The 204,536-nt window shown below is 35.2% G+C and overlaps 2 protein-coding genes and 1 long non-coding RNA gene across 4 annotated transcripts; 2 read left to right on the top strand and 1 right to left on the bottom strand.

The window, feature by feature from the left end:
- Nucleotides 1-6,983: 6,983 nt before the first annotated feature.
- LOC135328480 (formin-1-like) lies at nt 6,984-22,885 on the top strand. The gene is made up of 3 exons (XM_064512437.1): nt 6,984-7,170; nt 21,094-22,743; nt 22,827-22,885. The coding sequence occupies exons 2-3, from the start codon at nt 21,199-21,201 to the stop codon at nt 22,833-22,835; spliced, it is 1,554 nt and encodes a 517-aa protein (XP_064368507.1). The 5' UTR covers nt 6,984-7,170; nt 21,094-21,198; the 3' UTR covers nt 22,836-22,885.
- A 17,489-nt stretch (nt 22,886-40,374) lies between these two features.
- Nucleotides 40,375-58,711, bottom strand: LOC112979607 (uncharacterized). Its single transcript, XR_003258222.2, has 3 exons — nt 58,663-58,711; nt 46,049-46,101; nt 40,375-40,547 (listed from the first exon to the last, which is right to left on the bottom strand). It is a non-coding gene; the product is annotated as an uncharacterized LOC112979607 (long non-coding RNA).
- Nucleotides 55,370-202,513, top strand: FMN1 (formin 1). Of its 2 annotated transcripts, XM_026093934.2 has the most exons (18): nt 55,370-57,602; nt 59,696-59,813; nt 80,786-80,847; nt 105,659-106,440; nt 109,238-109,388; nt 119,000-119,087; nt 129,263-129,324; nt 130,282-130,370; nt 135,361-135,490; nt 137,828-137,974; nt 140,998-141,057; nt 143,355-143,475; nt 158,245-158,337; nt 181,911-181,962; nt 185,527-185,676; nt 185,789-185,824; nt 199,017-199,101; nt 200,227-202,513. In XM_026093934.2, exons 1-18 carry the CDS (start codon nt 56,211-56,213, stop codon nt 200,269-200,271), a joined length of 3,663 nt encoding a protein of 1,220 aa, XP_025949719.1. In that variant the 5' UTR covers nt 55,370-56,210; the 3' UTR covers nt 200,272-202,513. The 2 variants fall into 2 exon arrangements, with proteins under 2 accessions (XP_025949719.1, XP_025949720.1); XM_026093935.2 differs by lacking the exon at nt 185,789-185,824 and having other exon boundaries at nt 55,372-57,602.
- The last annotated feature ends 2,023 nt before the right edge of the window (nt 202,514-204,536 follow it).

Genomic DNA, 204,536 nt, shown 5'->3' with positions numbered 1-204,536 from the left:
AAACTCATATGATCAGTTTATGAAGTGGCAATAGCAGATCATGTGATTAAGTCATGCCAGATTATCTGTGCTTTTTTCTTTCCAAATATTTATAGTATCTGCAGAGCAGCTGAATGTGTGATTTTTTTTAAATCAAAATTAAACAAAAATAATTAAAAAATATCAGAGACTTGAGGAAAAACTCATTTGGAGTAAGGATTGCTTAATAAAGAATATAATTTCTAGACTTAGCAGCTAATTGTTGTCCAGAAGTCTTATATTGTGATCTGTTCCTATCACTTTCTCGAACTCATATTTCTTTCTGCAACCTATGGGGAGAAATAATAGCCCATCACTGCAAAATATTGAGAGGACTGGATGAGACAAGGATCGCTTGTATTTTCTTTTCATCTGTGTCACTTACTTGCTGTGGCCATAGGCAAGCAACTTTCTGTCAGCATGTGCTGCGATTCTCCCAAGCCTAAAACTGGGATTCTCACAAGGTAGTAGTTTTGTAAAGCACCATCAGATTACCAAGAATAGTTTTGATTAAGTTCATTTATTTTCAGAGAGGTTGGATGCTTCTGAATTTATCTCCTAATTATTTTCGTACAAATCTGCTGAACATACACTTTTTAGAAAAGGTGTAACTGTGTGTGTTTGCACATACATTACTTTTGTCCTTCTCTCCCACCTTTTCTTGAGAAATTCCTTGAGAAATTCCAATTTTACATCTAATTAATTCTGCTTAATTTTGACTGATGCTAAACTGCAGTTGGTTAAAATGTAGTTAAAACGTTTGATATATGCGCAAAGTGTATGGCTTGCCTTGCCGTATTTTTATTTATTAGGCTGAATAAGCTGCTGTTTTATATTAACAAAAACATTGGTTCATTGGTTTTGTTTTGCTTTGTTTTTTCTTGTTAGCATTACTGCCGAGTAAGTTTTTTTTTTCTCTCCTGACTTTCTAAATATTAAATTTCAGCATATATATATATCAACTATAAAAATACTACAATGGCATGTTGGAGACAGAAGTCTGACTGTCAGAACTGCCTTATGGCTGCTTTTATCTGTATATAGTTTAGTGTGCTGAGAGTGCCATGGAAACCAAGAGAATCTTCACTGGTGCTCTGCACTGTTTGTCATTCAGCCTTTGTTTTGAATGTAACTTTTCAATATACAGTGATGGTGCTTTGGGTTATAACTTTTTTTTTTTAACATCTCTATGCAAACTGAATCCATTTCTGCTTCAGGAAATGTTCCTGTAGTACTAAATGGGTTTTTTAGATTCACTAGTGACTCTGAAAGAGCATGTATCCAGAAGATAGAAAGGGAAAGGCAGGAGTGGTGATGAATTTCTGCTGTCTTAAGAATTCTGTTTTCCTTAAAATCAATCCTGGGGGCAGTTCAACTCCACAGCTAGTTCAGCCAGCAGAACTGATAGGCATATACCGAATTATACACTATCTTGTGGGGGTTTTTTGTTTTTTTTTTTTTGTTGTTGTTTTTTTTTGCACAGCACTCCAGTGCTGTTTCTACACTTGCTGTTTGTCTTGCCCAGAAAGTATTTACTAGCAGCTTCAGTCAGGGCTCTTCTTTAAATGTAACACACGCACACGTGCACATTTCTCACAATATGAGCATTTAGTCTGCATGAGAGGTAATCATGCTAATTTTATTGATATAATAAAGACTTGCTTCTGTAATAACCTCAGGTAAATCTCCCAGTATATAGTGTATGCCAAACTTTATTAAATATTATAATACATAAATATTCTTCATCTATTGTCATTAGCGAATGTTTGAAATTCCTATGAATGCATTTTTAAACTACAGTAAGTGAACCATGTGAAGTTTTTCTTGGTATTTTTCCTTTCTTTAAAATTCTAAATATCATTATTTCTTCATTTTCTTGTACCTGAGACTGATTGAAAATATAGCCTGGCAGAGAATACCTCTATGACCAAAGTACTGACATAATTGGGTCTACTACCACCTTTATCATTAACAGAATTTTAATACCTTATATGTTCATTATATGTTCATTTGTAGAGAGATCTTCTGCATTGGTTTTTTTTGTACCATCTTGTCTTCTTTCTATGGCAGTTGTGATCATGTACCCTTCCTGTCAACATGAGCCAGTTCACCCTATTCCCAGAAATTTGCAAACACAGATTTGCTTTTGTAGTAAGATTAGCTTCCCTTCTGTCCAAAATGAGGTCATTTACAGCAAGAGTTAGCAGCACTGCAAAGTCTTACACATTTCTTTAGTTGTGTTGCTGCAATCCACTATGATGGAAACAGTAAGAAAAACACAGCCAAGTATACTTCAATATACATTCTTAATTTGTTCAGCACAGTTAGTTATGAACAATAATATGTTAGGCATGAATAATGCGGATCTCATTTTCAGATTTTTGAAAATTACAAAGATTTTCCTCTGCTATGTTTTGAGGCATTATATTTATTAATCAGACAGAAAGCTGTTTTGGCCCAAGTTACTTCATCTTTTGGGTGAATTGAAAAAATAAATTTGGTATCTCACTGCTGTTGCAATTAAAATTGACAAATCTGTATTTCTCATTAGGATAAAACCTTTGATATTACTGCATGGCAAATGGATTACTAACATAAACTGCAATAATTCTGTAATAGCTGTTAATGGGTCAAGAATTTGTGAATAAAAAATTACACAATGTAATATAGTATGTGCAGCAGAGTCAGAAAATCTGTCTGCTCAAAAAATCCAGTTTTTATAAATGCACTTAAATGTCTTCATATTTATGTTGTTCACATAAATAGTGCTATTAGCTTTTGCTTTCTGTATGATGATCCAGAGTAATCTGGGTCCTACAAGTCAAATCTTACTTTTTTAATCTTACCTTCTGTGTTTGGATCTGAAAGCATTTCAGGATTCTTGTGTGGAAAGTATAAGTACCTACTTCTATAGTGCCCAGGTACCTAAGACAAGGGATAGTGTCTTATGCTTAAGTAGATATTTTTTGTCTGCAGTTATGCCTGAATTATAACTCATCCTATTAGGAGTCCATAAAATTTCACAAATTATTCTCAGTATTATTGAACAAAATCTATGCTGAGTTTTAGAGATGAGAAGAAAATGGACAGAGGGAACAGAAGAGATCATGGTCTGAAATAGTAGTAAGTAAAGGGAGTCTATGGAATGATGAAACAAATGAGCACAGAAGAGTGGATAGGAGTGAGAAATATTGCTATTCCAAAACCCTAATGCAAGGGGTGAGATGGTGCAGATTAAGGAATATGGGAGGATTACATGAGGGGCATTTGATGGGGAAGACCTGAAGAATGTAAAGAATTCTTGATATATTTAATAAACTTGCCTGTAAAGAGTCACAGAATGTACATCATCCAAGTACTATGCCATAAGCATGTACAATTCATGTATCTAAACAAAACGGGGAAAATTCTTCTTTTGCTTTTAAAACTGGCCATCCAAATATGAGTAAACAATGAATTGTGGAATTACGAGCTTCAATTTATAGAGTATTCAAAGTATTAATGTGGAAAAATGTGATCTTCTATCTCCTGTTATACTGAAGTGTCAGCTCTGACATGGAGCACATGTTCAGGGATGGAGGTTTGTTACCGGGAAGCAACCAAAAGGAACAATGAGCTGGCATATACAAGATGTTTTTTTTGCTTTTTAGTTCCTATAGTTCAAATAGACTGGTAGCAACTGCTTCTGCAACAAGCTGTAGTAGTAGCTTTCCTACTCCATTTATTGCAGCATACAGTTTCTGTTTTCTTCATGTACATCTAGGAGATTATCCATACTTTTTATGTTGAGACACTATATGACCATTTTTTGACAATACTGTGGAAAAGTATCCATGTTTTGAAGAAGACCACAAAGAATCATAAACATTGAGTTAAACAGCCTGTATCCTCATTGTGAGCCATTAAAAGCTAGTTTAGACATAGATTTCCAGACATCAAAGTTAGCCAAGGCTAAAACACCTCCATATAACTCTGACATTTTTCTGAATGGATGACAGAAAGTATTAAGCCAGAACTTGGAGCCTAGGTAAAATAAATAGTGTATGTATAAACTTGGGGAAGGAGTGAAGTGGACAGGAAATGGCAAAAGTCATTTTCTCAAGGATGAATGTATTTTTCTCATGGAATGATAACTGAATACAATAAGTGACAATAATTGCTGCAAAAGCAATTAATACAGATTACAATTAGTACAGATTAATCTCTGTATAAACCTCTTGATACTGGTAGGTGGTTTTCTGGGAAAAGAAGAGATGTATGATGTGGTAAATGGATGCTGTTTTCCATGGACTATGATTCCAACAAAGAATTCACTTCTCTCCATCAGATGAGTTTGGTAGTCTTATTGGGGCAATTTGTTTCTCCTGGAAGAGGAGTTTGCAAAACACTTCATTTGCAGAAATATGATGAGTGGGAGATCATCACAAGAATGATGACTGTCATGACTATGTCTGTGCATCTTTTTTAAATTGAATCTTGATTGTTTGCATTTCAGGGACAGCGTTAATAGGCCTGAGAGGAAGAGAGAGAGCCCAAAATAGCTTGTGTCGCATCTATCTGAACATACTAAAACAAAAGTGTAAATACTTTAAGAGAAACGTAGACTGAAAACAGAAATTCCAAGGTTGTGTAAATTAGAAAATGTTTCCAATGTTAGAAAAAGGGTTAGCTACTTTTTTCTATTTCCTATTCGATTTATTATTTCTTCCTCTTTCCTTGCATACAACAACATATCATGATAGATTTTTTCAAGAAAACTTCAACCTATTTTTCACATTTACTGGTATCTTCTCAGATAATCAATATGTTTCTGATTCAGATGTTGCTTCTGAGAATATTTTTGTTACATTTTGTTGTTTGAGTTGCTGAGCAAACTATGACTCCTGGTGATACTTCCGCAAATAAAGCGGCAGCCTGAACAGCAAGCTGTTGCTCTTTCCTGTGTTACATGAATGCCTCCAGTTGTATGAGTCTTCTGCACCCAGTGGACCTGGGACTAAAACAAATGATAGTCATTCTTACTAGATCCACAAAACACCTTGGGTTATTCAGTGGATTGGACAGTTTACGAAAGCTCCTGAAAGGTTCTTTAAGCAACAGGTATCATTGCTTACCATCCAGAAAGTCACAGATTAAGAAGTTAAAAGGCATCTGGAAGTAAGGGTTGTTTCATCTAAAGGAGGCTCAGTTTGCCTGCTATAGATATAGTGAATAGCTTTCAAGTCTAGTTAATGTAGTAACTTAGCAAATAGGTGACTTTGAACCTTTAATGTTCCTTTAAAAACTGAATAGTTTCAAGTTACTTTCAGAATACATCTCTACATAAACTCACAGCTTGTTTCATATTAATCTATACTATCATTCTATATAGGGTAAGTGAAGCAGAAGGCAGGTTGCATTTATCCTATGACAAGATGAAAAGCTGATTACGCAGATGAGTGCAGATGAAGTGGAAACCTCTCAGAGATTAGGTTTTGCTCTCGGTGTGCCCTACATTGCAGCCTGACATAATCATTTCATGTTGGTTGCTTTTTGTGAACTCTCCCTCCTTTCTCTACATACAGACCATGTGCCTGCAAAAAGGGAGGTTATCAAAACAACGTAATCTTTAATCTTTGTTTGCAAGTACTAAACATCAGAAGGGAGAGCCTTATTTTCAATCATCATTTTTTTCCATTTCCTAGTCTGTACACATCTCTCAATCTGCACAATATAAGCTAGTGGTTTGGTATAGGCAATCAGTTTATGGCCAGAAAATTTCAGGTAAGGAGGAGAAAACTCAATTTGTTAAGATTTCAAAAGGATTCATTTTGGCTCTTTACATAGACAGCAATGGGAAATAGCCTAAAATGACAGGAATGTGAAGATCTCCCGTGTTTCAAGTAAAGGTGGATAATGAAGGTCAGTGGAACCAAACGTGACATTTTTGGCAGGCTGCAAGTTACGGTGAGAAATGATATTTCATTGCAATATTTCAACATTCGTGATGATCCTAAACACCAATGGGAATCACAACACTACTCTTTCTCCCAAGAGGGTCTGTTACTAGAAGTGTTTTAACCTTAATTGTGTTATTTCTGAATTGTCTTGTTACAAAGGGCTGTCAGAATGGAGTGCTTCCAGTGAGCAATACCAGGAAGATTACTTGTAGGAAATAATCTGTGGACCAAATAAACTAGGTTATTTCCTTACTCCATATAAAATCCTGCACCTTAAAGTAGCTTTAGATATTGCCTCTTTTGTGAGCTGGTTTAGGAAATGAGTGTGTGCTGTGATTTACTGATTCAAGCAGTGCTTAGGAATATAGGGTAGGATCCCTTACCCTCCAATGTTGCAGTTTGGAGTTAAGGTTAAGGCTGGATTGTTTAAGAGGCATATTGCAACTACCTGGATAAGCAGTAGCTATACAATTGGACAATTGGCAGTGATGTTCTTCCAGGGGAAGAACAGATTTGATGGATTACGCAAAGACAGTTTATGGCAAAAATAACTAGGCTGAAGCCTCCGTGTATTATCACCCTCAGAAACCTCGACTTTGCTGGAAGAATCTGTTTTCTGACACATCAAGCATCAAGACTGCACGGCAGAAGGCAGTCCTTCTGCAGAGACGCAAAATGCCTCCAGCCCGCAGTAACCCTTCTGCAGAGGAACAAGGCGAGAAGGACATCGTCCTGCACGCGTGTAGCCTGTGCAGGCCAGCGATGGGGCCGGCTGGCGCTCCGGGGTCTGTCGCCCGTCTGCCCCCTGCCTTAAGTGAGGGGGCGGCCGCTCTCCTCTTGGCCAGTGTCCGCTGCTGCGCGGTTGGCTGTGCAGCCGAGCGGGGCAGCTGCTCAGCCTGAGGATTGGTCACTCGCCCTGTCAGTCCTCCCGTGTCTCCTCCTCCCCCGCGGCCGGAGGAGGCACGCACGCCGAGGGGCTCCCGTGCCGGGAATGAGCCCGGACGCGAAGGCAGGGGCACCGGGCAGGCGGCAGGCGCCGCGGCGGCAGCGGCGCTCCCCGAGGGGAGGCGGCGGCGGCGGCGGCGGCGGCGTCGCCCGCGAACCGCACGGGCAGCTGCAGCCGCGCAGCCACTCAGCATCCTGTGCCCTCCCCTGCACCTGCACCTGCACCGGCAGCAGGAGCATCTGAACCCAGGGCTCCACTTCTCGCAAGGTAATACCCTTGGATTTGTTTCTGTCTGCTACTATGCCCATCTGCCCAGTTCCCTGCCATGGTTTCCTCTGCTGCAACGAATGGATGGAAAAATGAAAACACAAAGTTATCCGTGCAAAGAAAGGAGATATTTAGTCCTTATTAGCATCCCCCCCCCCCCCCCCCGCTTATTTATAAATAGCTCCCGAGGGAACATGAAAGCTGGGATCTCTTAGTTTCTCTTGCAGTCCTAATAAAGTCTTTAGCTTTCCTCTCACCCCCTTTCCTGTCAGTGCTACTCATGTAAGATGTTACTGGGTCATTTCTCCTACCCCAAAATACCTTTCAAAACTGTATGCTCTTTTTCTGCTTAAGCATGGGATAAATTCAGTAAAGTGAGAAATGCAGATTGCTGTCATGCATTTGATGGATGCAAATTTCTTCATGCACTGGGGAGGGTAGATAAGTGGAAAACACGTGATTAATATTTAGAGTATTCAGACAATCTGTTACTCAGAATTGTAGGACTTATGGGAATCACCATTACAAATGAGGCTGCTCAACTGTTACCCTGAATTGGAATATAATGTAATTTGTAAATTCCTTCTACATGTTGGAGAACGGTTAAAAGTACTCATTTTGACATTCTGGAGAAACCCTTCTCTTGCTGGAAAAAAAAAAAAAGTTGAGAAATGATAGACAAGTTTTGATGTCTTCTATAATTTTAGTCATTTAGAACATTTATTACCATCTATACTTTGAATTGTTCATCACAGTTTAATGATAATTTTACTTGTAGAAACATCCTGTGCAAATGCTATCATCAGACCATTATGTACAGATTTAAAGATACTGCTACAAGTGTATAAGTAATGTTACTATGAAGATAAGGTAAACTCTTTCTTACACCTAACATTCTGAAGCTTTCACGTTTCAGGTAGTTTGGCCTCTGCTTGCAGGTGAATTGGTTTGTTTGAGTAAGTTTCAGCAGCAATTGTTTTTCTGCCACTTGGGTTTAAATGGAAAGTGGAAGAGAGGAAGAAGAAAATATTTTTACAGTACTAAATAAATAAAACCCATAACATTGTTAACTTAATTTGAATGACTATAGACATAATGTCTAGGGATAGAAAGTTGCAGACTGGTATGGAATCAACCCCTCTTGTGAAATATTTTCTTAACGCTGCAATGGAAACTAGTTTTGACTTAAGTGAAACCTATCTCATTGAAAGTCAAGTGTCATGAACATGCATGTTCCCTTTTGTTTTTTATATGTGTGTGAAGTGTACAGGTACATGGGCATAACTGACTTAATCATATAGTAAGTAGTAGCCAAGGGGTGAATGTTTCTCTAATATTTTGTAATTTGTTAGGATGAGATTGAAATAAAGGCATGGGTAAAAGTAAATTGTTTCTGTAGAGGCTTTCTTGCATCGACAGGTATTTCCAGAAAATTTGGATTTTTCCTTTCAAACAATTTCTTAGGGATGATTTCAACGTAGATAAATTATTTGTATTAATACTACAGACTTCTGTCTTTGATTTCTCATATCTATGTAGAGTGGGTCCATCTATCAATCCTTGTTCACTTAATTTAAAATAAACTTAATATATTTAAAGAGAATAATGTATTGCTAGTATAAGATGGTAAACTGGAGGAAATCTTGCTCTGAGACAATTTAGAAACTGGAGACTGGGAAAGACCTTTTTCTTTTGTGGAATCTATAGCCAGTATCAACTAGAATGCTCAGAGATGGCAGCTTTTGAAAATAAATGACAATGTAATGAATGTCAGCTTCATACTGACATTTTTCAGAATATAAAAAAATATTGTAAAGGGTCAATTTTATCTGAGATCTAAGGAACTATGTCTTGTGTTTTTTGTTTTTTGTTTTTTTTAACTAGGAAAAGACTAATATCCTACCATCTCTATCCATCATCTTTCTGGGGAAAAAGGGAGAATAACTTCAGCTTTGTTTAAGAACTGTTGATGATTTGTCTATGTAAAAACAAGTGTGATCTTGGCTCTTTACAATGCCATTTAAAAAGGTAATCCTTTCTGAGTCTTTGATCCTGTTTTCACTTACATGCATAAAATGTTTGAAAGTGGAAGCAAAAGTGAAAAAGCAGCCTTTTGGAATAGGTCTCAAATGATGCTCTGCTGGCCAAGAGCAGGAAAAAGAAAGCAAGGCCAATCATAGAGGTCTACAGTGGGGCAGCTTTCTGCTTTTTATTTTATTATATCATTTAAAGATTGAATGAGAGAGAAATTTCCATGTGCCTCTCTGTTGCTGTTTTCAAAAATTAGTTTGCATTCCTTTCTCCACCCAATCTTCTTAGCATCTCAGAAATGTATGTCAACTTTTAATTGTGCTTTAGCTATTTTGGCATGAAATAAGGTCGTCTTCTAGCTTTGATCTCTTAGGCTTTTTTAATATATAGTCAATTATACATTAGTTAATTACATATTCTGGATGTATATTCCATTAGCTTTTAGTTATCATGAAGAGCCGCAAAAAGGAAAGAAACTGTCCATCTTGGAGGAATCAAATAACTACAACTGGCTGAAATCTGAATGCTAACTGTGTGTAAATCATTTCTGTTTTTTCAGAATGTTTTATATATTTATGTGTTATTCTTTTGTACACAACTCCCCTTTTTTATTTTTAATAGTTATTTCTCATTGCTATCTTTGCTTGTTGTGACTACCCATATTTATTTGCACATATCTGGAGAGAGTAGATGCAAAGACTGTGCTGTTGTTTTAATGACCAAGCACTAGAAGTCAGTGCTTGTGATTATTATTGATTTTTGGTCTGACAACATGCCTAAAATCTGTTTAGATTAATGTTCCTCTGGGATAGTAGAACCTGTAGAATGTAGAGCTGTAGCATGGAAGCTGCTATGTGTTCTGAGGGTTTTTTAAAACAGGACAGACACACCAGGCTGAATATATCAAAGCCAATACTGCATAGATTTGTATTTGCATAACAGGCCTTTTGAAAATCTGTAATCTATCCTATCAGATCGAGAACAATCAAATTTTTAAAACTTCTGTTAATTGTAGTCATATGTCCAAAACATTTACCTATGAAATCTATGAAATATTGCTAGCAAAAAGCTTCACTGAAGAAAATAGATAGAACCATAGTGCTCTTTTTTTTAACGCTTCCAGCCTTGAAGTGTTAATATGATTATCACAAGTCATAAACCCATTTCATCCCAGTACAGCTGAAGTTTTCAAAACTTGAACTATAAATACCATTTTTGGAGGCTTTCTAATTTGGTACTCAGAGTTCTTTAAGAGTAGAGCAATTCTAAGATCACTAACGTTTGGGGAGGAGGAAGGGTTGAAAAGCTTTCTGAGTCTATTCTCAAAGTTTGCATACTTTTATAGAATATTTTAAAATATGCATAGTTAAGAATAGGTTTGTCACTTGTGAAATACATGTTTCAGGATTTTTTTTTTTTCCTTGATTCCCAAGAACTTAATGTGGGACAGCATCTTTGAGCTTTACTTATAGAAAGATATATTCAAAGCTTGCTGGCTTTGTGCCAAAGGGTGGGAGCGGAGTGGTGTTCCTAAAATGAAAAGTGTTGTTGTTGGATTTGTCTTTTTTTTAAATTATTATTCATTTGAATTCCATTTCCCTTCTGTCTTCACTACTGAAGCTTCCTTGGCATCTACATCTCCTTTTCTGATTGGTCCAAACTCTTGCAAACTCTTGCAGCCAGAATTATTCTCTCTGCTCATCAGATAGCTGAAAGATTTACCATAACATAGCCTTTTAGTTTTCTTCTCTTGGGCTTTCCTGAAGTACTATTTTGGGTTTAAAGTTCTTATTCCTGTCTTCAGAGTATGTGGGTATGCCAGAAGTGTCTCTGGAAGTGATGTTTGGGGAAAGCTCTTTGATGTGAAGCGCAGCACACTTAATACTTGTTTTAAATATCATCATGAAACTAACAAACATGGACACACAATAATTAAGCAAATATAAACCTAGTGTTTTGGCTTAGCGAAACTAAAAATGGTACACAATGCAAACCGTAGTGAGCTATTCCTAGCGATAATCTCGGCAACTCAGCTCCTTCACCCGATATGCATACAGCAAAATATACTTACACTCTGGAAAGCACCTCATGATACTGCTTTGGAGGAAATATGTATCTAGAACATAAAACTAAAAGTGTAAGCTAAAAGTGAAATAGTATTGATAAAGTTTTAATCTTTGACACTTCCATGTTTATCATTTTAGGGAAAATGCTAACAAACATTATTCAGTATTCTATTTAAAAACATTTTCCAGAAAATCTAGCATTTTTTACTTCTTCAAACCACACCTGAAAAAATATTCTGATCAATAATAAATATTTGGAAGATCAAGCTGTTATATAAAAACAGGAGAAGATACAGCTCTTTCCTGTAGAGTTGGCAGTCTGGAAAATGAAAACTAGAAAAGCTTAGTTTAATTTAACAAGCAGACAATTTTTCTGTTGAAAAAATGTCATTTTGTTTTTTCTGTAGAAATACCCTGTACATGCTGCATGGAGTGGAAATAATCTACTGTGTATCCTGTAAAACTTACCCAAAGATAAAGTATTAAATAAAAATGTTTTATTCTATGCAGGATTACTTATCTGAGTTAAAACTAGTATATGGGGGGGGAAAAAAGGTCATGTGTGCAGTTTGTGTCCCAAAACTAAAACATACAAATAAGATCTTTAAATTTTTTATTAGCTTTTTTGCTATTAATGTCATGTTTTCATTTTACTTCTGCTGACCATACTGTAATTTTCTGTTGAGATACAAAAGGATTATATTTTAGACATGTGAACAGAGGTCTGCACAAGCTGTTTTGGTCTAATACGGCTTTTATCTTGTTTATTCCTTGAAAATCAGCCGACTAGCAACTAGTACAGCTTTTCCTTAAGGCCTCTCTGTCCTCAGGGAAAAAATGCTTCCTCTTGCCTGTAATTAGTTTTTACATCACTTAATGAGTTCAGCTGAATGTTATCCACATGCTCCTGTACACATATCCAGGAACGTTTTTATATTTTAAGTTATAAGACTTTATATTATTTCATCTTAGGCACAGAAAATTGTAGGAGAGGGTTATTTCTTTTAATAAGGTCTATCTATAACATTAATGCATAATTAATTAAGCACAGAATATCCATTTAATGCTGTTGTTGAGAAATAAACCCTGTATTTATTTTAGAATAGATGAAATAGTCATTCATTTTAATTTCCAGATTTGGAAAAATACTTTTTTCTTATCAGCAAGGAGATTTTGGGTTATTTTTTGTTTATTAAATATATTTTTAATCCCTTTGAAAAGTAGCAGTTTGCATGTGTGTCTGCTAGATACGGTGAAAGCATAATGAAGTTCCCAAGATCTGTATCTGGTACTTTAGCTTTTCTGAATTTTCCTTATGTGATAAGAAATGAAGAAAACATGGTCAGGAGTATTGTGAGGATGACTTTACTCTTTGTTAATCAAGGCGGAAATGAACTGTTGTTGCTGGGTTGGACTGCTAGACCAGGGCCAGAATGGCAGCCTCACTCTCTAAAGTACTGTAATATCTGTTAGCTGTAGGTGTGTCATTAAGGAGAGAAGATCTAAGGGTTGGTGTTGGTCATTGAAATAAAGTCTAGTTGTTGTTTCATATATTAAGCAAAATAGAGCTTCTTCTTGCTTTGTTTGTGTGTAAAATAAACTTTTTCTGAGTGTAAAATACAGCAAGATTGATTACTACTATCTATATTATAGTTGTTCAGGCATTTTTCATTGTAAGACCCTCTTTTCAGTTATATCTTTGACACTTTAATTTAGCTGCAATTTTCCATGCCAAGTATTGCCTCTTGAAATGTTTTTCCTAAGAAAAATTTCACTAAAAAAAAAAAGAGTGCAGTTGTTTTTGCAAACAGGGCTGGAGGAGTGGGGCAAAAGATGATGAAGGTAGTTTTGATCATCTTATAGTGTATTAAACCAGTTTAGTATCCTTAACTTTGTAGGCCATTTTGTTGCCATCACTTAGAAAAACCTCCCTTATTTATAAGGCTATGAAGAAATTGGCATAGGATTGGCATTTTGCTGCAAATCCAATATGCTGAACATATCTTTACCTGGAATGCAATGTTCTTAGTGGTACTTTTCTTGCAATTTATCTTTTTAGCAATTGTAAAACTCTGTTATATTGCAAAAAACTGGAAGCAAGGTGCTTGACTCATCTGTTCTCTTGCTTCTTTCCCTGCTAAGTGCCCAGGAGCAAGATGGCGAATGTAAAAACCTGACTGAAGTGCAGACGGGGTTGGTTTGTTTGTTTAAACACTTTATCTCTTGAAACATTCTGCTTCAAACAGACTGCTACTGTGTTAGGAGTGATTTGTTTGCGATATGCGTACAGATTGCCTTCATTCTTTCTTTCGTTTAATGTCTGCTGATTTACCATTTATTACACTAGATATTTATCACAGTTAGAATACCCAACACCGGAATTTTTATTAACAACCTCTTAAGCAGTAGGATGGGTGAGTTTGTGATGGAAGTCTCATTTGGTAACTTGTTGCAAATCAATCACCTTTCTCAAACAGATGTGGGACAAATAGTTCCTATTGTGCGGTTGAGCTTTACTAAAAGAGTGTTAGTAGGAATAAGATATGTTGTGCGTTGTCTTTTTTTTTTTTAACTTGCTGACATATGTTTCAGAAAGCAGTATAGTGCTTTGCTAAATTGAACTAGACTACAGCAGGATGAGAATTTTCATGTCAGTCTAACAGTCTTGGGCCAACAGGGGTCTTGTCGCTTTTTGTAACTAAAACTGCAAAAAAAAAACTTACTAGTGCAGCTAAAGTAGAGTTTTTAAGTCTAATTACGCAAGTTGTTTTTCCCATTTCCAAATTGTTTTGGTTTATATTCAGGAAGTATTGTGGGCAGAGGAGACAAACTAAAGGAGAGTTCATATTATTTGCTGTCAGGGTTTCCATTAGCATCTTTCTATACCCCCAGTGCTTCCGTTTCAGTTTCCATAGTCTTAATACGGCTGTCTTCTCCAGGAATCAATTCTTACACAATTCCACTCTTTCACAAAGGCATCATTCTTTGTCTTCTTCGAATCCATGTAACTACTTTCTTCCTTGTATTCCACATTCAAAAATAGAGCTGACGGGAAGGTACATTCCTTCTGAAAAAGTTATTTATGAATGTTTGACAAACTGGAACAGAAGAAGTTGCATCTGAACAGAAGCAAAAACTTCTTTACTTTGCGGGTGACTGAGCACTGGAGCAGGTTGCCCAGAGAGGTTGTGGATTCTCCATCCTTGGAGATGCTCAAAAGTTGTCTGGACAGGGTCCTGGGCAACCTGCTCTTGGTGACCCTGCTTGAGCAGGGGGGTTGAACCGGATGATCTTTAAAGGTCCCTCTGACCTCAACTGTCTGTGATTCTGTGAGTTTAAATTTCCTGGTCTGGCCATCTGTCTAAATGGAGAAAGTATTTCTCCTTACTAACTTAAAATTCTGTTACTTCCACATGGAGTAGACAGAATTTGCCCTGTCCTGGTTCTGAAGGAGAACAGCAATCTGTTGGGTTTGTGGATTTTAGTCTGTATTTTTGTGGGGGGGGGGGGGGTGTTATTTTTAGTTGATTAATGATGGGTTCCGATCCTTTAAAAAAACTCTTCAAAAACTTGATGTTTCTGTAGTTCTGAAGCAGAATGCTCATCAATGGTTTATCTTAGGCCACTTTAAGTTGAGGAATTTGACTAGTGATGATCTGGTTCTGAAATTTCAGTTTCTCACTTATCAAACCTATATGATATATTTGACACCTCTGAGGCAATATGTTTATTTGGAAATTCTTTTATAAATGCATATACTCACATGGGAATTTATAGTACTGGAATTTTTATTGATAGGCCAAATATAATACTTGTTTAGATTGAGATAGAGAGTATAACCTAATTGGATCTGTTCAAAAAGTATAAAAATGACTGTTTATCAGAATACTGCTTTTCTCCAAATTACATTCAAATTGTATTCTTCATTTTAAAATGTAATTACTTTTCCCAAAGGAGAAACTTGTTTCATTTACTTCCTGTATATCATACAGCCCTTCATGAGGGAGCCTTTGATTTTGATAGACAACAGGATTTACCTGTTCTGCTGGTCAGCATACCCTGTTAAGTATACTACTGTTTGCCTATAGCATGTTGCCTATATTATATGCATGCTAGAATATTGAAATACCATCTCTTGGCATATGTTGATGTTGCACTTTGGGGATCAATAAGAAACCATTAACATGGTTTAAGTAGATGATTAAGAGGATAGTTTACTTTATGGATTAAGTTCTGTTGTTTCAAACACTATGAATATAAACTACCTGGTCGACCTGTACCATGCTAGTGGCCATTTTAGTAAACCTTGGAAAATATACTTGTCTCTAATGCATCAGGAGTGCCAGATAATCTGGAGTTTCTATTATTGTGATAAGAGCAGCATTGGTTCACCTAATTAGCTGGAGGTTTTTAATGCTTTGTGAATCAAAAGATTCTGCCTAATTTAATTTCCTATGGACCTGAAACAAAGGCTTATATTTGCTTACCTTTTAATCTCAACCAATGGGAAAGTTCCTTACCAAACATTAAAATCTATCCTACTGACCTACAATCAAGACTGATCCAGCAGAAAAAGTGTTCCTCATGTTGGTCCTGTGTAGGACTAACAGAAATGTTAGTCTCTTAAAGCTATATTGGCTCATTCTTTATCTATTGGAGGAGAGATGAAGAATTATTTGGCACAATATTTTGCTGGAAAGGAAGATTTGTAGGAAGACTGATATAATAACAATGTGTTCTTTAAAATTACTTTCTAGTTTAAGGATCTCCTGGAAATTTTTTAAATTGAAGAAAGATGAGCATGCTAGAGTAGCACTCATAGGAAAATATCTTACCTTGTTTAGATGGAAGATTGATTTGCGTCCAGGGATTGGAAACAAGGATAGGGATTTGGCTGATCAAAGTTTTGTATTTGAGAAGAGAGACTTCAAACACATTGTATCTGCAGAAATCTGTGATTAACTTCTGGCATTTGAAGATTGAAGGGGTGTTGTCTTTTTCTAACTGTGCTGACCATTTTCACATCTCCTTCCCTCCTCATTTTTCTGTCTGTGTTCCTTTGATTTTCTGTTCTGTTTCTGTCATTCTGTCTTTCAGACCCAAAAGCACGTAGGAAAAGAGTCAGCATTAAAAGATGCATTTTAGGGAGCATATTTTCAAAATATTCGTTTAGCTAATCAGAGAAAGTTGACTTTAAGTAGGGACTGCAACAAAATACATCAGGGTAAGCATTTTTACAGGAAGCATAGGAAACCCTATGTTGGGTTGGAAACAGTTGGAAACCCTTTTTTCTTTTTTATTATCATGCATCTACTGTAAAATGAAAGCTACTAACATGGCATGTCAATATTTTTAATTGAAGGAATATTATGGAGATCTAAGCTGCTGTATAAGTAACCGCTACTAAGAAATGCAGTGAACGGGAATGCTCTTTTTCAAGGATATCACTGAAATTATGCATGTTGCTTTTGAAATCTTTTCTAATACAGATTCTATAGATGTCCTTATGATATTTATTACCCTTTTAAAATACCCTTTTGAATTTTTGTGCTTTTACAATAACTTTTAAATTCTCTGTTCCTTAGTTGAAAGGCTTATGTAACCTCCTCCCACCATGTGACTTTGGGAGAGGAAGGGCTCATGAGTTAGCGCAGATGAGTAAAACTAGTTGATGTACCTCCAGAGCTACTGCACTTACTGCTTTGCTCGGGAACTAGTTATTCGTTCTTACTCTAAAGTAAGAGTAAACTCGTTGTTACATTAGACATGATGTTGAATGCAGAGATTCCTGTAGTTATGCTGAAGAAAGAATATTGAAATTGTACCAAAAATCTGCTAGCAGACTTGAGACATAGCACAAAAATTATATTTTGGAGCAAAAAAGATTCCCTTTCTTATTTTTACGTGGTTGTAGTAGAAAGATCATTGTTTATGTCTGGCATTCAACTTAAATAAATTACATTGGAGGTCGCTTGGCTCAAATCATAGAAGCAAAAATATGAATAAGGGGTCTTTCTTGATAACAGCATAAATGAAAATATTTATCAACAGTTGTGATGCTTACAGTGAAGAAATCCACTGTTTTAAACCAAACATTTCAATAATTTTGAAACTACAGACTGACGTAATTAGCTACTACTGCATGTGGAAAAAATATTTTTATCACTTCAGAAATACTTTAAGCTATTAGTGGAATCAATTTCAATATAATTTGGGTTTTGTGGTGTAGACTTTTTAAAACAATTTCTGAGAACAGGTTGTGTGGGTAATGCATTCCCCTTATGTTTGTTTCACAACCTGACTAGTCTAATATCAGAATTATTGTCACTGGGTGTTTTTCCATCTTCCATGCAGCGAAAAGGTAATATGTAATAACAGATCTTGATTTTCAGCTTCTTTGCAGCTAGCTCAAATGAGACAATGTTCTGTAAAAGACTGAGAACAAGAACAGGCAAGTTTGACTCCTAAGAATGTATTTGCTTCTAATGAGGTACTAAGTTTTCATCATATTATGCAGGCCATACAGAAAGTTGTTAAAACAATTTTAATTGACTTTACAGCAATATGTAGATTATATTTATTAAGTGACGGTTTTACATTTAAGACTTTTAGATGTCCTTTTCTTCAGATTACAAAGATACTGTATTCAGGGAGTTGAATTTCAGACTACTATGTTTTATGGACTCAGTCCTGTGCTAGATTAATTTGGACAGAATGATGTAACCAGAGATTTTACTAAGATCCAAGGCATTTTAACATGCTTTCCTGGTGACTTCCACTTAATTTTTTTATTTATTTTTCTTTTTTGTTTAAACATTTGTTCTTTGGTATACAAAGCTCTACACTGTGGATTAGCTTGATGACTTTCAACCTTATGTTCTGTGTTATCCTTTCATGTGTTGCAATAATTTGTTGGCAAGACTGTTTAATATGCTTGACTACTTCCCTTGTGCCATTGCCTGGGATTTTAAATTTAATAACATGAGTCTGATATCTGGCATAGACTCTGTGTTTTTTTTATTCCTTAACAACTCTTTGCTAGCATAGGTCAGTGCTTGTGAAGTCAAGAAGAAATTTTAAGCTACTATTGCTAACAGGATACAATATAGCTAAACTATTACACAAGTAATTAAGTACTGTAATTTTGAAATCTTTGTCACATTCCAGTAAATAGAATATAGGCTTGTAGTGCGAATGCCTCTGCTGGGGAATTTTTATTTATGTCTAAGCTGTTGCAAGGAGCTGTAACATATTGTCTTCGCACAGAGATAATCACTTTTGATCTTTCTAATGCTAACATTTGTCAGTTATTCAAATGATAACTTCAAAGAAACTTGAAAGTATGTGTTTTAGAGAAGAAAATGATATTCAGGAGGAGTTTGTCAAACAAGTGGGTGCTCAGTAAACATATTACTGTTGCAAGTAAATAAATACTACTATTGCACTTTTAGCTTGTGACTTGGATCCTTCTGTCCTTGCTTTCTTTACCATTTTATCATGATTTTAAAAATATTTTTAGTGTATTAATTAGCTACATAACACAACACTGAAAAATACTACTAGCAAACTCATCACCTAATAACAATCAGATATTGGGGAGGGCCTGGAAAGTAAGGAGTTCCGGTTCTTGCTTACTTGAACATCAGGGAAAGGAGGAAGGCTACGCATCATGCTGAGCAAAGGTAATGTGTCCTGCCAGACAAAAGAAACTGCAGCAGTGGAAATGTGGCTAAGAGCATCTTTTAAATAGCAAATTTGAAGACTGGCTGTGATTTTAATATCAGTTTAATAACAATAGACCAAACTACTGTCTGTGCAGCCCTGACAGTATTTGAAAAATAATGGCCTGCAGTTGTCTTTTTTTTTGGGGGGGGGGGGGGGGGGGGGAGTAATAAACATATAGCGTGCATAATTCTATACACATTGCCCTTTTTTTTTCTGAGGACCCAGGCTAAATATATTAGGGCTTGAAAGCACTTGGCTGGAAAGTGTCCATTTAATAGAGAGGTTCTCCAGGTAATGATGCTAGTCAGATTTTCCTCTGAGAGTGGATTCTTTGTTGGTTGCAATTCTGGAACATATCCAAGGTACATGATATTGTAAGACTTTGCAGAAATCTTGGAAATGTGAAGATGATACAACTATTTATATCCTACTTATCTTGAAATCTCCTTGTGTTTTGACTCAAGGTGCAATTTGGTGCTATGGCAAAGCTGATGTAATGGCAAACTGCTACCATAAGGGGTGTTTCTAACCGCTTGGCTTTTTACAGTTGAATGATGAGTAGTTTGAAGATGGCTGCTGTGATGGAATTGTTCTTTGATGGTTGTTATTTCTGTATGTGAATCACTCTTGGCTGCTCTGCCAGTGACAAACGCTGTGGCTGCAGATCACTCAGTTCAATACCAGAGAAGCAGCAGGAATGCATGGCTGCATACAAGGAATAAGAGTGAGACTGCCCTCTTTTTACTCAGCTATATGAGCTTAGTTATAATTTCAAAGTCCAAACTCAGGAAAGGAAAAACAAGGATGCAACAAGAAACAATAGGGCAGAAGTTTCTCAGAAGCTGTCGAATGTCTATGAAACCACAAGACAGTCTTCCACAGCAGTACTGACTTAAGTACTTCTCAGGGCTAGGATTCAGTAATTATTCATGTTGAGGTCATTGGTATCATTTGATATCTGATTCTCTGCATACTACAAACTGATACAATATTTTAATATTGAAAAAATATATAAAAATACATAAAAATGAAATGTGTGACATAGTAATATAACAGCTTGATGTAATAATAATTACCTAAGTTCAGCTATTTTGAGATGACAGAAACTTCTGCTGAGCTTATGTATTGAAAGCTGAAAACTGAAATTCCTGCTCCTTTCAACAAAGAGCAGCCTTGGAGCAGGTGCTCTCCAGCTTTGCATGCTGCTGGATTTGTTGCTGAGCTTTAGCTCTTTCCTTAATGGTTATGCATTTTGTAGCAGCTGCAGACTTCTCCACTTTGACTGTGCTGTCAGAGTTCCTTCTGGATAAAAAGCCAATTTAATGCTCAAAAGGAGTAAACCAACTTGTATATTGCTGCATAAAAGAATGCAAATATATCCACATCTGTATTAAGATGATATAATGTGGTGCAGAGAAAAAGAAATAACAAAGATCGATAAATCTGCCTGTAATAATACAATTACTCTATTGCCTTTTGGATCAAAATAAATTTATATGCTACCTTATCTGACAAGTCTTACTTTTGCTTTAAGTATGCTAACCAAATAAACAGACCCCAGCATCAAGAAGATTTGCAAGAAGAAAGAGTGGTTATCTCTATAGATACATATGAGGACAAAATTTTCAGCCTTTTTGATATTTTTAAATGTTTTCTTGTGAAATAGAGCAGGGAGAGCTCATTATACTGTGATAGTGCCAGGGTTATGCTGCTGGTTGACCTGAGTAAAAAAGATAACATATATGCTTATAAGGTTCCTTTGTCTAAATGTTCAGCAGCAAGTTAACTTTTAGCACAGAGGGGGCAATAGGTTGTAGCATTAGAAAGTAAATCCTTTTTGAAACAGGTGGTTTAGTGAACATATTGTGACCTTATGTAAGAGCATTGACTGATATCCCCTGAGACAGGGGGATGACGTACAGAAGAAGGATTATGATTCCAACTATGAGTGTTAGCAATATCATCCTTTCTGTGTCAAATTTTTCAAGGTAAAAGATTGGCATCAGAAGATATTGAGAGAAAATTGTGCTTCTGTAGGTTGGTTATTTGTCATATTAAATTTACTATAATCAAGTCTGACAGGCTTCTCTTTATTTTCCAGCAGACAATATTATTGTCGAAGATTAGTCAGATGCCTTCCGTCCATTCCCTGCCTCACATGCTATGTCATGCAAGCTTTGAAGCACTTAGCACATAATTTAAATGAATGACTAATTTGGCAAGCATAATGGAAGGCACGCATGCTATCCTTCAACTGCACAAACCCATTATGGAGCTTTGTTACGTCAGCTTCTGTCTTCCAGAGGGAAAAGTCAGAGGATTTACTTACAAAGGCTGTGTAACTCTGGACAGAAGCAGCAAGCGTTTTTGTAATTGCTGTCAAGTAAGGGAGAGATCAGAGATGGAGGTGAGAGAACAGCCGCATGAAAACTTTGGAGACATTTTTTTCAAGCAAACTACCACGAAGGACATTCTCATTGAGCTCTTCAAACTGACTGCTGAAAATGAAAAACTGTTATCTAATCTTTTGAGATCACATCCTATTCTGGGCATAAGCATGGGAAATCAGAAGGGAAAGCTACAAGATGTTTCTGGAGGCCCAAAACTTAAAGGTAATGATAACTCCAGTTTTGTGCATCACCAGGAGTTCTTTCTGGATTCCACAGATAAAGACAACTTTAATCAAGAAAAAATGAGGAAATATAGAAGGAAAGAGAGCTTTGAGGAATTCAGACAGAGGAAAGGGAAAAGAAAGATACATGAAGGACATCCTTCTTTGTTGAGTGAGAAAGACATGCAATTGGAAAATGAGAAGATGTTTTCTACAACATTTCCTACCAGAAACTTTCCCAGTTCCTTTTCTGCCTCCAGTTGGCTAACAGTAAAAGATAAGGATGATTTGACACTAGATATGCAACCAGAAAGATGGATAAAAGAAGGGTGTTTTCTCAAAAGCAAAAAAACTTTGAAACTGGATGCTGACATATCCAGTTCTGTGTTGAAAGACAGCAGTGACGCGGTTGCAGTTGAACTATTGGATAATGGAGAACGTATTCCTAAAGTTAGGAAGGTACAGCCGAGTATCACTTTGGAAAACTTGTATCAGGACAGTCTATCTAACAAAATTGAGTCCTTAAGTAAATCTGCAGCTGCTAAAAGCTTGAGAGGTAACAAGTATACTGAGCAGGTATGCAAGGAGAAACCAGCAATCAGAGCTGTTGCCAAAGTGCAGGATTCAGGAGCCTGTTTTAAAAAAGTTGTAAAAACCCATGCAGAGTCTTTACGTGATTTTCAAGGAGATAAAGAAACTGTTTCTCCTGTTCTCACAACACTACACAATGAGCTTATACCAAGAACTGATGCATTCTCTGTAGATGAAGCTGCTGGAGACTCTAAAAGCAGTGTGCTGCAGGAAAAGGAGCGAGATGACTGTGCTTTGCAGTACAAAGGAGAGAGAGTGCACATTACTGATGAGTCATGCAACCTTGTGGGAGCACTCAATAAAGCCCTTCTGAAAGTTATACAGAGTGACAGTTTAGATGAAGCTGCAGAATGGAAGAGGCTGCAACAAATTACAAGAGTAGACAGAGAGCTGCCTGGCCCAGTATGTGAGAAAAGAACCACCGTATCCGGGGGAAGCAGCAAGCATTTATTTTTGAACTTCTCTGTAAATGAATGTCCTGATATTTCTCAGACAAGTAATAATCTTAGACTGGAAGAGAAAAGGCTGCATTCACCCTCATTAGTAGCAGTGAGTAATGTTTTTAGTAATTCATATTCACTATCTAATACACACAAACAAATGTCACCTATTCCTTCTCCTTTATCTTCAAGATTGCCTAGCCCACAGCTGCATCATCGGATTCTCCCATTACCGACACAGAACAGCGAGGAAGAATCTATGTTCAGTGACTATTGCAGTGGGAGACACGGTGCTATAAATCTCTCTTTCAATGATCTGGAGCCACAGTTTTATCTGAAGTTTTCTGAACCTGGAGACTTGGGATTTGCCATCAGACAACCAGGCCTACATCAGAATGCAACTGCAAGGCATTTTGAAAAGTGCGCTACACAAGCAAAATTAACTACTCAGACGCAGCAGCACTTCCATCCAGGTTAGTCCTCTTTCATACATTTTTAAACTAACAGAATTGACCAGCCATGAAAGTATCAGATGAATGCTTTCCAGTACTGGCTTTTTTAAATAATAAATAGTATGTTTGTAATGAAAGTATTTTTTACTACTTAAGGATTGAGTGAAAAACTGTTCCTTTTTTTTTTTTTTAAACAAAACCCATAGCTTTATAAGACTTACTTTCAAATAGATTGCTTTATGTCAGCTTGTATTTGGTACTGTTGTTACTGAATGACCTTGTAACCCAAGTTAAGTAGGTATTCAGACAGGAAACATATGAAGCTTTAGTATTTCTTTTATCATTAACTACACGTGATTTGTCAACTTACTAAGAAAGGTATGCTAATACATTAGCTAGTATAATATCTTAATTAGATAAACACTTTCCTATAAAAAAGAAAAATGTTTGCATGTTTATTTTCCTGCCTTTTTTTGTGTGTGTGTTATTGTCTGTAAAAATGTTGTGATAACTTTTATTATCTAAAGTATTCTTTTTACTCTGATCTAACTGATAGAATTTTATATGAGTAGGCTAATTCACATAGCCTTAAGTATAGGACTGGCTTTTTGACAATTTAGCTACAAGAGGTTGATGTAAATTCTTTAATAACAAAATGCTTGCTTTTAAAAGTATTGCATGCAAGAGTCATGTTATACAGTATTTGAATAATGTGCATGGGTGTATATATAGACTGTGACTATAAATATACATAAAGATACTGCATATTGAACAGAGTCCTTTGTTAGATAGAACCTCAACACAGATATTTCTTCTTTTTTTCTGTGAAATGGAAAGGCTGGCAGAGCTACAGAGGTCTAGGCATGTCTTGGATCTGAGTGTGTTATAGGGAGGACTGACAGTGTCTACTGACATGATTTCACTATAAAAAGGAACAAGATACTAATTTGCAACCTTAAAACTTTTCAAGGAAAATAAAATAATTTTCTCTAGTCTTAAAGAGAGAGCAAGGAAAAATAAGGAAAAACTTTATTTCTTAGCATTTTTAGCCAGATTTGAGCCTCTTGTGTGAAACATATTCCCTTCTCTCCCAACACATACTTCCAGCTGCATGATCTTGACCTCTTCATAGCATATTTGGGTCTCTTGTTATACCTTTGGCTGATCCAGCTCACTAAAATGGCACAACATGTCTTTTTTGTGGAACCCATGTGGAACCGTTACCTTAGTGAAGGATCATTGAGTACTGCCTATGAGATCTGGATTTATGCCTGCTACTTCCAGAAGTTGTTCTGTAATTCTAGTTCCAGTCAGGACTAAATCAAATTTAGAGTGCTGTTTGACAAGTTGACTAAGCCAATGCAAATACTCACTGGCAACAAGAAAGATGGGTCCTATGCTGTCGTTCTTTCTTACTGGATTCCTGTTATGCTGTGTTGTCCCATCCCTTTCATTACTTCTTGTACTAATTGTATCTTTTGGTGAGCTGGTTTAGCTCACTACATCAGCAGAAAATTTCATCAAAGACTAAGAGTAGGATGGCCCAATCTCTTTCTCCCCATTTGTATTAGTATTTTTTATATTACTTTATCATTCCCTACATGTGGATCTGGACCTATTGTAGTGCCTTCTATTTAAAAACAAAAAAATAAAATAAAAAAGCAGCCCCCACACAAAAAATACCATCTGTTGGCTGAAAGTCCTAGCTATTAAACAGGAACATCTTTGTGGATAGAACAAAGTACAAACACAACGAGACCTTAATTCTTGTTTACAGCTATCTTGCAACATTAATACAGGTAGAAAATATCAATGCAACTTTCTGAAAGATGCAATAGTATTGTTTTGTTTCATCTGCATGTATGACTGCATGCCAGCACTACTATTCATATGTCAGAAATGACTGTGACTCTAATGAAAAGCCTCCCATGTCGCCTGCATATATAACACTACAGCTATGTCACTGGATCTAGGATAATACAACTTTCCATATTGCTCCTAACTAGGGATGAAATCATTCTTATTGACAATGTGTTGAGTGTACTGTTCTTCTGTTAACTGACATAAGTAACTGACTATAGTACAGTAGAGTAAACAATGGATCTCAAAGTTTAGGCAGCGTAAGTGATGTTGAGATTTACGATTGTGGTTTGGACATATTATAGATACCAACTCAAATTAAAAAAAAAAAAAAAAAAAAAAAGTGATCCTGGTTTGATCCTTACCTCTTTCCTTCCATGTAGGAAGAGCAAAATAAAAGAATTGTTCAGATTTGTCTTTAATGGAGCTTTTCAGTTGTCTTCTATCAGTCAGCTGGTTGAAGGGTTTATTTTGTGCCCTAAGTGTTGGGGTTATGAACGGTTTTTCAAAGTTCTGTGATTGTCACAGTTTGAAGTACTTAATACCACAGAACCTTTGGAACCTTTATTACCTATGTAACTTGTATTGGGAAAATTTTAGGAATAGGTTAAAGTATTTTAAGTGCAAAACCTCAGTTTTGCAGTTTAAATAATGAATTGGACTCATCATACAGCTCAACACATAATTTCTTATTCTCTTTTTCAGTTGTTTAAATCCTAAGATTCTTCTCTCTCTTTCTGGATAATCGGAGCATGTTCCTACAGCCAAAGCAGAGACAATTAGTTGACGCAGAGTGCCTTTAGTTATGTACTTCCTTTTCTTTCTTTTTTTTCTGCTTGTTCAGTTTCTTTACAGCAAATATTTATGGCACAAGTCTCATCGTTTTGTTGCACAAAGTTCTGTCAATAATTCACTTGTAAGTATAGATTTCTGGGTCTTCCTGTTGAAGTGCAACTGCTGGCCACAGCTTTTATCTTAGCAAGTTAATAGTTAACTGAGAAGAATTTATGGTTCAAAAGTAATTATTTTGTAATTTTCTCTGGAAATGGGACTGGAAATTAGCATTCCTGGTTTTGCATATAGTACTTCCATTTGAATTATCAAAGTTCTAAATAAAAGCTTAAAACTAAATTAAGGCTTTCAAGAAATAATAATCTGTTTAGCATCAAGCAACAAGAACAGAAGTACTAGCACTTAAACATTCATAAGAAGATATTTACTAAATCCTCAGAAATATGTCTTTCTGTAGGAGGTCCGTTCTACTCTAACAAACAAATACATGATGTTTTTCCAGCCCTACAGTAATCAAGGTTGCTTTTGAAATCATCCTCAACATACTTATACCTGTTTCAGGGAAAGATCTTCTGAAGCCTTTCAGTTCCTGGTTATGCTTCTCTCAAGGAAATGTTTGCACTGGTAGAAAAATTTAGGGAGAAGCTATCCAGAGCTGTTTTATTTAGTTAATACAGAATGACACTGACATGCTGTCTAACTAAGTATTGTTGCAGGCAGGAGGAAGACTAGTGGTATTTTTAGCAGTTATTGAAGCTGATTGTCAGAGCAGGAAATGTAAAAAATAAATCTGTTTATGACATAGCCTTTATGATTTACGATAAGTCAGTAGCAATATCACATTATCGCAGGAGAGTGGGCTTCCTTTAAGTCAATAGAAGAGAGTGGGATGGGTCATTCACCACTTTTTTTTTTTTTTAAACTATATTAACGCTGCTGTGTAAAAAGAACAAAAAACTGGTAAGGGGGAAGAGTGAAAGCAAGAAAGAGGATAGATGAGATGGACGATATTGCCCCAACCCTCTCAGCCAATCAAGATTACTCCTTTTTTGATATCTAGGAGTCGTGAAAGAAGAATATATCTGATTTAAACACAGGCATTGAAAATTAGAAGGACTGTAGAGAAGCTGAAACTGTCATGTGTGGCACAGCTGAGTGATTAAAGTTAGTGCCAGATAATATGGTTGAGCCTATGACATTCAAAGGACAGGTCCATTCTCTTCTTATTGTCTTCCCTTGTCCCAGCAAAGGCCTCCTCTCTCATTATCCCTGCCCCTTTGAAACAACTCTGGTGTTTATGTTACCTTTTGGCAATTTGAGTCAGTTCACTAAGCAAGTTGAAAACGAAGACCAGCAAGGAGAGGGGTGAACAGCTTTTGCTGGTTTAGTATGCTAAATTGGCTCACTAATGGCCTGATGAAAGCCAAAGCTAGTGTGAGGGAGGGAATGGGACTACACTGCCAGAACACAGAAGGGACAAGGGAGAAAGACCCCTGCTGGCAGAAGAGAATGATTAGATCTCAAATATCTCAACTGCATCCCAAAACTGGAAGCCAGGAGACTGGCTGGGATTGGCTAAGACAGAAGTCGTTGGGAGTGGCAAATAAATAAAGAGATGAATGAAATTGGATGAGGATTCAGAGAGACTGGGATCTTCTGGCAGGTGGAGTAGGCCTACTTAATAATAGTTCAGCAGGAAGAGCAGGAGAAGATACACAATTGAGAAAGGGGCACTGGAACAGACTGGGTAGGGAGTCTGGCCTCTGCTAGGATGGAGAATAGGAATCACAAAGCAAATGGAGCAGGACAAGTGGGAGTTGAGAGGATTAATATTTTGTGCAGAAAAAGTGCAAAAGGATCTGTCACACTGGCTGTGTGGCATGGATGTAAAAATTCCAGTCTTGCTGATGATCCATGAAGAAGTCAGTATGTCATATGGAATTCTAGAGAGGCAAGGAAGAGAAGGGAGGAAGAAAGATGAAGTGAAGGGATTTGTTTTTTAAGTCTTAAAAGTTATAATGTTTATTGCGATACAGGGAAGGTATCTTAACTTCTGGAAGAGATTGGTAAATAATCTTCAGATTATTTCTCAAAATCATTTCATCTAATTGACTAGTATGACTCAAGAGTTCCTTGAAGTATATTCCAGACAATTGCAGCTGCATCTATCCTTGCTGATTATTAGATGGAGGATGTTGTGTTTGCTTGTTATTGCTGGTGAGAATTTTGTGGCATCTAGTTTGCTCTAGATGATAGGTTTCTGAGGACACGCTCAAAAATGAACGTTCTGATAATGTTATGCATTTGTCAATACGTATGCACTGCTGTTTGAAAACATGCCAACTGCTAGCGGCTACCTTTGAGAGAGCCATTTTACAGTCTTAACATATGATGAAAGTACTTCAACCTATAAAGGAATGTTTATGGTAATACGGATAAATACTTGAATAAGTGGCTTTTTATTCTTAAATTGATCTAAGATCATGAATCCTCATACTTCAGTCCTCAAAGGTTTTTAAGGGAATAGAAAGCACATAGGTTTATGCTTCACTCTCTGGTGATTGAATGAGTTTTTTGTAACTGTGCTCTGAGATTTGCCCTGACTCTTAACTTCCAGTAACATTTTCCTAGGTTCATCTGTGTTTACAATGTAAACATGGCTTACTTCCATGTGAACTAAAACTGTTTAATTCTACAAGACATACTAGTTATATAGTCTTCCTTCTACATGTTGGTAGTTCCAAATTTAAACCTCCAGCATTAAAATAACAGTTTCACGTGAGGTACCATGTGAGTAAGCCTGAACTTTGAATTTGCTTGGCTGTATTATCATTAACTACAAAAATTAATATATTTGTGAAGCCAGTGCTAAAAAGACTTGTAATTGAAAAATGGGATACAGGCGAGGCTTTATCTTAGATATTTAGTGGAGGTAATAAAAAATAATAAAGTTACTGTTTGAATTTCATTTTGTCTTTTCCTAATTTAACTCTTTGAGTTGAAAAGGGGGAAACAGAGTCAGTAAGAGAAACTCAATAACAAGATCTTGTGATGTGTTCCTGTACCATGGTTTTGGAAAATGAAGTTTCATATAAACAAAGCTCTGTTTGAAGGTTCTTGTAACAGGAGACAGATGATATTACGTTGGTTTTGATGTTCCTTTTATAAGGAAGGGAAGGATTTATAAATATCTTCTCTAATTGAAGTGGTTCAGAGAATTGCTAATGAGCATTTTAAAAACACTATAGAGTTCTGTCCATAAGGAATATGCATTTCATGAGGTAAGTTTGCATATAGGTCAACAATGATGCGTAGTTTCTCACAAGTAATTCACATAAAAGTAAGATACATGAATGTGTAGCTTCGCTAAAACAGCTTATTCAGAGAGCATGTTCTTTGAAGATGCTATAAAGGACTTAAAGAATGAAGAGATGGATAAAAAAAAGAATTGTATAAAATAAGAAAAGAGAATTAATTGATAAATGAAATTAATTTTCATGGTTTTCCAAACTTGAGTGGATATGCTAGAGTCTTATCTCACAGTTTTCCTAAGCAAAGAAAGAGCTCATAAACACATCGAATTTATAAGATGAATTATAGCAATGCTCAGAAGTTTGGAAGCAAACTTGGATCTTGTAGATCTTGTATGTCATATTGGTTATTTAAGGTCAGCACCTTCCTATTGTGACCATGAAATAATCCTGTATAATACAGACTGGATTAACAATAATGAAATTTCATGTTAAATCTGTTACTGTCTTAGTAGAGCCAAAATGATTCAATACACTGCACATTTGGGAGGAAGCAGTCACAATTTCTATTTTCCCTCAATATCTTTCCTCTGGATTATCATCTCTGCAGAATTCAGTTATCTTCTCAATGTTGTTGATTCCATTCACTTCTGTTTTAAACTTGTCTCATTTTGTTCAATCTAAAATCTTGACATGTCTCTGATACCTTTATGAGAATTGTTTCACCTAAAGACTCAGTATGAGTAAAACAGAAGCAATTATTTCAGAGACCTTTCCAGATACTGTCTGGATGATTTACAGTGAATAATACTGACTGCCACTTTGGTCCATAAGATGGATATCCTCTTTGATTTGGACTTCTATTGCTCTTTCAAGACTATCTAAAATTTTCCGGTTAAGTCTGCATGCCCTTTCTAGATATGTGATCTTGCATAGCACTTGCAATAGTATGTGCCAATTAAAATCACAGCCAGTATCTAATTCTTTAATGGATCTTTGTTTTCCAGATACAGTCAATACAGTACTTCAATGCACTCATCATACAGTCTGACTCTAGCATGATTTCCTTAAAGGACATCATTGTATGTTCTATATTGAGTCTTATGACGCATGGCAATGATAAGAGGTCGCTAATACTTCTTACCAATGAAGCCAAAATCTTCTTTATAGTAGTGTTAACAACGTAAGCCAATGCTGCACTGAAACTGTAGATTCATAGCAGATTGATGTAGACAACACTAGAAGTTCAAGGCAAAGTCTCTGAGTTAGAAAGACCCTCTGAAGGCTGACCTTGATAGATGCTGTGAACAAATAGGTCCTGTTCTAGTTGAATGACTTCCCAGCGTGACACGCTTAAGCAACAGTTATATTTTCGTCTCTCTGTAACATGTGACTTTCCAGTCAAAGGCAATCAGTGAGGGGAAACCAAGTGAATTAAATTGGAATGAAAAACCAGAGACAGCTTAATGTTTTATGCTGGTCACAGATTAACAATTTTGTGTTCCGTGGGACAAAAGGCCAGTGCATTCACACTGGTTTCCAGTTTATGCACTCCATTTAAGACACTTATTATGAAATGGACTTGTTTCTTCATCAGTATAATGATGAAGAATGTCTTGAAATAAAATACTGAAATAACGTGGAAGTTATAATATATTAAATGTGTATATGTTTTAGTATCTATTAAAAACAACACAAGTCGATAGAAGTGGTTCTGCTGATATTTTTCGTGCCGAATAGGATGGTATATAAACTGAGATCAAATTCAAGTATTCACCTATGTAAGTATAAACTAAGAATGTATGTAGGAATTTTAAAAACTGTGATAGCTGCTTTTTAGATATTTTATCTCTGAAGAGTGGGCATTTTGATATTGGACCAAATCTGACTTGTAACAATGGTTACTGTAATGTATGTAACAATGGTTAGTGGCAAAATTCTGCATATTCCTTATTAAAATGTGCTATTATTCATAGCTAGTTTACAAGAACAGAACTTGAATACTCATTTTACTTCTAAAATTACTTAATGATATGTAATAAAAATGAATAAATGTGTGATGTATGTGGTATATCAGTAAATAACTGTAAATAGTACTTCATTAGTTAGGTGTGACATTAAGTATAAAATAATACATTTAACTAATACATATAAGTAGTGAATACTATTTAGAAGCACCTAATACATTATCTTAGTCATTGTATTAAAATATTGCATCTAGTGATTTAATAATGTATTTAATTGTTTGTCAGAGGTATTTTTTTCCCTTTGGGATTAGATTATAACTAGCTTTAAATTTAGGTTATGGAATCCTCTCATTCTTCCAGCTGATTAGAATTTTTCCAGAGTATATTATCAAAAACATTTTCAAGCTTTTATGTTGTATTGCTGGGAGCAATGAAGTGAGAGTAGGACAGAGAAAAGTGGAGAATTGTTGGATGTATTTTGCAAGAGGAATTCTAAAGTCTGAGAGAAACAAGAACAAGAGATGAGTAAGGAACGAATTATAAGTAAGTCACAATTCCTCACCTGAGTGGTGCTGTCTATTTACTGGTATTTGTAGTATCCTGTGTGATAAGGATTTTGATGCTTTGTAATATTACAGTTTTTATGTGGTTTTTTTTTTTTTTTGCTTTTTTGGAAGTGTTAAAGTCGTCTTTTTTTATTTTTAATTTTAGATATTACAATGAGGGAGCAGTTGGGACATTTTTGTACTGTAGATAGAATGAGGGTTTCTGAAATAGACCTAAGTGATCACTCAGAATTGCTTTGCTATTCATACACAAAGATCAAATTAAATATTTTTGACTTTGATAATTCAAAGCAACAAAAAGATTGTGAGCATAACTAATGAGTGGCTTGTCAAATGTGTGACCACGTTGGCTCTCATTTCTCTTTAGTAGGTTGGAAAATTAAACTGTAAGAACTATATATACATGTATATGTATATTTATATATGTACTAAAAAAACCCTGAATTTACAAAGAAAACACTTTGAGTTTCTATTTTATAACTTGTAAGTGATTTCTGTATCAATATATCTATTTTATGAGCAGACAATATAATTTCCTGATTATCCTCCCCAGTAAGTTGGAATCTGACAGTCCTCTGCTGTCTCTTACCTCACCAAAACCACCAAATATTTATGAATAAAAAAAGAGAACAATTCTTACTAGGTCTGTAAACTGAAATAGATTGGCTTTTGCTCTCTGAGCTGCATCGCTTTTGTTATAAAAACATCAGTAAAAATAACAAAAATTGTAATACTGAGGAGTCTGGCCAATGACAAATTTGTACTTTCATGAATATATGAACTTACTAATTACTTTTGAGTTAGAAGTTGTACAGAGGCTAAAATCTGTTGTTGTAGTGCATTGATAGCCCAGGGAAGCCCAGAGGAGTGGAGGGGCAGAGGGCTGCACCCTCCATTCCAAACCTGTTCCCTACGGCTTTGGCTGTTTTTGTGTGTAAAATACCAGTTGCTGTTCCAAATTTGTATATGGGACCTGGACATATAATCAGTATATTTATCACAAATAACTTGATTTCCATGTCCAGAGGAACTGAGCTATAATACATTTTCTACAGCCACTAAGGCAGACTTATCTTAACATTGCAGGGTGGTTTTGGTTTTGTTTGTTTGGTTGGTTGGTTGGTTGGTTGGTTTTTTTGGAACGTACTATGTTAAAGTATAAGTCAGCAGAAATTGATCCAAGTTCTTTGGTGGACTAAAAAAAAAATTGACTTCTGTTATTTTATGCAGCATTGAAATCAGCATTTTGTGGAGCACTTTGTAATTTTGGTAACATATACCAAAGTCTGGTATTTAGCATTGTTATGAAAGTGAAATCTTAATGTTTTTTAGTCCTTTAGAAAAGGTAAATGTTTTACTGGTTTTCTTTCCGGTGTTGATTTTATGTAACTCCAGACATATATATAACCCTCAAAGCTCCTAGTACTGAGCCTTTTCATACTGTGATAGTCAAAAATCTCCTGTATTAGATCTCCTAGATTTCTCCTAGAGTATATATTCCTGTCAATAATGTACTTATCAATATACTGCAGTTGAACAAATGTTTACATTGTGCACAGGCCACAAAGGGTTGTCACTTTTTGGAAGCTGACACAATTTTATCAAAAGATATCTTAGTGAAGATTTTGTAAATAATGTAGGCAAAATGTAGAAGTTTGAGTTTGGGTGGGTTTTTTTCTTTTTTGTTTTAGTCTTTACTGTTAAATTATATTTCCTTTAAATTTCTGACTCTTCAAAATGAGCTTTGTTTTGTCTTAAAAAATGGAAGCAGTGAAGTAAGAGACTTGTATTGAAAACACTTGATTGAAAAGCTCACTATATTCAAATTTGGAAAGCATATATTTTTAAATGTATATTAAAATGAAGTTACAGGGGTCTTTTTGGTTTTTTGTTTTTTTTTACAAATTGCCATTACAGTTTAAACCTGAGCATATTATAGATATACTAATTTATGCCAGTCATGCTTTTTCTTCCTTTGGGAAATGCTGCCCTTTGTAGTAACAAAAATCAAATTTGTTTATGAAACTTTTTTATCAGCCAGATAGTAACCTTCTGGAAATGTATTTTTTCTAGGTGAATATTAAAATGCAGCTAATTTACCCAGAACAAAAGACACGCTGTTGCTGGTAGAACATTTTTACATAGGCAGAAAACTGTCATATAAGACCTAAGTGTGTGTTTGTAATGTTTTTAATGCTGCTTTTCCCTCATATGCTTCTTTCATGGGATATTGACCTTTTAAATTTTGTGCTACTTTATTATAACAGATTATTCTTTAAATCTGACACACAGCAAAACTGTAGTTTTAGATATTATGAATTTGCAAATACCACCATATGAATTCCCAAGAACAGCTTGTTCTTTCCTTTCTTGTGATTCATTTGTACTCTACTTTTATACTTAATTATGCAAGCGCAAAAGCTGTTTGTCATCTAAAGCTGGGCAGAAAAATGTTAGCATGCACTACTTCAGTTTATTTGTTTTAAAAATCATGTACTTCTCAGCCTTCAGTCTTCTAATCTTGTTAACTAATTTGTAATTCAAGAGGCAGTGTTCCATTTCAATAATTTCCTACCATTTTCCAAACTATAGAAAAAATCCCTCCCATTCTTGTTGCTTAGTTTGATGGTCTTAATCCATCCTGAAGGGTTTTTCTCCACTCTATGGATTCACAAGAGGCCAGTCTTAAGTAGCTCAGAGAACCATATTTTCATCTCATCAAACATTGAACTTTTGTCCAGTCCTTTTCAACAAGGCGGCTGGATAGCATTTGAACTATTTCACCTTGCAATCTAAGCAAAAGATTTGTTTCCGTTCTCCTCAGCTTTTGGTGGCCAGTAAGAACTTCAGGATTAAAGGTTTCTAAAAGGTTTCATTCAAAGGTTACCAGGAAATGGAGCATAGTTTGACGCTCATTCAGATTTCCAGTACGACAAAAGACTTAGCAAGAGATATCTCTTGGTTAAAGAGCTATGTTTGTGATAGTTAAATTCCAGTGAGATTTCTTTCTTCTGTAACAGCTCCAAAAGGAAATGAACTTAATCTAGAATATGCGGATGTCGTCTTCTTTTCTTTTTTTAATTAAATTAAATAGTTCTTTTTGCCTTCTTACATGGTATTTCTGACCACTCATTTACTTTCAAGTTTCAAAGAATAGCCTGAGCTTGAATAATTGTGTAGTTACTGTTGCTGAGATATGTCTGCACAGACCTCATACCTGTATCAAAGTCTTCATGCCAGGACTGCTGTTAGATACCTTCTCTCACCCAACGTTTCTATGAGACTTAGTCATTCCAGCCTTTCTGCATAGAGGGAGGAGTGTAAGCTTTCTTCATGTGGGTTAGGTGTACCTGTAGGCTCAAAGGGGATTTCAGCCTATAAACAAGGACGTGATGTAGCCCGGGCTTTAGGCATTAATAATGTGGATGGTGAGTGAGACAGAGCATAAAAGCAATTAACTTTGTAAAAGAAGTTGCAGCTCTGTCATCAGAGGACTGAATTCTCTCTCTTATGTGTAACTCTCATTGAAACTGATGTTAAATGTGCAAATTTGGCTGCCAGCTGGGTGTTCCAGCAAAGCAAATGAAATGTTTCTTGGAATTCAGGTCTGCTTTCACTCAACTGCTGAAAACAACATTTAATGATACTTAATATTTAAACAGTCATGGCTTTGATGGCTATGGTAGACTTTCCACCCATCCTGTTGGTGATGTGCTCATGAACAAGATGGGCAGCATATTTCTTCTCTTTGTTACTCAGCAATCATCCTTACTACACTCCTGCAGACCCTTCATCTCTTCCCATTTTTTCCTACCACTTCTCTCCTTCATGTGTCATATGCTTTCCTATCAGTACCTTTTAAAAGGAAGAAACTCCTACTTTGCTTTTTTCTCCTACAAGCTAATGGTCACAATAAGTGATCTCTTGTCACCTGTTTCAGCACCCTGGGCAACTACCTGTAAAACTTTTTCACAAATGGGAGGAGGGAGTTCTGAATTACTGAGATGTTACCTCCTTATACAACATCATCTTTGGAAGTTATCCATCCATCTTTGGAAGGAGAAAAAGCAGCAGGAGAAACTATTGAGAAGAATACTATTGGAAAATATATGTTTTCAGATTTCAGTTTTATAAAAGAGTGTTATCAAGAGTGTCTTTGTATCTGGTAAATTTCTGAGCGCTCTTGCAATAGACTGTATATAGTAGTCATCATCTGCCTTATTTATGAAGTCAGTTCAGACCAATTCAGGTGCCTTAAATAGGTATCTAGCACAATTTTAGATTCCCTAGGGTGTCTGAGGCACCTGCACAGGGCTGGCAAATCTGACCCTGTACAACCTTTGTGGAGTGGGGTGAATTACTTTAAGCATGTGAAATGACATACGATGCGTACATTTAGGCAACTGAATCCCACTAAATTGTGTTATAAATAATATATTGGATTATTTTTATTGCAGAAACATTATTAATATTTATCCAGCCAAATTCATCAAAATTGGAGTTATTTGTTCAAGAGAAAAAAATATTTCTTATAAAACACTTCTGAATTTCGATCCAGAATCTCATCATATGTTTTGGTTCTTCATAATCTGTCTTTATTCATTGTGCTAAAAATTGAACTTAATTCTGCATGCTTTCTTCTGAGAACTACCTGTATTTGCATATTACATTTCTATTTAAGTGTAATTTTGTCATTGTTTTTGGATAAATATATGCTTATTTCAAATAAATCAATACAATTCTTAAATAAAACCTTCATGATCATAGAAAATCTAATTGTTAATACCAGTTTTGAATGCTGAAATAAAATTAAATGAAAAAAATTTACTAGCAGCTGCTCTGTGTCAGGGTAGTATGGTGTTTACTTTAGCTGACTTGTAACTGTAAAACTTAACAGAGCATGTTAGGATTTTCTGGAAAGTGATTTTATGGTCCTCAGTCTACTGAAATAACATCCCTTTTGTTTTATCTTAGTAGGAAATTTGATGACATGAAACTAATAGTACTTCTTGGTGATACAAATGTAGGGCTCAGGAGGATAAACTAATCTAGAGATCTTTGGCCAATATGCAAAACTTGCGTAACAGGTTCACTATTACAAGAGAACTGTTCTTAGGTCTCTTACTTGGTTCCTTTGGCATCTACATGTTGAAGATGAAACAATTTTAAAATAGGAAGTATGCCTTTTGTATGAATCAGAAATATGATCAATAGCATTTTGGTGTCATTCTGTCATGCACTGTTGTCCTTTAGCTCGGCATATGTTAGTCACCGTCTTGAAAGAGAAACACCCTTTTCAAGGACAGTCCTGGATGCATATGTAGTTTTAAGCAAGTGTGAGAGTGACTGTGTGCTTAAGATCTATTTTAATAGAGATGCTTTCCATTACAAAATTATATGCTGGATGGCCAACAATTGTTAAGGAGTAATTTTATTTTTTTTAAAGAAAATGTAATACTGGCAGCCTTGAGGTAGCTGGACTGCAGTAGTTACTGATATTTATGTCTGGTGCATTAGTATGCCAGTGAAGAATTTGATGTGACAAAATCCATTTGGCTAATGAACAACCTTTTAATTAGACCTTGAATTTTCAAAAGAACACAGCATATTTCTTTTCTCAGCAACATAATATAGCTGCATGGAACAGCTGCAAAAATGAATTGAATGACAGGAGTATTTTTAAGGGAACTAAGCAGACTGCTTGTTAGGTGCATAGACATCTAAAGCTTTGTTTTGGTCTCCCAGGCTTGACTGTGGCCAATAAAAAGGGCTAGTTACATAATGAAGAATGTTTTCTTGTGTTTCATAATAGAAGCTTTTGGATTTGGGAAAGGCTTGATAAAGCTAAGACATTTATAGTTTCTTCTGATGGTTTATGCAGTAATTTTGACTACTAGTGTTACTGAACAGGCATGTAGTGTCTTGCAGCTGTTTTGCCCTACACTAAACCTGAAAAAAAGGCTTTGCAAAAAAAGCACTTAAAAAACCCCCTAAGTTACCAAACGTGACTGGTTTTAGTGTGTAGATGCGTCAGAGCTGAGACTGTGAAATGTTGCTTTTCACATTGGCAGCAACTTGTTAAAATATCAGTAAGTACAAACTGCGTTCAAAAGAAATTTAGGAGGTAACAACTGATGTAAAGTTCTGCCTGTTTTTAATTGTTCCTGATCAATACTATTAAGACAGATTAACAGATTGCTATAGTTAGCCAGTCCTTTATTGAATCTTACCATAATACGAAGGAAATGGCTCGTGTTAAAATGAGGCTATTCTAGAGTAGTGACTCCAGTCAATGTTCCTTCATGGTTTGTAACACCTTTGATGGCTTCTCCATTGTATTGTCCTCTCTTCAGTCCTCTCTTTTCTGCTATCCAGCAGTTCCTCCAGTCCTAGTCAATGTGCTCAGCTACCATCACCTGTGCCTGAGGGCATGCATCCTGACCTGACCTGATTCTACTGTCTGAGGGGTAGGAATGCTGATCTAGCCAATGCATGACACATCATGTTTTCCTGGGAAAAAGTGCCATGAACAACTGCAGAAAGATCTTTCGGGACTGAGTGGCAGAAAAAAGGCAGATGAAATTCAAGTAAATAAATATAAAGCTATGCGCAAAAAAACCCAATCCTGACTTCCTATATGAAATGAAAACTCAAAGCTGACCATTATCTTTCAGGAATGATATATTTGAGTCATGACAGATAGTTCCATGTAAATGTCAACTGAAAAATCAGTAGGTTTAAAAACAAATTGAATAATAGGAATTTTTAGAAAAGAAATAAAAACAAACAAAAAACATTACGCCATTTTAGAAGTCCAGGTGCTCGCAGACTTCAAATAACTCGCAGTTCTGGTTTCTTCATCTCAAAAAGATTATAGTAAAACTGGAAAATTTTCAAGGAAGGGCAATAGGATAATTATAAGTATAGAAAACTTTTTATGTAAGGAATAACCAAGTAATCTCTTCAGCCTGAAAAAAAAGGTAACTGACAGGATGTATGACAGAGGTTATAAAATCACGAGTGGCTTGAGAGGTTGGATAGGGATGGATTATTTACTGTATCTTCTAGTACAACTGAAGCGCACCAAAGGATATTTGTAGGAGCCAGTTCAGAAGGGACAAAAGCATGTACTCCTCAACGCAATACGAGCTGGGGGACTCTTTCCCAAAGGATACTGCAAATACTAAAATTTACATGAGTTCAAGGGGGACTGGAAATATAAGAAATCTACTGAGGGTTACTGAACAACTTGCACAGAAACAGGTTTCTGAGTTGTACATGGTGGGAGGACAGGAGAGTACAAGAGGGAATAGCATATATGCTTGCTATATTCTTACACGCTTCTTTGTTTAGGACTCTTTAGAAGTAGCTACTGAAGTAGTTAGACCTTTACTCAGCCCTCTAACTCAGTATGGCTTTTCTTATGTTCTTTTTCTTTCGTTCTTTCTTTTGTTCTGATATTAAAAAAAAACCCTGTATTCTGAGTTAATAACACTGATTTTGCTGCTGTTATCTATTGTTTTTTTGTGGTGATCTATTATGCTTTAGGAATGCTTTGCAGTGCATCCTTAATCAGAAAAGAACTCTACCTCTCAGAAAGGCCGCCAGTTCCCAGAATCCTGTTAGGGATAAAGTAAATAAAATGAATATTGCTGTGCAGTTGATTTTGGGAAGCTATTTAATTACATGTAGTAATTTCATTTTATGGTTTTATGACTGATCTGGGAGGAGAAAGGAAAGGGAAGAGCTGAGGTAGTGTAGCTCACACTGCTGGATATTTTACTCCCTTTAATTTGTTTTATATTGGACTGTTCCAATATCAGACAATATGTAAAACTAAAAACTATGCCTTGCTGAGAAGCAACATTTATTCTAAAGGAACTATGTGTAGCCTTCTTACCAGCTAAAATGTATGTAAGTGACAAGTATAAGGATTTGTCTGGTGCTGCTATAAGCTGAGAAGGCACATAAACAGATGTTCTGCCATAATTCAGAAGTAGTTTACAATTTTATTTCTAAAGTTTTTCCTCCTTCTAATGATGGGATGATCTGTCTCTTTAATGCCTAGCTAGCTGGTAGTGGTTCAGCTGCCATGGACTTGCGTGCTGTGTATAAAAGGTCTGATAAACAATACGAGCCTGTTAGCGAAACTGCCACTTGCAAAGTGGCAGCTCCTAGATCAGGCAGAAGTAAACAAAGGGAGGAACCGCTGAGTTTCCTACATTGCGTTTTGGTCAGGAATAACCTTGTTTTACGTTATTTTGTCAAGTTTTGTTTCAGCTAATAAACTACGAGATGTCATATCACATTACACCCACTTTCTGACTTCTGTGAAAAATATTTAGCTTGCAGGAGGCAAATATGATTAATGGTATTTTCCGAATATGTAACTTGCATCTTTTTCCATTGCTCAGGTTATATATGCTCCGGAAATTGTGAGGTGTGGGGCTGCCAAGGCACGTGTTGAGCTAGTGGTCTATGAAAGCTCTTGAATGGTTGTAGTAAAACATGATTGCCTTGGGTGAATATCTGTAATTACTCTATCTTGACACTTCAGTTTTAAATTCACTTCTAAGATGAATTGAACATTTACTGACTTATGAAGTTGAGTCAGTCATATGCACCAAAATGTTGACAATAGAGTGACTATGATAGCTGTACAGCTTCTTGTCTGAGTGCAGAATTTTCAACTGGCAACAACTTTTAATAGCTGAAGAGAAGCCAGGATTCATGTATGCCAGTATAAATTAATCTTGAGTTCACAGATATTATTCACATAGAGTACATCTCACTGCATATTTACAAGAAAAATCAAGATGCCAGGAAAAGCTTAAGTATAAAGGAAATGGTTTAAAGCTTAATTTATTCAAAGAAAACTAAAATATTTTAAGTAATCCATTATCACTTCCACACCTCCAGATTTTCACAAGGGACGGTATCTAAATAGATGGCCTAATTTTTTTTCAGAAGTGCTGTTCACCTCCATCTTCTTGTGAAATCTATGAAAGCTGTAAGTATTCAGCATCTATGAAAAATGGAAAGAATGAACACTGGTCAGTGGAATGGATAAGTCAGTTTTTTTTTTTTTTCAAGGGATAAAGAAATGGATGAATGTTCATTGTGAAGGTGAGAGGTGAATTCAGAGAGAAGACACCCTATGGATTATTATATTTTGTTTTAACTGATTCATTGTCCTGTGTTAAATACAGTCAACACACAGGGCAAGGGGGCTTTGGAGTGCCTTGGATACAATAGAAACAAGGATGGTAAATGGAACATACATAAAATAGGCCATTCAATATTACAGTTTAAGTTTAGTGGAAAAAGAATAAAAAGCAATGTCAGTGACAGTTGACTGAAGAGTGCTGAGATGCTCATGCAGGTGCTGAGTGGAACTGAGAAAAATGCACGGTGCAATGCTGCGTAAATAGGGCTGTACTGCTTTCCTGCCATGCTGGATCATGTGAAGCCCTTTTGTGAGTCATTGTGGGCTGCAGTCAAGATAATTCAGTCATGTTTAATTGAGAGCTGACTGCGAGCATATCCAAAAATCATGTCCTATCCAGAATGTCTTGATAGCTGAGGGGGCTTGAATGTATGGGAGTACTCAGTTCAGGAGATTTGCAAGATTGGTGATTGATTCCCTTGTTCTTGGTCATCCAGTTTTCAGAAGACTGCAAAGGTCAGTATAAGTCTGTGGCCATAAATTTACAGCATAATGTTTCAAACATTCTGATTTTATAATTGGATGTAAATGTCAGTGTGCTGGCTTTTGCAGAAGAGGATGGAAACTTTCTTGGTTCCATCCAGGACAGATTTCCTTAATGACCCTGAACTGATGATCCTACAGTTGCAGACATGCATTTGTAATAGTTTTGAACACAATTTTCTGTAGCTTAGTAAGTTACTGTTTTAACTTTTACTGAGTGGTGTATGACAGGCACATTGTCTTTCCACTCGCACACATTCAGTACTCACATAGTTAAACATGTTGACTTTTCAAGTTCTTACTATCAGTTTTTTTTTGTTTTTTTTTTTTTAATCCTTATACCCTAAGGAACCTGCCCTCCCAGAAAAGTACAGCTGCTTAACCTTTTTGATAATACACTTTGCCAAGAAAATCTTTGAGTAGTACTCAGAAGTTAGAGCACACATAATCTTCTTAATTGGAATCCTTTCACAGTCGGTTTCTTGATCATGGGCAACTTTCAGCCAGTTCCTCCATTTATCACTTCCTCTCTTTTTTCTCTAAGTTTTACATCTTAAGTGGCCCAAATACTCTCACTGTTCCATTTCCTTCTGCCCTCTGTTCACTCATATGTGCCTCTTGCCTCCTTCACTCCTTATACTTCAAATATTCTGACAAGTTTCAGATTCTTCTTTACCTCCTTGTTCTTTTGTTCAGTTTTAGTTTGGAGACTCATTTCTGCCTTTAGACAATAATCTAGCTCCTTCCCCAATAAAAAGGAAGTTGTGCTTCTCTGGCTCTGTCAGTCCACAACTGAACCCTGACCTGAGTTTTGTTGTATGAAATGTGTTGTCTCTTTCTTTTTTGAAATTGTCATTTCTTATGTACCATGTTATTTTGTTTGTTTAGCACTAAGAACACTGCTAAGCACAAACTTCTAAATGACTGTGCAGGTTAAATCCCTCAGCCTGTAAGAGTGTGGTGCAGATATACATGGAAAGTTATAGGATTAGGATATATAAAGATAGAGCTTTTTTAAAAAAACACAAAAAAAAGTAAATTGCTTAAATCTTGCAAAAAGTTATTCACCAACTTCTCTCTTTGATTTTAGCAGTTCTTATATCAAAGTTTACTTTAACTACTTAGTACTGAACCGAAGCATTTCGTTGTGAATATAATCTGTCCTCTGTCTTTCTTCACTGGACAGTATCTCTGATCAGTTTCCAGGAAAACATCAATCTGTAATATGTTGGACTTCATACTTTCTCATTTCTTCTAGACTATTGTGTATTAATCATTGCTTATGGCAGGATATACTGAGGATCATATCTGTAACTTAACAGGTAACATTGCTGCAAATCTGAGTTTGGGAGTGTCTGTTATACGGGTAGGACAGCTTACACATTGGAATGAAGGAATGTAAGATGTCATTATTAAGTATGTTACCTATCAAGTATTGTTCTAGACTACACCTGGAGCTGTTACTGTAGCCTGTCACGCTTTCACTTCTTATGATTTCATCAAGCTTTAATAATTTCTGATAAAACTTACAGAGTGTTTATCTTAAACTGAGGTTTTTAAAATGTCAGTTGAAATAATTTATCTACTTGTGAGAGGCAGGCTGGAGAAAGTTGTTTTATCCATGTTTAAAAGTTCTAACACTGTCACTTTTTGAAGGAAGCTATTAAATTTGCTTGGAAGATGATTTTTTAAAAATCAGGAATATATTTTTAGCTGTCCATCGAAGTGTCGTTAAGTAATAGTACTTCAAAAAGAAAAATCATTTCACATGTCATGTAGAGAGCAGCTACAGCTTCAGTGTTACTTTTTGCCTTGTTTGCAAAACATTCCATGTGCAGGGTGCATGCTCCAGCCTGCACTGCTTCTTCCCACCGCCACAGCCCTAGGCAGTGTACAAGAAATTGCAGTCTTTTTTAAATGAAAGAGAGAAGAGCTGGACTAGAAGTAAGGAAAGATAACAGAGAAAACCAGGCAGTGCTCAAGCTCATTCTAAAATTTACAGATTGGCAATTACATCACAGAGGACAGACTGACAGTAACAGTGTGGAAATATCCAACTAGTGTGAATTTTAGCTGGTGTATCTCCATGACAGAGTGCAGAATCTTGAAGAGATACTAATTTTTGTCTGAAACGAGCAGGGATATGGAGGGCCTGTTAAACAGAATGCACAGTTGCACTGAATAACTGCACTGTTGATTATTGTATTAATTAATTAATACTATTGGCTAGCTGATTAGTAGTTTTACTGCTGCTATCTCAGACATCCTTCCAGTTGGATGTAGGAAATTAGTGTAACAAAACTTTCTGTGAGACCATACAGAAGAAGGTGATCTCACAGATTTCTAAGTAAGGTGATTCTGCCCATTCACAGTATGCTGTCGCTCTCACTAGCACCAAGGCAGGTGTGTGTCCAGGCAGTCTGGCCAGCACCACTAATGCAAGATAGGGAGGACAAGAGACACCAGGTGTCAAATCCTCACTATGCCTCTTGGGTTCTTCTAGGTTGGTGACAATAAACATTATTTGAGTATGTCTTTTATAGACCTAAGAATCAACAATTATTATGGCATGATACTTTTGCCACAAAATTTTGTGTGTTTTGTCTGCCATGAATCTTAAGCAAGGTTGCTGCCCATTGTGTTTGTTTCCTGATTTTCAGTATCTTTAGGGCTATAGTATGTCTTCCTTTTGGATAACCAGAAAAGGAAATGGCACATGCAATGTACAGTACAATTTCCATCTAAGATGTACAGAAAAGCAAAGATTCAGAAAGTCAGAAAGTAAGTCTCTTTAAATACCTGATTTAAAACTTAATTTTGTCCTAGAATATGCTGACTTGTATTTGAATATCTTGAGACAGTTTCATATTATATGCAGTGAGACATTAATTCTGCACTACTTTATAAAGTGAAATGTTTGTAAAATTCCCTCTTTGCAGAGATTCATGTCTTTTGATAAAATCTCATTTTGACACATTGCTGGGGTAATAAAAAGACAGATGAGTTTATTCACACCCCAACCACTGATTTGTACATTGTGAAATATGTTCCCAAAACTAAATATGAACTGTGTACTTCATTATTCTTTTGTATTTATAGGCTTAGATATAGACATTTCATCTAAGAAAGTGAAAAGTCCAAAATGAAGGCAAAATTGTATGTATAAGCATACATATATATAATATATACAATAAATATCCATACATATATAATATCCATCCATACACATGATCATGACAAAACTTTTTAGAACCAGTGTTTTTAGAACACTAATCATATTCTAAAAATGCAAAATAATGCCAAATATTTTTTTATGTAATGCTTTGTGAATTGAGGCCTAAATATTTTTAAATAATATTTAAAAAATAATAATATTGTGTATGAAACACTGCTTTCAGCTGTACTGCTTGTCAAAGTGTCTGCAATAGTTATGACTGTGGCATTAAGGAGAGTATTATCTTAATTTACAAAACCAAGAATCTCTAATTGAGTTTTAAACTCAGGTAACTATCTGTGTGTTTTAATACTTGAATAAGTGACTGATTTTTCAGATTGTTGAAACATTTAGGTTTCCCACTATGTTATCTGGCAGTTGCAAGGGTACAGGACTTTCAAAATAAGGCCAGTTATTTATCATCTGTGTATGCATTTAAGATTCTGAGGTCATATTTACATATATAGACAAGTTTAAGAACTTCTCACTCCCTTTTCTAGCTACTTAACTCTGGCCATGGATACTTACTTGTGTGGTATCCATTCAGGCTGTTTCCATTCTCATTCTGTGTTTTTTCCATATTCATTACTTCAGGCCAATTTAGCTAGTCCCCATTCTGCTCCTGCTGGCTCACAGCTATATCTAGTACTACCTCCTGTGTTGTACAGCTGCTCAGCAAACTGGAAAATAAAACTAATCTAGCTGAAAAACATAACCATCCTTCCAATTATTTTTCAGTCAGCTGTGTTCCCTCATCTGCTACAGACTGGGACCACAAAACTGCTAGACTGGTACAGCACAGGGGGAAGGAATGAGTGCCTAGTTGGAAAGAAAGGGGGAAAGTACAGGTCAAAGGCTGCCTAAACCAGCATTTCCACAGAACCTGAAAGTTCAGTCTCAGTTGTATCCCTCAGGAGGAGGGAGGAAGGAAGGACAGTTTTTAGTTTGGACTGTTTGAGCTGTCTGGACATAGTGCAGACACACAAATAGTTCTCTTGGCACAAGAACACCATCAGGAGCTATACTGGGGCTATACTGCAAGGTGGAATGGGCATAATCAGTGGAGAATAAGAACTGCATAACTTGAAACAGATATATCGTGAACTAACCTTACCCAAGCTTGTTAGAATTATCTTTCTTGATTTGCAGAAGCTACCTTAAAGAGGCTTGTAGATACCAGATCTCACTAGGGAAAGATAGCTTTTCTCTTTCCTTTATATTTGTCTTCTGTATTGACTTTGCAGCTAGATGGAAGCCTTTTTTGTTGTTGTTGTGATGTAGAATGGAAGGCCCTGAAAAGGGATGTTCTTTCTGTGGCTTATGGCTGTACAAAGATTTCTAGTAAAGTCTGCTTCTACTGCTTATGAAAGGTATGAATTATATTCATCTGATATATAGACTACAAACGAATTTGCAATATTTACAAGAATGAGAAATAGGTATGCAATCGCTGTGTCCTTTTTATGACTTTTTTTACATTAAATTAATGTTTTGCCACTGTTACATTTTGAATGTTCAATCAGCTGTTCATCCAAATATATACAGGCATATATATACAACAGACATAGAAACTGAAATTTAAGGGACAATATAATTACTGTACCTTGAGAAAGAGGTTGTGGATGGCAGTTTGGACATATCAATCAGATATTTTTCCTATAGGAAATAATAATGAGATTATTAATGTTGATAAACATTATTGGCTTTTCATATTTCCTGTTAAATGGTTTTAACTTTAACATCTTGACTTCATTGTTTCAGGCAATCTGAAGATTCAGGTATACATCTATATACCACTGTACTGATTTACATTTTCTTCCCATTTAGAAGGTTTCAGCACAATTTTTAAGACTAAAAACATTAAGTGTCAAAAAGAAAGCAAATTTAGTTTACCTTGCCTTGCCATACGGTGATGGGAAGATTGTTTAAAAACACACCTTAGCTAACTGGAAATAGCTATTTCAGTATAATAGCCTAATGGATGCAAGGCCTTCTTTTTTTACTTCAAAAGTAAGAGTGACTAGGGGGGAACCACTGTTACCTACACATAACTAAATTTTACTTCTACCTCAGCTCTATTACAGCTTAACATAAAGATATACCTTTTTACAATGAAGATAAAGCCTTCATTCCTAAACTCAACTTTCACAATAAGGGTGGCCTCGATGCCTTCAGAATACATCACGTGGAAAGTATGGTGTCTCTATCAGCTTTAAATTAAAACAACTGCAGGACAGAGCAGTTGTTTTAATTTAAAACTGATAAGGACGTAGTAGACTTTCAAACTACACTTTTAGGTAGCTAACAAAAAATAGACAATTCTCTTCCACATGGAAAAGGAAAACAAGACGTATACCAATTTAGAAAGTAGCCTTACTTCTATCTATTCTGTCAACAGCAGCTCAGCACTGAAACTGGTTGCTGCAACAATCTCCCAGTCTCAACAGCAGTGGCAACTGTAGTTAAGAAAAGCAGCAGCCCTCATGTGGGAATTATGGAGAGAGCCAGTATGAGTCGCTCTGCTGCCTTTCGCAGGGCTGTGACCCGACTGGGAAGTAGAGGAACTTCTCAAGTGCGGCCACTGTGGTTTGCCTTGTCCCTATTGCAGCAGCGGGCAACCTGAGCATTCGTGCTTCTGTAGTCCTCAGGAATTACTCAGCAAAACTGGGATGCTCTACAACATCCCGCTCTTGCTGGCTCCACAAGACTGGAGGGATGAGTTTGAACAGTAGTTGAAACATAGAAATCCCTCATCTGTAATGTGCTGGTGCTTCCCCAGCTGGGAGTAAGGGTTAGATGAGCAGATAGTGAGGTGGATTGAGAACTGGCTGAATGGCAGAGCTCAGAGGGTTGTGATCAGTGGCACGAAGTCTAGTTGGAAGCTTGTAGCTAGCAGTGTCCCCCAGGGGTCCAATCCCATTCAATTTATTCATCTATGACCTGGATGAAGGAACAGAGTGCACCCTCAGCAAGTTTGCTGATGATACGAAACTGTGAGGCGTGGCTGATAGACCGATAGAGGGTTGTGCTGCCATTCAGAGGGACCTTGACAGGCCGGAGAGATGAGCAGAGAGGAACCTCCTGAAGTTCAATGAAGGGAAGTGCAGAGTCTTGCACCTAGGGAGGAATAACCCCATGCACCAGTACAGGCTGGGGGCTGGAAAGCAGCTTTGCGGAGAAGGACCTGAGGTCCTGGTGAGCAAGTTGACCCTGAACCAGCTGTGTGCCCTTGTGGCAAAGAGGTGCAATGGTATCCTGGGCTGCCTTAGGAAGAGTATTACCAGCAGGTTGGGGGAGGTAATCCTCCCCCTCTACTCAGCCCTGGTGAGGCAGCATCTGGAGTAGTGTGTCCAGTTCCGGGCTCCCTAATACAAGAGAAATATGGAGCTACTGGAGTGAGTCCAGCAGAGGGCTGCTAAGGTGATTAAGGGACTGGAGCATCTCTCTTACACAGAAAGACTGAGAGAGCTGGAACTGTTCAGCCTGGAGAAGAGAAGGCTCAGGGAGGAGCTTATCAATGCATGTACGTGTCTGAAGGGAGGGTATAGAGAGGATGGGGCCAGACTATTTTCAGTGATGCACAGCAATAGGACGAGAGGCAGCGGGCACAAACTGAAACACAAGAATTTCCGTCTGAACATGGGGAAAAACTTCTCTACTGTGAGGGTGACCGAGCACTGGAACAGGTTGCCCAGAGAGGTTGTGGAGTCTCCTTCCTTGGAGATACTCAAAAGCTGTCTGGACAGGGTCCTGGGCAACATGCTTTAGGTGACCCTGCTTGAGCAGGGGGGTTGGACTAGATGATCTCTAGAGGTCCCTTTCAACCTCAACTGTTCCGTGATTCTGTGAATGACTGGTCTATAGAAATGCCTGAATGCTGCACTTTGTAAGTGGAATGAGATTTGAAGAATCTACTATATAAACCATTTGAATAAACTAATTTGGGGTACACATACTCATCTTGGACATTAGTGAAGGTTTCTTGGAGCATTATAATAAACTATAATTCTTAACATTCCATGTCTGTATAATCAGAATTCCTACATTTGTTTTTGAGCAGGTCACACTAAATCCAGCAGCAATTTCTACACACAATTTATGAAAATATATGTATTTTTTTTTAAATCCTGAGGTTTGGTAGCTCCCTCACCACCTCACAAACATTTATTCGCGGCCTAATAAAACTGCAGTGTGAATGGGAGGGAGAGTGCAGTTAACTGTAGCACATGACATAGAAGTGTGTATTGTTGGCTGTCAGTTTTAGCTTGCTTACCTCCCCAGTAAATTCACACCTGTGTATTTGTAACTAAACCATTGTAAAACTAAGATGAGATTTTGTTTGAAGGTTATCAGAATAAGGTAAAGTAAGTACCACTTCTGATTGAAAGGCTCTGCTTTACATGCATTTGTTGTAAGGGACTAATGTAGATTGGTGTAATACCCACGAGAGCTACATTTAGCCAATGTCAAAAAGGTGGTCTAATCACAGTCAGCTGAACTTCCTTAGCTTAATTTTATACTTAGCAATCATCTCTGATATATGTGTGCAACAAACTCATTCAGGAGGACAAGTAAGAACACCTTGGCAGAGGGGTGGAAACTCAAGCACCTTGCATACCGTGGGGGGGAAGGGGGGAAAGATAAGCGGCCCACTTTTCTGCTAGATCCATCCCAGGAAATTGAAGTACAAATACATATTCTTTAGTGAAACTAGAAACTGTACCACATTATGTTGTTTTGTTTTGAACTAAAAGGCATATATGTTGGTAGTATTCAAAATTTCAAAATATATTTCAAATATATTTACAATTTCAAAAATATATACAGCTTTCTGTATGCAGAAATTATGTGCAGATGCAGACAATTATTTTATTTTACTTTATTTTATTTTTTATTTTTATTTTATTTAGGCATTCCAGCAGAGACTGCTTTAAAGGATGAACAGCTGGCTAATTTGGATGTGGCAAACAGAGATGAAGATACCTGGGTTTTGGATTGCAGATTGGGGCAGACAAACCCATTTCCTGATTCAAGTGAGAAGGAGAAAATCAACAGAAATATATTGCATCTGAGTCTGGAACTGAATGTGAGTAGGATTCTATTTATGCTGTATTGGATTTCAGCAAGCATGTATTATGTACATTTATGTTTCTAGTATGTCTAAAACCATATTCCAGATTATTTGATAAATTATTAAATTTTTGATGGGATATGGTTTTCCAGATGGTTTATGAGTCCATATGCTTATGTGTCACTAAGCCTGAGAGCAATTACATACAGAAACATTTTAAACTATGTAAATAGGTCAAAATACATGATGTGTCATTAGTTAAATTATGATGGGCCTTCTGTTTAAACTAGGGTTGTTGTTTTTTTCTGGAAATGCATTGGAGGTGCTAGTAAGTAGGAGATGGCAAGGATAAGGATAGAGTAATATGATACCAGGAAGATGCTAGTCAGCAAGCAGTGTGTGCGTGCGCTTGCGTGCGTGCATGCATTTAGAGCCCGGGGCTGCTAAGAACCATGCTGTTGTTTCTCAGTGTTTTGTAGCAGCTGGATCTGGGCTCAGAGTCGGACTGGCCATGGGTTTGACAGAAAAGTTGCTAAGCTTCCTGGGATTTGAGACACTGAGGCTTCTGATACCAACAGGAGTTAATCACAATATGAGGGAGAGACTTGCTCAGCATGGCCTAGTCTGGACTGGCTGGAAATATTCATGTGCTCAGGGATAAGCAATCGCTTGCCTGCAAGTTGATACATTTTTGCAGTAGTTTTCAAATTTGAGGAAGGAGGGAAAGGAATATATTGGAAGAGGGAAAAAAACATGGGCAGGATGGAAAATTTGCAAGAATGCTTTAAAGACTACTATACAGTTTGTGCAAACAAGAAACCCTGGCACAAATTTGTGTAACAGTGACATCTATTGGTAGAAATACCAGAATTGACTTAGAAGTACATTTAAAATGCTTTAAATTATGCTTAAACTTACTGTTGCTTTACTGTTGAGTTTGTTATAAATTTGGTCTCTTGTCCTAACCTCCTTTTCCTTATTTCCTAAAATAGTTCATTAGAATGTTGTTGTAATACCGTGAAGGTACAGCTTTATCCTTACAGTAAGATTTTTGAGATGAAAAAATAACTGGACCGAAAAGAACTGTGCATCATTGTTATCACTACTACAGGTGGTAGTACATAGTGATAACTGATACAACAGGAGGAATCCAGTCCATTCTCCTTATTTACAAAGTCCCTGTATACAGCAGAAGAAGTTCCAAATTAAAACCCATTACGCACAGTAATTTGAATAAAATAAGAGATGTCTAAGATTAGTAAATATTTTTTCCCCATTTTTATTCCTCTATTATTAAGCAGGTTTTATTTTTCTTTCTGAAAATCCAATTAGCCATGTTATGAAAAAGGGAATGATGTCCGTCTCTTGCAGTTAATGAAAAGAAATATTTATTCAGCTGTTTCTAAGAGATTCGGAACCAGAGCCTCTATTTCTATAAAAGGGGGCACTCAGGGTGTGGCCCACAGCGTGTAAGTGAAGAAAGAATTACATTTACAAAGCCCCACACACCAAATGTGTCTGATGTCCGCTTGTTCTGTTAACATCATTTAATGCTGAATTTTTATAAGAACCATGTGATTGTTGGAAAGTATAACCTTAGTTACTTACATTTAAAGTGATTATGTTAGAGATTCCAAAACTTCAGGGAAAATTGCTCACGTAATGGTATATAGTGAGTTAACGTAAGAGAAAACAATTACAAGAATCCAGGGCTCATAGTTTTCCTCCCATCGCCTCTCCCTTTCCTATTTTGGAGAATTTAAGGAGTTAAAATACCAAGTATAAAATGAGATAAACAGATGTAGAGATACAAGGGAGAGTAGAAGACTGTTGAGATCATATCAGTCAGCACAGTAGCAGTTGTCTGGAGCAGCAGTGGCCTGACTAATATACAAAGCTTTTCACTGGCATTATAGCAGACAACAAATTGGAGGAGACTTTTTTGAAGAAAGTTATTAAATTAACTTTGTGGCTATTTACAGGAATTTCCAAATGTGAAGGCCACATGCAAATGTTTTTTTCAGTGTTTAACACAGAAAGTGGGCCTGTTGTTACAGATGGATTTAAGGTGGGAGTCAGTCTCATTATACTGAATGAGAAATGATAGACCTGATGGGGATGTAACTATAGAGCCTGAAATGCAAGGGCAGAGCAGTAACGATGTCACCAGAACTGTCTGGTACCATCAGAGGTGGAATAGGGAGGTAAATGCTCTGTAAATATTTCTCTCCTGTCTCCATAGGCATGTTGTTCCATGGCAGCACAACTTCATCCAGGTGGCTGCTGCCTGCCTGTTTCAGCAGTCTCATCCTCCGTCTTGCACTAATGCTCCTCTGATCACAGAGGAAAACAAATCACTTCTTTTCACACAGTTAATTTCAGCTAGAATAACTTCTTCCACCAGCTCATAGCAGAGGCACACAGGCACTGCTACCAGTGCAAGGGAGGAGGAATAAATGTTTGGCTGGGGACAGTGCAGAGGGCAGGACTGTGTCAGCTGAGCTTCAGAGCAATTTAAACTGCCAGAGCCACACCCGGAGCCTGCTGCTCTGCTCCTCTCTCCTTAAGACTGAAACAATTAGCCCATATTTTGATTTTATGATTATTTTTAAGAAATTATGCAAACTTGTTTTGTTTCAAACCCCTTGTGTTGAGAAATACATCAAAATGTCTATTTTCGATGCAGTTTAGCCCTTTGACTGTTTTGTGGCATGTGTTCATACTTGGTTCATGTTTTTCTGGTTTGCTGTTGGAGCATTCTGAAAAGGCAATCTGAATAGATACATTGTTAGGAAGCTTTGAACCTTACCATACAGTAGTGAGAGAAAAGATTATTTTTTTATTTCTGCCTTATTGTGTGTTTTCTGTAAAGAAAGTTTTAAAACATACTTCAGGGGAGCTCTTGGGCACCTCAAGAATAACACTGGAGTGAGTTGTAGGTGTGACTTCTCTCTGTGATGAAATGTAGGTCATATGGGGTGTGGATTATTAAATGTGCTTTTAACTCTAAGGAATGATTGTCCTTTTCTATAATTAGTGTTTGACTGCCCTGAAGGTGCTGTAAAAGGCATTAGGGGCTTTTCTGAGGCATCAGAGAGTTTTCAGTTTTATTAAATGAACAGACTTGTTAACATTATCATAGCTTATTTTTCTAGAGAATTTGAAGTTGTTTCATCCTTCAGATGCAGTATCAGAAGTGTGTTCAGTGAGAACTTCCTTATCAGATAGACCCACCCAGTGTTAAAACACTTATGTCAACAAACTGGGTCAATCCCCTTTCCATACCACAAAGTGGCGATCTCCTTGTTTTTGCAAAAATATTAAGGGCAGATACCTATATATGTATTTTACTCAGAAACACGCTATCGGACAGGGACCAATGTGTATTTCTTCATCAGTTATCCAGTCCCCTCATAGAAGTGGAGTGATTGTCAGACTTTGAGAAACAAGTGACTGCAGAATCTTTATTTGAGGTTGGGGGGTTACAGATTATGTGGTATTTCTGAGATGGTGTCAGGCTTCCAATCCTTCATACTTTCTGCAGTGGTAGATACAAAGATGAATTCCTTTCATCATCCTAAGGCTCGAAAAGTTTGAAGGTTTCTTTTCACTTCCTAAATATCATTATCAAGAGAAGAGGCACAAATAAAGAAGTCTCGCTTTCTGTAGGCTTGCCTCTGACTTTACAAGGTATTTCTACTTTTGGAGTTTTCATTATTCATTGCTCAACTCTGGATTTTCTAGCTTCCAAATAAATTGCATACCTTTGGCTTGAGCCTGCCTCAAAGTGCCATCCTTTTCATTACTAATTCGATCATTCTCTTGTAAATTTTGTTGGGAAGTTGTTTAGACATAAAGTATGGCTCTCCTACTTTTAAGCCCACTTTAAAACTAAACTTTTCATGTGTACCATTAAAAATCTAGAATAGTTCGGTAGTGGCTATCTTCAATAACCTGGAAACATACAATATTCATAGGACTGTTAAATCTCAGTGGTCCTAGATTATTACATAAAAATTTTATCCTGTCATAAATGTGAGTTGTCATTAATACAAACAGAGTGTTTTGGCATAATCTGAGTAAGTATGTTTTGGTATAAAAGCTACCATATAAAATTGTTCGTATAGCCATATTTTTGATTAGTGATCAACCAGTTTGTTTTTGAAAAATATAATTGACTGTTTATTGATCATGAGTTGACCATACCTCCAATAAATAATGATGCAAGACATAACCATAGAAGTTATCAAGACAATAGTAGCTGTTGCTGTGTGCAAAACAAAGCATAAAATAAATGCATTCAAAACTATCTTCATCCTGTGGTTGAACAAAAAAATAGATGTAAATTTAAATGTAATGAGTAGAAAACTGTTTCAGTAAGGTCACTTTGCCACAGTTATTTTGTCATAAATTGAAATTTGGAATTGCTGTAGACTTGCACTGGAGAAGTCCTGTCTTATGGGAAATCTTCACCAGAGATGAGGCAGCTTCTTTCCCATTTGTCTTATTAACACTGGGTTATATAAGTAGGTTGACCGGGGGGCGGGGGGGAGGGGGGGGTGTGATAAAGACTCTGTGTCTAAGTCTTCCCTTATGTGGAACTTCCTGTTGTGATACTAATCTATATTAAGCTTAGAGAAGCAGGGGAGCCATGACCAGGTCCCTGCCCATCCCTTTCCCTCCTTTGCACATGATTCTTAAGCGAGTTCAAGAAGCAAGTTCAGAGCTTACTACTGGAAAAGATGTATAGGAAGGCTATATATATTATTTTTTATGTTTAAACCACAAATAAAGATGTGAACGATTCCATTACCCTTTGTCTATAGGTATGCATGCAACTATATAATTGAAAAAGTGTGTTTAAGTTTTATCTAAACCCCTAGCATTACAACTTGATTTGAAGGAAACTTTTTTCTTACAGTAGATACCAATGACTTTTGTTGTAGACTTTATAATCCTCTACAGTATATTTAAAAGACAAACACATGATTTTCTCTAATTATTTTCATACTGTCTACATTTTTAAACAGTTAAACAAATGTTAAATATGCTGGGATGCTTTCTTGCTGCTTGTTTTCTGCTCTTGTATTCAGCTTCTCAGTATTTTTTTTCCCTGTGGTTTGGCACAATGGTGTGATCTGCAGCTGATTTTCCTGTGGAGGCGAGCTTACAGCACATTGCTTACGATTACTCTTCCCAACCAAATGGCTAGCTGCTGAATGAAGCCTCTACCTTGGGTGCAAAGCACAGAATTAATGTATTTGAATTTCTAAGACGCTAATGTGGAAATCTGCCTAAAGAAAATTCTTAATGGCAAAGGAATAAGAAGATTCCAAATTCTTGCAGATTTGCAATCTTTATAGTTCCATAAATAAGAAAAGGACCAAAAGTGAAGACTTTTGACTGGAACCTGACCTAAATGTTAATGATTGCCTAAATATCAAATATGCCTAAGAGTATTTTGCACTTTCTTTATATGTGTGTTAAGAAAAAGAAATATATTACCTCTGGCAGTTTCTGCTCATATTGAGATATACAGACTTGAAGACTTCTTTCAAGTAATGTCAATGGTATTAATTAAAAGCAATTTTGCACATATAGCATTATCTAGGTAATATATAGATGAAAGTAATCAAAAATATCTCAGTAGAGATTGTTTCATTTTGAAATACTGCAAGCTTGGGATACAGTGCAGATGAATGAAAAATCTGCCTGATCTCTACACGGTTAACTTCTTATTTCTGGGCTTTGGCTGTTTACCCTGCCCACCCAAACAGCTTCTACTCACTGGGTGTGGTGAAAGCCTTTGATAAGTACCTGTTTATAGTTCACAGAAATAGCTGTGTAGAGTAAGGACAGTAGTAATACGAAACCAGTCTTGTTGGGTTTTGTGCATGGCCCTGGAGGCTGAAATCTGCATTCCAGATGAAACCTGCAGCAAATCGGAAGAGCGCCTCGTTTTGTTTTTCTTTATTCAGCTTCAAGGGCATTCAGTCTAGCTTACTTTGGCCAGTTGAGAATTCAGGACACTGCAGGAGCTCCGTGTGATTTCAGTGGAAGCTTCAGAAATATTACTTTGTTTCGATTTTCATCTTTCTTTTTTTTGATGATGGATTTACAAAAGAAGATCTTTATGAAAGTGGAAAGATTACGTGAAAGAATCCTTCAGGAATTTTCTGCTGACGAACGTTCAGAACTCGTATACTGGTATAAGGAAGTAGCAAACTGTAAAAGCCTACTGTTCTCTTCGGGAGACTTGTTTATATAGTTGCTCTGCACTTTTTAGCAAGTAGGAAGTTGTGTGTAGCCAGTAGAATTGCAGGAATTGGAACAGCAATCATTGGTTGAATTTTCAACTGAGATTAGTGTGCTGGCATATTTGCTGTGACAAAAAGCCCTTTGTGCAAAGGAACAAGTACTGAAGCTGCTGAGAACTTGTATACGGTGCGTCTTTTTGTTTCTCTTGAAGTAGAGTTTTGAGATTTGATAGACACTTCTGGTTAATAACTGCAGCACTGCGAACCGGAAGGAGGGGTGCTGTGATCTGGGGGAGACTGGCTTCCTTCCCAGTGTAGAGGATAGCTTGCTTGTTGCATTTCCTGTAGTAAATTAATAGACTGGACGCATATAGTAAACATTTGTGTAGCAGATAGTAGCACTGATAGGAGTAAAACTATTCTGTATTCCACTCGACATGGAAGAAGAAAATGCAGCACCTGATTGTGGTGAGCTTTCAGAGCTGGAGAATACAGCAGAAAGCAAACCTGATCTTTTCACAACATTTTCTGTGAAAACACTTCTTGGATTTACAACTAAATTGGAATCAAAAACTTCCAAAGAAGAAACAGTGCTTACAGCATTTCAACCTTTGCACACCAATATAAATGCTCGTGCTGACAACCAGCATGAGAGGAATGATAATGATAGTGATGACGACTCAGAAAATCAGCACAGAGTGGGTAGTAACAGTGGGCAAGCTGACTCAATGCCTCGCAGCCAGACTGACCAGGAACTGGAGTTAGCTGAGCAGAATGAATTGCTTTGTCACCATTTAAGGTTTGTACAGACTTCTTTGTCCAAATCTGACAACGATGACAAGGATGCTATTCTTGTGCAAGGTACTTTGGTTCATACAACGAGTGATACAGAGTCGGACAGTGAGAGTAAGGACCTGGACACCGATGAAAACAAAACTATCAAATCTGTGCTAAATAATGCTGCTTTGTCTGCTGAGCCTTTGGACAATAACAATCAAAATAAGGAAGAGTCAGAATCAGAAGGGTACAACGATAGTGATGACACTGTGAACAGAGATGAAATGGAGTTACGCCCACCACTTTCTAAGCAGCTTGCAGCAGGGCTGGGTGGTATTCTGGATCATGACTCTGAAGGAAAGGATAAGATGTTAATGGATGAGCACTTAAGTCACTTGCTTGCTATAGGGAAAAGCCCTCAAGAACTTCCAGATGAAGAACAGAGACCTTCAGCTGATAATACCTCTCTCCAAAAAACAGCACTGGTTGAAAAGACTTTTCAGCTGCCTGCTTTCTTTAGTGGACTACGTGTGAGGAAAAAAGGACTAACCACAGAGGATGGGGAGACTGTTACAGAAATTAAACCAAGGGAGGATGATTTAGCTCTGCTTAAATTACGACAGCCTGTTAGAAAATCTAGTATTACATCAGGTTTGACCACTAAAAAAAAGTCAGCTGAACTTAAAACAAGTCCTACTTTCCTGGAACAACTCTCTCACTTGTTAAACATAGATGTCTCCAAGAATGAAGAGAGAGAAGATGATTCTGGCGAGGGTTCTGGTGGGACTGAGGACAGTGATGAAGCTCAAGAGAACAAAGCCTCTGGCAAAACAGAACCACGTTTTCCCTCTGAGGAAATAAAATCAAGCCCTGCTGAATCTGCGCTGGATGTCTTTAAAGCTTTATTCACACGGCCTCCCAAAAAAGAAACAACTGCAGATACTTCAGAGCTGGAAGCCATAAAACGCAAAATGAGAAGTGAAAAAGAGTCCTTGAAAGCTGTATTCGAAAGGTCAAAATCAAAACCTGGGGATGGACCATCAGACAAATCTGTAGGTTGAATTACTTTTTTTTACTAAGATGTGGAAGTAGATGAATATGATTTTTTTTTTTCTCATTTAAAAATAATGATGAAAACTTACAGACAAAATGTCAGAGTTATCCTCTATTTTTGGCAATCTCAAATTTTGGATTCCAAACTTAAGTATTTTGGGGACTAATTTTTCAAAATTGTTGATCAGCAGTTCTAGCTGAATTCAGTGAGAATGGGTGGTAGTCATAGCTTTTGAATTAAAAGAACTTAAAAATAAGTATCAGATCTTAAAATACTGCTACAAAACAGCTGTCCATATGTTAAGTACGGCTTAAAAGTAGTTTTGTGCTGCAGATATTTACTGTAATAGTTAATATTCTGTCTGTCTCACTGCTTTCTTTCAATGGGTTTTTTACTTTTAAAAGTGATATTTACTTTTACCTTTAGGAATAATTCTATGATAACAGCTGATACAACAAGTAAGGAATGATTTTCAATATAATTTGTCCAAGAAAGTATTTTTTCCTTGTTTGTATACATATATCTGGCTTTGCAAGTATTGATAAGCATGTAACGTTATCCCAGTATAATTCAGTGATTACAGTTAGACAGCTCAAGTTTTGGCTTACTATAAGCATTTGCAAAGTTAATAGTCTTATGCATATGGTGACTTAGATATGTACACTCTTGAGGAAAGAAAAAAAAAATCTATGCTAAGATTTTATAAAACCACAGCAAGAAATGAAATTTGAGTGCAACTGAACTCTTTAATTAATGAGTAACCTTTCCTGCTCCCCCAGTCCCAAATTCTTACAGTTACGTCTTTGGCAGATATAATTAATTCGTAAGATTGTTGTTGTTGGCTAAATGGAGAATTACCTGAATGGTTAAATGTTACAGGATCAGACCGTAAACCTGAAGCTACATAAATTAATTTGCTGTGTTAATTGTATATGCTCTCTTTCTTTTTTTTTTTTTAATGAGTTAAAAAGTTTTAAAAATCTTGACTAACACCTGAGTAGACTGATAATACCAGTTTAAAGTAAACTACCTATGGGGAGGAGAAAATAGCTACTCACTGGCTGTGGTACGTACAGCAATTAGAGTTGGTCTCTGGCATTCCCATTCCAGCGTTGCTTGTTCTTGCTTACGCCATTCCCTGTGTGCTGCTGGCGTAAGTGTTTGTGGAGCTCACGGAGAACCTAACTGGGAAGCTGGTCAGATTCATCCCATAGGCTGACGGAGGAAGCACCGGAGTCAGTAGGAATGGCTTTTTAAAATATCTGCTTTTAAATTTTTTAAATGTACGTCATACTGTTTGCACAAAGGTCTAGTTCAAATCTACATTTTATGGGGGCAAAGCCCATGTAACAAGAACTTGCCTTTCCTTTTTTGCTTGTCCCTACGGTCCTCTTACGAACACTTTCATAGCAGCATTTTGCTGGTGCTTCAGTTGTGTCCATGCAGTTGTTGGTAGTGGCATGCTGTAAATCAGATTATAGAAGTGTTCTAGATCCTTTTAAAAAAAATTAAACCGCTAAAGGAATGCTTGTTTAGTGTTTTTGCCATTTGGAGGATTACTTCACCATGCCACTTGACAGTGCAGTCCCATTAACAGTTGCATCAGCACTTTGTTGTGGCAGTGTAAAGTGGTGTGCGGCCTCAGCACACTGCTGGGGAGGAAAGCCAGGGGTGTCTTAAGTCAGCTCTGCTTCCAGAGAATTGCATTGTCAAATGACATCTTAGGCGAATCCCACTAATATTTACCTGTAAGAGGAGCACAGGTAGCCCTTCTCACTCTGACAAAAGATACATGAAAAAAATACTGGTGTTCCTGGCCTCTTCGGTTGACAAAAGGATAGACAGCTTTCTATACTGATGTGAACGGTTTCAACAAAACATTGTATGTGACATGCATTATGATATTTTCCTTCTCAAAATTATTTTTCTACACTAATTTCTGTATCCCTCCTAACTAACTGAATGTTATTTGAGTCAGTGGAAAGAGAACTAACTATTCTGGAATGCACCTGTTGAGTTGAGTGTGGCAGCTGCTATTTCAGAATGGATTGATATTGCAGACTTTAATTTTTTCTTGTGTAATTTTAACAGCCTGACCTGAGTCCCTCAGAGCAAGATGACAAGACTCCAGGGAGACTCCAGACTGTGTGGCCACCACCAAAAGCACAGCATGAAGAAGGAAAAGTAGGATTAAAGTACACAGAAGCAGGTAAAACAGAGGTGAACATTTGCAGAAATCAGTCTCTGAGATTTTTTTATATTGTTTAGTATAGAAACATAGTGATAAGCTACTGTATGGTCTTATCTGGAAAAACAGACCTTTTATTTTTGGAATATGTTGTTGACTGTGACCTGATAAGCATGTAGTTTTCTAAATGTAAATGATTAAATTTGTGTTGAAATCTAAATGCTTACATATATAAATTTCATGAGAAAAGAAGTGGGTTTTGATATTTTGGGTTACTTTTCTCTAGTGGGATTCTATTCAAATGACAGACAATACAAAACTAATGGCAAACTTCACTCCTTTTTTATTGTCTTAGAACGTGGGGCAGAGTGATTCTGTTAGAGTCTAGTCCTATGTGCTTGATTTTGTTTAGGCAGTGTCATGCTGTTAAATCCAGAGTGAAAGTAATTAATACCAATTTTGCAACTTGGGTATAAACATAGGAATACTCATATCCACCCAGATCACTTATATAGCTAGCCATGTATCTTGTTTTTTGCAACAAATACATGAGAGGGTATGTCTGAAGCCAAAAACTAACTAATTATCAGATAAGCTGTTCAGAAAAAGATATTTCTTCCTAAGTTTTATTATTGAGATAAATACTTCTATAACATATTTAAAAGGGAAAACAAGATTATTGTAGCTACTGTAACTATGTCAAATTTCTATTCTTAAATATAAAGCAGGATGTCTTTCTTACTCATACATCAGTCATAAATTGTGGAATTGTCTAAAAAAATGAAATGAAAGGCAATGGGCCATCTACTTCATGCTCCTGGAGACTTTAGAAAATATCACCTATAAAGGTTTATGTAGGATTAAAAAAAAGTTTTTGTACTACCTTGCTGTGAGAAGTTGTACATGCTGGTGGTGTATGGTTATCTCTCCAATTGTAGTGGCTATCCATTTATGTTGTTCAATGTATTACTTTTTTCTCCCCCTTCCGTCAGCTCTCTCTGCCTTCATTTTCTTTTTTATAAAGTGGGCATGATACTGAAAGTATAGAAATTGCTGGAAGATTCAGAACACTTGTTTTCCTCCAGGTTTGACAAGAAAAACATTTATCTAATATCCACAGAATTGGTTGATTTACAGTGCTTCCAATCTGAAGTGCGAGAGGCTATTATTAGATGACCAGGACCATATTTGTGTCAATACAGATACTCAGCTGTTAACGTAGATTTCTACAGTCTCTTCTTGTTACTCTTACATTTTTATTATATGCTATATGCTTGCAGTATTTTATTTTCCCCAGATAAATATTTTTCTCCTTTTTTTTACTATAATCATCTGTGGCAAAAACATGTCTGAAATAAATAAAGAAAAAGAAACTGAGTTAACAGAAGTTCCAGATTCTACTACTTGTAGAGAAGTTAGGCCATGCTTTCCAGAAATTTGAATAGGAAGGACAGATTGGCATAGAGCCCATGTAAATTGTTACTGTTTGTTATTGAGATATTTTGGGTGACAGTGCCATCAACATGCTGATGGTTAGTTTGCTAAGTCAAATTTTTATACAGTCCCGATTCCACAGTCAATTAGTCCCCTGGTGTCTGGTAGAGAGAGGGATCTGAATGAGAAAAAAGCTGGTTATTCAGCTAGGATGAGACACAGTGGTACTTTTAAAGGAAACAGGCAAACACTGTGTTTGCAATATCTATTAAGGGTAAACTAGTTATACATGTACCTCAGTGGTTAGCAGGTTTGTATTTCTTTTGGCTTTGTTAATATCCCTGAATGCCCAGAAAGCAGTGATGGCAGCAAGGACGCTGCAAGCAGTTGTAAGTTGCCATATGATGGACAGTTACATATGCTTTTCCAAGTACTAGGATGACTATTTTAAAGCACTATGCACAGGAATGAATATTTACAGTCTCCTGCAAGTGAAAGATGGTATTGTTCACATGAATAGTGCAGATATAATTCAAAAACCAGAGCTTGTATTCAAAATTGGTCTCATTGCTGGATTTTTTTTTGAATATTTATGAAAGTGGTGATACAACATTACTTCCAAACTCTGTATCTTCTCTGTGACAGTGGCTGGTACCTGCAAAGTGCATGTGTATAAGGACATCTCCCCTCATGGCACCTCCTCGCCCATATTTCTTTCCCAGCCTTCAGTACCTTAGGAACAACTTCTCTGAAAGGAGGATTTCTTAAAAAATGATTTCCTATGATTGAAAGCAGGCTAATGTTGATTGTTAAACTTGGAAAGGTTTCAAAATTGTCACCTGAAATCCTTTTTCCCACCACAGCGTCCTGTCCCAACAGCTAAGATCAAATGAAGAATTCTTGATTTCAGAATCAAGTTTTAAAATTATCTGTGGCAGGGATCTTTGTGATTCCAGTCTCCTGCCTATGATTTTCTTGAATAGATGATTGTCTGTAACATAAAGCAGTGCTGGTATGCCTTATTTTAACTTTCAGTCAACAATTTTTACATTAATAATTTATTTTCTGTAATTAGGAGTTTTATCTACCAAAGCAATAGGAGTATATATACAAATAGTGATAATAAGCTAGATTATTAGATAATTATTCATTTAGCACAGCTTTATTTTGGAGTTAAAATACATCTGTCATAACTACGCTGATGTATTTGCACAGTGATCTCATTTCCCTTTGTAATTGTAACAGTACACGAATATGTATGTATTTTTTATGAGGTAGCATAGCTTTTTTCATTCATCATGACAAATTAGTATTTCAGGTATAATGTAATAAGTGTTTAATACTGAAAATTTGAAAGTCAGAATACTGTGCTGTTTCTCACAGTTTTAAGTCTTTGATTTACTTCCTTCATCCCCATGCAATAGGACAGCTATGACAAGAAGGCACAAGTGAGTGAGGGAGTTACTGGCTTTTGAGTGAGAGAGTTACTGGCTTTTTGATCTTTTCTCACCCACTTGCCATGTGTTTTCTCATTGTTCTTGCTGCCTCATGGAAGCAAGAAATTCAAGCTTAATTTGTCCTACGCAGCAGACATTGCAGTGACTCATAGCAGCTTGGAGGAGCAAGTAACTCCCTCCTGAGGCCTCCAGTCTGGCTTGATGTGTGGGAGACCAACTGAAAAGCAAACAGACATAACAAGGAACACGTGTGTTGAACTGACTAGGACTGTTAGGATCATTGGAACTGAATGAAGTTAGTGATCAAATATAATTCTGCAACAGATTTATTCCATGCCTTTGATAACATCTTGTGTAGTCAAAGTATTGTCACCCCCAACATTTGAAAATTTCTAGTAAATATCCCCAAATCTTGAGTTGTAAGTTTTGAATTAAAAGGATGATACCATGAGATTTGGGAACATCTTATGTTTTCTTAATCCCTTAATTCCTCTGTTTCCATACAGAAAGTGACTGCACTGTCAACTCTGTCTCTGTATGTAACACAAACTGTTTACATGGCTCTCTAGAAAAACTGGAGCTTCTTTGAAGTATGTAAGTCTAAAATAGTTGAAGTCCAGGAATTCGGTAATACATTACATCACTTATATCCTGGAAGACTAGGAAAAGGGTGTTTTAATTTACAGCTATATATTTATTCCATGGAAATCTTTCCTGTGTAGTCAAAGACATTTCTGTGCATAGTTCTGTGGTCCTAAAATTCTGTTCCTCCATTTTCTTTGAAAGTTTCTTCTTTTTTCTTTTTCTTTTTTTCTTTTTTTTTCCCCCCAGAATTCTTAGGGAGATTTCTCCCATTTTTTAAGCATCAGATTTGGTAGAAAGGTAGATGTCTTAGCTATTACATGTGGTGAAAATACCTGGCTAGGTAGCAGAGACAAATTCACCAGCGAGCTCATCTGTGATAATAGACAGCATAGAATCAACATATAATGAATACCTCAGCTGCCACATATGGCTAGATTGGAGCATGCAGCCTGTCAGATACAAGAAGGGGAGTTTAGGCAGGAGTCCTACTGCTCAAAAGACTACTTATGTTTGAAGAATAGTCTCCACATTAAGGAGATACAGAAGAGAAGAAAATGCAGTACCTATGATCCTTATTAAAAATGCATATTTAGCATTAGGATCAAATTAGTTCTCTTATGTAGAACAGAGAATTTTGTCTGTTGCTTAAGCAAAATTAAAATGGTAACAAAAAAGTATTTGTCATTCTTGTTGGAGAAAACCTTGAAAGAAAATGTAGCTGAAACATTAATCCACCTAGTGTTCTTTTTCACAACATTTTTCATGTTCATTCAAATGTTTGTATTTAACAAAAAAACCTCACAACCCTGTTCTCTTACAGTCTGTCTTTTTATCATACTTCAATCTGCAGTGAAGTCATGCTGTCTCTATGGTGCCCCAGTCTGTATGACAGCAGTCTGTGATGCTGTAAGCACAGCCTTGATTTCAGTGTAGAGAAGGAAATCAGGAGGTAACTAAAAAAAGAGCAAAAAGATTAAAGAAAAAGGCCTAAATAAATATCAAAAGAAATAAAAAATAATGGCAGAGATTTACTGCCAAGTGTCACATATATTGAAGCTTTACTCCCCTGTGCTCTGCGTTCCCAGCAAGAAAATTACTTTATGGTCATGATATAAATGCAGAGAATAACCTTCTATTGGAGAGAAAGAGAGGCTTGATGGTCTGAACAGAGAGATGAGAGATAAGAACATGATTTCTTATCCTTCGTTTAACACAGGCTTCCTTTGTGGCCTTGAACAATTTATGTTTGTCTCTGAAACAGACATAATGCTTGATGTTGTTAGTATCCTGACAGAAATTCTGGTAAATTCCATTCATTCATTTTTGTACTTTTTTCTGAGTGATGAATAGGTACTGGTATATATGTCGTATATGTTACATTTGTCAAGACCAGCCTGAAATTTAGTTACTAAAGAATACTGGGGTCAGGCATAAGCTGAAAAGCAGCTCTTATGTCAATGTCTCCTAAACCTGGATTTATGCTCCCTAAGAGGGAGGTTGTACCTTTGACAGTCTAGACCTCTACTACCTATTTATTCTCCTTTTTCAGTCTCTGTATTATCATTATTATTTGCTTGAATTGTTGTACTGTTTAGAAACTGTAGTGAGGTAGACTCCAGGAAGGATGTCTGACATGGATGAGTCTTACTTAAAAGCTGTGTGATGGCACAGTAGATGTAGAGAGACATACATGCTTTCATATTGACATAACAAAATAGAGTGTTTTTAACTGCTTCAGCAAATAGAAGTTCCATGAATAAATTGTTTACTGCCAAGTGTTAAAGTGATATTCAAACAACCAGTTCACTAGGGATCTCAGTGGCAGCAGCCGCTTTTCAAGATGCTTGGTATCCCTGCTTGGTCAGATTTGCTATTAAAATATTTAAAAAAAAGAAAGAAAGAAAGAAAAAAGTCCCATATAACCTTCATATAGGATATGGGATTTGACTGTATTATATAAAGAATCTTTTATTATATGGGGATGTTTCTCAGCCTGAGAAGTATTTGCTTTTCAAACTGCAGGTCTGTTGAGCACTGTAAATGATACAGGAGCGCTTAAGGCAGTAAAGAGGAATCCTTATCTCCTCCTGCTAGGGCTTGTGAATGGGCAACAGCAGCCTCCCTGTCTTTTCTCTCCCCATCTCAACTGATTCTGTTCTTCACACTGTGCCTCCTGAGACAGGAATAAAAAGATAGGCATCTATTAATGCCAAAGATTTGTTGTTAAGATGCTTGGGTTTCATTCCCAGCCATGATGCTGTCTTCTGGAATGACTTCAGGAAAGTTATATGAGCTTTCCAAGCTTCAGTTTACCCATCTGTAAAACTGGGATAAAAATCCTGACCAATTTTTTAAGCCAGATTCAAGATACTTTACAATCCCTTTTTTGTGTATGGGATTAGATAGAGAGACAGAATGGAAAAAATACCTACTTCCAATGCTTAAATCAGCGCAAAAAAAAAAAAAAACAAAAAAAACCAAAACACATTTAGAATATGGAAACTGTGCCTAACACCATGTGGTAAAATGTTCATGCCTGTCTGTCCACTGGGGATTATGTAATTACAGGATGAAGGAGGAGAAGAGGTATGCTTCACTTTTTCAGTAAAATGCCTGTTTTATTTCCATCATGGGTACTGCTTATTGAAATGCAGTCATTTTAGAAGACCTAGGATATTACGTCTAGATGGATCTATTACTGCAGATGCCTAACAAGCACATTTTTTTGCGGTATACAAAGCTGTATCTGAATACGTATGTCTGTCTAGCCATAGATACCAGTCTGCTTAAGAATTCACATATAGAACAGCTTAGGTTCTGCCCAAATTAGAAACTTGATTTTAAATTAGATTTTTTCTGGTGAAGAGGTTAATCTGTTATCTGCACAAAGTTAAGGCAAGTTCTGTAAGTTTTTTATTTCTTTTACTGTAGTTTTTATTTTGAAATGTATGCACTGCAAAATTTCATGGCTTTACCAATGGGATGTTGCACAGCCCAAAATGGTCATAGGATTTTAGTAGATGGTTATTGTTACGTAGTTGAAACACAATAAAAGAGCAATTGTGTATAGCACAAGAAGAGTGACATTGTATTTTGTTTCCATGGTTCTAGTTCAAAATATATGAGGCCCTTTGTATTGAAGAAATGCCTCTGAGTTAAACTGTGTTCACTTTCCTGTATCAGATCGCATTATCCAGTCTCACTGTTCACATGATCTGTTAACAAGTTCTGCTTAGACCAGCATTTGAACGTGAGTACTTTAAATATGAGTCTAAATGAAACCCTGAATCTGAATGCCCACAAACTTTGTGAAAATTTGAGTCTGGATTTAGGTCTGCTTTTGGGGGTTGTTCTTAGTCAAATCTGGTATCATCCCTGCCAAGTCAGTCCCCTCTGCTGTGGCACAGACTCTTTGGTAATAATAATAATACCCGCCCCCAAAAAACTCCAGATCCCCTATTTATTGTACATTTCTTCATTTTATATATACCAGTGTCTTAAAGTCTGGCAACAATTCTAAACTTTTAGGCAGCTGATGATATATCGGGGGGATGCAGTTGTACATACGTGTGTGGACGTATAGTGTGCCTACATCTACCCACCCACCTGTGTATAGATATACACACATACTGCATAAATAGTATACACGCATTCTCAACCTATACTCACTGTGTACACTATATAGTGATTTGGAAAGTGTTATATATCTAGAATCTAAACTAAGTGCTTTGTATTTTAATCTTGCACTGGATGAGGTGAATAAAGAGAATTTGAAACTCATCAAAGAAATTCTTTGATAAATTTGTTCCTAGTGTTTGCTGGTAGTGTGTAATTTGTTTACCATATGCCATTAGCGGTAATAGATTTTTTTTGGTAAATATGGAGTATGTAGGACATTTATTGAGAAAGAAATCATACTGAAAGTCCCCAGCAGCAGTACATGTAATGCTGCCTTCCAGGGAGGATGAAAATGACGAATGAAAAGGTCAATTTCTGCCATCAAGTAAATGAACTGTAGCTGTAAGTCACCCATGACAGGAGGGGAATGATCTAGCAGATAGTTACTCAGGTGACTACTTCTGAATGGCGCTTCATGTTGTTTTGCACTCAGGAAGAGTAGAAACGATTCTCTTCGCAGCAGAGAATCAAGAGTTTGCTTGTTTATCCTTTGGGAAGCCTGCAGTTCTGTGGATCGCCTTCCCTTATTCTCAGGGAATTCAGTAACTTTTGTGAGGTTGCTTAGTTTCCTATAGCAACTTAACGGTTACCGTTTCTGTAACGGTACGGGGATTATCTCGATACTCGGGCAATATTTAGATAATTGACTGTTTGCTTCGTTAGGACTGTTTATCCTTCAGATCTTCCTCTCCATCTGTCTCCTTTCTCCACGTCCTCCATATTTTCACTCTACCAGAATCTTTGAGGTGTTGACAACCATTCTGTTTGAGATTTTAAGCTTGGAGGGTTTTTCCTTTCCCTGAATAGTCTAAAAAAACAATTAGTGGAGGTAAAAGATATCTGCTCATTTCCTAGTCTGGGGGATTGACTTCCTTCTATGAATTGAATTACAGGGCTGTAAAAGAGTCAAAGTTAAATGGGAAGTGAGGAAAGGGGGACAGACTGGAGTAGACAGAATGGGATGGACGAAGAAGGATTATATAATAATGCATCAAAGCTATATTCAGTAAATGACCATTAGCCAATCCTTTACTCCCAAAAATATGTAGTTCTAAGGATTTCTTCAAGCTCAAATCAGTTTTAGTTTGCTAATTCTAGTAGGGTGCTTAAATGCAAATGTTCAAATTGGTTTTAAGAAAATTTAAGGAAATCTTTCTGTCAACTTTTAGTAAACCTAAGCTTTGGGCTTTCACTGACCAATAATCTTTGAAAAATGGGTAAGTCACAATTTGTCCGTTTAAAATCTTGCATTCATTTAACATTTCAAGTAAGTTTCATAGTTCTCCCAATGATACTCCTTTTGTATGAAAATTATTGTTTTAAACACCGGTTCAAGACAGAACGAAGGAAAGAGAAGCCTGAACATTTCCTGCTGTTCAGGGCGGTAGCCTGAATGAGGCTGCAAGGTGGTATCGACGCAGCTGTAAAAAAAAAAAAGTGCTGCTGCTGTGGTAAGCGGATGCACTGCTGCCACCTTGTGGTTAAAGGAGAAAGTAGCATGAGAAAATAATGGAGGAAAGAATGACTGTAATAAAAGAGAGTATTGAAAATGATGGGACCAAGATTTATCAAGGGGGAAGAATAGATAAGAAGTCCTAACTATTCAAAAACTTAACTTTCTACTGAGCTGATTCATTAATGGATACGTTATGCTACAGGATGTGCTACATCTCAAGAGAGGTAAATTGCACTCTAGTTTTCATTTTTTACTGCAACCTTCTGTTCTCTAACTAGTTTTATATCACTTATATATACATTATTTTGTGTATTTCCATTTACTGAGTTTTAATAAGTAAGAGTTTTCACAAAAAGGAATGTATTGACCAAGAAGCAGCTGTATAGATCACTATATATATTACAATATATACTATATATGGTTTTTATATATAAAACATATATATTTGCAAGGCTTCTACTTTCTACTTCAAGTTTTCACATTGGGGCAGAGAAGGCTTCTAATTGCTATGTAAAGTTTTGAGGAATAAACTAATCTGTTTGAAAGGTGGATTACAGAGATTTCTCTGGGAAAGATTTTCATATAAGGTTTTATATAAGATTGCTTTGCTGGGAGGAAGTAGGTAAGTTGTTTTATTACAAAAAAAAGCTAAAGTAATTTTGGAATGTTCTTCATCTAAGTTTCTTTGAAACTTTTCAGGATTTTTAAGGACTTGCAGAAAGAATTATTTTACCAGGAAGTTAGACTATCGTGTTTTCCTCAGTCAGGAGCTAAAGCTCTCCTTCTTGTGGTCTAGAGGGTCTTCTGAAAAACACATAATCAGCACATTTGTGAACGTGAATAGAATAATACCACTTATTTTAGTGTGTACATTTGCTTTGTGCAACAGTTTTGGAGAATGAAGCATTTCCGTTGAAATTAGCTATAGAGGCTAAGACCATGTGACCTACTGAATCCAGTATCCTTCCTTTGGGCACCATATCAGAAAATTACTGAAGTTGTGGATTAAATTTTCAGGTCACCAGCTTTACCAGTGAATGCTTGCACCTTTTCTTGTAGAAATGTTAACGTATCATGAGCTTGTTCTGTGTCATGACAAAGCTTTAAGTGAACATGTATTGTGTGTGTTTGTAATAGTTGTTGCTCTGTATTCAACTCTTTTCTTTGCGGTTACACGTCTGAGCACGTGTTTGGTGTTTGCATGAATTACATAGGATGTCCAAAACAGCTAGTTTTTATTTCATGTTTGGTTTTGTGTGCATTAGGGAAAAACATGCACGTTAGTGTTTTATTTGAGAAGCAGTGAAGCATGCCTCATACTTTAGTTATCATTAGTAATATCATGTATGTTTTATGTCTGCCATCCAGTGGCATATGCCATACATTGACTAAGGACATTATTTTCTTTTGGAGTTACATGTCACATGCACAATGGCATCTTTGGAAAAAGTTCAGGAGAACAGTGTTTTAGAAACAAAAGGCAAAATGAAAAATTCCTGAAAACATCCCCATTTCAAACCTGTGCCTTCTAATCAAGTTGTATAGGATAAATCTGTGAGAAAATGCTATGAACTTTCTGGTATGAACTCCTTGTCTTACTAAGCAGGTTGACCAGGCAGTAAGGAGTGAGCACCATGAATGTGGTTTTTGTTGTTTCCAATTGAAAATCTTGAGAAATCAATAAAATAAGTGATTGAGTCATTCTACAAAGTGCAATATGCATTTCTGTGTAAATAGCGTCTTGAGCTGAGAGATTTATAGAGATGTTTGCATGTATGTTTTCACAGTAAATGTTACTACACGTGGCCTGTGGTCAACTGACTTATGTCCATGGCATATTTTTTACATGGTACCAATTCCCTTTTTAATACTTGGTATTTGATTTTAGTGGCAATGCTAATATCTAATACCACTTAATAAATTAAGCTGTTCACAATGAGTTAATATTTTTTTGCAGGACAAATTGGTGTTTAAAGTAATGACTGATATATATGTTTGTAGAAATAAATAAAAAGCAGCAAGTCTGCTAGGATTATATCTGTTTTATACAAAAAATCATTAAAGAACTAGATCTAATAAAATTAATGAGTATAAATATACAAATACCGTGTGTGAAACTTAAGTACAATCTTACTTATGCTTTTGTCTCTAGCTCACCTAAAACTTTACAAGGAGGGACCACCAGGTGCGTGGATAAGTGTAATGTCCATCTGTGTCTAGTCTTTGGTCTCTTTTATTATTGTAAAGGCATCTTTCCTTGATAAAATAAAAGTGATAAAGGTGAAGTATAGAGTAACTATCAGTGTTCAGAACTAAAAATTTAATAGAGACTATTGCATCTGCAAAATAGGTGAGGTCCTATTTTCAGAATTCTGCCTTAAATGACTTCAATCTCAATTGCAGCTATCTGACTAAAATGAATGGAACTTAGATTGATTTCCCTGACTTTCAGATCCGCTCCACATTGCTGAGTGTCAAATTTTGCAAAGTTAAAATTTGAAGAATGATTGGAAGAGCATCACAATAGAGAATGGACATATTAATTTCTTTTTCTTTTTTTTTTTTTCATTTCTTTTGTGTGTGAGCAAAATTCAGGTATATGTAACCCATTTTGAGATAAACTAATCTGCCTAATAAATGGAATTGTAATAATCTAAATTGTAATCATTCTAAAACTTTCTGAAACAAAGACCATAGGTTGGGCTGGAAAAGTTCTTTCTGAGGTTATAGACTATAGTCTTCCATTTTGAGACGTATGTGATATCAAACTGAGGTAACAGCTGAATTTTAGCCAAAAGACAAGGTGAGGTGATTCAAGAAGTGCGGAGAAATATTATAGCAACAAGGTTTTACTGATTTGAATAAATAGTGCATATTTAGGGAAGGGAAGCCTTTTGAAAGAAAAGCAGATTTAACCGTGATATAAGAAGCGAAAGAACAATATTAACCTGATTTATTGAAGTTTATTTCAGATGCAGCCCCTGCTGCGTCTGGTCATGTGTCTTTTTTTTTTTTCTTGCTCGCTTATGTATCCCACTGACAACGGGACACACAGAAACAGAAGCCGTGGAAAGTATTAACTCTAGATGTGGCCTTCACTGCCGTGCCATAGGTACAGAGACACTTACTAGTCCATGAGAATATGAGTGAGAAAAAAAATCTTACAACTCATCTCTACCCTAAAAAGCATTAACAAAGCATAAGTAGCCATAGTTTACAGATGTTTGAAAGGTAGTTTGGAACTGCATAATTCATTTTTAGTTTAGTTTTATTTTCACACGTCTTTAATTACTTTAGGAGAATTGAAAAGGAAATAACTTACTCTTTGGTAAGTTTCACATATAAACCAACATACGCTGCTTCATATTGTAGAATAGAATATTCTTACGGTATTTTTGAGCAAATCTTCCTCACATGATCGTGTATCATATATCACCTTTCTGTTTCCTTTTGATCAAACAGAAGTTGAGACTGCTGACAATAAATTTTTCATAGCTGGGATTCTGAGGTAAAGGAACCCTGGTCTATGCCACTTCCTGAACACAGAAAACATTATTTACTGAGTATATACAGAAATAGTTCAGATTTTGAAGGTTTTCTTATTTATAACTAAAAAGAGATTGTATCATTTTGGGATTTTATACCTTTTAAAGGAGCCACCTCAAACGAAAACCCCTGATGCAATATCCTTCTCAGCTCAATATGCGTGCTTAACTTTCCATGGAGAAACCCTAGACCCAAATGTGGCCTGCATAAGGTTAAGGTGTATGGCCTGGAGGCCATGTTTATCCTGGAATGTCAGGAAAATGCTAAAGCTGAACAGTTGGGGCTGTAAATGCTGGGGCACTCATTTGTGTTCAGATACCAAGGGCCTAGTGGTCCTAAAAGATGCTGTTATTGTAGATATTTATTTTTTATGCTTATTTAAGATAGAAGAAATTTGGAGCAGTCCTGTGTTATGCAGTCTTCTTGCAAGATTAGCATTAAGGGACAATGTTTTAGAAAACACAGTGCTGTAAAAAATTAGCCCAGTATATTGAATATATCTTCCTTTGTTTCAGGTCATTCTGTGTTAAAGTTTAAAACCTGCAGTTACATTTTTAAAATGCAAGTTGTATCACAATAAGCAAGCTTTCTCAATTGCTTTACCCTTTACTCCACACGTAAGTTTTGTTATCTGTCAGCTTTTTGGGTTACAGGTACTTTTGGTTTTGCTGTTCAAGAGGACATGAATAAAACCTTCTGCTGTCACACCTGTACACCCCTAATGTTTTTTAGTGTATTTGTACCTTGTTTGCTCTAGCAGATGTGATGCATAAATGGTTTTGAGCATTTGTCCCCTGTTTCACAATACATGATTCTCTGTTGTTTTCACCTACTTGATGTCTGTAATTTTGGAACTAATGTTTCCATTTTTACCTTTTTAGAGCATTTTAAGCCCTTCATTTACCTATGTCCATCTTAATTATCCACCCATTTTTAATTGCCTGTTTTTGTTTGGCTTTTCAGTTGTGCTTCCAGTTATTCTTGTTTGTTTACATGTTATGTTTGATGTGATTACAGGATGCAGAGTTGCTTCCTCCTTGTAGTGAATATATAGTTAAAACGTAATCACATTTCCTTTTTGCAACTTGCTATTTTCTTTCAGATGTTAATTCCATGTTTTCACTGGAACATTTCAAACGTTACAATACCTTATTATAAACAAAATATTATTAAAAAATCTTGCTTTTTCATCCAGCTTTCTTTCCCTGTATACTGATATGTTTTTAGTCACCATTATCTTTATATGATCTGTATTGCCAACATACTTTAAATAATCACGAAGCAGACTGATACAAAATTTTGAATTTGGCTCTTGAAAAACGTTATCAGGTTTTTACTGCTTCTGTCTTTGTAATGTTTGATGCTAAAGCATTTCTTTAAAAACAGATAAAATACTAACTACACCGGAATATTCCTGCAGTTGTATGTAGACAGAACGAAATATAGTATGACCGACAATAAAAACGTGACACATTCTAATGTAGATTTTATCTATGCACAGCAAAATAGGATTTCCTGTCATGAGGTTAGCCTTGTTGTTCACTCCAGAAATTCTAAGGGGTTTTTCCAAATGGCTTGGAGAAAGGCAAATGAGCAAGGCAATATCAAAGGTATATGTTGTTATAAAATAAAATGTAACAAGCTAATCATTTAGAAAAAAATCACAAAAACTATACTAAAATAAAAGACTGAATGAAAAACTAATGAGATACCAAGTTCACATCCAGGACACAATAACAGCATGGATCCCAGGATCTGGGAACTGGTGAATTATATGTTGTCTTCAGCCAAGGGGAAGACAAAAAAGTAATTAATTGACAGCAAAACTGCCACCCAATGGAACTGGCTAATTTTACATTTCACTGATCTCATCTTTCAGATTTTCTTGAAATCAGAGGTCGATTTTCTTGTCACACGGTTTTGCAACATTATTTACTCATGATGCAAATGATTCCCTATTTTCTCATTTTAATCGTAATTGTGTTTTGTCTTGTACAGAATAATATTTCAGCCAAATAGAATACAAACATAATCCAAAGAAAAGACAGCTATGATTTGGTTTCAGTGCTTTGACAGTACAAGAGATACCATTTAATGTACAATGAATATTGAAATATGTGCATGGAGCTAGATTTTAAAAAGATACAGATTGAAACATAACACAGTGCTATATTTTAGTGAGGTATTTTTTTCCCCACTCATATTCTCATGGACTGGTAAGTGTCTCTGTACCTATGGCACGGCAGTGAAGGTCACATCTAGAGTTAATACTTTCCATGGCTTCTGTTTTACTTTCTCTTATACAAATGTTTTATGTTTTTATTTCTTCTGGAGCTTTGTAGACAGAGACAGTTCATTAGTAAGTTTGGATATTAGAACTGTTAGAGTTTTAAATATCTTTGGATACCTATTCATCTGTTAACTTAAATCTCAATATACAATTATAAAATATCAATCTATATAACTTAATTTAGTGATTATTAACCTAGAATATTTTTTCCCAGTCTGTGTGAAGACACATTGAGTGTTTACAGAATTTTTCTTACCAATTTTATAAAGTTGGGGGGGGGGGCGCATAGTTGTTTGGAAAATGCGAGATTTCTTTTTTCAAAAATTTTTTTTCTAATGCACATAAAACTGAAAAGCATGGTATATCTTTAATATATCTTTAATATCTGTATATGTTTCCAAAGTAGGCTTCTGGAAGCATAGAGCTTTATCACACCTACTACTTTTACTCCCAGACCAACTTATCAGATAGCATTGTATCATGTAGACAGGAAAAAAAACCCACAAACACTTTATGTAGCAAATGTCAAAATGGGATTCCCAACACAGAAGTATTATGAGGCAGACAGATGTGCATGCTTTTGCAAGCAACTGTAATTTATAGACATGTCGTCCCTGCCAATACTGATCATAAACATTCGTTTTCAAAGATTTTGATCATATGAAGTCATATTAAATTGTGTAGGTAATATTTTAAAAGGGATCGTGACCACAGCATATATAGGAAAGATAAGAGCAGGCAGGGAGTGTACTGAAGGTGCTGAGAGTGTGTGCTGGAGGAATAAGGCTGCATGTTATAGAAAGCTTAGAGCTGAATCAAATTAGCAAAGTAGCAGTAGGCAACAAGAATCCTTGTGAATCGAAATTCCTGGCCTACATAGTAAAGGAAAATAATAAATAAGACTATACGTTCCAGACTAAGATGGGCATATTAATGGTGATATGTTTGGAATATCAGAAAGTTTCATGAACTCTGACGGGTCAGTTGTAAAAATGCAATATAGCTCAACGAAGTGGAGTGTGAGACACACCTTGTAAAAATTGTTTTTTTGAAAAATAGAAAGACGTAAAATAAATTCTTTGTCAAACATATTTGGAACAGCAAGCCTACCAGAGGGTCTCTAAAGTCAATAAAGGCATAAAAGAAACACTCAGAAAAGATAAAACCATAGCAGAAAAAATATATATATATATTTGTGACATTTGTATTTATTATGGAAAGATCTTGGACAGGTTCTTATGCCATTATGGGGGATCTGCCTCAAGATGACGTATCACTAGAAGAAATTATGGAACCAATGGAAAAAATGAAGAGTAATACTCACCATGACCAACTAGTAATCACCCAAGAGTTCTAAATGAACTTGTAAGAGCAATCGCTGAACTTCTAACTGTGGCAGACACCCCCCAAAGACAGCTTTGGTAGTAGAGTGTGGCAAATGTAACCCTGTCTTTGTCTAAGGTAGTTAAGACCAATAAGCTTAAAGTCTGTTCAAGGGAAATTATTGGAAACTCTAACAGGGATTTGAATTAGTGGGCATGGGGATGTGACCTGTTACAGAAGTGATAACTGAGATTTGCTGAAGTCATAACTGAGAAACCAATTTGATTTTTGTCAAACAATCAACAAGGAAGTACATAAAGGAGTTGATTGATTTTTAACAGTTTTCTTGAGGTCCTCAGTGATAGCCTCCAGGGATCTAGATCAGTTGGACTGAAAACTGGCTGAGCTGCCAGGTTCAGAGGGTTGTAATATGTGGCACAAAGTCTGGCTGGAGGCCGGTCACTAGTGTTGCCCCCACAGATCAATACTGGGGCCAACATCTTCATTAATGACCTGGATCATGGGACCAGATGCACCCTCAGCAAGCTTGCAAACAGTAGAAAACTGGGAGGAGTGGCTGATAGACCAGGTTATTGTGCTGCTGAAAAAGGGGCAGAGAGGAACCTCATGAAGTTCAGCAAAAGGGAGTGCAAAGTCCTGCAGATGGCGAGGAGTAACCCCACACAGCAGCACAGACTGGGAGCTGACCAGCTAGAGAGCAGCTTTGCAGAGAAGGACCTGGATGTCCTGGTGGACAACAAGTTGTACACGGCCAGCAAGGCACTCTTGTGGCAAAGGCAGCCAATGATATCCTGGGCTGCATTAGGAGGAGCATTTCCAACAGGTCGAGGGAGATAATCCTCCCTCTCTACCCAGCACTGGTGAGGCCATATCTAGAATGCTGTGTCCAGGTCTGGGCTCCCCAATACAAGAAAGGCATGGACCTGCTGGAGCAAGTCTAGTGAAGGGCGACAAGATGATTAAGGGACTGAAACATCTCTCTTATGAGGAAAGCCTGAGAGAACTGTGACTGTTTAGCCTTGAGAAGAGAAGGCTCAGTAAGGGAGATCTTACCAGTGTTTATAAATAGCTGATGGGAAGGTGTAAAGAAGATGGATGCAGAATCTTCTCTGCAGTTCCCAGTGACTGGAGAAGAGGCAATAGACTGAAACTGAAGCTCAGTCAGCTTCACTGGGTAATCACTATTCCCCTGAAAGTGATCTGGACAGAGTTTGGACTTTGGAAAACTGATTTTGTCTAGGCTGTAGGCATCTCTTTGTCCTGCTTCTATGTAAAGAGAGGATCTTCACTATGTAATTTTGTCATGTGTATTGGATGCAGTTTATGTATGGCAAGTCCTAGATGCAAAAAGTATGAATGCAAAGGACGAATGTACAGAAAAGCAGTAGTGGGGTGGGAGGGATCATTTCCTCATCATTGTCATTCTCATGATAATGAGCTCAAAATAGAGTTTTGGTCTATATGGTAAATCTGTATGATTAGCAGATCTGCTTTAGCTTCAGATATGTCTTTAGCTACTGGCTATCGCAAAATATCAGAGTGAATAGAAATTTAGGTTTCACAGTAAGGAGACTTCTGCTTTTACAATTAGTAACTAATTTATTTTTCTAGCAGCAGCATGTAAAATGGAAATCTGACATTAAATGTCACACACTTTTAACTAAGTTAAGACTACTGTATATCTTTAGTTTTCAATGAGGCTTGTATCCAGCTTCCTGTATCCTTTGCCAACATTCATGTTATTTTAAAATGAGTATTTTTTCTCAAACCTGAGTTTTTAAAATACGTTGTTAACTACCAGCAGATGTAACAAACTGATCATGCTAGAATCATGCTGGCTACATGCAGAGCCAGATTATATTTCCGAATCTATAGCATAGTTAATCTTTGACCTAGACAAATCACGTGTGGATAATTTAGAGTTTATTGTATTTCTGAGTTGTCTCTACTGTCTAGGTTAATCTGTTTTGTGAGTTAAATGGAACTAATGGACCCGGTAGTTGATAAATCCTAACATGTATTTTGTACGTGGTGCAACACATGACATTTTGCACAGCTCCTTCCATTAACATATGCCCTTATTGTTTACCTAGGTCTTGTCATTTTACCATTCCAAGTAGCATCCCAACACCATTGCATAATTACACTTTATTATTCTGTTTGCCAGTATGATCAGAAATTGATTTTTGAAACAGTATGGGTGCAACTATTCTTTCTAGTTCAAATCCTCAGTGTTTCAATGGTTCAGATCCCTGTGTGTGGGATATTTTCTTGATGCATTAACTATCCAGGCACAAGTATACCAATTAAGGTGACTTCAGAAAAAGTATACAAGAAGTGGGCTCAAGTCACTATGCTGTATCACACAATACTAGATTTGTATTGTGATTTCTTTTTCATTATACTGTCTTACATCCTAAGATGAATGTTTAGTTGAGGGAAAGGAAAAAGGCACTTTATTAGGTGTCAGCTCCTATCCAGTAGATTAGTTTTGGGCTGTTTAAAATAACTGATGAGAAATATATTCACTATATTAATTTCATACCATACAATCTAGCTACCTAGTTTACTACTTCTTCTGTCCATTACATATAAGGATCTTTTAGATATTTCTTTTTTAGTTTAATGGAATGAAACTATAATGGTAGAAAGAAACATAGGAAACTTATGCTGCAGTATATCCATTGCATAGTAGCCAATGCATTAAACATTTGCTACAGTAGATGTCCATGCATGATACGCTTGCTTCTATTCAGTTGCCATTACTTTAAGTAATGTATTAGGTTTATTAATTCTTACCACTTAGTACTTTCTAAGCATATAATTATTTGGACTAAGCAAACCATAAAAGAACTTGTATTCAGAAACTTTATAACAAAGATTAAACATAACAATCTCTACAATTATTTTGGAACTTCCAGCTAGGAGAAGTGATGAAAAACACATGCCGTTGGGAAGCCTGACACTACAAAGAATAACCTAAAATGATGGTATCTTACAAAATATGCTTATAATGAAAAATAAAATATTCTTAGTTCTTTCAAGATTCTTTTTTTTAACTGTTTTTATACTGAGTTAACTTTAATCCTTCGGAGTTCTGCCATCATTTTGTGGCTGCACGAACACTTATGCCAACATAAGAGAAGGGGCAACAGAGGGTTGGGAATGAGTAGGCATGTTGAAGAATGCAGCTTTCCGTGCCAGTGCAGGTTTCTCTCAGAATAGGTGAACTCTGACTCTCCTGCCAGAATCCCGAAGAATATTAAGCATCGAGTAACCCAAGATAGAAAATAGGTCTTTTGTTAAGATGGATCTGTAGATCTGTATGCTTCTGTTACCCAAACTAAATGATTGCATTAGAAGCAGTTTCTAAGTCTGTTTTTTGCTTCATCTATCACATGACCTTAAGAAGCTAAACTTTTAAGTCAGAATGTTCGTAAGGTTCATGCCCTGCAAACTGACTGAGTGCTTTAGCGTTGGTGTGCCAGAAGGGTCACAACTTGTTCTGGGGACCTGAGGCAGCTGTTTCGTCAAGTCCTGTTTAGGTGAATGGATAAACGGAGCCCAAGTCCAGAGAGAATATCAACCAGTCAAAGGAATTAACAGAAGAAAACTTAAAAGCGCATAAACATAACCAGTTGTGATTCAGACAGAGCAGGCTGGTTGTTTACCAATGGTGGAAAGCTCTAAGCAGAACTGTGTTACACAGGAAGAGAACATTTGGGTAGATACTATTGTTATTTGGAATCACCTAGATTTTTTATTTTGCATCTTATAAGATATCAGTCACTTCTTTTGATCTTTTTTATCAATTCATCAATTCAGCTGCTTGAGGTATAGCTTCACGTAACTCCTAAAATATTTGGAAAAAATACCTTTGCATTAAGAATTTCCTTGTCACACACATTTCAGGGTGATGACCTGGCTATCCTTCCTTTGTTTTTCCTCTGGATGCTCTTAAGGAAAAGAAAAGAAAAGGAAAGAAGAAAACCTCACTACACCTAAGCACTAAAATGTCTGGTTCTTTGGTGTATGTTTTATGCTGTTTTACTGATCCTGCTTTTTTCAGGCACCATACAAACCTCTTAGTGTTACTGAATGTTGTCAGTAAAATTTAAACTCTTTGGACTGTTTACAGTCCTTGTTTGAATTAGACTCTGATTCTTTTTTAGCTGAGGAAGCAGAAGTCAGACCGGGAAACTGGAAACATGCCTTTGGATGAATTTTGAGCTGGAAGCAGATAGAAGTAGGGCTTTAACAGTCTAAGGACAAACTCTAGTTGCTTGTTTATGAGGGCTATAGCTTCTCGGCCAGTGCCTCACAGGAGACTGGTTTTCCTTAAATCGTTACACAGCCCTTAATGAAAGGTCTTCTCTTTCTTCCTAGTCAAATGTAGCCACAGTATGGATTGAGGGAGACCGTAGCATGAGACCCAGCTTCTAGTCCATTTGGTAAATCTACACTTCAACATTATAGCCATCACTAAACCTGCATAATCAGTGTTCAACATCCTCTTTGCTTCATTGCTGATTTAAATTTCTCTGACTTTAAGTTTCAACCTTTGAATCTTGTTATACTTTTCCTCATTAAATTTAGGCATTTAGTACCTAGTATATTTTCCCTTGGAAGGCAGTTAAACCCTATAATAAATATTCATCTTAGCAAATTAAGAGAAGGAATTCTTTAAATCTTTTGCTGCTGGGTACTTTTCCAGGTCTTCATTTGTATTTGTGATTGCCTTTTTTATCCAGTTTGCCTATGTATAGTGATTGTATATTTAAAGTTCAGTTTAAACCATTTTATTTAATATGTTTTTCTTTAGAATGTGTGTGTATATGTGTGCGTGCATATGTCATAATATGCTGTCAGGTCTACTTTATTCTGCAAAGCTAAACCTTTAATTTCCTCTTTGCTATTTCAGTCTGAGGTACCTTATCCCCATTTTCCCCTCTCAACATGGAAGACCTCTTTGCTTTATCCTCTGCTGTCAGTAAAACTATTGAAAGTCTGGTCATGTGGTTTGAGAAAATAAATGCTAATTACTGTGTTTACATTTTCTTTCCCTGTCACCATTGTAACAGGTCTTTTATTTGGGAACCTATGTCTGCATTCTGGATTTGGTAACATGGTATGAAATGTATTATGCTGAAAACCATGATTTTTTTTTCTGATGCTAATGGAAAGCACTTTTTTACTTTTACAGAGTACCAAGCTGCCATTTTGCATTTAAAGAGGGAACACAAAGAAGAAATCGAAACATTGAAGGTATACTTTTGTAATGTTTTCTGTTTTCTTTTCTTTCCCTGACTTTTGTGCAATCTTCAGGTTTAAGTAGTACAACATATGCTTTCTATCTGATGTTGAGAATGTTATTGTTTCATTCTAAAAGTTGTTTTCAGTTGAATGCCAACTTAGTTAAAAATTAATTTAAAATCCATATATGCACCCACATATGATGGGAAATTTTTCGTACTTCCCTTTTGATGTTTTGATTACTATTTTACTTGTGCAGCACAGATGACAAATTTTTCCAGCAGTTCAGTACATTTACATTTGCTTATTCTGTTAAAGCATTGACATTTAACTCTTCCTCAGAGAAGCATACTTCAGTAGAAATACTGTTTTCTACAGTGTAAGATTGAAAGTAATTTTACCCTGAAAAATAAATATTATATATGGATTTGTGAGACTCTCTGTAATTTTATATTACACATTTGTTTTTGTTGAGTATAAACTTGGCCAATTGTCTAATTGTCAAAATCAGAAAAAATAAAGGGGTGATATTAGAACTTACTTTCCCCTAGCATAATTGATTCTGCTAAGTGAAGTGAAAAGTTACAAGTAAGTGTTCTGATCATAAGAGCAGGAACTTAAATGCCAACGTAACACAAAGTGAATTTGTTGATCAGCAAAGTTGTGCTCGTTTAACAAAAAAATAACATCTTTCTTCTCTTGAGAATTATGATATATACTTGTGTGTCACAGCACTGTCTATCAGTGCCAGTAAAGGTTCATATGCTAAATCCTTACTATAGCAATCATGAGGTACAAAGTCATTCTGTATTTTCTTAATAAACAGCATTAAGTAAAATAGAATGGAAGAAGGCCTACAGAAAGAATCTGCATCTGAGGACATGAAAAATAGCAAATTTTCAGAAGCTTTTCAAGTAGATACTGCTTGTTTAATGCTTTTCCTATATTGTATGTGTTGGGTGTAATTTCCACTCACACATTTTCTAATAGTAATTGTCTGTGCTTTCAAAACTCTTCACAGTTGCCCCCCTTCCTATGTAGCTGAGGGTCTCTAGCTTGCTTATTAGGACTGGAACATATTTCAAAAAGAGTCTGTCTTTTTATTACTTGTTTATACAGCATGGCCTGTGCTTGGAGTGGTTAAGTCATCTAGCCTAGATCTGATTTTAGGTATGTTAAATAAAAGTTAAATCTCAAGGAAGCTAGGTGACTAAGTATACAGTTCTGACGTAATAATGATGGCACAAAAATGTGTGTCTTGTGCCAGCTTTGGGTTTTTGCTTTTTGTGTTTAAAGATTTCTCATTATCAAGAGAACGAGTGTTCTGTTGAAATGTCAGTGTTACCATTCATTATGTGTGCTAGGATTACCCCTATATTATTTGTTTTAAATTTTCTTCATAATTCCCTTAAATGCATTATGAGATGTGTTTCTTACTGACAAAAGTTAGCGTTAATTTTTTTCAAAGGTATTTATTAAATAGCTGCAAAGCCATCAGTAAAAAATCTCAAAAATTTACAGAACAGTTCAATCAACCTAAAATCACATCAAAATCTTGCCATCATAGTAAAGCACGACTATTCTCTCTGTTCTGTTAGACTGAAATAGTAGGGGAAATGTATGGTTGCAGGATAACAAACGGGTCAGGAGGCATGATGAGGCTCACAGTTCTGTGTTTTTCAGTCCATAGTGGAATTGCTGTGCAACAGTCCTTTGGTTATATCACTCGTCTCTTATGATATCTCTTTCATCTGTTGTACTAATGTAGCTAACGCTTAGTTATATCTGTTGTGTGAGTCTAGCCTTTATTTTCAGCAGTGTCCCATTAAGCAAGATCAATCTACTAACACAGAAAGTCTAGTAATCCAATATATTTATACAGTGACCTACTCATTAGGCAGATTGCATATAGCAGTCATGAGATGAGTAAAGTACAATATTTGTATTACAGGAAGTGTTTATGTATTTGTGTCTGCAGAAAGGCTAGGACATAATAGACATAAAACCTGTGACATTAAGTAAGCTCAATGAGTTCTCCAGAAAGACAGAAATGAGATGATGGCAGCAGTTTGTAGAGTGGAAAGCAGGGGCAAGGGATCTCTGGTGTGTGCAGTGAGCTCAACCTGCTGACGTAGGAAAGCATGTTTTTTTCTAATAAGCATCTCAGAATTCAGCACAGGGAAAGGGAAGCTAGTACTAAAGTAAACATATAATAATAACATATAATAAATATAAATAACAATAATTCTTACAAAGAATAGTGTAACTATTCTTTGGAATACATATATACAGAGGAACACTTGATGGAAAAAGGAGGTGGTGGTAGTTCACTTTGAGGGGGCATTTTGGAGAATACATAGGCTCAGTGAGAGAGAAAATGTGTTTGGGAGAGCAATGATAGTCATTGAATACACATCTCCAGCAACCCTGGAAACAGTAGAGGCAGAGGAGCCAGGTACTTCATGAAAACATGAAGTTTGCTGTGACTTAATCCCTGGATTATTTTCTCAGCTTCTTTCAGCTTTCACATAATTGAGATATTTTTGTGTTTTTCATAATGTGATATTCCCAATTCTGTCTTTCATTAAAAGAATGTTAGTCTCACACATTTTGCTTTCCAACAATTAGTATTTTAAGGGCTTCCTGAAACAACGTTTGCACCCAGGTTATGATAAATAAATGAATAAATCATAATATCACATGCTTCCATGACTCATTGAACTATCTGAATGCTATGCCATTTGAATAGTGTTCTAGTTCTTTTTTTGTATGTCCTTGACAGTGAATTCCTTGTACTGAGATGTGAGCCTTTTTAGATGCATCCTTGTTGTGTGTACATTTTTTTAGACCTATTTACTTCTCTGGAACCTGTAGAATGCCATATGAAATGTTCTAAATAGCTCCAGACTATTACACTAAAACACATTTATGTTGAAAATACTGAATTTCTACCTTCTTAATATGTCCTGTGTTCAAAGAAGGTCAATACCAAGTTATTTATTCTGTGAAGAGAATGTCAAATCTTATTGCAGCATGTTATTTTTTATAGTGGGGTGAAATCTGAATTAGTCAGAAGCTGCTACATGGTCATGCTGCTTTAGTAAATCACAGGTTGTTAGTTCTGCTTCTAAGTTTTAGTGATTTTCTAATTGGCAGTGTGGCATTTTCATCTTTGTTATTAATTCCTCTTTATTTTAGTATGTCCACTACTAGAGGGTCTTTATCCTCTTTCCCTAATGTTCAAACATTTTAAAGAACAATTTTTCTCCTTTATCTCTGTTATTAGTTTTTATCATTTTGTCTTTAATTTCAAAAGATTTTTTCTTGTTTTTTGTGTTTCATTTCATATCTGTTACTTTTCCCTGAAATTGCTTCAGACTATAATTGTTTCAGTCTCAAATAAAACAACAAAGAACACAGTTTTTGTCCATTCTTTATGTGACCAGCCTTTGCATTTTGTTCTTTAAAGGTATAACAGAAAAATATGCTGGTAGATAAATGTTGGAAATGTAGGAGTTATATGTGATTTTGCACTATAAACTGAAGGAACCTACAGACTGATATTTATCTGAACTAGCTTTTTAGCAAACTGATCCAAATCTCTCATCTTGTATATATGAGGAAAGTTGCTCACCATACTTTCTCTATAAGACATTAGGAGTGAGACCCTTATCGTTGTTCTTTCCTACTCCCAAGAAGTCTAGAGAAACCTTAAGGAGCCCTGGAGGGTACATGTAGAATTGGGGAAAAGTTCTTTGAAAGTTATGCAAGTGCCCTCTAAAGATAAAAAAAACAAACAACAAAACCCTAGCCATCCTGGGAGGGAACTGCAAAGAGTAAGAAAGGTTATAGGCCTGCAACAAAGCATTGCAGAGCATCTAGAACAGTTGGTCCTGGGCTGTGTCAGAAGAAGAAGTTGTGTGGGATCTATCCCATGATGTAGTAGAGGTAAATGAGTAAATGAGAGGTCTCTTTACTCTAGCAATAGAAAGTGAATTCATAAGGAGGGAGAAAAAGATGAAACCCTTCTGTCCTGGAGTATATGTAACTTAATCTTAGTTTCCAGTTTCTTTTCCAGATTCTTTTGGAAGTTATATTTTGTGTGACTTTGTGAAGGAAAATCCTAGTGGACTTTTGTTCTTCAAGATTTTTTTATTGCTAGGTTCATTTCCTATAAACTTCATATGGCAAGGAATAACACAGAGTATAACCAGGGAAAACCTATGGAAATATTTAGGTTTTACTGATTTACACTTAAATTAAGCTCAGTTTCAGTGTTCAAAGTATTTCCTGAATGTTTTACCTATTATTTAAGTAAATTTAATGATATTTTTAAAGACACTAATAAACCATTTCTATTCTCTATTATTGAAATATATTTCCTGCTCGTTCCACTAGATGTCAGCTAAGTCTTCCAGAAAAAGTTCCTAAACCATGTCACAGCTTCTCTTTGAATGTGTAAAATTCATTTTTCCTTCTGAGCTATGAGAATATATGTGGTGTTAACACCCTGTACAAGTATTTGTGGAGCTGACACAGTCTTGCTTTTAAGTCAGAAATTACGTTGCACATTATGGAAATAAAATCTAAGTTCCTCAACAGATAAATAGTGGAGGTCATCATCTTAATAGTATTTTTTTCTCTACATAAGCAAACCTACAATATTCAATAACCAACTAAGTAAATGACAATAACTTAACATTAAATCAAAATACTGTAAGTGGACTGGTGAATTCTGAAAGGAAGGAAATAATGTAAAGGTAATATTCTAATTGCAGCACGTAATAGTTATTTCAAAACATTATTTCGTAGTGACAGTAGCATTTTTAACTTTTTTCTGTAAGTTTATTGATAAAATGGGTGAATTTTTTTTTTAAGTTTTGCCTCTAATTTCTTCTTCCCTCCTCTAGCTCAAAGGTGCCCAAAATCCTCGCCTCTCAATTGCAGAGAAGCTTAATACTGCTTTGGGAAGATGGAATGAAAGTCTTAAGCTCTTCTATAACTCATGGATCTTTTTCTCTAATACAGCAAATTTTAGAAGGAAGTACCTCTGCTTGCATCTAGTGCAGTTATGAGCATATTACTGAAACATGAGAAATAATGTATAATAATGTGGTTGGTGTGTAACTGCCCGTGCCGTTATGAAAGAACAGACTAGCCTTACTTAGAGGAGAATATATTGTGGTTTTCATAGAGACCTTTCTAGTCTCCTTAGTAATCTGTGCATAAAAGATTCAAGAGCGGAAATGTAGAACTGAGAAAAAATAGTTTCCTTGTTGCAGAAGACCTCGCTTAATTTTGAAAACAACTTCATATCACAAATTGAGATGACAGACCAATGCCTCAAAAGTTTCACAGAGGAGGGTTTCAGAACTCTGGGAGAGGCAGGAATATGAAATGGAAAGTCATAACATCAGTCAAACTTACCTGATAATTTCAAAATGAAATTCAAAATGGCAGTGCCATGAAAACATTTTGTTGGTTACTGAATGAAGAAATAAGGTTTTATCATGTGATGACCTCTTCATTCTTTTTACAAATCTGTTTTTGTCTGACATGCTTCACGGTTCCTTCCCTTTCCCTTCCTCTTCCACCTCCCCATTCATTTTCCCTTAAAGCTAGTGTGCTTACATATGTGAATGCTTCCATTGCTGGGAATTGTAATATAAATGTAACAAAATGTAATATAAATATACAAGCTGCTTCTCCCTGCTACATTTTTAAATTCATAATTAGACTGAGAGAGGCAATGACGAACAGTGTTGAAAGTTGTTGCATGGCAGAATACCTATTTAAAAAACTGTTATAGAAGTGAATGATTTCACTTTTATTTTAACCATGTAAAATATTTTTACTGAATTTCATTTCAGCTTTAGAAAGAACAGCAGAAATTAGATGCTTTAATATCAAATCAAAACATTTAAAAATGCTCAAATTTGTCTAAATCTTCTCTTTTGTAAAAAATCTACTGCAAAAATTTGGCATTTTTGACCAGATTCAGTGGAAGAATTTCTGACTCTTCTTACCTGGATGCTCCGAGGAAGGAATTTTTTTTTTATTCCTTCCTGGAAAAAAAGGAATTTAAACTTTTTTTTCTTCTGTTTTGTGTGTGCATGTGTGTATTCTTTCATAGGATAGGGATTTCACAATTTGTCAGAAGTCACTATGTTTTAAAATCTACTATCAAACTATGGAGGCCAACAGTTAATAAATTGAAAGTTCTGATATGCCAGAGGACTTAAGAAAATATCATAAGTGGATAATACGCTGTCTTCTGGTAATAAAATTTTACATTGGTTTACAATGTTGAGACCATTGTTTTTAATCTTTACAAGATTAAATGCATACATAATGTGTCTAGCTGCTTTGTGTGAATAGAAGAAAACCTGTATCATATATGCCTCTGTCTGGTGAAGCAGAGTTGCAGCCTAAAGGAGCACACAAGGTCAGCAAGGCTTTATTAGTCAGTCTTTCCTAATGAGCTCTTCAGGCTTTTCAGCATTTCCGTGTGTTGTTACTGATGAAGGTCTCCCAGCTTGTGGTTAATTATTGATACTACTCTTGCCTAGCTTGAATTGTTTCAATCTTCTGTGCTTAGCTGCTGAATGTGTGGTTTCGCCACTGTGCTGCATAAAGACACTGAGTGTCTTTATGGGTACTATCCGCATTGGCTACACTGTCCTCGGGGAGGAATTCCATGTTTAGCGTGGAACCTGTTTGCAGTACATGACAGTGAAAATGTAAAGATCATGAAAAGCATAAAAAAATTTGAAAAAGAGGAGACAGAAGGCCTATGAAATGCTTTTAAGATACCAATTTCAGTATTTGTAGGGCTTCAAGATAGTGGGAGCAACATGAGAAGGTACTTAACATGAGAAAGTACTTAAATAAAAAATGAAGATATTCTCCAATCAGTGCCTGTTTATATTTTTAAAACATGCAGATTATAACACCCATATTCATGTCATAATCTATAATCAAATTCTTTATGAAGTTCCGTGCTTTGATACTTACATTAAGCAAAATTCTTCTGCCTCTTTTCCTCCATGCCCCTGGACGTCATATTTTTCATATACTTGATGTAATGGGTGCTTTTCATCCGTATGTTTCCCATTAATATGTTTACATTGTGATTCTATTCATGTCAGGTAATTTGAATATTCAGGATGACTTTTTTCTTTCTTTGTTTTGTTGCTTTTTTTTCACTGCTGTTTGCAGTCTCTTAGATTGTTGCTCTATTATTCTCATCTATACAATTTTACTGTAAGAACTTGAACTGTGTAGACTTCATGTCAGCTGTAGGATGATGTCAATTCCATGTGTTAATTGAAGGATTATCCTGTTTACTAAAAAGTTACCACAGAACATATTCTGTATACTGAATGCAGCGACAATCCCATAACTCCATTTCAGCACCTGAAAGTGGACATGGTACTATATCGGTAAAATAAGCATAGAGACCAGAAAGATAGTTTATAGCCTTAAAACTTCAGCAAGACTGCTCAAATGATCAAATTTAGTCACATTATGAAACACTTTGCTTAATTAGGGCTAAAATGAAACTCTTTAAGAAAAGCAATTTCAATTAAAAAATTGCATTCATTTTAATTTGTGAAAGTTAATCACCTTGAGTAAATATATTATGCAGTAAGGAGAATAAAGTAGAATAGATATTGTGAACATGCTGACACTTTATTTTGATGGATTTGCAAGACCTCTGTAATATAGGAAACTATGTTATTTAGAAGAGAAATGAAATGAAATGTGATCATGTGATTATATAAACTGCTAAAAGTTAAGTAGCGTCAGTGTTCCTAGTAGCATTATGTTACTGTTTAGATTTTAAAAACACATACTCCATTACCTCCTTGCCAAGCTTAGCTGCTTTTTGAAATTTACTCTGTCAGATGTTTGTTTGAATCTAATAGTTGTGTGCCATTTCTCTGAATGAAATCAGGGAAAATACATAATTTTTAAAGTCTAAAAATTGCGGCAAACCTTCCTTTGAGAAGCTCTAATATTCCTATAATATTCTAATATTTTTTAGAACAGGGACTTAATTTTTGTAGGGATTTTGCTGGTAGAGTGAAAATCTTTCTGAGTGGGCAGTTAAAAGCTTTTGAAACAAAACTAATTTTTTCTCATATTCAATAAAGAAAGACTTCTTAGATTTTAGCAGCTTGTCTTTGCAAATCTGGTGCTCATTATGCTTGTTTGCACATATTGCATCTCCTCGTACTGATCAGATTTTTCTTATGCCATTCCCACAAAGCCACCGAACATGCTTCTGTAGGATAATACTGGGGCAAAACCAAGTTCCCCTGATTGATGGGTGCCACAGACTACTCTTGGTTAGAGTAGGATCACTCTGTCAAGGATGCTTTGAAATTGAAAGCAGGGAGTCTGTCTCCTGACCCCTTTTTTGATGATGAGGCACTGTGAAAGAACAAGCCATTGCAATTTAAGCAGAGCGAACAAAGGCTGGAATGATGGATTGAGATGTGAGGTGTGGAAAATCAGGCAGAAATTGGTGAACAGAGATACTGAAACTAGAGACTGGCAAGCTGGAGGGGGGAAGAGGTAGTCTGGAAGTTAAGGCAGAGAACTGTGAGTAGGAGATGGATTGCAGAGACTATGATCTGGGCATCATGATACAGGTTTTACTTAAAAGTGAGTAATTTTCCCCAGCTCATGTATTCCAGTGTCTAGAATGAATGCAGTCTATTCGTATTTAGTTTTCTTCTTGTTGGTCAGGGAGCAACACCCTCCCTTATTTATTAATGAAAATGTGATCTGAAGATAGTTTCTTCATGGATTTTCCGATGGCACTCATTTTTATTTGTCAGGATGTTTCATATGTATAAATTGGATATATACTATGCATTTGGATAGGTGTATGTTATTATTATTCCAGTTTTATGCATAGGGACCTGAGGTATAACAAATTAAAAGCATCCACTTAATTGAGATGTCCAAGATACTTGGAAATGATCAGGATGCTTAGCTTTGTGTAGCACGTTGTATGCTCATATCACAGCTCATTTTAACTTGCGTTCAACTATAAATTGCATCCCAGAATCTCAAAATAGGCACTTAGAAAATAACCATAACTGGTTACAGTATGAGAAACACTTTGACTAAAAAGACTTGTGTTACATCACGCAGGAGCTTAGCAACTTGGGCAAGCATAGAATCTGCTTTTCCAGATCAGCATTATACTGCTTTAACTATAATACTATTCTCTCTCTTCCTGAGCTTCCATGCTTAGTTCATTATATACCTTTTAACTTCAGCATGTATGAAGGAGAAGTCTTAAACACTTACTACTTTTTTATAATACAATTTGTATCATTTTCTAGAATAACTCCCATCATGTTTACTGAATGAGACACTGGTTCTGTGGAAGCAAAAGTGTTTCTGGGTAGCTGGGCTACATAAAAACAATGATGGAGAGGAAGAAAATTATGGTTGCTCTGGCAACCATACTTGTAGTCTTCTCTTTTGAATAATTGACCAAAGTTGGGGTTTTTTGGTAACAATTTTTTAACAGATTTTTCTGTGTGTACTATTTTCTTCAAGTTCCATGGCGCATAATTATCGTGTAGTCAACTTTTGTTTAAAGTATGTATGTCTCTTACACAATTACAGAGTACTTTCTGTAATTGAAGTTATACTTCTGTTTATCCAATCTGCAGAGTTCATAAACTATATCTGAGGTAAGTGTTCTAGTATTTTTACCTGCTCTGAAACTCTAGCATAAACATCTCAATGCTGTTAAAGAGCAGAGCAGTTATAAACATAGCACTGGGTTTTCTCCTGAATGTTACGATTGGTGAGTGTTTAAAGACTGTGATCTGTTTTTACCACTGAAGTTTATGCTAGTAACTGCAGAATTGGAAGCTTCCAATGTTAAACCAAGATAGAAATCCTGAAAGGTAAGTTACCTTGTAGGACTTCCTCATATACTTTGCCTTGTGAAAGATAGGCGCAGTTTGTATTTTTCCTTAATAATTAGGGCAGAGTATTATATTGTCACTGTAAAAAAAATCTTTACTGTAATGGAGCTGTGAAGAAAATAAGAGGGCTTTTTTTGTCATTCCATAGATAGTGTGTAATACAATGAATACTGTTGTATTTTGTTACCATGCCTCAGTATGCCAAAGCTGAACGTGAAGTTAACCTTTGCCTTCCTTTCCTTTACTATAGAGAAATGAGGTAATATATTTTGTAATACAATAGATTTTATATTGAAGGAAGGCCTGTTCCACCAAAACAATCTATTTGTCTTGACACGTTGAGGTCCCTCTCTATAACACGTGAGGAATGCAGTAATTGTAAGCATCAGAGAATTAGTCCAATAGGCTACTATGCTCCATGAAGTAAAATTGAAACCGTACTGTTATGTTGATATCTGGGATCAGACAGACCCAGAAAATAAAAGACAGAATGTGAAGAATGGGAAACAAAACCATCTTTATGGAAAATTAAGTAAAGGATTGGGGAAAGAAATTACCAAAGGTGATGGGTATTGGTAAATGTTTTTTCGATGTGCTTGCCTTTAGGTCAACTGAATTATTGTGTTTTTAGTTTGAAAAATCTACATTGTCTATTTACCTCTTTTTTATCACAAAGAAGTGAATGGCTTTCTAAGCCTAAAAATAGCAAATGGTTTAATTGTTTTCATTGCACATTTGAACTCTATATATTGATGGAGAGGATGGTCTCCTCCTCAGCGTAGGATATTCTTGTAACAAAGTTATGCTCTTAAAGAATGAAAGGCTTCAATTTCTGAAGGCGTAGATATATTTCATTTTAAAACTCATAATATTCTCATAAAGTCATGGCACTATTTGACTGTATTTCTCCTATCACAAAATAGTATTCATTGTTATGTGTTATCCTTCGATGTATATATAACTTTATCTTCGATTACTGTTTTCCGTGTTCTATACTTCCTCTGCTTTTTGCTTCAACTTACTTTTGCTTTGACTAAACCATTCATTGTAGCTTAGCAGAAGGTGATACGTACCATTACTTTCCTATGTAATTACAAGGCTTTGTTATAATGGCTTAATCTTGGAGTCTGTTGCCAAAGAAATTAGTTCTTTATACCATGAAGCAATGTTGACAATAAACTCTCCTTCCCTCTCCACCCCCTCCCCAATAGAAAAGGAAGAAAAGAGGGAAAAACAAAGTTGCATTACAATTTTGGCAACATCAGCCACACTAATAAAATCAAATTCAGTGTTGTTTTACGACTTTGAATTTATGTGACTGCACAGGATCAAAGGATTTGTGTCCCACTGGACTGCAAGGTCTATAGTTCATGGCAGAAAAACTCATCAAAAAGAACATTTTAGTAGTAAGGCTTTTCATTTTAATCAGCCCCAGTAATAAAAAAGCTGTTAGGTGTCCAAAAACATTCTCCAAGATCAGAGACAACTTGCTCTCGACTACAGTCCATTTTCTTATTGGATCCATACTGCCTCTGCAGTTTTTGTCACTGAAACTTCATCTTCAACTTGTTTTCAGCCATTTTTGCATAATTTTCAAATTTTGCACACCAGAACATTAAGTTGATCAGTAACAGTAACAATTCATATTCTGTCCCTGGAGAATGATAAGGAATATGACTTCCTTAAAGTAAATTGTTGTCAGAACAGCACCTAAATGATTAGCTAAAATGGAATTAAAAATATTAGTCTATATTTTTATATATTGCATTTTTGAAAATATCTAAATAATATGCAATAATTTAGTCTTCTGCTTGAATCTGATCTTTTGAACAGCACCATAAAACGTAAGTGTTAGCGTTTTTTTAATTATTCAGACAAAGTAGCCTAGGCTGTCCTAAGACCAAGATTACTGCTGCAAGTGGGGAAAAAAACAGGTAACTAACAACAATTTTAAAAGGCTTTTGTTATCATGTGTATTCTGCATGTTAATTGTTCATGGTCCCAGTTCAAGAGTAGATTGAATTTTATGTGATTCCATTCTTTAACTAGGTTGGGCTCAGAGAAGTTGTATGTAACATATTGCTTAAATTTCCAGTATTCATATATTGGATGCTGAATTCCTTCATCCCATTTTGCAGAATTAGAAAGTTTAACAGCATTTGAAAATATGGAGAGGATTTGTCAATAGAATTGTCCATGTATGTATCAGTTTTCCTGGAAATTTGCCACTAAGTCTCAATTTAGCTGGCTATCCCCTTTTTCAAACTATGTGAGATTTATTTTTCTTGGGAAAAACTAGCTTACATATGAGAAGAATCAATACATGGTCACTTTTTGGGTCTCTTGCTTTCTGAATGACACACATGATACACATACCCAATGTTACAGGTTTTCCTGCAACTGCTGTACAATGCCTATCCTGCAAACTTCCAGTGCATGTGATATTCTTCACTTACTGCTATCTGAGATACATGCATAGGTTATATTGTTCTTTTTTTTTTTTTTTTGTCAATTGAACATTCGTTATGGTTTTATTATTTTTGAAAACATGGTTTTTTTCATTCAAATGTACCAAAACTTGTATTTTAATATTAGAAGGCATTTTATAAGTTATTACCAAACATATAAAATCTACATAAATCCTAGATTATCCACTGTTAATATTTATTTATTAATGAAATTGAAATTTATCCAGTTAAACTCATTTGGTGGACAGTTGGCTTTATTAAATAATATTTAGTCTAATTTTATAGAAATGCCAAAATTTATTTCAAAGGATGACATTGTTTAGCAAATGATGTAGTCTGTGGCTAGAAGTTTGTGATCCAAGGTATTAATAGTTTTCAGTGTGATACCTACATGCTTCTGGATGGTGTGAGGCCGATAAGAGTTACTGCCAAAGGAGTTATTTAAAAGAGGGTGGTGCTGCTCTGTTTCTCTATCACGATGCTAATGTCCATCAGCCTAGATTTTTTTAAATATATGTGGAAAAATTTTTTTTCCTTTACCACTTGATAGTTCTTAGTCATGCATTTATGTTCTCTAGGGGACAGAAGTCACTACAAAGTATGACTGTTACCAGTTAACGTTAACTTGAGCCTGTATTTTCATACTTAGAAAAGTCTTTTATTTCTTTATGATCCTTTTTAGCCAACAACTGCTCTGCTCTGAAAGTTTTGGATGCTTCCCAGATACTAAACTCTATATATCAGATTCAAAAAGACTTTAGATTCCAATGAGATTTCCCTCTGGGCACAAAGATTCCACAGCAGAATAAACCAGTGGCCAGGTGCAAAAGTTGGCATTATTGGATCCTCAAATGTGGAGTGTCCTGTGGAGTACAATGAACACTATTAGAGATATGTTTCTTTATCTTGGAATTCATACTGTTTCGTTGGGTCTTGAGAGATTACCAAGTAATTTTAGGAGTCGTTTGTGGTTCTATCTGGGTCCTTGGGTGGAAGTTACACAGAGGGAGGGATTTGCTCTTGATAAGAATCATTTGAGTAAAGTTACAAATAAATAGGACAGCTGAAGAAAAGCAAGAACAAGTGATGAGCTGTTAAGAGCTTTGCAGACTATAACAAAACTCTCCAAGTGAGTTTATTTGTAATTCCATTTAAAAACTTGAATATTGGTCCATGCTCAAAAAAGTCTGCAATCTCCCTCAATTCAGAAAAATATGGCAGCTGCAGCATGATAGTCTGTGGAATAAACTACTGCATTTTAGAATTAGCTTTAATAATGTTAATAATCATGCAGCGTAGCAGGCGGACAGATTTTCAAAGCACAGTTTGAATGGTCCTGTGATGGCTATGTTTGTTATCTAAAATGAACAGATGTTAGTAACAAAGAGTGAAAGAACTGAGGGAAGGGTATGTATACATGCAGGAAACAAAAACTAGGTGAATGTAATTTTACAGAGACATTTGCAGAGCAGACACATGGCAATCAGGCTGAGGCAAATGAACTTTAAGACAACCTCGAAATCACTGTGAGAGAAGCAGGGAAAAGATGACAGAGCATTAAGAGAGAATCCTAGGTTCATAAAGAGCTGGAGGAGAAAATGGTGAAGCTTAGAAAAATGTGGGGCTGTGAGCAGTCCCTGATGCAAGAGCTGATTTGTAGCTTGTACAGACTGGTCCCTAGAAATACACCTAGTATTCCTAGTCAGAAAATGGCTACTGAGCTCTTGTTCTGCTTTGAATGGCTGTTCATACTCTTTCAGTAATAGCAAAAACGGAGGTGTGTTTGTTACCTTTATACTTACATCATCAGCGAAAATTTAGCACTGTTGTAAAAGAAAAGAGCTGGTTCTATTCCAGCTCCCTCTAAATTCCATGGTCAGCAAATGTATTTAATAAGTTTCCACCATTTTATTTTTAACTTATAGTACATAATTTTTTAAAAACAGCTATTCCCTATTTACTGTGATTATTGAGCCACTAGTCTCAGGATGTTCAAATGTGCTGGCCAAAAGCCTGCAAATCCATTGATCAGCACTCCGAGTTTGGAGACAGACACACAGTCTTTGCAACTGGAAGACTGGTAGATTGGATATTATTGATTCTGGTTCCTGGAAAATAGTGAAGAGGAACAGGATAAGATAGAAAACATGAATAAAGAATCAAATTGTTAAAGAATGGGATTTAATTTAGGAGAAGAATCATTTAGTGATATAGCAGAGGTGAAGGATGGTAACAAACCTTTAATGGCTATGGTTATTTCAGTGACACATTCCCCTTGTGGTATACTGTGGAATACACATAGGAGATGAAATAGGAAAGAGGAGGAGAACACCAGCACTGAGAATTGCTAGGAGCTGAATTCAGAGACCAAAGCAAAGGGGTAATACAGAGGGAGCAAGATAAAGAGTAGCTGATGATATTAATAAATATATCTAAACATTAGATGCAGAATTGAGTATATAGAATAGAAGTATTCAGAGCATATGTAAATGCAAACTAATTCTGAAGTGACCAATGGATCTGGCTATACCAAAAATAGTTTTGACTGAAATTGGATAATAAATGGGAAGACTATTATAAAGCATAAACACATGCGAAAAGAATATATGAATTTAAATAAAATCTATGGAAATCTGTGGAAAAGGTCGTGCTTGATTTCAATGGTTTTGGAGTACAGAGGATAGATATTATTACATTAATCCTTTCCATTTCACTTCAATTTTCTGTATTCTGAGAAGTGCAGTTTGCTGGTTTTGAAGTAGCTCTATCCAACAAAAAGAAAAAAAAGCCCCCAAAATAACAGGGGCCAGAATTTAAAACATAGCTCATTTCTTAAAATGCATTTTTCCGTAGGTTACCTTTAAAAAAAATTATATTGAGTATATTATTTGCTCATAAACTTATTCAGTCATCTGTTTCTCTGTTTGTTCTTCATTTTTTTTTTTTCTTTCCCAGCTTGTGTGTAACAGAGACGTTGACCTTGATTAGACCGTGTTTCTTCCAGACAGGACAATAAGAAAAAAGATGAAATAAAGTCCATCATACCAGTTATTTCAGAGCAATGATAGAATATACAATTTAATCATCTAGATTTACTTCTCATAAATAGAGATTTTTAGTAATACATTTTACATGTGGAATACTCAATATAGTACCTCAAATAGTTAAGCTATTAAATGAAAATTGGAAGATTTGCTATGATTTTTGGATGTTTAATAATACTTGCCACGTCAATTTGCAGTTTTAATTACAGTGTTATATAATTATGCAACTCAATTTTTGAAGGAATAATTTCTTATTTTTAAATGTGTAATCAACTTACACAGTTGGTGTATATTTGTATGTTTTATGTAAGGACAGTAACCTGAGATTGAGATCCTTCCTAGTGTGTGCTTATAGAAATGGTGATTGTTCCAAGAGTCGTAAATCATTCTATATAAGTAGTTTCAGGTGCCCTTAAATGAGAGGTTATATTTCATAGCATATAAAACGTGATATATATTTTCAGAATAAGTATTTCAGTTAACAAATTTGAAGCGAATTAGTGCTTAAAATGTAATGTGGATTTTAGGCCATCTGTGGTGCTATGTATGAACAATTGTGTGTTTGCCATTTTTACAAATTTTCTGCATGTTGTAATGTAAGTAGGTATATTTTAATGGTGTGCTATACTAAAAATTTTGTATTGAAAAATTACTTGATATAAAACTTTCTTTCTTAACCACACAAATGCTAGTAGTAGTTAAATAGCAAAATACTCAAAAAAAGTACAGACATGTATATACACGTAGGTGTGGCAAGTTTTATATACCTGCTTTGGGAGAATTTCCTTCCAAACATTTTTGCTTTATTTCCTCTATAAAACTATGTATTTTATGTTTTTAAATAACAACAAGAACAACAAAAGGAGTTGGACTCTGTATACATAACCTAAACAAATATTTAGAGTTCTGGGAATGTTTAAGAATGGTCAATCATTTAGCTTACTTTTTTTACTGTTAACTGTCAGAAGAACCCTTACTGCGCTCTTTTGAATATGTTGATATACCATATGTAACTGATTATATTGTTGAGGTATTTGTTAGAGAGGAATTTTGACTTTTATGCAAATTGGCACAGGTTTAATTTTTTTCACTGAAATATCCTTGCATTGCTAAATCTCTGATTGTTGTTAAAATTTAAAACAAATGTATGTTTTTTCAAGGACAAAAGAACTTTTTTGTTCTGTGTCAACACAATACAGGAATAAAAAGTGTGAGCTGTTCCAAAAAACGAAGACGAAATTACTTAGAATGAAAAAAATCAAAAAATCAGAGCCTGTATGAAAAAAGTGTTTTGTTCCTCACTCTTCTACGCACAGTACTTTGACCAAAATAATATTTTTTTAATTAGGCTGTGAAGCAATATATTTGAGCAGCAACTTAATAATTCTTACCTGTTCTTTTCTGAGGGCATTTCCACTCATAAAATAATACATGAAACCATACCTCAGATACTTTGTGTCTTCTTTGTTCCCTTTTTTACTCTTTTTGGCTTTGCACGTCACTAATTAGATTTAACAATCCCTATAAAGTCAGAGAAGGGAATAAAATTGAGCTCACTTTCTCTCTACTGTGTTGTTTTTCCACGCTAATTAGAGAAAAAACTAGTAAAGGCCTATGTTTCTCAGTTTAAGATGAGGTCTGTCTCTGATATACAGAGAACGGCTTTGTTCATTAAAGATGTGTTGTTTTTACACAGTTACTTTTCAGAGTAGAATTGCATTGTAAACATTAGTGAAAAAATAATAAGCATTAAATGTGAAGCATTAATTTGCTATTTCCAAAAAAGAAAATCTGCATATTGCTTGTTCTAAGTAGTGTTATAGAGAACTTCTTTTTATGTCTTGCAATTACACTTTTCAGGGCTTCTTTTAAACATTTGTAGGGCGAATGAGTCTTGAATAATAACAAGCCAGTAACTAAATTTTGAATGCAGATGGTTGTAGAGATTTATGATTTCCTCATATTGATGCATATGAATTCTTCTAGTCTTTTAACATCAGAGCAATTCCATATGATGATCGGAAAGTCTTGTTCTTTGACCTGATTGTATAAAGTCACATCATATAAGGCAGTAACGCAACTAATATACTTTGTTGCCTTTCGCTGGCTATATTGACTGTACTAAATTAGACTTTAATCTTTCTGTCACCTATCAGAGCACAGAGAAAAATTACTTCACGTTGATATTAAGAGATTTGTCCATGTCAGTCCACATTATCATTTCAAAGAAATTTAGACAACCCCCTGGTTACATTCTGAATGAGAGGATTTGGTCTTTTTTCATTTGAGATTAATTACATACTCTACCATCTGGGTCTGTCATGCTAAAGGAAGTACAATATGCTGGTTCTATTTTTGGCCTTTCTTCTTCCTCTTGACCATATGCTTTGGATCTCTGAATCTCACAGGACCAAGGCTGAGCTTTCTGTATTGTTTCAGAAAATATCTCTTCCTGACTTTTTTTCTTTGTTGTGTTAAGTCACTTAGCAGGTGCAAAAAGGATATTCCTGGAAGTCACTCATAAAACGAAGCTGGGTGTAGAGGGAAAATGTCAGAAGATAGCAGAAAAACTCTTCGTATTTTTCAAATTACAGTGTATCAATATTTTGGGTATTTGCATAATCATCTCTGCATTGTTGCAATAGCATGTACTTTAGCAAGAGTTTTGAGGCTGATCTTTACTCTTCTTTTACCCATCAACAGTGGTATATTTTTAGGAAGAGGTTAATACATACTTCTAATCTTACATATAAATGTTTGTTTAAGGGAACTGAGAGTCAGCTGAGACCATTTATGAAGTGATTCTGCTCAAGGGCATTCCAAGGTGGAGTGAACAAGGTGTCCCATTCCAGTGGTGGATACAAGACAAACCTTGAGAAGTTAAAGAAACTCACTTGTGAATGCAGTTGTACTGATGTGATTCAAGGCTTGAATATTAAATAGGCATAGTCCTTCTTTGGTCAGAATCTGAGGTGCAAAAACTCTGAAACGTGCGTTTCAAGCAGAGTGGAGGAGAGGCAAAAGAAAATTTACAAGGGAGAGTTTTAGACCTACCTGAGTTTTTATTCAACCTCTTCAAAATGGATACTAGGTGGAAACATAGAGCTTATGGAAGAATGGAAAAAAAAGGTGCCTCAGCCAGGAAGGCTAGTTTTAGAGATCATTGTAGAGATCAGAGTGTAGCATTTACATGACAGTTGTCAACAGCCAAGCTGATTTAAAGATACAGCCAAAGATTCTTCAGCCATAGAAATAAAAAGAAACTAAGGAAAGAAGAGGGGCCACTATTCATGCAGGTGAGATGGAGACCAAAGGTAACATAAATAGAACCTAGAAACTGAATACTGAATATGCTGCCCCAGATTTCAGTAGCAGTGGTCTTAAACGTAGAGATGGCATCCTTCTCAAACAGAGCTTTTACCAGCGCCCAGTAGAGCTCAAGGATAACTGTTTTTATTACATATGACATTTCTGTTTATATATTCTAATACAGAGTTGTTGACTCATGATCAGTGTGTGATCTGCCATGCTTCACAGATCATTTTCCTGGAGAATTGCCATACATCTGATCTTTCCCTTCAGTATGTACAGCAATGTACACTGCACTTCTCTCTCTCTCTCTCTCTCTCTCTCTCTCTCTCTTTTTTTCTTTTTTCTTTTGAATTATAGTATGTTTTTTCAGACCACTTCTTTGTGTGTTAAAATTATTCTAAATTCCAACACTGCTTTTCAGCATACTAGCATGGCATTGTTTGCATATTTAGTATACAAAATGCTACTCCAAAAGTTGGCAACACATGCATGAAAGATTGTACCAAGGGAAGACAACTTTTTCCAGTAGCATATTGCTGTGTGGATCAGGTTTAAGATACTCAGGAGGTACTTTCACATTAATGATTGAAATCTAATTTCAGCTCATTAAAGCTTTTCCAGTACTTGATTATATGAATTTATTTGTATGTTTATATATTCTTTTGAGCTGGCAATTTTAAGAGGAAATAATAATAATAATATGATTTTATTGGAGGGTACCTGTCTCTCTCATCTGGTACTGGTAATGATAACATGTAGAAAAAAAATCTCTGGTGTCATGGAAGTTTAGGCAGCTGTAAGTAACAGTTTTGTGTGTGTATGTGTACAGGAGAAGGAGTAATAAGCAACTAGGTAATGTCATTGATTGTCTGGCAAGAGTCATGGGCATAGTGGGAAGCCAGTGATCATCTACTTGCCAAGACTTGAGGGCTTAATTTTATATACTCCCTGAAAGAGGTAAGTTAATGCTACAAGTATGTGTAATGGTCAAGGGAGTATAAAAATGTGTTCCTTGCACTAATTTGTTGAATGTTGAATCTACATAAACAATCCCAATTTTGTCTCGGATGAATGGTGTTGAGAAGCAGACAACTACAGGCTTCTAAAAAAGTCAGCAAAGTGGAAAATGCATTTTTCAGCTGAAAAAATTGTTATCCTTTATATCAAAAACATGCTCTTGAACATCCCCCACACTGTTCTTTATAACATCTTCCTTTCATTTTATACAGACCTACTCTGATAGGTTGTCAAATCCTTTACCCTTATTCAGGGATAAATCATATTTGTTCATGCTGCACAGGGTGGCTTTTTAAACTCTAGCTTCCAGCCGTCTTCCTGTACCTTCCCTTCCTCGCACATCTTGTTTCCTGCTGAAGAAAAATTCATTCTGCTTAAAATAGCTGTGACCAAACTATTATATTCTTATGGTAGTCATTGGTTGTTGTTCATCTTACAGCAGTTCTCAAAGACTCTAGGAATCTGTTGTGGGAGTGCCATATAAACAGGCTCTGTTTACTGCCAAGATGACAGTAGGTTACTGATAACAAGCTAGTGAGTATTTTGAACTGTATCTGCCAGTGATGCCTATAGATAGGAATTTATTGAAAAATTAGTTCTTCCCAGCAGCCACAGATGTGTTCTGTAGCCATCATAAATGTTTTAAAGGAGTGTTGACAGACACCTGTAAATAAAACTGCAAGCTTAGGTAGACATATGTATACTTCAGTAGAAGAAATTTGGTTCCTATTTAAATGAAAACAGGATTTTGACTTGAAAGGTTGTGCACAAGTGCTTCTAGCAGTAATTTATATTGAAGAAAATGTCTGTGTATTCATATTAGAGATTTAATACTTCACGCATCTCGTGACAGCATATAGCATAAAAGTAAATTCTGATTGAAATTTTGCCACTGAAACTGTGAGAGGGAATTACAGTTTTATTATAGTCTGTTTCAGCATGTTAGATTTATTTAATAATGTTTAATGTTTCTGTGAGATTTTAAAAGTACCATTGTTTCTGTTTTTTTGTTTTTTGTTTTTTTTCTGGATTGTAAGAAAGAAAACTCTCCCCTGGATATTTATTGTATCACCAAATGCTGTAGCAAGATTCAGTGTCTTTTCTTTATAATAAAAATTCTAACTATATATTTGACATACAATGCTGACATCAGAATAAGGATCCTAAACTGATATCCCACAAGCTCTAAAGAGACAGTCCCTTTGTAAAGTTAAGAAATCATCTTGCACAATGCCTGGTTGTATTGCCAAAAGATTGTTACAGATTTTAAGCAGAGAGCTTTCTCAGTAGTTTGTGTTCTCCCTAGACTTCTTCCAGATTTGTATATTGAGATCTAGTGATTATCGGTATATTCTGCAACTTGAATTCTGAGACTTCAGTCTATTATACAGCACTATGTAAAAAGAGGTTTAAACCACAGACAAATGAAAATTGGATTTTTTTTCATTATTAACTTAATTTCAGGAGTCAAAGGTGTCTAAGTTTAGTAGACAGTGTTTTTCTTTATCATTTAATACTACATGTTGATAAGATGTCTAAATAATTCTTTGTGATGAAATAAAGAAAATCTAGTAGGCTTCGCACACAGTTGTCACAGTACATGAGAGAAAGAGAATGTTTAAATGCCGCCTACCGGGAATAGCTAGAGACTGTTTAATCTCCATGAATTTTTGATTCATTGTAGAAGTTTACAGCATTTTGTTATCTTGTAGAAATATTTGCCAGGAAACTGACCTTATTAAAACAACACACACACACACACGCACACGCACGCATACACACACGCATATGCACACACACACACACGCACGCGCGCACACACACACACACTATGTTGAAGATTAGGTTTTGTATATTGATAGTTGCCAAATAGTAAAATCCAAAAAATGATAAAGAGTGCCCTAAATCTGAAACTTTTGTTACAGCTTTCTGTTGATAACACCCAAATGTCCCTTTTTCATCTCCTGCCAGGTTTAGAGAAAAAAAAAATCTATGTACTATGCTATGAAAACTGGTCATACAAAAGCTCATATAGAAGAATATAGACCTAGCTAATTTGGAAGATGGTTAAAATCTGACTAAAATATTTTTCAGTAGTTTTTCGAAACAAGTGTTTTTCAGCGTTGTTATATGATTTTAATTCTTTGATAATTACATTGGTCAAATTGTACATGAAGTTGTAGCGTGAGTAGCTATTGTCTTCTGGTATGTCCAGAACTCTAATAACTTTATTTAAAAACAAAGGTATGTCTTCTAGTCCATGAAATGGAAGTTTATTTTTATTTTACAGAAAATCATCATTGATTTCAATGCAAATTCTAATTCATTAATAGAGGAAGAAGAATTTGAAAATGATTTTTTTGTTTTGTTACAAATACTGACATAGTTATTTAGTCTGAAAAGATTTCAATATTACTTAACCTTATTGTAGTGAACAAGATTTGTTTTGGAATGTAAGATAACTAAAATGAATACTTTTATTATTTATTGCTATTTTATACTGCAGTCAGATAAGACTGATCTTTTCCATTGAGGAGATATTCAGTACAGATTCCCAGTGCATCGTTTTTTTTGTTCAGCCTCATTTTTCTTTTTGTCCTTAGTAATTTTAGCTCTAATTTTCTTTATAATAATAGTTTTATTATTTTTATTGACAGGAAGTAGTTTTCAAAATGTATCATAGTAAATGCAAAAGAAAGGATAAAACTATCACCTAAAAGAAGATTTTCTTCTTTGAGTTTAAAGCAACAGCTTTATATTGTATATTAAAGACTATAGACCTGTAATTGAAAAAATATTTAATACTACCACAGTTCCTTTCATGCCCGGTTAAATCTAATAAGTAGTTTTGTTAAATACTCTGCTTGTTTTACAGTGTGTTTTTAAGGTGACTTAGATTTACAGCTGGGAAAATCTTTAATGTTCAAAGTCAATTATTCTATTGGGGAGTTTTTGATGTACAATAGGGGGAAAATACTGTGATAAACAAATAAAATAGCTAAATTCCCTAAGGCAAACTTACTTCATTACTTCATTTATGGATCACTGTGCTGAGTTTAAAAAGAAAACTGTTTGCTCTGGAACAATTCAAATAGCAGAAAATCTTGTAATAGTTGAACTGAACTAGTAATTAAACTGACCCACAATAAACTTTGATAGAGTAACAGTGCAAGAAGAAAAAAAGCCAAATCAAAAATGATTGAGCAGTTTTACCTATTAAGCCTAATTCTTCTATAAAACTTGAAATTGGGTCATTTCCAATACAAAGGATTGTTTAATTGTCTTTGCAAGACTTTCAGTTTGATTTTCTACTGTTACACTTGCCAGTTAAGAAAAGGAACATTTTGTATCCAATATTATCAGATTGTTTACTTCAAACATATGGGAGTGTTTGTTTTACAAATGATTTCTTTTTATTCCCCCTGTCATTTCACTATGAATTTTTTATCTGCGTAATTCTTTTGGTAGACACAAGGGAGGAGAATCTTCTATATATAATGAAAAATGCAATTAATTCTAAGACTGCATAAATTTTGACCACAGGAGATGGGGATGACTTGGCAATCTGAAGCAACTTGTCTTAACAGATTGACTAGAATGCAAGTTGATTGTATTACTGTAAGAAATAATGTATATTTTTTGCATATCTTTTCAACATTTCTTTGCATGGTATAAAATTACAGGATATTACATTATTATATTTACTGTACTAAACTACACATGTATGACTAGGATGTGTATTTACAACTAAAGCTGTAAACCGTTAAATCTGACCTAATATTCAACACAGTGTGATAAGTAGGAAGTGATACGTTGCCGCTTCTGACCAGCACTGTGTGGGAATTTTTTAATATAAATTGCTGTGCCCGCAGGAGTTCTGTAAGATCACGCAAAAATGAGGTGTAGCTGATTAGCTGCTTCTGTTGAAATCTTGGCTTCCCTTTCTACAAAGATCCTGAAAGAGCCATGGAAAATGCTGTTTCAGGAGTCATTAGCTTGCACAGAAGCAAAATAATGCCAGTCAGCTGCTTGGCAGTATCATGGCATATTAGAAAATAACTTGTAAGAACTCGAGCAATAGTCGATCATGCCAGTGCTCTGTTGTCTTGTGACTGGCTGCAACGCTTTGAAAAAAGGAATGAGGGATATATGAGAGAGTTGCTATCTTGAATAGCATTATTGTATTGGATTATTTCAAGACAATGTTTTGTGTTGAATGTTTCATATTTTATGATATATGGTAAGAAAAGTTTGTTTTTCTTCCTTACTTATATATATTCCTGAAAGAAATTTGTTGTTTGCTTTTACCTCATTGAAATCCTCTTAATTCCTTTCTTCTGCCTCTAAGATTCATTTTACTGAGTTGTAGATTAAAAGATACCCGGTAAAACTAAAAGACAGTTTTAATTTAATAGTAATGGTAAATTTGAAGGAGAATTTATATGTGTACCTCTCTGAATTTACTTGATGAGGACACTTTTAATAGATCTTCCTTGATGAGAAAGTGTTTGTTTTAATTTGCTTGCCCATATCTTATCTAGGAGGATTTTCAGCTTCTGTTCCAATTCAACTATTTCTTACTTCTCAACATGTTAGCTATATATGGCATATTTATGAAATGTGATAGTCAATGAAGTCATGTGCCATTAAGTAGGATACCATTGGAAACAAGTAACTTTTTTCCTAATGAAAAACTGCTAATTATTGCATTCAGCAATTTAAAAAATTAACTTTGCATCAAGACAGGGTGCAAGTTAAAATTTGCTAAATTGATGTTCTAGATATTTACTTATAAAATGTGTTTCACTGAAACATACATTGTTTACATTTCATTAAAAGTTAGCAATTGCTTAATTATGTAGTAGCTTGCAATAAAACCACATAAAACTGGGAAGGTGAAGTCTTTCTGTCATTACAGTTTGCTTAAAGTAAGAACATGACCTAAATGTGAAGATCCTTAATGACTGCAGAATAATCACTGTAGGAAAATATTTGTACTGAGGTTTTTTTTGTTGTTTTTCTGCAGTCTCAGTTTGAACTCAGGGTATTCCATATTCGTGGAGAACATGCTGTATCAACTGCACAGCTTGAGGAAACCATTGCACATCTGAAGAATGAACTGGAAAATAAATTAAATAGAAGAAATGAAGAAGCAAGGGATATTGGTGTATCTACTGAAGATGATAACCCACCAAAGACATACAGAAATGTATACATACAGACTGATAGAGAAACTTTCATAAAGCCTAGCGAAGAAGAAAACAGAGCTGTGAAAAATAACCAAACAGTACCCAAAAAGCTTAATATTTCTTCTTTGACTCATAGTATTTCTGCCCAAAGTGAAAATAAGGAAATATGTTACAATGTACAGTCTTCAGAAAGTGGCTTATCCTGTCAGCCAAAACAAATGCTGCCTCTTCCTTCACCACCGCCGCCACCACCACTTCCTCCTCCTCTTCCGAATTCTTCACTACCAGGTTTAGTCCCTCCACCACCACCTTTACCACCAGGTCTGACTTCACTGACATCCCACTTTGGATCTGGGCCACCACTGCCACTGCCACTTTCTGAGGACTGTAGGAATATTCAAGCACCGCCACCGCTGCCACCGCCGCTTCCAGGGTTGGGCCCTCCTGTTCCTCCTCCGCTGCCTGGATCTGGGTTGCCTCCACCCCCTCCGCCTCTTGGGCCTGGATTCTTTCTTAATAGCACTTTATCTTCAAGCCAGGGTCCTCGGAAACCTGCCATTGAACCTAGCCGTCCCATGAAGCCTTTGTATTGGACCCGCATACAATTACAAGGCAGCAGGTAAAATAAATTTATTTTGTTTTAGAGGTGCTATTTATGTACCATGATATATGGGCCTGTACACTATTTAAGCTGTAATAACAAAAAGTAAGCAATGCAGGAACATATAACAAAATCAGTATAGAGGCATGGAATTTAATATTAGAAGAAAACAAAAATGGAATCAGTTTCAGAAGCCTAAAAATAGATCATAGGAAATGGTTTTAAAATGGTAAATAAAATGCAAATTATGTACCTTGTCACAGAAATAAGTTTTGTAGTTTCTTTCCAGAACGTCGGAGTACTTCCTGGACAACTCCGGCTATTGGTCTTCTAGTGGAAGGGCAACAAAATATATTGATTGTTCTAGAATTAGCATTAAAAAGAAAAAAAGTTATACAGCAGATGCTTTTTTTAAAAAAAAAAAAATCTTGGTTAGAATTAGAATTGAAATGGTAGAATTTGATTGGATGAGAACTTTGAGTTTCATTTAATTTTACTTTCCAGTCACTTTAGATGATACCATCTTCAGAGCACCAACTGTGTCGTCCATGATTCCAGCCCTAGAAACAGTTATACCCAGGCTTAACCTCTGTGTATAATTCTGTGGGAGCAGGAAAAATAAAGCATATGCATAAATACTTGTAGTTTAGGGGCATACGCTCTAAACATCTAGGTCCCTACACAGTATAGTAGTTTAAAAAAAAGTAATTATTGTATCTTACCAATCTTACTATTTTTAATGCTGTGATAAAGCTAGATAACTGTAAACTAAAATGAAATCACTGCTACCTTAACATTATCTGAGCTATAAAACAGTCTAATCGTATATACCTTTCTAGTAAATTTAAACTTAATATGAAATACATTATTTTACTGATTCTGTTTATAAGGGACCATTTGGCGAAAAGGCATAGAGAGATAAACAATTCTTGGGCTGTGTTTTTTAAATTTTTCCACAGCCTCTGTGTATGCTCTCTATTCATTCAGTTGGCAACATACGTACCTTACTGCCACAGTGGGATGTGGTTTCAGTGCTGCTCAGCTGCTCTTTTGGATAGAGGCTCCATCTAACTCTTTGATCTTTTAGGAGCTCTTAAGTGGGTTGCCTGAAAAGATACATTTTTTTAAGATTCTTAAGTGACACAGAATATTTCTAGTTTAACAAAGAGTTGCTAGAATCACAAAATATAATTCTGGTCCTGTGTTTTGCAAGTAATAAAACGAGATGATTATTAGAGTCTTAGAATTCGTATCATTATTATTTGTTGCAGAGCAATTGTACCATAAGTGCAGTTACAAAGATAATATGTTGCTGTTTATTTTGAACATTTTAAGAAATGATTTATTTTTCAGATTCCAAACCTTTCATTTTAAGTTAGCCTTAGGGTTATTTTTAATCACTGTTAAACTAAACATTTGGATATTTTAAAATATATTTAAATATGAGATGGGGTTTTTTTAGTTTGCAACTTTTCATCTGACTTTATTTTGATGAGACGGATATAGAATCATAATTCTGCAAATTTTCTTCTGGTATAGTCAAACACTTTAACATGTTACTATTTTATGTAAAATGTTTGGCAGGAATGAACAGTGAAATGTCAGTTGTATCTTTTTGATATAGAATTAAAGGAGATGAAATATTTTGGAACAGGAAGTTCAGAAGTTCAGTTTTGCTTTCCCAGAATTACTAGTGATAAATTGTTTTGTAGAGAATAGGTGAATAGTAGTAAATAATTGGTTTATAAATAAAGCTTGTAGTTCTTCTTGTTGCTTCACTGAGATCAAAATACTTGTTCTGAAATACTGCTAGTTCATCAAGCTTTTGGTTAGTACAAGATAGGGTCTAGGTCATAGCTTTCTAGTAAACTGCGGGTCACCAGGTCTAATGATCCGGTATCTTCATGGTCTGTACTAGAACTGGAGAGTTCTTCCAGGGCCTGCTGCTTAGAGCAGCAGCTGTCCAGGCTTGGAAGATCTTGTTATGGACCCAGAATGCCTGGATCTAAGACCATTCTTCAGTGAAATCACTCTAGCTAATGTCAGGAAGAGTGAAGCTGTGGAGCTGTTGACACAGAAGAATGTGCTGCATCACTGGATGCTAATGGGAGGATTAGAATTCCTTAAACATTCACCCCTAGTAAGTGTGCAGTTGAGAATTAAGTAGAAACAGTCTTAAATATGAGAAAAAAATCATTTGAATACTTGCAGTTCATTTTCCCCTTACATGGCCAGGTAATGCGCTCTATTGCATATTGTATCTAAAAAGAGTATGTTTGGTGACATTAACCATTTGCAGTTTATAGGGGTTTTCACTACTTTTTTTTATTGCAAAGCATTTCATTGCCTTTTAGTGACATCTGCTGGAAGAAGTGGGCCCACCTTCTACTGCTAAACACGAAACAAGAAGAGCAGTTTGGAGACAATTTTGTCCCATATACTTTCCTCAAGTATTGTGATTTTGAAACAAAAGTCATTTAGAATTGAAACACTTAGTTTGCAGTACTACACGTCATTTTTCCCAACTACAGATAAAACAAGAGAATTGTGTTAACAAGTTCCAAAGTGTAAATGGTGACTTTTATGCATACTAAGAAGAGATAATCCCTATTTAAAATTTACTGTTGGTTGAATGGAACAGAATACTGGTTAGTCTCACAAAATGCTGGCCACATAATTACCCTTGTTTCTCAAACGCACAAGAAAGAGAAATACAAGCATAAAACATCTGTTAAAAATGAAGTGAACCAAGTCCTATACAAATGATCCCAAACTCTATTAAAATATCCTTTTATTACTACCTTTCCCTTTATAGGAAAACTGCTATGCCAACATTGTGGGATTCACTAGAAGAACCTGATTTACTTGATACAACTGAGTTTGAATACTTATTCTCCAAAGATACCACTCAGGAAAAAAGAAAACCACTATCAGAGACTTATGAAAAAAAAACAAAGGCCAAAAAGGTATTATTTCTTTGTATTTGCTTATTTTGTCACTGCTTACTTTACACTTTAAGGAAACTTTTTTATTTATTGTTAAACTAACAAATAATAGATGGGTTTGTAAATCCCATTTTAAAGCAAAACAGGTGAGACTGCTGATTCAACCTTACCTTAGAGAATGGAATTCTGGATTATTTTTTACCTTGGAAGATTTATTGCCTTTGAAAATAAAAGCTCCACATGCCAGTGAGGTAGACAAGACGTTGCATAAGGCGAACTGACTGAAAGCTCTAGTATGTGTCTAAAAGTGACAACGTTTCAGACTGCGTCTGCTCTTGGAATGATTTGTAATTAAATACTATCATTATGTTATTCGAGCAAACCTCTCTTCCAATAGAGATTATGTTACTGGAGAAATACAGTATAGAGCAAGATAGTAAAGCCACTGCTGTATGTTTTCAACAAGTAATGCCAAAACGTGGTTTTGCAGTATAACTAAACAGCTGTGTCAAGAAGGGACAGGACAGTCATGTCTTTCATTATCAGAAGTTTATGCAGCAGCAATGTCATTATTGTAGCGCAGATGTTGTCTGCCTTGGGGATGGTCTGTTACAGAGATTGCTTATTCTTATCAATTGCTATGTGCAGACAGGACAGAGAAATGGTGAGTGCTGCAGGAACAATCCAGATCTCAATAATGACTGACATTGTTTTCATAAAACTACATGGTTGTGTATTATAAACCTGTTTAAATATATACTGTATCATAAGTCTGGGCCTACCTCTTTGCAACCACAAGAGGGCACTTTGTATGAAATCTGTGCCGTCTAGTTTTTTCATACATATAAAGAAACTCAGCGAAATCAGATGCCTTGAAACATCTCTGATCATACACTTCCTGTATTGTGTCTTAGTACAATACTTAATGAGGAGTGTAAACAAGGCTATAGAATTTATAACATCCAAGCTAATGTGATAATACAGAAAGAGAAAAATGAGAGGGGCAGGGAGAGGAGTATTTATTTGAAAATAAACTTTAAAGCAATTATTAACTGTTAAGGTCCTTTAAATACTAGATTTCGGTTGGATGCGCCCATTCCTTTGGAAAATACCTTCATATCGTATCATGCTTTAAGTACATAAGGCATGTAGTACTCAGCTGTATATGTAGATCCTGTTAGTTCATATTTCTGCTGCCCTCTTTCTGGAGTTTACTTTTCCATTTCACTAATTTGCCATCTTCAGGAACTATTATTTAATTGGAAATACAGATTCCTGAAGAGGAATGTAACTAATACAACTTTAATGTAGCAGTAACATACACAAATAGTTAACCTTTGTATTTCAAAATCTTAGCAGCTAAGTGAATAAACCTAGTTCTCTAGGTGTATGACAGCAAACGAGGTAGAGAATTAGACCTGTATTCTGAAAGGTAGATGTGTATTATTCTTTTTCCTTGTTGCTTTGTAAATTACTTGTTACAACACCACAGGCTTTTTAATAATCTTATTAACTGTTTCCAAAATCTAACACTGCATAGCGCTTACTCTATACAATATAGGAAATAATGGTATAATAAGTATTACCTCTTGTGAGAAACCAATGTGTTTTCTTAAAAAGATTTTTTAAATTTATGTCAGTGTTTGAATTATTCTTTATTTGTTATTAAATTTAAAGTTACTTACTTTTAAAGTTATAGAGATATATTTACTGAAATTATTGGAATTAAAAAGAAAGACATTCCTTGAAAAATTGTGCAAAAAACCAAAACTAACTCCCATAACAAAAAAGATGGAAGTTTTATTTAGGAAATCGATTACCGTGCCTTCAGTTCAGTAAAACTTGGGGGATTATGATCATGGTGTTACAAACCATGGAAATCGTGGGGTAAAAGTTTCTAAAGCATATGATTAGAAATATTAAACTCTTTGTCATTTGGTCCATTTAAAAATTGAAAATAAATTAGCTTTTAGAATTCAAATAAAATCTAATTGGATTTAGAAGCATTTTCTTATTTTAGATTCTGTGTTTCCACCCTTCCTTGAAAAATGACTCATAGTACCAATTGAAGGTCTTTACAGGCAGTTAGTTGGTCTTCTTGCGTGGTCCTGTGTTTTAATTTGTCTCTCTGAAGCAGCAGATGTCTGCAGGCTAGCCCCAAAGGATCAATCGTGGTGGGCTCCAAGCAGTCCAATAGTAGGGAAGCACTGTACTTAGTTACAGTGTGGTGTATTAGCTGAAGGTAACGGAAGGCTACTTGTAGGTTAGTATAGAGCTATCAGTTCTGGCCTCATTTCTCCCTTTCCATGCTTTCTGTCAGCTCTCAACTTCTCTTGCCTTTTTTCTAACAAGGATGTCTATCTGATGGGATTTTTGAAACAATCTTTTTCTTTGTTTCAGTTCAGAAACTTGTGCTTGTCTGGTCTAAAGAATGTTACGAGTATCAGGGGTGTATGGAATTGTATAGTCTAGCAAAAAAACCCTCCATGCAAACATAAAGGCATATTATGAATCCGATTATGTTAATCTTACCATTTTTAGCTGACTCATTTTGTCTTTCTTTATAAATTCTGTATAAATTTATAAATTTATAAATTATAAATAAAAAAGTTTTCCAGAGCAAGATATAGGTACAGCTATAGAATCTGGAGTAGTATTTTATCTTTGAAACAAGTAAAGGATTTTGTTTAATAATATGTCATTACTTCAGAATCGTCAAATTAACTGTGGACCTCTTAACATAATGAGCAGCAAGTAGAAAAGGGGGAAATATTGTAGGTTTTGCATAGCTAAACAAGTAGATAGGGCTAGTTCCTAATATATGCAGTGCAAATTGATATTAATTTTTGCACAAACAGTGCCAATTAATAGAACAGTTCAAAAACTTTCTACAGCTTTAAAATCTTCTCAGGCTTCTGGCTTTACTGTTAGCTCCTATTCACTATTTTTACTTTTCCAGTGTGAACATCTTGCAAATGCATTAATAAATGTTTTGTTAGCATTGACCTTTTCCCTTGCACAAACATTGTCCTATTTCATTACATTTTATACAAACTAGTTGGGCCTGCTTATTATTTGGAGAAATGAAAGACCAATAGGTGGTGCAGGATCTCTTGTTATAACATGATTGCTCTTCTACCTGAATCGGAATTAAATCAGTGCCTCACAGTCAAGGCTCTTATGCAACTGGAAGTGAGGTTCTGTCTCTCAAATGAGAGGGACATTGTTTTTTATTTAACTTGGTCCTCCTTATAAAACTAAGGAGACTTTAACATTCTGTGTGTGTGTGTGTGTGTATATATATACACATATATATATGTGTATATATTCTGTATATATACAGTCATGTGAAGTTCTGCGGTAGTATATAGATAATCAAAACAAATATTCTTGTCCTTTAGGTATTATGTCTTGAGAGTAGAGTTTGTCTTTTTTAGCAGGGGAGAACTAGAACATTCTTCTAGACGGTAAGTTATGTCCCAAGATTAGAGGAAAATAGTGTGCGATGTATTTAAAAATCAATAGATACAATTATTTTCTCATGAGAAGGGATTTGCAGAGTAAGTGTAAAAACATTTTAAGTTTATATAAGATAACTCAATGTAGTTGATTTTTTGGGTGCGACATATATGAATGGAAAGGAGGAAATTGCTTCTATTGTGACTTTCCCAGAAACTTAGGTGTATAAATAATGTATAGAAGGAATGGGATTTATTGCCTAAGTCAATGCTGAAGTGCCTGCCTTTGCAGCAAGACAAGTCAAGGTTTTGGGAAAAAAATAGAGAAGCAGAGGTGTTTAATACCTGAATATGAATCAAAGCAATTTCTCTCTGGTTTTGATTAACGGAGTTTGGTTAATCTAAATATATAAGTTACTGTTATCTTGCAGCTTGACAGTATACATTGGAGATAAATGGATATATGCCATATAAAGGTGCTGCAATCTTTAGGTGAGATTTTTCAAAAGAATCTAGTGGGTACCACTTTCAAAATGACTTAAAAGTCATAGCTCATGTAAATCAAGAAGAAAAAGCCCTAGCTGTACAAGGTTATTTTGGTACATAACTTCAATTTAGGTATTGATTCTGGTGGACATTTAGATTCCAAATGCCTTTTCAGTATGACTCTTTATTTTTTAAATCAGTTTTGGCAGGAGCACTAACATGCCTTTGAAAATGACACTATTAGTCTAGATTGTTTTCAGTCATCGTTTCCAAATTTTCTCAAGCTTAGATTTCAGTTATAACACTCCCATTAAAGCAGTTATGTCTGGGAATAAGCTGTTTATTTTAAAAGATATATTGTAAGTTATATATATAAAACTATAAATAGACTTCAACTATGAATTTTTATGTTCAACTATAAACAGGTTCAGTACACAGCCATTAAGGTCCGTAGCTGTTTATGCACTGAAAACAATTAAGTATATAAAAACTCCCATCTATTTTGGTGAAAAATCATTTTGTTGTTTTTGAAAGAACTCAACTTTCAATGAATTTGAATAGGTTATGAAGCATCTAACATCTTTCCCAGACTCTGAAGGCCTTGTATGGACTCTTTTTTGTGTTAGATGAAACACCAAAGTTTTACATGCAGAGAATTCCAGCTTTCCCTCATTCCAAACTGTTAATGTTTCCTGTCCGTACACATCCAGTCAGTTTTTTTAAGCTAATAAGTACATGTAATTGTTGTGAAGCCATAAGTTTTCCCTCTGCTGTTAGAACTCTGGAACCAAGGTCTGTTCTCTTCATCTTATTTTATTTGGAAAAAGTTAATAGCAAGTAGAAGATGGCTCATTATGTGTTACACTATAATGCTATATAAGTCTGAAAAAGAGGTAATTTAAGACAGAAAAATTCTTTGCTTTAATTTTATTCTATATGTATTCACTAAACGTTGCAAGAGCAACACGTATTTCAAAGTTGTATTAGGCTTCCCAATATTTTTGAGGACTTTTTGGAAGTTAGCCATCCTCCCAAAATCAAGTATTTTCTATACTATTTCAAGAAACAGGATAGGTGGATGTTTGTGATGCCACTCTGTCTTCATCTTACAAAGAAATGTCAAGTAATTTGTGTCAGGTGTATGCTCTAAATGAAAGTCCATCAATCATTTTTGGCTCTTTAGTGCAATGATTATCATATCAAAGACGCAGGAGGACATTAAAGATAATGGCTTTTCTGTTGTCTATTATCTGTAACAGACTTCACATAATTATTAACATGTGTTCTCATTTAAGAAGAGTGTCAATATTTTGAGCGAAGAGCGTTTTTTTAACTAAAAGGGATATGTCTGTCAGCAAGCTTTTTGTCCATCTAACTAAATGAGAAATTACAATTAATGAATTTTGTGTTTCTGCAAGCAGGGCAGATATTGCAGAAAAAGTTGGAAGCTTTGCAGGGTTGAAATACAATGACTGTCTTCAGCTGTTTGCATAAGATAATAAACAGTGTTCAAACTTGAGTAAAAGTAGTAAAATGCTAGTGCGTGCTCTTCTGAGGCACTCTCACTTTCTTTTTGTTTTTTGTGCCATGCTGAGAAGAATGAATATGGCATTTCCTTGTTTACCACAAAGCTCTACAATCATGTAGGGTATGGAAAGTATCTCTAAAGGGTAAATATTTATTTTGTGGCTGTCTTTTGTTGTTACAGTTTTGATAGGAATGGAGACATTGAAATCAGTTTGTTACTAGCTCATTTCTTACCTCCTGTTTTCTCTTGAGAAATTGTCATTTGGTTGTCCTTTTAAAAAAGGCTAAAAATAGATTTTTTCATCCAATAGAATTGCAGTTAGAATTACATGTCTCCTAAAACATCATAGAATCTGGATAAAATGTAAAACTATGGCTCTTCTATATTAAATAAATAAATCAAAAGAGTTAAACTTGACTCTCCTTTGAACAGAAAGAGAAGAAATAAGGTCTAGTCTTAAGCTTCTGAAATCTCATTGGTAACACTTGGAGTGTTTATGTAGAATGGCTTGAGGGGCATACTTATTTGCCTCTCGTTGTTGGATATTCTTACTCTATTTGAATAGGGTTTCAGCAGACTACTTATGGCTCCAGGTTGCTGACTTCACTATAAAAGTTAGTGACTGGAAAGGGAGAAAGATGCTGTGATGTGCAGGACAGCTTTTTAGGTGATGGTTTCTCTCAATACATTTAAGGATTATGGAAAGAACCCATGCACCAGCAAGAGGAAGGATTTAGCTTTTAATCACTAAGTAAACTGAATCTATTCAGATTTCAGCACCCGTAAATGTCCTGGACAGAATGTAGGCATTTCAGCTATACAGAACAGTGCAATTAGTCCTATAATATTTAACGAAATACATTTCTGGCTACATTAGAGAAACACCTTTTAATGGGGATGACAGAATAATCTGTCTGAATGTATTTAAGCTTTGGTATGTCTCCACTTCTAAATTAGATGATAAATTTTTTAAAGTTATAAAAGGAGCACTTGTGTTCATATCAACTGTGTACAAATAAACTAACTTAATAATGTTAAAAAGTAGTTAGGAAACACCACACAGGACAAATTATGTGATAGAACAGACGATAGAATGAATTAGACAACACCAGCAATCATAGTGTTTCACTGAGCTAGAAGATGCTGCATCCATTACAGCGATGCATTTGTTCCTAGTCTGGAGGAGTGGCAGGCAGCAGGCTCCCGTGTCCAGTACTTGGACAAACTCTGCCAGCGAACACAGCAGCATCAATTGGCGTGAGCTGGATTTTAGCTGCTTACCTGCCGCTGCCAGCCACAAGCAAGTCCCAATATGCTGAGAGGTGATCAGTGATTTTTCTTTTAATGCATAGCCCAAATAGTACAGTGCAGTATTTACAAACTTCCATTTTATTACCTTATGTTTTTTATGACCTGAAAAACTGATGAATTTTTTTGTATCTGCTTTCTATTTAGAATTCACACACGCATTTAATTCCCTGTCAATAACTTCTCCAGAATAACCATATTTTGGGGCAAAATGTTTATCTCTGAAAATATGTTCTGCGTTTTACCACTGATTATACATTTGTGTTGCAGAAATTTTCAAGTTACGTTATTTCTAAAATCTGTGATAAAAGTCCTGTCTAATGCTTCGGCATTACAACTGTTTTTAAAATAGTTTATGCCCTATTTAAGCTATTCTTTTGTCTTATTGCTTCCTTCCCACTGTCTAATGAATAAAATATTAGCCTTCAGTGAGAGATTTGGTTTGGTTGAAGCTATTTCAGGTACTCTGAGTCTAGTTTGGTGTCTGGTAATTGTGACCACATGTACTTTTGTCTAAAAATGCTGTGAACATACAGTTGGCTGGGCATTTTGAAATGTGAATCTCTATTTTAGCTTTTAAAATTGTATAAGCTCTTCTTTCAGTTTATTTTACCAATCTTTGAAGAAGAAACTCTTGCTTGGCAATGTGAGCTAGATTGATTATATCTGGAGAGTATGTATATGAGTATTTAAAAAATATTCTAATGCAGTAATTTCAAATGTCATATTATCCATAAGGGCTGTAGTCTGGAAAGGTTTTACCTCAAACCAGGCATGTCTAATGGGGTTTATGACAACCTATGAATTTGCCCCTGAACAGGGTCAACTTGGAGGTCAGTGAATGCCATACAAATTGCATACTACTCAAGCCTGTAATTATCCCTGTTAGAAGTTAATGTGCTGCCGAGTTTAGCAAATTCATGTATAGCTTCAGAAATGACCATAATAAACTGTGCAGTTACTTGCATTTGCTCTGAAAAATCACAGTTAATGTGGTGTGATGCTTACAGAATATTCATTTATCAAATCATCTTGTGTGTTTGTGTGCTTGGGAAATCAAGAACCTGAATCCTTTCTCATCTAAAGAATACGTCTTAAATAAATTATGTTATGTTCCTTTTCTAATATCCAATATAAATACTATAGATATAGGCTGGAAAAACTTTCATGATGTATTTTATTTGCAATATTGCCAGAAAATATGCAAAATCTACTTTAACATAAATTCATTATATTTTGAGTCTCTACAGCAGGGGCATAAAGAATCTGTAGGATTTTTGTTGAAGGCAGTGTACATTCTTATTTGTTCATGTATTGTCCAGTACAATTTCAGCACTTTATAAACAATAATTAACTTTGCATTTTTCATGTTGGTGGCACTATCATTTCTCTTTTTCCTGTATTTTTCAACTACAATTCCACTTTTACATAGGTGAATGACTAATTAGTTGCACAGTTAAATGTTCCTAAACCCCATAAAACATAGGAGTACAGTAAGAAATGTTTGTATGAATTAGTATAAGTTTTATCAGTTAACTGTCTCTAATATAAGCATCTATAAGAATATTACAGGGATAACAGCTCTTTATAGTTTTGGATATTATTAAATATCCAAATATTAGTATTAACCATATATTAAAATTAAATATGTGTGTGTGTGTGCATATACACACACAAAAATGTATACATGTGTGTGTATATATATATAAAAGAATAGTACACAAATACTAGGAAATATGCATTCATTAAAAGCTTAGTTATTAGTTTTAATTATACATTTGAGTTAGTACTATCAATAGTATTTGTTCATCAACACTAGCAAGTGAGTTGCTTCGATCTGAACATTCTGTTTTGAAGAATTTCACATCTGTGTTGAATTTTGTGACCTGTTGCTGTCATATCTTTCTTATGATACAAATCAAAATCACAAATAAAAACAATCCAAGCGTTGTGGAAAGTTTGGTTTTGAATCCAAGCGTCACATATCAGATTGTCTCTTCAAACATCTGACTTACATTTCCAAAACCTTGAAGGTTTACCTTTCATTACTTTATTTATGGACTGATCCACATAGGTAATAAGAAATTTTTTTGTATAACTTCTTTTCATATATAACTTTTTTTTTAATAACTTCTCCAAAATAACTTCCTCAAGCTTTTCCTCCCTCTCTTTCCCCTTCCTTTCCTTCTCTTGCCCCACCCCCCCAAAAAAGATTGCAGTCTAAGTATCAGGATGATATACTAATAAGTGTCTTTTATCCAAAATATGAATGACATCCTCAAATCCATGTAAAACGTCCGGGGTGTGGAGGGAGCATATTTAGACAAGAGTGAAAGGAATCCTTTCTGTAACCCCTAGTGTTCCAGAAGTAGTATGGACAGGGCATAAAAAGACATTTCTCCAATTTTCCTTGGTCAAGAAGTGATCCTTTGTCAAAAAGATAGACTTAAATATGTTTATGTTGAAAAATAAGTTATCAAATAGATTGAGGAACGTGTGACATAATGCCTTAAATAGTTTTACCCTGATCTCTTTAAGGAGAGGGGAAAAAATACATTCCAGAATAAAGATTTGATGTGGCTTTTTATTACTTGTCAATAACATTCTACAAATAAGAGGTTATCTTCTTTACTAAACCTGATGAGAATTTGAGCTTACATTTATCAGCCATTTGTTAAGGTGCAGAAGATGAAGAGAAGATGAAGATCCTACTATCACATTTAATTTATAACAAGATTTGAGAGTTGGAGGGGCACTGAATTCAACTCACAAGTGAGCTTTTTTCTTTCATGCTAAGGAAACCTCTGGAGAGTGGTTATTTGATCTCAGATCATTTTGCATTATCTTTCTAGATTATCAAATTGTTGGATGGAAAACGATCTCAAACTGTAGGAATTTTAATATCGAGTTTGCACCTGGAAATGAAGGATATTCAGCAAGGTAAGTCTTTCAGAACTTTTAATGTATCATATTTACATGGATATTTTTTCATAGCACCCATGAGAGAATTTCTTAAACTACAGTATGGGCTTTTGTGGGTGGTCCTCTTTATAATAACAGAAGAATTACTCTTCCAATAAAGTAAGTATAGAATTTTCACCTAAATAAGCTAAAGTGAATTTAGGTCCATCTCTTTCTGTACTTTTTATTTCACATGTCACTTCTAATCCAGGGTTTTCTCAAAGCAGTTTCATATTTCTCCCCAATGGTTTCTTCCTTTTTTTTAAGCAAGTCCCTCACTGAAAAAATTTCAATAGAGGTCTTACGTAAATCTGTTCAAATATGCAGTCTGTATTTGTTAAATGTTTAAATTTTGCTTCATTAACAGTATAAAAAGCACATCCAAAACTGAGAATGCAGCTACCATGTGGCAGTCAGAAAGATGATTGCATTTTTCAAAGCATTGGGCTACTCAGTCTATAAATTCCATTCCTGGTAGAAATTATCTGAGTTTGCCAATATGACAGTAGAGAAATACAGACTTTTCAGAACACTTGAGTAAATCAGATTTTGCTTATGTTCTGGATTTAAAAAGATATCATTTAGGGATATTGTTTATTTCTTTTTCACATTTTAAAAGAAAAATATTCAGCATTTAAAACAATTGCTGGAATAATTCAAGTTGATGTCTGCTTTTTGCTATTGTTTTCCTTCCGTCACATGCAAAAACTGGGTAGGGTGTTGAGATGCTGCTGGCATTGATTATTAATTTTAGAAGAGCCTTTGAGCATCTAGGACTTTAAAAGCACGAGGGCTTACAGATGGCTCTTGAGGTGGAGGGAAACAAGAATAAGAAGGAATAACTTTGTGCCTGCCAGTGTTGTGTGAAAGGTATCAGAAAGAGATGGAAAAAAACCTGCCATTATTAAATATTTGAATAATTTGCTGGTAGAAAAGGCGTAGCAGCTACAATATAAAAACTAGGTAATATTCTTAAATACCTGTGGAGACCTTTTCATGACTTCTTATTTTCATGCCATGATGTCCTATAGATAGGACATTCATGGTGCAAGGTACCGTGGCTTGTGGCTTTATAGCCTTGTTCCTAATAGAATAAAGCATATGTGACTGCACCATATCTCTTTGCATCTGTCAGTTGTTTGCTGTACTTCTATAGCTTTTGAAACCCCCTGGCCAATTGACACCAAATTTAAGAGAAAAGAAGAAGTCTCAAAAGTGTGTGGGTGTGTCTGTACTAGCATTTTAGTTTGGATATGCAGTGCGCTTCTGAAGCAAATCTACCGGTTGTCTCTCTGCTGTAGTTTGCATTGCAGAGCAGTCTCAGAGCACACAAATATCCTTCAGGGTGAAACTAAATTGGATGTGCTTCTAGGAGCACACCAGCGGTCTCCAGCCTATGCTGGGCTTTAAAGTCGACAGGATCAGACTAGATCTAGTTAAGAGTAAAATCCACAGAGTGAACGTTGGTCCTCAGCACCAGCTGTTTCTCTCTACAAATCCATTTCTACTGCACTTGACTATTTGCAATTGTAGACATAACTACTTTGGTCCTGCAAATTTAAGAATAATTAAAAGGCTGGTTGAAGAGACACACCAAAATAAGTTCCATCACTGAAGGAGAATTTATAACTCATCGCCTTTTCTATTGTGAGAGGTAGCAAATAACTGGCCTGTCACCACGTGTCTTGCTCAAGGCAGCAATAGGATATGCTGCCACTTGCTCATGGAAGCAGCTAGGAGATACAAAGGGGATTTGAGAATACTGTTAGTGGAACAATTTTTTTTTTTAATTTCCAAGCAATATGAGTGATTCTAATCAAGATCTATGTGTAGAGTCTCTCTGGGGAAAAAGTGCACCACAATTCACTCAGGGAAAATGTCTATACTGTAAAGGTAGCCTATATAAATGCATTCTGTAATGAAGATAACTGTATGGTTATTCCAGTCTCTCTTCTATTCTATGTTGTTACTATTTATCCCTTAGTTTTTTATTTAATTAACTGATTTAAATCAATTTAAATTCTAACTCCTGCTGATCAAGATACAAACTCTAAAATGGCTGCTATATTAAATGTACTGGATGAAAAAAGATCACTACAATAAGCTAGATACCTCATGCCAACACCTCACCAAAAAAGAATATGATCATTTGGTGATGAATACCAAAGTTTTTTTATGAAGTGGAGGTACAAGGAGATATCTCTAAGAAACATGAAAATTAAACATTCATCCCTTTTTCATGCCAACTTTCACTGCATAATTCAGTGCATCAAATACAGGGAAGAGAAGTTAATTGTCTTTTGCAACTTGCAACTGACAGTGAAGAAGCTTGAAGCAAAAGAAAATTAAATGAAAATATAAGAAATCTAATTTTATTTTAAGTTGTTCTGACCATATTTGTTGCAAAGACACATTCAAATGAATTTACTGTCTATTTATAATGTATTGGTTGTTCTACCTTAAGTAGTAGTTATAGAAAGACAGAAAAAACTATCCTCAAATTACTTCTGTGAAGAACTGCTTTATGCATACAGATGCATGCAAAATGGCAGAGAAGAGTAATTACACAAAAACTTACGTACTTCTTTAAATACTGTGAGATTTCTGCATCTGTAGGATTGCCCTCTCAGATTATTTTAAGTAACTAGCCTAACAGCATATTCTTTAGATAGCTCAGCAGTGGCAACACATGTAAGGGACCATATCTGGCACCCAGATGTTTCAGTTTGCATTTGATAATGAGCCAGCTGCCACAGTTGGAGAAAGGAATCTCCCACAGATGTTTCTTCGAGAGAAGGATGGACACCCTTTGCAGATAAATTTGCATTCTTGCTGTATCTGAGTACAACCTAGGGAGAAAACAGCCTAAACCTGAATAATTATTTTGGCTAGCACTGGTGCTTATGCAGACGGACATTAAAATTGTCATGCTGCATCTGTCCTAATACCCAGGTATTTGGGAGGTGGAAGGGGAATAGCAGAACTAGGTGCTGTAATGTTCTTCTAAGAACACTAAGAAATTTTACTGGTGAATCTCATACTGAAGAGGGCAATATAGTTTCTATTTAGACCACTAATAATAATAATAATTTCCTGAGCAGAAGCAGCAGACAGGAAACTGTCTATCTGGGCTACATAGAATCTGTATTTATATTTAAAAATCAAATAGTGCTAATCAAATTGGCGCACAAGTTTGAAATTGTTTTCAAGGCTTCTTTCCTGTAGTTTTTAAAAAACTATACAAAAGAGATGAATGGTGTAAATCAGCTTTTAGGTAAGGTATATGCTTTTAGCTCTGCACAGTTATAGAGCCAACCGCCTTTTCATATCAGCACACTTCTGTATTACTTTTCCTATGGTAGTTCAGCTGAAGCATTACAGCTTGAGAAGCAAACTTGTGACTCAAGACTACTTGTGTGGCTTTGCTGTTAAAATATTACAGCTTACTCCATGGTGAGGAGATTCAGCTCTGTTGCTAACTGGATATGCTGGTTATAAATGTATGTAAAGACCCTCTGTGGGCACTGGTCCCAACTTATTATAGGCCCACATTCCAGTCACTCAAGCCATTCCCAGTGTAAGTAGCTAGTAGTAGCTGTATACAATAATGCAAATAATAGTGCTTTTTTCTGCAGCTTAGGTGATCTCTGCTAGCTTCCACGAGCTACTGAGTTCTCTGCTCAAGAGTAAACTGGCAAAAATGGGGACCAGCCCAGGTCAAAAAAAAGTTTTCATTTCAGTAAGTGGGATGTAGATATAATGTAGATGCCTATGTCCAAAAAAGTGATTATCCCAAATGTGTACCTACTTCCATGGTGCCTTCATTTTGCATCTAAAATTGAGGGGCGCCAGAACTTCTGCTTCTTTACAGTCTTGGAAATAGCTCACTAATGCCCCTGATTTTCATTGGGATACATTAACTAGATGTTCTCACATATTAGTATATATCCTTTGTGACCAAATATATGAGATGTGGTAGATCACACCAGAAGAATGCTTTATAGCATATTCCTATATGGCATAGATATGGTATATGGCACTTTATGGCATATTACTCCTTGCAAAACAGGTGTGGACTTTGCTAGAACATTTACTAAAGCAAGTTTAATACCGTAGCACTGTAAAGCTAACAGAACTTACCCTATATGGAAAAGTGACCACTGACACTTTGCCTTAGGACTATTTCTAATGCTAATTTAGTATTAAAAAGAACTCTTTCTTTCCAGGATTTAAACAATTAAATATAATGTCTGAAACCCCATTTATTAAATCAGAATAGCACTGGCTAACCTGTAATAGCATGTGTGGTATATTTATTGTGCATTTCAAGTACTCTTGTGTTCATGAACAATGTAAACTATCTAGGCTTCAAAATGTTCAAAACTATCAAAGCTTCAAAAATGTTAGAGAAATGTATTTGATCACATCTAGATGGGATGCATTAGAGTGGATCTTGCTACAAAACCTACTACTGTTGCAGATTTGCCTTCTAATCATTCATTACTGTTTTTTTCCTCACTCCTCAAATATGGAACTTATTTTTTAGTATCACAATAAGGATATTCTTACGATAGGAAGTGCAAATAACTATCATGCCACTCTACATCAAATCTTTTTGCATGGTATTGTAGGAGGGGACCAACTAGAAAGAACACAATTATTATTGTACAGTGTCAGTCAACCAGTTGACCAGTGATGGATTGCTTATCTACAGCTTTATTTGTGATTTACCCTCAATTATTAACATGCTAGAGTAAATAATTGGAAGAATGCAAACAGCAGATTAACATCTTTTAAAATTAACTTATTGATAGTGTAATCACCCGGACCGATGATCAGTCCAGTATTCATTCTGGTTATGCATTATGTTCCTACTCATTCACTGTGATTTTTGTGTATTTTAAAGTATATTGGAAAATAAAATACTGGGATTAAGGTGGATATAGCTGGACATTTTGAAAGGTAGACTCTGATGGTGATTGTCAATGCCGTTAGCTATTTGTGTTTTAGTGTTCTCTACATTTTCTCATATTACAATTGGTAGAAAAAAGGCAATCAAGACACTGGCCAAGGTAAATAATACAGAATATGTTCCCTACCCCCTTAAATTTTGGGGGCTAAGCACATCCCTTGTGAAATCACACAAAATGCCTGAAATCACATCTAAACCTTAGTGAACAATATCATTGTTAACTCAGCACATTTCTTAGAATCTGAAAGACTATGTTTTATATGTACAACTTGAACTAGTCTAAAGCAACTCTAATCTGCAGACTGTAGCATGCCCAAAATGTTTGAATCCCAACCTGTGTTTTAACTATACAATGCAGCACAAATAATTTCATCATTCTTTTCTCTATTGTACTTTGGAAATACCTCAAGATTAAAAAAAATGCTTTGTAATATTTCTTGTTTGCACCATATAAAATGAATTTTATGGGATTTCAACCAAAATATTGTCAGGAGGACAGTATAGATTATAAAGAATTAAAAAAAAGTTGTTACGAAACTGTGTGACTTTTCTGTCTACACAGAATATTACATATATGCATTCCTATGCATGAAGTACAGAGATAGCTACATACCCATCTCAGAAATTGGGAAACAATTTCCGTTAAAAGTTATTTTCTTTGTTCTGGATAATTTACAACATATGTTTTTGTGAATCTGCCTAGGGCATCTAGTCTGATGTGGGTAGGTTAACATTAGGGCCAAAGTCTTTTGCTCGTGACTTCTTGCAGCAGTTGAGCTTTCCTAGTCCCCTAAACCCTCATTGTGCCCATGGTGCTTCTTTGCATTGTACATTTTAATGTTTTTGAATTGTATGGTAGTTAAATGCTAGAAAAAAAATTTTAAATGAGTTTAGAACATCAGATCAGTTTGCCTGAAGCAAACTGGAGCAGATTGGATATTTTAGGAAGTTTTGCCAAGCACGGATTTGTCTTTAACAATCATAGTAATGTTCTGGTTGACTAGATCAGTCACAATTTCATTTAAATTTCCCAAAGAGAGGCTTCATTTTCATTTTCCCATGAAATCAAACCTTACTCAGCAGAATGTACAAAGTAAAATCATCAAGTACTTCCAGGCCAAATAAATGCAACTTTGGAAAGCTCTTTTTTATTTAAATAACATATTTCTGTTTTATCATAAGGGAGCAGTTAAAATAATGTCTTCATGTTACATAGCTTAATTGTCACATTAACTGGTTTGAAACTGCTGAATATATGTAGGTTCTGTCAGCAGGACTTAAATCCTGATTTAACCAAAATGTGCTTAGTGTGAATGAGGCTGTATATCAGAGTCAGCCTTAAGACTGTTGGTATTTGAGGTAGTTAGGAGGAAGGAACTATCTTTTTCCTATTAAACCTTTAAGATATACAGTTGTATGTAGAATGCACACAATATGCTTTAAATGCTCAGCTTTTCTTCGGTTTATCTTTTTGAAATGATGAAATAGAGTGCGTGAAAAAATTGTTTCAGTAGGGAATCTGGTTTTTACAGTTAGATTCATTTTAAAATAGCAAATCTGTTAAAACCCTGTGCTAAAAGTTTATATTTGAGGCAATACCCTTAGTATGTGAAACGCAGTAGGCAAGTATTTTTATGTGAGCCTGCTAGTTTGAACGCGTGATGCTGATCTGTTTTTTGTCCTCGCTGACGGTTATTATATCCTAATGGGTGCAACCCTGCACTAATGATCCTTGTGTATATAAATTCTTCTTGTTGTGAGCAGACACCATAGACCACATAAAAATGTTTGCCTCAATTTCCCTGCAAAAAAGGATCTCAGAAACCAGACTTGGCCAAGTAACAGATTTTTTAAAGGTAGAGGAACCCAATAAAATTACCAGCTTTTCACAGCATGAGTCTACTTCCTTTTGGCATATTGTGAGGTGTAGGTGAAATATTCTAACTGAACTGACAATGTAAGGAAGACAGCTAACTAGAAAGCAAGATAAAAGTAAAAACCACCAATGATGATTGATATTGTAATTGCTATTAATTGTTTTGGAGCCTCTTTTGTAGATTTATGATACTTCACCTATATTACTAACACTTATGTGAGTCTTGGTATAATGGGATTTAATGCAGTAAAGTACCATAGTTATATTCACTGTATCAGGAAGAGCATTTTGGAAAAGGTATCAAGTTTTTTGTTATTATTTTTAATAATGTTAAAAATACATGTTTAAAAATCAGTTTTGCTTTTCACAGAAAAATTAAGGCTTCGTTCCTTGTAGTTCTAAGGAAAAAGTAAAATAACTAAAGTTTCTTTCATCTAATATAATGGATTTTTTTTCAGCTGCCCAAACTCAAGTTAATTTATACAACATACTGTGGAAGTATTGCATATGCTGTATTTTGAGAAGAATATGAAGAATACTAAGACACTTGTGAGTTTGGGGATAGTTTCCAACTTTCCAAAATTAAGGCTTTTTTTTCCCCCATAGTTTTACACTTTTTCATTTTTGTCTCATGCTGCAATATTTATGATACTAAGTTTGATCAGTTTGAATGAAAAAAGATATAAGGACAAAGATAAAGATAATGAATACATAGAGATGGAACACAGGACTCTGCTGTGGATTTTGGCAGTACTCAAACTTTTTGGAAGTTTGTCTCTTTGTATACTAACATCCTTATATGTCAGACTGTCATTGAATCGAGTCATATGAGCAGATTTTTATCTGGCAGCCAGTCTGCATGGGCATTGCCAATAATAGCTGGACTGGTCAAGGTCAGAAAATATTTCCTTGGTACTTTTCTAAAAATACTTAGTTGTCCCAAAAGATAAAATAATCCGTATTAATGTCTCTGACACTGATAATCATTAAATCAGTTAAAAACGTGTTAACATATCAAATTGTATTTTATTGCTTCAATCTCAAACATTTTTGCTTTAGTGAATAGTTTATCATGTCACTTCAATGTGAACTTGTTATAATTGCTGTTAAGTACAGAAAAGTTGATCAGAGTGTTCAGCATAAAAGAAACATTTTGTGGTTTGGGGGGGCTTTTTTTTCTCTGGCTGAAAATATCAGACATACATATATTGGTTTTCATGTTAGTATGTTCTCTTTTTTTAAACTATTAGCTATCATTATAACAGTTCTGTACTTAAAAGATCTACTATTACATATTACATGTTTTTGCATTTGTAGTATGAGTTAAAGTTATCTTGTATAAGTTACCTTTCTAGATAACTCTGGTTTGCTTCCTTGCAAGTCAGTCTACCAAGTTGTACTAAAAAAAGTGCATGTTGTAGAAGTAAATGGTAAGGCACAGCTGTGAAATATAAAATGACAGTAATAAAATGATAGATCTCTTTGCAAGTAGATTTCACAGTATCCCAAAACAGGACAGAAGTGAAACTGAACTAAATATATGTATTTTAAAGTCATAATAATTAAATTTATTAGGCTGTGAAAACAGTTTTCCAAGAGATTTTCCAGTCTCTCAGGTTCTTTTGAAATTTGATTGGATATTACAGCAGATAATGGAATTCATGCAACAGTCTTTCAAGGGCAAACAGATTATTTAATAGATTCAGTCCATAATAATTTTTCTTTAAGCAGAGAATTGTGACTAGCTCTGTTGTTCAGTTTTTATATTTGATTAAGGTCTTGGGTTTTTTTGCGTCTTCAAAATGGGACAAAAATAGATGCAGATAGTGCTTTTTTCCACTGATGTGGCCTGTCTCCATATAATCCGCTTCTTCTCACCAAGATGTAATGTCAACAGATGGAATCATAATTGACAGGCAAAATTTTAAAGCATTCTAAATGTCACTGGACCTTTTAATAAAATTAATTAGCCTGCCACAGGGAAAATTTACTAGCCTGCTGGTTAATTTCACAATGTAAAATCATGGGGTAGGTGGGAGAGTGGGCAAAAGCTGATTACTTTTAAATAATTATTTAAAGATGTGTGTGCCTTGCCCCTGCCAAACATGGATTACAAATACAGCAAGAGCTTTTAAAATCTTCTAAATTCACAAGTAGTCAAGCCTCCATGCATAAAGATAAAGAAATTTAATACAGCTGAAATTAAAAGATATCAAGTACTAACTAACAATGATTTACTGGTTATGTGGAAAATTGCTAAAGACTTTAATCTTGATCCTTTTGGCATTAATGTTCCTGGTAACATTTAAATGCAAGTCGGTAGTTTGGAAATTCTGCCCAGTAGCATTAAGAATCATGATGAAATGTTGGTTTCAGAAAAATTAAAGATCCTAAGTTATCTCTATGCCATTATGCACCTCTTAGCTTACTGGAATTTAACATTTCAGAGCGTTAGGAGAACTATGAGAGAGCATTAGAGAGCACCGTGAACCAATTCTATTTTGTTTTCAAAAACAGTCCCAGTACGTTTCCTAAATCGTAGTGGGATTTGCAAATGTTGGAAACACATAGTGCCATATAATCCACAGTGCCATATAATTTGGAATGAAGGATGGAAACATTTTGAGACTTTTCATTTCTGGTGAAGAGGTATCAATAATCTTTGAATAGTATAGTTTAGGTATCTCTATGTGAGGTTTAAAGGTCTTTATCTGGAAATTTTCATGTGGATAGTTTTCTAGTGGATAAAGCTAATTCAAACCTGAACTGCTTTGTGAAGATACCTTTAAAAATCTGTGACATAATCTGACTTTCCTTGCAAGTTTGTCTGCCTGTCTACTTCCCAAGACTGCCAGCCCCAAGATGACCTGATCTTCCAGTTTTCTTGTCTACCTGATCTCCCATGCACATAGGCTCATCTAAATGGTCTAACTCTCAATTTCTTGCTATCTAGTCCTCTAAGCTAACTTGAAATATGGACTATTCACTATCTGATATCCAATGCTGTCATGTTCTTCTGGCTGGCCTGCTACGCAGGCTGTTGAGCACCTGGCAGGTCATATCCTTGACTGCCCAATACACTGGAGAGTGAAAGAACTCCATTCTCCTGACATATAGTTAAGTATAGTAAGTGAATGCTATAATTTCAATTCAGGACAAAAATAAAATGTTGAAAATGTTAAAGTATTAATTGGATATAAATATTTATTTCAGCTATCTCAGATCTCTTTGATATGTTTCACAGAAAACAGAGTTGAACTCAAAGTGTGTTTTCTGGCATCTAATTTATGATCATATCCTATACAGCTATACTGTGTGTTGATGACTCAGTGGTAGATCTGGAAACACTGGAAGCACTATATGAAAATGTAAGTATGTTGAGATAAAGCTGTGGTTAATCAGCACAGACTTCAGAATTACAGACAAACACGGAATAAAGTTTTATTTTATGTTTTTATCTTAGACTGGAGACATTTTATAGAAAAAATCTTTAAGGAACTTAACAATAATAAAATTGTTATCATCCAAAGATATCCATTGAGATGCATATTTCTCTTATGTCTCAGTTCTTCAAGTCAGAAATGTAAAACAGTAGAGTGCATTTGGAATCAGGTTAAAATATGAGGAAAAGATGTAACATGTGGTAGTGTTCTCTACTGAACTACCTGAAAAATACTGACCTTACTGAGGTTCTTATTTCTTTGTCAATATCCTGTAATGCTTAGGCAGAATGTAGTTTTGCTTAATTTGTGTCATGAAAATGTGTTCTTTTCAGATATTCATTATTTCTAATTTTCTAAGGCCTGTTGTGGGCTCTAACAAGCTGAATTTTTCTCATTCAAGATACAGGTGGCTTCAGGCATTGTGCATTGCAGTCCCTACCCAAATTGCTGTGTAGAATGAGAGCATTTCAGTTGTATACCTGTATATAGAACTCATGAAGTGAGTCTGTGTGAATCTGGTTGCATGCAAAGCATTAAGGATACATTTACACTTAGCTGAGGAAACATCTCAGCTGCCTCACTGACCTAAGCTGAGTCCTAAAGCACCCTATAGCTATGTTTCTTTGGTGCTGCACTCTCCAAGGATGATTCATTTTGGGGCCAGGGCTAATAAATCTGAATGGTACTGCAATGCGCTATAGGAATTTACCAATTTAGGTGAAGGCTAGCTCGTGGATCTTTATGCCTTGCTTCTTTGCATTGTCTAAATGTGGCCCAAATAAAAATATAATTGTGATTTGCTGACAAACAGGTAAATTAGTGATTTATTAATTTATTAATATTATAAACTAGTCATTTATTACTTTATATTAATTTACTCAGAGAGCACAAAAGGATGAACTGGAAAAAATCAAGCAACATTATCAGACTTTGAAAGAGGAGGAACTGAAGTTCCTGGATAAACCAGAACAGTAAGTTTTTTCTTTTTTTTGGTACTATTTTATCATTATGTAGTCTGTTCCTTTGCTGATAGGTTAAAGGGGATCATTATACATAATTTTTGCTGGCTAACTTTTAACTTCTTTTCTGTATTTCAAGGCCTAATGTAAAGCTTGCCTTTATCACATAACATTTTTGATACATTATAGATAATACTACGTCAGCTTGGACCACCAGAATGGATTAAATATATAGCCTTGAATCAGTAAAAAATTTCTGTTCCCATTTCCTTATTCTTCCATTCCAGCCTTAAGGCTAAATTAGTATGTCATAAACCAGGGCTAGACTGATTTTGGTTACATGGAAGAACTACACAAACAGGGTTTTGGTGAGTCTGTAACCAAGACACGATGTACTCTAGCAGTGCTGCCTGGAGACCTGCAGAATTCCTCTCCCTTGACTGTTGTAGGCAGTGACGCATGTTAAGGTAAAAATGTTTTTAGGTATTGCTCCTGCTGTTGCAATAAGGCTTAGACCAACATGAAGGTCACAAGAATCCCTGAAAAGAATGGTAACCTGTATTTTATTATAATGTATATATTTGATTCTCTATTTACGCCTACCTGTGGCATCTATCTTCTGCTTTGCTACTTTTCCCTATGTACTTCCATCTTCTCCTAATTGCAATGTGATTTCCTGCCCTGAGGCCTCTCTGCCACTTTGCGTTCTTTTCTCTGTTGTCTGTTTTTGTCATTTCTGCTATCATCAGCATAACAAAGCATAGGAAGAGGAAGCATTGAAGCAGCAGAGGTAGAATATGATTGTCTGATGTCAGAAGTAGTATGTTTTCATACCTCTTTTCCCCATTTGAAGGCTGGTGGTGAAGAGCAGATTTTTTTTTCCCTTTCTCTTCCCACAAGGCAGCCAAATGCTACATGCACTTCAGTGGGGAATAGGTTAATGCTGAGGGATGAGGCTATCACCCCAGGAGCAAGACTTAAGAACATGAATATCCTTAAAGTGTACATATTGGCTCATTCATGTATCCCATGTCCATGTTTTCATTGCCTTGGCTTGGAGCACAAGAATACATTGTGTGACTAGTTGATGTTTTCCAGAGTTTGAATCTTTGGCAACCTGTTTGCTGTATATCCAAGTGAAATAAATGTAAATATATTTTATATTCTGGAAAACAGGAATTGTATAAAGCTCGTGTAGAGCTCTTATCTTATAAAAAGTTACCTAGTTTTGTAAAGTACAGCGGAGAGAAGCTGATCTTCAATAAAAACAAGGTCAGATTTGTCCTATCATTTTTCTGCAATTAAAATTGAAGAACTGTAAATATAGCAATTATGCCTGGTCAATCAGAGTGAAATAGCAGTATTAAAGAAAAATACTCTTTATCAGATGTTCTCTGTGTAAGTCTTAATTATCCCTTGTTTACCCTGTTATTAAAATACATTAATTAAGAAAACTGGCTTTGTAAAATGTTGCTTCAAAATGAAACAATTTACCAACGATGCACTTACCTAATTTTTATTGGTCCTTCAAAATCATGTCCTTTCTGAAAACTGAGTAGGTCAGGTGCTGCTGGTATTGTTGTCTAAGTCAGCCTCAATAAATGCAGTGCTGGAGATTTGTTGAAACTGTAGTATTCCTATTAACTCCCCGAAAATTGAAAACAGAAAAGTGCTAAATTTGTATGTGTGATTAAAGTTAATTGCTGCAGGGCATAAGCCAGGTATATTTTCATTAATAGGAATCAGAACAAAAGCACAAACAAAACCATTTGTAAAGAGGTTGCAAATGCTAATGATAGGCATTCATATCCCCAAGCTGTTACCTTGAAATCACTGAAGTCTAAAGGAAACCTTTGCCAGTTTTTAAATGTTTTGGATTTCCAAACAAAAAGAAAGCTTTGCTGGTATCATTAAGGCTCTCCTGCACAAGTGATTTTGATTTGTTTGGCTGGCATGTTATATTTGCTACTGTTAGCATAAACTGAAAATATATCTAAGCAACATGATATTTCCCTTGATTATGCTTCATGATAATAGTTGTTAAAATGCTAATATTCGTTAACATAATAAAGCTTTATATGGAAAATTGGCCACAACTTGGGGCTTTGCTAGTAGAATGCAGATGCTTAAGCTAGTTTCCAAGAAGTGCCTTTTAGCTCTAATACAATCTCTGTGAAGTTCCTTTTCATAAGAAAGAAATACTAATATGGTACTGAGCTTTTCTGTTCTGTATGTAGTTAGAATTCAGGAAGCAGAGAGCTATTGATACTTGCAAATAAAATATGACTTTCTGTCTAAATAATGTCATTTGCTTTCTAAATTTGATGTTCTTAGAATGAGAATAAATGTGATCTGGTAAATTGTTTACCTTCATAGAATCAGCGTTCTTTGTCTATCTTCTGAATATGTTCTCACTGTTATACAAACATCATGGACATATGCCTGATTTGAAAATACTCTGAAGTCCTTTATTACAAGATTCTGGTAGGCTAAGGGAGTTCTCAAGTAAATGTACTTTTTATTTACAATTTCTGCAGGAGAGGAGTAAAATGGACCTCACACAGATGAAGAGCAAATTCTGTGTTTACTCTAGGCCATGAAAAGTGTAGCAATGAGAAACCCATCAAAAAGTTATGTCAAATTTTTCTCATTATTACTTCATATCAGAATCATACTTTTCTCAGTATACGACTGCGAAAATGACTGAACTCACAATATTCTTTTCTCTCCAAAAACTTTTTCTAGGATTCTCCTACTGGAGTATGTCTATCTTTGATAACCACAGATTGATGCTATGACTTTCTACTTAAGAACTGCATTTGTAGTCACTAAGATTCCTTTTTGTGACAGGTTTCAGTTATAAATGCTCTGTCTGAATATTTACATTGGATACTTTGAACTCCAAAATCTGGAGATATTTTTCTTTTTTGCTGAATTTGTTTTAACTCCGAGCACAGTTATCTTGTATTCTGATGACCAGAAGTGTACATGATAGTTCCCTTTTCAAGGGAAGGCAAGAAAATGTGTCATTCAGATTTTTAAAATTCAACTTTTAAAATGTATGTACATTAAAGCTATTGTGAGGCAGTTTGTTTTTTTCTTTCTTTTGTTTCACTCACACAAAGTGCAAAGTATCCTCTTGTTTGCTGGCAATACCATTCGTTCCCAATAGGAAGCATTTTTATTAATACCAGCTTGGCATTTCTCTTTTTCCCACTGCTTAAGTACAAGAGCCAAGCCTAGCCTCGTCAGTCCTTCTCTCATAATAGATTTTCTCACCAGGCGAGGCAGAAAAAGAAGCAAAAAATGAGAGTCCAATTAGAATGTAGTGTTTCACACCAGCCACAGGTGGATTTTGCAGAGTTTCCTAGAAATTAGCTGTGTATACAGCAAAGCATTGCAAGCATGAGAAATTTATAAGAGTTTTAAAGGAACTGATGTTATTTACTATGAAGAAGAAATAATTTAGAGAAATCAGATTTATTGGATGAAATAATTTAAAAAAATTAGTAAAAATTCAAGCTAGTAGAATAAGTGGTTCAGAAAATATCCCAGAATTCAGCGAGATAGAAGGATCTTTAAGCCATCACATTCATGGGATCTAAGGATACGTGTGGACAGCAAATTCAAAGAATGTTTCTAAAGTGATGTGGAGCAAAAGACTGTTTTTAGATGTCATGAAAGCATGTACCACTGAAATCTTAGACTCAAAACCCAGAAAGCAAATTATGCAATTCCTGCTATTATAATAAATGTTAAATTTCTTGTATTTTTAAGTGAAACTGTTTTATTTTAGATTGGAAAAGAGGAGGAAAAAGGAGGAATTGTTCATTCCTTTGGGGTGCTTTCATTTTGCAGTATTCAAATTGGAGTTGTTAAATATACTTCTATTTATTTCTTTTAAGAGAAGGAAGTTAAAGGAAGGTTAAAGGAAGAAAGCTGGAATGGATTCACGAGGAACATGGACATGTGAGGACAGATTAAGAAAATGAGTTAGTAACTGTGGTGACCAGTGACTAAATCTGCAAATATCTTAAAGCTAAATAGGGAGATATGTGCATTACTGTAAAACATGCTGCTATATAATTGAAAGTGTGGTGCAAATTAGTAAAAGAAAATTGAGGCTGAGCATCAGAAGAATTTTTTTGGCAGACTTTTTGTGTTACAAAATAAATTTGCAGAAATACGTTGAGCACCACATTTTAAAATGGAGCAAAATGCTTTAATGAAAGCCGTAACTAGATACTGTTTCTCTAGCTCTTTCTTATAAAGGGAAAAGCCCTTTCTGGGATCACTTCTGAGCCTTAATTTCCAGCTAGAACTTTTTTTCAATTTTGTTGGTTTACAGCAAATATTCTTTAAGCCAGAGTTTCAAAAATATTCTTATAAATTCATGGTTGCAGTACCAAGTAGATACAGCAAAAATCTTTTCACAGACTTTCAAAGTTGTGAATCAGGAAAATAACGCCTCTAACAGATCAATCATTTTGTGACTTGTTGGTGACTATTTCCTGTGCTGTTGAATAGTCTCCTATCCTTGCTGCAGCCATCGAGGCTAGCCTGTGATTTATCTAAATAAAGCTTGTCCAGCATTTGGAGAAACATTAGGCTAAAAGGTGTTTACAACATTATCCTTTGACACTGCTCATCCCTTAAAAGGCCAGTTAATCTACTTGATATACAGATTTTATTCATCCAGACTCTCATACGCAAGCCAGCTTAATTGTGTGAAGGGCTATGATCTAGGCTTGTGATTCCTCTTTCTATTACTAGGCAGCTCTGATGCTAATAGGATTAATGTCTTGCTGATTTCGTGATGTTAATAGCTATGTTCTTTATGTTTAATGTGTTAAGAGATCCTATTATGAATTCTATCAGATTTAAATTTTGTTTCAAAACAGGAAAGATTTCATTATGTATATTTTTACTACTACTGCTTTGATTCATTATGTGCCCCACAGATATGAAATATAAGGACTCATTCATACTCTTTTTTTCACAGATTTTTATACGAGTTATCTCAGATCCCTAACTTCACAGAACGAGCCCAGTGCATTATCTTCCAGTCAGTTTTCTCTGAAGGGATAACATCAGTGCACCGGAAAGTTGATATCATAACTCGAGTTTCCAAGGTAAGTCCTAATGGAAGTTAAATAACAAATTAAAGGTATTTTAGATTCTTTATGCTTCTTTTTTTTACTGTGAGTGATGAACTCTAAGCCTGGTTATTGGCTTTGCAGGAAAATAAAAATACATTAAATTTCTTAATTGCTTATAAAAACTTAATTGCTTATAAGAAGGAGGAGGAGGAAAGGGGGGAGATGAGTAATGTATGATGGCCTACCTTCTACACAGGAACATTAATTTTTACTTGAAGGGCAGATTTTGATTAATTTGCACATTAAATACAGTAATAGATATTCTCCATAAAATAGAATATTGAACTTAAAACATTGAACTAGTTTAGTGTGAGGCCTTCCAAACTTATTTTATTTGCATAACATAGTTGGTGCCATCAGCAGTAGCTGCATATCACACGCATTACCTTACTATTTTCCTCTGGTACCTATACATTTCTATGACCCCAAAATAACAGATTACAAAGATTTATCTAAGATTTCTGTGCTATGAATGACTGAAGACAAGATTTTGAAATTATAACAAAATATGAAAAGTAAAATGAGATAAGAATTGAAAGAAAAATTAAATAGTCACTTGAAGTTATAACATCCTGGACAGGACAGCATTTTAAAATGTTTGCTTTGCCATGTGAAAAATCTGTTTTGAACTCCTTTTCTGCCACATACTACTCACATTTTACCCTTTTGATTTTCTTTCCATATTCTTACAGTAAGAATAGTTACTTAGCTCTTACTTTCCAAAGGAGACATTAATAATGAATCAATTTCTATGAGGCAGGGAAAGAGGTATTACTTTCAGTTTATTTATGATGAGCTCACATGATGATTGATTCTTCCAATAAATAAAAGCTAGTATTGCGGAAATGGTAAGCAACCCTAAAATCACTTGATATTAACTTCAAAATTCATCTTCATTTTCAGTGTAATATAAAGCTGCTTTAACTGTAATTGAGAATTAGGCCTGCAGCCTTAGAATCTGGGATTGACAAGATAGATGCCTTCATATGAAATTTAAATAATTCATTAATTTTCCACTGAGTTTATAGATTTCTTCTTTTGTCTTTTGATGCACAGTAGTTTAGTTCTTAACCCTGGTATATCTGCACCAAGTATGGACTGAGACACGTTAATTTCCAGAGCACCAGGAACAATGAGAAGCAGACTGAATATGACTCTGAATCTGGTCCAGGGGCAGCAAAAATAGCTCATCATCCCTTTGACTGTGCATTACACAAATTCATGTTAAACCACCTCTTCATTAACATTTTTAAAGGTTACTATGAATGTTAAGCAATATCCTCCAGTAAAACTTCCTGCATTAATCTTTTTGTCATCTACATAGTACGTGATGCTATACAATTTGCTTTGTATAGATTGAGTGAAAGATAGCACTTTAGGCAGATACAGACTAATAAATTCTTCTCTTAAACATCTGATCCTGTACCAGTCCTGCACCAGTTAAAGGATGAAACACTTTAATTAAGCCTAAAATTGCTCTAAAAATAAAACCATAAGAATCCCCAAATTTGATTTCCCACCTCTCTTTAAACTGATGCACAGACCTATTCTTGCACCGCTGTGGTGTGCTTTTCAAAGGCTGTTTAAGAAAGTAATTGTAAAGAATAGACATGACATGCTGAACATAAAGAGAATGACTAGATAGTTTGAAAATAAGGTTTTAAACTATGAGAACTGACACAACTACTTCTTTGGTGTAAACTTGATTATTCTTAAAAGCATGACTCTAAAACTGGTATTTTGGTATTCTGTGTTTACAACTATTGATTCCATATCAGATTTTCACAGCTGAATTAATTTTTCATAATTGGCCCCTGTAAGCTCTGTGAGTAAATTTTGTTTATGATGGATGGTTTTGTGAGACAAGGAAAAACAAGTTGAAAAGCAGTTAATTGCATGGGATAATATTTGATCAAACCCTTTCTCCAGTATGCACTGAGAAATGAATAGGTTACAGGCACCATAGATGAAATCATTTGACTGTAGAGTGTTTATCATTGAAAGAAGGAATGAGGCTGCAGTCTCATAGTTTGATATTAGTTTCCCTAGGCAATAGTCAAAATATATTTGTTACTTTTAAGCCTAGAACAGAAGGTGTAGAAGTAGTAAGAGATAAATGAGAAACTGTAGCCTGCCATTTTTGCAGCCTCTAGGCTTCAGATCTAAATTGCAGGGGTAAGAAGGACAATAGAAATTAGAGAAAGCTTTAGGGAAACTAGGAAAATGTGTTTTTATCATTCTCATTATGGTGAAGAAAAATAGGAATATTTTTGTACCATCTGAAGTTACAAGCTCGTATCCGTTTTCCAGGCTTTGCTGAACATGACAAGTGTAAAGGAAATTTTAGGTTTGATTCTGGCTTTTGGAAATTATATGAATGGTGGAAACAGGACACGAGGTCAAGCTGATGGATTTGGTTTGGAAATACTCCCCAAACTGAAGGATGTCAAAAGCAGAGTAAGTACTCATTTTTTATTTACAGATCACTTTTCTCAAGCGATCTGTTTTGTTCCATCATCTGACAAAAGTAAAATCTTTTCTCATTTCTTACAGTTCTCTGTTTCAAACAGTAAGGCACTTTATACTGTTTTGTTGCTTTTTTTCTCTCCGCTTTTCACCTCTTCCTTCTAAACATACCCAACTCTCTGTAAATTTCCTATATTCCCGCCCAACACCACTTGGATAATTATCTTATGTGAAAACTTCTGTGTTTCTCTTACAAATGGGGACTTAATTACAATAACTAGAGAGAAGCGAGAGAGCACAGACAGACAGCTGAAGACTTCTCCAATTGTCCTCATTCTTTTTTATTGCTCTTAACTTAAGGTAGCTGCAAGGGAAAATGCTTTAAAGGTCAAGTTTAAAAAACAAAATATGGAAAGAGGAAAGCTTCAGTGTAGGCTATACAGTAAAGTATTATATATAAAGGATATAAATACATAATATAAAAAATTTTAATTGTCTTCAGAAAGATGTGTCAAACCCAACAAAGTATTGCCAGTCTTTTTTTTTTTAATTGGCAGATAGGTAGGTATAGAGCAGGAATTCTGAACTGCATACACAAGAAAGTCCTCATAGATGGCAATAAATTATTATGTCTAAAATTGAGAACGACTAGCTTGTTTTTGATTATTGTACTGAGATTAAAATCAGACTCAAACAAACTGAACACCTTCTGAGATGAGGTTACTCTGTTCCTTATTTCAACAAGGCAGAAAAGGAGATGCTGGATCATGCAGGCAGTTCAAACACTGCTCTGTCTCCTTCCCTGCCAAAGCATACCTAGGACACCACATGGATATGGGAAGCAGCAAATAGCAGGAGGTGTTTTCTGCTGGCGCTGGTACAGATTTGAAGGGAGAGAAGAAAAATTATTCTCTCACGCTCTTCCTCTTTTCCCATATGAAATGCAGTATATAATAGAGTGTAAGCTTTTGTTGCCAGTTATATACATGGGAATGCTCAGTCCGGGAGGCAGGCAATGTGAGATAAGCAGTCCCTCTCTTTTGTCTTTCTTGTGAATACCCTCACGTAGCTTAACACAGAGTAAAAAGAAGATACAATAAATTGTTCCACAAGCAATTGAACGTATGAAAGCTTTTCCACTGGCTTTGTGTCCTCTTGTCTCCTTTCCTCTTCACTGCAGTATTTCAGATGTCCTCTATGACCACTTTCTTCCATCCCTGCTCCTTGGACAAGACACAGTACCAGGCTGCAGCTAACCTAGAACTAGGCAGTTTCGCAGTACTCAGGTGCTCATTGGTCAGCCAATGCTAACTGCTTTGAAGAAAAATGTAAAACAGCTGAGCTTCGCCTGACTTTTCTCAGTAGAAGTACTAATTTTAGTCTCCCTCTTCTCTCCAACATAAACTTGTAAGAATTTAATTATCTCTGGGACTTTCCAGTTTGGCAGAATTTAGCTAGCAGGTTCCAAAGTTATGAATTAAGGAAAGGGCTGACAAAGACACAGTATAATTGCGTAAGATTTGTTCAAGCAAAACAAGCTAAAAATTCACAAGATTTACAGTTTCCTTGTAAATACAGTAGCCTGTCACCAGTCTCCAATGTGCATAAGAAGCTCAAAGGGGCCAGCTACTATAGGCAGACAGGAAACCTCAGAGATGATTGTTAGACCAGATTTGCCAGGAAGAACAGAAGGTCTTGTATCTTCGAACACTAAGGTATCTTTCCTGTGTACTGTTATTCCCTTTGTGGGAATTGCCAGCAAGCAATATGATTTCCAGGTAAGGGGTGAAAGTGAAGAGTCAGTGCTGAATATCTTTTATTTCACATAAAAGCTGTTTGTTGCCACATGAGGCCCAGAAAATTACTTGGTATAGAGATTAAAAAAAATTGTCGCTCACTTCAGAATCTCTGTATTTTGTCTTCTGCAAATGCTGTTTAGACCAAAGTGATAGGTTTGATAGTCTGACTTACATAAAATAGAATAATAGGCATATTTTACTTTACAAGGGCAATCAAATATTTTCAAGTGACCTCAGTTCGTTGTCTGTCATGCAACCTGCCAACAATGTATTCTGAAAAAAACTGTTATAAAAGCAGAGTGGCTTTGTCTGCATAAGAGCAATGACTTGCTTAGTTAAGAATTTTGCTGCTGTATGATGTTAATAAAATGTAATGTGCTGCAGGCTCAAATATAAGCAAGGCAGCTCTCTACAGGAAATCAGACATTGTGCACATACAAACGTTTATCCTGATACCTGTCAATATACAATATAAAAACACATACAAAAAACATCAAAGACATTCCAGATATAAGTCCCTATATTATGTTTCTTTTATGCGGTTGAATAATATCCTGTAATGTATAAGTCACAGTTCTACCTTTTCCTTTAGTTCGTCTGACCTGTGCTGACCCAGTGACATATAATGAAATAAAATGTTGTTATATACAGTAATAGTAGGGGAAGCAGGACCAAGGAAATGGTGATTCCACAGAGTGAGTGTTAAAATTTTTGTTCATAAAGCAACAGTGCATGAAATGCACTTGTTAGCTATATGCTGTCTGGTTTTGTATTTGGGGTAATATATGAGAAATACCTATGCCCCTTTCAGATTTGCATTACAGATGAACTGAGATTAAAAGAATCAAGAAGTTCTGTTCACATTAATGGTTCTGAATTTGCTATAACATTAAGTTAATATCTCTTAAAAATGCCGTGTATTATTAAAAAAGCAAGAATGGCAGCTTCTCCCCCTGCATGTTTTCTGTACCAAAAGAAGCTCTAGGTCTGTGGTGACGCAGTCAAGGCTGTGATTGTTATGAAAGATGGATTTTTTGGTAAATAATGTTAGGGCTAAAGATATTGTGAGTCCTATTTCTCGCAGCAATATAAATTAATAGTATATTTCTTTTAATATAGTAAATTTTCACTTGAAACAGTGTTCTTCGCACAACTTTAACAGTTTTATGTATCCAGTTTAACTTTTTTAGTAATTTATCTATTTTTTTTCCCTAGGATAATGGTATCAATCTTGTGGATTATGTTGTCATATATTACCTACGCCATTGTGATAAGGTAAAAGATCCCTTTGCTCTATCAGCCCCTTTAAAAGTATATTTCTTTAACAGACTGTAAAAGGCTTTGTATTTACTTTTTTTAAAATCTGAGTACAGTAGCTGTAACAGGAAAACAGTATCCATCTCTTCTGCTTTTAGTAGTTGCAGGCTTTCATAGGTATGAAATTTGCTACAGGTTTTATAATAGAGTTTTGGAAAATCTTACATTAAGTGTGGAACTTCTGGGATTCTTTTGAACTAAACATTGCAGACGATTGCCTGTGACTGTTGTGGACTGCTGAGGTGGTCGTTGCAGTCCTGTCTCCTTACACTCACATTACTGTAACCTTGTAAGTCTTACTTTGATGTGATAATAATGGAAGTCAGAAGCGTGATTTCCCTCTCATGGCAAAATACAATGACAGGTTAGTATTTTAAGATAAGTGAATCAGTTGATAGTGATGAAGTTAGAGACTGGAAATGCGGGGAAGAGGTTCTGCTGCTTTGAATTATTTACATTTATGGAGCAGTGCCCACAGTTCTGGAGTGCAATATTTGAACTCTTTTCTTTTAAATGAAAATGTCGCTATTGATTGATTTTTAAGTATGGGTTTTTTTGTTTTTTTTTTTTTTTCTGAAATTAAAAATATGTCTATGCCTCATCTTTGATTTCTAAGACCAGAATTATTTTTCATGGTCCTATCTCTAGTTGAATATAAACATTTTTTTCATTTATTTTCATTTGTTAATTTTGTTCATTCTTATTTGTGGATGTTGAATTGAAGGGTTAGTAGTCATGAATATTTTTCCAGGAGTAAGACTGCGGTAACTGAAGGCATCTCCAGCATTGAAGGGTCTGTATGTCAGGAGCTTGTGGAACAGCTCCTCAGGCTGAGCCGTAGAGATAGAAAACTACCAGTTATGTAAATTTATACTCAAGAAAGTTTTTATTCTTTGTTTTCTGTAGCAAGGAAACAAGGTGTCATTACTTTACCCTAAATAAATTTCTTGTAAAAAGATGCTCACAAAAGCAATTTTGTGTACCCTGTGTGTTTCTCCATTCTCAGGGTATCCATATGTGTATTGTTATCTCTTTTTCAGTGATGTTGAAGCTAACGATTTAATTATTTAATATTTTGACAAGTTTCTGCTAGACTGTAATTTTACAATGGGAATTTTGTAGAGCAAAACAGTTTATCTACTCTTGTGAGGAAGTAGAGGCAATTTCATCCACTTAACTAACTTTTTTCCTGAATGTTCATGTCTTTATAGTAATGTAATTTTTTCTTTCACTGTTCACAAACAATTAGTTCTCCAAACTATGTATTATCCTTTATTTAAGACTGAAATCTAAGAACAGATAGAATTTAAACTCACCAGTATATACTTGTAAAGTGCAGTGTCATTTTAATACCATTTATGCACTAGAATTGTTAGAATTTCTCTTGAGACAAAGCTTTCTTTTTTTTTTTAGTCCTGAATTTTTTTACTATTGTCCTAAATATAAGGTCTAGGCTTAGGAGTTCCATATAGACATTAAACCATGTGATTTATTTAGCTTCATAAACCCTCAACTGTGTATTTTTATCTGTGTAATACACTGTAGGCAATATATAAATATTGTTTTCAGTTTGGGCTTATAAAGTGTGTGTATATTTAATGAATTGGGAAAAAGTGAAACCACAAACTTCTGGCATCAAATCACTTGTTCCGTTAAAATAGTCATTCATGTTTTCTGGTTTTAAGAAACGTTTAATCCCTTATCTAGACCTTTATTGATATAAAATGAACTGAAATGTTGTGTGCTCAGTATTGTTTCATAGTTTAAATTAAGCATGGTTTGCATTATAGCTTCTAAAAGGAAGTTTCAACATGAAGAATGGATATTTTTCCCTAAGACATGTTCTACTTCAACCACAGCTCTGAGCTGCAAAGCAGTTTAGGCATAGAACACAGGGAAGTTGATGTCACGTAATCCATCTGACATTAAAAACCTTTGAGTTAAGCAATATGTATTTTTCTTTAGAAAATTAGAATGTGACTATATGATCTTTGTCCTGCAGATATGGGAGGGCTGAAAATGAAGATTGAAATCCTGGTCCTTTTCTAGTCAGTAGTAATGTTCTCATTGATTCGGTAAGGTCAGGATTTCATCTGAAATAATAAATAATGCTGTCTTAGCAAGAACTATTTTAAATGTATTATTTTTGAAGTTTTATAATACTATTTTATAGTTAAGTTTCAGAAACAGTAATTTATTTGACTGCAAATGTATTTAATTTTCATAGTGGCCCGTTTGTTTGTTTGTTTGTTTAGGAAGCAGGAACAGACAAGAGTATTTTTCCTTTACCAGAACCACAGGATTTTTTCCAGGCCTCCCAAGTTAAGTTTGAAGACCTAATAAAAGACTTAAGGAAACTGAAGAGAGATCTAGAAGGTAACTGGAAATTTTCACATTTGTTCTGCTAACAACTAAGTGCCATTTAAAATGAGACCTTTATGAGGTTTGCTTATTGCTAATTAGGTTTATAGTGCTGATTCGTTTAGAGATTTTACACTGTGGCACAAATTACCCACATAAAATAGAAGAAATGATTTTAAACTCAAGACTTAAGAAAAGAAAGTAAAAATACTGAAAAATAATTTTCTGTAATTCCCTTTTAAAATCAAAGAGCCCCTAAATAAATCTCTCTGAAATTTTCTTCAGTTATGTGTGAATTTTCCTCTGGCTTCTCCAAAACGCTGCATCTAACTGTAGGTATCTGTTAGTTCCGTGACATAAATACTTTCTTCAGTACTTGTATAACAGCAATTTAACAGTACAAGAGAGAGCTTGAATATTATTAATGTAGAAATAAAACACAGCTTGCCAAGGCACAGCAAAGGGAAATGGAAAGCTCCAGTTCAAAATATTTTCACCCTGGGACATAAAATAAACATTTTAAAATGTTTATTATAAAGAGGGGCTCAGAAACCCAACGCATCTATCAATCAAGGTACTGAGTGGAAATAAAGTAGGAAGGGTTGCTGTCTAAGTGTTCCAGCCAGTTTCATTTTTTTTTGTGCTTCATGTGACTTTTTAAAATAAACTCAGCAAATGATGACTGAATATTTTAAGCTTGTCACTTTTGTTAAGGAAGAGTAGCACTGAAGCAGTGTTATGTAGAAAATGGAGTTCAGGGAGAGAATCTGCATAAAAGCCTATTAAAAACTTCTCTATTTGCATTTAGATAATACAGCTCTGCATCAACATGGAAGAGTATTTTTAGAATCAGAGTTGAACAAGATGATTGTTTTTAATTTTTCAATGTAAGACAATGAGAAGCATTAAAGAATAATTTATCCTTACAGTTAGAAATGGCTGAATTAGGTCAGTGCCATCTTTAGGATAGTTTCAAAGGTTAACAGTGGTAGGAAAGTATCAGTTGTTGTTTGTTCGACCCGGGCATAAGTGAGTGCTCTATCTCCTCTCATCGCTTGGCCCTGTAAAACCCTTGGCCTGCCCTCTCTTAGGCTAGTTTGTGCAGAAACATGATCTGTGTTTGATCTTGTACTTTTTCAGTGTGTAGTTCTGCTGTTATACATCTTAGTCTCGCAGGATCTCTGTTGAGGCTTTGACGTTCGAATCATTTTTGTTCTACATTGCAAAGAGAGAGAGAGAGAAAGTAGGAAAAGCTAATGCATTTTAACTAACTTTGTAAATAATAACTGCAGCTGTCTTGTAATCACTAATTTCTGTTTCAACCTGGTATTTTCTTAGATATTTATAGAAAATGTAGAAAAAATGTTATGTTGGGCTTTTTTTTATAATATTTTTTTGTACAGATGTGTTTGAAACCCAGCAAAACCAATTAACATATAAAGTTAATGACAACAAAGAAAGATTTGAAACAAAAAAAGGTTGTGGAAATGTTTTCAGATGTTGATATTTTGTCACTCAGAAATACACAGCAGAATGGTAACAAGCATTCCTGTAATTAATTTCTCTTACGTTTAAACAATGAAACGGTCATATAAAGATGTTGTATCTCTTTCAAATATTGCCTTTCACATTTTTCTCTTTAGATAATGCTGTAGTTTATTTTTAAATAAAAATCTTAATTGAAGAGGATATAATTTTAACACATACAACAAAGATTTGATGAGTCTCTGTAGTTTATTGCAGCCATTAAAAAGTTGTGGCTGCTGGCAGAATACCAGTGAAAGTCTAAAGCTGAAACAGATGTGACTAGCAGAAACCAAGTCCAGAGAAGCGTCGGGCCCAGCTATCCAGACAGGCGCGGCCCTTCAGATGTAAATAATTTGAACAATATTAACTGGAGCTGCCTGTGTTATAGGGTACATTGGATTTATTTTACAGTTTGGTTGGCTAAGGTAGTCATAAGCAGATTACCCTGCAAGTGGGATGAGACATAGGTAATAAATGAAGGAGGGGTTTTCTTATGTGCCTTTAGGGAACAAACAGATGTTCCTGTTAGTGACATACTTTTACCAAATCTTTTTTTCTGCGAATTGTACAGAATGATTTAAAAAAAAAAAAAAAGATAAATGTCACCTATTCCACCTGAAATGGCAATTCTGATAGAAACGATTCATAAGAGTAGTTATTTAGTATTTTTAAATGTTTTTTCACTATTTTATCAAAGCATTGACTTATCTTTCTATCATGGATATTAAAATAGGAAAGATTGAGATACCATTCCAGAGGGGCATGTCTTAATGGTGTAAACCTCTGGCTTGAAATACCTAGACACTGTGGAACCAGGAGTTCAAATCTAGATGGAGCACAAACCCTTTCATCCTTTACAGATAAACAGATTGAGTTCCACGCAATTTACTATTTGGAGGTCTTTCAGATTGGACTTTAAAGGGGCAGTGTCAACTGAAGTTTGGCTCAAAAATTAAAACAAACTTCTGGAGAACTGTAATCCAACAGGTTTTTAACACACATTCCAGCACAATCTTTGCAGTCGTGAGCATTTTTAGGTTAAAGATGATGATAAAAAAATACATTTAATGTAGGCTTTTAAGGGGGCAGAAGTATAAAAGGATACAATGTTAAGTAGTGAAATGGCAATTATAAAGGGTAAAATCTGCTTCCACTTTAAAGTCATAGGAAAAAAATGTTTTCTGAAAGTCCAGCATTTCACTTCAGGTCTATATAGTCATTTGTTCTGAAGATTTTCAGTTATTACGTGGTATCATAAGCAAATATATTTATTCATTTGACAGGCATTAACTTTCCAATTAATCTTCATTTTTTTGAGAAAAGGAAATTTGTGCTTTGTATCAATATTTTAAGATCATCACATTCCTTATTTCTTCTCTAGGGCAATGATTTCCACTTTTTCCTTTCCCTGTGACCAAATAAGATTTTTCTTCTGTCTATTCTGGACAGTGCTACTAGCTTGGTATTCTCACGGAATAGCAGGGAACACTGGAAAAGTGTAATCATATGAAGACTTTTAAAAAGAAAGCTGCTTTACCAAAGCATGATAGAGTTGTATATGTTTTACCACAAACCTTATTCATTTCCCACCGAAGGTGAACAATCTTAATCTGTGGTGCAGTTAATTTTAAATAATTATTTCCCTCTATATCATACTCATTGCTTTTCCCTGCAGTGCATTTCATAAAATGTTAGGATGTTATTCCATGAACAGTAGTCAAGAGAAAGCAGCAGTCTATTCCTTGTATCATTTGCTGTGATGTTCCTAATGATTACAACTTTTTTAGTATTCTTGACTATAACAGCTGAAAAAGCACAGATATTTATTGAAGGATGAAAAATGGAAACCAAGCTAGGTCCATTCTGAATACTTTCAAGAGCCCAGCTTTGTTACTCATAATTAATGAAATTTCCTATGAGCTTTTGACATTCTGATCCTGTTGAAAATCCACATAATTTTTGCTTTCACCTTCTTTCACAGCTGGCAGTACAGATATTAACTGCAATTTTCATACTAACAATTTTCCAGTGAGGTGTGTATGTTTTAAATGTCAACAAAATTAACTGAGTATGTCTGAGTACGTATGTGGGTGGGTGTGTATACTCACACATATTTGTGATTGAAAAGCAATAATTTCCTCTAAAACAGAAACAAGACTTCATGGACATTAAGAGGGCTCAGGAATGATCCAGCCCATGGTATATGTGTGCATGTGTGTTGTCTCGGTATACCCAAGACTGAACTCTACTACCCAGAGACAAAGCAGTCATATCCTTAAGATATATTAGAGTTGTATAACATTGTGTCATTAAACTTTCACATTTTCACTTATTTCCTTAAAAATATGTCATATTAAAATGTTATATTTTAATACCCCATAAAGTTTAGCGCTATTCATCCATTCCATAACTACACAATCCTTTTTTATGTTTATTATGATAATGACTGGGGATGGACTAGGGAGCCTTTGTCCCCATGCAATACACAAGTATCAAGTAGTAGAAAAATCTCTGTTCCCAAGATCTTGCAGTACACATAGTCAAGATGGCAAAGAATACAGGAGAAAGCTGATGGTACAGAAAATAAATAATGTAATAGACTGTTAGGTGGGTCGCATATTTTGTCCTGCTCTGAATTAGGGTTCTTCGTGGTATGCAAAGGTGCAGGAAGAGTTCTGATGGCATTATTACGTGCTAAAGCTCTACAATAGAGACTATTAAAGCTCTTTCTATGGTAGAGAATGGAGTTATCCTTACAAAATTCTGTGCTGTGAAAAATTTTTCGGGAGAATTGATAGTCCAGTGAATATTCTCCCCATTCTCCCCCCAAAGGTATCCTTGTTCCGTGTCCAATGTAGATATATTTCTGTTTTGAAAGAATAGCCTTTGTGTGCATTAAAATAACCAGGATTTTTAAATTAGATTTTAGAGCTGTCAGTGAGACTTATTATTCACTTTTTTATCTTGAGGATAAGATATAGTGGATCTTAATTTTTAAAATATGTTTAGTACAGAATACATCTTTTAGATCAGTTACCTTTAATAATCAGTTGGATTTCAGTAACTCCAAGATACATGGTTTGGGATTAGGGCTTAATTTAGTTGTTGACAGATGTGTCTTTTGCAGAAGTACTATGTTACCCATAAGTTTCCCACCTTTAAGTAATTCACCTGTGCAAAACTTTGGTTTATGACAGCCCCATGTTGCAACATTGTATAATCCTTTAAAAAAAAGATTGAAAGGTAAGTAGGTAAAATTAGGCACTAAAAAGGGAGAAATGACAATGTTTCACATTGTTTTTCATACAGAAGCATTACAGATATCTTAAAATCATAGAGTAATGTATATTGGAAAGTACCTCTAGAGGTCATCTGGCCCAAAGCCTTTGAGCAGGAGTAACTAGATCAGGTTGTATAGGGCCTTATCCAGCTGAGTTTTGAATCTCAGAATGGAGATTCCAAAACCTCTTTTAGCCCCTGTTCCTGTACTGAATCACTGCCAGGAATGTTTTTTTCCTTATGCCTAATCAGAGTTTTCTGTGCTGCAACTTCTGACTATTGCTCCTTGTCCTTTAGCTCTGCACCTCCAAGAAGAGTCTGACTCCACCTTCTCTATAGCTATTCATTAGGTAGTTGAAAGCATAGATTAAATCCACCCTTAGACTTCTCTCCTCCAGGCTGAATATGCAGAGCTTTCTCTGCCTCGTCTTGAAGTACTGCATTTTATTTTGATTCTCAAATGGCATAACACTACACAATTTTTTAATCCTAATATCAGATACAATCTAGAGTCACTGAGTACCAGTTCATAGCCAAGTAGGCAAGTACAACATGGCCTTCCTCAGCCATTTGTTTTCTAAACTTTATGTGAGAAGATGCACAGGATTCTCCTGGCAGAATTCACTTCTCAATTGTCCACCTGCCATGTTCCGTACCAGAACTCAGAGGTTTGTACTTGCTTTCTCATATTAAGTTTCACTATCTCTGTCTGTTCCTACAGCCTGCCTTTATTACTGAATTTATTAATTGTACAGACAGAGAAGGAGGAACCAGAGATTGCTCTATTCCTTTCTGAACTTGGGGAGACTGACAGATAGGGTGGTAATGAAGAAATCTTGAAGTGTTTCAGCACTCAGCTAATAATCCGTTTTTGCAAAACTGTTTTAGAAGTTCAGCGGTTCAGAAGATGACTTTAACAAAATAACCAGACATTTTCTGTAGACTAGTCCCATGCTATGTTTCAACTCTCTATGCCTATTTGTTTTAGCAGTAAAGTTGTCCTTGAAAATATTTACAATAATTTTTTAATACTAGAATTAGTCACTTTTTAACCTCTTTCTATGTGTTACATTATAGCTGAATTGGACTTTTAAAATATATGGCTTTGTCCTGTGTCTTTACAACCTCTGCAGCATCATTTCAGAGAAGCAGATTCAGTTCACTGGGTGTGACTAGCATGGTTTTGCCAGACCAGTTCAGGCATCGTAGCTAATTAACACTGTCTCTTAGCAGGACTGACTAGCCTGGAGATAATACTATACTGTTGCAGCTACATGGCTCTCATTCAGTGTCTCCTCAGGGAGGTCTGTAACACATTGTATTGCAGAATGTATTTGTTTTACAAAACTAGGACATGGATGGAACAGAATTTAGAAATGCGAAAAGGAAGGTAGAAGTTGAAAAGGGTTATTCAGCTTTGATTCTTACAGACACTATTACTCTAAATAGAGCCCAGGAGAAAATTTCAAAAAGAAAAATAATTAGTTCATGCTCATTTATATGGCTAACCCCCCCTGTTTTTCTGATTTAAACTCTGCACAACATTTGTTTTTATCAGAAATTATAAGGGAATATATTTATCAATAGGAAAATCTACTGAAACAGAAAAGCTTAATGAGCATTATTCACAAAAAAAGTATTTAAACTTTTATATGAATATATTCCCATCAGTACTTCAGACTGTTACAGATTTTTGCAACAAAATGTCCACTAATGATCTATAAACAAATTTTGTTGTAGAAATTAATCGATATTTTCAATTAATAAATTAAGAAATTTCCAGCTTTTGTTGGACTTCTGTGTAAGCAGAATTGAAGAAAGTAATTGAATGTGTTACTAGTTATTCAGGCGGAATCACAGATATACATTTAGTTCATAGAGAATATTGCAGGCTTTTGATAAATTCTGTTTTGTAGAATAGAATTAAAAGAATAGTGTAATAGTCATGATAAAACAATTATTAATAGGACTAGCATTACAATGTTAGGAAGTTTTGCCTGTTGTTTGGTTTGTTTTATGGATAGTAAGGTTACTGAATTACATTGTGAATATTCTAAACATTAAATCACTTTGAGTGTTCACTTTCTTTCTAAACAATTTGTTGGATCAGTATTTTCAATAAAAGGTGACTGTTTATTCACTGTAGGAAGCAACATTTTAAAAAGTATGAAGGCACTTTTCAAAAATATTTTTAACGAATTGAAGCCTTAGTCTAACTTATTTGAAAGTGTGATTTAGACATCTGAGTCACTTACATGTTCTGGAAAAATTTTCCAAGCATGAACAGGTAAGTTGCGTGTTTCCAGGTATTAGTCACTTTAATCTTCTTCATATCAATTGTAGTTTTGAATTTTAAAATTAACCTTAAGAATATGAAAGTGTGGGCAAATGGGAATTAAATCTGGTTGTAGAACATGAGGAGCCAAATAGTTGCATGTGTTAGTTGTATAGACATGAGCATAAATGGAGCACACTGTTGTGTGTACCTGGTGAGTATCGCTGTGTTTTTTTGCTGTCCAACATTTATGTTTTATTTTGAGGCAGTGCAGAGAGGTGGAGGAGAAAGAGCAGAGGAGCCAGCCTCATACAGGAACGGTTATTTTGTTTTCAGTAGTTAATAAAATGACTTTCTTTTTCTCCTCAGAGCTTTCTGACCTTTTTTTGAATAGTTGCATGCCTCAGCAGGATGAGATGCATTTTAGTTTGTTTTTATTTGGCAAAGATACAACACAGGCATTAGAAAGCACATTTTGTGTATGTGCAGTAGGATCTATTGTGTAATAAAACTAACATTTTGACAGTATTCCATTGATAATGTTCATATGCGAATACATTAACTGGAAATTCTCCTAAACTGATCATTTCTAAAAATTCCATTGAATTTTCTTCTTTGTGATAATGCAGAATAGTATAGGATGCTTTTAATAAGATTTGGAAAGATAGTGGAAAAGTAAGAAAATGATGTTTTAAAGGAGTTTATTGCATGGAAGCAGATGTCTGCATGTGTGCACACAGGCCAGGGAGAAAGCTTTCTATTGGTTAACCAGTAGCATGCTGTTCATTTTTTCCTTTATATTTTTCCATTGGAAAATTCATACTAAAATCGTTATGCCAATGTTGAGATTTTAAAGTGAATCTTGGAAATACCAAATTTAAGATTTTCTGTGCAACTTTCAGTCTTTTACTTGCACTTATACAAAAGTGCAACTTTTGTATGTATGTTAAGCATTAATTACTTAACTATACTACCTATATCTAACTATATGTATAACTATATTGCATAACTATGCGGTATACATCTGGGAGCAGGAGGAATATTGCCTGTATTAATGTATATGATGGATAATGAATTATGCAGTTTGGAGAGTACATAATGCTAGAGTTGGGAAGACCAATTACTTCATATTTATTGGTCTATCAGCTTTTCCTCTCTGAGAGAGTAAGGCAGATCTCTGCCAGAATTGAAGGTGTGGATTATATGTATACTGTCAGTGGTCAAAAATTGAAAGTAGTTATGTAACTGCTTTCGATTTCTGTAAATTCAGACAATAGGATGCAAATTTGCAATATTGAGGATAATTAACTCTTAGAACACTGTTCCTGTGAATATTGTAGATGGCTTATAAATTTACGTCATTTTAAAAACAAGAAGAATGGTCTAGCTGAACCAAAGCTATAAGCTTAATAGAAGAATTAATTAGGTGGAGCTTTATGATCTGTCTTGCTCAGAAAATCGGAGATCCAGTACTGCAGAGAGAAACCTGAGATCACTTCTGCCTCTGCAGCTTTAGCTCATAAACATACTGTTTCAGACATTGCTTGGTAATTCTCTTCTACCTGATCAGTGTTCGGTCCTCTAACTAATAATGTGTTCATGGGCCTCGGAGGTCTTTATTTTTTTTTTTTTTTTCCTATCACTGGAAAAAGCTTAGCTAATCTGGATTAAAAATATTATCATTGTTTCTTAAAAATGTCATCTGGCTGTAAGTAAGCCAAGAAATGCACTTGAGTTTCAGAATATGTATTTTCTCTACTGTTCAGAGAGAAGTGTAATTTTCGCAGCACATTCTGCTAGCCCACGTTTCTACACTCCTGACAAATCCTGATGATGTGCAGAGTTCTGTACATTTGGATCTTGATGAGAAAACAAAACTTGCTCTTAATAATGTGTGCTGGAATCACTTAAGGAATCTTACAAAGACTTGACTGGAAAATTATGAGGGTTTACTTACTATATGCATTTATATGTGCTGGTCCTTCCTTTGCTTTGTTTTTGTGCTGAATTGCGCACTAAGTGTAAACTACCATTTCAGAGAGAATACATTAAGCAGAGTCTTAGATATGTTGCTGTGGCGTGAAAAATATTTGGTTTTACTAACAATCTTCTTTCATTTTGTTAAATTTATTCTTAGGCAGCAGTCTTAACAGAAAGGATTTTAAATGATTCGTATAAAATGTTGATGTGCTTTGTCAAAATGGGAAGCAAAAAAACCCTTTTATTTTTAGTTTATTTGGAGTTAATATAGGCCTGACAGTTCTTCTGCATATCATCACACACTGTAAAAGTTTGAAATGTTGTTAAACTTCAACAACAACAACAGCAACAAGAGAAAACTCACAAATCTCAAATCTGAAAAGCAAAGTCAAAATACCTATTAAAACTTGGAAGAACTGTCAAGATCTCCTACTCTCGTCTTGAATTAAAACTCCATTAGAACAGGTGAACTTTACAATGTGTTTTGTATGTCACTGATTCCATTGCTGCACTTTGCACAGCTTAGGATTTATCACGGAAAACTATTTCCATCTCATTAATACCTGAGAATTATTGCCTTGAGCACCTAAAAAGATATTTGTTTCCTTGTGTCACAAGAAGACACATTCAAGCAGACAAGGATTGGTCTGTTTCACGTTTACTTATTGGCTCCTATCCTGTGAAATGGCTTTATAAGGAAGCTGAATTACTTATGAGTAAAGAAAATAATAATTCATAGAAGTACATTTCTTCTACTGAATTAACTGAAAATAACTTTGCATGGAACTATAACTATGCAAGCCATTAATAGGTTGGAATAGTGAATTTAGTTTTATACGTGTCAACATTTTTTTCACTTTAAATTGCTGACCTTTATTTAAGGCTATAAAGATTTAACTTGAGAAATACAGAGAACCAGCACAACTTGCTCCTCTTCTACATTTTTCTCAGATCCTTTCTCTCAAAAAAATTCGCCCCACTTCGTGGCATTCCCCCATGTATATTTGGTGCAAGGGCTTCTCTATTAGTTAAGGTTGCTAGGAAAAATAAAACGCTCCCTTCCGTTTTCAGTAGTGGCTAAGGTGGTTAACACCACCCCTGTTCATGCTGAGGTGTTAGTACTCAAGTCTTTGTATGTTGCCATCATTGATATGTGTACTGATTATCAGTGTGAGTGCAAAAACAAATAAAAAAGCTGTCTCTGAAATTATCTGGGGACAGTAGCAGCATAACTACTTCAAATTAGAAGTTGTCAAAATTCTTGGATTTTACTCAGAAGGGATCAAGATGCATGTCTTCCCTCCTTCTCCACATTTATTTGAAATTCAGCCTAAAAAGAAGTTTAGTTACAGAATTGTGAATAAGCAGAGGAGTTGTGGATAGCATAGTTACAACACATTGTAACAAGGTTTGATGTTCTTATGTGCATACCTGCAGTAATAGTGCATTGTAAATAGGTATGTAAGTCATACATAATAACAGGAGAATGTAACCAAATGCTACAACAATGTCCAATGGGTAAGTATGTCTTTTGACATGCATCTTCTGTAATTTTCTATTTAGCATGTTTGGAAAGTTATTTGCAAGTGAGAAAAAGTACAGTGAGCAAAAGTAAGAAAACGGAACAAAACAGATCATGAGGAAGTCATGTAGTGCTGGTTAATTTAAATTTACACATCTTTTGCTGAAGTTTATTTGATCCTTATTTTTGTGTATAGTCCCCAATAGTGACTGCACTGTAAACAATTGTGGCTCCTCTCATGTAGAAACTTAGGGGGGTTTTAGTGCTACACTGAACTCATTTGAGGTATAGTTTCAAATCCTTTTTGGAATAAAAAATAAAATAAAATGATAACTCTTCTGCAAAAGACAAGCCTGCATTATAACAAGAAAAATGAAACGGCAAGACTGGCAATATAACCTGCCAGGATCTGAGCAGAGAGGAGGAGTGGTGGTTGTTAGCAGCTTTCACTGTTGCGTAACTCATGAGGGATAGTGGCAGTGACAGGTTTATAGGAATTCATGGTGTTGATACTTGGTTTCATTGTCAGGATGATTCCTGTAAATGCTACTGGTGGGTCCTAGTGAGCAAATGGTTGGCAATTTACTGTTACCATCATTAAACTATTTCTGGTTTTGCGTTTATTTTAAAAATGATGCTTAAAAAAATTCAGCTCATGTCTGATTGACACTGAAATGCTCTTTACGTGAAAGTTTGTTTATGGGCAGTGATTCTTTTGATAGATTTACAAGTGTCTGTGGAGTTTTAAAACACTATTGCCCAATAGGCATTAAGTGAGAGACATTCTATTTTGTAAATATTTTCACTTATATTGGGGATTTTTAAAGAACGTTTTCAGCCAAGTACTGCATTAAATCTGAAGACAGTGGCAAACTGATAATAAGTAGTTTCCAGCTTTCTTCTAATGTTTTGCTAATGGTTTCCATTTCTGTGGCCAAGATTTGCAGTGTGTGAAGCATAATGTACATCCAACAATTTGTAAGAGCTTTCAAATACTATTCCACACTCATACTTTCTTTTTTTTTTTTTTTTTTTTTTTTTTTTCTTCCAATAGTTCATTTAGGAATAAACAATTTTCAAAGTAGTGTATTACGATTAATGTGACGAACATATAATTCATACCAAGAAAATGAACTAAAAGGTTATTACAGTAGTAGACAACTTGCATCTGTTTGTACTAATTCAGAAACAGGTTGTTCATTTTCACAGAAGACGATTTTGGAATGAGACGGTGAGAGTGGAAATGTACATTTGGTATGTTTTGCTATCTGTTCCCTTCAGATTCTTCAGAATTTCAGAAAGATTCCTCAGTCATCTTTTCAGAATTTATTTCAAAGAAGGAATATACAATATGATCCTTACCTCAGAATCATTCTAATAAAAAAAATCTGCTAAAATAGTTTTCTTCTAAAAAGAAACCGGTTTCTGTTGTAATCAATATAAAAAGAGAACAATAAATAAAAAGTGAATGTAATTCTCCCATACAGGCATTATAGCACTTTAGTGTAGAAAATCAGAGCAACTGATGGAACAGTTCATTTTTAATTGCTTTGTACATTTTTTGACCTGACTTGGCAGTTCGTTTGCTTTTTTTTAAGTATTAATCTATTTTAAGTATTAATATATTTCAAGTACACTAGTGAGTAAACACTGACAAATTTATTATGGGACCTTTATAACAGGAAATTCAATGAAGATTAGCCGTCAGAGATCAAAGTGACTCTTAAAGTTCTTAAGTCAGTGTGTCTTTTTCAGTTCTCAGTAGTTACAAAGCTTCTTAAATATTTAACATAAAATGAGACTATAAAAGGTTGTATATTAGAAACAGAACTACGTGTAAAATCAAGTTCTTTAATTAGTGTTTAATTCATAGAAAAGATTGTATTCAGAGACAAAGAAATACAAATATCTGGCTTAGGTCATTATAGGAAAAAAATGCTTTCAAAATACATGGTGATGAAGAGCCATAAATGAATGAAGGAGAGGAAGAGAAGCATTAAGAAGATAAATACAGAAGAAGTGAAAAGATACATCTAATATCAACTTACAAATGAAAAATGATGGAATACAGAAATTGTCACAATGGATCAGACACATGCTGATCTAATTGGTATTATGTGGTCAGTATGCAATGTCTCAGAAGAAAATTTAGGAAGTCTCAGAGGTTGGAAATGTTGGGTAGTTTTCTTCAGGCAGATCTCATCCTGCCTCTCTTGATGGTTAAGAGAGTTACCAAAGATCTGAAGGGGGAATGTTTATCTCAGCTGGTATTTGACTGATTGTCATATATGAGCAGAAAATATACATGCCAAAGGCTTCTGACTATATGATTCTGTCACTGCTATACCTTAACTGGTGTCTCTGAGATTAAAATTCTGGTGTAAATAGCACTAGGATAGTTGAGCTCTTAAATTCATTAAGTCAATAAGTTAATTATCTATCTTAGCCTTTAAACTCCCTGCAGCTTACAGTACATTTCAGTCAATGGACTGGTGAGTTTGAGGAGCCTGAGTTATATTGTTATTGCCACTGGAAAGCACAGAAGAAATCAGAAGAAGTAAGGATGGTAACAGCACTTCAAGATATGTTGCTATTGGGGCTTGTGACCAGTCAAGGTTTCGTTATCAGGCACGTCTGAATTTGAGCTGTTGGGATATCTGGATTTCTCTGTGAGTCCAGCTGTGGTGTTTTCTGAACTACACAGTTACTGAAAGAGAGGACCTAATCTTGCCCTTACAAAACAGTAAGGTGCTGCAGTCTCGAGCAGGAGAAAACAGACTTGTGTGAAGATTTGACTAACCATTTTATTACTGATAATGCTGTCCGTATTAAAACAGCAGGGAGTTGATGGATTGTTCCCTTCTATGGGAGTATTGTTGGCAGTAAGTCTCTTACAGCCATTGTGAGCACAGGCTGGTATCTCTGAAACCTTTACATTATGTTGTGTAGAATTGAGGCAGTTCAAGTGCTACATGGTAGCATTTTCACCAATATTATAAATCCCAGCTTGGCAAAGACCAACTGACTGGTGAGAATATGTCCAGATACAACTGTTGTTTTAAGATTATTATTATTATTATTATTATTATATATAGGACTACTTATTATTGTGTATTTCTGACAATGTTGGATCTTTATTAAATTCTCAATTAATTGGAAAGCTGTCATTGTTTAATTAGTCCTGGTGATCCAAAAGTATTACAGACATTAATAGTAGTTGTAAAATAAAATCATGCATCTGTTTTCAGCCTCCCTGCACTGCAAACTTACATTAACATAACATGTTAATTACAAATTCTCAACTCTTTTCATAGTGTTATATTAATTTTGCCCAAAATGTTGAATTATAAAACGGTGGCAGTTCAATGTTGTGTGGATATGTTTTATGCAACCAAACTGTAACTCTTCCTACAGGAGTTCTAGAATGTTAAAATTCTTTGGTGAATAATTTGGAGTTTTTTGAAATTGGCATGGCATCAGGTCTTAAAATAGCTGAGAGATTAAATGATAAACCAGTTGCAGTTAGATATAAGTACAGAATGAAAAAGGCTGGAATGAAAAGTAGCCTTCTAGAGAAAGTCCACACATGAAGTAATGGCATCTTGTATCAATAATGTATTCATATTAACTGAGTTACTCAGATTGAAAGATTATACCTGTGTGAGGCAGATACAATGCAAATTACAATTAGATATAAATTAACTTTCTTACAGGCTTCTACTATTTTATATCATTCATGTCCTATAATTTGAATACTGAAATCAAGCTAAATTCGCACATCTGTGTTGGGAAAAATGGTTGACTACATGATGTTTGGCACTGATAAAAAGCATTCTAGGTACAAGGCAACCTCTACTCACTACAGAACCGAAGTTTTAAGCTCTAAATACCATCTAAATTGACCTGGGATTTGTGTGTTTGACATGTTGTGTTAGAAGCAAGTCTCAGCTCAGAGCTGGAATGTTAAGACAAGACAAACAAATCTAAGCCAAGTACCACATAGAAAAATTTCTATATGGTATACTAGACTAGTACTGATATTTTTATTTTAATGTAATTACTGGATTCTTCAGTGCATATTTCCTTCCATTGCCTCTAAAGTAAGTCTTGATGAGTAATTTAGATGAAGGCTTCTCCAGTGTTGACATCTATTTCTGGTAGATGAATTCTGCCGCAAATGTTTCTCAACTTCTTTTTGTAGTCTCTGAAAAGCAGATGAAATTAGTTTGCAGAGAGTCTTCAGAAGAGCATCTCCAGCCCTTCAAGAAGAAATTAGAAGAATTCTTCCAGAAAGGTAAACATATTTTTTGAAATTATTGGTGTTGTAGTTTTTTACGAGGTATGCCATAAAGAATGTTGGCTGCTTTAGATACCTGTTGCCTCTGAAAAGTTCTACTATCTGTTATGGATTCTGTTCCTAATATGCTTAATATACATTAAGAACAGTTACACAGATTTTAGACATCACTTGTCATAGATTATTGTTCCCTTGATCTCACCCATTTCCTATTGATTATTTTCTGCTCTGTTTCTTATCATTATTTGTAGGTAAAATAAAGAAGGTTTTCATCATAGAGTGAACTTATCAAATGGAATATAAATCTTCAAGCTTATAAAAGACTAGAATGAAAAATAGCCTTCTAGAGAAAGTCCATACATGAAGTAATGGCATATTGTATCACTAATGTGCTCATATTAACTGAGTAACTCAGATGTAAAGATTTTTGTCTGTGCCAGGCAGAAAAAGGCTTAAGGAAATGACTTACCAGGATAGAGTCAGGAGTTACGGGTCAGATCTGAGGGTACAATTGGATGATCATTTCAAGACAATGTGAATGCAAGTTGCTGCTGCTGAAATGTGTAGTCCTGATACCCTGTTTTCCCAGACTCTGTTCCCAATGCTCACCTGCTTGTGCCAGCAGTAGTGTGTCTGGAGCTGTGCAAGACAGACAAAGGAATTGATCTTTTTTCTTTTTTTGGAAGGTTGGAGGAGTACTGGCTAATTAGTTAGCAGAGCTCGTGCTGTATTTATGATGACTATATTAAGAAGTAAATATTAGCAAACAGCAAGTATTTGTCACAGAATCTTAAATGGTTTCACAATTTGATGTTTCAGAAGTCAAATGAATTATCTGAACATAGGAGTTGAGGGAGAATGTATACTTACTATTAGTGATCATTCAGACTGTTGTAATGGTTTATGATTTAGCTTAATACTTTTCATGAAGATCCCTCTAATGTCTTTTTAGTAACTTTATTTCATGAGGCTGTGATATTTAAATAATTTTCTAAATCAAAACAGGGTATTTTAAAAATAGCAGTCGTTGTTAAATTGTACTGTTAAATAAGCTGATATTCTTTCTCACCCTTCTCCAGGCCATGGACGTTAATAGATATATTTGTTTGATATATTTTGTCTTTTAGTTGAAAATTTTTTTGGAGAGTATTAAAGCTGCAAATTTCTTACCATAGAACTTGTAAAACAAAAAAATTGCACTGGGAATCTGTATTGCAGCAAGACAGCTGTATTGGTCTTTCCAACTTAACTGGAAATTTTTACTTACGGTTTAAAAATAGTGCCAAGATTGAGATATCACAGTTTATATCTCTGCAGTACTTTTAGGATCTGCAGTATGCTACTTGATCTTGCTTGCCACAGTATTGTAGCAGATCAGTGTAATTATATTTTGTACAGATTATTTGATTCATAGTACTATAGGAATTATCCTGTTATAGCAGCTCAGAACTGAACAGTTTGTACTTTTTTCTCGCTAATAGCCAGAAATGCATCAAAGAAGTGCTGTTGAAATGATAGGTAGAGATCTGGACCACAATTAAATTTAGACCAAGTCTTGCCAAAACCCTAAGCAAATTTTGACTGCCACGTTCATGTCACAGATTCTGTAATTCTTATTACGCCCTGGATCTTTTGAGGAATAGCAAATGCTTATCATCTTAGTTCCAAGTAGTAAAGGCAGCCCAGCCCAGTACCTGGTTTCTCTCACAAGCTGAGGTACCCTACTTTCTGATGAGTGGAACTTGATAAAATTACCCAGTCCATCTTGGTAAAGATTGAGCTCTGCATTAGAGGAAGGGCCTTGATTGCAAAAGGTTGTGCAACATCATTTCATGTAGAAAACCATATTCCTTGCTACAGCTGACCTATTTATACCTATACATGTGGAAGTTCACATGTGGAAACATGTGGGATATTAAATTTATCCTTATCCATGTAACAGAAAATTTTATCCTTCTGTCTGTGAATGGTATATATATTTGTAAAAAGATAAGGTACATTTCTGCATGGTGTCCTGGGACAGTGAGTTCTTTGCATAATTACGGAATTTACTGGACACTTCGTAATGTTTCAGGGTTTTTTGTATTCTGAAAAGAGTAGAAACATATGTATGACTTCCTTGTCTGTTTTTTCAGATTTTTCATGTGTTGTCCTTTGCTTCATAATTTTATGTTTCAAGCTAGCTGGCCATACTTACTTTAATTTTTCCTAATTTAACTTCTCATCTTACGACATTTCTGTTTCATCTGTCTTTTTCCGAGATGATTTGTCAATAGGTACTCACACTATTTAAAGCAATAAATGAGGCATTGTGTTTCCATCACAGTCATCCTGCTTTTTAAAATAATTTGTTTTACCTGTTGCAGTGCTGTGAAGGGCACACTTTCATTGATCTACCTATATTGGCATCTAGAACTTCTTTAGATTCCTTACAACTAATTGAGAACTTACCAGGGTGTGAACCATGATGTCAAATCGTTCTATAATATCTGTCATTTCTTGGCTTTCTTAAGTTTTTCCTGTGAAAAAAAAGTATGCCATGGAAAAGAGTTTGCTGGAATTTGAGGAACTTTTTTGTTTTTGTAGGAATGCAGCCTGCACTTCTAATGTAAAGTGATGAAGTTCTTGATGGTACTTAGTTCCTACAACAAATGATTCCACAGGCTGAGCTAACGCCTGAGGAAATAAAGGCATATATAAGTGGTTTCGTAAAGGGCACACAGAGAACTAACTGATAGCAAATGAGTGTCTTAATGTCATTGTCATTGCTGTATTTATGTGGCTGCTTGTTCTGCATTTTTCCACATTGATATTGTGTTGTAATAGATAATTATTTTGAAGTATATGGTGTTTAATCTTGATTCATTAAATAATTTGCTAATAATTTCTTTAAGTTATGTTTTAAATTAACTGATCTTTAAAATTAATTTTTTGTAGAATCAGCATTGGTACTTTAAAAAAGCATTTACTGTCTTTATGTACCCTGCTCCTGCAGTTTTCTGATTCTTTGTTTGCTCATTTTTTAATACTGGATGATTTTTCTTCCTCTCATGAGCCTGGTGATCTATTCATTATTTTAATTGTTCCATCGTCTCCATTTTTGACTGAGGTTCTATGGATTTTTCTTTTGCTTACTTTCTTGTCTGTCGGTCTTACTGGCAACGTACTCAACTGTTAGCAGCAATGGTGTTTGTCAGTACAGCTGATTGGTAATAAATGTTCAACCATAATGTCAAAGGCAACAGTACCTGCTATAGTTAAGCAGTCTCCTTAGTATTTCCATCAGTGAAAACTGTACTCTTTCTACAGGTACTTTTTATAGCAAATAACCATTTTTAGTAGGCTAAATGAGCTTCTGTTGGAATTTAGCTTAGGTCACTTGTACCTAGAATCTAATGAGTTTTACCTTTACCTTAAGATAGGGTGAGAACTCAGGACTGTCCTCTGCGCAGCTACTCTAGTCTGCCTGTGATTTGTTGATAATTCCTATCTGCCCACTTCATTCAAGTTGTGATCAGTAGTGCAAATCAGTGTCCTTCCTCTTCTTTGAGAATCGATGAGCAGTCTCAATCTGGATGTGTATGTGTGATGATGTTAAACATGCAGACACAGAAATAATCATGAGATAGTAACACCCGCTTATTACTGCTCTGATGTATCAGTCTATTCAGTCTAATCTGAACAGTGATGAGGCAAAAGATTTCATATCTAGTTACCAAATACTAAGCCATTCTGTTTCACAGTTAGTGTTTTTCCAGCAAAGGTTGGAAATGGAATTCATTTTTTCTAGTGTAGCTTTTTATAGAACTGTAATCCTGGACAGAGAAACCTGTTGGAGCTGGTGCTGAATTCCTACTGTCCTTTGTCATTATTGCTATTTCTGCCTCCTGTTTAGCTTCCTCCTTTCTTTTCACTGCTGTGCTACTATGACTGGGTGGGTACTTTTCTGTTTGTCTCCGGAAAAAAAAATGTCTTTCATCATCTGTGTATGTCTATGAATTACTTCTAAGAACAACAAACTAAATGCAAACAGGTCTGCATCTTTTTGAAAAAATGTAGTGACTTGCAAATCAAAACAATGCAGTATTTAGTAATAAAAGAGAAATAATTAGCTGGGATGCAAACACTAGAGCTAGTTGGAAAGTATTTTTCTCTCAGACATGTCAGAGTACTTCTATTCTCTAATAGTGTGGAACAGAAGTTCAAATATTATCATAAATAAGTGTGCAAGGTAAGAGAGAGTGTGGCACTAATTAACTAGCCCAAGAGCCTGGAAGTGGAGGTACTGAACTGGGATTCCTGGATTTGAACACCCTATTTTCTTCAAAATATATAGTAGTCTATAAAAATTTCATGAAGAACCTAAGCAGTCATGTACAGTTCTCTCAGGTGTATGGGATTCTCTTTCTTTTATCTCTCTGCCTATTTGAAAGAGGATATAAAGAGACAGAATTTGAGCTGCTCTTGTTTTTATTATATGCATGTTCGATGTCATATCTCTGTACTAGGGCTTGGTCTTTTGAATTTTTAAGGGCTGACTCAAATATAACTGTTCTGAAGTTCCATATTAATTTTTCTCTGTAGTGTTAAGATTCCAAACTGCCTGTCAATATACAATCCACCGAGGGGGCAAGAAATGGCAATACCAGGAGCCATTGTTCAGCATAACGCTTTTCCAAGTTTTAGGGATCCATTTTGAACATGATTTTTTTTGTATGCACCTAATTTAAAAGAAAATCCTTTATTCAAGTTAGTTAAAATATATTTTAAAAACATATTTCAATATGTTCCTATGCACCAGTCTCTATCAGTCTCTTAGTTCTTGCGATTCACTGGGGTGGTATAGTACTTTTCCTAGGAAAGAAACTATACAAGGTAATACAAGAAAACATTGGTAAAAGTAGGCAAATGGCAACAAAAGACAAAAGGTCAATTGCAAAAGTTTCAGAGTACAACAGTAAGAATGGAGAATTGCACTATGCTGCTTTTCCAAGTTTTCCATTGATATCTTTATTGTCTTTGCTCTCAGTTTGTTCTCATTTTCGTTGGATTATGCAAGTATAGTGCCCTGCAGACCCTATAATTATTGAGCCTGTTTCTTCTCCAGTCACTTACATAATTGATTTGAATTTTTATATTTGATGAGTAGTACTTTGTGTGGCGTTAGAATGGAAGTCCTATAAAATTCTGCACTGAAGTGCAGAATAGTGCAGCAAACCATCTTGATTTATGGTATTAGAATAAGTATTGGACAAATTTCAAAAAGTTCAGAGGTTCAGTTTAGATAAGTTTCTGGAAACTCAGCTGCTTTTCTGAAATCAGGAGTTAACTGATAATGCTGAGCATCCATTAAGCATCTGCTTTCAGTTGTGTTTGTTTAAAAAAGAGTTGTGGCTGGTTTAAGCAAATGTATGAAAAAATTGTCTGCCAGCTCACAGCAAGTATCCAAAGCTCAGATGCTTTTCTGAAACTTCTGGCTTGAAAATAGGACTGAATTCATAGATATTCAAGTTTTTCTCACACATATGATTTCCCATCATTTCTAGTCAATGCTAAGTGGAAAATGTAAGGAAAAAAAACCCATTCATTTGCTTTAACTGACCCTTTTATATTTCCCTAATTAAAATTAATGCCAATTAAATCTAATACTTGCTGTGTTGTAACAAAAAACACTGAGAGTGTTATGGAGACTGACATTCTAAAATGCTAGAGGGGATAAACTGTACTTCTGCTGATGTCAGTACTGTTTTGTATAACTAGATGCAATGTAGCCTAGTGCCTTGAAGAGGGAATTAGGTGCCAGAACCCTTAGCTTCTATTCCCAGTTTAGCTGCTTGACATCTGATGCTAGAGTAGTTGGTTAATCTCTTTAGGCTTCAATTTTCCAGTACATAGAATATTAAATAATGATTCTTGCTATTTTTTGTAGTGGAAGATAATCTTTGTAAAGTGTTTTGTGGTTCCTTGATGAAAGACTTCATGTGGAAAATGTGCTAATGCTTCATTTCTCTATTTCATATGCACATGTTTTTTGAAATGGGCTTAGATTATTCCAAAAGTAGAAATAATTATTAATAAGTTTAATTTTATTACATGCAACAAATTATACTAATTTTACTAGAATATGGAGATCTAAAAATTACTATACACCTGATGTATTTCCAGTGGAATTATTGGTTGGGTTTTTTTCCAAAAATATTTTCACTATTTTTTGCTTTTAAATTGTCTTGACATGCAAAATGAACTTTGAAATCATGAAATTAGTGATTGGTTTGGAATGCTCTTTAATTTATAAAATTCTTGCTCAGAATTGCTTGGGAAAAAACCTACTCTTTGAATACAAGGCTATCACAAAAAAATTAGAATAGTTAGACTAATATGAGAAACATTTAGTAACAAAATACTGTACTTTGAAAAGGAGAAGAGTGTTTTGTTACTGCAGCTATGAAGCTCACTACAAGGGATGCTGGCTGGTAGCCACTGGTGTTAGTTTTTCATGACTCTTTTTAGTGTGTTGGTGCATTCTCCCAAGAATAATAGAAATCTGAAAGTAGATGGCGACAGGAGAGGGTGACTAGCCTTGATAGCATATATTTCTCATTTCCCCACTTGATTATCTCATATTGTCCGTCCATTGTCATAAATGTGGGAATATATAATGCAAATAAATCCAGGATCTTGGAAAAACTGGTCCCGAAATCCCCTTTGTTGGTTCCAGGTCAGAAAGTATTTAAGAACTCTACTGTGGGCTCCATTTCTTCTCTCACATACTGGAATGTGTAAATCAGAAAGTCTTTAGGCTTCTTTGCAGTTAGCAGAGGAGGAGCTTCTTTTCAATTCTCTAAGAATAAAACGTCTTGATGATGGAGACTTTGTGATTAAAGGAATTAATTTAGTTTACAGCAGGGTCTGGGAAGCAAGTAGTCTGATGTCAGGACAAAACAGTTTTTGAAAATCATTATTAGTAGAAAGAAAATCTATTTGGGAAAGGCACATGATCCACTGAAGTGCCCAAGGTAGCAGGGGCAAGATAGATGGGGAGGGATCTATCAAATAGTGCAGATTTGCTGAGGTTAATCCCATAATAGAAGAAATTGTCTTGTAGTTAGAATGCTAGCCTGGAACTTGGGAAACTTTGCTTTGCCAAAAGTTCCTATATCTCTTACACGACATAAGAGATCAGCATTCTGCTAGTCATGTAGTCTGGGTCATGAGGCTGTACTAGAAAAATAGGATAGCAGACCAAACTATGCTGCAGCATTCTGTCTGTTTTTTCAGACAAGGTTAGCAACCACGTGGGAAATGTCAGTAAATCTGAGTGTTACTGCTAAGTGATTTCTTCTTTATAATTTTAGCCAGGTTGCAGTAAATGACTGGGCATGCATCCAGTCTGTGGCGCCTTTCATTGTACTTCTGGTGCAGAACAGGAGCTTTGTTCCACGCTTCCTCGTTTGCCTGTTTGATTGCACCATAGAGGATTGTCGAGATAGTCCACTGGGAAAGAAAATAAGAAATAAATTCTATTAAGGCTAGGACCCTTCACCTATGTGTTAACTACTTTCTGTTTTATATTATTCTCAGGGGTATATGCCAAGAAAATAAGCAATGTCATGGAAAAAGAATACACAAGTGTACTGATCAAAAGTCCTACATCCTATGACATGAAAAATAGGAAGAGTTGTCTGATTCTGTAGGATACTTGGGTACCTGAAAAGGCAGATAGGTACCTCCTGGCCTTCTCAAATGTGTAAAGCAATTCCACATGAATTGTCTGATCCGGTTCACTACAACCTCATATAGAACTGTTTCTTCCTGTCTCATTCATGTTTCCATGCATTCATGCCTCTGTGTCAGTTCCACCTTGATAATTTTACTTTAAGAAAAATAATTTCTATTTAAATTTAAGTAACAAATGCTCATTGGTTACTGCAATTCTATATTTTCTTGCTCATTTGTTCAGTGGTAAGAAGACAAAATATTGATTCCTTATTTTGAATCTCTGATTTTTAGATATAGAGTTCCTTCTACATAACTTGGAACCTTGTTGACGTATATTTGACTTTTTTCAAAACAAATCATTAAAAGCCAGAATCATTTAGACCTTGATTTCAAACAAGTATCCAGGAAAATATGTTGATTATTTTTGTTTTTCTTTCCTAATATCCTTACTCAGAGAACTATATTATCGCATTACTCATTACCAGCTTACCTTTGTTTTCACCCAACTTCACTTCTTTCCATTTACTTGCTTACTGATACAGAATATGCCATTTTATAGTAGCATTCATATAAGAAATTTACCAGACTAGCTTCTTTCTTAACTCTACTGTGGTATATTTCAGCTGGTAGTGTTTCTGTTTCTTGTCAATTATTTCCTAGTTTTTCTTGAGTATATACATATTCCTTGTCTTGAATGTGGTTCTTATGCTGCAGATACTCATACGTGGTTATTTATTGTGTTTAGCTCGTAGTAGTACTCTTTGTACTGACCTAGGGGAAGTATCCTTCCTTTCTTAGTTTATAGTCCACTTATCTATTTGATTTGAATGTAGGACTTTCTTACATTAAAGCAAGCAAAAGTCTTTTCACTCAAAATTCTAGTGCTTGAGCAATCAAAACAATATTTGAAGTATAAAGTAGGATGCGAACATCACTCATTGGTAAACCAGAAGTCAAGAATACTCAAAGAAACCATTATCAGTACCACTTTTAAAATACAACAAAATTTTGTGCTTCTCTCTCACTACTAATTGGAGATATCCTTATAAATTTTAATACAGTCAAAAATTAGGAAGAAATTTACACTGGTACTTATTTTCTTTAACACTCTGACATTATACTGTTGTTTTAAAAACAGATGTAGAAATTATGTTTAAAGTCCTTATGCACAGCAGTTTGGTATAGATTGCCTGTACTTTACTTACCTAAAATATCAAAAAACCCTGCAAAATATTTAAAATTCTTGATTCTTTATAATAAAAATATAGCCCTTCTAATTAATATTAATAGTAAGGAAGATATCATGAAGTCTTAGAAAAAATATTCTAAAACTGCATATGGACTACTCACATAATTGTCTTTAAACTAGTATTGTATTTGTCTGCCTTAATCTATATATTGGATCACGGTACTTGTGCTCCCTTTTATTTGTAAAGCTCTTGAACCTTTTAGTGCTGAATAAGCAAAGCAAGAAAATCAAGAATAATTTTTAAAAAGCACTGAATTTCAATCACATTTGCCCTTTTAAATGTGGTATGTGAAAAAACAGCAGAAGAGCAATAGTATTTACAAGAATCTCATAGCTGCCCTCATTTTCTGTTACCTGCAATTATGAAGCTGCTTCTGTCAACCAGAAGACATTTCTCTGTGAAGGTAACCAGTTCTACAAGATACCAGATGCTATTGCTGACTCTGTGACTGTTTGGTTTGCATATCAATACTGATTCTCCATTTTGTGAATAAACTGTGCAAATGTGAAGACTTTCAACTTCAAAGCTTTATTTTCTGTTCTACATATCATAACTCTTTTTTCCCCTTCATTTGTTTTCACTGAGATGTTTTATTATCTCTGCCACACATATGCAGTTCTCACATTAAACAGTGTGGGAGGATATTTATGTCCAGTGTCAAACATGAAAAATATGTCATACTTCCTTGCAATGATAATGTTTGCTTAAAACTTTTTATCCTTCCCAGCAATGACATTACAGACCTTGCGAAGTTTGTGTTTAGATGTGGAACGCTGTTTTATATGCCAGCAGCAGAATTACTTTAATCTTTCAAACTGTTTGTGACAGTCATAACTGTTTTCATCATTCAAAGATCAGTGTATTTAAACAGATGAAAGAGTGATTTACATAAATTGGCATGAGCCTGCAAAGCAGAAATCCTTATTGCTGCGGTACTCGGAGATTTTACAGTTAGACAATAGCCTCAGTCCATAAGACACCAAATAAGGTGTCCTGGAATGTGATTGCATCCATATGCCTCTAACTAATGCAATATTGACACAGGGAGCTGATTCAAAGAACAAGAGTTTGCTCTGAAATGAACATGTTTCTTCCTATACTAGCAGAAGAATTACCAGCATCAAAGTTCTGAAAATTGATGTTAGTTAAAAATATGACTTTTGAGAAAATTTTCAATTGATTGTTTTTGAGACAGGCATACATCCGATTGCTATAATCAGTTCCACTATAACCATGAATTGCTATAAAAATTGAAGGGTTAAATGCCATTAGAATGTGGAATATGAATGTAATTTAGGAGCACTTCTAATTAAATGTGCAATAGGTCATCCTCTGTTAGAAGACAGGGAAAGAATTTCAGAGACCACAGTTCTTTCCAGCTTTTTCTGAATTGGATTGTCTGTGTTACACTGAATTATGATGGCTGACATGAAATCATTGGCATTACATAACAGAGGAGGATTTCCTGTTAATGGCAACTGAGTGACAAAATGAATGTTAGTATTACTACCCTTGATTTAATACCAAAAATGATGACATATGTGATAGTTATAAAATGTATACCTAGAATTATTGATACCTTTATTATAATCACTGTTAGCTTGTCTGGAATCTAACATTTTTTCTTAAATTCTTGTCAACACCCTTATTTTCTGTTCAATTACTGTGGATTTCTTCCAGTACTCATATCACAGACCTATAAGCAAACTGAATCTTAGGTCATATGTGTTGCATTTCCATAGGTATCCTATTAGGTTCTTCTTTTAGTCCAGCTGCTTTCTTCTTCTTTACTGTATTGTATTGAATTTCCTGCACAATCTCCAGTTTATCTATTTAGTATCTTCCTGCGTCTGACTATTCTCTGCACTGATTTGCAACTCCATGTTAGCATGCAGTTTATCTGGATTTGCTCTACTATCCCTTCCATGGCACATCCTGGGCTTATAACATCCTATTTATGCTGATATTGAAAGTCATTGTACTAATAGAATTTAAATCCCTCTGAAAGCTTTCCTTGACAAGAAATCAGGATACTTGCTGATTAATTATTTTAGATTATATTTCCTATGAACAAGTTGCTTACATGGATGGAATGAATTATTGCAAGGAAAGAGTGGAGTCACGAATTAGAAAGGACAGGATAAAGGAGATTAATGTGCTTATTTAAATAACAAAGGGCTTGAACACACTTGTTCTCAGAAGACTTTCATACCTACTATCATACTGGTCACTCTCTCCTTATGTTTGTCCCTGACTTCTGTAATTTCAGACCATACCTATGGATCAAGTTTGGAAATACCTTTCACTGTACCATTTCCTGCTTTCGGTTTGTTGATCATTTTTCTCAACCATATTTGTTACCTGTGTAGACAAATGAATATCCTATTTTAAAGTTTTTCATGAGGGATTGATACAAATATGTGTTGCTGAAAATTTGAGCAGGAAAATGTAGCTCTCTGGATTAGGATCTATAATGGTGTAAGCTATGGTTTTCTTTGTTAAGCAACAATAACAGATAAAGTCTGTACACCAGACATGAAGTAGCCATCAAAAAGAAGTTTCTTTCAAAGACAGAAAGACAAATAAATTTGACACTCAAATTTGTTGAGTAGGGTGTAGTAGAACTATTTATTCTGAGAACAAAAACAACCATCACAACGTTCTTAGGGTAATTCTGAGACTTTTGAAGCTAGTTAAAAGACAAAGTACGAGATTGCTACTAAGCTCTCACAATTGGAGAATGACAGAGTAAAAAGATGTGGATGAAACAGTGTGGTAAGATTACAATTACCATAAAAGACAGACTTCTTCTAAATCCAAGAAGCGTCCCTGATTTCCGAAGGTCACTTTAGCTTCCTCTGCAATCTCTTCATCCTCTGCTGTGATTTTTTTGTGACTAAATAATTCAGATGCCAGGGCAAGATATTTAAAATACCTTGCACTGGAATGCAATTTCAGTGACTTTGTCCTGGCAATTTTGCTTAGGCTTGAAGGCTTGCTGTTTATAAAATTATGATCATATCATTTCCCTGGACTTTCTTGCATTTCTGTATTTTTTCCTTCACAGACACTAGGCTGCTTCTGAGTCACGTCCGGCATGACCTTTCATGCTTGATGTTCAGCACTCTTCAAAACTACAAATAGCTTTGTTGTGAGGCTTTAAATTCCAACAGGAGTATCCTAATTCCAGGAGTTTTCAGCCTAGTACTGAAACTTAAAAATAATTTATCTGATTTTGTGATCCTGCTAAATACCTTTGTTTTGTGTGATTTCCATTCTTATAGGAATGTTTTTTCCTGAGCACTTACAGTGCTTCTTTGTGTCAGTGTACCAGAGGAGAAGTCAGTAGTTTTTTTTCTCTTAATAGATGTATGAATGGAATTGGAATTGTATTTCTATCAGAGCATATAAATCAACCTAAACATTGTATTAGTGTCAGGATTTTTTAACTATCTAAGCTTTGTCCAAAGTCAGCTACTTCGAAAGAGTCTAAAAATAAATAGAACTTCTTTGCAGCTACCGTAGAGCATAATTTGGGATATAAGTAATTGTACAAAGCATGTGTTTAAAATCTTTCCTCTTGAAAAGACTAGGTAGGGTCTGAAGATGCCCACCCCCAAGCATTGCCATCTCTGGAATGGAATGGGGCAGCAGAGAGTTCTGCTGCAGAGCTGGCAAGCAAATCGGACCAGACACAGCAGCGTAGCTTCACTGGCCAAACAAGCACATAAAAGTTAAAGTTTATACATGCTAAAAGGCAAAACTGCTTTATAAAATCTATTTGTTTTGACTATCTATAATGTTACCAGTGCAGTAATCAGTGTGTGTGTTTAATGTGTTTCTGTACCTCTAATTTTGCACAAAGGGCCTGAGCCAGGTATGACTGAAACCATTAGAATAATTTCTCTCTCTTGTCGCTTGCACACCATTCTTTTTTCTTAAAAAGGATCCTTCTAGGAATACAGTATTCATTAAAGAATAATAAAAAAAAATTTTGTAATAACAATAAGCTTATTAATAGGGTGGAGAAGAAAAAGATAATTTTATTTCAGCTATGTTACAGAATTTTACATTTTATTCTGTAGATTTTCCCTTCATACTTTTCAATACATTTGAACTATACTCCAATCTATAGTGGATATGCATGCAAGCACATTTTTATATTACTAATGATTTTATTATTTTCCAAATCAAAGTTAATTACTTAATGAAATCTTAGGCAGCTAGAAAGGGGTTTTTTTTTTCCAAACATAATGAAGACTAAAATACTGAACCAGAGGCCAGCCTTCTATATCAGTATCAGAGATGCTAGTAGAGCAATGTGAAGAAGTTTGCTGTATACCTGGTCTGCAGTTGTATAAGAAATTTTCAAAACAAGGAGTATTCATTTGGCACACTTCACTGAAGTGCAGTTACAGCAATTATAAAAATGAATAACAGCCAAAAGGTACCGTAATACTTCACTGCACTTACCTTTCAGTATAAATGTCTAATACCAGCAGTGAGTTTTGACTTTGTTTTCATTGTGATTTGCTTTTCCTTTAAACAGAGGTAGCCATGTATTTGATAATCAGTCTGGGCTTGAGGTCCCCCTCCCCCCTGTGTCTGTATGGCAGAACAAAAAGGGGGAAGGTGACTGTCATACTTCCAAGCAGCACATTTTTAGAAGGTCAGAATGATTAAACTCTTTCTCAATAATGCAGTTTTTCTATTCATGCTTTTTATTGACAGTCTTTGTTTCTTAAAGAACCTTCATTGCTTCTTTTATTTAAACAAAAACGTAGCAAAGAAACAGATGTGTCCCATATAAAATATGCAATAAATCTTGTCTCACAAATTCCTTGCTCTGAACTTTCTGACAGAAACTGTCAAATATCCACTTTAATTCTGGTATAAAATGTTCACTTTGTGTCATGGCGCCAACCACCATATGCTGGAATAAAGTGAGTAACCAGCAATAAAAAAAGGCAACATGCGCACCTTTGAAACCGTACAAGCAATCAACAGTGAGAAAGGTCTATATAAATCTATGGAGAATTAATCTCAGCTTTGCCACTATCCTGCTGTGCGTTTACAATGAGACTTTGCTCCCGACCACCAGAAGTGGCTTACTTTGCAGAAGGAGTGTATCCTAATGAGGGGGAAAGGTATGGAAAGCAAAGCAGCAGCTTTTTTTAAAAAAGAAAAAGCACCCCCACCCTGTGGATCACCTAGAAGAGCATGTCCTAGTGTGTTCAAACATGTGGGGCCACTACACTCCACGCCTTGCTGTGCGTTAGCTGATCATGCGAAACCAATCTTTCCTGAGCTCAATCAGCAGAAATGGCTTTAGCTTCATAAATCATTGTTAGCATCCCACAGGAGGAGGCAATGCTATGGCTTTTCTCTCCTAAAACTTTTCAGGCCACCAGTTTCACAAGCTTTTCTGAAATTAGTTTCATTCTGTTTCTATAATTACCTATTCTTTACCCACCAGATTAGCTGTTGGCTCACCATCCAATTAACATATTGTTTTGGTATTTACATCGATCACGCATTTTTGAGAAGACCTGCTTCCCATTGGTAATAACAGTCATTCATCATGCATTCAAATGTATTGTCCTTGATTTGAAAATGTGCTGATCCTTAATGTTTTTACTTCTGCTTACAACAGAAGATTGTAGTTATAGTAAATCTGGATAGTTAATTTTCCCAAACACAGAACAGATTGGATTTAACCTTGTTCTGTTTGAAAGGATTAGAACTAATTTTCCAGTTCTGTAAACTGTTTAGATACAGTTAGTCATCTCAAAGAGATTAATCTGCAAAAACACATTTGGAATTAGACCACAACACTATAGGAGTTTATTAAAAAGCAATTAAAACTATAATATATGTCTATAGTGTTTAAGCACTAACAGGCTTTAAAAACTATTTATTTTCTGGAGCCACAAGTATGGGAGGATGAGAGATTAATTCTGGCTAAACTGCATCTTAATAGAATGCAGTCTATAATAATTTAATTGGAATAATTATAATACAGTAAAAGCATCATATTAAGAAATACAGATATATGTTGAGAGAGTTGAGAAAATATGTATAAAAAGTTCTTTTTTTGTAGTTAGTTCTAATGTTCTGGTAAATGACCTTCAACACTTTTTCTGGCAAATTTACAGACAACATTATCAGTTTTAAAAGAAACAATTTCCTAGGTTTTTATTACCTATGATAATAAACACTGTCTTGCTTGAGTGTGTTCTGATGTAGAGTGTGTGTGTGTGTACGTACACAAAGGTCTGTACTTTGTTATGCTTCAGTAACATAAAAAATACTAAACATTTTACAATGCTTATTTTCTTCATGTTTAATATTAATTAGTCCTTGCCCTGTACGTAAGATATAGGTTGGTAAGTAATAGTCACAATTACATATCGGAAAACTTGGTTGAAGTTAACTTGCCAAGACTGCACAGAGACCCTTTGTATGATAGAAACGTTTGTACGTTTTCATCATTGGATGTGGGTTTCTTAGTTTAAAAACAATTTTTGTACCACTGCAAAGGAAAATAAACTTGTAAGGGCTGGTTCAGGGAAGCATGATTAAGACCGCATGGAAGCAAGTGTTCTGAAGATTGTTTTGAAAGGATTTAAGATGTCTATACTACTATTTAAACCATCTAAAAAAATTGCATAGCCAAATCCTATGTTAAAAATGTGACATTTTCTAATTTAGAGAAGAGGTAAAGGAAACAAAGCTTATGTGATCCTACTGCCTGTTGTTTGTTCCCCTGCCAGTAATTTTTTAATGCACTGGCCAATTTTGAGTAAATGTGATGGAGTTAGAGGTCCTAAGATACTAAGCTCCTAAAATTGCAGTAAAAATATGTGACTAAATGGAGAAGTGTGACCCTATTAGCCTTCCAAGGACAGAAAGGCTGTATCATGAACTCAACCCTTATTAAACATTAATGAATCCACCTGGGAACTAACTCTATAATACAGATCCATAGTAGACTAAGTTTCATTGGTTCCATTGCTCCTGGAACTACTTGTTTAACTCATACCATTGAGGAAAGATCGGTTGGGGGATGGCGGTAGGAGTGTTTTTTAGGGGTTTTTGCCTTCTGGTATGATAGAATAGAAAACTGTGTTAACGTACAATGAAATATTTACATGCAGCTTCCAGGTTGTCTGTTGAATTTCATGAGTTCGTAAAGCCTACAAATAAAAGGTTAGTGACTAGCTAAAGAAAGTTAATCAAATAATACATTAGAGAAAAACTATCTGCTAGGAGTCTGTTTTTATTATCTTTGAAGTATAACATTGTTATCAGACAAAAAGCTCCTATCTAAGAGTGATAGACTATAGCCATGTTAAATAATCTGTAGTCGTACTGAGTACGAAGTTTTCAAATTGGAAATTGAAAACAATCAAAAATAAAAAGGAAAATATATCACACTGTATTCTCTCATTTGCTGTGTTTATATATGAAGTTAGTTCTTAAGTGGTAAGATTTCTTTTGTGTAGAACTAACTCAAAAATAATAGAATAATGTGGAAATTTAGTCTTTATGATATAGAGATATACAGATACACCTTGAGATACACAGATTTTTCTTGAGTACATTTCTTCCTAGAACAAGACACACAGTATTTTCAGCACCTGCTCCAAAATTTCTGATACTTCATAATTTGCTAAAAACCCTTAAAGTTATTTGGAAAGCCTTTTTGAACTTTGGAGTATAAATGTCTGAAATTACAAAATTCCTTTTTTCTGTGAGTACCTCATTTCTGAGCACTTTTCTACCTTCTATTGTTATATGCTTTATTATGTGGTGTGTTTTTTAGAAGTAAAATGAACAGCCCTGAAATTGTATTCTATCTGCATGAACTGTAATAAAACTTTCCATTATCCCCATAGCCTATGATACCACATTCAAAACTGAATTTCCATGTCTTTAAAAATTCAAAAACTCAATTTTCATACTCAGTATCTTACTTATTCTTGTCAAGCCATGTTTTCAAAATACAGTATTTTCCAGTTTGATAATTAAAAAAAAAAAAAAGGAAATAAAAATAACTTCCATTCTCTAATTTTACATCCTCTTGCATTCATATATGTATTGTCATGAGTACTTGTTTATTTGCATATGACATTTGTTAACTTGTTTAAAACATTCTGTTCATTTAATTTTCATTCCTTTAAAATTCACATTTCAAGAAAGTAGATTCTGGCAAGTGTCAGGTACCGAAATATGTTTTAGTTTGTAATAGCATCCAAATAGGTCATTTATAACACTTGCTATGTATTTTCTCAGTGCTTTTGTGTGCAGGGCCTTTAAGCCAGTAAGATAACACTAATAATAGAAAGATTAAATGAATGTTGGTGATACCTAAGAACACTTTGTTTGAGCTGATAGCCGCGTGCAGTTGGCTTTGCTATTATCAGCTAACTGATAGTATCTCATTTTCTCATATTTTCTACATTGAAAACTAGAGCTCGTTTAACATTTTGATGATGAATCCAGTGACTGGACACCATGGCTATAGTCAAAAAATAACTGTAGACTTGATTTTTATGCATAAAAATAATAAAACCATCCAAATGATCTGATTGAACTAAAGCTTAAGACACGTATTGTCTGTAGTGATTTTTCTATGTGGATATATGCTCTAAAATAGCAGTCCTTAGGAGTGCACACTTTCATTAGGTTGTTCGTGATAGTTCTTTTCATCTCATAGAAGTGTGCTGTGCCAGCAAGAGCTCTGTTGTGAAAATTTTGATTTTATCATGCTATTACTTGTAGTCCAGTAGTTTTCTTTATATTCCCATGCATAAAGAATAAGGAAGGAAAAAACCTTCATACCTTCCTCTGAATACTGAATAGTTGGTTAAAAGGGTGCTTTGTGACACCTGCAAAGTGTGATTTCTGGCAGTGCTTTTTAAAAGAGGCCAAAATGTGTCCTTTTCCCTGGACTTCTAACGGATGTCTTAGCAAAGGATTTCTTAAAAATGAGGTCTATTCAGAAGGTTTATATGGCAACAGACCTACTGAAGCCAAAATCAAGGGAGGCCAAACTCAGTCTTGCTGTTGATCCTGCTCTTCTTCGTATCGCTGTAGTGTAGTGTAGTCTAGGAGTATAAGCACGTGCCAAATTCTGTACAGAAAACAAAGAACATCTGTACCCATTTCGATGATCTCTCCAATCTGTTACCCACCTAGAAGGCCTTCTTTGAGCTTTTTCTTGCACCTGGCTAAGTTCCCAATTAAATAGAGTCATTAAGAACAGTTTCCTTTGTATGACTGTTTTATTTGGGGGTGGAGATATCTATGATGTACTTTTACTGTAGGGTCTTCTGACTTCAGCTTCTGATACCCAGGAATGGAAAATTTGGATTACAGTTTGGATTTCAGAAAATTTGGATCTCAGTTATCAAATGCTGATAGGTTTCATACTTTTAAAAGGACCAGGAAGAATAGGGGCCATTGTTGTATATTCTGCTTATTCTATAATGTCATAGAATGTGACATTTGGCACTTGGAAAGGAAAAAAAAAAGATGACCAAATTGGACCTTTCTGGGTTTATACATTTCTTCCTCAACCCTTGATTAAGAGACTAGTACCATTCTAGCTTTCCAGGTCATAGGTAGGCTTCTTCTTTTGACACTTTTTTGGCATGTCTGCTAAGAGGTTTTAGTCTTGACTAATAAGGAAGGTGTGTTCTTGTGAGCCTAGGAAATGTCATAATAGCCTCTTCTCACTGTCTTAAAAGCCTCTGTCCAGGCTCTAAAGTTCAGAGAGGAATTTCAGTAGGGTTTTTTTGTTGTTTTCATTTTCGCATGTGTTTCGCTTTTTGTCAATGCCTTATCTAAGATTCTGTCTTAATCTTAACAGCAGTTGGTTAGAAGGTGTCAGTCAGAAAAGACCTATCTTCTCCTTTGGGGCAAAAAATGCAAATACCTTATTTTTGTTTTTTTTCCTCCCTCAAAAAAACCTATAATTTTCCCAGCCCTAAATGTTCATGAAGCATACCTTTTTTGAGCTACATGAAATCAGCCTTGAAATACAAAACTAATAGTTCTGACTTCTCCACCCTAACAACTAGTTGTCCAAGAATTTGCGTAAATGTGAGGATGCACATTCCTCCAGAATGTTTATAAAACAAAGTTTTAAATCAGATCTTTCAGTGTTGAAAATAATGAGATTCTGAAAAATGTGAAAGCGGTAATGGACACAACTAAATCATTAGACTTGTGTGAGCCATCCTTCTTAAATGCATTCATATGTTTAATGTGGCAGAGAAATAACATTAGTAAGTGTTAATTTTTTTTATTTGAGATGTAGATGTAATGTAAGATTTTTGTGCAGTTGCGTGTCCCCATTTTTCTTTCTTTGTCATCTTAGATTAAGTTGTCTCATCATTCTGCTTGCCTCTGTCAGTTCCAGGCCTTCTCCAACTTTCAGTCTGTACCAAGATTCAATCTTTTTCTTCCTTCATTCTTTGAGGAACCATTTCATAGTAGCCTGCTGCATGAAGAGATCTTGGCTCTGTTGTAATTGGGAGCTGCTATGTGTACATAAGACCCATTACAAATATATGTATTTTCTGGTATTTTCTCAGAATAGTGTTATTCATCCTGTTTCATCCTCTGCTAGTAAAATATGGTTTGTAAAGTAATAAGGGTTTTTACCATTTCACTCTAGTACGTTTTCACTCTTAGAACTATTTCAGGATCATGCCTCTTCACATTTTAGTAAAAGGACAGCCCCAGAACTATTTTAAGTTCATAAGGTAAATCTGTAAGATAATACTCCTTTTACTCTTTTATTCTTTGAGCTAGACTCAGGCACCAGGATGTGTAATATTTCCCAGTGATTGGCCTTCAGAGTCTGTCTATAACTGTTCGTATTATAAAAGACTATTTTATAGCAGATTGGAACTTCATATTTTGTTGATACTTGCTTTCCTTTCAAAACTTTTGTCTCTAAATAGACACAGAAATTCTTGACTGATCCTGGCTTTCATTCCTATATTCAAAGAAGATGTATGTGATCTGGGACTCTATTCAGGATATGGACTTAATCAAATCCAAACAGCAGAGCATATTAAGAAACTGCATTTGGACATGAAACCAGACAGTAAATTTTTCTTTTGACAATTTGCTGTCATTTTCAACGGTAGTCCAGCGTAATGACTCAGAGTCAGAAGGATGTCTCCTTACAAAATGCAGCTTATGGGAACTCATTTTGAAGGACCTCTACATAATCTGTATGCATGTAATGTAGACCATCTATGCCTACATTATAGAATAATTTGGTGCACTGGAAGTGGATCAGGAGATTGAAACAGCAGAGGCTGGCACCGCTATATTTAATGTATGTGGTTTAGGGATTTTACTTTAAGTTAGATTTACTCTAGTCTTTTCTTCTGAAGTGAGTGTCTCGTGTGACTCAAAGCTGTCTGAAGGATCAAGCATTGTTTTAACCCTTTTGTCCCTATTAAGGATTGGAGGGGACTTGGTGTGGAGCTACCTGTTTAATTTCCTCTGCGAGCACCAGAACTTCTTTGCAAACCAAACTAAACCAAAGCTCAATAAATGAAGATAGTGAGGGAATTCACTTCAAAACCATGCTGCTACTACAGCAAATCGAAACACTAATGTCAAGAGTCACTGTATTTCATTATTCACTTCAGTCATCCTTTTATGCAATACAAGAAATAGTGAAAGAAAGTATTAGGAGGCTATTGCAAAACAAACAAAATGAGATTGTTTAAGGAGAGACTGGACAAGTTCATGGAAGAGAATCCATTGAGAATTACATAGAAATGGCATCCAGTGTCCAGTGCAGGAAGTCTCTGAACTGTAAAACCGTGGAGACAGAGAACACGGAGGAAAAGGATAGTATGCTTGCCCTGTTCTTTTATTCTTCCTGAGCACCTGCTTTAGGCTCTGCCACAGGCAGGATATTGGGCTAGATGGATCCTTGTGCAGATCTAATATGGCTGTTATTACGTTCTTAAATTAAGGAAACTGAGGAAACTGCAATCAAGTATGTAGTGTAAGGAGGAAAGAATTTTATGATCCCACTTTAGCAAAAAAGAAATCCTTTGAGACTAAATGGAGTGTTGCCAGAGAAGTAAAAAGAAAGATATTTTTTGATTTATGCAGTTCATTTTAATTGCCCTCAATAATTTCCTGAATTAATATGAGGCTTGATATGTTGACTATGGGGCTTCATTGAGGAATCTGTTGAGGAAAATATAATCTTTTTCTCCTTTACATTCTAAGTGACAGATTTAGTTGAAAATTGAGAAACTGCCACTCTTTCCAACCATTTCCAGTAAATAAGTCTTTAAAATCACAGAATATTTGAAGAAACAGTATAAATGTGTTACAGAAAAAATATTATGGACTAAAAAGTGTTTCATGGAAACCTTTACTGATAGTATTGAGAGTGTTAGTTATTGCAGGGGGGGGAACAGGGAAGGAAGAGCAGGATATTATAAATAAGTGAAATATTATAAATACTCAGTACTTAGAAATTATATAGAAGACTAGCAGATTGCTCTGGTTTCTTGTTACACATGTTATGTAGTATTTGTAACTCCTATTTAGCTGGAATTTGTTGCATGGAGTTGTTCTTTTGTTCTCTTAACAAGTCTCAACATCTTAATTTCACAGAAATGCTTTTAAATAATTCTTGGGTAGAAATGTTTATAGTTAAAATACAGAAAAACCTGGTTGTCATATAATACAGTTATTTTCTTGCTTCTTTTTTCCATTATGTTCACACACACACACACACACACACACACACACACACACACACACACACACACACTGTTCTATTAATGTAAACTTAGCATGTTCCTTCCTAACAGTCATACATTTTTTCCACTTTCTAAAACAAATTAAAATTCTTTTCCTCTGCCTTCCCTTATTCTGTTCTTACAAGATTAAAAAACAGTAAGTCAGGTTTTATCACCTAGCTATAAAGCTATAACTATGTTGTCTATATTAGTTACTGTGTTCTTGTTTAGGTATAGTTGTATCAAGGACTTCTATTTCTGTTGTAACAGTTTTTGATCTCCTTAAAAACTGGAAAGCAATTATTAATGTAATCATAAACTGTAAAATTTTATATCTAGTTCAGCTTTTAACCCTCTGTGCTTTTCCATATGTAGTTAATTCTGTGTCACGATGAACTATCAGAATTCTGAGTGACATTTTCAACTTCTAATGATATAAAAATGTAAGAGCTGTGGAAATCATTACCATAGTGTGAATTAAGTATAACAGATTAACTTTAGCCAGCTGAATTTCTCAGGATCCTGAAACAAAAATAATAAATCAAAGCTGCCCTACTTCATTTGTAGCTGTCTTGCCACCAAGATTTGATGCTGAGAATTCAATGGTATAGAATTCATTGTTTTGCTTGCGCAGGGCTCACAACATTGCTCCTTGCTTTTCCATACTGAAATAATCTGAGTAAGTGCCTCCAATGCATTTGCCCAATATAAGTATGAGTTGAAATTAATTTCTGTTTTGTTAGCATACAGCAACATTCTGAAGTAAGCCAGTTTTTAAATGATTTTAACTACCTTAGCACAAACCTCTGTGTAGATATCGCTTTCTCAGTGGCCTTGTCTGTGAACTGAAGTTTATAACTATAACTATATTTCAACCAGTGTAAGCACTGCTGTACACTGAGCAGCATAAAGATACCGTTCCTTATCTTTGTATCATCACAGAATCTGAATTCTGTCTATATTAATGTTTGCACTTACAAAATTGTTCCTTTGTGGAATAGGAATAACTTTTCCACTTTCCTTTTTTTTTTTTTTTTTTTTTTTTACATATGTGGTATTCTGCTGCAGATTTTTTTATGGAATTTTTATTTGGAATTAAGAAGATTGATCAACATTTTGTGAAGTAACTAATGGTTTTGAAAGCTGTAGTGCTTGAGTATCCAGCTCAGGAAACATTTTCAGAAGTGCAGAGTACCCATCCTTTGAAAATCAAATCTTTTTAAATAGTTCGTGTGAGTATTCAATAACAGAGGTGCTCAGATTCACTAACCATATTTCAAACACTTGGCTGCTTTTTCAAGAAATCATGTACATACCATACATTTAAAACTTGGTACATGTGTTTTCACTTTCCAACTTCCTGAATACGATAGCTATATGGAACAGTTGGTGTTAAGTATGTTTGATACCTGTTCAGCAATTTCCAATTATTTGCATTGCAAAAACAGGTTTAAATTTGTAAGTTTTGGTCTGCAACAATAAAGAAACATAGACAAGTTAGTGTTCTGTTTTTAAATTGGAAATTCAAGTTTGATTATTTGCTTTTTATTCTGATTAATGTCTACTACTGCATATTGTAGTGATGGGTTTAAAATGACTTTTCAAATCTGATACACTTCATTGGTACATTAGGAGCATTCATTTAGCTACTATATACAAGAATTAATAATTGAAAATAATGAAATGTTTATCACTTTATTATACCTTGTACACAACCTATCAAATTTTGAATGCAATAAATGTGTAATCTGCGTGATCTCTAAAACATTAAGGCAATAATTCATATCTTGGGAATGTTTTTCATTGGCAGCTAAAGAAGAACATAAAAAAGAAGAGAGCAGTTTGGAAAATGCACAAAAATGGTAAGTTTTTTGCTAGTGTTTTCTAACAGTTTATTTTAGTCAAAGATGTTATTGATGTTAGGAATTATGTTAAACAGGAAAAAGCATCTGCACTTCAAAGAAGAAATACCACGCTTCCTGACAATTTCTTATGTAGTCTTCCAGGAAAAAGTTTAATGGAGTTTTTAGCTGATCTACTGTGTTTGAGGTTTGATTACTGTCCACATTGAATTGGATACTAGTCTTAAAGAATATTGCAATAACTGATTAACTACTTAGCGTAGTAAAAATATATTCCACTGTCACTGCACCTTTTCACCATTTAGGCTATTGAATGTACACTAAGAAACCAGTGAAATTCTAATCTTTAATTGTCTGAACAGCTATGCCTTACTTATGCCAGAGGAGGCACACTAGGGGAAGAAGTGAGATAAGCTGATGGTTTCTAGACAGATTATAAATGACATAAGTTACTATTTCTAATAAATATTGTTCACCAAGTTATATTTCTGCGAGGTTAGAGGATCTGCCTTTAACCTTGCTTATGTTAGCTATGAAACTGCTATAATTTGGTTGAGGTAATTTTAATTGTCACAGCTTTTAGATGCTTTATTGTAAAGCTACGACAAAAGTATTCTTTGTGTGTGAAAAATAAAAATCACAGTATTTTCTTTGAAAGTGACTTTCATTTATATTTTCTTGTGCTTTCCAGGATTTTTTGCTCTATTTATATAAAATGTAGCATATTTTAAAAGATTTTGTAATAAGTTTGCAAAACAGAACTTTTCTTGCATTTTTTGAAGAGCACCTATAAAAAGAATAATAGATAACATTGTTTTGTCATCTCAAAATTAGAAAAAGTACTTTTCTGTTTATCTCAACTCTGTTGTGATGCCATGCAATAAATGTAGAATTGTGATTAATGCATCATAGTGTATATTGGTCATAGATTAAATTCTTTTTAAAAGCTTATCAATATTTTTTCTTCACTGTCACTAAAGGCATATCTGTGATAATTTAGATTTTTGTCTGACTTGTGAGATTTGGCCCAGAGTCAGTACACCTAACTGAGACAGCTATGCCTCCTTAGGTGGTCAAAAAAAGATAGGAACTTCCCAAATGCAGTCCGAGTCTCGGGTGGACTGTTTCCATCTGCTGCAGCTGGTGCCTAAATTGGCTGAACTACTGACTAACAGGTCAGTTGGGGCTTTCCCCCTTAATTTCATCTGTCCAGATTGGCTGGCTGGCTGGCTTCCTACCTAACTACCTACAAACCTACCTTCTGTGGCACGTTCACTTTCACATTCTACCTGCTTTGCAGCCTTTCTGAAGTAGACTCACCAGGGTGTGCAGGCACACTGAACATAATTTGCAGCTGACTTAAGAAATTAGTTGTCTGATACAGACTTTGGGTTTTTCAATTGCTAACTACATGTTCAGTATTTTAAATTACTGCTGAAAAGATCTGTTGGTTTTGAAAGTCATGCTGAGACAAGCGTCTCAGCTATACTTCCTGAGATTTGGGATGGAGAAGGGCTGAGTAAGGAAGAAGCGTGCATGACTTCACCCGGTCTGCTGCTTTATGAAGCAAACTTGAGAAGAAAGTTTCTTGTCCTAATATTCCTGGCTCAGCTATCCTAATCAAGGGTATGAACAGCTGAGGGATATTTTGCCCAAATGCATGTTATGGGACTGAAATTCACCTTAACTCTGCCTAGTAGGAATAAACTGTTTTAACCATACAATGGCATTTCTGTATTTTTAGACATTCTAATATATTATGTGTTTGAAATCCCAGAATGCATTACACTAAAGCCACATTATTTATTAATTAATTTATTAATTAATTTATTTATTTTCTCCTTGTGGTGTCACTACAGGACAGAGTTAAAACCCTTCAACTCTGTTATGGGCTTATTCCTATTTATTTGTGCAGTAGTTACGTCTTTGTGATTCATTTACCATGAATCACCAATTAACCTGAAATATAGTTACATGGTTCCAACAGTAACTACCTCGAAGCATCTGGAACAGTTTTCTTGATTTTTCTTCTTTTTAATTAAAAAAGTGTCATACAAACAATATGCAATAAATGTAAAAGGTTATCATATATGAAGATTTCAATAACTTTATTGTATTAATACGTTATTTTAAATGATTTTAAATGTCAACAATATATGGTATTCTCCAGGATGACCTAGAAGCTCTATCCAACTTTAAAGTTTCACAAAAAATTTGGAGCATACTGGCTAGTCCAGCTAAATTCTGAGTTGCTTTACTCTGTGTATATGCTTTTATCTTGCCAGGATAAATCCTGTGGTTTTGGTTGGCTGCTTTGTGTTCTTCAAGCCTAACAAAAACCTTGAGTCTCCGTTTAAGGCAAAAATCCTTCTCCCTAACCTGGACATTTCCGTATGAAAACATAAAATGTGTACTATGCAAATGCATATACCAGTAAAGAAAGAAGTACTTGTTCAAGCCAAATCTGTTGCTCAGGCAACATCTGTTGCATAATTTGGAGACTGCGTACAGTTCTTTAAAACACCTCTTATTTTATTTTCAGGATTTATGCTTCCTGTGTTCTGATTTAGGACCTATTGACAGCTGTAAAGGAGAATGTAATTTTCTTTTGCCTAGATAGAGTGGATATTTCAAGAAAAAAAATAATTATATTGAAATATGCTGTTTCCTTTCCTTTCAAGTTACTGTATTATTTTTAGTATCACCAAATCTTACAAAATCAATGCATCTACTTTTCAGAGAAAAGTGATTCAGCCTTTATAAAAGTGAACTTTTTATTTTTTAGATCAGTTTTCACATACCTATGGTCATATGAATCATTCCAGTTTATCTCTACAAATCAATATCGTAAAGGTTAAAAGTGCACAGTCAGTAAAAATGTTATCAAAAGTATCTTCTGTAATAAAAGACTATTTTGAAACTCTTCAGCAGTATAACCATTCCGTAGCTACAGTATAGAATAAAAGCTTTACAAATTAGCAAGGTATTTTCATAAGATTAATTGCTATTATCTGCTTATTGACACACCTGGGAGGAGATGGTTTATTTTCAGTAAAAACTTCACAAACTGGCTATGGGCACTGTCTGTGGTTTTTACACTGCTACACAGAATTCTTTCTAATTACTTAAGAGGTGTCTTTAACAAAGCCTAGTGATTTTTTTCCTGACTTAGCATATGACTCTTCTGTAGTCCTTCAATAAAGATAAGTGGCAAAAGAAGATCCTTACAGAGTGTTGCAAAGTAAAATGAAAGAAATAGATATAATATAGCATTTCTTGAAATGCAGTAAATTAAGTTTTTCTCATTAAAATTGAATGCTTACAATTTGCCTGTTTGACATATGCCTGTGATGTCCCATGTATCCATAACCAACAGTTATCCTCCTGGGAATGAGCTAGTTGTTGGAAAGTTAGCTACACTCAGCAGGAATTGCTGCTATGATTTTCAAGGCTAAGGGGAAGTTATGGTAATTACCAGTCTTGACTACTGAGTGAGGAACCAGCCCGCAGGGGAACTGTTTCCCCAGTGGGCTTATGTGTTGACAGTTTTTTTCCCTCCCGTAGCTTTGAAGAAACAGTGGGATACTTTGGGATAAAGCCAAAGCCTGGTGAGAAGGAGATCACACCAAACTATGTTTTCACGGTGTGGTATGAGTTCTGCAGTGACTTCAAGACCATTTGGAAGCGCGAGAGCAAAAGCATTTCCAAGGAAAGGTAAGGTTCTAATAAAGTCATTAATACCATTTTAGATGTCTGGGAAACTGTTCCTTCTCAAACCCAACAAATTATACTCCTGTATTTCACAGGCGTCATTGTTTTCTTTCAGATCTAATGGACATCAAGGAAAGATTATTCCCTCAGGGTACGTAGGAAAATTCACCAAAGGCACGCTGTCCCCACAAAAAGATAAACACATATAATCTGATAAATTACACTTTTGTAACCCCTTCCAATTACTAGCTAGTAAAATGAAAGGGGAGCTGTGCTAATTTGTAACAGATTGCTTCTCTGTGCATTTTCATGTTGAACTAGCCTAAATGAGGCGATATTGCTGTCGCAGACAGTACAGACAAATAAAAGTGAATGCTTTTCCAGTTAATATACTGCACTTGCATCAAAGGGAAGCCCCAGAGATTCAGGCCACACTTAGCACAGTGTCGAAGCCCCACACTGAATTTACAGCAGTGCTTCTGACTTTTGATATCCTGCTGAGGACATCAAACTACGTGCCGCTAGATCTCACCACACTCCCCTGATTTTATTAGTTTGAGTAAAAAAATAAAATATAAAACCTTCAATTATTTGCTCGATTTTTTTTGAAGAAGCTAAAAATCTTTTACAAAGAGAAAACAATTCCATTACAAGCACAGCATGCTTACCGTATCTCACTCTGTTTGAAAAGACAAAATGGGTGGTAATGTCGTCATGCTTTGGAAAAAAATGGATTAATCACTTTCAGCATGAAATATAAATCCAGTTGCATATTCCAAATTGACATGGGCTTAACAAAAAACTTCTTGAAAGATATCAGCAGAAGAAGTAGACTCACTCACACTTATATTCTCCTTTTTGCTCTTGATGGAAATTTTAGATTGGTGTAAAAGCACACTTTTAGAGGACCAGATGTAGAGAGTATAAATTTTGAAATTGTCAACCTTATGAATGTTGTTTTAAAGATTTACAGGTTTTAAACAGTTAAAAGTCATAGCTTTTTGCATCGTGTATATTATGAATAAGTTGATTTAAGAAGCTGACAACTGTGAACATTTACAGAGAATCTTTTATTTTCTTTGTGCCTTGCTCAACATATTATGGATTAAAAACTAAAATAAATAGTCATTGAGCAGATTGATATAATCATGCTCAAGGATCAGCTCAGGAAAATATTTTCTGCTGATTCATAATTTACCATTTTCATTCCATACAGTTCTGAGGACTACAAATTAATATTCAAGAGAAAATCTAGACCATATATCCATTCCTTTTTAATTTATGTAATTACCGCCTTGCTGATGGCATACAATGATTCCTTCAAAGAAACTGATTTTAACTGCCATGTAAAGGTTTTAACACTGCATCGAGACTCGTATCAAGAAACTTTGAAAAGTTTTGTTAATATATTCAAGAAATCTTTTCTGTAAGTAAACTGCTGTTTTCTGTGATTTGTTGCACAGAAGGGTGAGGTGAGAATTTCTCATGGTTTAATAAATCTATATCTAGAATGTAAAAATAAAAATATAGTGCAAATATTTGATTAGTTTCTTTAAATGTATTTAATCCTATTCATAAATGTAAAGCAATACCAGTAGAATGCAGAACACCAGTTACTACGTTTCTTCAAGGTACTGACATTTTCTGGACTATATAGACTGTTTTTCAGAGTTCACTTCAAATTATTTTCACAGTTTCATTAATCTTGAAAGGACAATTCATTGTCCTTTACATTTGAAATCTGGGTGTTTCATCAAGACAATGAGCTGCTGAAATGAGGAGCCTTGTGTAATAACTAAATTAGAATGACAGAAGAACTGTTTTCATCATCCTAAAATGTTCTGAAATGTGCTGCTGAAAAGAAGAACATCATGAAACAACTAAATTAAAATGATGGAAAATATATTTTCATCATCTGAAAATTTCTTGTAAAGTCATGACCCTTTAAGGATTCTGTTTTACAAAGTGCGAGACTAGCAGTTGACTACCTGCTGTCCAAGAGAGTTTGAGAGAAAGCTAAGAGTCATTGTATGTGCTCATTGGTAACTAAAAACCTTAGTATGACAGGAATGGACAGCTGTCTTCCATAGCTGGGTAAAGCTAATTAATTGGATGCACTATTTGTTTTGCATTTTTAGAGATTGTAATTAAAAGAAAAAATTGTTTATCATCAACCATTTGTTGAAGGAAGAATTGGCAGTGTGGGCCAGTATTTTCAAACTTGGCCTACAGATCGGTCTGCCCTTCAAAGCTCAGGAGGAGCTGCAGGAACTTAGCACAAAATGTCTCTGAATTAGGCTAGTCATGTACATACCTAACTATGGATTTCATTGTTTAGATTTACATGAAAATGTTAATATTGGATTATATTCTGTCTCTCATCAAAAATGGCTCAGAAAGTTCAGTATGTAATTACAATACACAGAATTACTATTGATGTGCCAATCCAAATGTGTCATTAAAATATATTAGCTAAAAATCAGTAGTGGCAAGACTAGCAAAAAGAGATCTAAGATTCTGAAATTAAAATGTTTTACAAAAAAACTACTTTGGATTGTATAACAGACAACTTAAAAAATCTCTGAATTTCAGGAAGAAGGAGGCCAGTACCACCTTTAACTGAATGACAACCTCAGCTGCAAGATCTTGTTTTGTCTAAAAACTACTTGGCTTCTAAATGTAACAAAACTGTAGAAATCTAATTAGATTTCTATGAGACTTTTTCTTAAAGTAAAGGAAACACTTTAACTGGGCTGCCCTATGCTTAACCTACCATGAAAATAAATTAGCTGCCTGCAAAATATAGTAGAATCATTGTCTCTTTCCTGGACAAAATTTGCACATCATTTAGAAATGCAAGACAGAGTTAGAGACAGATAACAAACGTAGATAGATATAATAAATGCCTGTAGAGATAATATGAAGACAATTTTCAAAACCATGTTCCTGATAGAAATATGATGGTAGTTTGCCTTCAGATGCAGTATTTCCTTCAATGTCAGAATGCAACTGCAGTACCATAAAATTTGCTTTGAAGATCACCTCTTCATTACTCCCAAATAGTTCCGTGTAAATGCACCATAATACTCACCACATGTTGGAGGCATGTGAGATTTTGTTCTGCCTAAAGATCCATTTTTGGTTTTGGCACCTTTTTAATTTGTACGTCTGTGTGTCCAGGTGCATCAACTGTTTTTTTGCTTTCTTCTGTTTATAAAATTTTGCGATGCTAACTGAATTGAAGAGTAAAACAAAGATAGATTTTTCTGGTAATGAGGCACATATCCCATGGTATACTGCATATAATTCCATTCTCATTTTCTTTTTGGGGACTATTACTTTTTTGAGTGGGTATGCCTATGATTTCAGAATCAACTTAAATGTATATTAACAAAAATTTATATGTATTAAATATATATGAATAGTTTTCTATATGTCTATCAAAGCATATATTGAAAATCTGTTAAAGTGTTATTTTAAAGGTTATCCTAGCAAAGTCTGAATATAGGAAAAAAGTATAAATGTTGGAAAAATACCAGTAGCTTGCAATGAGTATTTTCATCACAAACTGTGATTGTATGTCACAAAAACAATCTGACAAAGATTATCATTACATGCTAAGGGGCTTACCCTTTAATTTTGAAGTAATTGCATATGAACGGAAGCATTTCTGTTAATTTCTTCCACTGCTTACACTGTGAAGATAAGATTGCTACAGTAGTCATCGTACTGGATTAAGTCATCTCTTTCAGGTTGAACATAGATAAAAATTTTATAGCTGAGAAACAGAAATCAGAAGAGGAAAAGAGAACCTAAGTTTGTCTCTGGTTGGAGAAGATGTAATTGTTATTTAATCAACAGAATTATACACTCCATATTCAGCATAGGACAAAGCATATTCTTTTTTTCTTAATGCCTTTTTTGTTCTTGAATTCCATCTCAGGCAAAAAACACGTTGATAGTCTCACCTTAATCTTTTTGCGAAAAAAACTTTATGCTGACTTCTTTGCCACAAAGGCAAGAAAACCTTTGAAAAGCAGAAAGTCTGCATGTAACAGTGGAAGTAGCTGGTGGTAGACAGGAAGATATCCTAAAAATAAAAAAGGCATGAAGAAGTCCTCAGTTTGTTTTTAAGAGTAATTTGGTGTTGGCTTTAGCTTTGTACTTAACTCTTCCATTTTTGGTGTTCATTTACTAAATACAGAATTAGTTGTTTTGGTTGCTCTCTATTTGTGCAAGTGAAGAGAGTAAGTTTGAGGACGTCTTATTTGTAATACCACATATCATAAGAAATACCTGTAAGTAGCAAAACTTCGTAGCAGTGCTGGTTAATTCAATATTTAATATTTTTAAGTTGGATTTTTTAAAATAATACGCAATTAAACTAATCTGTGATGCTCTCTTGCACATAACAAATGAATGAAAACTTACAGAAACACTTGCCGGAGAGGAAGCAATGAATTAAATTTTCATTTTCAATATTACAGTAAGCAAGGCAGAGAAGTAAACTTTGGTTCAAGAAGGTATATCAGTTTTAGAAGATCAGATTTATTTTATAGTTTGATTTCAAAATTAAATGTCTTCAACTGTATTTTGCAGAAATGGCAAAATTTAACATAAAGTGGTGCTTTCCACTTTTGTAGTGCCAAGAACACTTACAACATTTTTAACTCACATCCTTTCTATCTAATCATGGTACCTGTCGTGGTTCTGTCCACACCCACATAACTTCATGAAATGGAATGGGGAAGTTACTGATAAGCATGCAGATACATGGTACAGGTACTTGGAATAAGAAAATACTTAATCCAGGTGAAACTTCAATGACTTTTTGAATAGAAGTTAATTACTCAATTCGGAATTTGTGCAAGACCTACAGAATTGAACTGTTATGTTATTCTTCAGAAAAAGAAATAAAAAATAGAAAAATACCAAAAGTCCTAAGGCACCAGAGTAAAATCCAAGCAGTTAAGTTTTACCACATATCTGAAGACAGCAGCTAGAATCTGATTAAAAATGCTGGCATTAAACTGTGTGGCTCTATGACCAAAAGTGAAGTTAGTACTAATGGTTATAGTTATAGATCTGCATATTATGCATATGTTAATGTGCTTTCCATGGGAAAGTAGTTAAATGTATTGGTTTTGATAATATGTGTGGCTTATATATGGTTACACTGTGGTTTCACTGTAACCTCCTATAGTATCCCACACATGGTTAAAACCTTGCCTGGAGCCTTTAAACAGTACAAATAATTCATTCATAATTTTTGTTGGTGCTGTTTAGATAGTAGACATTTGATTAATCTAATGCATTATATGACCATTGTAGTATGTTATCATTCCTGCCATGTGTATTTCACAATAGATTTGGAAGCTGGCCTTCTCACTTTGTAGTGATAGTTAAGCTAAATATCTTTGAGCAGTGTGGAAATCTGTGGCATCACCTCTCTATATTTTCCTTTCAAAGGGAAAAATACTAAGCAGTCTCCTCTCAGTATGAGGGCAGCCACATCCTTTCTCAGCTTTTCTTCTCTTTTGCCAGTTTTTCTTCCCTCTTGGCCTCTAAATTTGCATGTATTGTATGCCATGTATATGTTCTCTAAGACAACAAAAAACAGGGTGAGAGTCCAGATTTGCAGGCTTTTTAATCTATTTATATTATGATAGAACGCACTGTACTGAGCGTTAGTCAAACACTCCAGAAAAGGGTGTCATCCAGTTATCATACAAGCCACATGTATGATATAAACCAAAAAGATGAATGTGACAAATACTGTTTAATTAGTGTGATAATAAGCTACTGGTCTAACAACTGGCAAATTAGCATCATACCGTAAGTGAAGTTTTAAGGAAAGATTTGAAATATGACCATTAGTGACCACAGATTTGTGCCAGGAGTTCCTTGCATACATAGTTGCAGCATGGGGAAAAGGCAGTATATTTGTAAGAACATTTGATAAATGAGCCCTAAAAGCTGGTGGCATTACCAGGCTGGAGGCCAATAGTTCATTGATATTTAAAAGCTTTTGGACTGAATTTAAGTAAATTGCGATAGAGTGAGGGAAGAGAAGGAGAAAAGAAGGTGGTGATATGAGTGAAGGGATGAGTTCTGCATTCCTACAGTTGCATTTTGAGTAGATTTTGGGTGGCCAATGTAGCCTTTGTCTATACCAGCAAAGTAACGTTGAAGTAGCTGGTACTTGAATTAGTGAAGAGTTTTACCAGCTTGTTTAGCAATGTTAGCAGAGAAAAAAGGCAGAATTTTTACATGTTTTTGAGGTAAAGTTCTAGCTATGGGGCAAACTGAAGAGGCAATTACAAATAACAGGACTGTGTGGCAAAACAGAGTTGGCTAGTTTCCAGAGAGCATACAATAGATCTGTCAAGGTGCTGCATGAAAGCTCTTGCTCTTGGAAGAAAAAAATGTTTGTCTCTTTAGGTGTTTCTAAGAAAGGGCTAGAGAACAAAACAAAAAACATTGCTGAATGCTTATATGAAACTACAGTGAATTCGTATGTAGTTCTGTTCTCTTCTCCGGAAGAACATAGGAGATCTAGAAGAGGTAAGAAGAATGATAAGGTACAGAACAGTTTCTGCTTAAGGAACAGTTTAAATAAAATGGAATTCTTCAGCTTGGAGAAGAGCCTACTGAAAAGGGTCTGTACAAGCATGAATGAATAGACATAAAGCAGAGAGATCTGTACAAGCACGAATGGTGAATCAGAAGTAGTCGTTACATATCTAATGTACATCTAATACACATCTAATCCAACAATTGAAGAGCATCAAGTGAAGCTAGCAGCTGGATGGTACAGATATGATGGCACTGCTTTACAGTAGGTGTACTTAATCTGTTGAATAGTTTGCTGCAATGTCATAGACGCCATAAGTTTACATTGCTTCAAAAAGATGACAGTACAAATTTGTGTAAGAAAAAACTATGAAGTGCTGTTACATATGAAGAGAGTTTCTGGCTAAGAAAGTATTCTGGGGTCTATCACTGTGTGTTTTGACTGTCCTAACATGCTTCCTAGATATTTACTACTGGCCAGCCTCAGATGAGCTGTAGTATATTTTTCGTATTATCTGGTTTAGCCTCTTTTCTTTCTATTGGTTGTTCTTATGCGCCAGCTTTCATAAAGGCATAACATTAGGGTTTATTCTCCTGTCTACAGAGCTAAAATTTGTCATCTATTTTGTTCAGATAATCAGCACGCTGTCAGTAGATCCTGAAAAAATAAAAACAAGTCTATTAGCCACTTGAGATTTGGAGACCAATTGCGTTGGCCACATACATTTTACTGTATTTGTACTGGTTTAGTCAGTGACAAATACAGTAAAATGTATGTTGTCAGTGTCATGCCAGTTAATATACAGGCATTTCTTCTAAAATTTTGAGATTGGAGTCTAGCCATTATGTTGTACAGGCTCACAATGTTTTCAGAAATTTCAGGATTAGTTTATGGGCTGCATACGGAAATTATCATGTGGCTGAGAGCTGTCAGGCATGAAACACTTCAATGGAATTCGAGCTATGGGGACATTTTTAGTCTCTTAAAGGGAGACAGTGTTCTACTGTGATATGGGTCCAAGATGGGTATGCAGTTTGGCTCTAGGTTGAACGGTTGATGTTGACTTGATCATTTCTACCCACATGTGATGATTTGGATTGCACAATTATTCCTATGCCAGCACAGTTTCGTGGGAGAAAGTTTGAACTTTGTGTGAGCCATGGAAAGCTGAAGTGCCACAGAAGGGCCATCCCAAGCTATTTCATATCCACATAACCCACTAGCTGCATTGAAGGAGCTATAGAATCAAAGAGAATATTCCAGAATATCAAGAGTTGAGAGAAAACCAGATTATTTTGTCTCTGTGCACACATCTCTGCACAGCAGTAGAGCCAGAACATCCATGAGTAGCAACTAGCTTGTCTAGAAGGGTTTCTGTTTATCCTGACCAAGGGCTTTAGAGTGCAGACTGCGCCAGCTCACACCTTCTTCTGTCTGACTTGAAGGATCATAAGGTTATCAGTTTAGTTCCTGGTTTGACAATATCTTTTACTGTAAGGGCGAAAAGTATTTTCATGAGCGTGTCAAGGACGTTTTTTAAAAGTGCAAGCTTATATGTAGATTTCGTTTCTGTTTCTTCAGTTACAAAATAAAAGTAATTGACTGTATTTTCATTAGTATGATATGATGTTAGAGGCCTGACTTGTATCTGATTTACAGAGGAAGTCAACACGTGCCCCTGAGAGGCAGGCAAAAGTAAATGGTCATCCCATTAATTATAGTAGAGATCCATGTATAGTACTGAAGTCATGTTTCTCCTGTTTAAAAATTCCTTGTTTTGATCACTTCATTCAATTTTGTTTTCCATATTGTGTGTTAATGTACAGTAATACTTGCTGTTACAGTTGGTGCCACATCTCCTATATTCCTTAGGGTATATTGACCTCTTTTGTTCACTGCTGAATGAGAGTAATGTTTCTTTTGAACACATCCATGTTGCAGCTGGTCAGATTTCATGGCTTAACCAACCTGCATTCCTGAACTTTGCTTTTTTTAACTCCTAAACACACTGAAGCACCAAACAATATTAATCCTTAGTGTCTTGGAGTGGAAAGTAGACATGAGCTGTGTCATTCACTGATTAATGCTGTCCAAAACACAGTGTGTGAGAAATATCTATGATTTCATTGCCTCCTCTACTGAAAAGATTTTAAGCCATGCATTTATTTAAAAAAGCATGGCAGAGGCCTCCACTGAGATGACCCTGACAGAAGTAAATCTTCAGCTGTTTTCTGTAAAGTCTAGCCATTGCTGTTTTGGCTGTGAAAAAAGATTTTTTTTCAATGTTGTAATTATTCATGCTTAGACTGTTCTGTCCCTTGAGTTACACAGTCTCCAAACTATTTATGGAAGATAAAATTATTACCTTTATTATTGACATATGCTATTAGCCTAAGAAGGATCCATAGTCTTGTTATAATTAAGATACACTGAACAAAAACTACTTGAACTTTTGTAAATATTTCTAAATGCTGGAGAAAGGGGGAAGAATGTCTCATGTCATTGTTTTCTAAATCAGCACCTTCATACCTTTTCTTCCTTCTGTGTCGTGATCAGCTGCTCTGTTGTCCTTATTGGTCTTTTTTGTCCTCTCTACTGCTCTGTTAATTTCCTTGCCACTCTTTTCTTTTCTGTGTTTTATTGCTCATTTCTATCCCTTCTTGCCTTTCTCTTTTACATCTATTTCTGTTGAATTTTCTATTCCCCTTTCTTTCTCCTTGCTTTCACATCTGTTAGCTTCAGTCCCAATTTCTCTTCCCTAAATTCTCTAAAAGTTGGCTAGGCTAGTGTATCCATCCATGCTATTGTACACTGATGCAAGAAGAAAAAAAACATCTTTTCCTTGAGTCGGTTCCTTTGCATGTCTCCAAACTCCCCTTCATGGTCATGCCACTGTAAATGAACAGTTCATGTGAACTACTCCCATATGCATTAGCTGCCACAGCAAAAACTCGGAAGAAATGGGGATAGTGCAGTTGGTGGGATGCTTGGTTCATATTGTTCAGCCTATGCCTGCACGTTGCGAATTGGGAAACTCAGGGCTGGATTCTGCTACTGTTCATTCCAGGATCAGGCTCTTGAAGAGGCTACTCCTGTCACGCTAAATGTGAATATGAATTGAACTTCTCTAAATCTAAGACCTAATCAGTCCCTGTTCTCTTAACCATCTGGTCATTTTACTATCTGAATGATTTCTCTGCCTCCCTAAGAAGCCCTTTTACTAGGTAAGACTCGGCAACTTACAGTTGGTGTCTCCTTTAATATTCATCTAACAAATGAGCTCAAGCAAGATAGAGTAAGCATTTTAAGCCCTTATTTTGCAAAACTCAGCACCTATTCATACACTAGTTAGTCTAGTAAATCTAAGGTAAATGTTTTAGTAATGTTTTTGAATTCTTCTTAAGCTCTTTTGTTGGCTATTATACTCAACACAAGACTTCAGTGCATTTCTCATAGTCTCAGAAAAATTCTTTTCCTTTTCACCTGATTTCTATAAAGTACACAATATTAAAATTGGCCATCTTCATTAGTATCTAGTATAACTGCAGTTACTCTCAGGAAGAAGGGAAATTTTAAAGAATGATGCATTTGTTTAATTTACATTTTAACATTCTGTCACTTAGCTTTTGTTTTACTATAAATAGACTTTGAGTAAGTAATTGCTGAACAATTAACAATAGCCAAGGAGGTTTATGCTTTTGTAGGAAGAAGTTCAACAATTTAAGTCTATATAAATTCTCATAAGCTTTACCTTAAAGACCTTTATATCACATTTAATAGTTTATTTGAAGTTAATTAAAAATAATAGTATATTGTGTGTTATATCTGCGGGTTGGTTAGTGACAATGTATGGGTCTAAGAGAATGGCAGAAAATAATAAGGAATTTAGTTCTGTTATTTCAAATGTGCTTTTTTGTAGTTTTGCTCTTTCTATATTATATTCATCTCTAGGCCTTCTAATTTTAGTATTTTACTGAAAAGTTTTTCAGACAAAGTTATGATAGTATTTGATTTGCACAAATGGCAACATCACTTCTATTTGTACTAAGCAAAAGTGGTAGAAAAAAGACAATGAGCAGAAAAGAGGCATACCTTAGTTGAATTAGCTAAGTTTGTCTAGTCACTAGTTAATTGTTCTTTTATTCATAAAGTGTGTGTCTCTGTTGATTTTACTTGTCTGTTTCAGTAATAGACTCAGTCAAATGGGTGCATAATCTGCCTGCATGAGGGTGAAGAATATTGTGTGTGTTTATAAGTTTTGGTGGAAGGCTATCATAACTTTTCATGGACAATTAAAATTACATTTTCATTTCTAGAGGGTTTTTTTCATGAAGGTGAAATAACGGAAAGTAATATGAAGATTAGACTTCTGTTGTCCTTAGCCAGAATGTTTTATGATTTGCAATTCGGATAGTTTCACATTATTTCATTTTTCTCATTTCAAGAACACAATAGCCAGTTCTAGGATCCTCTCCGTGTTTAACAAGGAGCTATTTTTATTTATAAGGTACCTTTACAGTGATGTAATTACTGAGCTGACCACTTTCTTAAAACTAGAGCCAGCTGACTTTAAAAAATTCGAAAGAGTTACATTCATCTTCAATTATGTACTTATGTTTCTGAGAATGCCTGCTAATCTTATCAGGCACATGTTAGCAAAGTGATTTTTTTTTTTCCTCCTAAGGAGAGCAAAGTGCAATATATAATTAGTCTGTCATTTTTATGAGCCACATATCACATGATTCAAATCATGTTGTTATTTTGTATTCCAAACTGTGCATTTTATTTAAAAATTCTAATAGGTTTCCTGGAAATTGTGCAACTATGGAATAAAATACACAGATCAAAGCTAGGCCTCAATCAGTGAAGTGCACAATGTTCTTTTTAAGTGTAAAAGTTCATAATCCCTAGAATACTCCCTTCAGATGAAAATGTGGACTCTGAATGTTTGAAAACTGTTTGGAAAACAGTCCTAGGGCCAAGAGAATGTGATTGAAAAGAAATCGTGATCAAAATAGGCAAGAAAACTTGTAGATGCGGGGAAAACTAATGAAGTGTTAAATAGACTACAGGTATTTTTAAAACTGTGCAGAAGCATAATTTCATGTTTGTATATTTGAGGGTGTACTTACAGCTTGAACCACTGTAGTAGCTGAACAGTGGTGGAAATAAGATTTCTTAAAAGTAGTGTACTGTTTCCTTCTGTTCTTAAGCACTGAAAAATGAGAAATCACAAACACCAATAACTACCCAGTAGAAGCTTCAAAAATGCGTAGCTTGGACAAGGAACGTTAGGTTCCGGTGCTGAACGCTGATAAGCACAATAATGAATTTATGAAACTGTTTTATATTTTTAAAAAGATGTCCAGAATCTGGTTTGCTGCTAGTATTACAGTGAGGAAGGAAGCACATATCAGTAATTGAAGCTATAATCCACATTACTTTTTGCTTTTCTTCCAGAATTCCTCAAAAATTGAGTGTGTCAAAAGTGGTTTGAACTGGACATGGTATTTTAAATACCTTTTGACTAGCCACAGCACAATTATTTCTACTAGTGGAAAAAATTAAATTAGAGAAGAAAGTAGAATTTGTCATTTGAAGAGTGCCAAGAAATGTGTTGTTTGTAGGAAAAGACTGATTTGGTGTGCATTAGTGAAAATTGGATTGATGAGTTTTCTTTGCTCGTTTGCTAATAGAAATTCACTTGCAACTTCTTTCCCTCTGCATTTCACATATGGTAGTATAAACTACGTGTCCTTAGCATCAACATTTTAAAGGCACTGATAGCTGGACAGATCCTATCTTAGGAGTGCCAAGAATTTTCCTTCCTTTTTATCGCTATGTTTGGGACATAATTTCTTCTGCCCTCTATTCTGTGTGTAAGAGAAGAAAGCAAAGTCCCTTTCTGTTAAACTCTTCTCCTTTTCCTTCTGATTGAACTTCTGATTGGGTTCTCCATGTTAAATCCCAACTGAAACAAGGGTTCTGCCTGCAAGACCCTAAGAGTAAAAGGCAAGAATAGAGGAATCAGATTGATTTTCTTCTTTCCCCTTATCTCAGTAGTACCGTTAGTAGATTGGTCTGTAGCTGCCCACAAGACTATTTTAACTGTTCCTAGGTAAGAACCTCTTCTAACTTGCCTTTCCTCCCATCCCCACATCACTTAGGTTCGTCAATCAATTCCATCTAAAGGAATGGAGAAAACATTAAAATAAAACCGACATTTCAAGGTTTTCGGAGGATGTGTAATGTGTAGCCTGGCAAATGGTTAATATAATGTCCAGAAAAATTCTAATTAGACATAATGAAAGATAGTATAGTGTAATCAAATCAACCTAAAATGTACTAAAATAGTCTATTCTGTATATAGAAAAGATCTAGCCAGCTAGATTTTGATTTTTAAGAGGAGTATGCTCTTGCTTCTTTCACCGCGGCTGTTTTCATTTCATTTCAAAGAAATTCTTAAAAAACACAGGTCCTGCAAGGAGAACAATATGAGAGAAATCTTTTGCCTGGTGAGATTTTCAGTGAGCAGTACAGGCAGACTGCCCTTTTGCATTTGATTTTCACCTTAGTTAAAAAAGTATTCTGACCTACTTTTAATACATTATTAAGTGCCTTTGAATAGTAATTAGCAGTTTCTTGAGCTAATGTGCCTGAAGAAGGCAGTGGAAATGGTTCTTGCAGGTAGAAGTGTATACCAATCAGAGGTAGAACAATTTTAATTTCTTTGAATCTAATAATGTCTTCTGTGTGTATTTTGTTTCAGAATTAAAGTGGCTCAGCAATCAGTAAGCAAGTTAACTGCAGAGAAGAAAGTTGAAACAAAGAAAATCAATCCTACAGCTAGCCTGGTATGATGTATTTCTCAGCATGACATTCAGAATGTTATTTGTTACAGTATTCTGGTCATTCAGAAATATGGTGGTTTTTTCATTCTTGTTGAAGTGTGATGTAGTATGCTTCATCAGTTTGAACGTAGCAGATTAATATTCTTCCCAAGGAAAAATCTTTAAACTCATGCCTACAGTAATTCAACAATTAAGTTCAAAACTTACTTTAGTTGTGGGTAGGCATGGCTCTGCTAGTTTAGATAACAAGATATGACAAGAGGTGCCGTTCTGGTTTCTTCCCCTGTGCCACTGAAGTCTCCTGTACTTTCTTTCATGCTATTTAGTACATTGGGGCTGATTGTATAAATTTATCCGATGTCCAAGTCTCTTGTTTTCTTCAAAACCTTACAAAAATTGGTTGCTCTGTTGAGTAATGGCAGAAGGGATTAAATTCCCCTGTTGTTCCTTGCTCTTCCCCAGGGTTTTTTGATAGGAGACAAAAAGAGGACTAGTAATTTACACTGCATTCCCTTTGGGTGGAGATCAAAACCATTTTTTGCCTGTGGGCAAGATACATAAGTCAGAGCAGCATCTCAGACTGTAGGAACAAGATACTAAGGGAAGGAAATGTACATGAAGGAATCACTGTATTACTTCCAGTCCCAGAAGAGCATATCAATTGCAGGACAGGCGACAGAGATATAAATGACAGCACTTGCTTGAGAAGAGGGCATTAGACAACATAATTAGCCAATACTAAGTTAAAGCCTCTGTGTCACTGGACATAGCCATCCTGGACAAGAGAGGGTACTAGTTTCACATGAATTTGAAAGGTATTCAGGTTTATCTAGTTAGTCTTCACAGAGCTTGTTGCTAATCTGGGTGTTTTTAAAGGCACAGTATTAGTTAGTAAAGGCACAGTGTAGCTAAAGCAAACTCCATTTCTCTGTAATAAGCAATAAACTGGTTCTGATCCTTCCTTGAGTGCTTCAGGAGTTAATTTTTTGGAATTAAAGAAAAGTCTAATCTGGTATGACTAGTTTTGTACTTCTCAGTATTCTAGACCACATGCTTATGGCAGCTTGAGAACAGATGGCAAGTTAGAGAAAAGAATGATAATAAAACTCTTTTTTTCTTAAACAACAGAAAGAAAGACTACGTCAGAAGGAAGCCAATGTGACCACCAACTGAAAGAAGACGCATGAAAATAATGAGAGTGTGACTTAATACCTTGCATGATGCTTTACTATGCCCATTCCCAAGGGAGCACCTTATGTTAGATGTTGAATTCTGCTTTGCTGATCTGTTCCAAGACAATCCACTAATGAGTTTTCAGTTCCTTCGAAGGGGTTTGTACAATAAGTAGAGAGAGTTCTCTTAGAATTTGTTTACATGCTAACTCTAGAATGATTTTCTGTAACTCTTCCTTACATTGCTTAAAATGTATCTATTTTTAATGGTTATTTGAAGTACTCTATGCATAATGCATTAATATGGAAGAGCTATTATCTTGATGCTGAGTTAAGCAATGACTAACAACCTGTAGGTTATTTACAGAGACTTTGTGTAGATTATAGGAAATATGTCATTCAGCTCACAAGAGACTATTACACCATATTTTTTTGTTACTTCAGTAGTAACTGAGGTAAAATAGATTGATGCTAAATAATTTTATAGTGTCTAAGTATTGGATGCATCTTTCTAAAACTGATTACATCTAATAATAGATTTATTCTGTATTTTACTATAAGTATTTTTGTAGAAGCCTCAGCTTATGTCATACATTGAAATGGAAACGATATTTTGCACATGAAAGAAATAGCTTCAAATTCTATAGTTGTATGATTGAAGGCATAACTGGTTCATTACTTTCATGGTTTTGACCTAACATCTCCTACATTCTGAACTCCAAAGGAAAAATGATAAAAATATATATTTTTATTTCAGTGTGTATTGAAACTATGACCTCCATAAAATAATGTATTTATTAGTCATTTTTCATTGAACTAAAATACAATAATGTATCTCCCTAAAGTCATACGTTGACCATTACATCTCGGGCTTTCAAGTCTATTGACAGCTTTCTTTTAAACTGAATATCTCACTCTAGAACATATTTTGCAGCCCACTCTTGTCTCCCTGGTTTTGTATGAATTAAGTGTCAAGGAAGAAATAAGAGAATCTTGCTGTCATCTTGGAACATTATAACCATTGCGTGTAAAGTAACATTTAGATCCTGAAAAAGCCTAGAGAATATCCACTGTTACTTGAAGATTTTGACTGCATTTTAAGGATTCAGATGCAAGGAGATGTCTTGCAGCAGGAATTAGTTTAAGGTAAAACAGAAAAGTGACTCAAATACAAATACAGTAATGACCTATAAATAGGAACAACAAACTGGAGAAAACATGCTTCTGATTGCTGTTCATAAGGAAGAAATTCCCTTTCTTATGATAAGGGTGTCTGAATTTTGTGAGCAATAGAGAAGTTAGGTGAAGCAAAAAAGTACAAAAATATAATGGGGAGAAGGCATTAATCCTTTGCTTTAGTAGATGGAAAGAATATACATGAAAGTAACGTTATGGGTTATCCATATAGCAAATTAGAGAATCTGTGATAAGACGTAGGGTAAAGTCGGCACTAGAAATGTATGCTTATTAAAGAAAACCACAGTTTGGAGACCCCATTCGTGAATGTAACTTGAAGATTTCATATGTTGCAGGTTTCTTACATAGTTATTTCTGTCATTCCTGCATAAATAAAAATAAGGGAATCAGGTTTGCCCTGTACGTTTTAGAGTTTCTAACTGCTACAGAAACATTTGAGATTTGTAAGCATAGTTCATATGAAAGCAGTCAATAGCAGACCAGCAAATATAAACTAACTTGTAGTTTCATTTTTGTTTTTCATGATTAATGAGGATATTTGTGGGGAAAAAAGTTTGCTAGGTATTCCCATTGAAGAAAAGTAAATTCCAAAGATCTAAGCTTTCAGTCTTCCAACAAATGTGTAAAGTACATTTATTTCTAACATTGTTAGTGATAAACAACAGGAGCAATAATGCTTATACAAGCCAAAGAATAAAAGTAAGCAAGACAGTTCCGATGAGTCTTTAAGTAGAGCTTTCATATGGTTTTCTACCTACTATGAAGATAGTGTATATTGCCATTTGAGTTGATTGGGAATTTTTCAATGAACTGTTCTTACTTGAAAAATCAGTCAACAAAACTAGTACTGTTTGTGAGAAAGGATTGGTCTTGAAAATTCTCGTGAAAAGTATATTATGTGAAAAAGGCTTTAAAATTTTGATATATCCTGTTTCAAAATTTCTTAATACAAAGTTTCATTTTTCAGTTCCAATTGACTTTTCATTTAGAAGTGTTGAATAATGTACACAAAAAGGGATTACAATTAAAATTATTGATGTAAAGCATTGATTGATCAGACTTATAATTCTTTTCCAGAATATCAATTTTCAATTTTGAGAACTTAGTGTATTTTTCAGCAGTCTCAGAAACTCAGGTAGCCTAGAGACAGTGTTTCTCCCTCACCTCCAATTCAAATGATTTTCTCCTCAAGAGTGAGATTCTGATTAGTTTCACCCATGACTTAAATCTTCTACTGAAATAGAAAAAAAAATCACCTAGAGCATTTGATTCATTCTCTTACTCAGGATTTGAAGAGTATTGGATCAGCTAAATATCACACTTATACCCAACTGGTACTTACAAGTGTCCTGCAGCTGTTAAATAATGGTAGACCTGCTGACCTTAATTAAATTATTAGAGAAGTGATATTAACAGCTAAAATATGTCAGCTGTTTAATTATGAAATATTTAGATGCTGCAGCTATAGTATGTGGGCACCAGCAAGCACTCATATGGGGATACAGTATCACTAAGATTTACGTTTTAAGCTTAGATTTGGTATAGGGCCTGACTTTACCCTGAGGTTTCTGATCTGGGGAGGAGGAAAAGGGAGAGAGAAAGGGAAAAGAAAGAACAAAGTGAAAGGGAAGAGAAGTCTTTGGCACATGTCTACATTGCTGTCAAGGAAATAAATGTAAACAGTGGACTAAATTAAGCCAAGCAACCATAGCTGGACAGTTACCATTTTTCAGGCTAGTTCATTTAAATTACCGTCACACTACACAGAAGTTACTTCTGTGAGTACACAATAGATGTAGCTTTTTAAAAAAAAACTCTGTTATTATTGCCAAGCTTTTCAAAGTCTGTAAAGCAAAGCATTGTTAAAAAAGTATATTGTGCAGGAAGTACTTACTACTTGAGAAAATGGTATACATTGCATATTTATAAATTGGATTATTAGGAAAAATTCAATATAGATGCGTAAGTCTCAATAATCTGTGGACCACTCTTGAACTTATTTACAATACTGTCACTTACTGATGTTGAAATGAAGCATCTATTAGTACCTTGGAGATATTTAACAGTATGAATTATATTTTCATGAAGTTTCATTAATCTATGAAAACTATACAGATGATTTGCCTTGACTAACCTATGTGTGACTTATTGTAGAGTTATAAATTTATCAGTTGAATAATATTGTATTTATGTATTTAAATTAGAATCTTTTTGCACCAAAACAGAAACTGTATGATCTTCAGTTTCTGTGCATGTGAGAAATTAAAGTACAGTGGCTGGAAGGTTCAGAAAGCAGAGAGAAAAATAACAGAATATTTTAAGCAGTTCTGTGAAGGCTAAAGTTTATATAGGATTTCAACCTTTCTGAATTGCTGAGGATAATCTCCTCCAACCAAGCTTAAACAGCCAAGATATATCTGATCAGTCTAGCTGATTCCTACATGAAATGTGAAAAAAAATGGTTTGTTGTCTGATGCACAGCATACTTAGTGTCCTAAGTAATTAGGAAAATTGCCTATTTTCAAGTAAATCAATAGCAATTTTTTTCTTACCACTAAACATCTTTCCTGTGGAAGAATACTGAGAACAGACTGTGTATTTACTTACTTAGTAATGCCATTTCTTCATTGCTTTAGGTCAGTATCTTAAAAATGAATGCCTTAATCTTGTGTGGGTGAGGAATGGCAGAAATACTCAAACAAGTTAGAAATATTCATCTCATTACATCATTGCTGTGTTTTTGAAAGTCCAACTCCATAATTTGTGTTTAAGCACCACTCTAAGCTTATAATTTTAGAAAATCATATCCACCCTAGTTTTTATTCATTCTTGGCCTTGTCTGGATCTTGCTCAATTTTGTTATGGATCTCTTTGTTTTGTTTTGTTTTGTTTTGTTTTGTTTTGTTTCGTTTCTTTGGAATTCGTTAGTGCCTGTTAGTGGATTTCAGGATTTGCAGTCTGGAGAGTTCTCTATGGCATTCTTCTTTGGAAGATAAGCCTACCTATTTGCATATAAATGTAAAGGAAATAAAAAGAAAACACAAAAAGTAACTTGATCATAATGAATAA

This window comes from Dromaius novaehollandiae, chromosome 5 (genome assembly GCF_036370855.1).
Source record: "Dromaius novaehollandiae isolate bDroNov1 chromosome 5, bDroNov1.hap1, whole genome shotgun sequence".
NCBI lineage: Eukaryota > Metazoa > Chordata > Aves > Casuariiformes > Dromaiidae > Dromaius > Dromaius novaehollandiae.
The sequence above is the reverse complement of the archived record's forward strand: the minus strand, read 5'-3'. Positions and strand labels throughout refer to the sequence as shown.

What these genes read in the sequence shown, in the direction of transcription:
- LOC135328480 (XM_064512437.1), top strand. Translation starts at nt 21,199, where the DNA reads ATGACTAATTTGGCAAGCATAATGGAAGGCACGCATGCTATCCTTCAA.
- FMN1 (XM_026093934.2), top strand. Translation starts at nt 56,211, where the DNA reads ATGGAAGAAGAAAATGCAGCACCTGATTGTGGTGAGCTTTCAGAGCTG. An exon ending in AAAAAACAAAGGCCAAAAAG is followed by an intron (nt 109,389 to 118,999) that starts GTATTATTTCTT and finishes TTATCTTTCTAG; the next exon opens with ATTATCAAATTGTTGGATGG. An exon ending in TTCCTGGATAAACCAGAACA is followed by an intron (nt 130,371 to 135,360) that starts GTAAGTTTTTTC and finishes TTTTTTTCACAG; the next exon opens with ATTTTTATACGAGTTATCTC.